This window comes from Phoenix dactylifera, chromosome 3 (genome assembly GCF_009389715.1).
Source record: "Phoenix dactylifera cultivar Barhee BC4 chromosome 3, palm_55x_up_171113_PBpolish2nd_filt_p, whole genome shotgun sequence".
Taxonomy (NCBI): domain Eukaryota; kingdom Viridiplantae; phylum Streptophyta; class Magnoliopsida; order Arecales; family Arecaceae; genus Phoenix; species Phoenix dactylifera.
In genome coordinates, this window is record NC_052394.1 from 15,984,937 (window position 1) to 16,272,173 (window position 287,237).

General features: G+C 38.3%; 21 protein-coding genes, 1 long non-coding RNA gene and 1 pseudogene across 32 annotated transcripts; 15 read left to right on the forward strand and 8 right to left on the reverse strand.

The window, feature by feature from the left end:
- Positions 1-4,762: 4,762 nt before the first annotated feature.
- LOC103710383 (pentatricopeptide repeat-containing protein At1g80270, mitochondrial-like) lies at positions 4,763-12,996 on the forward strand. The gene is made up of 3 exons (XM_039124746.1): positions 4,763-4,991; positions 6,067-6,667; positions 11,442-12,996. Exons 1-3 carry the CDS (start codon positions 4,957-4,959, stop codon positions 12,687-12,689), a joined length of 1,884 nt encoding a protein of 627 aa, XP_038980674.1. The 5' UTR covers positions 4,763-4,956; the 3' UTR covers positions 12,690-12,996.
- A 7,840-nt stretch (positions 12,997-20,836) lies between these two features.
- Positions 20,837-35,307, reverse strand: LOC103706229. Its single transcript, XM_008790277.4, has 9 exons — positions 34,770-35,307; positions 34,567-34,658; positions 34,346-34,417; positions 31,300-31,406; positions 31,121-31,176; positions 28,603-28,753; positions 25,499-25,582; positions 22,627-22,932; positions 20,837-22,304 (listed from the first exon to the last, which is right to left on the reverse strand). The coding sequence occupies exons 1-9, from the start codon at positions 34,905-34,907 to the stop codon at positions 21,442-21,444; spliced, it is 1,869 nt and encodes a 622-aa protein (XP_008788499.1). The 5' UTR covers positions 34,908-35,307; the 3' UTR covers positions 20,837-21,441.
- Positions 35,308-37,039: 1,732 nt separating this feature from the next.
- LOC103706228 (acyl carrier protein 1, mitochondrial-like) lies at positions 37,040-37,899 on the forward strand. The gene is made up of 2 exons (XM_008790276.4): positions 37,040-37,399; positions 37,485-37,899. Exons 1-2 carry the CDS (start codon positions 37,187-37,189, stop codon positions 37,659-37,661), a joined length of 390 nt encoding a protein of 129 aa, XP_008788498.1. The 5' UTR covers positions 37,040-37,186; the 3' UTR covers positions 37,662-37,899.
- Positions 37,900-44,692: 6,793 nt separating this feature from the next.
- Positions 44,693-66,628, forward strand: LOC103706227 (phosphatidylinositol 3,4,5-trisphosphate 3-phosphatase and protein-tyrosine-phosphatase PTEN2A-like). The gene is made up of 13 exons (XM_008790275.3): positions 44,693-44,874; positions 47,391-47,878; positions 52,071-52,172; positions 52,261-52,317; positions 56,121-56,186; positions 59,119-59,295; positions 59,414-59,500; positions 59,587-59,651; positions 59,777-59,853; positions 60,784-60,830; positions 63,338-63,468; positions 65,012-65,081; positions 65,863-66,628. Exons 2-13 carry the CDS (start codon positions 47,465-47,467, stop codon positions 66,403-66,405), a joined length of 1,836 nt encoding a protein of 611 aa, XP_008788497.2. The 5' UTR covers positions 44,693-44,874; positions 47,391-47,464; the 3' UTR covers positions 66,406-66,628.
- Positions 66,629-69,477: 2,849 nt separating this feature from the next.
- On the reverse strand, positions 69,478-80,463 carry LOC103706226 (peptidyl-prolyl cis-trans isomerase CYP22). The gene is made up of 7 exons (XM_039124748.1): positions 80,145-80,463; positions 79,957-79,980; positions 76,805-76,892; positions 75,407-75,499; positions 70,707-70,739; positions 70,377-70,433; positions 69,478-69,861 (listed from the first exon to the last, which is right to left on the reverse strand). The coding sequence occupies exons 1-7, from the start codon at positions 80,354-80,356 to the stop codon at positions 69,751-69,753; spliced, it is 618 nt and encodes a 205-aa protein (XP_038980676.1). The 5' UTR covers positions 80,357-80,463; the 3' UTR covers positions 69,478-69,750.
- Positions 80,464-83,397: 2,934 nt separating this feature from the next.
- LOC120110260 (putative disease resistance protein RGA4) lies at positions 83,398-84,212 on the forward strand. Its single transcript, XM_039124749.1, has one exon. The coding sequence runs from the start codon at positions 83,406-83,408 to the stop codon at positions 84,210-84,212; it is 807 nt and encodes a 268-aa protein (XP_038980677.1). The 5' UTR covers positions 83,398-83,405.
- Positions 84,213-84,356: 144 nt separating this feature from the next.
- LOC103706311 (disease resistance protein RGA2-like) lies at positions 84,357-86,773 on the forward strand. The gene has a single exon (XM_039124747.1). The coding sequence runs from the start codon at positions 84,375-84,377 to the stop codon at positions 86,751-86,753; it is 2,379 nt and encodes a 792-aa protein (XP_038980675.1). The 5' UTR covers positions 84,357-84,374; the 3' UTR covers positions 86,754-86,773.
- A 1,374-nt stretch (positions 86,774-88,147) lies between these two features.
- LOC103706225 (protein DETOXIFICATION 16-like) lies at positions 88,148-90,562 on the reverse strand. The gene is made up of 2 exons (XM_026804332.2): positions 89,887-90,562; positions 88,148-88,689 (listed from the first exon to the last, which is right to left on the reverse strand). The coding sequence occupies exons 1-2, from the start codon at positions 90,420-90,422 to the stop codon at positions 88,563-88,565; spliced, it is 663 nt and encodes a 220-aa protein (XP_026660133.2). The 5' UTR covers positions 90,423-90,562; the 3' UTR covers positions 88,148-88,562.
- A 4,043-nt stretch (positions 90,563-94,605) lies between these two features.
- LOC120110261 lies at positions 94,606-96,473 on the forward strand. The gene is made up of 2 exons (XR_005511100.1): positions 94,606-95,216; positions 95,777-96,473. It is a non-coding gene; the product is annotated as an uncharacterized LOC120110261 (long non-coding RNA).
- On the reverse strand, positions 96,106-103,950 carry LOC103706310 (putative disease resistance protein RGA1). Of its 6 annotated transcripts, XM_039124750.1 has the most exons (8): positions 99,284-103,950; positions 99,110-99,187; positions 98,701-98,787; positions 98,109-98,192; positions 97,858-97,996; positions 97,542-97,780; positions 96,475-96,802; positions 96,106-96,378 (listed from the first exon to the last, which is right to left on the reverse strand). In XM_039124750.1, the coding sequence occupies exon 1, from the start codon at positions 102,781-102,783 to the stop codon at positions 99,385-99,387; it is 3,399 nt and encodes a 1,132-aa protein (XP_038980678.1). In that variant the 5' UTR covers positions 102,784-103,950; the 3' UTR covers positions 96,106-96,378; positions 96,475-96,802; positions 97,542-97,780; positions 97,858-97,996; positions 98,109-98,192; positions 98,701-98,787; positions 99,110-99,187; positions 99,284-99,384. The 6 variants fall into 6 exon arrangements, with proteins under 6 accessions (XP_038980678.1, XP_038980679.1, XP_026660144.2 ...); XM_039124751.1 differs by lacking the exon at positions 98,109-98,192 and having other exon boundaries at positions 97,858-97,914; XM_026804343.2 differs by lacking the exon at positions 98,109-98,192 and having other exon boundaries at positions 97,858-97,955.
- Positions 103,951-104,879: 929 nt separating this feature from the next.
- Positions 104,880-108,882, reverse strand: LOC103706224. Its single transcript, XM_008790272.4, has 3 exons — positions 108,459-108,882; positions 105,320-105,394; positions 104,880-105,176 (listed from the first exon to the last, which is right to left on the reverse strand). Exons 1-2 carry the CDS (start codon positions 108,579-108,581, stop codon positions 105,344-105,346), a joined length of 174 nt encoding a protein of 57 aa, XP_008788494.1. The 5' UTR covers positions 108,582-108,882; the 3' UTR covers positions 104,880-105,176; positions 105,320-105,343.
- Positions 108,883-118,462: 9,580 nt separating this feature from the next.
- On the forward strand, positions 118,463-135,717 carry LOC103706223 (ERI1 exoribonuclease 2-like). Of its 2 annotated transcripts, none has more exons than XM_008790269.4 (5): positions 118,463-118,517; positions 118,728-118,790; positions 123,143-123,753; positions 126,162-126,337; positions 134,826-135,717. In XM_008790269.4, exons 2-5 carry the CDS (start codon positions 118,769-118,771, stop codon positions 135,310-135,312), a joined length of 1,296 nt encoding a protein of 431 aa, XP_008788491.2. In that variant the 5' UTR covers positions 118,463-118,517; positions 118,728-118,768; the 3' UTR covers positions 135,313-135,717. The 2 variants fall into 2 exon arrangements, with proteins under 2 accessions (XP_008788491.2, XP_008788490.2); XM_008790268.4 differs by having other exon boundaries at positions 118,511-118,589; positions 134,826-135,691.
- A 2,629-nt stretch (positions 135,718-138,346) lies between these two features.
- Positions 138,347-147,931, forward strand: LOC103706222 (dihydropyrimidinase). The gene is made up of 13 exons (XM_008790267.4): positions 138,347-138,566; positions 138,667-138,816; positions 140,866-140,917; positions 141,021-141,290; positions 141,435-141,646; positions 142,177-142,297; positions 145,330-145,417; positions 145,503-145,581; positions 145,973-146,060; positions 146,159-146,199; positions 146,307-146,359; positions 146,575-146,731; positions 147,461-147,931. Exons 1-13 carry the CDS (start codon positions 138,411-138,413, stop codon positions 147,650-147,652), a joined length of 1,659 nt encoding a protein of 552 aa, XP_008788489.2. The 5' UTR covers positions 138,347-138,410; the 3' UTR covers positions 147,653-147,931.
- An 834-nt stretch (positions 147,932-148,765) lies between these two features.
- Positions 148,766-149,555, forward strand: LOC103706221 (splicing factor 3B subunit 6-like protein). Its single transcript, XM_008790266.4, has one exon. The coding sequence runs from the start codon at positions 148,919-148,921 to the stop codon at positions 149,291-149,293; it is 375 nt and encodes a 124-aa protein (XP_008788488.1). The 5' UTR covers positions 148,766-148,918; the 3' UTR covers positions 149,294-149,555.
- A 16,804-nt stretch (positions 149,556-166,359) lies between these two features.
- On the forward strand, positions 166,360-170,157 carry LOC120110262 (flavonoid 3',5'-hydroxylase 1-like). The gene is made up of 2 exons (XM_039124753.1): positions 166,360-167,261; positions 169,531-170,157. Exons 1-2 carry the CDS (start codon positions 166,377-166,379, stop codon positions 170,155-170,157), a joined length of 1,512 nt encoding a protein of 503 aa, XP_038980681.1. The 5' UTR covers positions 166,360-166,376.
- Positions 170,158-171,456: 1,299 nt separating this feature from the next.
- Positions 171,457-172,404, forward strand: LOC103699424 (annotated as a pseudogene).
- A 4,044-nt stretch (positions 172,405-176,448) lies between these two features.
- On the forward strand, positions 176,449-180,303 carry LOC103706219 (flavonoid 3',5'-hydroxylase 1-like). The gene is made up of 2 exons (XM_008790263.3): positions 176,449-177,369; positions 179,496-180,303. The coding sequence occupies exons 1-2, from the start codon at positions 176,485-176,487 to the stop codon at positions 180,120-180,122; spliced, it is 1,512 nt and encodes a 503-aa protein (XP_008788485.2). The 5' UTR covers positions 176,449-176,484; the 3' UTR covers positions 180,123-180,303.
- Positions 180,304-186,589: 6,286 nt separating this feature from the next.
- LOC103706220 (transcription factor TGA2.3-like) lies at positions 186,590-199,750 on the reverse strand. The gene is made up of 11 exons (XM_008790265.4): positions 199,180-199,750; positions 197,258-197,361; positions 196,722-196,795; positions 196,419-196,616; positions 191,693-191,767; positions 191,543-191,602; positions 190,020-190,097; positions 189,844-189,895; positions 188,954-189,225; positions 187,259-187,507; positions 186,590-187,131 (listed from the first exon to the last, which is right to left on the reverse strand). The coding sequence occupies exons 1-11, from the start codon at positions 199,275-199,277 to the stop codon at positions 186,985-186,987; spliced, it is 1,407 nt and encodes a 468-aa protein (XP_008788487.2). The 5' UTR covers positions 199,278-199,750; the 3' UTR covers positions 186,590-186,984.
- Positions 199,751-206,112: 6,362 nt separating this feature from the next.
- LOC103706309 (calcium-dependent protein kinase 2-like) lies at positions 206,113-210,445 on the reverse strand. The gene is made up of 8 exons (XM_008790371.3): positions 209,797-210,445; positions 208,262-208,405; positions 208,013-208,165; positions 207,477-207,592; positions 207,130-207,297; positions 206,857-206,984; positions 206,595-206,694; positions 206,113-206,389 (listed from the first exon to the last, which is right to left on the reverse strand). The coding sequence occupies exons 1-8, from the start codon at positions 210,440-210,442 to the stop codon at positions 206,297-206,299; spliced, it is 1,548 nt and encodes a 515-aa protein (XP_008788593.1). The 5' UTR covers positions 210,443-210,445; the 3' UTR covers positions 206,113-206,296.
- A 23,918-nt stretch (positions 210,446-234,363) lies between these two features.
- LOC103706218 (sigma factor binding protein 2, chloroplastic-like) lies at positions 234,364-235,426 on the forward strand. The gene has a single exon (XM_008790261.4). It carries the CDS (start codon positions 234,846-234,848, stop codon positions 235,302-235,304), a length of 459 nt encoding a protein of 152 aa, XP_008788483.2. The 5' UTR covers positions 234,364-234,845; the 3' UTR covers positions 235,305-235,426.
- A 20,126-nt stretch (positions 235,427-255,552) lies between these two features.
- On the forward strand, positions 255,553-262,636 carry LOC103706217 (myb family transcription factor PHL7-like). Of its 4 annotated transcripts, none has more exons than XM_008790258.4 (7): positions 255,553-256,141; positions 257,139-257,360; positions 260,586-260,662; positions 260,745-260,787; positions 260,939-260,996; positions 261,474-261,543; positions 261,905-262,636. In XM_008790258.4, exons 2-7 carry the CDS (start codon positions 257,312-257,314, stop codon positions 262,286-262,288), a joined length of 681 nt encoding a protein of 226 aa, XP_008788480.1. In that variant the 5' UTR covers positions 255,553-256,141; positions 257,139-257,311; the 3' UTR covers positions 262,289-262,636. The 4 variants fall into 4 exon arrangements, with proteins under 4 accessions (XP_008788480.1, XP_008788479.1, XP_026660136.1 ...); XM_008790257.4 differs by having other exon boundaries at positions 255,589-256,141; positions 257,139-257,356; XM_026804335.2 differs by lacking the exon at positions 255,553-256,141 and adding an exon at positions 260,417-260,437 and having other exon boundaries at positions 257,139-257,356.
- A 4,047-nt stretch (positions 262,637-266,683) lies between these two features.
- Positions 266,684-273,824, forward strand: LOC120110264 (leucine-rich repeat protein 1-like). Its single transcript, XM_039124756.1, has 6 exons — positions 266,684-267,133; positions 267,869-267,940; positions 269,631-269,774; positions 270,097-270,168; positions 270,289-270,360; positions 273,479-273,824. Exons 1-6 carry the CDS (start codon positions 266,910-266,912, stop codon positions 273,546-273,548), a joined length of 654 nt encoding a protein of 217 aa, XP_038980684.1. The 5' UTR covers positions 266,684-266,909; the 3' UTR covers positions 273,549-273,824.
- Positions 273,825-275,287: 1,463 nt separating this feature from the next.
- On the reverse strand, positions 275,288-285,244 carry LOC120110263 (probable U3 small nucleolar RNA-associated protein 11). 2 transcript variants are annotated; one of them, XM_039124754.1, is made up of 10 exons: positions 285,091-285,244; positions 280,547-280,652; positions 280,373-280,463; positions 280,141-280,232; positions 279,959-280,052; positions 279,792-279,871; positions 277,192-277,275; positions 276,464-276,563; positions 276,061-276,149; positions 275,288-275,968 (listed from the first exon to the last, which is right to left on the reverse strand). In XM_039124754.1, exons 2-10 carry the CDS (start codon positions 280,600-280,602, stop codon positions 275,965-275,967), a joined length of 690 nt encoding a protein of 229 aa, XP_038980682.1. In that variant the 5' UTR covers positions 280,603-280,652; positions 285,091-285,244; the 3' UTR covers positions 275,288-275,964. The 2 variants fall into 2 exon arrangements, with proteins under 2 accessions (XP_038980682.1, XP_038980683.1); XM_039124755.1 differs by lacking the exon at positions 275,288-275,968 and having other exon boundaries at positions 276,057-276,149.
- Positions 285,245-287,237: the final 1,993 nt, after the last annotated feature.

Sequence of the window (287,237 nt, forward strand, 5' to 3'; positions counted from 1 at the left end):
CGTTTAGTTAAGATGTGTGCTTATAATTGGTGTTAGGCTCATTTTGTCACCACATGGACAAATAAGCCCATAATTACTGATAACTGTTGTGTTGATTATATTATATATGTATAAGACAGACCTTCGATCTCTCTATTAGAGTCACCATTTAAACTTCGATCTTTCCCTGGTTGCATGAGCTTAAATTCTATATCCATTGAACTAGAAATTTCTGCAGGTTGAGATCAAATTATGAATCATAGTTCTACAAGTTTTCGCACTCTTCTTGGACATGCTTTGATCCATAGAGCCAACTTCATGTAAATATGATCAGGATCTCTCATTAATGAGCAACACGAGGACTCAACAAAAGATCATTTCCAAGTTCGGATGTTCTCTAGTGCACGTTCAAAGCTACACCCACAAAAAACATTAGTGGCAGATGTGGAAGAAGTTAAGTGATAACAGTAATCTGAAGTCTAGATAGATTTTCCCAACAAAAAAAAAAAAAATCTCTAGATGGGCATCCTTCCCTTGGGCATATAGTTACAGTTTCTCTGCTTGCTGCTTTATAGTATCTTTTGTAGTTCCAAGGCATGTCCGTGACTTAGATGGTATGGGAAGGGGGTTTAGTGGAGAGAATAGTTTAATTATCCTCCGCAAACATGCACTTTTGGTGCAACATCTTTTTCTATTGCCACTTCTGCTATTGGCCTGCATGGTGGGACTCAAAGCTGCTCTTTCTACACATAAATAAAGTCTCAAACCTAAAACAGACATTCTTAGCTTTTCTCATGAGAGGTGACACTTGGGATTTGGGAGATTTGGTGCAAGTCCTGCACAGTTTACTTGGTCCATAGCGACAATTTTTTTCTCATATGTCTTGGAGACGATAACCACACCAGACTATGGTGTGGTGAAAGATAAGTAAGCTCTCTCTCTCAAAAGGAGAGCTATGGTCTACGTCTCTTTCCGTCTCTTTTGCTTTCTCTGTTATCTTCCAAGCATCAGTTATCTTGGTCAAAGTATGCAACAAAGGATACATACACAGGAAGTCAGTCATGAGGCAGGCTTGGGTTTTAGCATGCTTCCCAGATACCAAAAGACGCAAGTCATATTGTCACATAAATTCAGATGAACAGAAAAGCCTTTCCCTGTATTTATATTATAGCACAGACACAACCCCGGGTTAATTTCTTGTAAAGAAGAGAAGAAAAGGCGTTGCCCACTGCGAACTGTTCACAGAATTTGAATATTGTGGAAGATTCTATTCCACATATGACAACGTGGTTATACATGGTATGCATACATGGCATGACCCATCTCCATCCACATGTGACCCACTGATAGGAAGCCAGGTGTAGATAACTCTTTGACTGCCAGAGAAATATGAATAAACACTGTTTGAGAGAGATCACTCTCGCGCTATCTTGTCTCATTTAGGCCCACACACTCTCTCCACTCTGCACAAATCTAGATGCGTACATGTGACAATGGATAAAACAAAGCATGTCCATGCATGCATGTGAGGATAGGGTTGGATTTATTCAAGGACAGGTAGAATGGTCCAAAAGGGCTCGACCCCTATGAGGCCTCTTGAAGCAAATCATTAAGGTGAAGGATCTAGCCTTCCCTGCACCAACTTGGATTTTTGTATGACATAGTACAATGGGCTTCGTTCCTAAATATTCTCATGATAGAAAATTAGACCACATTTCAGCTTGCTTCAGAGGACTCAAAACAGGTTATATAGGCTTGCAGTTGTACACTGATTTGGTGCCTTCCCTCTCTTTATTTCACCACAGGAGGGAGTGGGGTCCTCGTAATTTAATAGCATCTTCAAACTTATCACTGACCTTATTCCAGAGGAGAGCATAGAGGATGCCAACACCACATAGCAAGGGCATGTTAGCCCTGGCAGAAAGGCCATTTCTTTTCCCTCGTAAGAGCTTTTTATATATTGGAAAAGGAGAAAAGATACTCCAAAGATGGGAGCTTGCTAGACAAAGGAAGCTTTACAGAGAACATCTCCTTCTTTTCCTCCAGGAGTAGACAGCAGGGTGGGTCAGAGCATTAACGGGGAACTGATTAAAGTCTGTAAACATAAAGGTGATGTAAAGAAGAATTTACCATGGATTTCTATCTCTCCCTCCCTCCCTCTCTCTCTCTCTCTCTCTCTCTCACACACACACACACACACACATAAGCATGTGGAAGTGGATGTAGATGGTAGGACTTGGAGCACGGAAACCCAAGGAACGGACCAAGTGGTGCATGGGTCTGCAGGTATCAGGTTCAGTGAAGTGGGCTGTGGGCAAATGAGGCCAAATGGGTGCATGAACGAGGGGAACGGGTTGTATCGTCTGCACGAAAGAAGGATCTCCCTTGCTTCGCGCGAATCAACCGTTGGATCGTCCGCTGGTCGCTTTGAAAGCTGTGCGGCCGGATGAATGATGTCGTTTGGAGCGCGTTGAGAGATGTGCGACGGGTTATCCAACGGTGGAGTCGCGGGGAGGAAGGGGAATCCTTCTTTCTCGCGATGGATACAACCCTCTCCGGCCCATGCAGCGATGGCCCTCGAGTGAGTTCGCGTGCATGAGTGCTCTAGAAAGCTACCATCTCTTGGAACTCGCCACCATGACTCTCTGATGCCACGTGCGATTCCACATGGAGTCACATGACGTGTCTCCCTCTCTCTCAAGCTCTCGTTTCCTAGGGATCCAAACGGATGGGGAACCAATATTTGTGTTTTGTTTTTTTGTCCAACAACTGCTCACACTGTTTTTGAAGAGAAGAAGAAACAAATACATGATTCTTCCAAAAAACTCCTTCCAAATGCTGAGCAATAAATGAAGCGACCTAGCCAGCAGTCTTGTTCGTCTTCTGATAGATGTAAGCAGTCCGGAGGAGCAAGAATCTCTCACCAGCCTATATATGTCACGAAGCAACGGTCATCCGTTTCTATTTCTGTGCTGGTTTCGAATTCACTCGATCATCATGGTAGAATCTTCTTCAAAGTAGATGCTATCTACACCCAAAGCATGCCTCACATAAGTGATGCCCACTCTATTTGCATCGATGGTGGAAACACTTTGGAAGATCAAAGAAAACGATAGGTATAAACATTTCTCAAAGAAAGCGGGGACAAACTAGGAAAAGTTACACAGGAACTAATTATGCCCGGCAAGAGCTGCAACTTGCACTTGGATCAATCGAGCCCGGATAGACCAAACTAGTACATTATGCTGTCCCATAAGAGCAGCAAATATATATTTCTAACTTGTTTTGTAGCGAACCCCTTTCTTCCCCTCCCCTGCCACTTGTTTTTTTTTATTATCATTATGTGAATGGTAATTTGGCAATCACTTTACAAAATACAAAGCTCTAAAACTGAAGCAATGGTAGCATTGTACAGAAATATGACAAAAAATTATAGTAGGGAGTTCATGACACTTCTAACGCTCCCTTTTCAAGTGATATGGTCTGAGTTCTGAATTTGCACGGTCCCACCCATGTGTTGGATATAGAATTCCTCGCTAGTATCTCTTAGGCTGGTGCTGCATGTTAATTGATGTATTTTTGGTTCCAAATAGCATCTCTTAATCACCAATTATGACTTGGCCTTGAGCACGAGTGCAAATTTGCATTACAATCTAATCCTCTCATCAAATCATTAATTATCTTGTATAGCCTTTGGGATATGATGAAACTGTGACTCGTAAAAGGTTATGTTTGACCAACTAAACTTGGGCATCCTTGTTGGTCTCACTTCCTCATTTTCTAGTCATGTTTTTGCAATAAAAAGAAAAAAAAAAAAGAATTGTCACCATTAGAATCTTGGATTGATTAGAACAATGAAGAGATTGTTTTTATTTGCACCATGAAGTTAATTTACTACAATGATGTTGTCCAATCATCTATAAACAATATCTGGCATTGGTTACCAACTGTCACTAGATCATTAGTAGGGATCATTATTTTCACAATAACCCTTCTCTATAGTTAAACCCAAGGTAGAAAAATCTAATAAACCCCACCTCCGCCCATCAGTTTGAAGGTCTGCAGAGAGAAATCCGATCATCTGCCGCTATGCCTGCCATCGGCAATGGCTCTCCGCCGCCGCCGCCACTTTCTTTGTCATTGTTTGGAGGCTTGTCTTCCTCGCCAGTCTCAAACTCTCCCACATTGCCCACCAGCCTTCCCTTCCCTTCCCAAGGCCATTCTCTTCGGCCCACTGCCCCTATCCTCTGTTGGCGAGGTCTCTAATAAAACTTGCCTCTACCATTAAGCCAACATTTACCCTTGTAGAGTTTAAATCATATTCTCGACCTACAATATGAGACCAGAGCTTTCTTCATAACTCTTGAAACTTCGGCATCATTTTATGCTTGCTACAATAAATAACTTCATAAGATTAATTATAATCTTTTAAAATTTTGAAGTTACGATAAAAATTTGAAGGGATTAAACTTAGTGGCGGAAATACTTAACTCGTTTATCTTAATTCAATTCATAGGATGGATTGGGTTATCGATTTAATAAAACGGTCATATTTGGATTTAAATTTTTTTATCTATTTAACAAATAAGTTAGATTCAGATCGATAGATTTTTGATATAATATGTATCCAACCTAACCGTATTTAGTCCAATACGCCCAATTGCTACCCCTAATTAAAATATAATTTTATTAAAATAGATAAATATATCGACATCTCGGAGGTGCGTGGATTGACAAATTTTTGCCCCGGGGATCGGGTTCGGAGTTAAGCCAAGCCCAAATTGGTCTTTGGGCCATGGCTTATGCTTCGCCACTAGCAAACGCCTTTTTTGCAACGCTATTATGATTTCGCAATAATGTCGCTCCCCGGCGTCTCTCCTCCCGCTCTCTCACGACGAAAGGGTTTTATGGTTTTAAGCGGTTTTAGGGTTCCGATTCGCCTACAATTTCGAGTTGGGATTTCTAATAAGAGCTACGATGTTGGCGCTTCGAAGAGCTTCAAACCCTTTGAGGTGATCCTCTTCCCTTCCCATTTCTCCGTTCCCCTAACCTCTCTTCTGGACGTGATTCAAAAGTAGCCTTTTTGAATCTTTGACTGCGATGTTGTCGAACTAATTACTGGATTTTGGGATCGTCCTACCACTTATTTTATCGTTTTTTTAACCCTCTAGTGAGAGCAGCTTTGATGCGTGCGTTTGGGTTCTGCCTATATTTTGTGTTGGAGTTGTTTTCGTTCTTCATTACATGCTGAAGTCGTGATTCGTGATTTAATTGGGTGGGTTTTACATTTATCTGAAGTTTAGCACGACGTGTTGGTCATGTTTTTGTAATTATACTTGTTCTTTTTGTTGCGAAAGAACTTGCTTGTTTTAGTTTTATGTGATTAGAGAGAGGTAAGAACAGCATATCACATTCTTGAGTTTTGCAGTTGATTAGCTTGCTTGGTAATTTCTGTTCCTTGTTTTGTATCGGATTGTTAAATTAAAAAGGGAAAAATCAATTTTGATATTATAAATGAAGGGATATCGTGGAGTCGATTGAATTTTCTTGGAACTTTTCTTTGTGATTTTTTCCCCCTGAATTGTTTCTTCTTAGATAATTTATAAACATGATCAGTAAGTTAGTTCTCCAGAATGTTAATTTGCTTGATGCCTATTGCACATATTGGTGACCATACAAGAGTGATAACTTCTTGGAGAGGCTGCACACTGATGGATTCCATGGATGAGGGAGCAATAATGACTACGTATTAGTGTTTGTCTACCAAAATTCTATTTTTTCATCTCATGCTAACAACTCAAGAGCAGGGGCTAGTAGATTTCTGTCAAACCCATCTTTGGGAACACGAATCACCTCTTGCCCATTCTCTTGTGGTCTATCTTGAAATGATTGTCTCTTCAATTGCTGTTCCTAACTCCTCTCTTTACTCTTATCCAATTTGTGGATACCGATGGTTCCACGAATGATTTTTTAGAAAATGGTTCTGTTTCGACATGGTACATCAATGCTATGTGGGTTCAGCTCATTAAAGCTGATGTCATACACCTTTTCTTTTCTTTTTAGTGAAACTCTCCTTAATATTTTCAGGTACCATATTCCCTACAGTGCAGTTGCTCGAGCTTCTTGTGCTAAGTCAGACATGCTGTGGAGTAACTTGAAGCATGAACACTGGGGTTATGAGATAAATGGCAATACTGTTGAATTCTCTGTTTTACCAAAGACTTTTTCCCATGGAACATCTTTCTCTACAGTGCCATCTCTGGGGATCAGAAACTTCTCTTTGCAGGCTGGAGCCAAGGCCAGTGACAATGAAGTGGATGATGGCTTTTCTGATCTAGATTCGCCTCCAGAAACTAATACAACTGGTACTCTGGTGGACAAGGAGGATGATGATCGGTTTATCTCTGAACAAGAAATCTCCAGAGACGAGCCAGAACTATATTCAGCAGAAGTTGCTGATAGTTCCCTTGGCTTGTCAGATAGCAAAACACAATCAAATGGTGAAAAGGATCCCAGAAGAAAGAGCCTGACATCGCCACTTTTCAAGGTTGTAATGGAAGCTCCACGACATTCTATTACCGCTGCTCTTAATAAATGGGTAGAAGAAGGTAATTCTTTGGGACGGGATGAGATTTCCATGACTCTGTGGCATCTTCGAAAAAGAAGGTTTTATCAGAAGGCCTTGCAGGTGCTTGCTTCTTTCTTAACTAAGATTCTGATATGTACGATTTTAGATGTATTAAGTACATGATTACTCCATGGCGTGAGAATTATCTATGGTTGTGCTTGCTGGTTATTCTGATTTAACTGTACATGTTATTGCATATTTCTTCAAGTGTATTTTGCTGCTATGTTTGGTATCAAAAAATATAAATTATCATATGATGCTTGTTTTCTCTTACAATTTTCTTTTGATGTATTTGTGATTTTTTTTATTTTCATCTATACATAATTATAAGTGATAAAAAAAATAACTTGCAGAAATAGGAAACCTGTATGCTGCTATTTTTTCTGGATCTCAGATGTGGGAACTTAAGAAATTTTTAAGGGAGGAAATTAGCGCTCTCGCATCTCTTATTCCTGTTCCCTTGTTTGAACCTATGAGAGCAAATTTCATATGCTAATCCTTATAGACCTGGCTCCTGCCACTAACTATATGGTTGGATCTCTCTACTGCAACTATTCATGGAGATCAAACACCTTCCCTTATCAACATAACTATTATTTTTCCTCCTTTGAAATGTCTGCCCACCTTTGTCACCATTAGACCACCACGATTTGCTGGTGGCAGCACCTGTCTCTTTCTACTTTTTCCAGCTAGCATAATTCTTTTCCTCTTTCTCAAAAGCTTAATATATTTCTTTAACAACTGGATAAATTACTTTACTCTGCACTTTTGCCGTTAAATAAAATACATGATCTGCGTGAGTGGGTGTACTGAACAATCATCCATGGGTTAAATCAGAAGTGGTATCTTCCTAGGTCCTTCCTAATTTTTAGAGACGCACTTCCTATTTTAAATTTTTAGATTCAATTAAATATGACCTTTTGATAAACTTGTCTTGTTCTTTATCTTAGCAATAACTTACTTTATTCTATGCAATTTTCTTAGAGATGCACTTCGTATTTTAAATTTTTAGATTCGATCCAATATGACCTGTTCATAAACTTATCTTGTCCTTTATCTTAGCAATAATTTACTAAATGAAATTAGCAGAAGAAAACCCAAGCCAAACATAGCATTTGCAGCTGACTGACTGACTATCTTGGAAGTCTAGTGAAGTACTTTAATTTAAGGTGGTTTGATTTGGCTTGTGCAATAAGTTTCATAGCAACCGAGTAATATTCTTGGATTGCTTGGAAGGTTAAGAATTAGCATAAAGAAAAAGATTATCAAATAAGATTTGAATGAGAATGGCATACTCCAAAAGGATCGTATTCAATATCTCATTCACATCTCTAGAGTGAAATGTGCAGATATTTTCAATAATACAAGTTTTATCATTGATGGTTAGTCTTGTGGCATTTTGGAACAAATGCAAGGTGAAGGAAAGGGGAAGACTTGTTTGACCTTATGAGGACTGTTACTGCTAGAGGAAGAAGTGCAGCTTTTCTGTTAGTCCAACTTCACCACCTGATATAAATCATTTCCTTGTCTTGAAATTAATCATAAGATTTCTAATTACTACGAGGTCTTCAAAGCTTGTTCGAACTATAACAGTTTTCGCATAGGAGAGAAGGAGCTAAAGCTTTTGCAAAACATTTGGTTTGAAGTACCATTAAGCTTGCTGTCCTGTGAATCAGTGGAACAGAACAAAGAGTAAAGTGGGGAAAAAATCTTGGCATTTGATGAACTTCAGGGTAGCAATTGGTTGCCTTGAGTTGAACTTTTTTCTCACTACCTAGGTCGTGCTCAGCTATCCAACAAAGCCAATCTATGTCCTTGAACAAGTCATACTTTGCTTTTTACTTTTTACCCTCTCCTTTCTTCAATCAAATAAGGTTGTACCATAACTTAAGCCCTAGTATGTAATATGGAATGAGAAATCATGAATTAATAGTCATTGGCTTAATCAACACACATAAATAATAGCCCATACTTGCATGTATTTCTTGCTATATCTTCATATCTATAAGATAGGTTTGGTTATCTGCAATGGTAGAAGAATTCTAATCTCTGCGAGCAACGATCTAATTGTATACCCCACAGTCTCTTATTATAGATTGATGACATTTGCTTTAATAGAGATGTCAAATATAATAGCCAACATGATTTATTGATGTTTTTGGCTGAAGAGGAGATATGATAAAAATACAACTTGTAGTTAAACATTAGTTACAAATCTAAAGTAAAAGACAAAAATAAAGTGAAGTAATGATGGAAATGTAGGGTGAGGATTTAATGAATAATGAATAAAAGCTATATCTATAAAGGGATTAACGAAGATGAGACAGGGTCTTTTTTTCCTGGTCTCTGCAATGTTATTGATCAGCTATGATCAGATATGGGACCAGATCTACGGGACCAGATCTACTTCAGATTAATGCAGGAAGCAAGTAATAGAGGTGCAAAGGAAATTAGAGGAAAGAAATAAATACTAGTAGTAGATGAAGAAGGGCATAGAAACAGGAATGAACTCCTTTTCAAATTTAAATTCATATATGCTTCCACTACATAGGATCAGCCACCAACTTTGTAAGATTAGGAGGGAATGGAGAGATCAATTTTTTAAAATAATGAATTTTAAATATTTTAAATAGTAAATTTATGATAACTGTCATTCTAAACATGATAAATCTAATATTATGCAAACTAAACCATCTCTACTTGATCAGCGGCATGTCCATGATTTCTCTCGGCACCAGTCTCTAACAAATTATAATATTAACCTAAGTGGGCTGCTTGGTGTAAATAGCAAATAGAAGGCTTGTATTTATTTTTGCTGGTCCCATTTAGGGCCCATAGTTGGCAAAACCCAAGTCCTTTGTCTTGCCTGGCAGATGGTTACATCACCTGCGCTTCCTAGATTTGCTTGACTTCAATAATAGCGTCTACCATTCTCTATTTTATGGCCTAGTATTTTTTATTTTCAGAAAAGTTTTTGATGTCACAAGACCTAACAATAATTTGGAATGATATAACTGCACTTGGCATATTGCAGGGGTTTTACCTTTTTTTCCAGGTTTATTTCAATTCTCGTCACCAAATGTAGGAAAGGAAGTGCTATTGTTTTATATTTCTTTAATAAGAACTCTGTTTCTTTCCTGGACTTGTAAGTCATCATTGATTTGATTTCTATTGTGAGCAGTGCAGATACTTACTCTATATCTGTGTGAGGGTCTTTGTATTCCATAATGATTTTTGTTACTGTTTTAGTATGCTATTATCATTTTTCTTTCAAGTGTAGCTTTCATCTTGTAACTTTGACATGTATATATACTATTTTGATTTTCTTAAAATTGCTTTTATGTTATTTTGTGCCATCTTTTTATCATCTATAAATGCATTTATTCATAAGCATACATCAAAGTTAAGTCTAGCCTCCAATTAGCCTGGTCTATGGATCATGCACGATTTACATTCTATCTGCCCATTGATCTCAATTTGGAATTTTTATTTAGGAGGCTTGATGTCAGATTTGGAGCAGGTTATAGTTACATTCATGACATGAAATTGACCAAAGGAAATTGATTGGATAAAAGTGGTAGCTTATGTTATTCCTTATTCTGATACATTAGGGAGTGTTGCCCTGTCTGTTTTATCTGGATTGAGGATGGTGCATAGCACAGAGCAAATAAACCAATTCAACAATTTGCTTTTTTCAAACCATGGGTGGATAATTCATGGTCATGGCATTGAGCCTTTCTAATACCACATATTCCCTTGACTACTGTTTCCTCTACCACCTTGAACTCTGGTCAACATGTAATTTACACTGCCTTCATTAAATGGCGTTCTGCTACCATTTCTCATTTCCCTTCCTCTCTTCTGAGGGTTGATCATAGTTTATGTTTGCTTTTGCTATTTATTAGATTTAACCAAAGTCCCCTTCTGGAACTCAAAAGTTCTCGGTCAAGATTTATGTTTGTATCAATATTTGTCACCGTCCAATACAACATTTAAATGTTGGCCCCTAATATATTGGTCAATATAAACTGTGAATCCCAAGATATTGGTTGATATAGTATGAACTTATTGGCCAATATTTTTCAATGTCTCTTTCCTTCCTTTTGCCACATTTCGCTCAAAGGGTTGAAGGGAGATAGTGCATCAAGCTATTCGCAAGGGCTCTAGCAATGGGCAGCTAGGCAAACGAAGATTATATAGCAAATGAATATTCATTAGAATAGATTTTAATTTATAAATTTCAAAATTAATTCTTTAATATAATTTCTAATCTTGTTTTTTACTATATTGGCTGATATTTCAAAATTCTCAGTCCTAAAAAATATCAGCCGAGATCTTGGAAAGTCCCAGTTCCTTCCTAATTCTTTTTACCTTCTATGTCGGCTGAGATAAACTGAGATCTAGATTCAGTCTCGGCCACCCAGTGAGATAACTGTGACCCTGTATTTCAAAAACATTGCTGGAACTACTTGTGATTTGCTGGATGTTTCCCCTCTCTGTATTTTATTCCCAGAAAGGCTGATCAAGTGGTGATATGGGGTGAGGTCCAAAACAATTTTTTGTAATTTCTTTTTGCGTTCTTCTGGAAGTTCAGGCATTGTCAGGTATATTGGGAGTATATGTCATTGAACCACCAACCTACCAATCTCTTATTATCATCAATCCTATCTTTATTGATCCTGAAATTCAACATTGAAAACCATCATGTATAATGTCTTTCTACAGCTTATATAGTTTGATGTTATTGATATGCAGTGCAATATTTGTTGTTTATCTATCAGTTGCATGTAATTACTCTTAGCTTAAAACAGATCCTTTTCACATTATTTTGCAGTTTATGGAGTGGCTGGAAGCAAATAAGCGTCTCAATTTTGTAGAACGAGATTATGGTTCACATCTAGATCTGGTTGCTAAAGTACATGGTCTTCAGAAAGCTGAAAAGTACATCAACATGATTCCAGAATCCTTCAGAGGTGAGATTATCTACAGAACTTTTCTAGCCAATAGTGTATCTACTGGCAATGTCAAGAAATCAGAGGAAGTGTTCAACAAAATAAAAGACCATGGTTTGCCAATTACAACCTTCTCTTGCAACCAACTGCTCTTGCTATATAAAAGAGTTGACCGACAGAAGATAGCTGATGTTCTTATGATGATGGAAAAAGAAAATATCAAACCATCTCACTTTACGTATAGGCTTTTGATAGACACGAAAGGCCGTACAAATGACATAACCGGAATGGAACAAATTGTGGAGAGGATGAAGGCCGGTGGAATGGAGCCTGATTTAGCAACCCAAGCTATGATTGCTAATCACTACATCTTTGGAGGGTTGAATGACAAAGCAGAAGCAACACTGAAGGAGATGGAGGGTGATGACATTAAGGGGAACCGCAATGCTTGCAAGGCTCTTCTTCCTCTATATGCTGCTCTGGGCAAAGCAGAAGATGTGGGGAGGATCTGGAAAGTTTGCGAGGCTGATCCCCGTCTTGATGAGTGCCTAGCTGCCATTGAAGCTTGGGGGAAGGTAGGGCTTGTAGAAGATGCAGAGAAAGTCTTTGAGAACATGTTGAAGACATGGAAGAAGCTTTCTTCAAAATGTTACAATGCTTTGCTAAAGGTTTATGCAAACCATAAACTTCTGTCCAAGGGGAAGGATTTGGCCAAGAGGATGCCAGATAATGGGTGCAGGATTGGTCCTTTGACATGGGATGCACTTGTGAAGCTTTACGTAGAGGCTGGCGAGGTGGCGAAAGCTGACTCAATATTACAGAAGGCAGCTCAACTGAATCAGATTAGGCCTCTCTATAGCTCATACATGGCTATCTTGAACAAGTACGCAAAGAGGGGTGACATCCATAATGCTGAAAAGATATTTCACAAGCTGAAACAGACTGGGTACACCACAAGGATGACCCAGTATAGGTTGTTGCTTGAGGCCTACATAAATGCCAAATCTCCGGCTTATGGGTTCAGGGAGAGGATGAAAGCTGATAATATGCTCCCCAACAAGCAGGTGGCAGCACAACTGGCAGCTGTTGATGCTTTTAAAAAGACAAATATTTCAGAACTGCTTGATTGATAAATGATGTCGTGTTTGTTCAGTTATAATGATGTGTTATTTTCTCCGGGAAAAAAGATTGTGCATTTTAAAGAGGTCCCCTATGGTTATAAGTTTATAATGTTTGTGTTTTGCTTCACTAGGTTCAGCTTGATTGTGTCAAATTGTGTCTAACACATGTAACACAGCGTACTCATGGCATGGAATTTCAAGGAATTTAAATAGAACTTTGTAATTCTGGTGCTAAAGATGACCTAAATTGCCTTGTATGATGAAACACTTGTACAATGATCTTCTTTAGTACAATAAGAAGCACTTTTGTCAAATATCCTTGATACAGTCATCCTTTTTACTGGTTTTAGTACAAGATTACATTTGATGTTCCAATGAACTTTAAGATTGTGTTTAGTGCATTTAGCAATGTACCTATTTGGATGTTTTCTCTATGCATAAATTGTTCCTATTGCTAAAATCTCAGATGGTGCCTGGCAGTTCCATGCTGTCCCTTCTGTCTTTTTCTACCAATTCTGTGATATGCCAAAATTAAATAATTATTTTCTAGAAATTAATCAAGAGTTGGGCAGTAGATGGACTATGTTGGGTTCAAACATTAGGCCTGACTTGGACAATTGGTTGGGTTTGTATTTTGTATTTTTTAAATCCGGCACATATAATCTTTGGGTCTATTTGGGTCAACAAAATGTAGACTCAAACCAATGCAGACTCAATCTGGCATGACTCAAAATCCCAATTTTATTTAAAACTCTTACTCCACCCAAAGTGCCTATTTAATTGATTGAATGCACCTTATTTAAACTTTTCTCTCTTTGTTCATCACAATAACCTTATCTCAATGATATATTTAAATATCCATTGATTATTTCAATATCCATTGATTATTTCAATATCCATTGATTATTGTGGTGGATATTTATGTATACTATTCTCAAGTACATTAAATTTATTTTTTAAAATTATTGTTTGTACATTTTTACTTTAAATTGATGGCTTTCTTGGATCAAGTTTATTATTTATTTTTTTTTGAATAGAGATTCAAAATTTATGGTCATCCATCGCAACTAAAGGGCTCCATCGTTTATGGTAGCACCTTTTGCTATCAATGCACTTGATGGAAGCACGAAGCAAGTTATACTTTTACAGACACTCTATGGTTATGAGTACCCAAAAGGTTCATAGATAATAAAATCTTGGACTCTTACATTTTCATCAATATTAACCAACATCCAAGGGATCCTCGCATACTCCACTGTTTGAGTCTTGGCGAGGATCCAAATCCAATCATATCTAGTCACAATACTATGTCGACCTGTGATCAACTTCAAATGAGCCCGTGCTATAATATCTCCTATCGGCTAAGTCGATTCTGATACTATTTGTAATATTCCGGATGTCACCAACAAAAAGTTAAATAAAATGTATTATTTGGATTCTTTGGCCTAGTAAAAGTACCCATGATCTTTAGAGTATATAATCGTTATGGGACTAAATACACACCCACCCAGGTCCTCACAATAAGTCTTATGAATCGAAGTTACTCAAAAATATGAATCGGTTTTTTATTATATGATGATTATATTTGCAATTCTGCGAACACGTCTAGGATGCATAAGTGCATAGAAATACCCATACACGATCACTCATCCGATGGTGCTGGGCATTAGGATGGTTAACACACTGGGTCTGGGGTTCATTGTCATGGGAATGAACAAAAGATAGGTGGTGTGCATGGGAGAAATCCCATGCATAATTACGCATCATATGATGTTCCAACGTGCAAACATGATAAAATTTGGTAGATAATCATGATAATTGATGATCATTTTGATCAATCATATGCTGCGATATTTTCATGATATGGCTAGTGATGACGGATATTCATCAAAGTTTATATCAGCTACATATATACAAGCTTTTAATTAGTAGGTGAGGGCATAAAAGAATTGATCATATATGACTAGAGAATTTCTTTTTCTTGAGATAAACAATATGGCTAAAGATAATGGCTATACATTAGTTATAGATTCGCACAATGTCAGGGCCAAAATATCTGTTTGAATCAAAACTTCCACACTTGTCACTGGCATAAAGATGCAGTGGTGCAGAGTCATAGGACCAACGTATGTATTAATCATGGGAATAAAGAGAAAAATGAATATATGAGCAGGAGGAGAATTTAGTGAGGGATTTGTTGAGAATGACAAGGAGATAGGAAAGTTCGATCGCTAGGGATTGATGGAGGGGACATGGAGCTGTAGAAGTTTTTGTTTGAAGAGGCTGTGAAGGATGAGAAGGGGGATTCTCTAAATGGGGAGTCATGGAGTCTGAATTGGACTGAAATTGCTCAGATTAGTAAACGGCCCTCAGACTTACAGGTTCTTGAATCATGCAAGAGTTCTTTAGTTTGCTATTCAACCTATCTGGGAGAGTTTGACTCATTAAGGACATGTTTGTTTGAGAAGAGTTGGGCGCTGGAATGAAAATAAGAATGAGTGAATCCCACTCAAGTAGGAGGGAGTCCCATTCCCATTCCAAGAAAGAATGAGAATGCTCTATTTCTTCGAAACTCAATTTGGGCTCTCTTTCTAATATTCAAATTTCATTCTATCAAATTTACTTTAAAAATTAATTTTTTAAAAAAGCCCATTTGTTTAATTGATTTTCCAAAATTTGCTTAAAGTATTCCGATTCTGATTCAAGCCGCAAGCCAAATATGTTGAGGAATATGGCCATACTGATTTCCATTTCGATTCTGATTCCGGTCATCAACCAAACACGCTCTAAAAGTTAAAAGTGTTCTTCCTTGTTTTAATAAGGTTTTGACAACAGAAAATCATGCCAAGAGGAATTGGCCGCAGCCTCAATCTTGTGTTCTTTGCGAACTAGAGCCTGAGACCATAGATCATCTGTTCGCCGCTTGCAACTTTATCTCAGCTATTTGGAACTGGTTCCTTGCTCTTGTCCAGGTTAGGAATCTCCCTTCTTCTGTGAGTAAGACAGTACTTGGAGATCTAGTTAGGTAAAACCAAGCTTCAATGCAGGTATATGGATGTTGTGCTTTGCGTATGTTTATGGTGCCTGCGGTTGGAGAGATGCTTGAGCCATTCAAACAGGCAGCGCTCAATGGTGGAGTATTAAGTTTCTCTCTGATGCAAAAAGTTTGGAAGTATTAAGGTTGTATTAGCTCTTTTACAGTAACTATAAATTTGTTGTTATGCTTGCTAGTTTTTGGTTAGCCCTATGCTAACCTTCGCTTTTTTATAATAAATTCAGATCAGAGAGAGACCCATGGTCTTTGTTATCCACTAGAAATTGCCTTCATCTTCATTGTACTATCATACATGATCTCAACCAGGCATCCTAAGCTGATTTAAGAATTTGGTGTTTCCATTTAAGATTCATAAATACGGAATATGAATGAACAAAGATAAAGAAAGAAGTACGAGGAAAACATGAGAGAGTAAAACATGAAAGCCTTCTGCGGATCGATTGCTTGCACAAAAAAAAGAAAAAAAAAGTATCCAAAAATGGAGCAATCAGACCGGGAATGTTGCGAATTCTGCTAAAAAGGCCAATGTACTAGATCACATAATTCCCTCAACAGGACCTTGTTACAATCTGACACTCATGGCAAACCTATGGGGACAAGAGTTCCTGAAATTGGATTCCATAGATAATGGAAGTGCTCCTGAAATATATGACATTCTAGCCACTGTTGCTAGAAATTGGATATCAGGCAAACCTTGTTACAATATGACATTCTAGCCACTGTTGCTGCAGACCAAGAGCTCCTGAAATTGGATCCCATATATAGATAATGGAAGTGCAACTGACTGCAGCATCAGCTGTTGCAGATCAACAAAAATCATTATGAAGCCTTGCTTTTCTTGTTCATCATGTTCTAGCAACCGCAATGAAAACCCTAGAACATTGAAAGATGCATCAGAGTTCTTTAGCACAAGTCTCCAATTTAAGGGCTTCCCTCACCTTAGTTGGGTGAAAGCCAGCTCCTGCGGCAACAGTGATCGAAGACAAAAACATATATAATAACCTTACAAAGATAAAAAACATTCATGCATAGGCAGGGAAGAAAGCAAGCTTGAAGATTATGTCAATGGCAATGTTAGATGCTTCATTCAAGTACATGCATGGAAGATCTCTAATTGTATGACAATTACTATAAAGAACAAAGGAACTCTTTGTAGTTGCTATAACAACAACATAGCGAAGACCTCTAGGCAGAAAGATTTTCAGCTAAAAAAAGTCCAACTAAGGTGAAGTTTGGAGAGCCTACCCAAGTGCAAACCATCTAATGGGATGCAAAGTATAGCCCTAACTAAAGCACAAGTAAGAGCTAGGGTCAACAAACCATTGAAAATTTTGATCCAAATCACTTATGGAAAAAGTGTGTTGTAATTAACTAAGGCTGGGAGAAAAAGATTGAAACCCTATTCGTCATCCATAAGAGTGGAGAACATGTTTCTTGTCAAAAGAGAGGGAACCGCATGTTGTATGAGTTTGTCTTTTGTCAAGACTGTCATTCCAACCCACAAACCTGGTGCCAAACCCAAACTAGATGATGAATGGGTTGGATATGGAATCTAAGTCAAACTTATTGAAACTCTTGGATTAGATCTGAATTTGAGTTTTCTTTACCAACATGATCCAAACCCACATAAATAATCAGATTTATTACATACAGACATCCGGACATAAATGCGTATGTACATATGCAACATTAGATCCTTCGAATGAAAAAATAAATAGTGATGACATTTTAACATATTTTAGTATTTATATTTCTACTTAAGTATATTCTTTTAATTTTTGGTACATCATTAAGTGCTTGTTGTTTATGATTTAATTTTTTTTATAGCATTTATTGAATGTTTCACCGATAAACCTCTCTAAGTATAGAATATTTAGGATCTGAATCTGAAACATATTTTTATTACCCGAATCTAGACCTAACCTGATTCTTCAATAGACTGGTCTATGGAACAAAAATTAGACTCAAAACCTCAATAGTTATAGGTCTGAATTTAGTAAAACCTGAACTCAACCTGATCCAATAACACCCCCATTTGTTATAAGAATGGCTAAAATTTTAGATATTCTTTAAGAGGAAAAATCTTGGCAAAGATTTTTTTTTTAAAAAAAATAATCAGACGTTGTTCAAACGACGAAGAATATACAGGCTCCCGCCCATTTTGGTACCATTCACAGGGGCTTAAGGTGTTTTTTGGGGGCCAAAGTGCCCATTTTGCCTAGCAATCTAGAGAAAAACCAAATTTAGCAATTATCTTGGCTGTGCTTGAAAGAGTTTATGTAACCTAGCAATGGAGGACTGGTAATCACTAAATTTTATAAGCATAGAACAAGCTAAAAACTAAAATTAAAAGTTTCATATGATAAAAACAAGCATTGATCTTAATATTCGATATCATCGACAAAGACCTTACCTGAGTCCATATTGCCGATTGCCTTCCATTCCATATGACCTTTTGCTGCCACATACATGAATTCATAAGTACACATCCGTGAACATGGCTTTTAATTTTTGGCTCATGCTTAAGCTCCTCGTCTTCCTTTGAATTATACTCATTTCTCCATTTTAGGTACTCAATGAAATACATCATATAATCATTGTTCCATATCCAATTAATCAGTCTTTTCATGCTAGCATGTCTTTTTTTCTCTCCTGCAAATCAACACATTCAGCAGATTCGTGTTAAGTTCTACACCTCCATCTTCTTTTATTTTATGCTATTTGATGAAAGCACACTGAAAAAAATCATCTAATTGCAGGAAAAATAGAATTCTAAGAGTGTGGCAGATGAAGGAAATTTTGCCTTAAACAAAAATGCCTGAACTTGAATGCAATTATAGTCCAGTGATTGCACCACTTTTTGAGTAGAAATGATCTATGTTCAAAATGTACAAAATGCCGAACACCACTATTATTAACCACCAGTGGTACGATGTCCAAATATCAGTATTTGAATCACCGGTGGTGCGGTTTTGAAACCAATTTCTCATAGATTACAAGTCGACAGATCCAACGAATAATCTCCATTGGCAAGGCCAAATTATAGCCATGTTGAGAATGCATACATATAAAATAAATTTTTCACAATTTACCCGTCATATTGTTTAGATTTCATAATATAGCACATAACATAATTTGACCCATTTAACTAAGTATAAAACATATATCATAATCAAATTTAATAAACTAATTATTATTTTACTAAAAATTCAGAAAACATACTTTGAAGCATTAGATTACTTACGTCTTCTTGCTTCAAAAATTTCACTTCAGCTAGATGGGTCAGGTACACCTATTTTAATATTATTAAAATATTATTTATTTCATCATCGTTCTAAAAGTCAAGTAAAGTCAAAATTAAACACTGCTAGAGAACAGCCTCATGCCCCTAAATTAGGTCGATCAGATGACAGTGCCCGACTGCCCAGATCGGTCCAAACAAAAAGAATTCAACCGGTCATGTGAAGATCAAAAGTGGCTAAATTTCAGAAGATCTAGTTGGGGCTGAAGTAATGGATCGGTTTACCGTTCGAATATCAGGACGGTTCAGGATCTCCAAACTGGGTTAACTAGGATCCGAGCAACAACAAAAACAAAGCTTACACTAGAATCTCTAAGTTTGTTTAGAGAAAAAGAGGGAGAGGAGAGAGAATCTCATCTTGGGTTTGGGTTTGGTCTGATTCTAGTGTTGGTCCCAATTTATGTGGTCCGAGTTGACCAACAAGGAGAGGTCTAAGCCTACTCGATTATTGACTCGATTAGAGGAGAGTTAGGGATTTATTTTTCTTCATCATCTTTTTTTTCTCTCGACCAAAATGGGAAGGAACACAACCCAAAATGGAGATGAACATGGGTTCTTCATCTTGTTAAACTAAAAAAACAAAGAGAAGGGGGAAGAGAAGGAAGAGAGAAGAGGGAAGAAGCCGGAGAAGGGTGGCGGCCGCTAGACCTAAGTAGTCGATGGCTAGCCATCGCCGGCTGCGGCGGCCGGCGAGAAGAGAGAAATCGAGAACACTCTCGGTTGGCCTAAAATAGGGAAATTAGGTCAACAAGAGGTGGAATAGAGAAGAAAGAGGGAAGGAAAATTTACCGGTAGATGGCGAACGTGAAGGATCTCAGTAGAGGGTAGCCGATCCGGTGGGCTGGCAGCGACGGTGCTTGAAATAGAAAAAAAGGAGAAAAATGGGGATATTGATGGTCTAGAGGGAAATAGAGGGAATTTTAGGGGTGGCAGAGTTCGGATTCGGCAACATGATGGCCGTCGGAGGTGAGGAAGAAGGAAGAGTTGCTTATCGGTGGATCTAGAGGAGATGAAGGAGTAAATTTATAGAGCTTTTGGGAGAGGATGAGTTCACCGATCATTGCACTGCTCATGGTTTTTGCAGCGGATAAGCATGACCAAACAGTCAGCGGCCGTTCGAACAGCCCACGGAATCCACAGCAGGCACGATTGTTGTGGATGATCCACACAACTGAAAAAAGAAAGCAAAAGCAGAGAATCGCGATCACAATCCTTTATTTTGTTCCTCAAATCCCAATTTAGGCATTAGGCTGAAGTCGGTTAGGCCTGATCTCACACCTACCATCTTCTGAACACCAAATCAAGAGGTTGGAAGCACTACTCTACCAATTTTCTTCTTTATAGGCATTATCTTTTCCAAAGCCAAAGAGCGACCATCGTTATCGTTTTGAACACCAAAGGCGCGTACCATTTCAAAACCACAGGCGTCCGTCGTTTCAACACCAGGGGCACCCAGGTCTCGCACAATCGACGCTCACTATTTGAAGACCGGATGTACCCCCAGTTTCAAGACTAGGGACCCACAAGAGTTGCACGCATATATATAATTTTGATAAGCTTTTATTATTAGATACGCATCAATATTATCTGTGGAAAAAAAAAGATACGACTTAAAAAATTATATATATATATATTATTAGATAGCAAAGTTAACATTTAGTATATTTAGTCTTAAAATTTGTTATTGCTAAACATACATTAGAAAGATCCAAACATCTATATCGTTGCACTTGCAAGATTCTCCAACTAGAAAAAAACAGGTCATAAACACCATGCCAACAAAGAACATAGGAGGTGATGTTCATAAACACCAGCGCCACCTCTTTGCTTTGGTCATTGCACGCATAAAACAAGATCACCTACAAATGGCATGTCATTGCACTTGCAAGATAATCTGAGTACAAAAAGGCCATAAGCACCAGCCAAATTGGAACATAAACAAGGGGATGCTTCATGAAGCACTAGCACCAGCTCTTCCCATTCTTGTGATTGTTCATATAAAACATCTCATCAAAGCACTACATGAGTAATTAAAAACTCCAACAAGATAGCATTCAATTTCTGAGACACCATCATCCTGCTTTCGTGAAACTTCAATTTTACATCTACTTTGCTTCACCTTTTCTTCACGCTCCACAGCTTCTTCAAAAAAGAATTAAAAAATAATAATTCTACCATGCTTAAGAACTAGTCGCGGAAAACCAGCAGTGTCTGCTCGTAAGTATTCTCTTTTGTAGTTACAGGAACAATTGTTGAGTGCCTAAACCTCCTTTTCCATCACTGTTACCATTGTGAATCCAATTTAAGAAAGAGGCGGTTTGCCAAGCTAGCAAAATGACAATACTATAATTCGTTGCTCCTTGTTCCATGGAATTTTGGTCAACCAAGGTCCTCCATAAATGTCACTACACAAAGATCCTGATGTTAGACTCTATAGCAAGCAATTCTTGTTCACTCACCTTCTTCCAAATGCCATCAATCAACAATCGACCTTCCATGGGGAATTTTATCTCTGGAAAATCCAACTCTTGTTCTTTCAGAGTTGGTTTTAACTTTTTGATGGCACTTCCATTCTCCCATGGCTCGGTATGACTATCCAAGTCACTCTTATTGGTCGCTTGGTCGCTCACTGCTTTATCATTGTTTATTTCAATCTTCATACTTTCTAATCCTTCATCAACCTTGTCCAGGACAGGAAGAACTGCAGTAGAACTAAAAGAACACGGTAACATTCCAATGGGACATGGGATCCAAGACTTAGCCAGAGTCCACATGTTACTCGTATCTGTGTTGCCATCCACTGGACCTGTACTTCTATTGCTATGGTTCTGAAATTGAAGCTTGAGAAGCTCCAACTTCGCTGCTGCAATCTTTAATGAATCCTCTTCTTGTGAACACATAGTTTCAGTACTGGCAAGGACAGGGTCTTCTATAGAATCCCAGTCTTTTGATCCAAGCAGAGGAAGCTTCTTCAGTCTTTCTTTTAGGGAATTATTTCCAATCATCTCAGCAAGCAGCATTACTGAATCGGTGAGATGTTTGTCTCCAGTAACTGATAAAGTTAGACATTTTCGGAGAAGTTTTGTAAGTGAAACTTTAGGAACAGAATTTCTGTCTGTAGAAAGGACCATGTTTTTGTTGATGAGTCCAATTCGGCCTGCATCTTTTAATGCCCTAAGCTTTGTGAGAAGCCAAGGAACCAGGGAGCACAGATGTTTCAGTTGACAGATCTCAGCCTGGTACTCTGGTGAAAGGAAATAGCATTGACCTGCAAAAATGAGTGAAGAATCAAGGCCATTGCTCATAACTTAAAATAATAGCTTAAAATAAAAATGATACAATCCAGGCTCATGGAACCTGAACCATGGAAAACAGGTATCATAGAGACTCCTGCTTGCAAATAGAGAAGTCAAAATGGCATAATACACCTTCGCAGCTAGGCAATCTGGAAGAGAACTGAATCAACTGATTATAAAAATTTGAAAAAATATCTAACACAGCCTACGAAAATCCATAAGGAATAAGGACGTTGACTCCAAAAAAAAACATGTACCAAAGCAATCTCAAGAGTGAATCATCCAAATAATTACCATTCTCATATTTCACGGATTCCTTGGCCTCAATTGTCTCAAGAACCATCTTCAGTATACTAAGTAACAACCTAGGTTTCTTGTCTGACAGTGTTGTAATGATTGTCTTTAAAACATGTACTGAGCTTGTAAGTGGCCATGGATCACCAACATCAGAGTCATCCGATATTTCCATGTCAGTGCCATCAGAGAAATCAGGTGCCTGTAAGTGGAATAGCTCCAATAACACAGACGCTACTTCTGTTGGATAAGCCGAGTACAATCGGGTAATGATTCTTGCAGTCTTGGAAATCTTCTTCTCAGAACCTGCAGATGAGAAAGAATATCCACAGTTGTGATTCCAGTTTGCATTTCAGACGTACACAAAAGATGATAGGAGACTTTCAATGTGCTTTTGGAGGAAACTTTCAATGTAACTTATCCCACTCTTCAGGGATAACATACATCAACTTAGAGAAGTGATTACTTATCTCTGAAGAACAGAGATCAGTTGCAAACTCTGACAACCTCGATCTCTTCTGCCCCCAGCTCCAGCCATATTTTCAAAACATGATAGATCTTACCGGTCTGATAAGATCTTCTAGCATCCAAACAGGCCCTAAATAATATAGCTAAGCATCCATGCACCTTTTGGCACAACCGATCGTGCAAGAGTAGAAAATATGGCTATAGAGTTCAGTATCTTAATATAAAATCCTTTAGGTTTTGTTTTCCTATATCTAACTCAAATTCATGAAATACTGAAATGATTCTGTCCAATAAATAAACTCACATTTATAGATATGTAGCCTACAGTGTTTCTTCTATGACCACTGTTCTTTTTTCCAGCTCTGATTTTAAAGCAATTTTTCATGGAGTCACTAAAGCAGCAAGGCAAAAATTCAAATTGAGTCATGTTGTTGTAGACATAGCAAGGACAGCTACCATGATCACAAAGATAATATATAAAGATCCATATAAACAGATAACAAATTAAACTAAAAAGAGAAAACCATGAGTTGGTCATAAATTAAACTTAAAAAAAAGCATGACCGGTTAATTGATTCATAACGTCGCGTGTGATGGCTGAGCATTGCAAAACCTTCGTGACAATCAAGCTTACCTCAGACCCATGCCTCAATTTATTTTGTTATTTGATGCATAATGGGTACTTGGTCAAAATGAAGATTTTAGAACCTTCACCATTCAAAAGCCAAATATCAACTACTACAACTTTGCTGGAATCCTACAAACCCACCTACAAGATTTCCCAATGACATAAAATGAAGATAGCACAGCAGTTCACACATTTCTATCAGAATTATTTATTTATAAGAATTCTTTTAGCTATATCAATCTTATTACAAGTTAGGCATAGAGGTTGATGATTGGTAGTTTTCAATTATTTCATTTATTCTGTTATGTTTTAAAATTTGTCTTTAGGAATTTTTAGAAATTTTTGAGTGAAATAGGTTATTTCGGGCTGAAGCCAGAAAACCACAGCCCACAGGTTTGTCTATCAAGGGATGTTTTTCAGATGTATATTTTTGTCTCCCTTTTTCTTCTCCATTATTTATTTCATGTACTTCTATTCCATTTTTGAGCAATTAATTCTATTAAATGTTCAAGCCATTTTAGTAGAAAGAATGTCTCACCTGGTTTTGTATACAAAGGGTGGGAGAAAAATTCACGCAGCATAGCAGAAAATTATTGACAACATGTTAACATTGTGGTTTCAATGTTTATTTTATTCTTGCAATATTTCTTATGGACATGATTTGTTCTCCAACATATTTCTTATGGGCTGACAACTTGGCCATGAGTCAAGAACTCAAAAAAAATTTACGAATTCAAGCCAATTTTTATAAAGTAAGATCACAAAAATATTACTATATGAATGCAGATCTGGCCCTTGGATTGAGCTGCATGTCACATTCCAAATTTAACTTCATGCAGGGTCCGAGCAAAAGTTGACATACTACCATCTTATCTCAAAGAAACCTCTTCCTTGACACCTGCTTGTACCACAATTGCAACATTCAGTTAAAATTCACATTATGATTATCTTCCACAAACTACATGTCTTCAACCATTCTTGTAACCTACATCTAACTTGCTCTTTTTGGGAGATCTCTCCCTATCAAAAGTCAAAATGTTAAAAAAGTTTCTTTCAGTAACTGATAAAAAAATTGATGTTATCATTTCATCACCAATTTAGGATTCTAAGTAATATTTAATACTACTTGCTACCTACCCACAACCTAGGTAATATTTATTGTCTACCTGTTACCTACACAACCATGGTATGACTAGGAAAAGTATTACCTTGTTCTAAATCTGGATAATTCTTTTGAAGACAGTCATTTAAGTACATATGCCCCTAATCCAACATACACACCCGCCCCCCTGCCAGCATTCTATCTAACTATATCGCAACCTTGATATGATTAGAACAAGTATATCTCGTTCCACATCTGCACAGTTCTTCTGGAAACAGCCAAGTATATATGCCAACAATCCAACTGCCATATCAAACAATGCCCCTCCACCCCTGTTCTCAAAAACATGCACAGCTGCCTAAACATATGTGCGCATGGGGGGAGAGAGAGAGAGAGAGAGAGAGAGAGAGAGAGAGAGAGAGAGACTGCCTTTAGCCATTGACAAAGCAAAATTCCAGAAATTCCCATATTTTAAACCAGCATGTTTGCATTCAAACCTAACCACACTCACAAATCACAACATAAATGCAGGTATAGGTAAAAACGGCGCATGAAACAAACATGCATTTATGTTCCACTAAGAGGAATTTGGCTAATTATTCGCTGAGCAATCCCCGTGCTTTTCAGTAGCAAATCAAAGCTAATTGTCAATAAAGTAAAGTTTGGGCACGTACCTTTTGATTGAGAAGACAGCAACATTCCAGTTATCTGTAAAGAGAGTTTATTGCATCTCGTTAGCAGGCTACGCCGCTTGACACCTACACAGGACAAAGAAGCCAATCATAAGCAACAGATCTGCAGATGTTGGGCCTATGGGTAACCAAAGATCTGAATAGCCAAAAAGTAATTATTACATGCATGATACAGAACAAATTAAACTTCAAAAAGGGGAAGAAAAATAACCCAGTCAATCAAAGTAGTATATAGCATACTTTTTTACAACTATCTAGCAGGTTCCTAAGTGTATGAGTAGTGTCAGTGATTGCTTTCAGGGCTTCAATCAAAGAAATTTTAATTATTTCCCTGATAATTGCTAATTCTGAATTAATCAGAGTTTATTGGATTGAATTTACATTCCCACGTAGAAGAATGGTTGTATTATGAAACTATTTTTGCTCTCAGTCATTCAATTAAAAAGAAACAAACTCAGATGCAAATCTCGACCATCATAATGGAAACTCTGGAGGGCAGGACTCCATGCCCGTTTGACTAACCTTTTCTTATATATTTACAAAATACACTTTATGAGAGCGACTCCAGCAATCCTCTATCTTTTTCCTTTTCAGATCCATCAAATTTTTCGTATTTCTTTTTTTTGGAAGTCACTCTTGCATTTTTTTTTGGAAGTCACTCTTGCATTTTTTTTTTTTCTCTTCTTTTCCTCTAAACTCTACTTTGTTTTCCCCTCTAAACAAAAATATGCTTTGATATGCTGGTACCAGGGGTGACCAGCCTGTACCAAGTGGAATTGACCGATTCCACCCAATTTCATGTTGAAGGGACCTATACCATGTAGTTTAAGGTGGTATCATAGATAGGCATAAGAGAAGGAGCTACCGGCCATGTGTTGACATGGGGGTTGCATCGTAGCAATACCAAGCATACCCTACCATATTGATAAGGTACTGATATTGTACCTGCTACTAATACAGCAAACCTTGTTTGCAGTAAGGGAATCTGCACCGCATGTGCTAAATGCTTGTATGAAAAAAATTCAGCTCTGAAATTTTTATTTCTGAAGAGAGTCCCTGATACAGGTCCCTGCAAAATGCTCAGAGACTACATTCATTTCAAACTTTCGATATTCAAACTTCTAACAAACTAGCCAGGCAATCAGTCAACATAGCTAGGCAGTTAATACCAATCACAAGCATAGCAGTTTTACTCATTAAAATGGACTGAATGAATTCATGGCTCTCCACCACTACCTGTTAAAGACATCATAACTGCCAAAATGTGGCATGGCGAAAATGAACTCTGATACCTCAGCTTATAATAATACTTATCATTCCTATACATTCAAAAAAGTTGCATGTTTCTAAACCAGCACTATGGAATGTTTCATCATGAGATGCAACATATATAGGTTTTTCTGATAACATATTTGCGTATGAAGCTCAAAATGTTCATTGACAAAACAGATTCTCAAGATATTTCTCTCTTTACAAAATCAAAAGAAGGGGAAAATTGTTAGAATTACTTCAAGACCAGATTGACATTGAACAATCAACCAGGAGGTCATCCATACAAATAAGATTTTTTCAGCATATTTACAATGGATTAAATTTTAAGAAAATAATACCTTTATTCATGTATATGAAATGATTTCTCATAAAATAGCATGAATCCCTGAATCAACTTGTAGATGATGAAACAATAGGGAGCATCCAAGCAATAAAAATGAGTTTGTTAGCAAACAATTCAAACAAAATAGCTGCATATTGATTCCAATATGATGACAAGCAGAATAAATATGATGTTCATTAATAAAAACTCTTTAAAGCATGAAAGTTTGAATTGTATGGTAGTCCCAAAAAGAGGTTTATACACCTGATACATCATGATATGATTTATGAATTGTTTTTCACCATTTGTTTATTTTAAGAACAACGATTTCTTTACTAAAGCAAACCAGCATAAATCATCTTAAATATAATTTCTGTCTTCGCACATCTTCCTTTATATTTTTCAAGCCCCTCAACACGAATATTCTCTCTTGTTACCAAGTTACCCTTGGTCGAAGCTGATCATAAGCGAAAGAATTATAATCAGTTGGTCGCCTTATTTTTGCTAATCTGTGAAGAACTGGTCTTTAACTCCACACTCCATAGTTTAGTACATGATTGCAACATCATCCTCATGTCCACTAATAAGCAATTAAGCAACTTCTCAGTACATATTATCTTTATATCCTAAAACCCCAAGCCATTAGATAACATGAATTAATTAGGATCCATGCAGGAAAGATCAATAACCGAGGCAACCTAGAGAATTGATGGGAAAGATCTAAAGAAAGAAAGGATATGTGAATGATTTTGTCACTTTGAAGAAAGCACGTGATGCAAAATAAAATTATAGGCAATGAGTATTTGAAAAAGTTTATAAAAAGTGAATTAGAACAGTTGAGGATATGTACTTTGAGGCAACAAGAATTATCAAAAGTAGTGTGTCAAGACAACAGAACATTAATCATGGTGAGCCCACAATAGGGGTTAACGATAAGCCCCTCTTTACAATGGAAAAAGATAAACTTATAATGGGCAATCAAAAAAATGCATTGTGGTGTATGTTATTTGTAATAGTGTTTACTGATGAGATGATTATGCAGTTAAACAGCACCTTGGAAGTATGAAAGAAAGACTAGGAGAATAAGCCTATAAGGACCAAGATAAAGCCAAAAGAAATCAAAGCAACATGATGCAAATTAGAAGTAGGAATTCAAATCAAGCCCCACTGAGTTAAGCTGGCCAAAACAAACCATAGTTAATTGACTTTCATCATCTTGGGTCTGCTATAAAACAAAGAAAGATATAATAGAAACATACTCAAGGCATGTCCTTATGTTGCAACGAATATGTGCACTAATGCCAACAAGCATACATTAGACACTGTGGCTAGATGACAAAAAGAAATAACATGCAAAAACAATACTTACATGTACAATGAGCCTCAAGGACAAAATATTTGTTCTCTAAATCACGATATATGCTACAAGAATAATTCATAATGTTATATATTAATCATCATAATATCAATAAAATATGGAAAATTTACTCACATTTTCCTTTGACTTCTGAACTCGATTTTTGAGCACTCTTGGTTTTCAAATAATAAGTCATCTCATGCAATCTGGATCTTATTTCTTTTCGAACATCAGGAATCATCTTCTTTTGAGGTTCCCAATAATTAGATTTCAACCAATCTAGTGCCTAACAACAACAAAGAGGATACAACACAAATAAATTATCCCAACAATAATCATAGAAAATTAGAAATGTAAAGTCAGATGTCCTCAAGCTTTCATATCTTCTGCAAGAGAGACCAAGAAGGATACAAATACACAAATCAGTGTTCACCATCACTAGTTCAATGATTATAACTTTACAGGCAAAGGCCAACCAACATTAACAAGTAATACATGTAATGGTTAAGAAAGAGCCTTACAAGGTCATGTGATGGAAGCATATCAACAACACAATGTACAACCAAACCATTAGGTCAAATAAGGCCCAGAAACTTTTTCCAATGCATCTTGCTTTTAACAGACAATAGTACAATATTGTTGCCCCAAAAAACTTGATTATCCCACTCTTAATGTCAGCTAGACATTATGTGAAGCTAGCACAGGGCATGTGCAGGTCATGTGGCTTATTCAAAAGGAGTGTAACACAAAAGGATGCATCCACTCTTACCTTTTATTCAATGTACTCTTGTATGTTTTTGGATAGTGAGGAGCATCAGGAGGTGTATTTGTTCAATGGGGGCAAGTAAGAACAGCATATTTCTTCAAAAATAAAACATGTTTATAATATGATTTACAGATTGGCACCTCAAGGCACCTCTGTTCGTCTACGATTCTCTTAACAGGCTTTTTTACTGCCTTTACCAATTCTAACAGTTTACTTTCCAAGATGGCTTCAAACTGCCAAATGTCAGTGATATAATTGAACAACTGTATGAGTGAATAAACTCATTGCTTTGGAAGTATAATTGAGATCGAGGAAAATATAACAAAGATCAACGAGGCATCTATAAAGAGAACTTGAAGTTGAATCAGAAAATTAATGGAAGCTGTTTGTGAGGATTCGAAATAGTGCATGTTGACAGAAAAGCTGACCACCCTGGTTACGCATGAAAGTGAAGGATTTGTAAAGTCACATATGAAGGTTTAATCAAAGCAATGTTACATAGCAGAACCAGGAACCACGCACAGGTAGTTCAGATTCAGTCTCTTTTAATTCAAGTTCATTCATGCTCTAGAAAAGTAAGAAGAAAGTTGATTCTTAAAAAAAACAAAGATCAATGGAATATGACATTATTCAAACAAAACCTCAGAAAAAAGAAGGAAAAGTTGTCTAAATAAAAGGACATGACCAACCAGAAGACTTAATGCCCATCCAATCATACTGCAACGTATCAAGTTCGGCTTTTATAAATCTTTTGTCATTTGTTTCCATCAAGGGTAGCATCTTCCTTTATTTTGTATTTTCCTAAAAATCCTTAATTGCCTCAGTTGTTTGAAGCATGAGCAAGCACAAAAGTAGATTTTTTTAGTAGGTGTAGGCAAGTAGCAATCGCAGAAAAAGAAATTGAAGACATATTGGAAGCATCTATTAAAAATCATATGAAATAATCAAATAGCGTGAAAATATTTATATAACTTTTATGTTTTGATGATATGTATGAAATATGGCCTCAAAAAGAAAATGATAAAAGAACAAATTACATTAATTCAGGTAAATCATACTAGGTTTCAAGCACAATATGGTTCTCATAGACAGATACTTGATGAAAGAGTGCAAGCAGAGGTGTCCAAGGTTCCACAGCAAGCGCGGCACCCTGGGTAGAAGATCCTGACTACCAGTTTCCTCATAGTTTCAATCTTGATTTTCTTAAACTTCCCCCTCTTGCCTAACCTTCAAACGCAAAAATGAGCCTCTCTAATTAATAAAGTCCTCCTTAAGCCCTTCTTGTAAAATCATATTATATTGTCTTGTTCTAACAATCTTGGTTAAGTTGAATGGCATATATCAATTGAAGAATTAAAAGATGTTTGAAATGCTCAACTTCAACCATCCACCTGATTAAGAAATTATTCAATTATCGTTCCATTCATCAGTTTGCATACTAATCCCTTTCTCATGATACTTCAAAAGCATGATTGTAATCACAGCAGTTGACCATCCTAGCATCAAGATTTGTCACAGAATACTCTAGCATTTTTTCACTTTAGAGAGTGAATTAGTATTCCCAGTACATGGTATTATGTTACGTCATCGCTTATCTTGTCAGATGCTCCCACAAACCAATCAGAAACATAGAACATAGTCTCAAGTTGACAAGTGCATATATTGATAAAACCAAAAAAGTTGAATCAGAAAAAAATGGAAGCAAAAGAATGAACTTGAATATGTCTTCAAGCAGATTTTTGAAAGGCGCACTGCTCAGAAGAAAAGAAGCTCAGAAGCCCATATTCATAATTTACTAACAACTACAAGCATATTACCAGGTTGGGGGAAAATTTTGTTGCTCTTGTAGGTTTTATACAATCCATGGGTTATAAGAACATGATATACCTTAATACCAGCCAAACGAACCAGCCGAATTGACGGAAGATTGCGGTGAGAACTTTCTACATCATGTGAAAATAAGCAGAGTATTAAAACTTGTTTCCATAAAAGCAGTGCAAAGACAGTGGAGAAAATCAAAATACATAGCAAAGCAAAAAAGATGAAAAAAAATTAAGTCATCTTACCATGACGAATGTCCACCAACATTCTAGGAATACCAACTGCTTCAGCTAACTCAGATATTGAGCGCCCTGTTTTCTTATGTGCAGGCTCGACATAACCATTCACAAGCCTGGGGGGGGAAATTGAAGTAAGAACCAAGAAAAATACTCTCTCTCTCTCTCTCTCTCTCTCTCTCTCTCTCTCTCTCCCCAGGTGAAATAAGTGCCCAAAAAAACCATCAACTTATCATCAGCAGCTATCGAAAAATTTAAAGACAATTCAAGATAAAAGCATCTCTTGAAGTCTCTCTTGTACAAAAGTGAGAGGTGACTTGTGACCTTTTAAGAACCAAAATGAAGTAAACAGATAATGCTGGTGCAAACAGTTTGGCAACAGTTAGTTTTCTTGCAAATTTTAGTAATTTTTTTTATTTTCAACAACAATTTCCATGACAAGACTTAAGCAATGCACGTATTCTTCCATAACTTTCTTCATCATGACCAGAAGAAGCAAACTTGAAGCAAAGTTAATCCAAGCTTACCCCATCTAAGCGAACACAGTCTTCTTTGTTTAATATCCGAAGGCCATTGCTGACCTAAAGTGTATAAGCTATGCACCAGAAATTCTGTTGAACCATCTTTGATAATGGTTCTTGGATTTTTTTTGAGTTGCTTCGGATTTTCAATTCTACAATTCCATCAATCATGCCGGCCATATATTGCTCAGTTTGGTCTTGACTCTTATGAAGGGTCTCTTATAGAAAGTAAATAAGCAAGTATTTTGGAGGATCAGAAGAACCCAATAATTTTAAGATTTGCATAGGATTAAACAGTTTCCATTAAGTGGGGATGTGGAGGAGAGGCCAACAAGATCCAATTGGGTTGGGTTTGTGCAATACTTGAAGGAGCCATGGAATCCTTGAGGGGGGTCCATAGAATATAACTTAATAATGACATGTCTAGCTTATTGAGAAAAAACTACATATGCACCCACTTCACATTGATCTCTCTCTATCTCTCTCTATACTTGGAAACTCATATCTGGGTGGCCACCTTCTTCTTCATAACAATGCCAAGGGACATAAAGTCATCATGGTATACAACCTCCAAAAGGAATTAAGCATGCTATAAAATCTTGCTAACAAATGCACAAGGTGTGATTCAAGGAGGGGGCTGTATCGAGCTGAACTAATCAAGAACCGGAATGGGTCAAGTGGCTGGATCGGTTCGGCCCTTTAAATTCTCCCGATCTCCCCGCTAGGCCCCTTCCAAGTCCCATTTCAAGTCCTCTCTCCCTCCCACTCTCATCGATCGCTCACTCTCTTTCCATGGATTCCATAACGACTTCTACGATCACACAAGGTTAGGTAACTCCACCAATCCCTAGCTCCTTTCCCCTATCATGCTTTCGATTCCATAGAAATTCATTAAACAAGGATGCTCCCAATCCACGCTCCCCAAGCCTTCTCTGTCGTCCACAACCTCCTCGGCCGCTAGATCCGTGCTCCCCAGACCTTCTCTGTCATCCACAGCCCCCTTCGCCGCCAAATCCGTGCTCCCCTGGCCTTCTCCATCTTCCGCAGCCTCTTCCACCGCCAGATCCATGCTCCCCAGGCCTCCAACACCGGATCTGCGCTCCCCAGGCCTCCTCTATCATCCACAACCTCCTCTGCCATTAGATCCACACTCCCCGAACCACGATCTCGACCGTTGAGCATCGTATGAGGTCAGTACAAGCCTCGCCCTCCCTCCCTCCCCCTCTCTCTCCTCTTCTTCCTCTCCTCGTCCCTATTTTGATATGTCCCGAAATGACATGGTACGAAGCCGCACCATATCGAACAGTTGCCGGCCGGTATGATCTCCAGTACAGATTCGGTGGACCTAGGTGCAATTTGTGCCTTGATTGACCAAATGGCATCACAAAAAACTAAAAACTACTTCAAGAACTAAGCCATCTTATTATTGTTTCTAACTCTTTATATTCAATAGTCATCAGATACAAGCCAAGTTCAGAGAAGTATCGTATTTGTCCTTGTTGACCAAACGAATCACCCACAGGATTGATATATTTTTTTTAATCATGGTTCCCTTTTTCAATGCTGGTTATTTGAAATGTGATGTAATTCATATTTTTGAAAAGAATTAGAGCCTGATCTGCCTCATTCACTCCTCATCCATCATGGGTCAACAAATGCTAGAAGGCCAAGTATCCTACATTAGTATCATGATCCACCTCTCTTCTAACTTTGTCAAATCATGTCATGATATTGTAACAAAATTCTGAGTATTAATTCAACATATCTTGTTAAATACCTCTTTGGCATGTTTCAGTGGAGCAAAACAAGTTTTTCCCCCTGCTTAGTCCCTATGTTTTGTTGTAGAATCTTCATCATAGGCTCAGCAGTTGATGTGCATCACAAGAACCATAGACAGTAATGCCTTTCCAAGGTGCCAACTACTCCTGATATCAGTATAGGACCTTGCTTCACCATTGTAAATTCCACATTTGGGAATTAGTTAAAAATCATCAACAGGAATAGCTCATAGGTTTGTAATGTTTTTCAGTCTCCAATCTTGAACCTGACTTGCTCAACTGTCCTAATGGTTGGTGGGCCTCCAAGTATTTCGATGACAAGTTACCTAGGCGGTCCACCTTCATGCCTACGCTCTTGACTTCCTAATTGATACTCATGTGGACCACGTGTCGGCCATCCCCTTTGTACAAGAGCTTCTTTGTAGGTGCTCAAACACTCTTACACCTCTTCATATTATCGAATAGCAAGACAAGATCCATACTCAAGTTCCTCTAATTCCTTGGCCTTGACTATGCTCAGGCCTCCTTTGCCACAAAGTTAGTCAAACTTTAAATTAACAAAAACAAGTGGAAAAAAGGAAACAAACAGGCAACACACGTTCCTAAGTTAATCATGAGCTGATCAAAGTCATCCAAAATATAATAATTCAATTTTACCCATAAATGTGCAACAAAGATGCTGACTGAACAAGTGAAACTAGTTCAAAATTTCTACCATAATTCACAGAACTGTGTGACTAACATAAACAATCTCACCTTGTGATTGCCATGCTATAAAGCATAGCTAGCATCTCCTCCGAACTCAGAGCATCAACCATAGGCTCCTTGCTACAAAACCAAACAAAAATATGACCTCGGAACCAATCCGTGAATACAACTGATAAGACCATCAAGCTTACTCGTAAAAATAGATGCATTAATTTGACCACGCTTAAATTCCCTAAAAAAGAAAAAAAGGAAATTGATCAAGGCGGCACCTAAAAAAAGGATCTTTCTGCTGAATCTCAACGAATGCAGCCGTAATTTCGATTGGCACCGGGAGACAACCTCTGCTCCGCCACGCTGATATCTGAATCAATCCAAGATTAAAAAGTAAAGGAGACCATTAGAGTTCTGAGCTACCTAGGGTTTAGGGTTTAGGGTTTAAGAGAAGTTAAGGGTTAGAAATCGGAACTAGTACCCTTCGGAGAGCGGCGGCAACGGAGTCGGATGAAGAGGAGAAGATGGATTCCCTGACGAAGTTCCACTGGTCCCAGCTGGACCAGGGAACGAGCTTGTAGCCGGAGGAGAGCTCTCCCGCGGACCCCATCGTCTCCATCCTCTGACGAAGTTCCACTGGCCGTGGTGAGGATCTAGAACGAGGAATACCGAGTTCGGACGGCGGCGTGGAGAAAGTGGCGGTGGAGAAGCGGACTGCGGCGGAGAGGACTCGGGGAGAGGTTTTCCCGTTCGCCAAGAAGAGCGGACGCGAGAGATCCCACTAATTCCGAGGAGACCGCTCGTGTCCCGCTCTTGAGGGAAAAATTGGCGGCATCTTAGCTAATAACTGCGAGATCCCAAGCCCGCGATTAGCTCATACGACAATTCCGCATGTGCAATGGGTTCAGTGAGAGTTGGGATTGATGGCGATAGAAAATATTGAACAACTATTAGGTTGGAACTGATCTAGGTCATTTTATCTCAAATTGGACTAAATCATTGTCAAAACGATTTGGATTAAAATTTTTGGAACCCTAACCAATATATTATTTTTCTTATGGCAGCATGAATGGCAAGTGTTATTTTTTAAGTGCTTTCTCATATCCCTTAATTTATGGGATATAGGGAGACTCTTGTTCATAACAATTCTTACACAGTCAGGATGGAGGCTCGAATCAAGCTTTGCTCAAAGATCAACACAATCTACTGAAGCCTAAGCTTTGCTAGATCGGTCTTTGAACTTACTTCCAAGCTCAAGCTCTACCCTACCTCGAGTTTGAACTTCTAGTCGGATCCTGAACTTCTAATATATTTTTTTAAATTTAAAAAATAAAAAATTTATAAATGTTTTTAAAAAACTAGATATTAATAACTAAATATTACTCAACAATATACAACATGTTCATTGTCCTTTTAAGTTCATGTACTAATAGCATTTGCCAATTAAGTATATAAACACATTAAACATAAACAAACACAAGAAAAAAATATAAAAATTCGAGCCAAGTCGAGCATTCATTAAACAAGACTTTATAATTTTGTAATTTACAATTATCCCTAAAGTCAAATTGTAAAATTGTTTGTTATGAAAATAGGAAACCTAGTGTCAAAAACTCTAATTTTAGACACCAAGCTCTACTTCTAGCCGACATGTAGGGCAACAACCTTATGCTACAAATTAACCAATCAACATAGCAATATACTAGCGTCAAAGAGACTACTGCAATCAATGCAGATGAAGGGACCATGTTGCTATTGAGGCAAGAGAGCCTGAATAAATAAGAGAGGATAGTAAAAGTGGTGTTGTGAGGATTAAAGCAAAATATAAGAATAACATGATATATTGGCTAATATAACAGAATAATAGCCTCACAATTAAAGGTTTAAATTCAATTTTCATATGTAGATAAGAGTGGCATTAAGCCCTCCAAACAGTTATCTCATTGCTCAATAGCTATTATGATATTATATGTAATTATAACTTAGATCTTGTATATGTAGACTCATAATAAGGGCAATATCTTGTGTTGAAGAGAACTAGAACACTACTCGAGTAATTTTTTACTTATTCAATTACACATCTATAGATGCATATGTCAAACAATGCAAGGGTATATATACATAGTGTCCGACAATATTCCTAAAAAAATAATAAAACATTAAAAAATATATATTTTAAAAAAGATAAATGTCATATCTCAAGATACTTTAAAAAATTAAAAACATCCTTCCTTTAATTTATCTCAAACATGAAAGTGCCCTATTGGAATGCTGTATTTCATGGCTGAGAAAAGATAGGCTATGGGCAAAGTTCTCTACTAGAGTAGGAATCTAAATATGTCGAGATGACAAAAAGATCAAGATATCATGATTTTGGATGGAACAAGACCATGGTTTTTGAATGATGAAGTAAATCAAAGCAAATGTGAAGGATTATTGGATGATGAATTAAATCTTTGTCCAAAAGATGTTAAATAAATTGGGTATCCCATCAATATAGAAACCATAAATAGCAAAACTCGGCATCATATCCCAAGTGAGGGATTGTTAATAGCTAATTTCAGCAATCCTTTTTTTTTTTACTTTATTCTTGATGATTTCTGATAGATCTAAAGGCCATAATTGTCGGTTGATAAAATTTTGTTTGTACCTTTATATATAATATAGGTTTTGTGTTAAACTATAAAAAAATAAAATTATGCTGCATCCTAGAAAAATACATAACCAAATCAAATGAAAGTAGTTGTTCAACATGCCAGGCCAAAATAGATGGGCGTCAGAAGTCCACTTGAAGTTCTTCTTGGCCCAAATCAACGCATACACCCTCACAGGGCCGGACTTCCCTAAAAACAGAGAGAGGGCGAGCCGGCAAGCAGCGAAGCGGACGAAGAGAGGGAGATGGCGGCCGCGTTGAGACCGGCGATCCTTCGCCACATCCGAATCCCCGTCCGAACTGTATCTCGATCGAGGCCTCTCGCATGCCTCAATCCACTCTCGACCTCGATGATCCGATCCATGTCCTCCCATGGCGATGACCATCTCACCAAGGAGGAGGTCATCGAGCGGGTCCTCGACGTGGTCAAGAACTTCCCCAAGGTCGATCCTTCCAAGGTCAGAAACCATAACCCTAGATTCTATTCTTTCACCCCCGATTCCTTCCTAAAGCTCGCTCCTTTTTTATTGTAATCGCCTGCAGGTGAACCCGGATGTCCATTTCCAGAAGGATCTGGGCCTGGATAGCTTGGATAATGTGGAGATCGTGATGGCTTTGGAGGAGGAGTTCAAGCTGGAGATCCCGGACAAGGAGGCGGACAAGATCGATTCGTGCAGCCTGGCCATCGAGTACATCTCTAATCATCCCATGGCCGTTTAGTTTGGAGCATTGCCAGGGCGAGGTTGCTGTTTCTTGTACTTTTCCCCCGTTTGTTTGGAACTTCAAAGGCAGCTGCTCTCCATGATTTAGGATGGTCTCCTGAAGAATTGGACCTTAGAGTGTATGGAAATAAGCTTTTCTATGCCTAAAGAACTAATTCAATGGACAGTTTGGAGCTGGAAGTTGTTTGCTTGCATCAAATTTGGCATCTTAAGAATGTCATTGCAATTTCATCCAATTTTTCTCGTCCATTTTCTTTTGCTTATTTTTCTGGTATATATATGAAATCTTATGCTCTTTTGTGCATGTAACATGGGTTTGTATATCCGTTCTTTACATGCATCCCGTTTTGTGGTTCCATATTGAAAGGGTGTGAATAAATGGGGTTTTAGGGTTCATGCTATACAGAAAATTGCATCGACTTCAAAAATTTCTTTTCAAGATTCAAGATATAAAGCCTATAACCACTGTCATGGGACATTTGCAAATTAGTGACAAATGCTTGGTACGATATCACTCTTTATGATTGCTGCCATTACAATCAAGTCATCAAATCATCTCCTTGCACGTAACCCTTACCAAACCAACCACTTTAGTTTGAAACTTTCTTTGCATTTTCGAGACTTGTTTGTTCTCAATTTATTTTTTCGAACAGAAAAATTTTTAACTTGATCCTTTGCTCTCCCATTCATTTTATTCGTTTAAGGGATATCATATGATGCTTGGTGAACTTAATGTTGCAGAATTTGGATGTCCCTTTTGGTTTAGTTATTAGTGATGTTCCTCCAATTGTTGCCAAAAAGTTCCTCTTTGGGTTCTCCCACCCTGCTTTCTTCTGTTTTGGTTTGTTTTGGGGGCAGTCTGCTAGTTTCTGGTTCTGCCTACAATTCTATATAATGGGATTCAATGCTCTACAAATTTTGTTCACGGATATGTTGCTTGTTCTTGCTCATTTTTTATCTATATTTTGGAGTGGGGTATGTGTATGGGGGGGCACCAGATCCTATTTATTATGCTTTAGATCACTTTGACAGACTTTGAGGCTTTGCCAATTGATATTATGACCTTCCCTGTACTAGGCAACATACTTTTGTTATGCAAGTTACATTTTGTAGTTTTTCATCTTGAGCACATTTTACATGCTTGACACTTGTCTTTTCCTGTCATCTGTACGCCGATCAACTTTTGTTTTTCCACTTGTACAGTCGATATGTATTCTCTTGATCATCATCTTCTATAATTTCGCTTGTTGTATTTGTTTTCTGTCATGCATTTCTGAATCTTCTTAACCTCACAGTTCACCATTAATATTCTTTTCGAGTGTCATTGAAGCATCATGCTTCCTGATTTATTTAACCTCTTAGGCATTTTCAGGCTTTTTCTCTCATTCTATAACTCCATTTCATGGCGTCACTTGCAGATATCATTGGCTCTATAGTTGTTATTTTTGGGTTGGCTTTACCACCCAAGCCCAACAAATACTTCAAGCATTAGGGGTGCACCTTGGGTTGGGCTCAACCCAAATCTAACAACTCAGAGTATGGTTATGTTGAGGTTTATTTGGCTTGGGCTCAAATCTGATCTGACCCTGAGTTGGGTTGGGTTTGGATTGAGCTTAAACCCAACCAAAACCTGACCTTAACGTTAGCTGAATCAAACTTCACTTTGCTTGATCTGACCCAACTGGATAGATAAATAAATTAATAAATAATTTGTATTTTCATTTGATATAAATTATTTATGCCTTTCATGTAACTATATCTTTTGCTTTCCTAAGTTATAGAATTTTGGAAGTGTACCATCATAATTAATAGATGATTGTGACCCCAGCCTAACACAATATTAATCCACTAGGAATACTTCGAACATTTCCAAAATCTTTAAATCCCTGTTTAGAGTAACCTGACCATCCCAACGTGATGCTGACTTGACACTAACCTAGTGCAATTTGAATTTAGCTTAAGATGGGGTTGGCTGGGTGGGCCAGAGAAATCCAAACTCGACTTGGGTTGGGTTGTTTGTGGGTTATATAGAGGTTGGTCTGGGTTAGGGTTAGTTTGCGATTGAACCCGACTTGCCTGAGTTGCAACCCTAGTAAGCAAGAAACTTTGATGAAGCTATAGGTGAATAAGCATGTGATGTAGCAGAATATAATCAATAGCATTAACATTTCATCAAAATGACTGACAGACAGAGGCTTTGAAGTATATTCTCAATTGTTTAGCATGGAGTTTCATGATATAGAACTGTATGTTGAAATTCTGAGAAGAAAATGAGGTTGCAAGATGCATGATTAGATTGCATCGGATGTTCGTAGAGTGAAATTATGAATTTGGAAAGGATGTTGGCATAATTGAAAAAATCTCTGGTACGATAACATAATTCCTGTTGTTTTCAGGGGTTGATGGAAGACAAAAGATTTGGGTGCCTCAAATTGATTTTATCAGTCAATCTATGTCACGAGGATTATTGATCAGCAGAGAGAGTCCATCACATTTGATGAAGTTACTGAACTTGAATAAATAGTGTAGCGCTATTAGTTGGAATAAATTAGATAAATTGCCAAGTGAAAATAAAGAAGATAGAAGATTACTATGGTGAACAGTATTAGTTAAAATTTGATGCTTTGGGTTTTGCTCAATATATGGGTAAGCATAATGATCCCCAGAGGCCTGATGATTGGGTTTCATGCTCATGGACATAGCCTTTATTTCTAATGGAAGAAGTGATGTGGAAAGATGCACTAAACTTCAATGCAAATGTAAATCCAGAGTCATTATTGGAATCAATATCTAGCTGATAATTCTATTATTTTGGCACTGATTGATCAAGGAAAGAAATGATCAATGTTCCATCATGCAAAGATAGTCGATGTCATTATCGGAAATTTCAGATATTGGTTGTCAGTCTGTAGGCATAGTTTCTTGAACTTATTGCTGCTTGTGCTGTCATTGTGGCTGCATTGCTTGTTCTATACTGGTTTTCTTTCCTTAGTTTGCCTTTTGTTGAAAAAGCAAGGAAAAATGTGGCACCAAATCATCACAGATGATGCTTTTGGCTTATCTCTTCCTCTCATATTGTCCCTTTTTCTGGATTTCATAGACCATAATTCATCTCTTGTCTGCAACAAAATTTTTACCTTAGATCATTATTGGCTGAAATTACTTGAGAACTACATCCATTTTGGGTATAAAAAGAACTCCAATAATCATTATTGTGGAGATTATTACGACACGTTTTCTTGTCAGCTTCACACGATCATGATGGAGAATTACTTATTCAATCTCCACTCACTCCTTTTTTTTGTGATTGAAAATAAGACAGAAGTGAAGACGTGTTTCCACTTAATGCTTGGCCTTTAGTGATTATTATTTTAGTGGATCCTTTTTGGCAGTGATTCATGGCTTTTTTGTTGATTAACACTGGAGTCTTTGCTCTACCATTCTCAGGGATGTTGCATAATCAACTCATTGGCACAACATGGAGACTATTCGCAGCGAATGAATGATATAACCCACTTTTTGCCAAGAGTAGGTGCCATTGCATTTCTTTGGTTTAAGGGTTCTCAAAATGTACAATAGGTTGGCTGTTTTCTATGACTCATTTTCTGCTAAATTTTGCCTTTCTTGTTTGGTCCTTCAAGATCTAGTTCACCTTTAAGACACTTATTACTTTGTTTTATTTTATAAATAATAATTTCTTTAACAATAGTAAAAGGAATAGCAAGTTTCATTTTTCTAGTCTATAGCTCCATTCCTTCATTGGAGGAAGAAATTAAATATTATTGGTGCAGCTGGTAGTTGTGATCACTGTGGAGTTCGTGATGGGCCTGATTGAAGGGGTGATCTACTGTCCACATTGCTGAGACCTTGAATTACATATCATCACTTCCAAATTGTAACCACATGACATCATACGAATCCATTAAATAGATGATTGGTCTCCTTCATCATTATCCTAACTTGATGATCATGTATATTTGGAAACCATAAGGACAAAAATTAAATGATGGTCGAATAACAATCAGGTTGTATGTTTTGTTATGAAGTTTGAGGAAAAAGTTATTTACAGATTAAGATATGGAGCTATTCATATGATGGATATGTTATTGATACATCTAAACATTGTCATTTTAAGTTCAAACAGGGACAAGGGTTTGCTGAATAAGTGGAATAATCTTTATTTTTGCCAGAATGTCATCTGAGCGTCAGGTCATGGTTCAAGTCCCCACTTTATTATGTCTGTGTCAGCATCAAACTGTGTAAAATGAGTGCTGATGTTTGATACTTCTCACAATTTGTGAAAATCATAAACTTGGATAAATGAATCTTGGCTATTGATCATTGTACATCAAGCATTTGAATTACAATAGAAATCACTTTCATGCTCTTATACCTTCTCGAGTCAATATATCTCAAGTTTTACTTCGCCCACAACATACTCTTGAATTGTGACAAGCCCCAGTGATAGTGCATGCATCAAGGATGTTTTTTGCTCAACTAACCTTATTGGTGACGCGATGGACCAGAACATATTGTATGGCACTGATAGTGTTATCAATATGAACACTATGTATTGTGCACTGACCTGTTCTGGTCAGCATTGACATGTATCTTAAGTGTCAAACCAATAGCCTATAAATGTAGTGTTTGGGTCAATTCAACAATGTTTCTCGAACCTAGCCTACCAAAATTTGTAGGATTAGTCATTCATCTGTGAGAACACTTTCTACCTTCTTTTGCCCTACAAGTTGCATTTGTTCAATTTGAAGTAAAGAAGGTAGAATTCAAGGGGCTGAAAATCCTAAAAGAATGGCAAGTCAAACTTCCGGAATCCTTTTCTTTAAGAAATAATTGGCGGATTTGTTTTCTTGATTATAAAGCACATAATATTTTTAATGAATATATGAGAAGAAAGAGTTTAAAAAACGTCCATGAATTTTAAACTTCAGAAACTAAAGCCTTCTAAAAAGTGCAGAAATACAATCCTGTTTAAATGCAACTATTGCTTACAATATCATTATGGAACTGCTAATTGCCTCAAGATACATATAGAACAAGGGAATTGGAAAGTTAAGAGGCATTTAAAACTTTATTTGAAGTTCCTTGGTGTTTGTTTGTTGATTTTGAGAGACTAGCAAAAAAAAGTAGGACATTTGAATTGGCTCGAGTCATATCTGCATCTTTGCAACTGATTGCACATCTGATTACAGACATACATCAGAGTTCTCAGGGTGTTTGCAGAACTCATGTTTCATTCTCTGCACAACAATTTGCCACCACTGATTTGTAATACATTTGGGCCGATCGTGTATGAGCGAAAGCTCGCCCAGCAACTGTATACTGCAGAGCATCTTTAAGCTATCTGTTTGTTTCCTAAACAACAACTGTGGACTGCAAATGGTCCAGGAAGGATCAAAATGGTTGATCATGATACACGCAAGGAAACGATGTTAGACAGGGGGAAGCAGAGATGATTGTGTTACAAAACTGGACCATGCAAGATTGGAAATTTGGAATCACTTTGAGCAGAGTACATATGACCTGGATTCCATTCACAAAATATTGGAAAATCTATATGCAATCTTTTCACTCTACAGACGGGGCCAAATCATTTGGCTGCTTGCTTAGTATTCTCAACTTCAATGATGCAAGCATCCAGATCTGGCAGGTTGCCTGTTTTCTGGCTCACTATTGGCGAGCAGAGAGTAGCTCACTATTTGTGCATGCAGCCAATGAGGAGATGAATGGAAAAAAATATTGCTAGTCCCCAAACAATGAACACTCTGCTGATCCATATGTTAAGAGTAAGCTCTATAAATTTGCAGGACATTTGCCCTGTCTTGACGAAATATAATGGAACTTTTCATCCATCAATGACAAGATGCTTTAATCTAACTTGGACTATGTTACAGATCGGTCGTGCATCATTATAGGAACCATATTATTAACCTCCAAAAGTAAGCTAAAGATTTATTAACTTTAAACATCGAGAGTGTTGATATGGTGCATGATTTGGTCCATGAGGCAGCCAGAGCTATACAAAGGTAGGTGGCATTCCATAATAAGGGACAGAAGTCATGAAAAATTGTATTCTTTCTCCTTTCATTTTGAAGATGCCAAGGCATGGGATTGGGGACAAACGGTTGGATCTTGAAGGAGAAGGGTTTTAACATCTGAAATTGGGGGTAATTGATCAAGACCTCACTAACTTGAAAGAGAAGTTTATTGTGATGTGATGAGCTTGCTTCCTCTCTAGTTCACAGTTTATCGATCAAGATCTCACTAACGATATTGTTCGATTATAATGGGGTTCAGTCAAATTTGTACTATTATTATGATGGTTGTAATAATCATTGTTTAGATCAGGAAGTAGCATCTTGAATTGTTATTGCTAAAATAATAATTGTTATAATGGCTAAAGTGTTTATATATAGATTGTAATGGAATGCGATAGGGTTTTTTTGGTTGAAAACATAGTTTACGCTTTTAAAGAGACAATGCCACCAGCATCAGCCAAGGTTACATACACCAAATTTACATACTGTTTATTAGATAAAAACATTATCTTTTGTGATTGCTAAAAATTTAAACATAAATGTATATATCTTATAGAAAACAAAGTATAAGTGAATATAAAGATTTTAATAACTTTTTATGGTCTTTATTTGGCTCTTTTTTTTGATCTCTATTGTTATATAAAACATAACAAGGGGCCGAAACGGTTATAGTAACTTTAGGGCAGTAAATTGGGTAGTGTCGTATGTAGCTAATTATTCTGAGAAGACTCGATGATTAGAAGAGAAAAAAATTATTCTGTGCATTTTAAAATTTATTTTTTTGATTTTTTTAGGTATATTATATCCTACGTGTATAACAGATCAGTAAAATAGAAAAAAAAAAACGGTTATAACATCTCGATGCCGTTATTTTAAATCTGTTGTACGTGTCGATCACGAATAGCTGCGTGGCTGATGATATACGGACGGTCGGGATTACGAAAATGGGGTTGCAGAATCCGGCCGAGACTCTGATGCGACTTCCGTGTACGCGGGCTTGGGGATCAAGGCTAGATTGGGCGCGGGGATGGTCTTCTGGGTCGACTTCTCGGAAATCTCTTCTGCCCGGACTCTTCGCCATCGCCCTGCCTCTTGCTCTGCCTCTCCCCCTCTTCTTCCACGGCGTGGACGGCGGAAGACGGCCGGCGGCACCAGGTGTATTCCCTCTCTCTCCCTGTCCCTCCCTCTCTCTCCGCTATCTCTGTTGTCGCCACCGGCTGGCGGAGCCCAGGGCGGCCGGTCCGTTTCTCTTTAGCGCCTCCCTCGATCTAGGATTTGGGTTTTATTGTTTGATCCCTATTGGGGATTCTCCAGAAACGTCGAGATCCGGTTCAGATCACAGGACGGCAAGTTCCTCGATCAGTGGATTATAGGGTCTTGGTTTCGATCGATTTCCATTTTTCCATGGTGTTGATAGGGGAATTTACTTTGTTTTTGGTTTTCTTAGGTCGGGAGGGTTTTCTCTGCAAATTGCCTCGTTAGTTTCAGAAATTTGACGATATTTTGTCTTTCTTTTGTTGATCACGTAAAGTTTTTTTTTTGATTCCAAGTATTTGAGTTCCGGAAAGATTTGATTCTGTCGAATTGGAACTTGGAATGGTTTAATCTGCAATCACATATGCATGTTAGTATGATTACCCGTTCGTCCATAAGTTCTTGGATTTTTAGATATAAGGGGCTCCAGTTGGCATTATCTTATTGGGTTTTTAAGGTGTCTTTATTGCGTTCAGGGCAAATAGAGAGGAACATTTGAGGACTTGAAAGAGAGAGGGAAAAAAAGAGGGAGATTTGTGAATTGTTGTATGAGTTGTTATATGCAAACTGTGGTAGCTGAGAAAATTGCTGTATTGGCTGCAATAATGTGAAGGAAAAGAAACGAAACGTGTAAGAGAGAACGGAAAATGGGATAATATATTGGCTTTTATTTGTCTTTCTTTGGTTATAAAAGGAAATAAGGAAGAGTCGTAGAATTTCATGATTTTAGCCATGCAGTTCTTCTATACTGTATGTACGAGGGAGAATGGGGTTTGAGTGGAAGGCCATTTTGACTGCTGTAGTGGATAGAAATGTCCGTGTTGTGTGGGTAAATTTTCATGGGTGATTTGATCAAAAAGGAGATGGTGTATTTCTTGAGGTGAGGTCACCAAGAAGGATGTGATGGAAGCCATGGAAGAGGATGCAGTAAAAGGGAAAGTGGACGAACTGTGTAGTTGAACGAGGAATTGGTGATACTACATTCTTTTTTTTTTCTTTTATTTGTCTATGTTGTCATTTAATAGTCTTTGTCATCTGTCAACTTTGTCACTTGATATATTTTCTTGATGGTCTACTTCATATAAGCGCGTCATTCTTGTTTGAATATCGTTCCTTGAAGTTAGACCATTGGCTCAAAGGTTCACTTGGTTGTTTATAATTAATTCTTCCATCAAAGGCCACACAGTTCCATCAATGTTATTGCTGCCTGTAGTCATAATCATTGCCTATCATGATCCATGCAATTTCTTCTGATGTCTTACTAGACTTGATAACAAACCTGCTCTCTCTATCTTCAACCTTTACCGCTTTTGTTCATCAGCTGCTTGGCACTCATTCATTAAGGGTACTTGTATTAAAACTCATCTTATGATATTACCAGTGGTGCACGTTGGTAGGATACTGTCATACTTGTCTGCGTTGCAACTCGAATCTAACACATTTGGGACCCAGAGTATGGACACTGATAGGACTCATAACATATGCATTTCCAGATGAACACGATTGTATTTCCAGACTCATAAAATAGTTACAAGTTTACAAATTTCAGGAAAACCTGATATTCATATCAGGAAGAAACTAGTTTTACATTTTATGCTTCTAAAAAAATGTGGAACTTATCCATTATTTTCCTTTTACGATCCCATTCTGCTCTTATTGAGGAAAATCCATGTAACTTGACTCCTTTAGTGAAGGAACTTCCTCACATAAGTCACATGCTTATTTCCACAAACTAATGCATCGGTATTGGGCCTATTGGCAGATCTAAGGGCTTCTACATGAATTTTGTTTGTCCAGGAAATTCCAGCTTCCAAGCTACAAATCCTATTATATAAATATTTTGTAGAAGATTGAAAGACCAGCCTAAGTATTTGGTGCTTGGACATAGTCAAGGTCATGTTATTAGTGTTTTTATTGTAAGGAAAAGATGGACTGAGGGTAACATTGGAGTGCCATTGCCATTGCCAATATAAATACAAAAATATTAAACATTCCTTACCTTGGTGCAGTTTAATTTAGTGTTAAAAAGCTTAAATTTTCATTTTGTGTAAAATTTTAATCTGCAATAAAATGAGCTGAACCTTGGGAACTATATTTCCTCAATAAATGATGCCTGTACGTTACAGACAAAGAATGCCAGTGTATTTGCTTGCTAGGCAGCATATGGAGTATGGGCTTGCATTAGACCTATATGAAGCTAAAGAGAGATGTCATTATTGCAGATAATAAGGCTTAAACTGATAAATGGAGGGCATTTCCATGTCTTATGTAATATAAATGTGACACTAGAACAATTGATATTTGATACTGTTGATTTTGTTTCCAATTTTATTTTGCTTAAGCCTCATCACATGCACCAGTTTTTCTGCACATCTATTATCTAATCTGGTTTTCATATCAACACAATTATCTTGCAGATGTGCAGCATGTCTCTTTTTGCTTGACAAATTACTGTTAGTGATCCTGGAGCACTTTGGATCTGCATATTACCATGGAATCACAACAACTTCAGTCATCTTCACCATCTGCTATGGCTCCTGACAATCAAAACTCTGCTTCAAATGGGCAAGATGCTTCTGCAAGACAGCCACCATCACTATTTTCTGCTTCTGGCATATCCTCATGGGCTAGAAGTCTCAAAATTCCACAGCCATCTGTCCAAGAAGATTCACAGCCTGGAAATGCAGGAAAGTCCCCATTTGCACGTTTCACTAGTGGCTTTGGTTTACATTTATCTCCAAAATCTCCTCAGCAAGATGAGAGTGCTGAGGGCACCACAACCACCACCCAACCTGGTGTCCTGGGGTCACTGACAAAAGGTTTGGTGGACTCATCCAGAACTGCAGTAAAAGCTGTACAAGTCAAGGCTCGCCACATAGTATCTCAGAACAAAAGAAGATACCAGGTGATTTTACTGCAATTATAAATTTCAGTTAGTTGTTTGTGACACTAGCTTAGAGTTTGAAAGCAGCTACTTTTTTGCTTTCAGTTTCTTGTCAATATAAGCTATACACCTGACATTAAGGACTCAAGTTCCGGCAGGATATCGTAGGACACCGGGATGGGGTACCATCCCAAGTGTCGGGACTAGGCTTTCCCACCCAAGGGTCGCCGAACCATACCGAATTACCTAGTTCGCCCCGTACTGAACCGACCCGGTCCTACACTGGGTCAGTTCAGATATGTGGTTCGGTTCCTAACCCGAATTTGTCGAAACTGGTCCAAACTAGGCCGGAATCGTTCAGAATCGGTGCGAACCGGTTAGGTTCAGGCCAACTCAGCCTCTCTTTTTTTTTTCAAAGCCGAAAAAAATTTTGGCGTGTCAGTTCGGAACCAGCATGCCTTACTGTACCGGGTGTCGGTACGGTACCGAACCATCACCAATCGGTACAGGTCCCGGTACTGGTTCGGCGATCTTTAGTCCTGTCATTATCCCAGTATCCCAATTGGCATGTTTTGGGACATCTCTTATCCTAAGTGTTGGGACGAGGCAGGACAACGACACATCCTGTTTTATAGGAAATCGGGACAACCCCATTTCATGAGATTAATGTAGGGTTTTATGGCGATGTAGGGACGCAGCGGAAGCGCGGAATTTCAAAAATTTCTTAATAAAATTCCGTTACATCAAACCCTAATGAGCCAAGGTCACCTTAATGGTAACAATCAAATAAATAAATATAAATATAGAAATAAAGAAATATCTGCAATACTATATCCAATATGCAGAATTTTCACTAAGTGCCCAAGTGTTCACCCTCCAACGTTGATCCACACAGGAACTAGGTTTAAGACTCCAGCTCCAAAGAACTTGATCCTTGATGCTGAATTCTTCCAAAGAATTCTAATGGCTTGCTTTTCTTACATTCTAATTTTCTTCCTCTTTCTAAATCTCCTTCTAAGCTTCTTGTCCTAAAAAAGATCTCCTTGTCTTGGCTTAGGACAAACTAGAAAAGAGATGTTAGAAAAAAAGAATACTTGTAAGAAAGAAGGGATAAGAGAGAGAGTTGGTTTTGGAATTCGAATTGAATGAATAATTCCGGGAGCGCACTCCTATTTATAGATGGTGTGGGGATGCATCACCAAAGGATGCATCCCATCCACACGCCTCATCAAGAGGAGGCGTGTGCTAAGAGGAGCGCCTCACATCATGAGGAGGCATATCAAATATGAGGCCTTATCAGATCATGAGTCAAGGGGCGTATGAAGAGTGAAGGGTTGTGATAAGATGAAACACCTATCAGATAAAAATTTAGTTGTGTTTCATCCTTATCCAACCAAGAGGCGCCTCTTCATGATACGCTAATTCACTTCATGCGCTGAAATTGCTTCTCACGCCTTCATCCTCACGCCATTCATTGTTATGTCATCATCCAACGGTTGATGATGATCTAAGGGTTCAAATCCAAGGCGCCTCACTTAATCCCATTATGTCTTCATCCAACGGCTGATGAAGATTCAATGGTCCAAATCCATGGCGCCTCACCTCCATCCCATTATGTCTTCATCCAACGGTTGATGAAGATCCAATGGTTATGAGTGAAGGCCCTATCTAATCCAATCTAATTGGGTTCAAACCAACTCACCATTATGTCTTCATCCAACGGTTGATGAAGATCCAATGGTCAAAAGTGAATGAGTTATCAAACCTAATCCAATTAGGTTCAAACCAAGCCAATCAGGTGCCAACTCTTGGCCAACCCAAACTAGGATATGATCTAATCAAATTAGATTAATCCAAATCAAGAATCAGATTTGAATCCAATTCAAATCAGGAGCTAGGGTTTGCAACACGTGCTAGCATGTTCATCTTGCAAACATGATCTAATCTAATTAGATCCTTAATCGGTTTTCTTGTGTGTGACCCATTGGGTTCCATACCTAGCCAGCAGTAGGTGCGGGTGCAAGTTGACCTAACTTGATTAGAATTCTTCTAATCGATTTAGGTTCAAACTGTGCGAATCCGAACTTAACAATTAGAACTCTTTCTAATTGGTGAACGAATTAAACTCTTTAATTCGATCGAACCTACAAGACAAGATTGACGTCTAGCAACGTATCATGTCTATCCGGAAGATATGGAATTTGGTGGAAATAAAAAATATACCCTTCAGTGACAAAATACCGTGCAATTCAATCATTCAATCATGCTACATTCCGAATATGTATATGAGTGTGAATCTATGTCAAACTCAATTACATATTCATGTCTCTCTCAATCTTCTAATGATAATTCAAATAATGAAACATTAGAAACTCTTTCTAATTTTCATTCGATTTTGATCAAAGATTTTCTGAATTATCATATGATTAGAGTAAGTAGGATGTAGTCTTCTCTTACTAGAAGTGATTGATTCCTTGTTGACCTACTCATAACCTTCGTACACAATCCACCATATTGAGAAGACCCCGTGCACAACTTATTGTCACGAATGAGAGTAAATCAAAACATGGATTCATGTGCACAAAATACCTTGGTGATCTCAGGTCAAAGGATCAGTTGCACAACTCCCACTAGGAGAATCATCTTTTGACATATAAGTAAGACTCCATAAGATATTCTCCTGGTAGGTCAATTCAGTGAACTCATTTTTCTAATGAGCACCCACATCTTTGTATTAGTGTCTCCACACAAGTGATTGTGAGATCAATCATCCTATGCATCAAGCATACATAAGATGTGCAGGTCTTCTGGTAGCATTGATCCCCGACTCAATGTACCAACAATTGGAAATATCTTAGATTAGGATTTTAGGGTTTTAGGTCTCATTGGCATGATCTCATCATATCTCTAAAACTATTGCCCTAATCTATGGGGTTCATCACAAATATATGATGCAGCAAATGATGAAACATAATGCCTTTTATTTTTAATCAAAATGTCATGTACATGATCTAGAAAAACAAAATAAACCCTATCGCAATACAGATTGCGGTTGGCTTTTAGGGCACTATTCTTTCAATTAAAACCTTGCCTGACACTTTTACTGCTTTATTTGTTTTCCTTTCTCAAACATTTATATGATTTCAGGAAACTTGGTTATTTGCTGATTATTAAATAGATTATTGTTACTATAGTTTAAATATTGAAATAGACAGTTGTAGAGTGTGTGAGCAAAAATATGTGCATATATGCATACTTGCATAAATACATGCTTGCTTCCAGACATATGTTTGTGTGTCAAAATGATATAATGAATGTAGTTTATTTCATCATAAAGCGTTTTCAAGCTTTCTAGGTTTTTGACCTCTTTTAACATGTTGTCTTAGCTAGTTTATCATCATGAAGTGTTTTCTAGTTTCCCGAGTTACACAACCTTTTTTGAGAAAGTATCTTTCATCTTTGTGTATATTACTTTATCTAGCATGAAAAAGTTTTGATTTCAAATGTAGGGGGGACCATAGTTCTATGGGAGGGTTTAGGTATACTCACCAGTTATACCAAGTTTTTTCCTCAGCATTTTTGGCATTAATGGTTTTCATTTACAGAAGTAATCATATAAGATATCATGTAATACCTGGTTAGGTATGGAAGTGTCATTATGTTTCTCGAGTTTGAAGGGTAACTTCTGTGGAGCAACTGCATCGACATGCGTGCTAACATTTGTGCATGTTTTCAATCGTCATCCTATCTTATATTGTTTTGAAAATTCTGCTTGTATATTGCTAGCACAGTTCATCATTTTATCATATATGATCCTATTGGCTACTGTATTTCAGCCTCCTGGCACTCATCAATTATGTAATTCTTGTCCATCTTTTTCTACATCTCTAACTTTTCTTTTCCAATCATCTTTTCCTCCCAGCACTTGTTTTTCTTTTTTTAGTTTGAGTTTGTGATTGCTTGAAAAACACATGAATTGGTCCTATAAAGGCATGATGAATTTGACATGACGAATGTTATTTTTCTGGTCTAACTGTGTATTAGTTAATTATTCACAAAAAATGATTTGCATATTAAAATTGCTTATACAATCTGGCTTTTACAGCTGCTATTATTTCTAGAGACATATTACTATCATAATTAAAAATTAATAAATATTTTGGCTTTTCTCACCTTCTGATTACCAGATTTCTGTTTCATCTGCTGATGTCAGGAAGGTGGATTTGATTTAGATATGACATATATTACTGAGAACATTATTGCTATGGGTTTCCCTGCAGGGGATATGAGCTCGGGGTTTTTTGGATATGTTGAGGTAATTTAAAAAAATAGTTTATTACAAATGCAACGGAAATGCCTTTTTAATGGAATATAATATATGCATAACATATGCAATAATGCAGGGATTCTACCGCAATCATATGGAAGAAGTAATCAAATTTTTTGAAACACATCATACGGTATTGCCTTTACTTTTTTACTTTTAAATTTATTTCAAATTAATTAATGAAAACTTTTATGCTGTTATCATGTAATATATTGATTAACTGAAAGAATTTTATTGACATGATCAAAGTAGTAGTATTTAAGGAGAATGAAGTTCTCAATTCTTGAGCGATAGGGTCAGTGATCCTCTCTTGTCACGTGGAGTTATCTTTCCTCCTAGTGAATATTTAATTGAAACTAGACCAAGGCTGACCTTGCTGAGCTTTGGCCTAGTAATTGAACAAGTCAGGCTCTGGCATTGCGCATGTGCTGACACCACGGGCAGCACTTTCATGTTGGAATTGAAGTAATGTTGCATTACTTGCTCTTTAAGTATATCAAAATAGTTTGTTGTACCTCCTCCACACATCGTAAGAACTTTCAAAAAGAGGGAAACAGACTGCTTATCAAATTACCTTGTGTTATCAGATAGTAGTTATTTATCAAATATGCTCAAACTGCAAAGCATGGGGACAAGTTATTGTTTAATATTGTTATGAAACTGCATGTTGGTCTATATCAACTTTCATATGTGGCAGGTGTTGAACAGCTGCACCATCCTCTCTTGGTTGGAGATAGTCTACCTCATGTTTCATCTTAATTGCTACAAACTTTTGACTAGGGATGGCAATGGGTCATGTCTATTAAGGACAAAAACACCCAAAACCTTGACCCATACCTGATCCTGATTTGAGATAGGGTCATGATCTCTTAACCCACTGCCACGTACAAGTCATTTTGGGTTACCATTTGACCCTAACATAACCTATTTTACGGGACTCAATCCCTAAACCCGACCTAAGATATCAATTCCATCTTTACAATTCTTACAAACTAATCTCCAAAATGATTTAAATAACTAGTATTGAAAAATCCCAACCGCTCGAAAGTTCTTTTTGAGCCAAATAGAACCTTACGCTCATGACTTGGGTCAGGGTAAAACTCTCACCTATGCCCAACCAAATTAAAGCTTGGGTCAGAAAATTTGACCCATACTCGACCCTAACTAAAAACCCTTCACCCAAACCCAACCCACATAGGAATTTGGTTGGGTTTTTGGGTTGGGTCAATTCCTGCATCTTGTACTTTTGATATTTTGTAGGTTGAAAGCATGGATTGAAGTATCGACATGTGCTGCTTTGTATTGGCCATACCATATCATATTGGTAAGGTACTTGTACATTATTGTATTGTACCGATACATCATTCACCATCTTAATCTTGTTATATCGGCACCTAGTCTCTAATTTGATTACCGAGTCAATCGGTTGAAACAAATTTATGTTACAAGTTTATTTAAATAAAAAACTAAAAGTAAAGATAGATTTAATGTATGGAAATATGCACAAATGATTTTTTCTGTAAATACTACTCTTCAAATCACATGGATTGACAATTCTTTTTTTGTAGCATAAATATAAAATAATAATTAATCATCTAAATTTTTAAAAAATTGCAAGAAAAAAATATATATAATGTTAAAGAACATGTAGAACTTTTGATAAATTTTAATTATTTTAAATTGTAAAGTTTTGAAAATATCCAAAAAGAATAAAATTATATATATATATATATATATATATATATATATATATATATATATTCACGTCATACTGAAGGGAAAAGTATTGATTTTTCTTTTATGGAAAGAATTGACAATTGAAACATGACAATTTACTTGAAATAAATCCCTATTTATTGACATTCATGTATAAGTATAATTAATCATCATACTGTCTTTCAGTGGCTGAGAGATTTGTAACCATATAAGAGGTTTAGGGGTGGGAACCTTCACTTAAGCATTATTTTGTTACAATCTCTTAAGTGGGTTCTAAAAGCATGATTTTCCAACCACCAGCATTGCTGGTTAGAAACCCGGCCGGTTCAACCCCATTTTCACCAAGTTAGATGTAAGTCTGCTCCGATTAGAAAACTGAACCAAACCATTTTTCTAGTCTGGCCGGCCAGTTCAGTCCGGGTTTAATAACTATGATTGGCATTAATAGATGTGCATGTGTTAGTATGGTAAACAATGCTCTAAACCTTGGTTGAGGGTGTGCACATTGTCATAGGATTTGATCTTTTTTGTTATCCAACATTTTGTATTCATCTTACTTTTGACCCTTTGGCAGCTCTTTAGGGGATAACACTTTTCTTAAAATATGTTATACTAGCTTTTAATTGCTTTTGTTACTTCTTGACTATTCTTAGCATCTTAAAATTGTGCTCTGATCCACTAGTTAAAGACAAGTATAGTGTAGTGGGTTATCCAATGTAAACCAACATTTTGTGGCTAAACAATTTGACATGGAATTATAAGTGATGCCAAGATGTTGAAGGATTATGCCCTGTTGTCAAATTCTCTCTCTCTCTCTCTCTTTTATATATAAAGTTATAAACTAATAGTATATTACTGCAGAATTTGATCCAGAATTGAATTGGCATTACCATGCAATAACTTTGATTCTGATAAAATGGACAAAGAGTTCATTATGATATTAAAGTTATTCATTGACATTGTATATCATGATATACCACTTGAATAATACAAGTGCCATATAAGCATCCACCATATTTTTGCTTGAATAAGGGGCAGCACTGTTTTTAAGATTTGACTGGACATGTTTACAATCTATAATTCTGTACATCTTCTGTTAAAAGAATATTTAGATTTATATTCTATTGCAAGAACCAATACTAGATATGATTATAAAGCAATGTTTTAGCACAATCATCTGAAATTTGGTCTGTTAGATATTTTCATAGATTATATTGATATACATCTAAATAATGTAAATCTTAGGCATATTTGTTGCATCCTTGCCTTCTTGGTTAGGTGGAAAACACTATTTTTGAGGTTTGATTGAATTTTACTTTTGACTCATAAAAATGACTTGTCAAAGATTTATGATATTCTATATGATATTTGATTCTTGTCAAAGTCTATCCTTATTGCCCATGAAATTTGATTCAGACAACCAAATGTATGGCTTGGGGAGATATGATGACATGTAGGGGAAAAAAGTTAACCAATGGTGATCAGTTTTTCAAATATTGTTTAATATAAAAAATTAGAAAATATTATTTGTTAAGGTGTTTTAGTATGCATATTTCTCATCCAGGCACCAAAACTAGCTTAGAGATGCAAGAAACATGACTTCAAAGAATATTTTAGCAATCACATCCTTTTCCACAGCCAGTATGATGGATTTGACATCATTTGGGTTTATATGAGGCATAGGTTAGGTTTTTGTCTTTTTTTAATATTAAGTATGCAAATGATTAGGAAGGTTCCTTGAATACTCATAGATGGTCTCAAACTCCAGAAAGAATGGAGTTTAAGATTTGGTTGAGAAATAGAAATAGTCAGGAAAGCCAAGATTCTTAGGTATGAGTCCTATTTTGGTTAGATTGTGCTGAAAGTGTCCTCATTGGAGAAGAAGTTAAATTTGGTAAATATTAGATGCATCATAAAAAATTTTCTTAAACAAGTTAATTTGTGTCATCTTATTCTAATGCAACATCCTAATTGCTGTCAGCTCTGGGAATTCCTACTCAGAAAATTCTTTGGTTCCTTTTCTTGTGTTGAATTGTCTAGAGTTAATGTCACAATTAATGCATCGTCTTATGGGTATGAAATCCCATTGTCAAATAACCATTTCTTGAATGAAAAGTTAGGATTTAATATTCTAATTCAGATGAATAAAGCTGTGACTTCTTGCTAATTAAAATATGAAATACTTTCTGCACAAGTTTCTAACTTAATTTATTTTCATAGGGAAAATACAAAGTATACAATCTCTGCTCGGAGAGGCTGTATGATGCATCTCTATTTGAGGGAAAGGTATGCTTAAATGTTGCAAAAATCTCTATTCATTTTATAGTATTGCAATCGACTTTTAATGTGTAAATGAATTTTGCCAAGTCATTTTTAAAGATTTACCAGGGTATTGTATTCTTATGCCATGATGGGCTAGTGCTAGGCATGCACTTGGGTTGTTAAACAAGCATGCTGCCCTTTGCAGATCATGTTCAGGTTGATATGTTGCGCAAGTTCAGCTCATTCCATAAGTAAATGAGCCAAACACAAGCCAGGATTGATCTTTAAATTTAAATTAGTTGAAGACATGCTAGGCCTACTTTATGTCCAATCATTAACATGGTTGTGTCCTGTGCAAGGGTTAAAGTGTCACGTGTTAGTGTCGTGCTGTCCTATTGGTAGGCATGCACTTTGTCTATTAGGTTCCTCCTGAGTAGCTGATGTTCGGCATAAAATTTAGCTGGCTTGGTAAGTAATTGAGCTAAACATGAACCATAATTTTGAGCTTAAAATGTAAATGACATGAAGAAGAGCTAGGTTCAACTCAGTCTTGTGGGCCTAGATCATGTCTAGCTCGACATCGCTCAAAAAAGTAATTATTTAATAAATAGTGAATAATATATGACACCTAAGTTAATTATAATGCGCAGTTGAATTTTTTGTTATATTTATATCTTAAACATTAACAGTCATATGCAGAAGAATGTATCTTAACCTTTATATTTAATCTAAAGGCTTTGTTTTTTTTTAAATCTTTGCTAATAATCATTTGAGCCATTAGATTGAGAGCTAAGGGGTTAAAACAAGAAGTGACAGAAATTGAACAGCTGTCCTAAGCTCTATCTGCGTACTCCCACAATGCTGCAATCCCCTCTCTCATCTTTCCAGATCCAAATGTCTTTTGATCACTAAATCCAACATGCCTCGAGAATGTCTGTTGACACACAATCTCTGCACTTCAGCCCTTCATCTACTCTCTCCTCCTTCCTTCTCGACTAATCTTAAATGCCAAACCCTTAATTCCCAAATTCTCCATTGTTATAATCCCCTAAATGCCATGGAGATAGGTTTCTCAAACCCTTTCTACTTCTACTGATTACAATGGTGTTGATGTTGGTGACACTTAGGAGTTAGGACAATGAGCAAGATCATGGTCTCATTATTTGTCCTTATTCAACCTTCTTTTTTTATTGCCATCTGCCCTTTCTCAGTCTTTCAGTTGCAAACAAGCCTAATTTAGTTAGCTTGATATTGAATGAGCTGAGCTTTAGCTGGCTTCCTGGCATGTGACAAGCCCCAGTGAGCCATGCAGGACCTTGAGGCCTTAGCTCATATTTTGCTTCTTTAAACTTGTACATGCACCTAGCATTTGCAGGAGCGTTAATGCATGTGCATTGGCGAAGAATATAGCACATAATCTTGTCATGAGCCAGTAAGGCATTGGCAAAGCACTTGCCATCTTGTACTGACCAGTGTACTTTTCCTTTTTTTTTTCCCTTGTGGCAAATAACCAGAAATTCTTATCCTAAATCATTGTGCCTTCCCTCTCTCTCTCATCATTAATATCCACTCCTTGCTTTGTTGGCATGCCCCCCCCCCCCCCCCCCCCCACTTCTGTGCCTTATCCTTCCTCCATGCACTCCTGTCAATATGCTGGTTGGCCGCTTTTGATCACAACCATTTCCCTCTCCTCTTCTGGCCATTGCCATGTGCACCCCGCGCCCCCCCCCCCCCCCCCCCCCCAATCCTCAGATCATTTCTGCCATATTCCTGTTTTCTTAGTCTGCTCCCTCCACCTACTTCACCATCATGTCCTTCTCCTACAGAGCACCCTACACTACTGCTTCTGCCGTGTCCTTGTACCATGCCCCCTTTTTTTTGTCCTTGTGCTCTTCCCCACCTCCTTTGGCTGCCATGCACCCTCCTGTATCTTTCTTTACTGCCACAACCCCCACCTCTGCCTTATGCAACCCTGTTCTTTCCCTTAGCCGGCCTTCTTCTATCTTCCGCCATCAGTGCGATGTATGGATTAGCTAGGAAAAAATTGAAATTGTTTTTACCTGTATCCAAACAGAACGTTGGGATGAAAAGAAAGCAAAAAACAGCAGCATAAAATTTTTTGTATGAAAACTGTACCTAGTCATTAACTTAAGGCTGGTATTGTACATGCCTTTTATTTCTTAAGTTTCTATTCTAAATGTAGAGAGAACCTTTTTGTTAAAAATATGTCTAGCCTGTATTCCATGTTCCCAAGCCATCTCTTCCACTGATTCCACTCTTTCTTTTCACCTAGCGGTCTCTTTCATTGTTCTCTATTCTTTTGCACTCTGTCCTTCATTGGTATTAGGCCCTGTTTCGCTGCTAAGAGAGTGAAAGAAAAGAAAGTTTGCCAGGGATGCATTTTCTTCTCCATTTTTTTGTACTAAAAAGGAAATTCAGGAAGAGAAAATTAGAGAGAAAATATACAGCCAAAATATTCTCTAACAAGCCTAAAAATTTTCTTCTCCAAAAGATAGTGATTTTGAGAGAAAATGATAGGGTGGCAAGTGGCTCAATCTGACCTGATTATCTTTACCACTTTCTTAACAACTTATTCTCCGATCTTCTTACTTCAACCAAAAATGAGAAAATAGTCGGCATTATTTTCTTTGTTTTTCTCTTCTTTTCTTCTGCTGATATATCTGCCTTTTCTTTCATTTTCTCTGAAACCAAACAGAGCCTTAGCATTCTTGGCGTCATATCTTATACTTATTTCTCTCTTCATCATTCAACATTTTTATTCACACTTTTTAAGAGCTGATTGCACCAATATAAAGGTGCTCATCGACCTTCACTAATATGTCTTAAAAACTTATTTTAGATACAGATAGCTGGGCTAGCTTTTGTGGGTTACTGCTTATTGCCTTATTTGTGTGGAGTATGTTGAATTGTTTTATTTTACTCCTATGCAACTCAGGTGGCCTGTTTCCCATTTGATGACCATAATTGCCCTCCGCTTCAACTTATAATATCGTTTTGTCAAAGTGCCTACTCGTGGTTGAAGGAGGACATTGAAAATGTGGTGGTAGTTCATTGCAAAGCTGGCATGGCGCGGACAGGTTTAATGATTTCTAGTCTTCTTTTATACTTGAAGGTGAGATCAACTGTTACTTCATTAATATCAGAAATGATGGTATCAGAGTGTTGTGTTACCTATTTGATCCAGTGCTCGATATTTTCTGTATGTCTGAAATTAATCTTATCTGGTGCAGTTCTTTCCTACTGCTGAGGAATCAATTGAATACTATAATCAGAAAAGATGTATGGATGGGAAGGGGCTTGTTCTCCCAAGTCAGATTGTTAGTCTACTACTTGCTTTTGTATATACATCATTTATAGTGTCCTATCTTCGACACTCCTGACTCTTCCTTTTTGATGATTATAGAGGTATGTCAAATATTTTGAACGCATCTTAACATACTTCAATGGTGAAAATCAGCCAGGCCGGAGGTAACTCAATCCTTATCTGGTCCTCTTTTGATTCTCATGATTCCTTCATTATATTGTGCTGGTCAATACTCTCATGGTGCTCGAAAATCATTTTATCAACATGACTTGTTCCCTCTTCTTTCCAGGTGCATGCTTAGGGGTTTTCGTCTTCACAGATGCCCGTATTGGATTAGGCCTTCTATTACAATCTCCAATCATAATGGTACTGACTGCTTTCATTATCCCACCTTTTATAACACAAGTTTTATGTTCATATTAGAGCATTTCAGACTAAGAAAATTTGTATCGTTTCATTTTGATGAAATCAAGCTTGGAATATGCTGCTATTTTTTCAGTTTGCTACCTTTGTTTGGGTATTCTTGGTTATTATAATTAAAAGAGAAAACTAGAGAATCTGGACAAACTTTGCATGTTTGGAGGTTAAGATATACACATGCTGGTATTTGGAATTTTGCCCCCCCAACCAAGGAAGAAGCCGTAGGATGAAAAATTGGGAACTTTTATCAGTTCATCATTGGCCTCCTTTTCTTTCCCCATCTTTTTGTTATTCTCTCTTCTTTTTTTTCAATATGTTGGTTTGACCTGACCGACCCAATGAACAATTGAACATTGGGTCTGGTTGGGTTGGTCGGCTGGATCTAGCTGCGCAATTGCCCAATGTAATCGGGCTGCCCAAGTGGCACCCAATAGCCCAGGCAGGTGCCCCAAAAACCGGGCAAATGCCTAGATGGCGGGCTGTCCAGGCAGGCCTCACCTAGGCGAGCTAAGCTGGATTAGGTGCCCCAGGTGCCTAGGTGGGTGCTTGTAACAAGTATGGTTCTGTCACAATGTGTAAGTTGGAACTTGCCATATTCTTTTTCCTTCTCAGATTCTCATTTATTTGATGATTTTTTTGAGATTAAACTGTTGGTAGCTTATATATGTAACTGGTCCTTTATGGTCTTGGTATTCTAGTCACAGCCAACTGGTGCATGGTATTTTAATTCCTATAGCGAGGCTCTCTGTATTGTAATGGTCCTTTCTTGTACTCTAAGGCGTTCAGCTTTAAAGCATATATCAACTATTTGTTATTTATATTTTTGTCTCTTAGAATTTGGTATGGATTATAACTCATACTTCTTTCATGGTTTAGGTGTTGTTTTCTCAACAAAGAAGCACCCAAGGACTAAGGACCTAATGGTAAATTTTGAACCATCAATAATTTCTTTTCTTTCTTTCTTTTTTAAATCACTATTCTAAACACTTATGTGTAGTTCTTTGTCATTCATTTTTTTGTCCTTTTATTTTTGCTTTGAGTTTTACTTGCTTGAAGGAATGTTGATCCAAAATGGCCCCGACTTCTCCTGAGACTTGTAGTCTTAGCATACTCTGGGACATAGGCCCAAAACTAACGCAGTTCCCTAAATTTTCAAAGCAACTTGGCGATTTCAATCATTGATCCAAGTAAAACAAATTCTAACCATCTATCTAACAACATTTCTCTAATCCTGTGTGAAGGGCTAATAACTTTGTTGATACAAATCTTTTTGGTAATAAAACATTTATAGAAAATTCGTTTGGTAGATCCATTCCTAAAGAAATATCTATAATGTAGTAGGCAAATATTGATGGCTTAGAGAGTTTAGATAAGACTGATGACTTAGAAGTAGGACATCCTCTTTTGTGATTTGAGAATTGATCCTTCTTGCTGGAGAGATGAATATTCATACTACTGGACTGGCCAAGTGGTCACTGATTCAAACAAATATGGGGAGGATGATTCAATTGTTCCCAGGAACTAATGTAATTATGCCTTGGTGCCAAAATACATGATGGAACACATATGCTGATGATTCACTACATTCATGTACATATGCATACTTGCATGTAACACATATATTACTATATAGTGAAAAATGGAATTGTAACTCTAAATTTCTTTAAACAATCCATGTTCAGGTAGCTAGAGAACTATGTTTAAATGTTAGTATCAATTTCACTTAAAAGAATTAGGTGTCCATAACTGAAAGCTTCAATCTTTTGTCATTGTTTTATAACAGAGTAAAGACTTCTTAAACTTAAAAAATGCCTTCTTTTATAGAATACACATGTTCAAGAGAATTAAATCTTGATGTTAGTCTTGATGTAACCTTGAATTATTATAAAAACATATTGATATGAGGAAAAACCCTAATGTTGATCTTTGAATTTTTGGGAAAATAAAATGTAATAAAATTTCCTTTTTTTTCTTTTATGCTTAAGTAAAACATTCATGTAGCTATGTATTTATGTATGCGTGTATGTTGTATGCTACTGAAAATATGAGAGCTTGAACAAAGGGATGTCGAAGCCCCTGATTTACTGTTATTCTTTTTATTTTTACAAAACCAAATCACTAAAAAAAATTTAGACAATATTAATTTTTATTTAGTACAAACTATTAGAGTTCGTCTGACCATAGGTCAAGCCTACAAGATGTATGCACTATGCTTATGTTGGTTAAGTACTAAAAAGAACTTGGAAAATGTTACTTCTTAGAGTTTTGATATGTGGGATGCATATGTTTCATACATGAGTTTTAATTTGCTTTTAGCATCCATTTTCTTAGTTCTAACATTGATCTAGACTGTCTTGCTCTCACCTCCTCTTTTAACGTAAAAACAGTCCTTAAAAGAAGCTAAACTTGCTGGCGAAATCTTAGGTTTCACCCACTAATAGTTTGCCTCAGCTGAAAAAAATGTACTTCACTCTGGTTGAATGATTAGACCAAGTAATCGCACACAGCCTCTAGATAATGGGATTATGTTCGAGATCTTCTAGTTAAAAGTCAAAACTTTGGTTGAAACTTCACTATGCGGTTGAGCTCTTAAAAGTAATACATGAGCCTGCTTGTGTTTGGAATTTCTTTTCTCAACCGTTTTGATCTTTGTGCTAATCTTATCGTGCTTTGGTAAGAATGAGAAAGCTGTGCTTAAACAGTTGATCATGCCCATTCCATATCATTCCTTACACGAACTAGATTATTTTTTTAATATATTAAAATTGTAAGCTCCAGATTTAGATCATTACCTTGTATAAAATATTTAAAATATAGATCTCTAACTGTACCTGATCGGATCGAGGAATGTTGTACTGCCTTATTCGGGGCATATTGAGCCGTATTGGGGGCGGAGCAGCATGATTCTGCCCCTCGGTTTGAGAAACCGGCGAGGGAGGGAGAGAGGGAGAAGGAAAGAGAGGAAAAAAGAGAGAGGGAGAGAGGAAGGAGGGAGAGAGGAAGGAGGGAGAGGAGGGGGAGAGTGGGAGAGAGGGAAAGGGGCTTTTGAAAGCCCCTTCTCTCTCCCTCCCTCCCTTGCTCTCTCTCTTTCTTTCCTTCTCAGTCTCCCCCTCCCTTTGCCTCCCTCCACCTCTCTCTCTCCTCCCTCTCCCTCTCTCTCCCTCCTTCCCTCATCCTCCTTCCCTCTCTCTCTTCCTCTCTTTCTTTCTTCCTCTGCCCCACCCTCGCTAGCTTTGCTATATCGGTATGGGCCCAGAACGGAACGACATGGCTGCATACCATAACCTTGGATCATATAACTTTTCATATCATATGTAGTTTGTCTTCTAGAAAACATCTACCAGGGTGCTAACTGATAAGCATCTAGCGGACCTAGAAAAGATAAGATTCCATGTTTTTGACCTCTTATTGATTGTTATTTTTCATTTAGCCTGAAGATTTCTGGTTCAGTGCACCAAAGAAGGGGATCATGGTGTTTGCTTTACCAGGGGAGCCTGGTCTGACAGAATTGGCTGGTGATTTTAAAATTCATTTTCACGATCGTCAAGGAGATTTCTACTGGTAAGGGCTTTATTCCAATTTTCTCATCAACTAGATATTTTTCATGTTGAATGAGTTTGCCTTCATAGCTAGCTGCTAATAATTTGCTTTTTTGTCATTTTAATTTTTCTGTATTCTATTTTTAATAGTTGATCCATCTAAGATGGAAGATTTTTGACCAAGCATCTCAAGTATTACCATGACTACAAATACAGGAGGATTTTGTATTATCAATGAGGGCAACTAAGTAAGTTTATTTGTCTAAAAAATAAAAGAGAATTAGACTCCTAGGCTTTAATCTCAATGGGATGACATGCAGACTTCGAGATGGAAATGACCACATGGGGACAAAGAAGATACCAAGCAAAGAGATCAATCAATACTATGCAGCAATCCATAGCCTTGACATTGCATAATATGTAGCTTTGCATATGAACTGTTTTACTTCATTAGCATAAGTAACACAGTGCGTTGAGGAACAGTCACAGTCAATTCAATTGGAGGCTTGGTGACTCTTTAAATAATTGTAGCACGTCTGAGGCATGATAATACAACAGTTCTGGTTTTCTCCAAGTAGTATTGTTCCTCTATACAGGGGAAGGAGGAAGTTTTTGTCTTATTTGGACATACTTGGTTGAATTTCTCGACAACAGCAAGGATGGAAAGCACACTCCTTTAATTTAATCTCGAATTGAGGACTTGAATTGTGAATGATACCTTGGTGATGACTGAGGCAGCATAAGCAAAGGGCCTTCAAAACATTTTATTTTATTTTATATTTTATATTTTTTGTTTTTAGACATGTTGGACCTCGTAGATTGTATCTGACGGCTGTGAATTCCATTTTATGGCAATATCATTGCGTTAACGGTTAACAAGATTAGCAAAATGTGCAACTCAACTTGGCAACCCAAGCCCAAACGCATCCTGCTTTCAAAATTTCCAACCCCAATAGAACTTGTGGTGGGGAAGCTCAGGTTGGCTTTGATGTTATGTGAACAAGGTTTAAGTTGTTTTTTTTTTTTGGAGTCCAAATCATATAAATACTAATAGTTTTGTGGTTAGAATGGAAACATTTTAAGACTGGACTGGTTTAGGAGCCTTATTATAAAATTTTAGGTTAGATCTAGGTTGTCCAAGCCTTAAACCCAATCCGAGCCTGATCCAAGTAAGATAACATAATAGCTTAACAAACTTGGAGTTGGATCAAGTAAAGTCCTAGTTAAGCTAGCCTAAACTCTACCATTACTCAAGCAAGGGTGGATCTGGGTGGGGTTTTAAATTTTGGGAAGTATTTCTTTTAATTTAGTCTCCAATTGGGCAGGACTTGAATTCCGGGGCAGCATAAGCAGAGGGCCTTCAAAACATTATATTTTATTTTGTTATTTTTTATTTTTTTGGTTTTAGATATTTTGGACCTCATAGATTGTATCCAATGGTTTTGAATTCCATTTTATGGCCCTTATCATAAAATTTGATAGTGTGCCTTATGTCTTTCCTTTCCACTCCTTATGTATTAGGAGGCTAACTGTGACTGATGAGCATATCCTGTTCCTTTTTTCAGTTGGTTAAATACAACAATGATGGAAAACAGGAAGATTTTGAGCCCTTCTGATCTTGATGGCTTTGACAAGGTAAAGCATCACTTGTAGATTAAGTACAAGATTGAATTTATGATTATGAAGCATTGATGGATATCAAGCATTCTAAATCTACATTTAGAAAAAAAAAATCCTCTTTTTTCTGCTTTCCTCTTGTTGTTTGCAAACTAAACCAGCTTTTCATTATACATATATTTATACATATACATGGATGCATATGTGCAGGCATACGTACGTACGCACATACATACATATATATGTATGTATGTAGATATGTACATATATTTTTTGACCACTTGATTCATAGTCCAGGGGCTTTTAAATCACAATTTTTTGTGTGTAAGCAATTTAAAGGTAGTAGATCACAATCCAACTATTCGGTTTATCGATGTGGGACCTCCATCGCATGTTTGTAGATTTGTATGTATGTGTGTGTATATGTGTGTATGTGTATGTGTACATATGTATGTGTGTATGTATATATGTGTGTATTTATTTTTGTGTGTATGCATGCATGGGTATATGTATGTGTGTATGTGTATTCATGTCTATATATGTCTATATGTGTACTTATGCATTTATATGTGTATGTATGTATGTATGTGTATGTCTGTATTTGTGTGTGTACATATGTATGTTTGTACACACACTCACATGGCCATGCGAAAAACTGGCATTAATATGTTACAGAAAACTATGTTACAGCTAGAGTTTCTTTAGTTGGCATTTTTTACTCTGATATTTCCTTGTTTCTGACTGCATTTTTTACGGTTTATTCCTGAATATTCACATATAGTCAAACTTCATCATGCAGAGAAAATTGCCATCTCCAGGATTCCAGGTTGAGGTTGTCCTTGTAGACTATGATGAATCCAATTCTTCGGGGCCCACCAGTTTAAATGCCAAGAAGGAATCTGATGGAAGCTCTACTGCTAGCACTGCCACAAATGAAAATAGCACTGTGCATCCTAAACCGAGCGGGGATTCAGGAAGCCAAGATAAGGATGACGTCTTTTCTGATAGTGAATCAGAAGAGACCAGCTTTTCTAAGAGCAAGCGTGACAAGGTGGCCGGCAATTTGGGAGGGTCTCCCAGTACTGCTAAAGGACCTGAATTGAAAGCTCCGCAAGGGGCGGCAACCATAGCACAAGGTGTTGAGCAACTTTCCCTGAAAGGTGAAGGTGGGGCTACAAAAACTCCTGATACCAATGAAGTGAGAAATGATGGGAACGGTAAGAATGCAACAGTATCACACCCCCCTGAGTTGGAATCAAATAGTGTGAGTGAATTCAAGGCAATTGCTGCAGATGCTTCTGTCTTTTCATTTGGCGATGAAGAAGACTATGAAAGTGAATAACCCTGATCTGAGATTCATCACACTTTGTAAATGGATGCCTGGGAAGGATTCATGTTAAAAGTTCCATAAAGTAATGTGTAATGCATCTGCTCTGATAAGAGGAGGTCACAAATTTATTAATTCTTGCATTTCATTGTGATTTGTAGCTTTGTACATTTTATCATGATGGTCTTCATGGTTTAGATGAATATATGATTGGATTCAGACCGCGTGTCAATATCAAGTCTTGGTCTTTTTTCCTGAGCTTCAAGTGTTTTTTTTTTTTTTTTTCCGGCAAGGGTGGTGTGGACTCACTTGATTGTAGTTAAGCGCTACGTGGTGCCACCCTGGTTTTCGGCCTGAAGATGTCCCTTCCACGTAAATTGTAAATCCAAAAATGATGACTTCTAATTGATGCATCTTTTGATGAATATACTGCATACAGTATTGGAACGTTTAAGTAATATGTTTTCAACTGTTTTAGAAGTTCAATTATTAACAGTGTCTATAAAACGCATATTTCTTCTGAGTTAAAACTATTTAAAAATTTTTTTTGGTTGCTGAAGAAGTGAGGGAGAAGGCATTTTGGAAGGAATCTTCTCCCAATTAAACAAAAGAACTTAGAAAGAGAATAAAAAAATGAAGTTCAAATTTCCTTCTCAGCAAGTGAATTATATATTGTGATTTGGAGAGAAGATGATAGTGATTTTTCCTAATGTTAAACTAGATTTTATTTCATTTTTTTTCTTGGTATCCAAATGATGCCCTAAGGTCTTGATGCATATAATCTATTTGCAAAAAGAAACCCAAGCAAATTCTTGTTATATGATTATCTGCTTGTATGTCAAATATGTTTTGGTTGTGTTTGGAGGTTGTCGCTCTGTTCTTGTAAGAAATTGCTGCCATACCTCCTAATTAGGAAATTCTGATGGTTTACTGTCTAAGTTCCCTTTCAATTCCCAGATCTTGTTGGCAGCCGAGGTGACGGTATCCATAAGTTCGTGGATGGTTCACACTGGAGGTTGTGTATGACCACGGATCAGGGTGCCTAATTGTCTTGGGATTTCCTAAAACAATTACTTGGTAAGGCTTGGGCTATTTCTGACTCTCAATATCGTTTCTAGTTTAATAAAGAATTTTTTGATTTATTGACTAACAAGCTACCATATTAACTTTGAAATTGATAAATATGACCCACTAGTTGATGGATATATATTCCACACCATTTGGTGCTATTGAGGCACTCTATAGTTTATAATCTGTCTGTGCCGTTATAAATTTGCTACGCCTTTTCCTCCATGAGTGGTCTATGGATAATTATATGTCACAATATATTTTATCTGTTTCCATAAGCACTAGTTGGTGCATTGATATTCAATTACAACTTTTCTGCTGCCAGTTGATAAAAGATCAATTGCCTTTACCATAACTTTTTTTTTCTTTTGATGCTCTGTAATTTAGAATGATGCAATATCACATTGATGATCATGCAACTCCAACAATACTAAATTGCCCACTGCTTGTACGTTTTTTTAAAAAAATAGATAATACTATGCAATATTTTTTATAGTCATTTTGTCATACTAAAAGTACTTTCTCAGTTTATTTACCAAATATATGTTAAAGTGTCACAACACTTTATAAATGTAGTTACCAAACAGCAAACAACTTTTTATCAAAACTCTACTTCAGAAAGCTCTACTGCCAGCAGCTTCCCTAAAATCACCTACAGGGTGCTGCTATCGGTAATAGTAATGCATGGTTTATTCTATTTCCTACTAAATTCTTTGTTATATACCTTTATATAACTCGCCATTGGTTTGCCGTTTTGCATCAGCAATGAGCAGGAATTTTGCATTAATGTTGTGGGTGCAATTTCAAAGATTTGAAAGAGGATTAAATCTCATATAGAGTGCCACTATTGGTAATAGTTCGTACCATATTCTTTGTTGGCTCGTTATAACTCGCCATTGGTTTCGGAATGAAACTGACGCTTTGACAGAGCGCTCGCATTTAGTTTTGCATGCATATTGGATAGTGTGATTTTACAAATTTGAGAGGGTCCTTGGTGTTGCACCGAGTGCGACTGGATCTTAGGTATACGGGTGGTATGGGACAACGGTCGATGGCGTTGGAGGAGGAGCTCGGCTCTTTTTGACATTTTTGGCGTCATCGGACGTATTTGGTGCCTCATGGCTCGGTCTGCATGAATTCGATGATTCGTAACGCGGCTTCTTGTTCACAAAAAGCTCATAATGGAGCTTACGTAATAGGAAGGCATATTGCAGCCACATATTGGGATCAAATCAATACATCGTCTTCTGCCAGCACTGGCCACCTTACCTTCCTCTTGGCGATTGCCACCTGGCACCTGCAATCTGGATTCTGTTTCACTCTTGTAAACCATTCCAAATTGCTCCTCAAGCTAGCTACTTGCATCTTCACCAAAAATTATGCTCAACTTATCAGTCTCAATCATCATCTAGAGTTGCCAAACTTGAGCAAAATGCTAGACTGGTAGTCTTCGACATGGCACAGGGGAGTGATGAAGTTTATCTTTTTATCAATGTTTGTTCTTTATTTTGCTCCTGATAAAGGACGAGGAGGAGGAGGAAGGAGGAGAAGAGGAGGAGGAGGAAGCAGAAGAAAGAGGAGAGGAGGAAGATGATGGAGGAGAAGAAGATGATGACAAAGGAGCAGCAGAGGAGGAGGAGGAGGAGGAGGAGAAAAATGAAGAAGAAGAAGAAAGAAGGAAAGGAAGAAGAAGATGAGGATAAAGGAGAAGGAAAAGAAGACAATGGAGGAGGAGAAGAAAAAGAAGCAGAAGAAGAGGATGAAGAGGAAGAGGAAGAAGATGAGGAAGCAGGAGAAAAGAAGAAGATGAGGAATTAGAGGAAGGAAAAAGGAGGAGAACGAGGAGCAGGAGCAGGAATATTACTTCTTATCTTTGTGAATGGCAAGCAGAAAGTTTGGCCTGTCACATGAGACTAGAAGAAGGTAAATCAAACCGAGGTTGTTGTCAAATAGTCATTTCGTGCAGTATGTATTATGATTACCCTGCCATTAATAGTTATGCGATTGAAAAACACAAACTAAAAGAAAAATATATTGCCAGCATTGAACACCCCAAGAATCTGATTATATTTCCATTTAAAAGGTACAAGTTGCAGGAGCAAAGGCTCTTCATCAATGCACTATTGCATTCTGTTGATTCATGGCTTGGTGCCTTTGCAGACATAAATTTTGCTAGTTTCAGATGGAAATAAACATACTTCCCTTCTAGACTAAAAAACTCTTCATATCAATAAGCCTATAGAAATCCTCCTAGAAGATCCAGACAATGGAAGCTATATGCTCGATGTCTCATTACATCTCACCAGATTCAGCTATGACGCATGCGAGCTTTGGCCGATTGTTTGGTCCAGTAGCAACATTTTCAATCTTCCTGACAACCAGAAGGCCTTCTCCCAGCACCCTCTGCAGTTAAGATAAAAGGGAAAGAGAGAAGGAAAAGAACAGAAGTGAAAAAGTAATTTAAACGTGCTTAAACATAGAAATGCATAATTGAAATTTTGCAACAAAGACAACAACTTAGAACTTTATATAGGGCAAGTCAAGCCCGTCAGAGGGGAACATCATGAAGCTGATAAGTAATGACCACCGCATGAACCACTAGAGACAGGCTTCCCATGAGGAGAGCCTTCTTCCAAAATCAAACCAAAATTTTGATAGCCTTGGCAGGGCTCATAGATGAGTGCACGCGCGCACACGTGGACACACACACATATATATACATCCATACATATAGATATGTATGCATGTATGTATGCATGTACACACACACACACGTGTGTGTGCGTGCGTGTGTGTATGTATGTATGTGAATATATGTATATGCACACATATATATATATATTTGTGTGTGTATTAATGGGCCATTGTTGAATCACTATATTCTACTTAATGAAATAGATGGGACTAGAAGAACTTACCCCAAAAACCACATGTTTATTATCTAGCCAGTCACATTTTGCACATGTTATAAAGAACTGCAGGCAAACAGAAATGGGATTAGACCAAGTGAGAAGCAGACATAAATTCCATTAATGTCCTTTGCTCAAACTGCAATCATGGATATAATTTCTGAACTAACTTTTTTGAAAAAGGGCATAAACCATCTGTCTACATAAAGACAAAGTTCACTCTCCGTAGAAATACAGGTTGTGTTCTACATCATCTACCTTTTTCCCCCTCTATCCTATACATTCAAGGATGTCATACAATGATTCTATTCAATTCTTTCGCCAGACTCTGAGAATTACCTGACAGCCATTAGTATTTGGTCCACTGTTTGCCTGCAAATGACAGAAACAAAAGATTACATAGGAGAAAACATGACCGCTACAATATTGCAAGATGTAGCTGTTTATTTATGTTGGAACAAGTTACAAAGAGATGTGTAGGAGTGATATTGAGCTTAAGCAAAATGACAATATCGACATTCTTGTGCAACATCAAATATGAATATGCTGAACAATAAAATGCATGCCTGAACAGCCAATGCTATCTGGAAGGGCCACGGAGGTGCACTCTAGGATACAAATCATTGTCACAAGTACACATACTACATACTTGGAAAAAAGAAAAAGCACTACTGAAAGATCAAGTCTTCTAGATTTTCTATAAATGGTCAACCATCTAAAAGTCCTTTTGCTCCCACATAGGAAGCATGGCAACCAGCCTGAGATGTCAGTATTCGAATGGCAAATTCCATAAAGCATGAAGAAGTATATCTTGGTTGCCTCCAATCCCATCCAAACTGGATAGTTAAAGTCAACTAAGTCGACAAAATAAATAGAAGCATGCATATTTTATTGGTCCAAATTGCCATGAAGGATGAATAGTTGCCACAAAAACTATTGGATGATGTCCTGATGACAGCAAAATGGCATTGCAATGAAGCTAAAACTAAGAAGAAAAAAGCAAAGTCCTTGGCTGTGTGGAAAAAGGGAAAATATTACTGGTATAGTTCTAACAGAGAATAAGATGGCTACTTATCAGAAGAAAAGAAACTAATTACGTGCCCATTCTTTTTGTGTTCAAATTTTCCGCCTCAGCATTCTTTGCTCTTCAATTCATCCCCTTATTGGTTATGTTATTATTTAGCATCGTGTTCTTTTTACCATAACAAAATATTCACCAACTCTCTCTCTCTCTCTCTCTCTCTCTCCCTCCCTCCCTCCCTCCCTCCCTCTATAAATCATTCTTGTTAAACAAGAAATATAGGGATTCAAGATCGGATATTCTTGGAGACATTGCACTCAAAATGTCTACTTGCTATTATCAGCGAAGAGTTTAGATAAACCATGCAATTAAAAAAATCCTATATTGATACTTGGAACAAGATGCATAATGGGACATCCAAATGGCTGATCCACACCATTCATGATCTACATGGAGGGGAGGTAATAGGCTAGGGCCAAATTATTTCCACTAGGGTCAGGCTAGCTTCAGGTTGGGCCAAGGCTGTCTCTGAAGAAAAATGGCCTCTGGCCCTAACTGAGCCTGATCATGTAGCATAAACTAAATTCAAGTTGGGCTCGAGCCGAGCTCGAGCCGAGCTCGAAACCTATTTTCCCTCAGATCAAGGTTTGAAAACTCAGTTTTGGCTTTGGAATTGGCCAGGTCAGTGGAGTTTTGGTTTCAGCAAATTTGACAGTTTTGGCCCAAGTTTTGAAGTTCGGTCAAACAAATCAAGAAAAATTCCATCAATTTAAAAAAGGGAAGAAACAGAAGAAGTGAAGAAAAGTTGTTAGTTAAAAATTTAAGAATGTTTTGTGTTCTATAGTTGCTTTTGTTATGGAGTTTCAAAAATTTTGGCCTCAAATTAATATCGAACGTAAGTGAAATATACAGGTATTTTTTACTACAAACAAATATGTATCCTTTACTTATTATACTTTTGTTGTTTGAAAATCCAGTATATCTGGCAACTTTGAAGCTTTTTAGTGTAAAGTGAATTCATTTTTTCGTCATTTTCTAGTAGAATTGACAAATATGTTTAATTTTCACATTTTGAGGTTAAGTGGCTATTCAATAAAATGGATGTAGTTATATAATATTATGTGTGTTTTATACAGAAAAGATATTTTATCTTTGAAGTGTCTTGTATTTAGTTGTTTGCATTAGTTATCATAGTGTGTTATAATAGGAGCCTCTGTGAAGACCTTAGCCTTTTAATGTTTATATACCAAAAATCACTATCCATCTCCTCTTTTAACTCAAGGAAAAGAAAGAAGAATGATTGAAATTAATATTGAATGACTAAAGTAAATAAAGTAATGACCCTAGTTTTATAAACATCAGAATAACATTCAAAATAAGTATATATAATTAGTTTTGATCAATTTAAACAGAACTGGCCGAAACCTCCAAAATTGACCAAAACCAGAAATTAGGGATTAGATCCGATCACAACTGAAGCCAACCAGTTTCAGCCAAAAATTCAAATCTTGCCTTAAATTGATAAGTTTATGCATCATCATACAATAAAAATTAAAGAATTTGGACCATCCATTCAAGATGGATGGTCCAGATTCAGAAAACAAAGCTAATCCAAAACCTTAATCGATTACCCCTCACTTTCTCCCATTCATCTGAATTGCATTATTGAATCTCCCAAGCCAGCTCCTATATTGTCAAACTCAAATGATTGATGGATGGTCCAGATTCAAAAAACAAAGCTAACCCGAAACCTTAATCGATTACCCCTCACTTTCTCCCACTCCTCTGAATTACATTATTGAGTCTCCCAAGCCAGCTCCTATATTGTCAAACTCCTATGATTGTTGGGCACTAACCATGTCGGATCTCCATCCTCTCATGCTTCAAGACCATTGCGGAACTCCTTGACTCCTCCCCCAATGATGTCATGCCATCACCACCCTTCCTCTTAGGTTTGGAGATCCCAACACTAGATTTCCCTCTAACACTCCTAAATGATAGTCCATTGCTCCTCCCTAGACCCCCACCCCACCCCCCCCTCTCCCCCCCTCTCTTTCTTTCAAGACTCCGTACCTTCTTGTTACTAGACCCCCTCCTCCATCTCAGCTACCCATTTTTTCCAAGCCTGCCTGCTTCATGTTTGCTTCACACTTGTAAAGTTACTTTGAACCTCACTTGAGTTCGGGTTGGTTTGGGCCCTTTTAGGCTAGGGTCAATCCAAGGCTTGTAGACTAATAAATTTGGGCTGATTCTACGTAAATAATCAGGCCAAAGCCAAGCCCATTAGTAGCCCACTCCATCCCTCACCTTTGTTGCTACTAGACTCCCTCCACCACAGCTGCCAATCCTTTCCAAGTACACCCGCTCCATGTTTGCTTCACACTTGTAAGGTTACTTTGGGCCTCTGATGAGCTAGGCTGGTGGGGCTCTCTAAGTTTGGTGCCATTCATTTTTGTCCATTTGATCTACATGTTACTTACTTCTTATACATACATATACGTACATTACATGCACATACATATATGCATGTCAAAAAAAAATATATATATAATATGTTTAGGTATTACTGAATATCTTGCATGCAGAGTGCTTGTCAATAATTTGGATTGAAAAGATCAAGAATTCGTCCAATCTTTAGGACTAGCTAGCTTAACTTCATATATATGTACACAAACATCTAATTCCTAAAACTACAAATAGCAGAGATTTTATGCTACTTTGCTGCTCTAAATCATGAGTGATCTGATCATCCACATGCAAAAGTAGTTCACAGAAATCTGCAAGTTTATGTGAAAAAATCTCCAAACTCCCTTGGATGGTCCTCCTTTTCCAAAAGAATGTTCTCTTTGTTGGGCATGAGGCTGGGGGAACAAGAACGAACTTCAATTTTCTTAACCATCTTATGAATAGCTCCTCAATCGCTACATTGCACTACTTGTACAACCACAACATGACCTCCTTTGCTAGATTGCCACTATAATTTTTTTCCACTACCCAGTTGTTGCCTTTAGGGAAAGTTGGTCACTCACAACTCCATTTTCTCCTTTCAAGTCATATCCTAATGACAAGAAAATTGACCTCATTTTCTGTTCCAATTGGTTTGCCTTTTTGTAACCTTCCCCACTTGAAAAACAAAAAAAAGCCTACAGAAAAATGAGTTACCTGATTCTTGCCTCATCAATCTGTTTGGGTTCTTTAAGATCAAGAGATATCACTAGACTCATCAAGAGGAAAAAAACATGAAAAACCTAATTGAGGAACATTCTCAGAGACAATGCACATATAAAGCTTGGTAAAAGTAAAATACAAGGTGCTTAATAGATTAGGCGTTGTGTTGTTTGTGGTTTTTGTTTCCTTGTTTATGTATCTACTAGATACCGGCATTCTACTCTGGGCCAAGTGTGCCTGTCCTTCTGAGCTTTTAACTTCTAGTTTGGACATGATGCAAGGTTCGTTAGTCTCCATCTTTGTATGACAGAACCTTTATTTTATCAAAAAATTACCAGTGTTGGCTCTTATTGATCTTGAAAGCAGGAAGGTCTATATACATGAAATGGGTTTCTCCGCAATTACAAGCTTACAGCACTGAATAAATTGTGTGCCAAGTTGTTCGTGTTTGTCTACCTGAATGTATAATTATTCCCATATCTATGTTGGAAGTCACTTCATCTATAGACTGATTTGGATTGTAATCCAACTCAGCCTGTCAGCATTATCAGTGAGTGTAGAATTTCTTTCCTTAATCCAACACAAAAGGATTAACTTAGTTACCAGCATAATGACTAAGTTAAGAGTCTTAACACTAAATAATTTTTGGCTAGAATTACATTTTGTAACCAAAAACAATAAGAAAAGAAAAGAAAAGAAAAGTACTAAAGGCATGAAATGATGTATGAGGAGCTGATTAAAACTAAAAGCAGGCAGCTAGACCTTATAAGACATAAAGCTTGAAATGGACATTGTTCAACACATATTGAAATAATGAAATGGTGACCAGGTAGAAAAGGCAGTGACATACCATAGACAGTAGGCCTGGACCTGTATGCTTTGCAATGAAATTTTCATCCTCAAACTTGCTTCCATAGATGCTTACACATCCACTGCCATCACCCTGCATAACAATTAACTCGCTGGTAAGAGAACATACGCACTCCAGTTCTAAATAACTGACGATATGTAGTGGTAACTGCTTTGCATTACAAAATTCTATCATCCAAAATTAGGGCTGTCACTCCAACCCACAAAACCAGTACCTGCCTGGCCCCAACTTGGACCCAACCCAAACCCAACAATGAATGGGTTGGGTATGAGTCCAAAGTCAGAGCCTTTGAAACTTTTGGGTTGGGTCTAGATTTGAGGTTTTTAGACCCACTCTGACCCAAACCCACATAAATTAGTCAGTTTAGCATATACGTACATACATACATACATATATAAACAAGTATACATATGCGCATATGCATGTATATATGTATACGTACATACATACACATAAACACACATATATAATATAGGTTTTATTTATATATCCTTCAATTTCTCAACTCTTAATATATGAAGTATTGTTCTAAAAATTAGAGGGGTGGAAAGAATAAAAAAATAATGACATGTTAGAACATGTTTGCTTGGGTGTTGATGCTTTACTTTATGTAAAGTGTATCTTTTCAATTTTCAGTCAATTATTATAGTAACCATCAAGTGCTTGTTGTTCATGATTGAATTTTCTAAGCATGTAGTGATTGTTACGTTGATAAACTTCTCAAAGCCATGGATTATTCTATCTTGATTAACATTCAATATATAATGTTGGATACTTCATGGGTAGCCAGACCTGATCTCCACAAGACATGAACCAGATGTACATTTTTCTTACCTGAACCCAGATCTAACCTGATCTTTCAATGGATCCAGTAGGGAATAACAGTTAGACTAGAAACCCCAATAGATGTGAGTCTAGGTTTAGTAAAATCCGGACCCAACCTGATCAGATAACACCCTTATCTATAATATGTCAATTGGTAAAGGAATATTTTGTACTAAATGAAAATAATGATAGTCAAATATTTATTAATGCAATTAAACCATTTCAGAGTTATAGAACACCTTTCCAAGATGCAATGCAGAATACTAACACCAGGTTTTGCATAGTTGGTCAAAGAATTGAAAGGAAGAAAAAGGAATCTAATTCATCTTAAACTACAAAAGCGAAAGTCATAATGGATATAAATATTAAAAACCATATCAGTTTTTCAATTTTTCCCGACAAATGATTAGCTACAAAAGGATTTTTTTTAGCGAGCATGTCACAGCTGATTACTTCTTTCTTTTTTTACATTTTAAAGATTGGCATTCTACAAGAGATTACCATTAAGCTATGAGCCCAAAATAATGCTCAAAAAGTCCAAGAGAAACGGACCTTCACAAAATCACCTGCTTGCATCATAAAATCCTTGATTACTCTGTGGAATTGGCATCCCTTGTAACCAACTGGTAGTCCTGCCTTTCTGCAAATGATCATCAAGATTGAAAGCATATCAGTGCATTTATCAAATAATTATAATGAATATGATGATGATGGTGGTAGTGGTGGTTGGGGTGATGATGATGTCTTAGTGGAAAAGAATAAAATTAGTGTTTCAGTGGCACAATCTGAAGAACGTATGGGTTTATGGAACTTTGCACATCACTCTAAAGAGAGACATTTTGTGACTGATAACAATAACAAGCAAATTGAATCCCTTTCTTTAATATGGACAAGTACTAATGCCATGACTTTTACAGGCCTAGCCAAGAAAAGCAGGTCTCACCAACTGCGTAACACCTTATAGTTTCCCACCAACTCTGATTCGGCGGTCACAAAACCTAACAGGGCAAGTTACAAAGACATCTAGTTGGGGCACAGGAAATCTTGTGTGTTTTCTCATTAGAGAACTCATGGTTTCAATAAAGTTTTGGTGGTAAACACATAAAGAGGTAACCACAACCTTCATTGAACCGGTTTATTTGTCATTGTTAGATTAGACAGTGTTGAATCTCCATGACAAATATTTATGAGGACTAAGCAGAACTATTGGACTGCAAATGATGTTTACATTTTCAACAACGGATTCCAGTTTTCCATCTCAATACTAGAACTTATGGCAGATCCCCAAGCCTATATTCCCCTTAACATCTTCTTCCTCATCTTTTGTTTTTCTTCTACAGCCTTCTTTACTTCCAATTTTCTTACAGATCCGAAACTAAGAACAAACAAACAGAAATGCCAAGAAAACTCCAAATTCTAACTATAGTTTGGACCAAATTTGTTCAAAACCCACCTTTTCCATTTAAAATCTAGCCAGATAAAAAAACATCCTTTTTTACTGCACTAAAATTTAGAAAACCTTATCAACCATGTTCTTTTCCTCTTTACTTGTCAAAAATCTGTTCACACACAACTCTTAAGACGCTGAAGAAAAAACTAATATCTCTCAAAACCATAACCTTCCTACAAAGCCTCACCTTTTCTAATCTTAAAACCTTGATGGTTGATCAGTTGGATATTCTTCATAACAGGATGAAAATAATACTTGAATTCCAAATACCCAACTCATGAAAAATGACTGATTTGATGAAGCTTTTCTTCATATGCCCCTTCATCTGACCCTGTTTCTTCATTCATTGAAATTACATAGCTAATTAATAAAATAATCTTTCCTAAAAGAGATGACTGAAAGAACACACCTAGAGAGCAAAACCATTGTATTCTTAAACATCATCCAAAACTGTGAAAAAGGTATTTGCAAGGATGGAAGGATGAACAATGAAGATTCTTGTATTCCCTTCTAAAATGAATCTTTCATAATGAGTATACAAGTTGTTCACCACCAACTGCAATTAAAGCAATGTGATCAAGAATTCAGCTTCCATTCTTATGACATTATTTTTGTGTCACAAACTTATGGAGATTTTCGTCATGGGATATGATTCTACCCTTATTTGTAACATATTGGTAGATTTTCTAAAGATGAATACTATATGCTTAGATGGAAGTGATTTTGACCGAGTATCTATTGTATGATGTGATTTCAACCAAGTACCAATGTATGATTGAGATATTGCAGTGATAAAAAAGACATTCTAGACAAAAGAAGGGCTTTAGGTGTAACACACAAAAACCACCTGGTTGTTTCTTAGATTTAAGAATTACATTTTATGTATATCTTTCTTTTTTCCTTGTCATTTCTTCAATCTAGAGTTTTAGTTATCTTTTGGCACTAGAACAGGCTAAAAAACTAATTTAGTGACATGGAAGCAAAATATTACAGCCACTACGTCCATGTTTTCTAGATATTCCCCTTTTTAAGGTTTTTGTACGTATTGGCACATTTGGACCCTTGGGCATAACAGGACATGACACAACTAGACAACACATCTAGAAGTGTGCTATTTACATCGGCAAAAAGTTCTAACACTTGATACTTTTTTGGGAGCATCATGTAGGTAACGACTCTTATTTTCAAGTGCTAGACGCTTTAAGCAAAATATCATCATATTTTCAATGTAAAGCTACTTTGGATATTTATAAATTTATGTATCTTGACACATCTTAAATAACCTAGGAACCTAACATACAAAGTCACGGATAATATATTATTTAGTTTGTTAGGTGGCACACTTTCTCTCTCCTATTCCCTTCAGTTTCTTTATTAGATAAGCGTCAAAACAAAGGCTAATGTACATATAAGTGTCATATCCCTGTGCCTGGATTTTTTTAAAGCTACCATTTTTGACACTTAAGGAGACCTGCCCACTTGGCTCCCATGCTAAGTGTCTAGGAAAAACTGCACTGAATTGTATCAATGAAGGTCTTTTCTTTTCTTTTCTTTTTTTTGTGCGATGGTAATGTTCACACTGTAATAAAGAATATATGGATGCTTAAGATTTCAAGGAACTATAGGATTAAGAGATTATGAAGACTCATTTTGAGGTTCTAAGCAACTAATGACAAATTGAAAAATTTTAGCTTCTAGAATGATGGTTTTGCATTATCACTCCCACCTTACCCCTTGTATCCATTTTCTTTGGTTTCTCCTCTTCTTTCTAGTATTACTTTTACTTTCAAAATCAGAATTAAAACTATCCTCCATAAACCCAAAATCGGTATAGAATGGATTTGTCCTAATCTTCTCCTCGTCCTTCTCATTGAGATTTACTCATCTGAGCATGAAAACCCTTCCTTTTCAATCTTAACCTGTCAATACCATTATCTCAAAACCCTAGAACTATACACAACCCTTCCTCTATGTCTTCCCCATGTTTCCTAGCCCAAAATTTTCAACAAGGTTTCAGTACAGCATAAACGCTAATTTAATATTAACCCTAGAATCCATCCTCCTAATCTCAAAACCCTAGCCTTAGGTTTACCTCGTTGAACCCATGATTCAGAAGAAACATAATCGGAATACATTGCTCATCATAACCAACAAATCCAGAATACGAATCAGTACCAAAAGCATTCCCACCAAAACATGGCATGAATTCAGAAAATCAAATAACCCACAGTCCAACGGACAGAGACCAGGCTACCTGTATTCGCCGGTGCAAAACTGCCTGCCAGAAAAGAAAGACAAATCATCCATCAGTCCATGATCAAACATGAATCTTGGCTAGGGTCTCTATCTCTTCGCTCTAAGTTCAGTTCATCAGGGTCAGGATTCCTCTTTTCTCTGAGGGAGAGAGAAGGAGAGAGAGAAAAAAGAGAGTAGGGACCGGACCTGAAGTTCTCGGCGGTCTTGGGGGCGATGTCGGCGAAGAGCTCCATCTTGATGCGGCCGGCCGGGATGGTGCCGATGGTGACGTCGAAGAAGACGATGGGGTTCTTGGGGTTGGGGGGCCGCTGGTGCCACTCCACCGCCACCGGCGGAGGAGGAGCCGGCGGAGCAATCACGATGTTGTTATTATTGTTCGCTCCGGTCCCAGAAGCCATTGTTCTGAGAGAGAGAGAGAGAGAGAGAGAGTGCTGAGAGAATAGAGGCAGACTCCCGCTGCCGCCGTAACGCAGGATGCTTCCAGACTCTATACAGGGGAGTTTAGTTTGGAGGGGCCATTACTGGGGGAAATATAAGATATTTTGATATGTTGGTTTGGATTTTTTTTTTTTCATGTGTACCTCCTAAATATCAAATTTTACCTAAATTTTTTAAAAAAATTAATATATATATATATATAGCTTCATAAAATACTTATTTATTTTATTTTATTTTTTATTTTTATTTTTGTACATGTACCCACGCATTCTAACGTCGTTAAAAAATTAATAATTTTAAATTAAAATGACTAAAATATTCTTAATGAGTAGATGAGCAAAAAGAAAAGATGATTGTGATGGAGGGCAAAAAAGTAATTTTAAAATTTTATTTTATTTTTAATTAAAATAAATATGATTTTTATTAACGGTGTTAGAAGAACTATTATATTAGGGACATTTATGTAAAAATAGTGTTTTATGAGGGTACAGAAATAAATATAAATTATAAGAAAGTGTTCATGTAAATTTGAATTTTTAGAAGGATATTCATACAAAAAAAAATCTTGGTTTTTAACCTTCCGTGCTGGAAGTATTATATAATAGGTTGGATTAATTCTCATTCTTATTAAAATAACATATGAGCGCAGTCAAGCATATTCGTTAGATATTTTAATTTCTTTTTAAATTTGTTCATGAAATGTTTGTGAACTAGGCCTTGTGTTGCTGGTTATACCAGCTTAATTAGCTACCAAATGGATTTTCAATATATGTTAACAAAAAAAAATATTATAATCTTAATTAAAATTTTAATTATTTGTTAATTGTAGTTATCTATTTAATTATTGTAATTATTTATGAGAGTGTTAACTAATGCAGTTGGTAAAGTATATAAAAAAAATATCGTCATTCATCAAATACTCGCGACAACACTTGAGTCATCCATCAAAATGATGGAGTTGATATTTGCTAAATTGGTTTCCATAAAAAAAAAGATATTTACAAAATTGATATTGAGAACAATAACTTCAATTAGATGTGTCAACCAAGAGTTTGACACCACATCTCTTAAATTAGATGTAGCAATTGGCCTTGATAGTTAATCCCATTTTTCTAAATTTGAGCACATTACTGCATGCACTCCAGCTCCCTTGCTTGAATTTTTGTAGTTCCCGAGTCAATTTTGGACTTTTTTTTTGACATACCAGCAAGGCTTCCCTTGAGAGCATAACAGATAAAAAGTTTCATAAGCTTTTTCTCATGGCCAAGCAATTTTCCAAGCTCCTATAATAAGAGAAGCAGCTCAGTTGCAGTAGTTGCTTTACTGCACCAATGATAACTTCGAGACCTGGAAATCACTACCAAAATGGGAGGGATGTTCATGTCTATTTTAGATATTGTGATACATTGATATTCTCCACGGCAGGTATAAATCCTTCATGAAGTGAGCTTGAGAAACCTACTGACTCAGGGGCTTGCTTCTTTAGATGAAACCTGTTTCTTTAGATGAAACAGATAACAAAAAAACAATTGCTTCACTTAGATATCAAGGTTAAGATGAGTAGCGCCCTTAGCAAGTACTGTCTATATTATTCAGTCGATTGCTAAGTATATAGAAGCAAAGAAAGGAACAGATAATACATTTCTTCAAGAACAAAAAAACTAATAACATAGCTATTAATGCTCCGAGTTTAACACTCGATCGGCGAGGAGCAACATAAACAGGTCTTAGAAATCTAGCAAATTTCACATGGCACCACAGTAACAAGCTTTAGATTTCTAAGTTATTAAGAAGTTATCAAGATGCGATCAGTTGACATTCATATCTTTCAGTTAGCTGTTTTGGGTGAGGTCCTGGGTTGTTATATACTTGTATTCCCTTTCTCCAGCCGTAGGATATTTTAGACATATGAGCAAATTTATCTAGGAGCATTCATACATTTTTGGCATTGGAAGCATTCTCTTTGGTTAGTATCATTGGAAGCACTCTCTTCAGTTAGTATCTATAATCTACCACTTAGACTCACTGCAGCAATTACACAGAATTTTCTGCCAGATAGAACACATACTGTTCAAGTCAAAGTGGAGACGTGGCCTAAACTAATAGTTGATTATAAATAGCAGAATAGAAAATATGTTAGGTGGCTTATTGGACATTATGCAGCAGTATTCAAATTCCAAAACCACCATCCTCCTGAAAGGTTATTTTACTATAAACCTATCCATCTGGAGATGACTAAACTCATGGTATCTCTGTCAACAAATAATAGAAGGAGAACTCAATCCAAAGATGCAGAACTGCAGCTGGTGGCCTGGTTAGTGGAGTTGAAAAATGAAAGCCAAAATTTCTGTCGATGTTCTCATCTCACCTATTGCAACAATCTCAAACTAATTTCCATTGAGAACTTGTGCATTATCTGGAGATTTTTCCATCTCACCTGTTACCACCAACTTCAACTTAATTTCTGTCGAGAAATTGCCTATTATCTTCATCTGAAGTACTACGTACCTTGGAAAATATTATCATTGTTATTCTCGTGCCGCATTCACCAAATAGTTGGTCAATAATAGATATTCAAAGTTACCAACAACCACAGCCACCATTCTCAAGCCCTCGTTCATACAGCAAGTCAACATTTCTTTGATGAAATAGCTGCCAATAGGGCCAATATAATTTTTAAAGGAACATATTGGTGACATTCTTCCCTAGAGAAAGAAGAAACTATTGGCATGGTAGCTTGTCTTTTTTCACTTGATCTAATATTGAAAATTAATTAATCTAAAGAGGCCCCATCTTGCATGAAACAAGTGGGTGTCATTTTTCCAAGGTTGACTAAGCTAGCTTATCGCCACCGCCTGCAGGCCCAGTAGCACCTCAAATTTGATATGAGAGAAGACCTGAGCATCAAGTTGGAGACTCCAATTCAATAGCTCAAGCTTCTCCACCTCCCTTCTGGTTTGTACTAGGCCTTTCTCTCCTTTCCTTCAGCAGTACAAAGAGGGACACATTATGGCAGGAGGAGCAGTTCTATCAGCCTTCATGCAGGTTCTTTTTGAAAGGCTGTCCACAATTGCCTTGCATGAGCTCAGATCAGTACGAGGTATTCAAGACGAGCTAGAAAATCTTTCGAGTACACTATCAACAATACAAGTGCTGCTAGAAGATGCCGAGGAGAAGCAATTGAAGGATAAATGCGTGAGAGATTGGCTTGCAAAGCTCAAGGATGTTGCCTATGATTTGGATGACCTGCTGGATGGTTGTGCAGCAGAGACTTTGAGATCAAATTTAGAGGGCAACCAATCACAGAGCCGCTGGAAGAGGCAGGTATGTGACTTCTTGTCTTGCACCTTATGGCATAAAGGTTTGTTTCATTGCATGATAGCACATAGGATAAGAGGGGTGCAGGAGAAGCTAGCTAAGATTGCTAAGGAGCGAGATGTTCTCGGTCTGCAAGCATTAGGTGGGATGAGCAAACTTGAGATCACAGAGCGACCAGAAACCAGTTCACTGGTAGATGGCTTGAATGTGTTTGGTAGAGAAGAAGATAAAGATAACATTGTGAATATCTTGCTATATATTAATGAATCTAGTCCTCAACCTGTTTCAGTACTCCCCATTGTTGGTATGGGGGGCCTTGGGAAGACTACTGTAGCCCAGCTAGTCTACAATGATGAGAGGGTTCAAAAACACTTTCAACTAAGAATGTGGGTCTGTGTTTCTGAGAATTTTGATGAGAGGAAGTTAACCATAGAAACCCTTGACTCTGCTACAAATTGGCACTCTTCTATGACCACAAACATGAACATGCTCCAATAAAATCTCTTTGAGCATTTAAAGGAGAAACGATTTTTGCTTGTTTTAGATGATGTGTGGAATGAGGATCACAACCAATGACATAGATTCAGAGCTTCTTTAACTTCTGGGGAAAAAGGAAGCAAAGTAGTGGTAACAACTCAGAATGAAAATGTTGGGAGAATCATGGGTGGGTTCACTTCCTATCGGTTGCAGCGATTATCGGACAACAACTGTTGGTCTTTGTTCAGAAATTGTGCATTTGTTGATGGAAACTCTAGTGGATATCCAAGACTGGAGGAGATTGGTAAGGAAATTGTAAAAAAGCTCAAGGGGTTACCACTTGCAGCAAAGGCAGTTGGGAGCCTCCTGTACTCGAAGGTAGATGAAGAAGAATGGAAGGATATTTTGAGGAGTGAGATATGGGAGTTGACACCAGATAAGAACAGCATCTTACCAGCTTTAAGACTGAGTTATAAGCACTTGCCCCCACATTTGAAGCAGTGTTTTGCATTTTGTGCTGTATTTCACAAAGATTATGTGTTTGAAAGAGACAACTTGGTCCAAATTTGGATGGCACTTGGGTTTGTTCAGCCTCAAGGGAGTAAAAGATTGGAAGATATAGGAAATACCTACTTTGATGACTTGCTAAGTAGATCCTTCTTTCAGCCTTACAAGGGCAACTATGTAATGCATGATGCAATCCATGATCTAGCACAATATATAACCATTGATGATTGTCATAGATTAGAGGATGATAAGAGACTCAACAACCGCAATAAGATCCGTCATTTATCATTTTCTTGTGACAATTCAATGCTCACTTCCTTTGAGGCATTTTATAGTTTTAAGAGATTAAGAACACTTCTGTTGTTGCGGGGATACAAATCGAGCATAACTTCTGTACCTGATGATCTCTTTATGAAACTGAGATATCTACGAGTGCTGGACCTATACCGCAGAGGTATCAAAGAGGTGCCACATTCCATTGGCAATCTAAAACAACTTCGCTACCTGGGTCTCTCTAGTACTGAAATCAAAACACTGCCTTCATCAGTCAGTAAGCTATACAATCTGCAGATGCTGAAGTTGAAAAATTGCAGTTCACTACGAGAACTTCCACAAGGTATTACCAACCTCCTAAACCTGCATCACTTAGAGGCGAATACCAGACTAATTGCCAACTTAGCTGGAATTGGAAGACTCACCTGCCTCCAAGAATTAGAGGAATTTGCTGTTCAGAAGGACAGAGGATACAAGATTGCAGAGCTGAAAGACATGATGCAGCTTCGAGGACGTCTCTGCATTACAGGTCTTGAGAAGGTGGCCAGTGGGGAAGAGGCAAATGAGGCTGAGTTGAACACAAAGGAGCACCTTAGTTTGCTAGAGTTTGCATGGGAAGACAGCAGGAATATCGGTCTGCATGAACAATGTCTCGACGAAAGAGTGCTCGAAGGCCTCAGACCACATCGCGGACTCAAAGAGATGAAGATCATAGGCTATGCAGGTGCTGACTTTCCGAGTTGGCTGGCAAGTCCACTCTCCAGCCTGAAGACCATCCAACTATCCAATTGCATAAGATGCCTAGGCCTCCCACCTCTGGGACAGCTGCCCTTCCTCAAGAAGCTGGAGATAAGAGGAGCTGATGAAGTGATACAAATTAGCCGGGAATTCTCAGGCAATGGGGCGACGAAGGGATTTCCATCATTGAATGAACTAGTCCTCGACGACATGCCCAAGTTGGAAGAATGGCTATTTGCAGATGGTGACCAATTGTTCCCTCGCCTCACCGAGCTTGATGTCATTGACTGTCCTAAGCTGAAAGCACTGCCCCGCCTTCCTTCGACCCTGACAAGGCTCCGAATATCCGAAGCAGGGCTCGGCGTTCTTCCAAAATTGTGGGATTCGAAGCAGCCATCCTCACTCTCATCCTTGCACATTGACAACTACCCCAATCTAACATCCCTGCAGCAAGGCCTACTGAGCCACCCACTGAGTGCTCTCAAGGATTTGAAGATCAATAATTGTGAAGGTCTCCTGTCACTGCCATTGGAGTGTTTCCGGCACTTCACGTCGCTTGAGAGTCTTCACATTTGCAAGTGCCCCATGCTGGTGCCATCGACAGCACTAAAGGACGGACTGCTGCCCGGCTCCCTGGAAGATGTCCGGGTCGGCTTCTGCTATCAGCTAATCAACCCACTTCTTGATGAACTCAGGAACCTTGCCTTCCTCACTCATCTTGAGATTGCCAATTGCCCCGACCTCTACTATTTTCCACTGGAGGGACTACCTGACACGCTTAAATTCTTGTCGATTCTGGACTGTGCCAATCTCCAACACCTGCCTCCTCAACTTTGGAAGCTCTCTTCCCTAGTTACGTTGATCATCAGCAACTGCCCCCGGATCCCGCACCTGCCTTCGGAGGGCCTGCCCAGGGGTCTGCATGAATTGTACATCAAAGCATGCCCGTCGCTGAAGGAGACATGTGAACTGGGCAGAGAGGATTGGGCCAAGGTAGCTCATATTGCCAAGGTAGAGATAGATGAAGACATCATGTCCGAGTGAAGGGAGGAAGGAGATTCTTCTGTAACCATCACACCAGCAGCACTGCTATCAACATCTATTAGCATGAATGTCTCTCTCTCTCTGAGTCCTACATCTCAGCTTTCCTTTCTCCATTTCTATATCTTAAGGATAGTAAAAATTCTGAAACATTCTAGGATTCTGCTCCTACTGAGATGCTAAAATGATTGCTAGTGTTTATGGTTCAGACATGCAAAGCATGAAAATGATCACATTGGTTTTGATCTTAAAGATATCCTTCTCTTCTATAAGTAACTATATCGACCTCTAAATTCGAATTACTTACCCAATTTTGAAGATGCGAGCTCGATGTGCAGGTCATGACATGTTCATGCAAATGGAAGATGTCTATCAGATCATACCCCATTCATACTCCTGATTTCAGGAAAAAGCAGATATCTCTTGCCAAGAGGCAGTCCTAACAGCCGAAGCGCGGTAAAAGGTCTTCAAGTCACAAGAAATGATGTAATACAGGACTTTGCTGAGTGCGAAGAAACCCTTGAGCAATCCCATTAGCAACTCAGAAGTATCTCCATATGTTTACTTATGCTGCTTGTACCCAACACAATTTTTTGGCAAATCAGTCCAATTAGTTCGGTGAAATAGATAGAATCATATAATTAATTACATGAATGAGATGCCTTAGTTACAAAGTACAATAACTACAAATGCACTAACCAAAGTTTTTGTTCATTTCCATGGGTGGAGTATCTTAAATGTTGGCCAGCTTTGTATGATCAAGGGAATAAGCTCATCTTCATTCCTGAACCGTACCAGCCCATGTTTGATACTTCCAGAAAGTGTCTCTTGTGGCCACCTCTCAACCTCATTACTGAAGTCAAATTAGAGTAGTTTTTTAATCCACCAAAGTTATTGTTTCGCCTTTCCTATTCCCTGCTTTGGAACAGCACAACCTCGCATGTAAAAGTGGATGGCCATGGCCTTGTCTTTTGAGTCTAAAATTCATGCATGGATACAAAACAAAAGAAAGCACCAATAAACAGCACACGACACTAAACTTATATCCAAGCATGCCAACATGCCTGCCATAGACTTCCTTCAAGAAGGATACCGATATTACTGCAACTATATTGGAATGGGGGCCTCTCTGTGCTGACAAGCATGGTTAGAAAGTCTTGCCGTAAACAGATTAAAGGGTCCGCCGTACCGATACCGTTCGACGTACCGGTGGCGGCCCAGACCGGTACGAACCTGTTCCGTACCGGTCCGAATCAGTTCCGTACCGGTTCTTCAACAATAAACTATCGGTACCGGATTCTACGCTGATCAGGTACCAGTCTCAGGCCGGACCGGTACATACCGGCCTATACCAGCCGGTACGGACCGGTACGGCAGACCATGTTGAAACTATACTGACAGCTAATGGATTCAGACATGTAGACATATTTAACTTTAATTGGGTAGACTGTAAATTGTCATCTGAGCTTTCATACAACTTTTAGAAATCTAGATACATGGTCAAGGCACTATGTTTACCATGTCTGCATGATATATAAATGTTATGCACTATCTACCAATTTGTATCCATTTTCTGTCAAATCAATATGAGCAAGGAAGCTTAACAATGTTGTATATTTGCTTAAACAAGTCTTTCTCATAAACATGTAACGTTTTCTTATCTAAAATAAAAAGAAAAGTCTATAGGTCTTTCCTCTTCCTAGAATTGTTCTAGGGTAAGATGTTAAATAGTCAATCTACGTATACAAACCATATCTGGAGACATGAGGGGTTGTGGCATGTGGCTACTGCTCCGCCAGCTTGACAACCTCATTACAAACTATAGGAAAAATGGAAATTTTTAATTGCTAACCTGATTGAAAGTACTGAAGTCTCTAGCTTTGGATTGGGAAGTAGGCCAGCCAAGAGAACCACCATCTCGAATGACCAATACTCCAAGCTGTATTAGTACAGAGAAGTAATCAATTTTTAGATGTCGGGTAGTTTGTTACAGCATAATTAGGAACAAGATGTTTCCATAAACTTAATCAAGTTAAACTGAAAATAGTTTAACAAGCAAGGTTAAATTTCAAAACAACCCCATTAAGCAATGTGGACTCTAGGCAGCCAAGTCAACAACATCAAAGAAATCAATATGGTAGAGAAAAAATTTTAAATCTGTCAACAAAAGAGGCAGAGCAATACTAGGTGCCTTTGTCAATTACCAGATAATTCAAAACATGGCCCTATGTTGCACATTTCATTGTTAAAATATTAATTGTACAGTGAACTGAGGCTTACCCCAATAGCCACACAACTTTGCTTACAAACCCATGGTTCCAGGTTTGAGTCTTTGGCAGTGAATCCCCAAGAATTTGGACTTGGTTAATTATAATAAAGATGGATCGCCCTTCTTTGCTTTCAAAAAAGGGTAAAAAAAGGGCATTGATAGTTCAGTCCATATTATCATATGCATGTTCTAGTATCATACTTACATATAGAAGGGTAATAAATTATATAATGTATCATATGAAACTCACATTTCATTCATAATTTACTAAACTCAAGCCCATGCAATAGTTTCAAAGGGACAAAAATGATGGAGCCTGCAGGTGTAAAGCACAAGGTGCACAGGGAAGAAGCAGTAACAGAGAATAGAGACAGATGTAGTCACATTCAGTATCAAAAGTATAGGATAATAAGGCATATTTTATTATACTATACGCATTTTAGATGCTCAACCATAAAGTCAAGATAGTTGCATAACATTTGTTTAGGAATCAAACATTACGAATTCTATAATTATACAAAGTTATAATTTAACTATAATTTAACATGCCTGAACATTGAAGTCTACAGGTCACAGTAAGGAAAGCCAAATATCCATGTTATTTCCAGGTTATGAAGTTATCTGTTTGAGATCTCTGCAAGCTAAGCATGCTTCACTGGAATGGGAAAAGGGAAACATGAGACTTCTGCATGTCTATTATTTATGTGCCTCTGAACATGCTTTTATTCATTTCCATTATTCAAAATTCCCCTACATGTGACTCAATCTAGTTCACTGCACCAGTTCCTATGAGACCTACAGTTTCAAGAATCAGTGTCACAGTTTGCAATAGAACCTTACACAGGAGCTACTATAAAGGGGACTTACCAAGTCATAAATGCCGAAGGAACAGCAAGTCTTAGGAAGTTGAGGACATCATGTAATGCCTCCACTGATAGACCTGTCCAAGTCTCCTTGCAAGCTTGAGAAAACTTGACATAAGTTGCTAACAGAAACACATTGATCCAATATGATATGGTGGTCGCCATGGCAGCACCCTTGGTGCCAAGGTCAGACTTGTACACTAGAATCCAGCACACAATAATGTGGAGCAATACAGTTATTCCGGATGTTAACATTGGAAACACGATGTTTTGGGTTTGCAGAAACCTGACATGACATTGAAGCAAACCATAGGCAAAAAGGCTAGGAATCAACCAACAAGCATATAGTTTTGCTTCCATTGAAATCTCTGGATTTTGACCAACAGCCATGAGAATTTGGCTGGTGTAGGCCAGGATAAAAGCCAGAGGAATACTTGCAAGGAGAAGAACAAGCATAGCCCTTTGCATATGTATACCAAGCATATGATATTGTTTTGCACCATATCCCTGCCCACATAGCGTATCCAATGCACTTGCCATTCCCAACTAGTTATGAGTGAAAAAGAGGAAGAAAACTTTATTAACTGTACCGGTTTAAAAGATATTGCTGATAAGGAAAGAATTACATATGATATTGAATTGCGAACAATCACCCAAAAGAATTTTTAAACTTTAATGAGCAAAAGGAAACAAGCTTCACAAGAATGGATAAAACAAGTTGAAAAAGAAAGGTTAGCAATTAAGTTTTGAGCCTGGCAACTAGTTTACCAGATATTGTATTATTACTTGCAGTTTCCGGTTACTGCATAATCTCGCAACTTGTTTGAGTTTGATCGAGCCAAAGACCCTTGTATGAATGTCAAGGTAGAGATAGATGAAGACATCATGTCCGAGTGAAGGGAGGAAGGAGATTCTTCTGTAACCATCACACTAGCAGCACTGCTACCAGCATCTATTGGTATGAATGTCTCTCCCTCTCTGAGTCCTACATCTGAGCTTTCCTTTCTCCATTTCTATATCTCAAGGATAGTATAAATTCTGAAACATTCTAGGATTCTGCTCTTACTGTGATGCTAAAATGATGCTAGTGTTTATGGTTCAGACATGCAAAGCATGAAAATGATCCCATTGGTTTTGATCTTAAAGATATCCTTCTCTTCTATAAGTAACTATATCGACCTCTAAATTCAAATTACTTACCCGATTCTGAAGATGCAAGCTCGATGTGCAGGTCATAATATGTTCATGCAAATGGACGATGTCTATCAGATCATACCCCATTCATACTCCTGATTCCAGGAAAAAGCAGATATCTCTTGCCAAGAGGCAGTCCTAACTGCCAAAGCGTGGTAAAAGGTCTTCAAGTCACAAGGGATGATGTAATTCTAGATTTTGGTCAGTGCGAAGAAACCCTTGAGCAATCCCATTAGCAACTCAGAAGCATCTCCATATGTTTACTTATGCTGCTTGTACCCAACACACTTTTTTGGCAAATCAGTCCAATTAGTTCAGTGAAATAGATAGAATCAAATAATTAATTACATGAATGAGATGTCTTAGTTACAAAGTACAATAACTACAAATGCCACTAACCAAAGTTTTTGTTCATTTCCATGGGTGGAGTATCTTAAATGTTGGCCAGCTTTGTATGATCAAGGGAATAAGCCCTTCATTCCTGAACCGTACCAGCCCATGTTTTATACTTCCAGAAAGTGTCTCTTGGGGCCACCTCTCAACCTCATTACTGAAGTCAAATTAGAGTAGTTTTTTAATCCACCAAAGTTATTGTTTCGCCTTTCCCATTCCCTGCTTTGGAAGAGCACAACCTCGCACGTAAAAGTGGATGGCCATGGCCTTGTCTTTTGAGTCTAAACGTTATAAAAGTAACCAAAAATCCTCAGATAAGCATAAAAAGAGCTAGCATTTGGCAATATTTATACAATTATATGATTCTTCTTAGAAGTCTGATCTTAGAGTTAGGATTTCCAGACGAAGAGCATTGGACGCAAGGCAATTGAGGAGAGCGAGGATACCCGTTGGTTGCCTGCTCCTAAGTAAATCGAAGCTGTGCCCAAGGGAGCGGGCTCCCCAGTTCGGGAAGAGCAGCATCGCCATGGATTGGAGAAGAAGAAGCGGAAGGAGGAACAAAGAAAGCGAGAGGAGGGGGAAGACGAGCGAGAAGAAGGCTAATAGACACAGTATAGTTATGTTGATTTCCAATCAATTAAATGAGAGAATTAATGCATCTTTACAGCATCAAAACTCAATTACACCACAATGCACCAAATCTACCATGAATCACCAGTACCTACGCTAACACAAGAGAAGTGTCTATTGTCCAACTCCAGTCGCTCGATGAGGAACTCGTGAGCCCACAGTCGGCATGGGAAAGCGGCACAAAGGGCAGAGGTGGCTCTTCTCCAACCAGTTGCTGAGGCACGAGCGATGGAACTCATGAGAGCATGGCATCGCTGTGACCTCCACCCCAGCCTCCAAATCCTCCAGGCAAATGACGCATGCCGATGCCGACTCACCTCCTTGAAAGCTTCTCGTCTCCAGCGCGTTGACCGAAGACTTCGACGCTGGAACGCCGCCGAACTCCCCTCGGCCGCCTGCACTCTCCTCCGAAGGAATCATCAAGTTCTCGTTCGCCGGCTCATCAGCGTCTCCAAAGCCGCCGTCGGAAGAAAGAATCAAAGTTTCGTCCACCAACTCGGCGCCACGGTTGAAGATCGACCGTGGAAACCGATCGACCGTGCGGATGCTAATGCCGACGTCCATCAAGAACCCACTATGGCCTTCAAGAACTGTGGCTCTGGCGGCACGCAAGGCGAACGAAGATATCTGGTGACTCCAGAACTCGACGTCGTGGTGACAGGAATGGCTGACGAAGGAGAGCATGCACCCTACTTGGGCCAGCCGGAGCTGGTCGGAGAAGAGGTGAGAGAGGGGGAAGAGGAACCCAAAGACATCCACTCGGCCCTGAACTGGGAGGATTTGGCTCCTCTGGCGGAAGCGGGACCTCGAGACTTGGATCCGTACTTCCACCATGCGCTCTCTTATGGCTTGGCCTCCAGCTCGGGAGAAGAAGGCCCTCAGGTTCAACGCTGTGTTGCCGTAGACAAGGTTCGACCACTCCATGGCCATGGGTGTGCGTGAGAGAGACACAGATAGAGTATGACAGTGGGGGAAAGCGAAAGTGAAATCAATGTTCTGAGGATTGAGGAAGAACAGTGTTCTCTATTTATAGCTTGTTGGGCGTCGTCCTAAAACAATTAGGATTCGGATTCAATTTTCTGACGGTTTCTCCGGGTAACGGTAGGATTGACAACTAGGTTCTGGATAACTTCTATTTCCTATCCGAGTTCTAATAGGTTTGGGATTTAGTTTCTCCGGTAACGGTAAGATGGACAGCTAGCTAGATTCTGGACAACTTCTTGATCTAGATACCCGTTGGTTGCCTGCTCCTAAGTAAAGCGAAGCTGTGGCCAAGGGAGAGGGCTCCCCGGTTCGGAAAGAGCAGCATCGCCATGGATTGGAGAAGAAGAAGCGGAAGGAGGAACAGAGAAAGCGAGACGAGGGGGAAGACGAGCGAGGAGAAGAGGAGCCCCGTCGATGGATTAAGGTGAGTACCGAGAGACCGTTGGTTTTTAAATTAAAAAAACCGAGGGCCGGTCGAATGAACAGGGCAGCTTGAGAGTTGAGAATGGCGTGAGTCAAACTCGGTTTGACGCTAAATAAACCAACTTCAACCTTTAAAACAGCGCAAAATTGATTCCAAGTTAGAGTTGGGATGATCTGAGGCTCAGGGACAAAATTTGATGGTGGCTAGGCTGAAAATAGATGAGATGGAACCAAAGTATCAATATATTGATACCTGTGTCTATTTGTAATTTGCAAACATAAATACAGATATTAATCATGTGCAATAATTTACATTCATATTTTTTTAGGCTGATGTACATAAAAATTAGATATTAATAATATGGATAAAAACGACAACACAAAAGGATGATTAAACTTGTATGCCACCAAATCAATCATATCACCATATGGAAAGTAATTTAAATTAAAAGTATTTTAATGCTATTACTTGTATTTCTATTTTAGTCCATGATAGTTTTATATAAATAAATGAATTTGTAGATGGAATTGAATATTCAAATACAAATTGTATAATTATCTATCTGTATATATATCGACATGTATACATAACTAAATTTGAATCTATAAATAGATCAATTCAAATAGAGAAGTGAATTTGGATATATATTATTTGGTCCATTTTTGCTTATGTTTCAAGTCAAACAAAAAAATTGATTCAGGTTTGGCTGGTAAGCCTTAAATATATTTATATTATTGTATTAAATATTTATAGATAATGGACTATTAGATCAAAGCTTCGATAAATGTGCTTAAAACTCTTTAAATCAATTATTTTTTTTGGTAACTAATCAATTAAATCTTAAGATAGGTTCAAACAAAGCATTAAACAAACCTTGAATTCAAGTTTGAACCACCTTTGAAATCAAGCTTGAACTAAGCTTGAAATCAAGCTTTAATTCAAGCCGGATAAAGCTTAATTTAACCTTGAATTGATTTAAACTTGATTTAACTTACCAAGATAATTATTTAAATAACAGCTCCTCGAATTCTATTGTTTTTTGATTTTGTTAGCCGCATCACGTCCGTAGGGTGTGAGCCGCCGTTGTACATAAAAAAATAAAAAATAAGCTCGAATCAAGGTTAACCAAAGAGCTCATCCTAGTAATTAGTTTCAATCGAGATTGATTAGGTCCCCAGCTTGATGGAGCTGGGCTCAATCGCACTCTTATACATAGTGACATTCGAATGGTTCCATGGGCACTATATATCTTTACAAAAAAACAAAAAAAACAAAAAAAGAAAAAAAAAGTTTAAGCTAAAATATAATTAGAAAATATATGAGCGAGTTGATACTAACTATTAGCTGCAGGTCGTTTCACTGAACTCTAATGGCCACCTGGAAGCTTGTTTGGAGTTTGGGAGCTCCGACACCCCTCCTTCCAGTCCTCCTCAACTCTCCTCCGCTCCCGCTCTCGCCGGCGGCCGGCCATGGAAGCTCTCCTCCTTGCGTCCTTTAGGTGGACGAGCGGTAGAGGTCCGTCCTCCACGACCGCCTCTTCTTCTCTCTCTCGGAATCCACTGCTCTCTTTTGTTTTCTTCTTCTGATCTTACTAATAACTTGAAAGCTCAAGTACAGAATCAACTGATTATGGCCAGATGCCAAGTTCGGCTATGCCAACTTATGCTACCATCCAAGGCAAAGGAACATAGATTGGAAAGGACGAACAGGTATGCAATTAAAAGAAAATTTATTTTTATTCTTGTTGGAATTTTGTACCTAGGATTTAGGTGATGACACATGAATTAATTGGAATCATGTCGTGCTAAAGAGCTAGTTCTCTGTTCTCTGCAACAATTTATCTATTTTCTTAACCTCTTTTACTGTTATTCTTTTTTCTTTCTTCATTATTATTTCGCCAATATTCTTCTACTAGATTAATTTCAGTTTGCAGAAATAAATTTTAGTAAACTTGAGGCAATTTATCTATTTGAAGAACTTCATGAATCAATGTCAACTGTTGAACAAAAGATCCTTAGACCATCACTCCCCAAGAAGCAGTCATGCCAGGCAAGCTAGCCAGTTAATATGGCAACCAAAAATTATATATTCCAAGACCTTACGGAAGTTTGTAAGAAGTAAATCAACTCAGTTTTTTCATTAGAAAGTGGCATGGGGTAGATTGGTAACAAGCGAATAGTCAGCGAACTTAAATAGGAACTCAGATCATCTGTAGTACATTGGAATATAGACATCAAGTATAAATCACACATTTTTTTTTCAATATCAGACATGCGGTGAAGATATGGAAACACTGGTAGATGAAGGATGGTCTCTTAGGTTCCCAGTTCAAGTAGGAAAATAGTGGAGAGGTTGATAGAAAGAAGAACAACCATCTGCTGGACTATACTCGGCTACAAAATATGGGCAACTTAGCTACACAGAAACAGACATGACCTTGAAGATTTGATGGATCTTAAAGTGAACAGTTACTATAATAAAAGGCCAAATTAGTAAGGAGGCTGTCCATGGAAGAGGATTATGTCAAAACTCAATATAACGTACCCCCCCCGGAATGAGGCCTTCTTTGCCTTCCACCTAAGCTGTGCAGGATGCTTATGACAAAGGAAATTAAGAGCAGGCTGATTTCAGCTATATTACAACCACAGAGGCAATGTCCTGCAGGCAGCAGTGCCAGAAAAAATAGGTCCACAGAAGTTTTAGGGGCATAAAATCAAGCTATGTGAAGGGCTGAAATGTGTTGAGTCTGGCTCAGTCAGCGAAAGTGTAAGAGGAAACAGATTTGTTATTTACTATTCAAAACATCAAGAATGGTGTATTTTGCAATCTCTTTTGGGTGTAGGAAGCTGCACGAGATAGATTTTATGAACCCTGTACATATGAGAGATTTTGTGTCAGCAGACTGCTCTTGGCCATTACATAATTTATGTAAAACAAGTTACAACAAAGAACCAGTGATTTCAAAACCTGTCAGAAGCAGTGGTTTGTACACATTTGTGTCATGAAAAATATGAAGAATTTCAGTGACAAGCTCTGGGAAGTAAGCATTCATGCAGTTCCTAGCAGCATTAGCAATGAATACTGGCATTATAGGATCATCTTTTTCTCCTTCCTCCCCTCTCTGACACAAAAATCTCATCATCAGTTTGGATATTAAGGATGTGAGCTATCTTGGGCCAGTCATGTCCTCCATTTTCTTGACAACGCTCTTTCAACAGTGGGCATCCTTTGATGTACAATTCTTGCAACACAGAAGGCAGGTCATGCATCGGTAAGCCACATCCTCGAGCAGCACCTAAAGTTTCAAGGTTCAGTATGCACAGACACCCCAAAAAATCATGGTGTCCAGTTTGATAAAATAATTTTTGAAAAGATATATGAAACCTCCATAGATTAAATGAGGCTTTTCTTTTACTTAAAGGGGAAAAAAGCAGATACAACCTCTATTATAAAGAATATGAAAAACAATTTAAAACAGTGTTGGTAATTGAAAAAGGACTGACAAAAACAAGAATAATGTGGCATCCGTCTGAGCTGATTATGTTGCATGATTTAAAATAAAAGATAGATATGGTGAATAAATTCAACTTAATAATCATATGGCTTTGTCGGCAAGTCAAGCTCGAGATTGTATCCAAGTCAAAACCCTAACAAGCCAAATCAAAGGAACAAGACTATGACTGAGTAATATGTCAATTCCTTAGCAGATCAATTTTGTGGTAGATATGCAATTAAGTCAAACAAAGAATAATACAATTTTGTGAACCCACTTATGGATCATATAAAATCTTTGACAGAGTCTAGTCCAAGTTAAACCCCATCACGCCACATCAGACTGTCCTATTAGGTAATCATGGATGGTTGGTCTGTTGGGCACTGCAAATTGTTAGAACCGTTATGGGTCCAAAAGGTTCACTTGGCCAAGTTATAGATCGAGTCAGAAAAATTTTAAAGCATGGTTTAGAGGCTTATTCTTATATCAGTAAATTGAGAAACCTTAACCGGAGAAACTGGATATAATATGTTGTTCAAACCTGATAGTGTACATTGTATTCCATCCATAAAGTCAGAGGTTGCAAGAATTGGCATCATTATTGATACATATTTTGCTACTTCTTCTTCATTGCTATATAAGTAGCCCCAGACATGGCGTACTAGAATGGTGATCAAGGCTACCATCAAACCCTCTGTGATAGCCATGATAAGTGCAGCATACACTGATAAGCATGCAGCTTGTGGGTTTCCAGCACCCAATTCATTTGAAACTCTTATACTGCAAAAAAGGTACATAAATATCAATTAATAGCCAAGTTGCATTGACAAATTACAAAAACAGTTAGCTCAACTAACCTCACTGCACTGCTGAGACCAGTTGGAATCATATAAACAATACACATAGTGTTGAGGCTGGCAAAATAGCATGTACAAATATACTGCATAAACTTCAACTGGAAAATGAAGCAGATATCACTTGCTACAAGATTTACACCTAAATGCAAGACAAAAGACCTAGTCATAGCATGTACAAATATACTACATAAAATTCATGCATGGATACAAAACAAAAGAAAACACCAATAAATAGCACACTAAAATTATACCCAAGCATGCCAACATGCCTGCCATAGACTTCCTTCAAGACAGGGTACCGATATTACTGCAACTATATTGGAATGGGGGCCTCTCTGCGCTGACAAGCATGGTTAGAAAGTCTTGCCGTAAACAGATTAAACTATACTGACAGCTAATGGATTCAGACATCTAGACATATTTAACTTTAATTGGTTAGACTATAAATTGTCATCTGAGCTTATACAACTTTTAGAAATCTAGATACATGGTCAAGGCACTATGTTTACCATGTCTGCATGATATATAAATGTTATGCAATATCTACCAATTTGTATCCATTTTCTGTCAAATCAATATGAGCAAGGAAGCTTAACAATGTTGTATATTTGCTTAAACAAGTCTTTCTCATAAACATGTAACGTTTTCTTATCTAAAATAAAAAGAAAAGTCTATAGGTCTTTCCTCTTCCCAGAATTGTTCTAGGGTAAGATGTTAAATAGTCAATCTACGTATACAAACCATATCTGGATATATGAGGGGTTGTGGCATGTGGCTACTGCTCCGCCAGCTCGACAACCTCATTACAAACTATTGGAAAAATGGAAATTTTTAATTGCTAACCTGATTGAAAGTACTGAAGTCTCTAGCTTTGGACTGGGAAGTAGGCCAGCCAAGAGAACTATCATCTCGAATGACCAATACTCCAAGCTGTATTAATACAGAGAAGTAATCAATTTTTAGATGTCGGGTAGTTTGTTACAGCATAATTAGGAACAAGATGTTTCCATAAACTTAATCAAGTTAAACTGAAAATAGTTTAACAAGCAAGGTTAAATTTCAAAGGAAATTAAGAGCAGGCTGATTTCAGCTATATTACAACCACAGAGGCACTGTCCTGCAGGCAGCAGCGCCAGAAAAAATAGGTCCACAGAAGTTTGAGGGGCATAAAATCAAGCTATGTGAAGGGCTGAAATGTGTTGAGTCTGGCTCTGTCAGCAAAAGTGTAAGAGGAAACAGATTTGTTATTTACCATTCAAAACATCAAGAATGGTGTATTTTGCAATCTCTTTTGGGTGTAGGAAGCTGCCCGAGATAGATTTTATGAACCCTGTACATATGAGAGATTTTGTGTCAGCAAACTGCTCTTGGCCATTACATAATTTATGTAAAACAAGTTACAACAAAGAACCAGTGATTTCAAGACCTGTCAGAAGCAGTGGTTTGTACACATTTGTGTCATGAAAAATATGAAGAATTTCAGTGACAAGCTCTGGGAAGTAAGCATTCATCCAGTTCCTAGCAGCATTAGTAATGAATACTGGCATTATAGGATAATCTTTTTCTCCTTCCTCCCCTCTCTGACACAACAATGTCATCATCAATTTGGATCTTAAGGATGTGAGCTATCTTGGGCCAGTCATGTCCCCCATTTTCTTGACAACGCTCTTTCAATAGTGGGCATCCTTTGATGTACAATTCTTGCAACACAGAAGGCAGGTCATGCATCGGTAAGCACGGGATCTGAGGGCAATTGCTAATAACTAGAACTGTGAGGGAGATGAGTTCCTGCAGCTGAGAAGGCAAGGACTGCAGATTTTCACAATCCGAGATTCCCAAGAATTTGAGTGTGACAGGCAGCCCCTCATCTGGAAAATGGTAGAGATCGGTGCAGTCGGCAATTTTTAAATGTGCAAGGGAAGGGAGGCTCTTGAGCTCACTGAGCAGCGGGTTAATCAGTTTGGAGGACGAGCTGATTTGGAGGTCTTCCAGCAGCATGGGCAGCAATAGCCTCCCTTCCTCTCCCTGTGGTGCAAGATGGGGGCAGTTGTAAATGTGGAGTTTTTTAAGTGCGACAAGGGGCCGGAAGCCATGCACTGGAAGTGATTCAAGCTTCTCACAATTGGTGATTGTCAATTCCTGAAGATCCCTCAGTTGTTGAGCAAACAGACCTTGCCGCAGGGATCCCAAGTTTGGACACTCGTGAATATGCAAAGTTGACAGTGATGGTAAGGGCCGGGAGTTTGATGGTCGCACTTCTGGAAGATTTTTTATCCCTGTTTCAGAAATTCGGAGCCTTGTCAAGCTTGGTGGGAGGCATGGCAATTTCCCCAGCTTAGGACAGTCAACAACTTCAAGAGCAGTGAGGCATGGGAATGACTCATCATCATCTGGGTAACTCCATTCCTTCAGCTTAAGCATGTCTTCAAGTACCAGTTCACTCAATGATGGAAACCCTGAAAACTCTTGGCCAATTTGAACCACCCCATATACTTCTCCTACATCTAGATACCTGAGAGAGGGCAGCTGCCCCAGAGGTGGAAGGACTGTGCATCCTCTGCAGTTGGATAGGTGGATGGTCTGTAGATAAGAAAGTGATGGGCTACCTAGCCAACTTGGAAATGTGACACCTGCATAGCCCTTGATTGTGAGCTCCTTCACTTCCAGATGTGGCTGGAGGCCTTCAAGCACCTCATTGTCCAAATGCTCATCTAGCGAACTGACATGCCTGTCATCCGACCATACAAGATCTAGCACTGTAAGGTATTCCTTCGCATTCAACTTTGCCTTGCTTGCCTCTTCTCCACTGACCACATTCTCTAGATTCCGAATGCAAAGATGTCCTCGTAGCTCGTTCATGTCCTTCAACTCTTTTATCCTGTGTCCTTTATCCTTGCGAACCACAAATTCCTCTAATTCCTGAAGGCAAGTTAGCTTTCCAATTCCGGCTATCTGAGAAGTCAGCCTTGTACTTACTTCAAGATGTCGCAGATTTATTAGGTTTGTCAGCCCTTTTGGCAATTCAGTTAGAAAATTGCAGTATTTTAGTTTTAGCGTCTGCAAATTGTGCAGCCTACTGATTGACAAGGGCAGTGTTTTGATTCCAGTACCGGAGAGTCCTAGATACCGAAGCTGTATCAGATTTCCAATAGGATTTGGCAACTCATTTATATCTCTGCGATGTAGATCTAGTACACGCAGGAATCGAAGTTTTAGGCAGAGGTCTTCTGGAATGGGACTGATCTTAGATTTATATCCCTGCAACAGTAGCAGTGTACGTAATTTCTCAAATTTATAGAATGGCTCAAACAAGGTTGACATTGAATTGGCACATGAAAATGATAAATGTCGTGTCTTTTCAGAAATTTGGTCCCTTACACCATCCTCTAATCTGTGGCATTCTCCAATGGAGATAAACTGTGCTAGATCATGAATTGCATCATGCATCACATAGTTGCCTTTATGACGCTGAAAGAAAGATCTGCTTACTAATTCATCAAAGTAGCTGCTCCCTGTGTCCTCCAAACGTTTTCTTCCTTGAGGCTGAATAAATCCCAGTGCCATCCAAATCTGAACCAACTTATCTTTCTCAAAGACATAATCTTTATGAAACACAGAACAGAATGCAAAGCACTGCTTCAGGTGTGGGGGTAAGTGCTTGTAGCTCAACCTTAGGGCTGGTAAGATATTGTTCTTGTCTGGTAGTTCCCAGATTTCACTTTTCAGAATATTTTTCCAGACTTCCTCATCCAGTTTAGAGTACAAGAGGCTCCCAAGTGTCTTGGCTGCAAGAGGTAATCCCTTCAACTTTTTAACAATTTCCTTCCCCATCTCCTCCAGATTTGGATGTAAACTGGAATCACCATCAACAAATGCATAATTTTTGAACAACTTCCAGCAGTCATCATCTGACAAGTGCTTCAAATGATAAGGATGTAATCCACCCATCGTCCTTCCAACTTTCTCATTCCTTGTTGTTACTATAATCTTGCTTCCTCTTTCCCCAGCAATCAAAGCATTACGATATCTGTCCCATTTGTCAGGGTCCTCATTCCAGATATCATCCAAAACAAGCAAGAATCGTTTCCCTTCTAATTTACCACAGAGATCTTCCTGAAGTAGGTTCATGTTTGTGGTGGCAAAGGAATAGCCACTAGCAGAAGCATACCCGCTGGAAGCTGATTCGAGGGTTTCTTTTGTCAACTTTGTCTCATTAAAATTCTCAGATACACACACCCACATTCTTAACGGGAAGCATTCTTTTATTCTAGGATCATTATATACAAGCTGGGCAAGAGTTGTCTTCCCTAGGCCCCCCATGCCAACTATTGGGAGAACAGAAAGACGACTGGTATTACTAGTTAACAGCAAAGTTCTTACAATAGACTCCTTTTCCTTTTCTCTTCCAAACACATTTGAGTCATCTACTAGTGAACTGGTCTGTGGTCTCTCCGTGATTTCTAGCTGGCTTGTCCCACATAACATTTCAAGTCCAAGAATATGCCGTTCCCTTGCAAGGGTATCTAACCTTTTTTGAAATGACTCCATTGTATGTGCTAGCTTGTGTTTTGATGAAACTTTGTGCCAATAAAGACAGTTCAAGTAGGGACTTACCTGCTTCTTCCAGTGGCTCTGAGCTCTGCCCTTTACTTTCAATTGCAGGGATTCTGCTGCATAGAAGTCCAGCAATTCATCCATGTCATAAGCAACTTCTTTAAGCCTTGCCAGCCAGATTCCCACTGATTTGTTCCTAAATTGCTTCTCCTCTGCATCTTCAAGCAAAGCTTGTATTGTTGATAATGTGGTTGCCAGGTTCTGCAACTCTTTGTCGACGCCCCGCAGCAATCTGAACTCATTCAAGGCAGCAGTAGCAAGTTTCTCAAAAAGAACCTGCATGAAGGAAGATAGCACTGCCTGGCCTGCCATGGTCACCGGTAGTATCTGGGATCTCAAGGGAGAGGCACAGAATGGGAACTTGGAGACCAGAATAGAAATGGTGAAGCTGAGATAAGGAGTTTATTTTCTTGACTTTCTTGGCATGTTCAGACAGGCTTTCCTTCCTGTTTTCAACTTCGGCGGGCGTTGCATTAGAGATATGACACCTATTTGTTTGTGGAAGATTGGCTTCCTCAAAATAAAGAAATGGCCCTAGACTCGGTTGTTGGGCCCCAGTCGCAGCTGTTTTATCAAATGGTTGCTGACCTTGTGGTCTGCATTGAGGCCATTCATTGGCCTTCGGCTGCAGGGTAAGAACTAAGAATTGACTTTGAGAAACAGTACCAAAGTGGTGGAGTCACCACCTGATACATTATTTATGAATGGTTTTTTTTTTTTTCAGACACCAGAACACCTAGGAAATAAAAAATCATCACAACTTGAAGTGGTGCTGAAAATTTTGATTCCTTCTACTAGGACTTTGGAGACATACTGGTGCAGGTTTATTTGCAATGCCATCAGAGGATGGTCACTTTGTATCATCCTAAGATCTTTTTTTCCAACATCTGTGGTTTGTGGCAATTTAATGACAGCCAAAAAACTGAAAAGTTCTTAGATGAACCAGGTGTGTGTGCATCTGATATCAGAACCGTAGCAACATGGCTCCTTTGATGTGGTGGGCTTAAAGAGACATCAGGGCATTACATCAACCATAGAAGCGGTGCTCTCGTAACACAAAATTTTCATGCAAGAGTTACAAAGATGATGTGTGATACCCTTGTTGCATCAATCATAGCTGGGCTAGAAACTAACATGGTATAGGTGGTTGGTGAGAGGACCAACAGGAAGAGCTTCATATCAGCTGCATAATTATTTTGTGCAGAATCTGTCCAAGCCTTTCTCTCCTCTTCCAACCTCTCACATACTTATTTTCTCCTTATTCTACTTGGATTAAAGTTGAGAATGTCACATCAGGAGTGAATTATTTTAGGTAGTTTGAAAATAACCTCCCAACGAAAGAGAGGTGCAACCATTAAATTATAGCCCTACCTCCTGCACCAAGTCAAAGCTCGTGGAATTGGAGCTCTGTTAATCAGCCAACAAAATAAGGGTCAACATGACTTATAATCAAATCACCGTCCTCAGTGGCAAAGGATGGTACCATATGAGCACCCGAATGGTTGGCTACAAAAGAAGCCACCTAGTCCATCACACTATTTGCTTCCCAATGGATGTTTCATCTTCTGGATATCTGCAAGAGGGGATGAGAACCAGCAGACTGAGTAATACGACTCATGATCCAGCTAGCAACCATCTTGGAATCTCCCTCAAGTGTAACTTTCCCTGCCCTCAAAGCACAAGTGGCGTAGACGAGTCCTTCCCTTGCTTGCACTCCACTATTCTTTCAGAGATACAAATCTAGCTTCAATTGCTATCCATGCGATATGTTTGTGAAGTAAACATCCCCTGAATCATTGGGCAATATCTATGACCTTTAAAAATTGAAAATAAAATGCATGATAATAAGCACCAAATATGGAGCAATTGACCTGCTTAACTTCACCAAGCTAAAAACAGATCCTAACCAGGTTACCATAATAGCTTAAATCCGAGAATTGACTTTCCTATAGGAATTAAAGAGTAAAACTGTCTACAAGAAGGATGGACAGTAGACTCGAGCATCAGCGGGCTGAGAGCTTCAAGAACTTCGCATTTTGAAAAAAAATAGTTGATCAGCAGGCATGAAGCAAGTAAATCTATAAATTATAACATGTGGCAACCTAATGAAGTTAAAGTTGAAAAATGAAGGTTATAGCGATGCTGCCAATATAAAAAATCATGCATACATGCATGTTTAGATACATACATATCTGTCACTGATTCCTATTTTAAAAGAGGTGGGAGAATGTGATGCAATATATCAATATCCATACGAACAATTGAACCAAAAAGCAAGCAAAAAATGAAGCACTTCTATGGGTAACACACAACTTATAAGGATCTTCAGCAAAAATAAATAATTTTTGTGGTTGAAGCCTGAAAATAAAAGGTACTAGGTCTTCTGAAGGGATGAGAACCATCCTACGTATATGCAAAGAAATGAAGACACTTTAAGCAACATATTTTGTCTAAAAAGAGTACATTTGTTTATCTAAAATATACATATTCTGGCAACTTGAAAGCCATCTTTGACAAAGAACAGATTGTCATTTACTTAATGATTTGCTAAGGGAATTAAAAGTACAACACAGAGTTCTTGTAACATTTCCTGACAGCAATTACTGGAATTCTCCCAATTACTGTAATTCCCTTGGCATCAATGATACTGTAGTGTTCCGTCAACTGAACCACTATGATGGCTTTCAACAAATCAGCATCAATACCTGAATAATGGACAAAAAAGAAGGAAGGCTAAGTGCTTATTGGGAAAGAATATTTTGTTAAGTCATCAATTATAAATATTATGAAATCACTATTTTCACAAAAATAAGAGAACATAGGACAAGCAAGTGTTCATGTAAAATACCTGATAAGACAGCTCCTAAGTGGTTTAAGAACCTTTGACCAAAGCAGCTTCACGCTCCTTTCTACGCTGTTCTCTCTGAGGCATTGGCAGTATAAGTAAGGGGTACAGAAAATTGTAGAAAGAGCTTTTTCACATTCAAATAACCTTATTACAAAGAAAGGAGAGAACCTTAAACAAGGAAGAGAAAATAACTGCATTATCCAACTCTCAACTAAAAAAAAGAAAATTTCTTAAGAAACCCAATTAGAAAAAGAATTTGGCAAATTAAATTCCTTTATCAAGCCTCATGGTTAACTGAGAGCATTCTTTTAGGCTGTATTATTTTGGAAAAAAAGCTTGGAAAAGGGAAAAGATGTTCTAAGAGACTTAGTAGTAGAGTCTAGACTTGTCTCAAGCCTTAAGGTGAGTTTCTCAACTTAAGTCATGGGTGAGTTCATATAAAATATTTAGACTCATGGATCACAAGAGAAGCTCATGTGAGGCATATACAGGAACCTTGTACGATACTAGTTATGACAAGTATATATGATGGGATTTGCCAATTTCCATGATCAATTGAAAGTAAGGATGAATCATTTGTACTTCTTTCATATGCCATCCAAATGGACTCAAAATGCCATACTTAGGCATCATTGGGTATGTTGAAATACAACTCAAATGCCAAACTTAGGTATCATAGGATATGTTACTCAAATAAAGTTTTACAAATATATGAGGACAGGGTGACTAACTGAAGTAGGCCATTATTTAATATATTTGCTTCGATAGCAGAAGAATTTGAAAATCATTGAAACACTGACAGGTTAAGTTTGAAACAACATAGATGGTGGTCCAGCAGAGGACAGGTGGTGAGGATGAAAAGTTTTGGTTGGCAGTGGGCTGAATGAAGAGCAATGATGCAGGACGGTCTAAAATAAATAAACCCTCCAGTCCTGGAAGAAAAGAAATAAAGGAAAAAAAAATTAAAACAATCATATCTGGTGTTTTTACATGAAAATTAGGTTAAGTTTTACTAAACATAATCCTTTTCCTGATTTCTTACTGAAGCCAGCACCTTTTCATCACAAAAGGTAATCTATGACCTCCTAAAACTCCCAATTTTGAATTCCCATAAAACCCCATGTAAAAATACAAATAAACTAATTAACGACTCTAAATCACAGTTCTAATGATCCTAAAAGAATGCAATTCAACCTAAAACCAGAGTGAGACCATTGAACTATAGACCTGATAAACTAGAACTTCTAACATCACGCAACAAATAGGTCCAACTAAAAACCTAAAGAAACCAGAAACTAAGACACTAACTATGTAAGCTTTGTTTTTTAAAATCATACTGGAAAAAATCTTCTCTTTTATATGTAAGACTGCAATAGTCCTTGTCATGGTTGACTTCTCCTTCTTCTATTCTTCTTTTTTTGGCATATGCATGGAAACAAGCCATAGAGGGCAAAATATGAGTGGTGACAATAGGAGTGTCAAGCTACCTTTCTCCCATATTTCCTTGTTAAGATTCCTTACTAAAGAAGAAACTCTTTGAATTGTTGCCAAAAAGTCGTCCCGGATTTGAAAGTTTACCATTGGAAACCCTCATTTGTGTCTCTACACCCTCCATCAAGTAACCAGTTGATGACAGAGCTCCAGTACATAGTCAATCATTAATCTGATGTCCCAAAAATATTAATCCTTTCAATAGCTGGATCCAAAAGTGAATATTCTTTTCTTATGAGAAAAAATAAGATAGACGTTGCAGAGCACTAGAAAACCTTTAGATCAAGGAAAGGAGGAGGACTTAAATTTCTGGTACTACCAAAAAAGAGAGTTTTTCTAGACAATTCTCTGTGCAGGTAAAAGGTGAGTGAAGGGGGTTCATGAGACACACCCCCCCCCCCCCCCCCCCCCCCACAAAAAAAAAAAGAAGAAGAAATAGCACCTACTTCTAACTGATTTGATGAATTGTTCTATATATAAGCAAACTCTTTAAGAAGACTGACTCTCTCTCCCCTCTGGTTTTGTTATGCCATGACATCATGTAAATCATATTACAGTTGATTAGGAAGAAATTCTACTCCAGCAACTTGCAAGTAGCCCATTTACTCCTAATGAAAGAAATCACAAAATCTAGGATAAGGTTACATAAAAAATGAAAAGAACACCAAACTCAACAAAAATCATCTCCAATTCTTTATGAGAGATCTCACGCTATGCAGTCTTCTTTATTCCTTTTTCCAAGCTTGCGGTATCAATCTTTCATTCACAAGTACATCTCCAGTTGCTAACATTCTCCCCTAACATGTTGAACTTCCTGCATTCAGTGGTTTGCTTAATTCAATAATTCTTTCAATCCTCATCATTTACCTAAAATTAACATTTGATGAAATTTTGACATATTTAACCATCATCTTTGGTTTAGTGGGGGCATTAATTGATGACATAAGTAGGCCCATCTTTAAAAAACCAGAATAGTGATTTCGCAGTTCTTGATAATCAGACTACCAATGCCATCTTGAAATGGAGTCATGATAAATCGACTCCATGGCTGCAGCCTGCTAGGCCTCCTATACAATTTTTAAGAATGTAGCAAAGGAAACTTCGCTGGCACATTTCTATCATGGCTGCTTAAGTGAAATTATCTCCTATTTCGTCCACAAAATCCTCCGAACGAGACTTATGAACACTACATCGCAACAAATTCTGAATGCATTCGGCCGTGCGAATTCCCCTTCAAGACAACTTACAGCCACATAGCGTAAAATTAATAATCATCACATGGAAAAACGAAGCTCAACCAAGATTTACGTATGTCAGCGATCATATTTCCATCAAAAAATTAAAGAAAAAATCAAGAAAATTGCAAAATTAGAAATTGAAAGCCAAGGGCCCGTTGGTTCGGTACTTCTTTCGTTTTCTGTTTTGTTTTCCAACATCCAAGAACAAAAATGTACTAGACTGGACAATCGTATGATGAAACCTTTTTAATTCTTCAAACTGTTTGGTGAAAATCTTCAAAGGCTTTGGAAGCAAAGATTTATAAAAAAACACGTCACAAAGAATGAATTCACTTTGTAGTTAAAAAAAAAAACCCATCCAAATAGAAGGACTTGGAGATGATGAATTTGATTTCAAGAAGGTGGCATACCCTCCGTTCCCAGTAGGGATGGAAGCAGATGAAGTCATAAACGGGACCGATGGTGTTGAAAAGGGCCAGGTTCACTCCCGTGAACACCAGCAGCGCTGTCATGGGCCGCGATCGGTGCGGCATATCTTCGCTTCCTCCTCCTCTCTATCAACAACTCAAGCCGCGGGATGGACGGCGAGAAGCCCTAGCTCTAGGGTTTCCTCTTCGTCGGGAAGAAGGAGGGCGGAGGCGGAAATGGCCACGGCGGAGCGGCGAAGGCGGCGGCGGCAAGGGTGGGGGCGACGCTACAAGGGAGGGGCTGCGGGGAAGGGAGAGAACAGGAGGGGGAAGGGGAGAGGGTTTTGGCGGTGAGAGCGAAGGGCTGCGGAGAACAGGAGGGAAGGGGAGAGGTTTTTTTTTTCTTTTCTTTTCTTTTTTCGTGGAGTCTCCCACGGCATGGAGGTGGGGTATTTTTGCCTTTAAATTTTAACCCACTTTGGGGTACTCTTGAATTTCCGACCTTAAAAATGGATATTTCATAACCGGATGGACGGTGATTTGAAAAATGAAAGTGATTTAGAAATCACCGCCACGTAGGATCACCGTGGTGCAACCGAATGCGGTGATCTCATCATCTCCATCCACATCATCCTTGATTCTGGGACAATCATTCCATACCAAACGCCTTCAAATTGGATTTGAAATTTTATTAAATTAGATATAGATTTAGGTGGATTGTTACATCCAAATACAATATGTGCCTTGTTTCCGTAAAAATTAGCCTTTTCTCTCTTTTTTTCGATATACAATTACATACGTGCACATGAACTTGCCTACTACTCATACAGGTTGGGGGTGTATCTTTTGCTCGAAAGAAGGATTCATCTTTCTTCATGCAAATTCATCGTTGGATCGCATAATAGTCGCTTCAAGCTATGTGCAAACATATGAATAAAAGAGTTTAGAGTGCTTGGAGATTTGTATAGTGCATAATCCAATAGTTAACGTCATGAAAGGAGATCAATCATTCTTTGGTGCGAAAGATACAACTCAGAACACTGCTCATGCAACCTACAGGACCTTAGTTTTCCGTACTTGAATTTAGACAAACTTTTTCTAAAAGTAAGCGCACTACATTATTTTTAAAAACCATCGCATATGAATCAGAAAGTTTATCTCATAACATGTAATGTTCTAGTTTCATTGCCTTTATGTGAAGACTTTAGAAAGGGAATAGAAGAATATTTTACATATGCCGGTGCCCCCCAACCTATGTATGCTTGTTCTGGATGACACCTGCAACCATATACCCATTGAGAAAACTGCTCCATTAGTGATTAAAGCTCATATATCATTAAGCAATCTTGGGTAAACTTGGAGCATTTAAGCCATATGAATAAAAAGAATGTACCTGCAGCTATCATCTCATAGTCTTGCATGAATCGTAAATCCTATTGTTACCGTCAAAATTCGGCTCAACTGTTAAGCACCGGGCTAATGAGGTCGGCAAATGCTAGTGAGGTCAATAGAAAGGCTGACTGGATCGGCAAGGTCGGCCCGAACTCTTTATTGGCCTCCAAGTCTGCGAAGATGAGCGGGATGACAGTGGTTGTGCTCGGATGAGGACTCCGATGCCTGTTATCCAACTTGAAATAAGAAAGAGAAAGTCCACTTGCCGGAGTTTGTTTTATGGAGAATCCTTCAATGCCTAATTCAGGTAGGGATCTTGGGAAAACAATAAAGATTTAAGAATGTAAGGGTGTAAGCATCAAAAGAACATACTTGGAGGTCCACCAGGTGCAGTTCATAAAAGCAAGGATCAAAATTCAAGTAAAGAAGATGCTCGCCCTAATTTCTCAATAACAACCCATGCATCATGTCCGAGCATTTGGCCATGCATTGCGCCCGCATGTTGCGCTTGCATGTTATGCACATAGGACCTAACTATGCCCGATTATGGGCCGAGCTATGACGGCCACCCGCCGAACTCACTAGAGGCATGCAGCGAACTCCCAGTGATCGGCCTGCCACGATGGTTATAGTCAGCTCCGAGGCATATCACCTACTAACGAATAATTTTTAAGAGTATTATCAATGATCAAATTTTTGTTACTTCTGAACCTTTAGATTCCCTACGAAAAACTTGAAATTTAGAATTAGAGGAATTCTGTTGAAATATCTAGGTTGAATATCATGTCTAGTCTCATATGTGCCCTTGTGTTTCATTTTCTACGTCCACTTCAAGTACACAGAAACAATTGGACTCTGCCTAATCCTACTTGGAGAACTATCTACCTTTACAAGCTAAAAATATGAGAACAGAGTTTGGTGATGATGGTGGTGATTACAGGTAAGAGCAGAGGAAAACTCACTAGAGATGGAGATATTTGCAGACAATATCAGCAATGTTTTGTGAATCGGCAATGAAGTACGTTCCCATCCCAACCTTTACGAGAGTCCCTTCCCCTGATTATTTTTCTCTGGTGCATTAGGTACGCACCGCAGCATCAAGTCCATCATCTGTCCAGGTTAACCTGCAAGAGTTTGATGGACAGAGCCAGTTTTCTTCACAAATAATCCCTGGACATTTATATTCCATAGTCAGAATTATATTAGTTTCATGGTGCAAGGAAGAGGAAAGAACTAATCTAAAGTTTAGCAAGATATCACATACTTGCATATATCAGCAGCTATTTTGTCCAAAAGGATATCAGCAAATGACAGCAGAGAACCAAACAAGGCTCATGAAGTTTGATGGTTTGATAGTAGATGAGGTAAAAATCTAGCAGGGCCATGAGGTTCTCAAAAAGATTTGGTTAGCTGAATTTATGGACCTATTAAACTGACAAACTCAGTTGCAGAGCTCAAAGAACATGCAACTTGTTTCTTAAAGTGATCACAATTTACTGAAACAGTAACTGTGTGCTTCAGATTGATTATGCTTCTATCACTGACCCTTCTACATATATTATGTATTAGTAAGAATTACTTTGGATTATAGCATACCTGAATAATTTATAAATGTACAAAATCTAATGATACAATTAACAAGTTGGGTTTTGCCATCCAATCATTTATTATATCTGCATTTATTTTACTACGATAGTTTATTCCTATGCCACATTTTCTTGTTGTTAATTAATTGTAATCCACAAATTGCTTGATGAAATAAATCAAGTATTCAAACTATCAAACTAATTAATTATAAAAAGGGAGAGTTAGGGTGTAAGATATCTGCAAGTTTATGTTAAGATGGAATAGGGAAAGTGGTGATGATACCATTTTGTAATTTCTCTCAAATAACATGGCAATCTAACTTGATGTTTTTGGTTCTCTAATGAAACAGCATGTTGGCTGCAATGTATAAGGTTGCTTGGTTATCACTGTAGAGTTGTGTGTGAGCAATACCAAGATCCAACAACAAGTATCATAACCATGCAAGTTTCATGCGATGTTAGCCATGGGATGGTACATCTACTCCGGTAGAAGAGCAAGAGATTGTGGTTTATTTCGCCATGGGATGGGACTGTTGCCAAGTAAAGTAGCATAACTAGTTGTTGAACACCTACTCATAGGACAGCAAGCCTAATTTGAATCTTTATAGGTGGAAAGTTGTAAACTGAAATTTAGAGGCAGTAAGACCACTTGAGATAGTAAACCTTTCAAGTATACAAGATCAGATGAGCAGCATTATAATGTGCAGTATGAAGTTGGTGCATAATTGACTTAAGATATGGACCGCAGAGGCGATGAAGGTATGAGTGATTGTGAGATAGATCTGCCATCGAATAAGTCAAGATATAGGCCAGGATTAGATAACTATCCAGTATCATCGGCTAGACATTGATGCCGTTTGATCAAAAATGTTGCTAGTTTGGCGCCAAAAAACCCAATCTCAGAAAGAATGGCAAGAGTGTATTTCCTTTGAGTAAGTAAAATGCTATCTTGAGCCTAGGCAACCTCAATGCCTAGGAAGAACTTCAATTGGCCAAGATCCTTGATGTAGAACTAAGACTATAAGAAAGCCTTTGGAGAATTAATGGTAGAGGCATTATTCCTATAGCAATGATATCATCTATATAAATAAGGACTATTGTGAACATTGCACCCTTATTATAGGTAAAAAGTAATCAACATATTATTCACAAAATCTTGCCGAGCAAAAATCTTGAGCAAAATTTTCTAATAAATTAAGAGAAGCTTGCTTAAGACCATGTAACGACTTTTGTAGCTTATAGGCATGAGTCTTCCTCTTACGGGCAAGGGTAGAAGGTAATTTCATATAGACCTTTTCATGGAGATCATCATGGAGAAAGGCGATGTTCACTTTGAGTTGGTGGAGTTGCCATTTAATGCAGAAACAATAACAAGAAGATAGTAAACTATAGCTAATTTGGCAATAAGTACAAATGTGTCATGATAGGCAAAGCCTTTAAGTTGTGTAAACCTCTTGACCATGAGATGAGCCTTGTAATTATCAATGGTATCATCAACCTGCTACTTTATTTGTACATCCATTTGCATCCGATAAATACTTTCCATATATAAGAGGTACAATTGTCTATGTGTTATTTAGTTCAAAATTATGTAGCTCACCGGCCCGAGCATCCCTCCAACATTTGTGCTTGACAACCTAGTTGTAAGTACTGTATTCAACATGACAAGCAATAATAGTGAGAAAAGCACAATGAGATAAGAAATATTTGGAATTGGAAAAATAGTGAGAGATGGGATATGGCTTTCCAGCTGTTGGAGCACCTAATTGTTGTGGTAGTGCATGGACCGGTTGATTCAATAGAATAGATTGTATGAATGGTTCTAATGGTAGTGTATCAATATTTGTTATCAAGGAAGTATCAATTAGAGGAGATGCGGATGTAGTAGAATGCCATTCTTGAATATTATCAAGAGGTATAACATGTGTTTCATGAAACAATAAGTGTAATATATGGGTCGTGGTGTCATTATTAGCAATCAAAAATGGCATGACAACATAATTTTCATAGGCCTTGTTAGGCATGGTAGCAAAGGAAAAAATCATTCTAAAATTACATCATGGCTTGTAATAGTGTCGTATGTTTCCAAATTGTAGATTCAACATCATCACTGTCCTTGAGGGTGACCAATGAAAATATATCGATGAGAACATGGTTCAAACTTGGTGAAAGAAGTATTAGTGTTCTTAGTTTAGCAAAAATAAGCATCCAAAGACATATGATCATAAAAAGGTGGAGAAGATAGGAGTAACTTGTGGGGAGTTTTGCCAGATAAGATAAGGTGCAAGCATCTTGTTTATATGACAGGTTCCAATGAGAACAACTTGAAGGGTAAGTGACCTTGGAATCGTAAATCATAAGCACCTCGAGGAGAAATCCGTGCTTATATTTAGCTCTCTCATTCTATTAAGGTATATGGATGCAGGTATATAGGTACAAGATGCCATACTCTTGAAACAATGCTTGGTATTATTTTACAAGAACTTCACTTCATTGTTAGTTCGAATGATTTTTGCCTGACATTAGAACCTATTGTGAACCATTTTCAAAAGAAAATATTTGAGATAAGAAAAGGTTTCAAATTTATATTTTATCAAAAATATCCAAGTGTAACGAGAATAATCATCAATTATGCTAAGAAAATAATGAGCGTTTAGGTGGAGAGAGTATGATACCCTCCCCAAATATCAAACCAAAAGGAGTATCACATTTATTTGAACTAAGTGGATAAGGAGTTTTGGAATTTTTGGCTAACACATATTGTTCACAAAGTAATCATAAACTTGAAATATTGTAAAAAATAGACAAAATACTTGAAGTTTGACCAAGTGAGGGATGATTGAGTTTTTAATGTCATTATTATGTGAGATGATCTATGGTTACAGGTAAAGTAGAGAGTGTGATATAATTTTTGTAATGCTTATTGGAGAGTTTGTAAAGCCCATCTTTGACTTCACTAATTCTATTAGTTGCTTCATGGTCAGGTTTGAAAAATGCAGACTATAGAGAAAATATAGCAGAACAATAGAGCACATAAGTTGGCTAACTAAAGAAGATTGTGATTAAAAGATAGAACATAGGGAACATCACTCTAGTTGAGTTTGTCTATCAAGTTACAAATGCCAACAAACATGATGTGAGCTGTAGAGACATTCAATATGCTAATAGGTTGGAGTAATAAAACATTTGTTGATGACTCAATTAAAGATAGAGAGGTTACAAAATGATTAGATGCCCTAAAGCAATGATCTAAGGATGAATGGGTGTTATATTAGTATTAGAAAGCATCCATGCAAAGTTTATCGAAGGAGTGGAAGCAACATTTAAAATTGACATCAATTGATGGTATAGGATGGCTACTAGATTTTTATATATGTTCTAAATTAGAAGCATGATTAGAACCATGCTCATTGTTTGATGCTCTAACCGATGTAACAGATTTCTTTTGTTGCAAGTGATCATTGTTTTTGGCTTTAGGGTGACCTTGGTGGATAACCCATGATTGTCCAAAATTTGGCTTTGGTATGGCCGACACCACAATACTCGTTGCAAACTTGTTTGGGATGCCATCTGGCTAGCTTTATTAGTAGCCAAGGATGCAACATCAACACTTGATCTTGGGCAATTCAAATACTCTTCCATTGTTCCTCCTGAAGAACTAGAGAATACACTTTACTAACATTTAGCAGAGGCTCTATGGTTAAGATTTGGGTACAAACATGGCTAAAAGTTTCATTCAATCCTATTAAAAATCGATACACTTCCACATTACTTTTGCTCTGTAGTTCTTTGAAAGAATTACATATGCATGGTGGTACCTTGGAGTAGGAGGCTAGCTTGTACCATATTTTCTCCATAGAAGTATAGTAGGTAGCAGCAAAAGACTGTCCTTGTTATATGGTGACAAGCTTTCTTTTCGATTGATAAATTTTTCCTTAAGAAAAATGATCTTTAGGATTTGCTCGCAACTCGAGTAGTCATTATCAATAAGTTCTCTATGGAGAATATTGAGTAACCAAAATAAAACCATATAGTTGTGTTGTTCCCATGTCTTAACAATAGAGGTGCAGTTGGTTTATGTAGACTCATCCACAAAATATAATTTAGTTTTGGCTCCAAGAGCAACAATAACTACATGCCTCTAAGTACCGTAGCGGTCACCAACAAGAACTTGTGGAGTCAATATAGACATGTTCATGGTGATAAGATACAAGAAGGAATGAGATGAATTGTAAAGAAGAGAAAAATTGGTTGGAAAGAATGGCAATCTTCTCTACCATATTCCTTGAATATATATAATCTTAATAATAGAAATCCCATAATTTTTGGGACATCTATGAATACAAATCCCTGAACTTAGGGTTAGCTATAAAACATCTAGAGTAATGGAAGTTAACAATAAAAGATTTTATGATTGTAAAGAGCATAATACGGAAATGGATCTCGATGATAGCCAATGATCATATAGTATAAATATGGAAATGAATTCCAATGATCCTTTAGATAGTTGAGTGTACAAAAATATAGACATGGATCCTAATGATTATGGAGAGACTAGAGCACATGTGCTTCACTAAAATGCTTGATAAAAATATGGAAAAGAATTCCATAACTGTAGAGAACATAAGTATTAAAATGGACCCCAATAAATACTAAGGGGGATGAGAGAGCACATGTTTGACTTGGTTGCCTAATATGTTAGCTTAGAAAATACAAAATCCAGATCTGACCTAATTTCCAAATTGGGTCCAATTTTTGACCCTGCCTGACCCCACATATCTCCAAATACAGATGAGGTCAAGTGTAATACGGAGGGCAAGTTGACCCTACCCATTTGCACCCATAAAAGTTGTTGTTCTCATGCTAATATTCCTACCATTTTAAACTAACTGTGCAATGCATAATAAAGATAGAGATGTCTTTGCCATGCTAGCAAAAGTATTCCTTTATGATGCAATATATAATAAAAACATAGATCCTATTTTTGGTGTTATCAAAAAGATTTCTCCACCATGTGAAATTAACTGTAAAATATAACAAAAGATATAGTTGTTGTTCTCATGTTGTTAGAAAGACTCCTCCGCTTTGAAACTAATTGTATAAAGTACAATTAGATTTTTCTACCATTTGGAACTAATGGTAATAGAAAATAAAGATAGAGGTGTCATTTTCATGCTACCAAAACGATTTTTCTTGTGATTTAAAACGAAGTATAATAATGATAAAGTGTTGTTCTCATGTTAGAATGGCCCTTGCCATTTGAAACTAATAACTTAACTTACTAGTGGAGGTAATTGACCCCCAATCTAGATATTATTCACTTAACATAACCAATTACATCTTTGGGCAAATGAAAGGAGGAAAAGTTGAATGCCCGATGAGATTCATATAGAGAAAGAGGACAAGTTGGAGGACTCTCAACACAAATAAAATAAGGATGGGTGTTTGCTCAGAAGCTTTCTTCCTCCTCATGGATTTGTAAAATGAAGATAGAAATGCAGCTCTCATGCTCATATTCCTGTCATTTGAAATTAATTTTGTAACATTGATAAAGATAGAGATGTCATCATCGTATTACCAGGAACATTTCTCTAGCATCTGAGTCTAATATGCAATATATAATAAAAATAAGGATGCCATTCTTGTGTCATCAAAAAAAATTCATCTGCCATTTGAAACGAACTTGTAACGTACAATAAAAGATACAGGTATTATTCTTATGCTGTCAGAAAGATTCTTCTGCTATATTCGAAATTAATTGTGTAACGTAAAATAAAGGTAGTGGCGTTATTCTTATATTGCCAGAAGGATTTTTCTTGTCATTTGAAGCTAATTATTAATGTTACAACAAAGATATAAGTGTTGTCTCATAGTATCTAAAGATCTTTTTGCCATTTGTAACTAAATTTGCAGTACACAATAAAAGGTTATATGTGTTTTTCTAGAAGAATTAATAGGTCAAAATCTAATTATTAATCTAAAAAATAGCTAGAGACGGAGGGGCTTTTTTTTTAAATATTTTTTTGGTACAACGACGGCTCACACTCGATGAATATGAATATGGTCAACAAGATAGAAAATAAAAAATTACATAAGGGCACAGGCACTGACTCATGGCTCGTCCAAATGAAATCTTCAAAATGGTGAGTTGTATAAGAGGCACCTCAATGTGCACCGTTTGCCTCTCTATAAATTTTTCGGACAGATATTTTAGTCGGATCCCACAATAATAAATGATTAAAAAATATAGGTATTGTTGCTACAAGAAAGTTTTCTATCATTACAAACTAATCATATAAAAGTATAATAAAGTTTGAGGTGATATTCTCGTGTTGTTAAAAAATTTTACCATCATTTGAAATTAGTTGTGTAGCTCCGAATAAAGAAACATTCATAATTTATATTATCAAAAACTTTTCTTGTCATCGGACTAACTATTAATATTATAATAAAATTAGAGGTGCTAATTCTTGCTGTTCAAAGGATTTTTCTATCAATATAAAATTAATTATAACTTATATTCGTTAACCCAACTCGATCCGGTCCAACTAGGACATGTCCCACATAACCTAATCTACTTGACCCCAAACTCCTACTATGGGTAAGTTTGGGTTCTGACCAAGTTTCCTCAACCCAACAAACCATGGGGTAGAAATAGAAATTAATTTGTTACAAGCTAGACTTTCGCCAAAAGTTGAGAAAATTTGATAATAACTCTCAATTAATCACGGAATAACGGGTGCAAAACGGTTAAGATTTTTTTTTTTTTTTTTTGCTAAAAAAAACGGTTAAGATTTAGTAAAGCTTCCCTCTGCCCACCGGACGACGCCCACCCCGCCCTCGAGAGGAACGATCGCGGTGGTGGTCCCCACTTCCCCACCCTCTGCCAGCCTCCTGGCGGCAAACACCCGTTACACCCTTACAAAAACTGCCACGTAGTAATGTCAAGGCGCAGCCAGTGGGACCCACTCGCCAAACATGTGCTTATGAATGAAACCCTGTTTGCTGTTCTCTCGGAACAGCGAGTGCGGCCTCCCCTTTTGCCCTTGGCGACCGGGACTCGGGACTCGTCTTATACCCGAAGGTAGAGACCAGTTGTATTCTTCCCCCGACTCTCTCTCCTCCCTCCCCCCTCCTTTTCCGTCTTCAAGCTCATGTAAGAATGGAGAGGAGAAAGGAAAATCGCTTCTGCTTTCTTTGTTTTTCTTTGATTTTTGTCGATTTTTTTTGGGTTTAGATTTCGTCTTGTGGTTGTTGTTGTTGATTTCTTTTTCTTGGATCGTGGTGGATGTAGGTGGGGCGCGCAATGCGATCTGATTTTTCTGCCCCAAGACCATGATTAATCGGGAGGACAAAGGTATGGTTTTCCTCCCCCTCCAGGCACTGGATCTTTTTGAATATTCTTGTTTTTTTTTTTTTTTTTGGAAATGTTGTTTCTGGGTGTGATCTTGGGATGCCTATAAGACTGATCTCGAGATATTGGAATTTTATGTTTTTGGTTTATCTTTCCGATGGAATTTGTTTTGTTTTTTTTTTTTTTGGGGATCTTGGGTGTGGATGTTGTTGTGATCTCAAGGGGGTTTCCGCACGCGATCACTTCTTTTTCTGATCAAGAACTGGCTTCTTACGAAATTGGGATGAATAAGAAAGAAAAGGTTTTGATCTTTATGTCGTTTGCCTTTTCGTTTTCATGTGGGTTGTGGTTTCGTTTTAGTGAACACGTGAGGGATGGTTTGGGTTTTTCTTTCAAGGCGTCCCTTTATGAATCTCATCGAATTCTCTTCAGTTATAACAGTATGCTGACTATTTTCCTGGAACAAAGGCTTGAAAAATCAGGCACGGCATCCAGATTAGGTTCTAGGGATGTGGGTCTACTGCTATAGGAGATGTTAGCCGGCTTATGAAATGGAATTTTGTTATTTAAACGTTTAAGGAAGAGTTTTGTGCTCTGTGAAAGTATGGGAACAGAGGAAAGGAAGCTCTTTAGAACTCTTAGACCTAAATGTGATTCTTATATGCTTTATTTTTGATTGCTTGTTACCTCTTTGTCTAGACTATTTCCACATATGGTTCCTTTCTACCTTTCTAAAAATGGTCATGAGTTAGTTTTTTGTTCTCCTTATCTGACCTTATTGCTAGTTACATGATAAAAGAAAAAGACTATCTGAGCAACAGGAACACATAAAATTGTGTTCTTTGTGCATAACAAGAAACGATGGTGTTTTATTTTCTTCTAAAATTAGGCTTAATGGTGAGTTTAGATGGGACCTTTTACCTGAAAAGTTTGAGGTGTCGGGTTTGCTTCAGAAATCAAAGGGTTGATGGATAAAACAACACATTACCATAATAGAGGTTTTTGGGATGCCAAATATTTTTTAGATTTCTTTATTATTTTTTCTTAATTTTTGAAAAGAGTGTTAGCCCTTCTAAAATTAAAATGTGAAACATGGTACACCATACCATACCGAACCGAGCGTATCGGTTCCATATCAATATACGGTATGGAGGATGTACCGATATTCGGTATGCCGAACCGGCCCCTATGCCGGGCGTAGTGACACAGTGACAAGATGGCATTATTACGGATCCCGATACTGAGATGGTGTACTTTGGTGTGAAATATAGGTTTGCAACTTGTAGAACTTGTTAGATGATTCGAACATCTTGTTTGCTGATGCTCATTTTTACTAAAGACAGGGCCGCACCTTTCATACATTAATGTCAACCCATAAATGTCTCACTTGCTATGATAGCATGCTATCCATCTCTCCAACTCTTCCTTGTTATTATGAACCCACTATAGATATCCATTGGTCTAGATGGATCGACATTCTGATCGGCTTTCTGGATGGAGTTGATAGCAGAATGGTAGTAGGTGTTGTCTATGGCATTTACAAGGATGTAAGAGTAGTGGAACCAAGAAGCAATAGCTTTCCAAATTTGTTTCTTTTAATCCTTGACGAGCATGGAATCAATCCTCTACTGCTTTGAGTCTTTATTGAGAAAGGTATGTAACTTTAAGTCATGAACGACGGTCCCTATTGGTATAACTCTGAGCTTTTTTTTCTTTCCAGTAAAAGTCTCAAATGTAGTGCAATTCGATCACTATTGTTGCCAACAACCTCTCGTATTGATTAGCTCTTTTTGTGTCTTGGATCTATCATAGTAGATTTGGAACAAGAGCCCCCTCTCGTACTAGGAGGACCTAAACTTTGCCTTGTGCCTAGTGGCCTCCTCCCATGTCATTGATCATTCAAATTATGTCCTATATGGCAGCCTGAATTTGGGTCTCCTCCATGTTATCTAGATCCGATGCCTCGTAGTCCTCTGGATCTTAGACTGATATGATGGTGGCTAAACTATCCGATGATCAATCTTTGCCTATTTCTCTGTTCATTTTTCATGCCTTTCCTAAAGTCATGAAAGTGTTTCTTCATGAACTGTCTGACCTCTTATAAATGTTTCTTGGGTGTAGTCACATTGAGATAACTACCAACCAAATAATGCTTCAATCTCATCATCCTACCTCCTTCCACTCTCTATTGATCACCTGCACTTCTAGTGGTGTTGGTTCGAGATCATTACACCGTGCTCCCAACCAGTCAGCATCTTTATCCTTCTTTCTTCTTGAATCAATTTCTATACCTTTTTTAAAAAATAAAAATATATATTATAAACTATTAGTGATTTTCTAATTTAATTTCATTTAATATTTGTGATAATTTATAAAATAGTAAAACTATGCATATTGTTCTAGAAAATATGTCCCAATTATCAATACACATTACCATATTTTTTATTATTTAGTCGAATTTATAATTATTAAGTTATTGAGCACTTAAAGATTTGATAATTTACATTGTAATGTCACAATTACTTTAGAAAATGCTTCTAAATTATCTATATAATATTATTTTTCAATATATTTATTTTTGATTACTTTAATTAGTATTTGTTTGAAAATTAATATTTAATTATAAATATTTTTGAAAATAATTTTAATCTATATTAATGTGGAATCCTTTTTACTATATATATATATATATTATTTTTTTCGAGTCCATGGTAATGCCTTAATCACCACATATTTTTTAGATTTAGGTTTAAACCTTGTACTTTTAAGTGGTGAATGACCAGGCGCACCACCAAAAAATAAAGGAAAGGCTTGGATCTTACCATGCCAAATCCAAATTCTACTTGTTTAAAGTTGTACCTCATAGGGTAACTATATAGCCCGAGCATAGTTTCTCTATACTTACTGTTCCACAAACACATAATGACCATATCTCTTCGTATTTCTTTGATGACCTTATTTGGGACATTCAATGGCAACATGGGTGCGGTAGTCCAAGGCATTGAATTCATGATATCTAGATATGGTAACAAGTTGAGTACATGTCTATGTAGATGGATATGCATGAATTTTATAGTCAAGATTTCTGGAATCACATCCATATTAGACCATCTTTAGACCTTATTTTCCATAATCAGGAGGAGACACGAATACGAGATTTTTTCCGGATGCAGGGAGTTGGATATTTTAGAAACACTTGAAGTAAGGAAGCACTTAGGAAGTGGGATTGAGTTCAAGAAATTCTAGGCAAGATTTTGAAGTGAGTTTATTATCTTAGGTAGATGATTTTGGCTACCAAGCTTGACACAGCGGAGATAGATTCTAGATATGCACATGCATGTTTATGTCTGCAAGTATGGTATGTGCAGCTAGAAAAAAATAGAAATTTCATCGTTGGGCCCATGGATGGTGGAATTGTGTCAAACTAGCAGGTTTGGGGCATGTTGAACCTGACTAGTTGGGGATTGTCACGTTTCAATCCATCTATTTGAAATGGAGGGAGAAGGAGAAGAAGAGAGAGAGGGAGGGAGGGGGAGGGAGAGGAAGAGAGAGGAAGGGAGGAACAGAAGGAGAGGGAGAGAGGCCGAGAGAGAACCGGAGAGAGGGCTTGAAAGCCCTCCTCTCGTCGGCAGGGGGTCGCCTCTATTTTGTTTGCAAATAGGGGACAAGCCCTATTTTTTTTTCAAGATTTTGAACTGAAGTCAGCAAACCATTTGGTGAAGTCAACATGAAATTGGAAAACAGTTTGCTGACTTCAGTTTGAAATTTTGGAAAAAAAAATTGGGCTCGTCCTTTGTTTTGAAACAAAATAGGGGTGACTTCCTCTCGGCCTCTCTCTCTCCCCCCCTCCCCTTCTCCCACCCTCTCCCTCTCCCTCTCTCTCCCTCTTTGCCTCTTCGTCTCGTCACCCTCTCTGGCTCTCCCTATGACGAATCGGTCACTGGCCAGTACTCCCTCCAATACTGGTTTGGCGAACCTTGGTTAGGCCCGCTCAAAATGCTTCAAAAACTTGAGCCATCTGTGTATGAGTTAAAACAATACTTTATTACCTGTATTGTCAAGCAATACTATGAAATATGTGTAGTTTATGATCCATGTTGAGGACTTGAACCTCCTAATCTTCTTTCCTTGAAAAGATTCGTTCAAATGTTCATTTGGATTTGACATATTTGCTGCTTTTCTATTTATCTTTTGTTAATCACTCTTAAGAATTATGGTTATACTCTAGTCCAATTTGTAAATATACCACTCATATAACCTCTTGGTTAAAGTTAAACATTTTCAATCGAAAGCCTCCATTTGTTTTGACTAACAATCTTCATTTCTTTTTGATTGTATTATTTATTTGATTGCAGAAACAATGCAAGGAAACCTCGAGGCATCCTCAGGATGCCTCAGGGCCAAGGCATTTTACTATAATTCGCATGAAAGTGGTAGTGCCTTCGAAGGGTTTCCTGAGCACAAGAATGAAATGAACATCAATCCTGGTGGTACCTTTGAATCAGGAAATCCATCAAACAGGGAGTCTTCTGCACCTCCAAGTCAGGGCTACAATAGACCCTTCTACCAACAAGAATCTTACACATGGCCAAGCTTTCATCCTGATGTTCAGAAGCTTTGGCACAGCCCAGTGAATATAGTAGAAGCCCAGTTCTACCCAGTGAACAGGGAATATTATTTTCCTGTTGAAAATAGGTTTCACCATCTGCCATTCAAGATGTTTGCTCATGGTTATCCGCATGGATTTCAGTTTCAAGAATTTCAATATTTTGTGGTTATCGATTTTGAAGCAACTTGTGACAAAGAAAAGAATCCACATCCACAAGAGATCATTGAATTCCCATCTGTTCTGGTTAATAGTGTGACTGGGCAATTGGAAGCTTCCTTCCAGACATATGTGCGTCCTTCATATCATCAACATCTAAGTGATTTTTGCAAGGAGCTCACTGGAATTCAACAAATCCAGGTAGTCATGAACTCTTTTTTGTCAAGTTTTTTTTTTTTTTGATTTATTTATGAAGTTTAATATTATTTTTTGAGACATAATACAGCTTTGCCTACATTCCTGTTTACTGTTTAGTTATTGATGTGAATATATCTTGTTGAACTGCAGTGGCTTTTCAATTGCCTGTCCTTTGTCCTCTTATTTTCTTATCTAGCAATAAATTTCTTGTGTTTTTATGCTTATGTTACTTTCATTATTTGGGGCAGACTTTTCTGCTTATGAATTTGCACCATTTCCATACAGGTCTGATGTTATGTCGGTAGCAACTCGTGAAGAAAGAAATCTGCTTAGTACATCCATGAGAACCTATTGACTTAGTGGATTCATGGCTGGACGATTTTGAGAGGAAAAGGTTTGAAAGATGATAATTTGATTGAAACAATGTAAAAGCTTGACCTTTAGATAGTATTGGTTAGTGAGGAGAACCTGTGGAAAAGGTTTTAAAGATGATGATTGGACTAAAAGTAAAAGCTTGACCTTTAGAGAGTGTTGGTTACTGATGAGAACCCATGAATGAGACTTGATATGATGAAGAAAATCCCTGTGATAATTTGATTGAAACAAACTAAAGGCTTGACCTTTACAGAGTATTGGTTAGTGATAAGAACTGTTGGAAAAGGTTTGAAAGATGATGATTGACTAAAACAAAGTAAAAGCTTGACCATTAGATAGTGTCGGTTGGTGATGAGAACCCATGAATGAGACTTCTGATGTGATTAAGAAAATCCTGCAACCAAGTGATTACAAGCTGTTGGTTTCCTATGATAATCAGGAAATCAGCCTCAACAAATGGTTAGGTGCAGCAATGACCACCTTGGTTTAATTTCTTTGGTGGAGATTGGCCAAGGATGTCCGAATGTTTTCCCATTTCTGATTTTTTACAGGGTTCTTGGAAGGGTGATCCTACCTTGATTCCTTGGCAGTTGTGGAGCGAGTTTTTGATGAATTTACCATCTTGTTGCAATGTAACTTTCAAACACCTATAACTATGACATCTTTCGTACAAGATTGGGTCATCTACAGTCTACAGTCAATTCTGCATGCATCATAAAGAAAGTAATTGACAACATCAGTGTATAGGCTTTTAATGAACATACCTATGTGGATGGTATATTGGATATCTCCGTTGTAATAATTGAAATAAAAGGAGTAGCTATGCTTGCAAAAAAAAGGTCATGGAGCAAGGGTAAAAGCTGCTTGATTATGAAGGAGATTCATAGTAGCAAGTGTTTATGCCGCTTTGTTGGCTTCTAGGTGTTCATTGATTTGAGAACACTCGGAGGAAAGTTCTATAGGCATCCAAGGAGAAGGGATAAACATAGGCACAAACAACTTCTTTTTATTTTTTTCTCTGAATTCTTCTTTGTCAATATTCCTATTCATAATCAGGCTTCATAACTAAGTTTTTTTAGATTTCCTTTGTGAGCTACTTTTATGAAGTCTTTTTTGTCTTGTAGGTCCTTTATTCCTCAGTTCATCTTCAGAACTCTCATCATCTAATCATGTTTCTTGTGCACAAGATCCCTATCTAGTTTGGTAAGGGAGAAGGAGAGGGAGAGAGAGGGAGGGGGAGAGAGGAAAAGAGAGAGAAAGAGAGAGGGAGGGAGAGGGAAATGGAGGGAAAGAGGGGGAGGGGAGGGGGAGTGCCGACTTTACTTTCGAAGGGGCAAAATTAAAAAGAGCCCCCTGGCCTATGTTTCGTTCAAAACAGGGGAATAGGAGGGTTTTCGGCCCTCCCTCTGCCTCTCTCTCACCCCCTCACCGTCCCTCTCCCTTCCTCCCTCTCCCTCCCTCCCTCTCTCTCTCTCTCTTGCTTCCTCTCACTCCTCCCCCTCGCCCTTGCCACATTTCTCAAACTGAGGGGCAGAACCGTGGGTTTGCCCCCGGTAGGGTGAGTATGCCCCGAGTTGGGTGGTTCGGGACAGTACTGCCTTTCCTAGTTACATTACTTTGTCAAGATGGAAGTTTTTAAGGTGTGTTATTACTCAGAATTTAGGTGAGATCTCAATATGTAAGTAGCATGTAATATGTGTTTTATAATCTTGTTCAGCTTTCTGTTTTAAATGTTTTATCCTGTATATCTCATCGAGAAATATGAATTATCTCTGAAACCCTTATCTATACATGCACTGCATTTGCTGTTAATGTTATTTAGAGCTACTTATACATCTCAGTTATTGTGATATCCATGGTTGAGTGGGTAGTGTACTGATTTCAGAGCTTTAGGGTTCTGGCTTGTGTTTTGTTTTGCAAGAGATATTAAACTGCAGCCACGATACAACAATAAGTTTTTCTAATTCATTATGACAACATTTTTTGATGTTCTATTCAGAAAAATGTGTTGAACTTTTACATTATGTATATGTCAGGTGGACAGAGGTGTTCCTCTAGGTGAAGCTTTACTCATGCATGATAAGTGGTTGGAAGACAAAGGGATTAAGCAGAAAAACTTTGCTGTCGTGACATGGTCTAACTGGGACTGTCGTGTTATGCTGGAGTCAGAGTGCAGATTCAAAAGGATCAGGAAGCCTCCCTACTTTAATAGGTAATTGATCTTACAAGGCTTTCATTTTTGGGAGATAAATAATCTTGCCATTTCATCTATACAAGAATCACATCATTGTCAAATCTATCAAGTTTTTTTTCTTCTTCTTCTTCTTCCTCCTTTTCTTTCTTTGGGTATGGCCTCTCCTTTTCATAGAAGCATTTATATGCTTCAGTGTCCATTTTTCTTTTTCATTCTTTATGATTTTTTCTTCTTCATTCTTTATGATTTTTTCTTCGTCTGTTAATTTTACACAATGGGAAGGTGTTTTGTTTCTTTCATTTGTTATTATTTGGTCATGTTTTATTAATTGTGTACGTCAGAGCAATGGACTCTAGGTAGCTGTTCTTGGGATGACATACATGAATTTTATTCTCTACAACATTGTTACATGCAGGGGGCTATGATCTATGGTAACCCTGTAGATGTTGTTATTCCTTATTCCAGTGGATTCGTTTAAAAATGCCACTTTCCAACAACTATAAGTGGGATTTACAAGCTCTTTGTTATATTATAGCTTTAGTTATAATGATAGAATAGTTCATTGCCTTACTGTTAAACAAGGTTGCCTTGTCATCCTTTACCTTATTCGTCCAAAACACAATTATTACTTGCTCCCAAAATCCATTGACTTGGTTGTTTCTAGCCTTAGCTTGATCATGGAATAGGGCATCAGTTGAAAATTTGAAATTTTTCCTAGCATTATAAACTTATAGTTGCAATTTCAAATAGTAAAAGTAGGTTCAACTAGTTGATTTTGTTTGGATTTCCTTGGTTTTGGCAAAGAATGTCTTAAAACACCTTTCCTAGTCATTTGATATCAAAGCAAGTCCTCAAACTTTTTGCAACTGCATTTTTTTACCCACATCTTTCTTGTAAGTCCCTTAAGCTATCTTTGCCATTTGAAGCCCTAATAATATCTACTCAACTCAACCCAAACTCATCCCAACTAATCTATGTCTCTTCTTAATCTGTGCACTTTCTTTTAGTCTTTGTTAACTCCATCAAATCCCTCTTATATCATCTTTAGTCATTTCCATGGTTCATTATACTAACTATACTGTCTGAGCGTACCATACCATATGCGTAGAGAACCAATACTCAGTACTAAGGTTCACCGAACCAGTACCAAAGGTCATACCGACCGGCGACCAATTCGGTATGATATGTGTCCATACCATGCCGTTCTATGGCATACCAAAAATAGGGAGAGGGAGGGAAAGAGGGAGAAAAGGAGAGGGGAAGAAAGGGGGGAGGGGAGAGGGAGAGAGGGAGGGAGTAAGGAAGAGGGTCGAGGGCTAAACCCTAACCCTAAACTTTTAACAATGAGAGAAAGAGGGAGGGAAGGAGGGGGCGGGGGTGTTAAGGGCTAAACCCTAACTCTAACCCTAGCAAAGAGGGAGAGGGAGGGAGGGAGGGAGGGCTGAGGGCTAAACTCTAACCTTAACTCTAGCGGAGAGAGAGAAGAGGGTGAGGGGGGGTGGGTGCTCTTGAACCATCATGAATAGGGAACCATCATGAACAAAGAGGGGTTAAAACCAAGTTGGGGTAGGTTTATTATCAAATTAGAGGGTAGGGAGTTGTTTTATAACCGAACCAAGAGTGAGGAGGGGTTTTATATCCAAACTGTCCCAATCTATTGAACTGTTTCAACTTGGCATTGATTTGGTTCAGTACGGGTTGAACCATCTGATTTGAGTCAATTCAGCAATCACCAGAGACACACTGAGTGTCGGCCTATTATGTGGTCATTTCTAGATGCTTCATTAGATGTTCTTGTGCGTCTTTCTAGCCATGTTACTGAGACACTATTTTTAAGTTATCTGTGAGTGTCAACTCTTTTGGACACTTGGACATGACAAATATAAAGGAACATTCTACTTCAAATTTTGGAGCTTCTGATGACCAAAATGCCCACCAACAAATTTTCTGATTACATCTTATATTGTATCATATTATAATATATTATTATATTATAATAAAATAATAATATATTATGCTGTATCATATTATATTATTATATTATGATAATATATTATATTATATTATTTTAGTACTACATAATTATAATATAACAATTATATTTTATTATAAGCATAATGTAACATAATATTACAATCATAATTTTACATTATTATTATATTAATAATAGTTATAGTATGATAATATAGATGTTATTATTATAATAATAATATAATATACGGTAATAATATAAAAGATAATATATTAGATTATATTACATTACATTATATTATATTATATGATTATATTATAACAATATTATATATAATAATATATAATAATGATATAATATAATCTATTGTTATACTAGATTCTAATCCGCTATATTATATTATATTGTTGTATTATATTAGATTATTATTATATTATGTTATATTATATATTATGTTATAATTATAATAATATTATATGACATTGTAGTAATATTGTACAAATAATAATAATACTAATAATTGTAACAATGCTAATAACAGTAATAATAATAATTATAGTATTAATTTTAATAATATTTATAATTCTAAAAATAGTAATAATACTAATACTAATAATAGTATAATAATAGTAATAATACAAAATAGTAATAATACTATCAATAGTAGTACAAAAATAGCAAGAATACTAAAAATAATAATGATACTAAAAATAGCAATAGTACTATTTATAGCAATAGTACTAATAATAGCAATACTACTGAAATAGCAATATTATGAAAAATAGCAATACTACAAAAAACAATACTACTAAAAATAGCAATGATTGTAATAGTACTAAAAATAGTACTATTAATAATAATAATTCCAATGATTGTACTACTAAAAATAGTACTACTAAAAATAGCAATGATTGTAATAGTACTAAAAATAGTAGTAGTACTAAAAATAGTAGTAGTACAAAAAATAGTAGTAATATTAATAATAGTAGTAATACTAATAATGATAATAGTACTATTAATAATAATAATTCCAATAATACTAATAGTAGTAATAATGTTTATATATGTGTGTGTCCATATATATATATATGTGTGTGTGTGTGTATGTGTGAATATATATATATATATATATATATATATATATATATATATCTGCATATATATATAGATGTACAGATATATATCTGTACATATTTATATATCTATATCTATATATAAATATACATATATATATATATATATGTGTGTGTGTGTGTGTGTGTGTGCATATATATATACACACACACACACATATATATATATATCTGTACAGATATATTTGTACAAATATACATACATACATACATATATACACACACACACACACACATATATACGAATATATACATATATACACATGTATATATATATTTATGTATACATAAAAGTGTATATATATATATATATATGACATATATAAGTGTGTGTATATATATACATATATGGATATATAACAAACGCATATGTATACACACACACACACACACATATATATACGTATATATATATGTGCACATATATATATATATTAATATATATGTACAAATATATATCAACGTATATGTACAGATATATATCTACACATACATACATACATATATATGCCGACACATATATGCATATATATGTGTGTGTGTGTGTGTCCATATATATATATATATCAATATATTTGTACAGATATATATCTACATACATGTATAGATATATATCTATGTATAATACATATATACATATATATATCTGTATATATATATATGTAGAAATGTATATCTCTCTCTCTCTCTATATATATATGTACAGTTTTATATATATATATATATATATATATATATATATATATATATATATATATTTATATACATGTATATCCATATATGTATATATGGACATATATATATTATTAAAATCATAATTTTATATGATTATTATTATAATAGTAATATTATGATAATATAAGATATTATTATTATAATAATATTATAATATATGATTAATAATATAAATGATGGCATATTAGAATATATTACATTATATTATATTCTTTTATATGATTATATTATAATATTATTAAGTATATATAATAATATATAATAATATTATAATATAATCTATTATTAGATTAGATTCTAATCTGTTATATTATATTATATTGCTGTATTATATTACGATATTATTATATTTTATTATATTATATATTATGTTATAAAAAATAATATTATATTACATTGTAGTAATATTGTACTATGAATAATACATTACTATATCATATCATATCATATTATGTTATATCATTATGCTGCAGTATTCAATATTATATTACACTATTATAATAATATTATACAAAATAATAATAATCGAATATATAATAATATATAATATTATATTGTATAATACTTCACTATGCAATACTATGCAATATTTTTTATTGTCATTTTATCATACCAAAAGCACTTTCTCATTTTGGTTACCAAACATATGATAAAATTTTACAAGACTTTAGAAATATAGTTATCAAACAGCAAATAGTTTTTGATAAAAATTTTACTTTCCGAAAGCTCTACTTCTAAAAGCTCTACTATCAATATCAATCCCAAATAGGGCCTAAATCATTTAGGAATTTGTGCCTTCATTCAGTCCTTGTCCCTACTTTCTTTTGTTCCCTAGACACTCCCATTTTTAAGCTAGCTGGAATAGTCAACACTTTTGGACACTTAGACATGACATGACATGATTGGACTCTCTGCTTTGAAGTGTCTTGCTGACATGTAGGGGACCCTTAGTTTCAAGTTCTTGACATTTAAGTGAATTGCCCTTATGTTTTAAGTGATGTTATCGAGGTCTTGTGTGGTTAGTGATCAATTTAAGCATCTCATGAATTCTTAAGTAACTAGAAATAAACCTAGTCATTAAATTTGACAACTTGCAAAGCTATTCCATTAATTTATTTGTTGGATAGCATTAAAACTCTCCTTCCCCTTGTAAGTTTTTTTTTCTTTTTTGAATGAGGATTAAAACATGCAAACACCACATACATACGCACATACATGCATCCATGGATACATACATATACATGCTTAGGTGACACTGTTTCTCATACATGTAGGCGTATATACATATACACATTTTGCCCCCGTGCCTAAGCTTTTTAAGGTTGCCAAGTGTCATAGACTCTGCCCAAAAGCTTAAGTTGTTAGGAGGAGGACCAGCTCGGGCTGATAAACCCATAGGGCTCCCCTTTTATTAGTCCATATGGTATTACGACAATCTCCCCACCCAACCTTGTGACACCTTCGTCACGGTTGGCTCCTATTCAAGAGAGTCTGGCCCACCCATGGCCTGGGTCCTCCTTGACCCTGTATCTCCTAGTGAGGAGCCCGTATGACAAATAAAGATTGTGAAGCATAATGAGCCTGACTCTGATACCATATATCACTGACTCGCATCCCAAAACCTTAAGCTATTAAGAGGACCGGCCTGGCTAATAAACCTATGTGTCACCCTTGTTAGTAGTCAATGCGGGACTAGGATACATGACACTTGGCATCTGTTCCTAGTGTTTAGGTAGAGCACTATGCCTCCCTCCTCACTTTCCAAAAATGAAATTGTTCTGGATGAGCTACTTATTGAGGATTTAGCATCACAATTTTGTTTCCTATTAAAAAGGCATCATTGCAGGGAAGCCTTTTAGAGGTGATTGAGAAAGTTGATCCACTCCCAATGTTTTGCTGCTTTTATTGATTTTGAGGTGCCCCAGTCTTTTCTACTCTTGATCTTGCCAGTCTTTGTCAAACAACTCTGGCATATGCAACCAGCCTTTTAACATGTTACCAAGAATATCAATAGTGGTGCTTCCTCTGTCATGTTGGTTGTCTTCAATGCCTGACTGTCCTTATGCATATTTGATCTCGAGACTGCCAACCAGATAACCACCTAATAGCTTGTTCATTTATTTCCCACCCCCCAAGTCACAGTCATTCCAGCCCACTCTTCAATTAGAGTGGCTGTTTTATGTTTCTTATTTCCTGCATATCATTCACGTACTGGTTTTTGCCATTTAAAAATTTGGTATCAGTTTTACTATCTAATCTCGTTTCTTATTGTTCTGTGCTCATGTAGACCAAAGGACTGGTAGAAGTGCATTTATTTGAGTTTTTTACATTTGAGGGTAAAAAGAAGGGGGATAAAGAAGGGATTGATGATATCATTAGTATCAGTTAGCGGCTTAGAGCATCATGTCTTTTCGTCTAGTGGTTCCTCAGCCACATTTCTTTCTTTTTAATATTTTATTTTGCATTATATGTGACGTTATTATTTTATCTGTTCTCCGGGCAAAGGCTCGGACTTATTTTATTTTAGTTTTCTTGGTGATGTATATGGGCCATTTTTCATGTCTCCCTTATTATCAAATGAAGCAAAATCTTCTACATTTTTATATGATGCTTGCTGACATGTGCAGCTTGCCCTTTGCGGTAAATGGGTGGATTTTGTTTTATGTTCTTTACTGATTATTCATTCTTGGTAAGTTATGTTATTTGTGCTTCAAACACTTTATGTGCTGCATATATAGCTGTTTCACGATAATGGTCCATATCCAGTTTAGGAAACCTGGGAAGGCCTTCCCGGAAATTGATTTTGATATTTCTCCTTGGTCAAAAAAGGTTATGACAATATTCTTTCATGCCAAAAGGTCATGTTCCCAAACAAGTATTATGGAATTATTGAAAGAAAACAATGTGTCTTAAGATGTTATCTTCTATTATTACAGGACTTGGGTCTTTCTTAACTGATTTTTTAGCTGTGCCCTGGTCTTTGTTCATTCTAAAGAATGACCAGTGACTCTTCCTCATGCTTATGGTCACCATTAGATGTTACGTGTGCTTGATATAATTTTCTTCCTTTTAGCAGCACTAGGATTACCTTTAGAATATGCTATCTACATTTTTGTGGGCATGTCAATATGGATTGTCTTACTACTTTATAACTCTGATATGTATGTTTATTCCCAAGCCCTGTGCTATGTGAATTCTTAGGGCTTGTTTGGTTTGCGGGAAAAGAAAGAGGAAAAGTGTGGTCAAGGGGAAAGTAATGAGATGTCTTTTGTTTGGTTAGAGTTTTCAAAGGAGAGAGACGGGAAAGTTGCATTCCCATGGGAATATGATTCCCACATTTCATGGGAAAATCTTTCCTATGAGAAATATGCGAAAGTTACTTTCCCATGAGGCGGGAATCACTCCATTTTTATTTTTTTCCAAAAAGGCCCTCCAACATTAAAGAAGCATTAAAGAGGCATTAAAAACCTAATTTTTATTAAGGGTATAATAGAAATTGTACATAACTTTCCCAGGAAAGGGGATGGTTAACCAAACATAAGTACTTTGGAAATTTGTTACTTTCTCATAGTTAACCAATATGCCAAAAGTACTTTTCTAGGCATCTTCTTCCTAGGAATCTGCTTCCCAGAAATCATATTCCTAGGAGGGAAAATGCTTCTCGTGAACCAAACGAGCCCTTAATTCTTTATTGTGATTACACTCGTTTTACACTTGAGACTTCTTATGACATTTTGGTGCTTTCTTTGATTTTACCTCCTTAAATTATCATCTGTGATTGATATTTAACCTCATGTCAGGATCTCTCAAGCTCTTAATCCTGATGCCTTTCCTAGTTGCTTTGCCTGTCCTGATACTCCTTAGGATTGCCATGCCTACCCAATCTCGTCTGTTGACAATCTTGCTGCTGTGTTTTTAATATGACTTATTCTGTATATTTGTAATTAAAAACAACTTGTTTTTCACAAAGAGTAGTCTAGAATTGGGGATTGGCAAGATCCCTTAACCCTTGAGATCTTTCCTTCATGCCTCTCAAAGAAGTTAAATCCCACCTGCACCGGAAGATATCCTATGGTTAGTGCTATATCTGGTCTGAATAGCTTGCAGAGTAGCATAGCATGTGCTCTTAAGATCTAGTAGGCATTATCAAGCTCGCTGATTATAACCAACTTGAGTATGAGGTATGGTGCTAGAGCTATGGATTCACATCATGTATTTATATTTTTTGAGCATGTAAATGTACTCTTCTGTTCATTTATTACATGAGTGGATCCACTGTATTGTTGCAACATTACCCACCACATCTATTAGTTAGAAAGTGTGGAGCTTCTATGTAGTATTCTCTCTTGTACGAATATTGTTGCTTCTCAGTGTCTTAAACTGCGGAACAGAAGTTGTGTTTCTACGATCTTAGCCATCAGAACCTGATAAACTTGGATATTAAAACCTTTAATAACAAAATATTTTACCTTGGGGAGCAATCATGCTATAACTAAGTATACTGCCACTTCTGAGTGACTTAAGCCTACCAGCCAGCTGTCAAAATAATTGTAGGCAGAGATTATTTTCATCTGGATTTATTCTGTCATCTGTATAATGCCTTAATTTTCAGACTATATTGCATTTGATATCAAAATGATTTCATTATTTATGAACTTGTGAGTAGGTGGATTAACTTGAAGGTTCCATTCCAAGAGGTGTTTGGTGGTGTGCGCTGCAATCTAAAGGAGGCAGTTCAGCTGGCTGGCCTGGCATGGGAGGGCCGTGCTCACTGTGGCCTTGATGATGCCCGCAATACGGCACGCCTCCTCGCCCTTCTCATGCGCCGGGGCTTCAAGTTCTCCATAACTAACTCACTAGTGTGGCAGCCTGGGGATCACCCGCTGACCTTGCAGTTACCACCTGAACACCCATCGGACCCTGCCCAGCAATCTCAGAAACTGAAAGATCTGGTGGTCCCTGCCTATCAGCTCCATCCTCTTATGGACCCTACCACTGGGGAGAGGTGCAGCTACTGTTTCTGTGGCGTGAAGTGCAGCAGGTCTGTGGTTCGCAAGCCAGGGCCGATGCAGGGCAGGTGCTTCTTTGGGTGTGGGAGATGGACGACTACAAGACGTGCCGTCTGTAATTACTTCATGTGGGCTTCACCTTGAGGGAGGAGAGGACTTCTAGTCCTGGAATATATTCTCAGAAAAATCATTTCTGTACAGAAGGGGCGAAGTTTGATCTTATAAATAGTTGGTGAGGCAACAAGCGGGCTGTCGCTTCCGTATATATATATATATGCACTGTTACAGTTTGTCCTTGCTCCTGTTACTGGAACCCTTAGGTAGTTGCCTAACCTCTCAAACTGACTTCTTATTGACAGAAGAGAAGGGGGATGGAATATGCTGCTTAAGGTACTTCACATGCTTAAGACATGTTTGTTTATCTAAATAAGCTATTAGAGTTGGACCTTGTTCTTTTTTTTTCTTAATGGAAATCTGCTGGACTTATTGCTGGGGGCGATGATATATTTCTGCTATTGAGTTATGATATGTGAATAGGATAATTGAAGTGTATGTAACAAGAGTTCCCTATCAACTAATTCTAATGCTTAAGATGTGTATTTCTAAGTAAACGGGACCCGCTAATGTGAATGAAGTTATGGATCTAATTTCTTGTACTTGGTGTTGATATCTTATGCTCAAAGCTTTTGTATATTGATATTGATTGTCCATCAGGCATTCAAAGACAAGTGGTAAACTTATATGCAGGGGATGAATTTGTGCTTTGAATATGTTGTTTAAACACTCAATCTTCCTTCTCTTTATCCTAAATTCCAAGCAAATTTTACGTAAAATGGTTTTTAAAAAAAGTCACTTCAGAAATATAGGTTAGAAGTCTTGGTTGAAAATTTTAAGATGGTATTTGCGACGCTGTGCATGGTAAGCTGGGGAGGCATTTTATTATTGACTGCCTACCAAGTCGACCGCATTCCTTTCGCTCCTGCATCCTATGTGATGCTGATTTTATGGATGATCATGTGCACAGCATGTGGTAAGCCATCTAATCCAATGCTTACAAAATGAATGGCACGTATACTGCTCATCTATTTGCTATTCTAATACAAGTTAAAGTTGATGGTAGTATTGAAAATATTTTGTAGATTTTTAAGGAACAACTATTATGTTAGGATTAGAGAGGTCTGGTGCACAAGGTTTTCCAACCATACTGCCTATATCATTGTCCCTCAAAATTCATTGAAGTTTCTTGAAAACTCAATAGTATCTGCCATCCAATGGGTATGTCAGATTTGTTTCACAATGGATAGTCCATCTAGCTCGTATCTTTTAAAAGCTCGCTCAAATCCTAAACCAAATCTTTGTTTTCAGGCTATAGGAAGAAAAAGAAGAAAAAAAAACCCTTCTAACAGGATTTGAACTGGGAGGTGTTTGATTGATAAAGGCGGCCAATTCTTTTTTCAATCTCGAACCAATCCTAAGAGTGATCGCTTCCCGTTTTAGAGAAATAGGCCATAGGCTAATCTCTCTCTCTCTCTCTCTCTCTCTCTCTCGATCCGACTTGAAGGGGAAAGACCATTGCTACTTTCTTTTTCTTTTCAGAAGTTCCACGAACAAATGTAGAAACCAAATGCTCTACACTTTAAGCGCCGCATGTTTGGAATCATGCCAACCCCGATGGTGGAGGCTAGGATGAAACTCCGAGAGATCTGCCTTGATATATATTTTTTAAAAGATTCACTTGAACCTTTAATTACATAGTAAATATGCATGGAATATTTCTAGTTCGGATGGCTAGGTACAAGCTTTTTGCCGCGGGATCCATGGTTAACTAAAAGAAAAGATGCTGAATATAATAGAAAACTGCTTTCAGTTGTCTAAGAAGGGAGTTCTATTAGGTGGCAGATATCAATAAGCAGCAGAGTAGGACAACAAGAACCAAAGTAAAGGCATGAATAGGCAACGGGAACAAAAAGAAACTAAAACCTAAGGCTCTTATCTAGCTGCGGAATTCAGAGCTGGGTAGAAAAAAACTGAGGGGATTCAACTTTTCCTTTCCTTTCTTTTCTTTTCTTGGTGAAGCATGAGGGGATTTATTTGGCTTCTACATCCAACATTTTCTTCTTCTTCCTCCCTTCTATTTTCTCTCAGCAAATGGCTTTTGGATATGGGGTGGATGATGGGAAAACAGGCATGATAGCATTTTGGGGCGCGGGGAGGATCCGGGAATGAAAGAAAGATGAGGTGCAAGCAAAGGAAAGAAGAGAATCAGAAACGGCACCTTCTTCACATAAGGCAGCACTATAGAATCCCTTATTATAGAAGGATGTATCATTTAAGTGCGAGTCTTTTTGAATTTCAAATGCATGGACTCTCGCCGAAACCAAAGTGGGAAAGAGATATGTGTACATTGACTCAATAAAATAGAAAAATAACTATAAATTATAAATAATAACTATAAACTCCAAATCAACCTTGAGCATTAGCAATCCATAAAGATTACTGTTTTGACTTTGTCATAGAAAACATGATACACAAGATAAATGCTATTAAAAATTATAAATATTGTATTTATAAAAATTTAAGTCTACAATATTTAGCTAATTCAGCTCTATTTGTTTTTAGGAGTAATATATTGGTAATATGTTTTAGCTGGGATCTAATTTAGCTAACTCAGTTTGGAAAATAACCAAAAAGTATGTCTAAATAGTGAAATATATTCGAAGGAGAATAAACTAGCATGCATTCAGAGAGACTAACAGAGCTGCGGATAGGATGGTCTCTTATATAGCCAGTCACTCTGAGCCAGTCACTCTGAAGGTACTCTGTAGACCGAAAAGTGGAAGCTGCTTAGAGCGCTCTGAGATTTGTTGTTTTCTGACTTTATTAGGTATACCCATATTTAAACAGTATAAAATCATCAGTTTCAGTAAAATAAATAAATAAACTTTTTCTCTATTTCACATTACAATCTATTGGAGGGTCAACATATTTAACGGTCATTTGTCATGGAAGATTCCGGCCAGCTTAGTCATCACAGGAGGAGTCTAACTTGAAGTACCAAACTACCCCTGACGTAAGAAGATAACGACGAGGGACTTAGCGATGGTCTTCTCGTAATAAAATTCCAAAGAGGGAGTGTTATTTTAGAGCTCAAAGAGTTTTCAAAACAACGACCCGCTTCATCACCCAAAACATCGAAGAGGAAAAAAAAAATCTCTCTCCGTGGTCTCCTCTTCTTGCTATCCATGGCGGGAGAACTTGGAGTCGACCTCCCATGGCAGACGTCGAGAGAGACGAAATCCATCTTATCGATCAGCCGATCGTTCGTCCTCGATCTCTTCCTTCTTCTCCTCCTCCTCTCCATCCCTCGCTCGATCTCCGAACTGAATCAGATGCAAGGCGTGAGCACTTCCGAGAACCCTAACCGGTTCTAAGATTCCAATCTTTTGTTTTATGATCTAATTCTAGCGATCCTGATGAATTTTGGTGGGTTTTGCGTAGTACTGTGCCGTCGCAAGCGATTCGGAGTGTGGTTGGTCCCTTACGAAGATTTTGATCAAAGGAGGAACCGTGGTGAACGCTCATCACAAGGAGGTCGCCGATGTGTACATCGAGGACGGGATCATTGTTTCTGTGAGACCTAATATCAAGGTCAGTTTTAGATGATAAAATCCTTCGTTCTTTGATATGCCTCTTGTTTAATTGGATGGCACTACTCGTGTAATCTATGTGAAATTCGCAATATTGGAAGGTCAAATTTAATCTTTTTAGATTTATTTTTTAAATTAAGTTTTCCACGAATAGTTGCTTGTCCTGAGTACTAGATGCCAGCATGATCCTGGCTTGCTCTCTCTCTCTCACACAAAGTTATCTCCTTAGTATCCTTCATAATAAGTTAAAAATAAATCTCGGTCTCCATTGTTGATGCTGTGCTTGCAGTGTTTTTGGTAACCTCGTTGTATGAATTAAATAAGGGCCTGTTTAGTATTGTTGTTGTTTTTGTATTTTTGATTTCCTGCAAATAAGTAAAATACCGCATGGAGATTGATGTTGGACAGGAAATTTGCACCAAACCTCTGCCATGTCTTGCTTTCTGTTTTCACTTTTTCTGAAAGCAATAAATCTTTGCTGCCAAACGAATGATTTAAGAACAAAAGGGTTTCATCATAATATCTGTTCATTCTAGTTCAATTTTCTTCTTGAACTTTTGAAAACAAAAACAGAAAAGAAAAGCAACACCATGCGGGACCTAAAATTATGGATATTTAGTGCATGAACTTATACCTGTTTCCTGCTTCTGGTAATTGAAAACAAGGGAAAAAAGAGGAACAAAATGGAAGCTTGGAGGCTGATTTCTCTGGGGAGGATGGCTAGTGGATCAATATTCTTCTCCCTTCTTTCCATCTAGGGTTCTCGAACAAATGAGTTATTTGTGAGCAGCTCGAGTTTGGCTTGCTCAATTAGTAAATAAGCTGAGCTAGAACTTGTCCCAGCTTGCTTGAGCTTAGCTTGATTAAGCTTTAAATAGAAATAAATAATTATTGATATACATTATATAGATTAAAAAATATTTTTTTTATAATTATTAACAATTAATATAATTTATATACAAAAGAATGTATTTAACTATAAGATTAAGATATTATGCTAGTGGCTCTCTTTAATGAGCTGTTTACGAGCAACTTGAATTTTGCTCAGAGTTAAATGAGTTGCCTCAAGCTAGCTCAATTACAAAATGGACCAAGTTTGTAGGAAGCATAGCTTGCGCAAGCTTGATTTGTTTACACACCTTCTTCCTATGGCTGTGACTCAAGTAGGATGGGTTGGGTTGAGGGCAAACCCTAACCTAACCCAACCTTTAATATCTCCCAGCCAATCCAACCTAATCTCAAGTTGGGATTTTTTTAGTCCAATCCAACTCAAACATCTTAAGCTAAATTCGAGTAGGGTTTGGTTAGTCAGATTAGCTCAGGCTAGGTCATGTTAATATAAAAGGATTGGGTTGAATAAGAAAGTTAAATTGGGAAAATGTTTGGGATAATTTTATTAGATTAATAGTTGTTTGATTGTGGCTTCAATCATTCATCAATTTTAATAGCACATTTGGGCATAATTTAATAAGGCCAAGTATATAGCTAAATAAAACATGTAAATGATCAATATAAAACATAAATATAAATTTAAAATATATATGATTTGTTAATTTATATATTGGGTTGAATCGGGTAGTGTTGGGTCCAGATTGAGTTCAGGTTGGGTTGAAAGTCAACTATAACCCAACCCAACCAAGAGTTAGGATGGGATTTTTGAGCTCATTCCCAACCCAAGTTTATAAAATTTCAACCCATCCCCACCCAATGAGCAGGTTGTGTCGGGGCAGCTTGGGATTGAGCCCAATCCATGTTGCACTCTCCCCAGTCTACTTGCATGTATTTTAAACCATATACTCCTAAATCTTAACCATTTTTGAATACCGCCAATTCTAACTCCATGTTTTCTCATTCTATTAAACTTACAGCTTAGCAACCTCGAGTGTGCTACTAATCTTACTGTGACAGACAATCATTTTTAATTCTAATTTGGTTGTACTGAAAAGCAGCTATTTTACATGAGAAACTCATAATTCCTTTAGAGGCGCTTCTTTCTTCTTACCCCATGGGTTGTTGTTACAATAAATATGCATCTGAATCTTTACCACAGGTTGGGGATGATGTGAAAATACTTGATGCAACTGGGAAGTATGTCATGCCAGGTCTGTTAAAATTTTATTATACAGAGAAACCATATTTTTTATGTCATTGCTTTTGAATTTCTATCTATAAGAAGATGATAACTACAGGGTCTTCTGTGAACAGGCGGGATTGATCCTCACACTCACCTAGAGATGGAGTTTATGGGAACTGTGACAATAGATGATTTTTTCACTGGTCAAGCTGCTGCATTAGCAGGGGGAACAACCATGCACATTGATTTTGTTATACCAGTTAAGGGAAGTTTATCTGCAGGTCTTGAATCCTATAAAAACAAGGCAAAAAAGGCAGTAATGGACTACGGTTTTCATATGGCCATCACAAAATGGGATGAAGAAGTTGCAAAAGAAATGGAGCTAATGGTTAAAGAGAATGGTCTGTAATTTACGCTACCCCATGGAAGATTATTCTGATTAATTCATAAGTTTTATTTTGAATGCTCATCCAAAAGCAGCTTAATCTGGCTGTAGTATTTTTATCATAATGGCCTTTCTTAAAATCTTCTAACACTAATATCAGGGATCAACTCTTTTAAATTCTTTATGGCATACAAAGGATCATTGATGGTCAACGATGAGCTTTTAATTCAAGGCTTGAAAAAATGCAAGTCTCTTGGTGCATTGGCCATGGTTCATGCAGAAAATGGAGATGGTGTTGCTGAAGGACAAAAAAGAATGATAGATCTTGGCATAAGAGGTCCGGAGGGACATGCTCTTTCAAGGCCTCCAGTGGTGATTCTCAAACTTGTCTTTTTTTACTGTACCATGTTAGTAGTAACTTTTGATTTTATTTTCAAGTTATCTAGTAAGTCTTAGGGTGTTTTTCCATTTGACTATTGCTATTTGTATGTAGCTTTTATCCTTCTCTTGATTTTACTGTTGCTTCGGTTGTCTTCAAGAATTTCTGTTGCTTCAATATATACATTGCCACATACATATGTTGATATAGCTGTTAGCAAGTATGATACTTATGTGTAATCTTTAATGCTGTATTCTGTTCTTCTGCATTTGAACATCATAATGTTTGTCCCTTCTGCAACCTAGTGTAGTGATCACCATAGAACTTTATAAGCATGCATATACAAATATAATAGTATACTGACTACAGGTAATTATAAAAGATGTGTTTGCTAGCCTATCAGTTCCAATGTCATTCCTGTTGCTACCACATGGGATAAGTATACAACCATTCAGTTAATGAACGATTCTCTCTGGTTCATTAGTGCTGCAGTAATTTGTGATTTAAGTTGATTCTTATGCAGTTGGAAGGAGAAGCAACTGCAAGAGCTATTCATTTGGCAAGTTTTGTCAATACACCCTTATATGTGGTTCATGTGATGAGCATCGATGCCATGGAGGAGATTGCGAAGGCTAGAAAAGCAGGTGACATGTTTTGAATTTTTTCTTTTTATAATATTCTTAATGCATTTAGTATATCTTTTGACATACAATGTGGTTCTATACCTTTAAGTTGCAATATGGTTCAGCATTAGTTGGAAAATGTCACAAATTGTTGCAGTAGACAGGTATCTCTGTGAGAGTAATATTCGCTAACTAATAAAGTTACGTAGTTGAAGTAGAGATGTCTGATACTATTGATGCTACATTTTATTGTGTCTAACAATAAAATCAATAAAATTTCAAGATATGCTATGATCAAAACACATTATCTAGACCTTGTGTGTTTTCATGCTGGGAGGAGAAGGGGAGGGGAGAGAGGGGCATATATTGGCATGTATGCACATTTTGATGCTTCCTGCCCAACCTATATTTTGTGAGATTGTAAATATTTAAGACAACTTCAAACAGTATGTGATATCACATCTTTATGGGCTGGCTTTATAAGACTCAATCATGACATTAATCCTCAATGAGTTAGTGCTGAGCTGAAGTCCTGACCAAGGCAAGTTTGGGCAAGAGTAGGACTTGCAATGAAACCGGGAAGCCATGAGAGACCTACCCTGAAAGTTATAAAACTTCATAGTTATAAAACTTAAGATTGTGCAATGGGAAATTGAGTGTCCCTATGGACTTGGTAGGGCACATGCTATAGGCAAAAACCAAAATGTAGTACATATCACAAATGATTTGAAATGGCTAATTGTAATTATCTCACTGAAGGAATACTTTGTTGGATTGGACATCGATTATATATCCTTTTTATATTTACAGAAATGCATATGTATAGTTTTCAACATTTTGCGAAAAACAAAAGTAGCTATTGATTAATTAGTGAAAGAATGGACTCCAGCCCTTTTTATACTAGGATAAGTTTTAGCCAACCTACAATATTTGTGGAGTGTGATAATTGGCAAGGAATACAGAGCTCCAGTTGGAAATATTTGCCCAAGCTAATATGGAAGTCCAATCTCTTTAAATACTTGTACCAAAGGCATTTGACTCCTAAAGAGGCTAGTGAGAGAGAGAGAGAGAGGAGGGAGTCATGTGAGTTGGTGAGTGGAGGTGTGAATTCTATTTATTTGTGACAATCCTTAACATGTATCATAAGTGAAGTTCAAGAATTGTAAAGCTCCTCTATCAGTATCTTCTTCAGCGCTCCTCCAGTTTCTTCATCTGCAAAATCAAGACTGAGAAGGAGGTAAAAAATTTATCTTTAGCATTAAGATTATTGCTGCCTTGATTGGTTCTAGTGATACTTGAACTTATTATTGTTTCACATAGTTTAAAGGTGCTTTTACAACAGATCTCATGTAGTGGCACATGAAAGAAAGATCCCATTTGATTCTCTTTTGCTGTCATTGGTCCAACCATGTCATTTAAGTGGTGCCAGAAACTCAGTTCTACCTTAGTCACAGTATAAATCCAATTAGGGCTGCTAAAAAAAGTTTTTTCATTAAGTGTTCTATAATGTAATTAAAGGTTCAAAAAGGGGCTGTTTCTTGTAACTTTGAGCAGCTTTTAGGCTGGTTATTGGCTTCCCATTTTATGTAAAATTGCTTTGAATTATTTAATCTGCCTTAGATCATGCTATTTGCAGGTTTCAATACATTGGGTCTGCTATAGCTCAGCCTGCATTTAATATGCTTCATGTGCTTCCTAGTTTAAAGCAGTGTCTAGTATGACCAGAAAGGGAAACAACCATGTAGAACTAGTGTCACAAAACAAAAGTTGGTTAGGAAGACTAACATATCTGATGCTTATCAATGAGGCAGCAACACCAGCGCACATCTTGGATGTGGATTGCAGAGAACAGGGGAGACTGTTGTTCTGCAGTAATCATGTAGAAGGACATGAGAAAGAAAAATTTTAAGAAAGTGTTGATGATTAAGACGGAATAGGGAAAAAGAAATGTTTACTAACTGTAGCATTGCGGAAATTGAAAATGCATAAGTATTTTGGCACCAGGCAAATTGTTGCACATTGGTATTTATAGACAGTTGAAGTAATGCCAACATCGTATCACTTAGTGCCTTTTATTCAAAGCTATCAAAAGGGCCGTATAATTTGCTATTCTTCATGTGATGGACTAAATTTGGTTTACATGGCTGTGGTTATTTGGTTAAAGAGACATACATAATTGGTCAAAGAGACATAGATGACGCATATGAAGTAACTACACATTCTTGCACAATACCAGGTTCTCAAGCCTACAATGGTAGCTTTGTTCCAGAATATGATAATGAGGCCACTTATAAAGATTTTTCTGTTGCAAGTATTCGAAGGACAGCAATAAGATGCAGATGAAAGATTGTATTTAGCAACTGTTCATCTCATAGTTGGGAAATCAGAAAATGCATTATTGGAAAGTAACTGGATGGATAGAGTAAGATAAAACAGAGCTTGGGGTTTGACGTTCCACAAGTCTCCAAAATTTATGACTTCCTGACCCTTATGTTGACCCCACAACGACCCTTATGTTGACCCCACAACGATGCATCACGCATTGTTGGTTATGAACAAGTTAATTCATTGTAGTTCAGTTGACCCAGATTTGGCTTTACGGGATATATCATACCAGAAATAAAAGTGGCAGGTGAATTTTTTTTTTTTTTTTTTTTTTTCACTTTGTGTCAATATTCTTCCATAATCTCATATATGGTTCTTCAACCTTAAGAACATGCTGTGGAAGCGAAACTCCAAAATCCTTTTTGCTGACATTTGTTTCTACAAAACATGTATTCTTTTTCTTTAGTAGTTCTTGCCAATAATTGTTCATTACAATGTCCTATAATAGCTTTACTCCTTAAATGAATTGAGTTTGTCATGTACGTTGCTATAGATCCCTCATTATAATTTATTTGTAAGCTGCAGTATATACACTTCTGTTGTTCCAATAATTGCTCGAGTTTGTTCTTTGGTAGCAAACAGTTTATTATGCATTAATGATTAAACTGATAATTTTTTAAATGATGTGAATTAAGTCTTTAACGCTTCTATTGAATTTTATTTTGCAGGGCAAAGGGTTACCGGCGAACCTGTAGTTTCTGGTCTAGTACTTGATGATTCTTGGCTTTGGGATCCTGATTTTACTACTGCTGCAAAGCAAGAATTTATACCTTTTTCTTCCTTGTTTTGTCCTTAAGATTTATAGCAATGCTGTTTATAATCATCATATTTCATCTTTTAGATATGTAATGAGTCCCCCGATAAGGAAAGCAGGACATGATAAAGCCCTTCAATCTGCACTTTCAAGAGGAATTCTGCAGGTAGTGTGTTACCGGTTTTGTGGTACTCACGTGCCTAGGACACTAGGCGCATTCGGGTTGTGCATTATATTTATTTAAACACTTGAGTAGTATGATTTTTGGCTTTTTTTCCCCTTTGGAGTTTGTGCGAGTGGTAGGATATAGACATATTGGCAATCATATAGATTTCAGTACATAACTTGTAATTTTCATATTTTCTCTAAATGATTTGATCTTCTGCTGAAAACTTCAAATTTGGACAAAAGATACTGCCAGTTTCCTCTAACGCAAATATCCATTATCTTTTGTTGCCTTTTCTTTCAATTACTTCATGCTGATCCTGTTGTTTGTGTTGTATCCATTGAATTAAATGATTGAAGGACTCCTGAAAGATCATTCTGGTGTTTTGCAGCTTGTAGGAACTGACCATTGCACCTTCAACTCTACACAGAAAGCTTTTGGTTTTGATGACTTCCGGAAAATTCCTAATGGTGTCAATGGTATGCCTAAGAATTAGGTAACTGGAAAAGCAAATTCCATGCCTATTTTAGTAAAGATATCTAATACTGTTATTCCATCACTATGAACCGAATCTCAGGTATAGAGGAAAGGATGCATTTAATTTGGGATACAATGGTGGTAAGCTGCAAACTAGTGACAGCTGATTTCATAATGATATATTTGTCATTACATATTTTGTGCCAGCAGTTGATGTGTTTTTTTATTGACTTTTGGTGTTGCTCTAGGTGTCTGGCCAAATATCTGTTACAGATTATGTACGGATAACAAGCACCGAATGGTATGTCATAAGCATGAACATGTTCGTGGCATTGTAAATTTTGCTATTCTCTTAGTCATGTTTGAATATTCGAAAGTTCGGGATTCACACCAAATCCAGCTAAAATATACTTTCCAGATCCTTGATAGAGTTATATCCATATCCTTCATATAATATGTTTGTACTTGCATAGATCGACATGATAGCTCTAACTGTTTAATGTTATACTATTGCAGTGCTAGAATTTTCAATATATACCCAAGAAAAGGAGCAATACTGGAAGGATCTGATGCTGATATAATTATACTAAACCCTAATGCAAGCTTCAAAGTAGCTGCTGCTTCTCATCATTCTAGATCTGATACAAATGTGTATGATGGGAGGACAGGAAAGGTAGTGTTGTTTGTAGTTGAGCATTGATACTTGTCTGGGTAAATTCAGTAGATACAGTATCCAACGTAACTTTTTAAGAACTTCATGTTAGTTCCTTCATTTCTGTAGTTTCTTTAGCATTCTGCAAGCTTGAACAGATATATGCTAAGAGGAAAATATTGATGTCACTACTTCAGTTTCTCCTTTGTTTTTCCTAGCACGGAGAGAGAGAGAGAAATATTGATCTCAGTATTTTCAGTTTCTCTTTTGTTTTTCTTAGCAGAGAGAGAGATTGAGAGATTGAGAGAGAAAGAGAGAGAGAGATTAATGTTGAATTGCCAGTACAGTAAGTTTTCTAATGCTTTTTTAGCATAGTTGAGCATGTGTATGAAAGATATGAGGATCCACATATTTAAAATTTTTTCCTAGTATCCCTGTAATTTAGATCATGGGTTTTGTTATGGTTTCATGTAATTCCAACTTTGATAATCAGCATAAATGCTCAAACTTGACCTATGGCTAGAATCCCCACGGGCTTTGTTGCAAAAGCTCAGCTGAGGCCTTGGAGGCATTTGTGAAAGTAAATTTTATAGTATAACTGGAGTTGCTGAAGTTCCAGCTCCTTTCAGCTCTTCTTACTCCGAAAACTTCAATTACTAGCAACTAAGCAAACCTAAATTTACCCTGCACTTGCTAAAACCTTTCTAACAATCATTACTATGCTGACTTGTCATGCCATTGTTGGTGCAGGGTAAAGTAGAAGTGACAATTTCAGGAGGACGAATAGTCTGGGAAGATGGCACACTGAACATTGTGCCTGGTTCTGGCAGGTACGTCAGGATGGAACCTTATGGTTATCTCTTTGATGGGGTTGAGAAGGCAGATGCTGCATATCTGGCTTCCCTTCGTGCTCCTGTTTTGCGGGCGCAAGCTGCAGCCTGAGCTTATATTGCCTAATTATCTTCTAGTTAAATATCAATAAAAGAAGATGATTACAAACAAGGTGCATGTATAAATGGAAGCTGTCGTTAGGAGATTGTGTGCATTAGATGTGCTATGTTTAATGCCGAGATAATCAAGCAAATCATAATGTTTCTATGAAATGTCTGTATATATGTAAGCACTCGACATTACATTTGTGTATGCGAACAAATTTATAGATGAGATATGTGCTCTGAATGTAACAGTGAAATATAGCATGTTGGACAAGTTCTTGTGAAATTTTTTGGCTATGTTTGTGTCTATGCATCTGCCTACTTATAAAGCTCTAAATTAAGCCAGAAGCCTTCAAAATGCATACAAGTGAGAACAGGAAGGATACAAATTGTATGGGGGCTTCAATAACCTTAGGTGAAGGAATATCTTCATTATATTGAGCTACTAGACTAACCTGTAACAATCAAGTGAACAAGGTCCATTTAGATCAATTTTCTTGTACTTCATGATTCAGCACTTTAGTCCACCTCCAAAGGTGGCTTCTTTTCTGACCGCACATGTGGTTTTCGTGCCGGAGCCCAGAAGGGTAACCAAGCCGAGCCCACGGGTGGGGAGGGTATGAGTAAAACCGGCCAGGATGCCCAACACACGGTCATTTCTGCCCGTATCGAACATTTTCCTGGTGGGGTGGGGGCCCAGTGGTGGCTGCTACGCGGGGGTGGGCTTGTCCCTTCCTCCCCCTTTCCATTTTTAAAGCAAAAAAAAAAAAGGTGGCTTTTTTTTCTACCCTCAAAAAAAATGAAAAAAGGGAAAGGAAGGCAAAAAAAAAAAGGGCTCCTTCCAGCTTATTATCCCTCCTTAATTTTAATAACGAAAATATGAAGTCTTTTGATTATTTTATTAGATTTTTATTTTACTGCCCGTTAACAAAACTGGTTAGGAGAATTATTACCATGACCCTTTAAAAGGGGGGCACAAGTAGTACCATAGCAGTAACAGGCCGAGCCCATATAAGACGGCCCACGAGATCCATCACCACAAATTTCTGTTCCCTGTATAAGACTCACACAGGCCCAACTTGACCGCCTCGCTCTCTCTTATCTCGACCATCGACCATCGACCATCGACCATCCGCTGAATCCTGGTCCCCCGAGACCACCAAATCTCTTACGAAAAGCTTGGAAATTCGAGTAGAAAGCCCAACCCTCTCTCTCTCCTCGTCGGAAGCCTAGCCCTAACCCTAGCTCCGGAGATCGCCGGAAGAGGAGATAGATGGCGACGATCAGCCTGCGGAAGGGGAACACGCGGCTGCCGCCGGAGGTGAACCGGGTGCTGTACGTGCGAAACCTGCCGTTCAACATCTCTAGCGAGGAGATGTACGACATCTTCGGTAAGTACGGCGCCATCCGCCAGATCCGGATCGGGACGAACAAGGACACCCGGGGCACCGCCTTTGTCGTCTACGAGGACATCTACGACGCCAAGACCGCCGTCGACCACCTCTCCGGTTTCAACGTCGCCAACCGCTACCTCATCGTCCTCTACTACCAGCAGGCCAAGATGTCCAAGAAGGTCGACCAGAAGAAGAAGGAGGACGAGCTCGCCCGCATGCAGGAGAAATACGGCTTGTCTTCCAAAGATAAGTAAACATCACACTCGAACCCAGAACAGGTTGCATATCGGGGTTTCTTGAGATGTGTCTTGCTCTAAAGAGGAGACTTTTATATCACTAGAACGAACTTGTATGATTGGAATGCTTTTATTAAAAAAAAAATCGAATCGTTAGTGGATTTGACGACTTTTCTGTTGGTATTTGTTTCATCCTATGCCATGGACCGACTTTTGGATGGTTTGTATGTATGAATTTATATTCAGATATGTTTTTCTTCATGTAGGTTTTTTAAAATTATAATAAGGTTGCATATACAGCTTTTAGGGTTTTGAAATTTTGGTTGAGTTTCTGATTCTCTGTTGAATATGTGAAATTGGAGGATTTGTATCCTCTTTGTTCTTGATTGTATCAATTTATACAGATTGCTTTTAGGAGTTCATTGAAGTCTTAGGAATTGCATGTTTTAAGGGATACACAGTGAAAAGTTCAAATGTGTGGATATCGTGACTTTCATAGCTTTGTATTTGGTTGATTAATAATTCATATTATGAGATGGATTATCTCTTGGTTTATATGAATATGGATCGGATCTTTTTGTGCATCTTGTTGGTTTGCTTTGCTTGGGTCTTTTGAATTCTTTCTTGAAGGTGGTTTCCATAGTTCCATAATTCTTATATCCTAGGCAAATTAAATTACTCAAGGCAGCTCTAAAAATTAACATAATTCAATCTTGTGTAGGGCATGCTGTTAGAGAAAAATCAAACAAAAAATGAAATTAGATTCTTCTTATGTTCCTAAGTGTTATAATTTTTTTCCAAAGACCTGCTTCCTCATATCAGCTACACTAACCTCTTGTCAGCTCTGTCATGTCCTTGTCATCTCCTTCTGCAGCCACTTGTCCTGTCTCGTTCCTCCTTTGCTGTTTCATAGCTTTATATCACATGCTTCCACCCTTTGGACCACCCAAACTAGCAAAGGTGTGGAAGGCATGCATGGGATCTGATAATTCATGGGTTTCTTTCATTTGGGATAGTTGGGCCTTTTCTTTCATGCGTCTCTTCCTATTCATGGGCCTCTTACTTTCATTCATGGTGGTCATCTTATGTCAAGTAATGTCCAGCACTATCTAGTTTCTTGTCGTGATAAGAGGCACCTTAACAAGATCTCTATCCGTTCCAAGGATCAAACTCAAGATCATCACCACTATCAAACCACCAACATGGGCTCGATTGCTCCACCCTTCTTGGCGTAACTCCTCTACCTTCAGATTCATACGAAGACGTCAGAGCCCTTACCAGCATCACCTTCCAGTTTTGGAGGTTAGAACATATCACTGCCTCCTTCAAGGCAAGGCTCCTTTAGTCAAGCATAGGAGAGGTGCTTCAGTTGCTCACCCTTTGCCCAAGCCCAAGCGCATGCAAAGGCACATCTCCATGAACTAGCATAGTTGTCCCAGCCATTAATCCAGCCTATCCGACAATGTCGTAAGAGGCTGAAAAGAAAACATAATGCAGATTTTTGTTCCAGAAAAGAAGAGTGATTCGACACAATCGGGTTTCAGTGGCTTGAGGTTACCTGATCTCTTTCACATTAAGTCTCATCCTCTTCTTCCTCTTTTTGCCCTATTTCTTCTTGCTGGGCGAGACATTGGGAAAGAAAGTCCCTTTGTCTTCTTCACGCTGGGATGAAATAAGGGACTTTGTGTCTTCTTTTCCATGGATGAAACACACACACACACACAGAGACTGACTGTGTTTGCATATTTTGTGTGTTTGTTTTATATATAACTTTTTTGTGTGTGTATTAGATGGGCTTTATGAGGGACTATAATGAAAAGTACATTAGAACTGGCAAAAAGAATAATCAGCTTGATGATAGTCTTATTGATTTTTAAGGAGAGATAATTTCTTGATAAATCCCTAAATGTAAGGTGCTATACAAAAATATCCTGATTTTGAATGTTAGTTGAGAGCAAAATATGATTCAGTTATCCTTCAACAATCCTCCTCCACAAAAAATGATTGGACTCTATAGACTTTGGTTACTTTTCACATAGTAGGCTTTTTGACTAGCTCTGTAATTTTATATATCATGGGCATTCTGGATCTTGGATGCAAATTACTTTTCCCATGATGTGGGAAAGAGAGAGTGGGGACCTGTTTCCTTTCCCCCCATTTTTTTCCTTTCCTTTTTTTGTGTGTGTGTGTGTGTGTTGGTGTTGGGGAGGGAGGCTTAGGTAATGATGCTCAGATCGTCAGGTTTTCCTCGGCGTCATGAATTTGGCAATGTAGAAAGCTAACCGTGCCACATATTTATATTTGTTCAAGTTTGGAGCGAGGATTGGTTTTGATCCTTCAATGAATTGTAGGGCTTCACTTTCTTATTAACTTTGGTTGTAAAATTATGCCATATGATATTGCAGCATGTCTGGTGAACCTTCTAGCTATTTCTTGGACTTGGTGCTTCAGGAATCTGTCCATCTCCTTCAATGATCCTTCAATGAATTGTAGGGCTTCACTTTCTTATTAACTTTGGTTGTAAAATTATGCCATATGATATTGCAGCATGTATGGTGAACCTTCTAGCTTGAATTTTCTTGGACTTAGTGCTTCAGGAATCTGTCCATCTCCTGTCCAACATCTACTTTAAAACTCATATAGTTGTTGAAGCTTGCAAATTCCAGGTTGAGCTCTTTTGGTCCTGGCAGTTTATTACGTTGTCCATGGATTGTTCCCTTCTTACATATACGCAAGGCTGAATTGAATTAAAACCCGATGGATTAGAGACCTTAAGATTGGATTTTTAATAGTATGTATGGTAATATTCATTCAAATTCTTACTTATGTTTACTGGATCCTATAGGCATATGCTTTTAGTTGAGTTGATGTAGGACTCTCCACTTTAGTTTTATTGATTTGGCATAGTAAATCTTCCGTTTCTTGTTGAGACAAAACAAGTTTTTGGGCCATGTTCCTGTGACAATCGGCCCAATTAGGCCCATTCTAGATTAAAGTCAGCAATGCCCACCGATGTCAATCGAAAACTGCAAAAAAAAAAAAAAAAAAAAAAAAAAAGATTGAAATAAAGGAGGATGTTCTGTTCCTCCTCTGCCCAATCCCTGGGCGGTTGGGATAAGGCTATCTCAATCATGGCCACTAAGGATTCGTTGGACCGGTGCGAACGGCCGGTTGTCGTGGCGAACGGTCGCTCAATTCGAGCTTATCACCTCTTCCAAAGATCATATAAATTTTTGAGTCCCCTCTACTCGATTTACCTCAAAAAGCTCTCCTCCCCTTTTCTCTTTTTTATCTTGTGGCTACTGCACCACCTCAGCTGAGTGCTGTCGCCGAACTCTTGTCTTCCCTCTCTAGAAGTTCTTTGCTGTCCTATTTCTCCTGTTCTGAGCCTTTCCATTAAAAAACTCGTTGGAAACCACCTTCTTCGGTTGAGCTCCATCATTGTCACCGCCCTTAGTAACCCCCTCACCTCCTTCATATGATTACAAGATGAGTGAGCCCAAATTTGAGCCTCCATTTTTTTGCTTTTGAGCCAAATTGAGACCTTCTCGGTCTTGCCACCTCTACCGGTCGCCGCCATAGTTGTCGCCACCGCTGGTGGCTTCCCGGCGCCGTGTTGCTGGATCTCCGGCATCACCCTAACCTTTTTCCTCTTTCCTCTCCTCTTCCCTCTCTTTCTTTCCATTTTCTTCCTCTTATTATTTCTTCTTTTTCTTCTTATTTTATCCTTATTTATTTATTTAAAAAATTAATATACTTTTTTGGTTGTTATTTTCTTTTTGGCCTGTAGATTAGATGTAAGGACGATCAGTGCCATTAACAACCAAGACCATACTAGATCTCTGATTTAACCCCGACTAAGATTCTCTTTTCTCCCTCTCTCTCTCTAGGTAGGCTCAAGGATCTTAGTGTAAGCCTTGATTTTTTTTTCTCAAATCCACGTTGATCTAGTGTGGAGGCCTTTAACCACTCCGATATTTGCACAGTAGACCCACCCATTGTCTCAGCCCTTGCCAGATCTTTTTGAAATTCAGCCACTATTGATCTTCTTTGAGTCACCTAAATCATATTTAAACATGACCAATTAAGTTCATCTTACTCGGACCGACCCAAGCAATCGGGCATTCCCATTTGACCAATCTGATTTAGGGGCATGATGCCATATCTCTGATAGTAATTTATTTTTTGACTACTTTGGCTTCTAAGATGATAAAATTAATTATATTTTAATAGAAATAAAACATGTGAATTTGGCTTGTCTAATTGAAGTGAAATTTTGAAGCGAGAAAAAATAAGTAATCTAATGCTTTAAAGTGTGTTTTTTGAATTTTGGATAAAATAATAATCAAATTTAATTATAATATCTATTTTGTACATGGTTAAATAGGTTAGACATGTTACTGTTACAGTAGTAATTATTTTAAAATATGTTATGTATTATGCTATAAAATTTAAAAATTATAATTAAATAAATTATGAAATTTATTTTATATGTATGTATTCGTACCATGATTATGATCTGTCCTCACCAATAGGGATTATTTGTTAGCCCTGTCGACTTGTAATCTGATAAACTGGTTTTGACAAAAAACCACCAGTGACTAGAATGGTGGTATTTGGACATCGAGCTACTGATATTTAAGAATAGTAGTATTTGGTACTTTGTGCATTCTGATCTATGCCACTGAATTACGTAATTATAGTCTGATGTTAGATTTTTAGTATAAATTTATGAAAATAATAATAAAAGAGAGCTCAGGCCGGGTAGGATGAGAGCGTGGCCCGTTAGGACCTGTGACTCCATACTTATTCCATTATCCCATTTATCCTTATAAAATTTTGACAACCATCAGAGATATTAATATGAGAATGATGCGGTGACCTTCAAATATTTATGTACGATTTGATTTATTAAAAAAAAACAATTTGTTCCTCAAAACTTTCTTCAAGGAGTCGGGACGTTCGCCTACTCCCAAGACCTCCTATAGAATATATAATATGCCATTGGCTTCCATCCATTCTCCACACCTATTTAAACGGAAAGGGAGAAAATTCAACTTCTCTTCAAAATTCAGAAAAAATAGAAAAACATTTGTAAAAGAATTATTCACAATATTAAAAAATTAAGATTAAAAATTATCTAGATATCTTAGAGCTCTTTAATCTGTTAAATATGTCTATATACGTTAGAGTTATTTAAGTATACTAGAAATATATGTAGATCTATTAGCGGAATGCCCTATTTCTGTTAAGTTAACGAAACGTTATTTATATCTGTTATCTAAATCTATTATATCTAATTATATTGATTGCTAAATTTGTTAATGGAAAATCCTATCGATCCAATTAGAGTCCACCAATTTTTTTTAAAATATATACATATATTCGAAATAAAATTTTCAAAATGATGAGCCCGATGAGAAGCACACTCACCTAACAGACTATGGATGTCACTCATGCATTTTTTTTTGTTATTATCGTAGAAGCTTTGACAAAATAGATTTGTTTTAATAATAGTCGAAAGCTGCAAAATAAGAATTTACTATGTAAGCTTAAAAAATCATGATCTTTTTCTATTCTAAACCACGTGCAACTTCATACGAAGATATATGAATGTTAGTACATTGAAGTATATATAATTTAATTATCATGCGAATATTATTTATTACAAAAATAATTACTTTTTCTTGGGCAGGAAAGATTGGAGAAAACTCCAAGAAAATCAAAGAAAAATCCTTAGGGAGGCCATGCGACCGTATGCTACTATTCTGTAAGAAGTTGAATCAAATTGCTAAGAAAATTTATGTGAAAACAGCTAAGTCCAGTTAGTTTGCAGGTACAGATGTTGGGATTATGTTATTTGCCATGGACTCTAGCTGCGACATTTTAAATCGATTACAAAGAATCTGCTATTTAATCCACCTTCTCCACGAATGGATTTTGTTAAAGTTCAATGTAACTTGAGTTCTTCAAAAAGGAGAGTAAAAAGGTTATTAAATTCCTTAACAGCCGACTCTTCCTATAAAGCCCTTACCTAAACCATCCCATGATTAATTGATGAGACCAAAAAAAAAAGAAACGAATTCCTAACTTAACAACCAGCTCTTTTTAAAATCCTGAGTATATATATACTGTTAAGAAACTTCATAGCAGATCTATTAAGAATCTTAATGCTGGAACTAAGATAGTCAATAATTATTAAATATATGCTGCTTATAATTTATTTTTTATTTTATTCTTTAAAAAAAATTATTTTATTATTATATAAAATTGTATTTAATTTTTTATTATCTTTCCGTCGTGCATCCTTGTTGCATACTCTGAAGAGACGTGCCTTCCACTAAATGCCATCAGGATGCCGTAAGAACAACTTCAATAAGAAGGTCAAGGAAGGCAAAATATCGCGTGGAAAGGTTCGAAGTTTTTTTTTAAAAAAAAAAAAAAAAATGAAGTTAACAAGTTGAAAGCTACTTTTTCACCAAAGAATTTGGTATGATTTGAACACTCCAATGTCGCGAGATTGGAGGCAGTTTTATTTAATACTAAGTTGTTTAGGATGTCTACAAGTATTTTCTCATGTGGAACATAGATTATGTGTAACCCAAGTTACAAGAATTCATCCAAAATGGCTTATGGCACCAAAAAAAATAAAGATAAAAAATTTTTTAAAAAAATTATAGAATCTTGTTGTCCGTAGGGAATCTTGCAAAAATAATATATTTTTCCAGCTATAAGTTTGTGAAAAGTATATGCATAGGAAGAAAACTTTACTTACCTTGTTCAGATGCAGATGAGACCGCACTCTATTTGCAGCAACAAACTGCTCTTTTCATGCCATTACTTCCGTGATTCTTGCCGATCATATGCAACCATGCGAGCATGTAGGTATTGTTTGTAGAGATTGTTGGCAATTAGCATGGTAAGGTCAAATCTTCATTAGTTGAACATATTTTCTCCAACTAGACCAGATGCACGTATTTTTTGTATTGAATGATATATTTGTGGAGTGTTTGGCAGACATTTATATGCTAAGTATGTGCCGATGACTAGGTTTAAAGGTCAAAAATGTTCGAAAAACTTTAACATGCACTCTATCTGCAAGGAAGATAATATTTGAAAAGAAACTAGAGGTAAAAATAGATTAAATAATGTTCGTTCAGATTCATTTTCATATCCGAATATAGATTAAAATTTGAGCATCAAATTAATTGTTGGGAATTATGTCCTAAATCCAATCAATTGTTGATTGTAAATGTATTTGAATCAATTATAAATAACATGGTATTTATTCATCACGAGAACATCTTTACAAACTCCGATGTGATGAAGTCCTTAGGACTGCTTTGTGTAATGAAATATGATTTTGTCACACGGGTCCTTAAAAGTTCATGATCGTATGATATACTATTAATAGGACGATAGTATTATCGGGCGTAGGTCATTGTGTATCATATTTGTTGGTTGTCTTCCAAACCAAAGAGTATAGAGATACTAGTATAGTATACAGGTGAATGGTAGTGTACATTCACTGAACGTGACCAATTAACGGACTCTCTCTTGTCAAGAGTTGTTCCGAGTGGATATGGGTATATGTATCCTTTAGACCTAAGATTGCAACCGGTGGCTTGCAAGCAACTCACTGTACTTTGGTGCCGGACTACCTGGATTTCTAATCCAGCGACGGAAGGTTTCTGGGTCCAGTCAAGTGACTTATTGAATTGAAACATATTTCTGGATTGATCGTTTCAGGGTAGACAGACTCTGAACCCACCCTGGGCATTTTCTGGTCAAGAGGATGAATTATGCGGTAACCATGGTCCATAGGTTCTAGAATGTTGCTTTGCATCTATTCGGCCTATCCGGTCATCGGGTCCCATTGCTAGATGGTTACTTCGATTAGTGCAGGAAGTGTTCTTGTACTACCGGCTTAGGCTCGAACCTGTAAGGTCACACACTTAGAAGTTTCTGGATTGATCAAATAGCTGATTGACGATTGAGAATCATCTAGAGGTAAAATAGTCAATGTGATTGATTGATTGCCCTAAGCAATTGTTGCTTGGAAAAGTTAATTGGTGATTGGATCACTGATTAGACTCAATTTGCCCCCAACCAAATTAGATTTGGCTTGAGTCAAATTGGACTTGAACTTCTTGCCCATGTGGGACCCACGTCCTGCCTATGTGGGACCCACATACTGTATGTGGGACCCACATACTGTATGTGGGACCCACGTCCTCCTTAAGGTGGGACCCGCATACTGTATGTGGGACCCACGTCCTGCTTAAGGTGGGACCCACATACTGTATGTGGGACCCACATCCCGATCGCCTCCAGGCCACGTCATCCTTTTGCATGAGTGACACGTGGCGGAGCAGGACACCTCTTTTGCTTGCATGCGTGACATGTGGCGGGCCTGGACACCTCACACTCCTCCTGATGTCATCCATGACCTCATCTGCCTCCTGAGGTCATGCATGACATCGCCCTCCAGGCCACCTCACCCCTTTGCATGCGTGACACGTGGCGGAGCAGGACACATCTTTTTCTTGCATGTGTGACATGTGTCCTGGCAGGACACCTCACAGGACACCTCATAGGGACACCTCACCTTCTTCTTGGCCTATAAATAGGCCACCCCTCTTCCTTCTTCTCTACACAAAAAAAGAGCACCAGAGAAAGAGAGTGAGAGGAGAGAGTAGCTCTGAAGGTGAAAGCCCAAGAAGGAGTTCTTGAGCTGTGAAGGTCCATCTTCTTCCTTCTCCTTTTCAGCCAACCTTCTGCCTCCCTGCGAGCTAGCACTCCTCGGGAGCTGATCATTCCGGAGCTTCGCGTGGACGAGTCATCGAGGCCGGACGCTTATGCGGCTGCGAAGCATCCTTGAAGGAACCCCCTTCTAAAGGTAAGAGACCTGATCTCTTTTACAGTTGAGATATGATCTAAATCTTCAAATCACAAGAAGTTGTGATTTATGCATATTTATTCGAATCACACAATCCTCGGGATCTGAGGGCTTTGTGATATTTGGTGTCAAAGCAAATGATTAGTGAAGACTATCCGATTCCCGGAAACTCTCACGCGTGATCGTGTGACGAAGCGTGGCTCTCCATCCGGGGGCTCATATGATGAGTGCTTTGATAGGCACGTGCGGGTGTCACCCTATATATTGGGACTGAGCCCGTGCCACATGTGATGTACAGTTGAAGATTGTCTTCGACTGGTACCAGAGTTAAAATATCTAAAATATCAAGCATGTTATGGGTTAAAATGTTTAACCCGTTCTTTCCGCATAAAAATTTTCTGAAATTCATGCTTAGTCCTCTGCACGCATACTATCAGTGGTATTAGAGCTCGTCCAGGTTCTTTGTGATATCAAATATCTATGCAAAATGTGATCTTTTACATATGATGTAAACTGATTATATTATTTTATGATGTTATTCATATGATGAATAGACATGTTTGTATGCATGTGGAAACCATTTAACTTGAACATTAAACGGGGTTTTAATGATTCAAAGTTGTAATGCATGCAAAACCAAGATAAGACATGAATAATGCAATACACTTAATTGTGAATTAAGTATTGATGTAGATCTTAGATTTTAAATGTGATTTAAACATTTAAGACATTGCATAAATCATGGAGATAATGGGTTATCTAATCAAATCTGGTTGGGTTAGACCCAATGGTCAAAATCAAAATATGGAACAATAACTGGTCAAATCTAATTTAAAATGTTTACTTTGGATTCGATCAAGGTAACTCTTGATCTTTGCAATAGTTGTAGTTGATCAAGTCCATGTCTCTTGATAAGACCAAATGGATGTTGATTTGGGCTCCGCGGTTGAGCACTGAGTTTTGATATTGATCGAATTGAAATTGATGAACCAGTTGGTGTCTAAGGCAACTGTTATCAGTAGGTTTTTAATTGGGAGCTACTTGCTGGGTTTCGGTCCAGTCAAGTTAATGGCATACCCTTCCGCTGATCTCACTTACCTGGCCATCTTGGTGAATCTCTTTTGATCAGATCTCTGATTGACTCTAATTGACCCATGCCTGTAAGGAAATCGGTCGGACCGATTTAGGTGCACTGACTCAAACCTGTTCTTATTAACCTCTGATTTGAAGAAGTCAGTGGGAGGATCAAGGTTAGTCAGCTTTTCGTGTTTCATACAAATCCTCTAAATTATCAGGTTCTTAAAAATGGTGCGGTTAATGGAAGATGACCATGTCATAGCCTCCCATTGCGTTGAAATGATAATGAGTCTAATATGTTTATGATCATTGGAGGCGATACACGCCTGGTGCTCATCGGCTATTGGGATTGTCACTCAATTAATGTTGAATCGGTTGCATCCATTGAATAGGTGGTCAGGTGAGCCGAGACACACTCGGGCTTGGTCATCTATTAATGTGATAAACTTATTGCAGCAAGTTGATGGTTGGACCTGACCAGGTTTTTCAGTGGAGGTGACACACACCTGCTGAAGTGGCCTGTGGCAAAAGGATAATACTGGGAGTTGTTTGGTGAAGCAATTGGTTATGAACCTACCCTTAGAAACAGATGGGTTAGCCGAGACACACTCGGGCCCATCTGTAGTCTATGTGGATTCCGGTACCCACTAAAGAATTAGGAGTAATTCTTCAGATTAAAGTAGAGGCTATTGATTTGTACAAAATGGTGGGAGGATCTTTGGACTAAAATCCAAATTTCTTGATTATATTGATTCATTTACTGATTAGGCTTTGTTGTCATTCTTTGCAGAAATGGCCACTCAATTGTCACTTAGGTCATTGTTAGATAATGATAAGTTGACCGGTCCCAACTTTTCAATCTGGCTTAGAAAGCTTAAGATCGTCCTAGAACACGAGAGGACCATGTATATAATTACTGATCCGGCACCTGAATTGCCTCCTGCTAATGCACGGGTAGCAATCCGTGACGCTTACCAGAAATGGACGAGTGATCGGATCACTGTCCGGTGCATTATGCTAGCGGCAATGAGCGACGAATTCTCGCGGAGATTCGAGAGTGCTCAGCCGAACGAGATCATTCAAGTGTTGAATGAATCGTTTGGCGTCCCTGATGACGATAAAAGGTATAGTACCAGTTGCTGTATCTTTAACGCCAAACTCAGGGAAGGGGCCTCTGTTACGGACCATGTACTGTACATGATCGAGTTGATAGAGCGCCTGAGCAAACTCGGCTTTTCCCTGCATGAACAATTGGGAAAGGATGCGATTTTGAATTCCCTGCCTGATTCCTACCGACCATTCCTCACTCATTATAGAATGACAAAGCCTGTACTCAACTTCCATGGTCTTTTGGGGTTGTTGCAGAACTTTGAGAAGGATAACCAGCTCAGGAAAGGGCCGGTTAATGTGGTTGGTGGTGGGGCAGGACGCCGTCCCTTTGGAAAAGGAAAAAACAAAAATAAAATTAAAAATAAAAATAAAAGGCCTATGTCAAACGTTTGAAAGCAGATAAGCCGGAATCCAAATCTGATAATTATTTCTTTGTTGGATATCTAAAAGAAACCTTAGGGTATTACTTCTATAATACTGATACGCAAAAGTTGTTTGTCAGTAATAGGGCTGTTTTCCTTGAGAAGGAGTTCCTTGGTGAAGGAGCGAACAGCTCTGATGTTGCACTTAAGGAAGTTCAACGTATACAAGAACCAGTACAGACTAAAGAATCGGATTTGATTAGATCAGATCCAGAACCCATTATAGAGACATCCGTGAGGCGATCCGGTAGAGTACCGCATCAGCCGGACAGATACTATGGTTTTCTGATCCAGGATGGCGAACCGGTTGGTCTCGATGAGAACACAGAGGATCCCGTCACATACATGGATGCTATGCAAAGGTCTGATTCTGAGAAATGGTTTAATGCCATGAAATCCGAATTGGAGTCCATTGAGGTCAATGATGTATGGACATTGGTTGACCCACCTGAAGGAATCAAACCCATTGGGTGTAAATGGATTTTCAAGAGGAAGAGAGGCGCAGACGGAAATGTGGAAACCTACAAAGCCCGTCTGGTTGCCAAGGGATTTCGCCAACGTTATGGCATAGACTATGACGAGACATTTTCTCCTGTGGCAATGCTGAAATCCATTCGGATCATGCTTGCAATAGCTGCACATCTGGACTTAGAGATTTGGCAGATGGATGTTAAAACCGCTTTTCTGAATGGAGATTTAGAGGAGCAGGTGTATATGATACAGCCTGAAGGTTTTATTTCTGCAGATAAATCTAAGGTATGCAAGCTTCAAAAGTCCTTATACGGACTGAAGCAGGCTTCTCGAAATTGGAACATACGCTTTGATACGGTGATCAAGACGTATGGCTTCGTTAGGAACGGAGAGAAACCTTGCATATATAAGTGGGTAAATAGTTCAGTAGTGATGTTTCTTTTACTGTATGTGGATGATATTCTTTTAATAGGGAATGACATTCGTGCACTACAGGGAATAAAGATCTGGCTGTCATCACAGTTCTCCATGAAAGATCTAGGAGATGCATCCTACATCCTAGGGATGAAGATCTATAGGGATAGGTCTAAAAGGTTGCTTGGGTTATCCCAGTCCACGTACATAAATACTGTGCTGAAACGATTCAGCATGGAAAATTCCAAGAAAGGCTATCTTCCGATAGGTCATGGAATCACTCTTTCTAAAGGAGATTGCCCGACAACTCCCCAAGAAAGAGAGCGTATGAGTAGAATTCCATATGCCTCTACTGTGGGATCTATTATGTATGCTATGACATGTACTAGACCAGATGTGGCGTATTCACTAGGAGTAGTGAGTAGGTACCAATCTGACCCAGGAGAGAGCCACTGGAAAGTTGTAAAGACTATCCTCAAGTATTTGAGAAATACTAAGGATAAGTGGCTTGTTTATGGAGATACTGAGTTGAGACTTGTCGGTTATACCGATTCAAGTTTTCAATCAGACCGAGATGATAGCAAGTCTGTGTCTAGTTATGTGTTTACCCTATTAGGTGGGGCCGTGTGCTGGAAAAGTTCCAAGCAGCATACTATGGCAGACTCTGTATGCGAGGCTGAATATATTGCTGCATCTGATGCCGCCAAAGAAGCTGTCTAGTTACGAAAGTTCATTGCTGAGCTCGGAGTTGCACCCTCCGCTGATGGACCAGTCCCACTATACTGTGATAGTACCGGGGCCATCGCTCAAGCTAAAGAACCAAAGGCACACCAACGCACCAAGCACATTCTGCGCCGGTATCACCTTGTTCGTGAGATAGTAGAACGAGGTGACGTTGATCTTCAAAAGATTGACGGGAAGGATAACTTAGCCGATCCCTTCACTAAGGCCCTCAGTATAAAGGAGTTTGACCATCATTACTTGAAGATGGGTATACGATACTGTACTGATTGGCTTTAGGTCAAGTGAGAGTTGTTGGGAATTATGTCCTAAATCCAATCAATTGTTGATTGTAAATATATTTGAATCAATTATAAATAACATGGTATTTATTCATCACCAGAACATCTTCACAAACTCCGATGTGATGAAGTCCTTAGGACTGCTTTGTGTAATGAAATATGATTTTGTCACACAGGTCCTTAAAAGTTCATGATCGTATGATATACTATTAATAGAACGATAGTATTATCGGGCGTAGGTCATTGTGTATCATATTTGTTGGTTGTCTTCCAAACCAAAGAGTATAGAGATACTAGTATGGTATACAGGTGAATGGTAGTGTACATTCACTGAACGTGACCAATTAACGGACTCTCTCTTGTCAAGAGTTGTTCCGAGTGGATATGGATATATGTATCCTTTAGACCTAAGATTGCAACCGGTGGCTTGCAAGCAACTCACTGTACTTTGGTGCCGGACTACCTGGATTTCTAATCCAGCGACAGAAGGTTTCTGGGTCCAGTCAAGTACTTGTGGTAGTCAGTTGCAAATCAAGATGGGATTGACCTCCCTTAGGAATAAGGGTGAATGCCTTGTGTTTTCAATTAAGTAGTACCCTGGCCAGGAAAAGTCAAATCTCTATCACTTGACTTATTGAATTGAAACATATTTCCGGATGGATCGTTTCAGGGTAGACAGACTCTGAACCCACCCTGGGCATTTTCTGGTCAAGAGGATGAATTATGCGGTAACCATGGTCCATAGGTTCTAGAATGTTGCTTTGCATCTATTCGGCCTATCCGGTCGTCGGGTCCCATTGCTAGATGGTTACTTCGATTAGTGCAGGAAGTGTTCTTGTACTACCGGCTTAGGCTCGAACCTGTGAGGTCACACGCTTAGAAGTTTCTGGATTGATCAAATAGCTGATTGACGATTGAGAATCATCTAGAGGTAAAATAGTCAATGTGATTGATTGATTGCCCTAAGCAATTGTTGCTTGGAAAAGTTAATTGGTGATTGGATCACTGATTAGACTCAATTTGCCCCCAACCAAATTAGATTTGGCTTGAGTCAAATTGGACTTGAACTTCTTGCCCATGTGGGACCCACGTCCTGCCTATGTGGGACCCACATACTGTATGTGGGACCCACGTCCTGCCTATGTGGGACCCACATACTGTATGTGGGACCCACATCCCGATCGCCTCCAGGCCACATCATCCTTTTGCATGAGTGACACGTGGCGGAGCAGGACACCTCTTTTGCTTGCATGCGTGACATGTGGCGGGCCTGGACACCTCACATTCCTCCTGATGTCATCCATGACCTCATCTGCCTCATGAGGTCATGCATGACATCGCCCTCCAGGCCACCTCACCCCTTTGCATGCGTGACACGTGGCGGAGCAGGACACATCTTTTTCTTGCATGTGTGACATGTGTCCTGGCAGGACACCTCACAGGACACCTCATAGGGACACCTCACCTTCTTCTTGGCCTATAAATAGGCCACCCCTCTTCCTTCTTCTCTACACAAAAAAAGAGCACCAGAGAAAGAGAGTGAGAGGAGAGAGTAGCTCTGAAGGTGAAAGCCCAAGAAGGAGTTCTTGAGCTGTGAAGGTCCATCTTCTTCCTTCTCCTTTTTAGCCAACCTTCTGCCTCCCTGCGAACTAGCACTCCCCGGGAGCTGATCATTCCGGAGCTTCGCGTGGACGAGTCATCGAGGCCGGACGCTTGTGCGGCTGCGAAGCATCCTTGAAGGAACCCCCTTCTAAAGGTAAGAGACCTGATCTCTTTTACGGTTGAGATATGATCTAAATCTTCAAATCACAAGAAGTTGTGATTTATGCATATTTATTCGAATCACACAATCCTCGGGATCTGAGGGCTTTGGATATTTGGTGTCAAAGCAAAGGATTAGTGGAGACTATCCGATTCCCGGAAACTCTCACGCGTGATCGTGTGACGAAGCGTGGCTCTCCACCCGAGGGCTCATATGATGAGTGCTTTGATAGGCACGTGCGGGTGTCACCCTATGTATTGGGACTGAGCCCGTGCCACATGTGATGTGCAGTTGAAGATTGTCTTCGACTGGTACCAGAGTTAAAATATCTAAAATATCAAGCATGTTATGGGTTAAAATGTTTAACCCGTTCTTTCCGCATAAAAATTTTCTGAAATTCATGCTTAGCCCTCTGCACACATACTATCATTAATATCTATATCCATAAAAAAAATTGATATGCATACGAATAGACAACTATCAGATCTATGTCCAAATATCTGATTCTACTTGTAACTATGTTTAATTTTATATAGCAGAAAATATGCAAGCATATTTATCTGCTAGTAACTTGATTTATCATCCACTTAATAATAACTTTAATTATATGGTCATAGAATTTTATTATCTGACTTATATTTGTATTTAAATTTTCTTATACTAATATCCAAATCCTAGACCTTTATTGGTTTATCCCGTTCTCTAGCATGAGGGTCATTCAACCGTAGAAAAATACTCAATTAAATGTCTATATAAGTATAACCAATCTCTTTACTATAGTTTATTTATTTAGTTTTAAAAATTATTGCTTCTTTTTAGCTTTCTTTCTCTGAATTGTTCATGTATTATTAAAAATATATTCTAAAGTCCTTTACCGTGGCAAAGTTGAAGTCAATCGATCTTCTCATAAGACCAAAACTCATTGATCGATTTGCTCCATCTAGAAAGCCAACGATTTAATCAGCCATAGTTTAGTTTATTAGAAAATGACTTCCATATATATCAAGCTTTATAGTTTTATCAAATAATCGCCCAAAGGAGAAGGGTAATTTTTCTTTTTCTTCTGAATTTTTTTCCTTCTAAGGGTAATTTTTCTTTTTCTTCTGAATTTTTTTCCTTCTTTTCAAGGTTGGTTCATGCAGTACCTTTTTTCCAAATAAAAATATATTACTGGGAGCCCAAAATACCCCTCCAAACCTAATCTTATTGTTCATCAATCAACACCGTTTACTTTAGCGATACAAAGCAACCCCCCAAAAAAAAGGGAAAATTATCAGGAGTATTTTAGTCTCCTTATGCCATTTCCAATGTCAATGGACGCTTATTAAAAACACGGTCAACGGGGACTGTTCGTCGTAGCCGGGTCTAACTTTGGACAGCTAAGCAACTTCCCCACACAAAAAAAAAAAAAGCAACCCCACATGAAACGACTCCACAACAACCAAGGGGAGTCCGCTTAGTCTACGTAGGGATGGCGTGATCATGTCATGCAAAACTGCGTGCACTCCCAAACAATATAATTCCTCCCCCTTCCTATTGATAAATAAATCTCAACCCGTCAAAAGAACTCCAGGTTTGATCACGATGCAACGCATGATAAACTTTAGGATACATGACTCCAGTTCCAATGTTTGAATGAGTTGTAACTCTCTCGGCCCGTGGTATCGTCCCTCCCAGAGGTATATAGGTTGGTCTCTTGTCCTTATAGATGATCGCATATATGGATGGGCCCATCAAACCAAATCCAGGTCAACGACGACCGTAGCACCTAGTTATTTGTGGGGTCTCCCTCCCTGGCCGCAACCTTTAGTTAAAACTAGTAGTTGCCAAGCTCCTATCTTCACTCATTCAAGCTTCTCTCTATTTATACTTGGCTATCCTTGCCTCTCTTAGGTAGGAAGAGAAGGATACAAACCCTACCACCATGGCAATTGACCCCTTTCTCCTTACCTGCGGCATCCTCTGCCTCTGCCTCCACCTCCTACTCCGCCGCAGGCTCCAATCCACCCGCCGCCTTCCACCGGGCCCGACCGGCTTCCCCGTGCTCGGCGCACTTCCCTTCATCGGCCCTGCACCGCACTCGGCCCTCGCCGGCCTCGCCAAGCGCTATGGCCCCATCATGTACCTCAAAATGGGCACCTCCGGCATCGTCGTGGCTTCCACCCCCGACGCCGCCCGCACATTCCTCAAGACCCTCGACGTCCAGTTCGCCAACCGCCCCTCCGTCATCAGCGTCAAGGACATCACCTACAACAAACAGACACTGGTCTTCGCCGACCACGGCTCTCGCTGGAAGCTCCTCCGAAAGCTCTGCAGCCTCCACATGCTCGGCGGCAAGGCCTTTTCCAGCTGGTCCCCCGTCCGGCGAGCTGAAGTCGGCCATCTTCTCCGCTCCATGCACGATTCTAGCCAGAAGTCGCAACCCATCGTGCTCTCCGAGTTGCTGATCTGCGCCATGGCCAACGTTATAGGGCAGGTGATGCTAAGCCGGCGAGTGTTCGACTCGCAGGGCCGGGATTCGAATGAGTTCAGGGACATGGTGGTGGATCTGCTGACCGGGGGAGGGCTGTTCAACATCGGAGATTTCGTGCCGGCGGTGGCGTGGATGGACCTCCAAGGGATACAAAAGAAGATGAGGCGACTGCATGAAAGGTTCGACACGATGGTCTCCAAGCTGTTGGAAGAGCATGCAGCGTCGGCGAAGGAGAGGGAGGGGAGGCCGGACGTTGTGGATCTGATCATGGCGAATAGAGAGGATGCGGCCGTCGGGGAGACGATCTCCGATGTCAACGTCAAGGGACTTATATTTGTAAGCTCTCTTTCAACCCTTAGCTCTTCTTAGGCTGCAGCACACGCGTACTGCACAATGCTTTTGGAGCAGCAAAGTTTTCGTCGGATTACTAATGACGTAATAATATCTTTGTGGTCTGCTCGTAGAAAAGAAGTAGGTCACTCGATATGGCTTTTTTTTTTTTTTTTTAAAAATCTTGGTTAGGATGTCAACAGGTTTTCTTTGACTGCAGGGCATTCATCTCTTTTCTAATTCCTTGTTATAGCTTTTAAGTATTAAATATTAAGACCAGTGGATAAAATGATGGCCAGTTAATTTCACAAGCAACGTTTAGCATGCAGTTCATGGTCGACTCTCATAATTTTATGTCTAATCCTTGCATGTTTAGCATTTTATGTTATTTGGTGTTTTAACATGCTTATGCCTGTTTTCCACATACTTAAACATGCTATCGTATTCAATTATACCTGTTCTGCGTGGATTAAATATTAAATAGGTACTGAAATCAAAGAGTGGGAATTAGATATTCAATCAAAGGGATTTGAAAATTGGCTCCTTCACTGTTAGATATTTTTTCTTCTACATTTTTTTGGCATCCATCTAGTTAATTTTGTTTTTACACCCGTCCATTATCGTACCAGCTCAGCTATCGGCTTAGCCCTACCTATTCATCTCTTTTTTTTCACATGAGTATTTTGGAATCTCTCTTATTCATCGATTTTGAAACCGAATCAATAAATATTTTTCTATGGATCTACCTATTTGTAAAAAGATCTAGATCTCTATCAAAATCTAAAATTATAATTTGCTTTGCAAATCAAAACGTGAAACCATCATGAATAAAATATCCCATCTATTCGGTAGGTGAAACTTAATTATTTTTCAAATTAAGATTTCCCTATCCTTTATTTTTATGAAAAAATTTGGAGTACAAGTTGGTCGTTGTCACCCACCAGGATATTTTGTGATATTAGCCCTTAAGAAAATAAAGCTTTTTCTTGGACGGCGGCTTGGGACCTAATAAAAAGGTCCCTGGAACCACGACGTGAAACCACCACGAATAAAATATCCCGTCAATTCGGTAGATGGATGGCCGCTTGACCTAAGAGCTCGTTTGGTTTGCGGGAAAAGAAGGAGGAAAAATATGGTCATCAAAAAAATAATGAGATGCCTCTTATTTGATTGGAGTTTTCAAATAAGAGAGATAAGGAAGTTATATTCCCATGGAAATATGATTCCCACATTTCATGGAAAAGTTTTTCCCATGAGAAACATGTGAAAGTTACTTTTCCATGAGGCGGGAATAACTCCATTTTTACTTTTCCCCAAAAAGACCTTTCAGCATTAAAGAAGAATTAAAGAGGCATTAAAAACTTAATTTTTATTAAGGGCATAATAGGAATTATACATAACTTTTCCAGAAAAGTGGATGACCAACCAAACATAAGCACTTTGGAAATTTGTCACTTTCTCATGGTCAACCAAACATGCCAAAAGTACTTTCTTAGGTATCCTCTTTCTAGAAATTTATTTTCCAAGAATCATATTCGCAGGAGGAAAAATGCTTCGAACCAAACGAGCCCTAAAACGCAGGCGGCACGTCCTTAATCTCTGGATTAGGTCAGATTAGGTACGTAATTAGGAGGCAGTTTGTGTCCTTTCTTGGACGTGTTCTGTAGCTGAATGATGATGCAAGTGCGTCCAAACTCATAGGTCTTTCCTACTCACTAACTGCGATCGACTTGCTTTCTGATATTCGAAGTGCAGATGACAAAATTGTAAATAAAGTCACTGGAAGTTTGGCTTCCAGTTGATCTAGATTCTAGTCCAACTTGCATCCTAATAAAGAGTGGTTCATCTTATGCATCTATGGATCCCTCCTAAACTTCAAAATAATAATAATAATAATAATTAAGAATTAATATTATTCTATGACATATAAGAGACTATGAATCCAGTGGATGGCGAATATCGAAAGTCCATGATGATCATTTAGTTGGCAAATATCGAAAAAAATTGGGTAATAGCAGGTAGAGTAATAACAGCAAAATAGCTGCACTATTGACAGAACCATGATTCATAGGTCATGGTTGCATATATATTTTGGACTAACATATCCTTATATTTATAAGAATATCAATGGGGACTCGGAGTTCAGTATCTTGACCCAATTTACTCCTTATATAATTTCCGGTGACTAAGCTATATATTATTTACATTATGGTCATCATTTTGTGAGAGTTGATTGGATTTTATATATCAACTAGTTTTTTCATTTCTCTTGCAGGATATGTTCACTGCTGGCACTGACACATCCTCCATCATAATTGAGTGGGCGCTTACTGAAATGCTGAAGAATCCAAGCATCCTCAAGCGTGCGCAGTCCGAGATCGACGAAGTCGTCGGTAGAGATCGGAGGCTCGAAGAATCCGACGTACCAAAACTCCCATACCTACGAGCAATTTGCAAGGAAGCATTTCGAAAGCACCCTTCAACACCACTTAGCCTCCCCCACTTCTCGTTCGAAGCTTGCGAGGTTGATGGTTACTACATCCCAGAGAACACTAGGCTCCTCGTCAACATATGGGCTATCGGGAGGGACCCAAATGTGTGGGAGAATCCACTGGAGTTCGATCCTGAGAGGTTTCTAAGTGGCAAGGGTGCAAAGATCGAGCCACTAGGCAATGACTTCGAGCTGATACCGTTCGGTGCAGGGAGAAGGATTTGTGCTGGCAAGCAAGCAGGGTTGGTCATGGTGCATTACATTCTTGGGACTTTGGTGCACTTATTTGATTGGAAGCTCCCTGAAGGGGAGGAGTTCAACATGGATGAGGCCCCTGGCCTTACACTTCCAAAGGCTGTGCCTCTGAGGGCAATGGTTAGTCCGCGCCTAGCACCGGCCCTCTACATTTGACGTGGTTAAATTCTATGGGTTTACGGCCAATGGATGTTATCTGTTTATTTCTTCTTTTTTTTTCTTGTTTTTCTTTTTTTTTGCCTTCTTGGTGATATTAGTAACCCTCTACATTTGACGTGGTTAAATTCTATGGGTTTACGGCCAATGGATGTTATCTGTTTATTTCTTTTTTTTTTCTTGTTTTTCTTTTTTTTTTTTGCCTTCTTGGTGATATTAGTAACCCTCTACATTTGACGTGGTTAAATTCTATGGGTTTATGGCCAATGGATGTTATCTGTTTATTTCTTTTTTTTTCTTGTTTTTCTTTTTTTTTGCCTTCTTGGTAATATTAGTAACATATGCAATGTAAGAGATGGGAGCCAGCCAGCTAACAGCTGCCGGCTAGAATGCAGTGTGAAAGAGACTTGTGGTTGTTGATGCAAATCCGAACTACTTAAAAGAGCCAACAATTGGAAAAAAGAGAGTGTTGTAGTCCGAAGAATCACATTTTTATATAGCATTGACCTCGTTGTAATCTTTAATGTATATAGACGGATCGACCTCTACCTGTCAAGGTCTGCATCACGAAATAATTTAGCTTAAGGTCACAATTACTGGTAAGAAGGTCGCATGCATCCATACTTTATTAAAATAAGGATTGGTTTGGTTCTTGGCAAGAGACAAGAGAAAAATATGGTTAATAGAGAAATGGAGAAAGATATTATGCTAATTTGATTAGAGCTTTCCAAGAAAAGAGATAAAAAAAGTAGCATTCTTGTAGAAATAAGATTTTTATATTTCATGGAAAAGCAAAATCTATATGGGATATGAAAAGTCCAACTTCCATATTCAACTTAGAATTAGGATAATTTTCTTTTCTAAACATACCTTTAATTTTTTAAATAGCATGGAATAAGTTTTTTTCTTTATTAAAAGCATAATAGTTATTTTATACAACTTTCCTAGGTGAGTTCACTACAGGAAAAGGTAGATTTTCCGACGCTTTTGTCCCGACGCTAGGGAAAAGCGTCGGGATAGTTTTGATCAGCGCCAAATTTTACCGACGCTTTTAAAAAGAGTCGGTACATCTTTAGAATCGACGACGCTTTTTAAGCGTCGCTGTAAGCTGGACCTATGACGACACTTATAAGCGTCGTCGTAGGCCAAATCCTTTCCAACCCTCTCGATTGATGCCCAGCTGCCTTAAAAAGTCTCGTCTTGTCTCCTCTCCTCTCATTCAAAAGGGTCCCTGAGCTCCGATCGCCTCTCCATCTCGCTTCCCGAGCTCCGATCGGCGTCCCCGAGCTCCGAAGCCCAATGCTTCGGAAGACAGAAGACAGAAGCAGCACCCCCTTCCCGAAGCCCAATGTGCAGTCCCAGATCCATTCTGTGATCCAATCCACCATAGCCTCCGCCAAATCCTCCACATACGCCGCCGCAACTGCCAACGGCGCTGTCCCTTCCTGGAAGCCCCACGTGTCCTCCGGGTTCGGGACCAAGGGGAGGGAGGCGGAGGACCCGGCCACCAAGGCCGAGATGAAGGCCATGGCGGCCATGGCGCTGTGGCAGTTGGCCAAGAACAACCCTTCCATCTGCAAGAGCATCACCGAGTCCCGCGCCCTCCTCTGCTTCGCCGTCCTCCTCGAGAAGGGCTCCGGCGACGTGCGCTACTACTCTGCCATGTCCATCATAGAGATCGCCCGCATCGCCGAGCACAACCCCGACCTCCGCCACTCCGCCTTCAAGCCCACCTCGCCTGCCGCCAAGGCGGTCGTCGACCGGCTCCTCCGGATCGCCGACAAGGGCGTCTTCGACGATCTTCTGATTCCCAGCATCACCGCTCTCGGCTGCCTGTCGAAGACCTTCCGGGCGACGGAGACGCAGATCATCGGGCCTCTGAGGCGGCTGCTGGACGAGAGGGAAGCCATCGTGTCGAGGGAGGCGGTGATTGCCCTGACCAAGTTCGTGTGCAAGGAGAATTTCCTTCGCGTCGAGCATTCCAAGGCCATCATCAAAGCCGGAGGGGCCAGGCACCTCGTCCAGCTTGTGTATTTTGGGGAGCAGCTCCAGACCGAGGCGTTGATTCTCTAGTGTTACATCTCCCTCAACATGCCGGAGAGTGAGGATCTCGCACAGGCAGGGGTCCCTGCGGTCCTCGCCTGGGCTTCGAAGCAGGGGCACTTGGTGCAGGACTCCAGGGTGGACTCCTCCTTGCTGGAGGCTAGAGGTCGGATGGAGCTCTATCAGTCAAAAGAATCTCGATGATCGACGACATTGAGATCATCCTCCTCCTTCCAGGTTCATCTTTGCTTTATGGTTCCTTTAGATCTTTGCTTTATGGTTCCTTTATGGTTCATCTTTACCCTGGTTTCTTTAGATCTTTGATAGATTCAATTTGTATTGGCTCCTCTTTCATGGAATCTTTGTAAAATTTCTCCTTCCATGCCATGAACCATCAGCTCTCCTTCCAGGCCGGCGAGCGCCATGCCCTGGTTCTCCTCTTTCTTTTTTAATTTTTTTTTAAAAAAAATAGGTGGCTAAGCGTCGGCTTTGAGTCTTTTAGCGGCGCTTTTAAGCGTCGCTAAAAAGCGTCGTTCAAAACTGACATTTAGCGACGCTTTTATTAGCATCGGAAAAGCCCTATTTTTGCCGACGCTTTCTCTTAGCGTCGGCAAAAACCGGACCCATGCCCACATGCCCGACGTCTGACCCACGCTTTGGGGTGCGTGGGCTGGAAATTCGCCGACGCTTAAAAGCGTCGGTAGAGACCAAAAAAACCGCCGGAAGATATCCTTTCTTTTGTAGTGGTTAGAATGTATCACTTTTCTATATTAAACCAAACATGCAAAAACTATTTTCTCATGCATTATATATGCAAGCATCAGCTTTTCAGAAAAAAAAATTCGGTGAAAAAAATTCTTCCATAAATCAAATAAGTCCTAAGTTACTCCTCATGTTTAGTATATGAGAATATTTCATTATGACCAATGTACAGGGGGCAAATTTGCTTGCTTCATTACTGCATTAACAATAGGCAACAAAAGTACAGAAATCAAAATCCCGCCAGATACAATCATGGTTTGTTCAGCCACCAAAGACTAAATTTATCTTGTTTTACCAAATCCATGTCAAGACCCAAGCCCATAAATAAAACAAAAAAAAAAGATAAATTAAAAAAAAAGAGCGAAAATGTAGTTTTCACGAGAACTATAAATTAGGCTATATGGCATTTTCAGTTTTGGTCTTTGTTTGCATGGGAACGTGATTGTTGCCACGTGTTGGCTATCCGAAAGGTTCACGAAAGAATAGAAAACACCACGTCAAAAACAAGAGCCCAGGCTTCTCAACCACCTTCAAGGCGCCTCAGTAGCTTCGCGCTTAAGGAAAAAAAAAAGTGAAAAAAAAAACACTAGATCCGCCATCATCGCAGTGATCGTTGGGAGGAGGATCAGCTTTCGACACCAAGAAAAAGACCTATGGACAATCATACAATGAGCCTAATGATCACTATGAATTGTGACCTGTAAAGCTTGGAAGCGGTCAAGACAGAAAAGTTGGCGGTGCTGGTAATCAGTTGTCAGGTTAAAAGCAATGATCTTTGATATTTTTTTCAGTAGTAATTCTAGATACTCTCGCATGTAATGTAGGCTTAGCGGTTCTAGAACCATCAATAATTGGTGAATCGGCAAATCCATTTGCAACTCCTTTGGAAATATTATCCGAATGGTACATCAATCGATAAAATATGAGAAAATTGTCTTCATTCGTTTGATTGGTTATGTAAATCATTTATCTTAAAAAATAATTATAAAATATAAATTTTATCAGTTGATGAAAAATTTATTTTGAAAAGTAGTATCTGAAAATTACTTAAGACAATCTTATATAGAAAATTTTGCCAAATTACCCACAATATTATAAAATAAATAATTCAAATAATGATTTTTTTATTCGTTCACATATTGCCAAAAAGTAGAGGAGTATATTTCCACCAAGCAATGACAATTTCAAATTAACTCCATTTGGTAATATAGCATGGCATTACCTTTCCATCTCTCTCTCTCTCTACCATTTATCTTATTACCATCTCTCTTAGTATCATTTATCTTACCATCTCTGGTCCTCTTTTAGTACCAAATATGATAAGGTAATATGAGACTTATTTTTACCATACCAAATTAATCCAGACCGATGAACCCTCAGAAGTTTTCCCACAATAAAATATGAATCCATTCAGAGCCTTAACGTACGCTAAAATGGCTCCCAAATCCCATCATCTGCTTGGCCCATGAGGCTTAGGTTGTTAAAGGCTGGCCCTTGCTATTACCTAGGTTCGCCCATTATTGCTAGTTGTGACCTCAGTGTATATGTACCACTTTTGAGCAGCAGCGGTTCTTAAATCCCTGCACAAGGAAAAACATGCTCTTTAACTGGGTGGTAAGTGCGGGAATTTTGCAAAAATAATATATTCTTCCAGCTATATGTTTGTGAAAAGTATACGCATAGGAAGAAAAATTTACTTACCTTGTTCGGATGCAGATGAGACCGCACTCTATTTGCAGCAACAAACTGCTCTTTTCATGCCATTACTTCCGGGATTCTTGCCGATCATATGCAACCATGCGAGCATGTAGGTATTGTTTGTAGAGATTGTTGGCAATTAGCATGGTAAGGTCAAATCTTCATTAGTTGAACATATTTTCTCCAACTAGACAAGATGCACGTATTTTTAGTATTGAATGATATATTTATCGAGCATTCGGCAGACATTTATATGCTAGAGTATGTGCCGATGATTAGGTTTAAGGGCCAAAAATGTTCGAAAAACTTTAAACATGCACTCTATCCGCAAGAAAGATAATATTCGAAAAGAAACTATAGGTGAAAATAGACCAAATAATGTTCGTTCGGATCCATTTTCATATCCAAATATAGATTAAAATTTGAGCATCCGATTAATATCTATATCCATCAAAAAAAGTGATGTGCATACGGATAGGCAACTATCAGATCTATATCCAAATATCTAATTCTATTTGTAACTATGTTTAATTTTATATAGCAGAAAATATGTAGCCATATTTACATGCTAGTAACTTGATTTATCGTCCACTTAATAATATTTTTAATTATATGGTCATAGAATTTTATTATCCGACTTATATTTGTGTTGAGATTCATACTTTCGGTATCCAATTTGTATCCATATCTATTTAAAATAAATATCAATATAAATTTTTGCATTCGACTAATATCCATATCCATATCTGATATGTATCCTGACACAATAAATTTTCTTATACTAATATCCAAATCCTAGACCTTTATTGGTTTATCCCGTTCTCTAACGTGACGGTCATTCAACCGTAGAAAAATCTCAATTAAATTTCTATATAAGTATAACCAATCTCTTTACTGCTATTTATTTATTTTTTTTACAAATTATTGCTTCTTTTTAGCTTTCTTTCTCTTGTTCATGTCTTATTAAAAATATATTCTAAAGTCCTTTGCCGTGGCAAAGTTGAAGCCTATCTTCTCATAAGACCAAAACTCATTGATCGATTTGCTCCATCTAGACAGCCAACGATTTAATCAGCCATAGTTTAGTTTATTAGAAAATGACTTCCATATATATCAAGCTTTATAGTTTTATAAAATAATCGCCCAAAGGAGAAGGGTAATTTTTCTTTTTCTACTTAATTTTTTTCCTTCTTTTCAATGTTGGTTCATGCAGTACCTTTTTTTCAAATAAAAATATATTACTCCGAGCCCAAAATACCCCTCCAAACCTAATCCTATTGTTCATCAATCAACACCGTTTACTTTAGCGATACAAAGCAACCCCACATGAAACGACTCCACAACAACCAAGAGGAGTCCGCTTAGTCTACGTAGGGATGGCGTGATCATGTCGATAGCTTCCATGCAAAACTGCATGCACTCCCAAACAATATATTTCCTCCCCCTTCCTATTGATAAATAAATCTCAACCCTTCAAAGAACTTCAGGTTTGATCACGATGCAACGCATGATGAACTTTAGGATACATGACTCCAGTTCCAATCTTTGAATTGAGTTAAAACTCTCTCGGCCCGTGGTATCGTCCCTCCCAAAGGTATATAGGTTGGCCTCTTCGCATATATGGATGGGCCCATCATACCAAATCCAGGTCAACGACGACCGTAGCACCTAATTATTTGTGGGGTCTCCCTCCCTGGCCCCAACCTTTAGTTAAAACTAGTAGTTGCCAACCTCCTATCTTCACTCATTCAAGCTTCTCTCTATTTATACTTCGGTATCCTTGCCTCTCTTAGGTAGGGAGAGAAGGATACAAACCCTGCCACCATGGCAATTGACCCCTTTCTCCTTGCCTGCGGCATCCTCTGCCTCTGCCTCCACCTCCTCCTCCGCCGCAGGCTCCGATCCACCCGCCGCCTTCCACCGGGCCCGACCGGCTTCCCCGTGCTCGGCGCACTCCCCTTCATCGGCCCTGCACCGCACTCGGCCCTCGCCGGCCTCGCCAAGCGCTATGGCCCCATCATGTACCTCAAAATGGGCACCTCCGGCATCGTCGTGGCTTCCACCCCCGACGCCGCCCGCACATTCCTCAAGACCCTCGACGTCCAGTTCGCCAACCGCCCCTCCGTCATCAGCGTCAAGGACATCACCTACAACAAACAGACACTCGTCTTCGCCGACCACGGCTCTCGCTGGAAGCTCCTCCGAAAGCTCTGCAGCCTCCACATGCTCGGCGGCAAGGCCTTTTCCAGCTGGTCCCCCGTCCGGCGAGCTGAAGTCGGCCATCTTCTACGCACCATGCACGATTCCAGCCAGAAGTCGCAACCCATCGTGCTCTCCGAGTTGCTGATCTGCGCCATGGCCAACGTTATAGGGCAGGTGATGCTAAGCCAGCGAGTGTTCGACTCGCAGGGCCGGGATTCGAATGAGTTCAGGGACATGGTGGTGGATCTGCTGACCGGGGGAGGGCTGTTCAACATCGGAGATTTCGTGCCGGCGGTGGCGTGGATGGACCTCCAAGGGATACAAAAGAAGATGAGGCGACTGCATGAAAGGTTCGACACGATGGTCACCAAGCTGTTGGAAGAGCATGCAGCGTCGGCGAAGGAGAGGGAGGGGAGGCCGGACGTTGTGGATCTGATCATGGCGAATAGAGATGATGCGGCCGTCGGGGAGACGATCTCCGATGTCAACGTCAAGGGACTTATATTTGTAAGCTCTCTTTCAACCCTTAAGGCTCGTTTGGTTTGCCAAAAAAGAAGAAGGGAAAATGCGGTCAACGAAAAAGTAATGAGATGCTTCTAATTATTTGATTGAAAAGTTGTATTCCTATGGGAATATAATTCTCATGTTTCAAGAAACATGAAAAAGTTACTTTTCCGTGAGCCGAGAATCACTCAATTTTTATTTTTTTCCAAAAAAAACTTTCAGCATTAAAAAGACATTAAAGACCTAATTTTTATTAAGGATATAATAGGAATTGCACATAACTTTCCTAGAAAAGTAGATGATCAACCAAACATAAGTACTTTAGAAATTCTAGAAATCTACTTCCCAAGAATCATATTTCTATAAAAAAAAATGCTTATCGCAGACCAAACGAGCCCTTAGCTCTTCTTAGGCTGCAGCACCACATACTGCACAATGATTTTGGAGCAGCAAAGATTATGTCGGATTACTGGTGACATAATAATATCTTTATGGTCTGCTCGTAAAAAAGAAGTAGGTCATTGGATATGTTTTTTTTTTTATTTTATCTTGGACAACATGTCAACAGGGAGTATTGGTTTTCTTTGATTGCAGGGCATTCATCTCTTTTCTAATTCCTTGTTATAGCTTTTAAGTATTAAATATTAAGACCAGTGGATAAAATGATGGCCAGTTAATTTCACAAGCAACGTTTAGCATGCAGTTCATGGTCGACTCTCATAATTTTATGTCTAATCCTTGCATGTTTAGCATTTTATGTTATTTGGTGTTTTAACATGCTTATGCCTGTTTTCCACAGACTTAAACATGCTATCGTATTCAATTATATCTGTTCTGCGTGGATTAAATATTAAGTAGATACTGAAGTCAAAGAGTGGGAATTAGATATTCAATCAAAGGGATTTGAAAATTGGTTCCTTCACTGTTAGATATTTTTTCTTCTACATTTTTTTGGCATCTATCTAGTTAATTTTGTTTTTATACTCGTCCATTATCGTAACCAGCTTAGCCATATCGGCTTAACCCTACCTATTCATCTTTTTTTTTTTTCTATGGGTGTTTTAGGATCTCTCTTATTCATCAATTTTGAAACCGAAGCAATAAATTTTTTTTTATGAGTCTATCGATTTATAGGAAGATCTAAATCTCTACGAGAATTTGAAATTATAATTAGCTGTGACGTGAAACCATCATGAATAAAATATCCCATCAATTCGGTAGGTGAAACTTAATTATTTTTCAAATTAAGATTTCTCTATCCTTTATTTTTATGAAAAAATTTGGAGTACAAGTTGGTCGCTGTCACCCAGCAGGATATTTTATGATATGAGCCCTTAAAAAAATAAAGCTTTTTCTTGGATGGCGGCTTGGGACCTAATAAGAAGGCCCCTGGAACCACGACGTGAAACCACCACGAATAAAATATCCCGTCAATTCGGTAGGTGGATGGCCGCTTGACCTAAAACGCAGGCGGCACGTCCTTAATCTATGGATTAGGTCAGATTAGGTACGTAATTAGAGGCAAGTTTGTGTCCTCTATTGGACGTGTTCTGTAGCTGAATGATGATACAAGTGCGTCCAAACTCATAGGTCTTTCCTACTCACTAACTTCGATCGACTTGTTCTCTGATATTCGAAGTGCAGATGACAAAATTATAAATAAAGTCACTGGAAGTTTGGCTTCCAGTGATCTAGATTCTAGTCCAACTTTCATCCTAATAAAGTGGTTCATCTAGCTTTTGCATCTATCGATCCCTCCTAAACTTCATAATAATAATAATAATAATATAGACCTAACCCGATTTGAGTCCATGATGATCATTTAGTTGGCAAATATGGAAAGTTTACGACTGAAAAAAACTGATTGATAGGTAGAGTAATAACAGCAAAATAACTGCACTATTGACAGAACCATGATTCATAGGTCATGGTTGCATATATATTTTGAACTAACATATCCTTATATTTATAAGAATATCAATGGGGACTCAGAGTTCAGTATCTTTGACCCAATTTACTCCTTATATAATTTCTGGTGACTAAGCTATATATTATTTACATTATGGTCATTATTTTGTGAGAGTTGATTGGATTTTATGTATCAACTAGTTTTTTCATTTCTCTTGCAGGATATGTTCACTGCTGGCACTGACACATCCTCCATCATAATTGAGTGGGCGCTTACTGAAATGCTGAAGAATCCAAGCATCCTCAAGCGTGCGCAGTCCGAGATCGACGAAGTCGTCGGTAGAGATCGGAGGCTCGAAGAATCCGACGTACCAAAACTCCCATACCTACGAGCAATTTGCAAGGAAGCATTTCGAAAGCACCCTTCAACACCACTTGGCCTCCCCCACTTCTCGTTCGAAGCTTGCGAGGTTGATGGTTACTACATCCCAGAGAACACTAGGCTCCTCGTCAACATATGGGCTATTGGGAGGGACCCAAATGTGTGGGAGAATCCACTGGAGTTCGATCCTGAGAGGTTTCTAAGTGGCAAGGGTGCAAAGATCGAGCCACTAGGCAATGACTTCGAGCTGATACCGTTCGGTGCAGGGAGAAGGATTTGTGCTGGCAAGCAGGCAGGGTTGGTCATGGTGCATTACATTCTTGGGACTTTGGTGCACTTATTTGATTGGAAGCTCCCTGAAGGGGAGGAGTTCAACATGGATGAGGCCCCTGGTCTTGCACTTCCAAAGGCTGTGCCTCTGAGGGCAATGGTTAGTCCGCGCCTAGCACCAGCCCTCTACATTTGACCTGGTTAAATTCTATGGGTTTATGGCCAATGGATGTTATCTGTTTTTATTTTTCTTTTTTTTCTTTTTTTTTACCTTCTTGGTGATATTAGTAACATATGCAATGTAAAAGATGGGAGCCAGCCAGCTAACAGCTGCTGGCTGGAATGCAATGTGAGAGACTTGTGGTTGTTGATGCAAATCCGAGACTACTTAAAAGAGCCAACAATTGGAAGTAGAGAGACCTCGTTGTAATCTTTAATGTATGTAGACGGAGCTCTACCTGTCAAGGTCTGCATCACGAAATAATTTAGCTTAAGGTCTCTATTAGGGAATCTGGTAAGAAGGTCGCATGCATCCATACTTTATTAGAATAAGGATTCGTTTGGTTCTTGGAAAGAGACGAGAGAAAAGTATTGTTAATAGAGAAATGGAGAAAGATATTATGCTAATTTGATTAGAGTTTTTAAAGAAAAGAGATAAAAAAAAGTAGTATTCTTGTAGAATCTATATGGGATATGAAAAAGTCCAACTTCCATATTCAACTTAGAATTAGGATAATTTTCTTTTCTAAACATACCTTTAATTTTTTAAATAGCATGAAATAAGTTTTTTTCTTTATTAAAAGCATAATAGTTATTTTATACAACTTTTATGAGAGAGTTAAAATTTATCACTTTTCTATAGTAAACCAAACATGCAAAAACTATTTTCTCATGCATTATATATGCAAGCATATGCTTTTTAGAAAAAAAATATTTCGGTGAAAAAATTCTTCCATGAATCAAATAAGTCCTAAGCTACTCCTCATGTTTAGTATATGAGAATATTTCATTATGGCAAATTTGCTTGCTTCATTACTGCATTAACAATAGACAACAAAAGTACAGAAATCAAAATCTCGCCAGATACAATCATGGTTTGTTCAGCCACCAAAGACTAAATTTATCTTGTTTTACCAAATCCATGTTAAGACCCAAGCCCATAAATAAAACAAAAAAAAAGATAAATTACAAAAAAAAGAGCGAAAATGTAGTTTTCACGAGAACTGTAAATTAGGCTATATGGCATTTTCAGTTCTGGTCTTTGTTTGCACGGGAACGTGATTGTTGCTACGTGTTGGCTATCCGAAAGGTTCACGAAAGAATAGAAAACACCACGTCAAAAACAAGAGCCCAGGCTTCTCAACCACCTTCAAGGCGCCTCAGTAGCTTCGCGCTTAAGGAAAAAAAAAAGTGAAAAAAAAAAACACTAGATCCACCATCATCACGGTGACCGTTGGGAGGAGGATCAGCTTTCGGCACCAAGGAAAAGACCTATGGACAATCATACAATGAGCCTGATGAACACTATAAATTGTGGACTGTAAAGCTTGGAAACGGTTAGACAGAAAAGCTGGCGGTACTGGTAGTCAGCTGCCAGTAGGGCTGTCAACGGGCCGAGCTGTTTGGGCTCGGCTCGTTAGTCAAACGAGTCCGAGTCCGAGCCCGAGCGCAAAATGAGGCTCGTTTAAATTCGAGCCCGAGCAGCTCACGAGCCCAAATTAGGGTTCAGTCCAATTACCAATTTAATTGGGTCCCAATTAAATTTGGATTCAACCCAATTAAATTTTATTTGGCTTAATCAATTTAAATTCCAATATGATTGAACCCAGTTGGATTTAGATCAGACCCAACTCGGACTAACCCAAATTCATTTAATTTCTTTAAATCGAATTAGATTGGTTCGGATTCGGACTCAACCCGTTAACCCGAACCAACCCGTTAACCAAACAAACCCGTTAATCTATTTAAATCCCCTTTCTTCTCGGTTTCTCTAGAACATTCCCAACCGGCCAACCCCACCTCCACCGCTCCACGGCTCCACCCCCACCCACAACTCCGTTCTCCTCACCCCCAAGCCCGAAGCCGATGCCCCCCTCCCCGCCTTCTCCTCCTCCGACGAGGACAACAACGACGAGGACGACGACGTTGTACGCCCAAATCTCGATCCCAACTCTCTGAGGACGACGACAACACCCTCCCCTCCACCTCTGCACCCGCCTCTGGTACCCTTCGTCCCTTCCTACACCTCCTCATCTCCCTTCTCCGTCCCCGATGCCGCTGCCCCCGGTGGGGGAGGCAACAAGCGAGCCGGCTGAACCCTCCTACATTGAGGGGATAGGGCTGTCAACGGGCCAAGCTCCTCATTGAAAAGGGGAAGGCTCGTCAACGCCCTTCCTACACCTCCTCATCTCTCTTCTCCTCCCCTACGGCCGAGCTCGCGGCGTCCACGGCCGTGCCCGTGCCGGCGGTGCTCGCGGCCGCCCTCTTCTTCTCTTCTTCTTCTTTTCTTTCTTCCTTTCTTTCTTTCTTTCCTTTGTTCCTCTCCTCCGACGAACCGTTGATGGGGATGGGGATGGGGCGGGCTCCGGCTGGGATTGGGATGGGGCGGGCTCGGTCTCGGGCTCGGGAAAACGAGCCTTACGAGCTCAAGCCCGAGCCCGGCTGTGCCAAGCGAGCCCGAGCCCAAGCCCGACCCGAATTTTTATGGAACAAGCCGAGCCGAGCCCACAGAGGCTCGGGCTTGGCTCGGCTCGTTAACAACCCTAGCTGTCAGGTTAAAAGCAATGATCTTTTATATATTTTTTCAATAGTAATTCTAGGTACTCTCGCATGTAATGATGTAGGCTTAGCTGTAATAACCCCAAAATTTTTTTTTTATTTTTTTTATATAAAAAAGGGATAGAATAGTCCTTTAAAATTGATATAAGGGGTAAAATTGGAAGGAATCAAAAGTTAATGGCATAATAGTAGATGCGTTGAAGTGTTAGGGGCAAAATAGGAAGGAATCAAAAGATAATGGCATAATTGCAGATATATCGAAGTGGCAAGGGCAAAATGGAAATTTAATAATATTAAACAAAGGGTGAATAGTGTTTTGATGTGATTTATTTAGAGGGTTGTGCTGTCGGTGGAATGAAACCGAGAGAGAGGGAGTCTCAGGCGTGAAACAGAGAGGAAAGAAAGAAAGAAAAAGAGAAGAAGAAGAAGAAGAAAGAAGAAGAGGAATGGGATTCGAGAGGGAAAGGGATCCCGGTTGCACTTCCAGCTGAAGGGAAAAGTGTAGATCTCCTTTCTCTCTACGCAAGGACCTCGATTTCCAAAAAGAAAAAGGTAAATATCCGTCCCTATCTAGTCTTTTGATGACATTAGGCTATATAAAGGGTGGATATAGTCTAGAGGGGTCGGATAAGGGTTGTAGAGGCGGTTAAAAGAGGAAGAATCGGATTTCGACAAATTTTTCCGGCATTACGAAAAAACTGTGTCGAAGTCCCAACTTCGGTGAATTATTTAGGAGGTCAAACGGCCTCCGATGATGATGCATGTTACCTCTTTAGAATCTCCTATGAGTGTAGAATGTTAGGTAAAAATTTCATCAAATTTGGAGTCTGAAAAGTGGATCAAACCCGGGATGAAGTAACCGGCTGTCAGTCCGGGTTACTGTTCATCCGGGTGGAAAATAAGGGATTTCATGCCATAATAGGGTATTAAGCCCAGATTAAGCTAAGGGACCTTGTACTCATGCAAGGGAATCTCTAGTATACATAAATGATGAGTTAATTAATAGAAAAAGAAAAAAAGAAAGAAAAGAAAAGATTTAGGGAACGGGGGAGTTGAATCAATTAAAATTTCCTATATTATAATTGGCACGTAGATTATAGCCCTTGATACAAAACTAAATGTATTGTAAATGCATGTCACAGTTGGGCAAGAAGCTAGGGAACAAGAGGAAGAAGTCCCCTGCTGCCTACTGTAAAATTCTAGAGGCGTATCGAGGCCGTGCCGGATTGGCAGGTGAGTGGGAGTCATGTACTTTGCACCATGAGCATCCTTAATTCATTTTCATGAATGTCGCCAAGTGTGAATTGATTCCACTTGAGCATATTGATTGATATTGTAGTAGATTCCTCTATAATCTTGATTCTCCATGCTTGATTATTCTGTACATGCATTTGAGGGAACATTGAGAGGAATTACGACGGGTTGATGAGTAATCAAATTGATTCTGAATTGTGAAATGATTTCTTTTGTAAATTGATTTCATTTCCTCTATTTTAAAGACTTGTGAGTCGTAGCTTGATTATACTCTTTTATGAGTAATTAAATTGGTTCCAAATTGTGAAATGACTTCTTTTGTAAATTGATTTCATTTTCTCCATTTCAAAGATTTGTAGAGCCTTTTTAGTGGTATATTGAGTTGTATTGCACTTCCTTGACCCTCACTCCTAACCCTGATGTTAGTTTATGATTGGGTCATGATCGAGTGAGTGGTAGTCTTGATTATGCTCCTTTTAGTAGAGTATTGGGAGGGTGCATTATGGCATTATGCATGGCTTGGCAGTATCTGCAGGACACCTATAGTCGATGGGGTTGAACATCGGCCTTTGTGCACATAGTAGCCTTCTGGGTGGGCGGAGCCCAGTCCCTTCCTAGGGGGGGACACGGCCCTAGGCGTAGGATCGGCCGGTCCTACGACTTATATTCTGCTTGCCGCCGGGCATAGTAAGACCCCGCGAGGTGCAGTATGGCTTTCCGCGGATGTAGAATTCCCGCGAGGTGCCGTTTAGTATGTAGATGTGAGATGGATTTCTGTTCTGGATACTGGCCGGCATTTACATGATTAGTGTGGTGTCTTATCCTGCATATGCATGTGACAGTAGGGAGTTGTTGCTGGTTCGCCTGGGGCGTAAAACCCACCTTCCGACAGCTGTCTAGCATTTACATTATCGATATGGTGTATTATCCTGCATATATGCATGTGACAGTAAGGAGTTGTTGCTGGTTCGCCTGGGGCGTAAAACCCACCTCCCGACAGCTGTCTAGTGATGATTTCAGCATATTGACACCTGATTTGTATGTTCCAGCATTATGATCTGTTGAGCATATTTATGAGTAGCATATATGTTTACTTGATTATTCCATATATGCTTCAGATGAGTTGATATTGATTGTGGTGATATTGATGATTTACTCCATATTCTCTATATTGAGATCATGTTCATCTTGTTATTGCTCTTGAGATTTCACCTCGAGCCATGATTATATCTTGTCTCATGTGCATAGTACTCTCTACTCCACTCACTGAGTATTTATATACTCACTCCCCAGTTTGGTGTTTTTGATTGCAGGGCAGGTATTGTATAGAGAGGAGCAGGGTTAGAGATTGTCTGCTTGCTGTGCCGCTCCATAGTATAGTATAGTATAATCTAGATAGAGGTTTATACCTTTTGGTGTATTATAAACCTTCTGTTGTATATAGTGTATAGTTATAGTCATAGATCCTGTTGTGGATATGGGTTTGACCATGGATGGATTGGAGAGCAGGTATATATATATGTGCAGATCAGTTGTATGCCTGTGATGATACATGTGTTGTCCAGGTTATATTGTGACAGATTATGTGATTGCTGCTCTGACAGGTAGTGTGTTGTATGTATTGAGATAATCCTGACAGGTCACTATAGGAAAGGTGATCATTTTGTGCATGCATCATGCCAAAATTTTTCAGAATTTAATAATGATTGATAGGTAATAGGGTTCTACGTGGTGGTTGGTGGCCTTATGCTTACCCGCACCCTAGGACCGTCGCGACGGCCCGCCGGGAACGGGGCGGGGGTCGTGACATTAGCGGTTCTAGAATCATCAATAATTGGTGAACCGACGGATCCATTTGCAACTCTTTTGGAAATATTATCCGAATGGTACATCACTCCATAAAATATGAGAAAATTATCTTCATTTGATTTGATTGGTTATGTAAATCATTTATCTTAAAAAATAATTATAAAATATAAATTTTATCATATTCAGTTGATGAAAAAATTATTTTGAAAAGTAGTATCTGAAAATTACTTAAGACATAATCTTACATAGAAAATTTTGCCAAATTACCCACAATATTATAAAATAAATAATTCAAATAATGATTTTTTTATTCAGTTCACGTATTGCTAAAAGGTAGAGGAGAATATTTCCACCAAGCAATGACAATTTCAAATTAAGTCCATTTGGTAATATAGCATAGCATTACCTTTCCACCTCTCTCTGTACCATTTATCTTATTACCATCTCTCTTAGTATCATTTATCTTACCATCTCTGGTCCTCTTTTAGTACCAAATATGATAAGGTAATATGAGATTTATTTTTACCATACCAAATTAACCCAGACCAATGAACCCTCAGAAGTTTTCTCACAATAAAATATGAATCCATTCACAGCCCTAACGTACGCTAAAATGGCTCCCAAATCCCATCATCTGCTTGGCCCATGAGGCTTAGGTTGTTAAAGGTTGGCCCTTGCTATTACCTAGGTTCGCCCATTATTGCTAGTTGTGACCTCAGTGTGTACCACTTTTGAGCAGCAACGGTTCTTAAATCCCTGCACAAGGAAAAACATGCACTTTAACTGGGTGGTAAGTGCGGGAACAATTCGATAGAGTTGCCAAAAAGCCAATATAGAGAGGTCCATTCTGCTTCCACGAGTTTTTCTCTGATACAGCAGGTAACACCAATTTTATTGACAGGTTAGATCAGGCTGAGTCAATTTTGCAAGCGAATACACCCTTCACGTCTCTGCACAATCCATAAATGTATACATCTCTGCAACACCAAAGCACCTAAATTAATTATCGTATAATAAACATTCACATGTGTTTCCTACATGAGGAGATGGTACAGCAGGGCTCCGCAGGTCAAATATAAATTGACGATCCAGAGGCACCACAGGATTGGTCCTCAAGAGATCTCCGTAACGAGCTCATTCGCCTGAGAGACTGAACATATATTCCAGGCTTGATGATCCATGAACTGCACAAATGATCAGCTGAATCAGTTTAGCCCTCACTCTCTTGGCCGAGCAAGCCAAAGAGAGCTTAACGCACGGAGCCGTGAGAAGTAGTCATGTATGGCAAGGAGTGCACGGGCCGACTGGCGTGTTGTTAATATGCGAAGCATTTGTTGCAGGGTCTGTTGACGCAAATTATCGGCCTGGAAGATGGATAAAGAAGAGGTTAGATTTAAAAAATAATAATAATTTCCTCAAATTCCATCAGCAACGTACTGAAGACCATTCCTCGTTCATATAAAACAAGAGCTAAGCTTGGGGAAAAACTACCTGGTGGAGGAAATTTTCAAGAGTGCCAAGCTTTCCCATGGCCATTGCCATCTGACCCATATAGTTTGCGACATTACCAGATGATCCTGTGGGCCCCAGCGATCCAGAAGCCAGAGTTTCTGCCAAGGATTGCTGCAGTGCTTCCATGCCCTGTGACAGTGCATCCTCGGCCTGCTGGGAGGACTGTTGTAGGTTACATATCCCCACCAACTGCTGCTCTGTAAGAGGCTCCAGTTGACTTGCAAGTAGCTAGAATGTTGCAGTGAAGTTAACACACAAATTAACCATAAGAAAAAAATAGAAAAGCAAACCAGGACTTACATGCCATGGACAAGGCTGACTACAAAACCGCTTAACAAAGAATTTAGAATAATTAGACCAAAGAAAAAAAATCAAACTAGTTCAATGATCTAGGGAAGAAATCTTGATGCTAGAATCATTCTAATATTTGAAGATCATAAAGACATATCACAAAGTTTGCTAATTTTTTCCTACAAATTGGGGCGTCCTACGGTATAAAAGACACATGATGGGCAACAGTTGAATGAAATAGGCTTCAAGAAACTACCAGGAAGTGAAGGAGTCAGAAAATTAATGCAAGAATCTCCGATAATCTGTTGAGGCTATAAAATTTAACTCATGGTTTTGTAGGTAACTAAAACTTTGCCACATCAAGCTGTTTTGGAAAGGCATACATCCTGTGAACTAAATATCAAAGAAGATATCAGTCATTTCTGTATAACAGAGATTGTGTATTCAGAGAAAAGAGAGAGGATGGGGGGTACTCTTGAGACTAATGTGCAAAAATCGAATTTTATTCATGGAAAACTCAAAGCTACATATCTCTAATTTTTTGCACTTCCCAATTCCACCACCCTCCCAATCTCCCACTCCCAAGCCCTTCCCCTCCCACCTTTGGTGGATCTGTGAAAGCATGTACTTATTCCCACATCGCTTATGTGCTAGAGAGATCTGGTACTTGTACAGGGCCAAGAAATCCAAATAATAACTTCTCACTAGTCTTTTTTTTGGATGACGTGGTAGGTCATGGGTCATTACAAATGGTATCAGAGTTGATCCATCCCATGGCCCAATTTAACTAGGTGACACTACAATTAAAGCCTTTTAGACTAACCATAGGTCAATCATAGTGTTTGTGATTAAATTTGATAGGGTTTGGACCTTAGCCTGCTAAGAATGCTATGGCGTAACTAGCAAAGTACTGATCTCACCCTCGAACACCATGCTTCCTTGGCTCCATAAAGCTTGCTACAAGCTGCCTTATTGGTCGAATGCATCCCTCGCCTCTCTTCAGCCTCCCCCTACACCTCCATCGCCTCACCCTCTCCTGCAACACCTTATATAGCAAGATCCCCACCTAGGTGGCAGATTCTACTGGAGGGAGTGCATTATAGTGAAAACTTGAGAAAAGGTGGACAACAAATATAGGAACCACAGAATTTTGCATGAATTAAATGGTGAACCTCCAAATAATTTTTACAACAGGAACTGAGCTATCCTCCATCTGCACACAACTTCTCATTTTTAGGCACTCACATCGATGTTTATTCTCTAGTTTTCTCCTTTTCTATGATTCTATGATCAGCCTATGACAAGAATTAACAGGCCCTTAAATCGATGGTATTTTTTACAGAATTACCAATTAATGAGCATGCAGAATGAGAAGATTTGCACCTTGAGAAGTTCAGATGACCGGAAACCCCCAAGCCACAGAAAACACCTTTCAGCAGGCGTCTTCCACATCCCTGATAACATGTGAAAAACATCTGCTTTGGCTGCCACACTTTTGAGCCTAAAAATTTCATCATAATGTGCCATGATGCTATCAACAATAGCACGGAGGTCATTGTCACTTGCATGTGAGTTCACTGCAGCCCTCAGCTCATTGATCTGTCGATGTTGTTCTTCCAGCCATCGTGCATATTCCATGTCAAATGCCAAAGCCCCTGTAAGTTGAATAACATAAAATTTTTCTCTGACACTGATAAAAGAGGCAAGCATTTGGATGAATCCAAAAATCACAAATGTACTCATTGTTTAGCACATATGGTTACCTAGAATTTTAAAGAAATTTTAGTTGCTTTATTTTGGGAAATACAGTTACATATACCTGAGCAATCCCCAAATTAAAGGGAAAAAAGAATCTGAAACCCTCCCAATTACAATAACAAATCCTGCCTTGCTAATGTACTGAAGTTCCAATGTCTTCATGAACAAATACAATTATACAATTTAGGAATTCTCATTAAGAAACTTTATGAATGAAGTTCATTATAAAAATTAGTCCATTGCAACATAGTGAGCAAAATAGCTTAACAGGTTCGTCTGCAGGTGCCTATTCTAAAGCTATTGTTCTGTAATAATCCAATGTAAATCTTCTAATGAGAATATCAAGTAAGCATTCATCTATTATTTGGATTGATGATTCATAAGAATTTGCTGGAGCATCATGCATCCATGGCATTTCTTTAAATGTAAAATGCTCATCTGAGTACTCTAGCACAGCTTTTTGAATATAGCTCCTTAAAAGAAATTAAATCACAGGGTAGATGCTCTCAGAATACCATTTCCACCCATTGAATGGGTCTGATCTCCTGAGCCTGAAATGAAGATGCCCTGAAAACAAAAAAAGGGGTCCACATCATGAGAAACAACCAATATATTTTCTGAATGTAATCTGCTGAATAAAAAGTGTCGTAGAAATAGAGAAGGGATAGCGAGATTAGCATTATGATCATACCTGTTGGCGCGCTCGCTGAAGCTCCTGCTCAAGTTGTGTAAGCTTTAACCTGCTACTCTCTAGTTGTTGCACATATGCCTAGCAGAAGAAATAGCAGTATTAATACAATACTGCAATATCTAAGAAGAAAATATATAGATCCAATTACAAAAGTAAGGTGAAAGATGTGACTGTAAATTGCTCTTCCAACAGTAAAAGTAAAACATCTAGAATCCTAGAGAACAATTATGGGAGAAAGTAAAAAAGAAAAGCCTTGCAGGCCCACATCATTATGAGGAGTCCAACAATAACTGCATGTTTTTCTTTTTACCCCTTCTTCCCTTGCCCTTTCCCAGCATGCCCTTTACCCCCCCCCCCCCCCCCCCCAACCCAAACCTTTTCTTTCTTAAAAAGTACTTGTGAATATATAAGGAAATGCAAATAGATTAGCCATTGAAACTGGAACTACCAATTTCAAGATCAAGGATAGAATTTCGCCCATGGGCCTCTACAATTCGAGAATAGAATGACTTGTTAAGTGGACCATATTTTGAACACCAGGATCAAACTAAAATTCACAAATTGTTCACTTGTTAAGCTTGAGGAACTTCGAAAAGGACTCACCTAAGGGCGAGAGGGTTAATGATAACAAAAGCAACTTCAGTTGTAAAGCTGTGAAAAAGACAATACAACTGTAGTTCTCAGAGAAAGAAAGAGATCTAATCTACATTTTCGGAAATATATGCCAAGTTATCATTTTTTCTTGGAATACTAGATCTTGTTTTCATAGAGCATATTATCCATATTTAGACGACATGGCAGAATTCCACCAAAAATTATTGTTCAACATGATGACACTTTTAGCACCTTTTAAAGATGATGACACTTTTAGTACCTTTTACAGATGATGACATTTTAGTACCTTTTACAGATGACACTTTTAGCACATTTCAAAGACAATTTCTCATATGATCAATTTGCAAATAGAGAGCTTTACCAAGAGGCAATTAGAGCAACGAGAAGCTATCTAACATAGAGGGGGAAAACTCTTACTGTCTTACAGTGCCGGTTCCATCAGTTGACCATAGATTACTATGGTTCAATTAAGTAATAGAGGTGAAAGGAGACATCTGAGCAAACATGGCACAAGCATAACTTTAGATGACAGTTTAAGTCAGCCTATTGTTCTGACCATTCCAAAAATGTGCATTATGCAAGGGCAGGACAACTACAAAAGTCAGCGTGATGTTAGTTTTCCAGATTTGGTTGAAGTTTTATATTGCTTTTTTTCCTACACAAGCACGGTCAAAATTAAAAACGGAGTGCTAATAAACGAACCAAAAGCGTCACTAGAAAGGTTGGGATGATGATGTACTTTGCAAAGACCATAGTGTTGGCTGATATGATACCCAAGGACAAACACCTTCTATTATGAAAACTGAGCATTCTTTTTTGGCAAGGAAATTGAGCATTTGATATGATGCATTGTTCCAATGCAACATGAAAACAATTAAGGCACAAGAGAAGAAATAAAAATGAATTACCTTTTTCCTTAATCGGCTTTTTCTAGCAGCTTCACGATTTTGAGCCAGCCGACGAAGTGTCTGGAGGATAAAAAATACATAATATTCGGATTTAATACATAATAAGACAAATATCACTGTATCTATAAGAAATTATAGCCACTCCACTACCTTCTGGTCCAGTTTATCCTTTGATCTGTCACTAGAGTCAGAAGCCGCAGCAAGAGCAGCTTGTCCTTTTTCAAGCTGAAAAATAGAGAAAATTCATGCAAGCAATCAATAAACTCCTCCAGGATGCCGCATCCTAGTTTAAACTAACTACCGCAGAATGACTACATGAAAAGTAACAAATCTCCAACTAAATGAAACTAAAATTTCAACATTAAAAGGAATAAAGAAAACACATGCAAATTACTAACTATCAGCTGTCTTGCTTATCTTGAATAAAACTATCATTCACTAAGCAGAAAAAGAAATTATCCTAAAAAAGGAGCAAGAATTCTAGAGAAACAAACGAATTAAAAGTACAAGAGGCCTACAAAAACCATATGAAGAGCAAACAAAGCAGTCTATATTTTAGCCAAAGAAAAAGTTCAAACAAAAATAGTTTGTCAAAAAAGAAGTTGTATGACCTTATGAAACAAGAGTATACCCAAAGAACAGACATCCCGATAAAGAAACCACACGAGACAACAGTTGTATGGCCTCAGATGGAAAGCACAGAATATCTCACATTAGGGAAGAACAAGTGACAGTCTCGAGCCAATGTACCAATAAACATTGGCACAAAAGAAGCAACCCAACAGAGAGCAACTGATGATAGAAAATTGAGAATAAGCATAACAATATTGCAACGGATCAGGTGTAAACCATCTTAATCAGCCCTAACTTATCTGAGCCGTAATAGTAGCACTGCATCCCAATTTACCTTGCACCTGTCTAGTCGAATGTAATTCACCTTATGTTATAATGATGATCTACCAATTCAGGAACTGTGAAAGACACCCTCAGAATGTCCAAAGAAAGGGTGTAAACCTGGTTTTGGGTGTCATACAAGGAGGTTGGAATCCTGATTCTGGGTTAAAATGTCAAAATTTGCCCCAGTAGTTTACAAATAACTGGGCTTTACAGCCATTTTGGGTACCTTTTGGAGGCACACAGTATTTTCCATTCTAAATATTCTTTACAGAAAACATCATATTAGTTGTTGTATTACAAAACATGTCATGCTACACTTCAAGTGAAAACCTTCTCGACCAAGGTTCTAACATAGCATGCTTTTACATGCAAATAACAGGGCATTAAATTTCAAATGTAATATATAAGCCCAAATCCTCTTTAATTTAATACTGCACCTTCCCAAAAGACACATTTAAAAATACCATATACTATAAATGGTGGTGACAAGGTAAGTTATCATTTAGAGACACTAAAGAAAGTATATAATACTACATGCACACACAAGAGAAGGAGCCAAAAAAAAACAGGGGGCTGATGGTCCTTTCCTTATTTCTCATGCTTTGTCCCTTTTTCCTTTTTGTTTTGGGAAGAGGGCGATAGGGGTTGACTTCCAAAAGTTCAGTTAAGCTTGTCATTTACTTTTCATAGCCACCACAACTCCCAACAAGGTCAAAACAATACCATACATGATATTTCTCCAGAAGAAACAATCAAATCTATCACATAGGCTGGCAAACCATGACTATAGGATGAAAGCAAATAAGCTAAGTCATGCATATGAAACACCAAAAAGTCATAAAAAGATTATCTTCAAACATCTCTAACCATGTTTGAACAGAAGGTTATGGATTTACAGTGAGTAAGCTCCCCAAAGATAATACTCAGTGATTTTCTTTCAAAACAATGGCAGAGACCACCACACATTTAAATAGAGAGGAAATGAGTATATGAGAGAGAGAGAGAGAGGAACTGAAAAAAGAGCAAGGAAGAGATAAAGAAGCGGGGGGAAAAAAGCAAGCAAGCCCAAACAGCCCCAATATCAAAGCCCAATGACAAGGACACCCAACCCACATGATGTACACAAAATGAAGCCACCTCCAACTCAAAGCATCCCGCCCAACTTGAAAGTGGGCTACACAACTCAGGTAGCTTCTCCCTCTCAAAAAAACTCAGGTAGCTTCTCATCAACATCAAGGCCTAGCCCTGGCCAGACACACCAGATCAAGGATTCAATATGTGTCACAACTATATCAATGGGTGCAGATGGTATAGATCTTCCTTTGCACACTAATTATTAATCCAGTTCCATCCACTGTTCACAAGGACAGTTGGCCTGAGTGCACTCAAATCCCTCCTATCTCCTTTATGGACTCACTTATGTTTACTCCCACAACAGCCCACTACCTGTGCCATCTTCTGCTAGCCGATCAATTGTTATCACCAATCCCTTAAGTAGAAAAACTTCATTCAAATTTCAAATTCACCATAACTAACTCCTCCCACCTACGCCCACTTATCCAAACAAGACCCTCTCCACATGCCATCTGTCATCGCCTAGATCTCCCTTCACACCCCGGTGTTCCCACCCCAACTACTTTTCACTTTAGAACAAGAGTAACCATCAAAGAAGAAATTTTTGCTTGCTTAGCTCTCCTCCATAAGCCTTGCCAACACCAAGACACCACTCTTCATTGGCGTTAGAATCCCTGCTAACTATCATTTGATCTTTCTCTCTTACCATCCTGCAATGCCTTCCCAGTAACCAACAGCCATGTCAAATCTACTTCCCCCAAGTGAACAAACCACGACATTGCAGACCCCTTAATGGATCATGATGATTGTCCAACCTCCGGCAACCTATACCCACCTAATCTTGGATAGTAATCCCTTCACTCTTTGAGCATCTAAACCATATATTGCTTCCTCCTTCCCCTTGTCAGAGATTTTTAGAACAGCCCCGAGGTTCTCGCCACCCTCCACCACCATTTTTCCACCAGGGCATAGGATGGCGAGTTGATCGTGTCCGCCCCAACAAACCAACAAAATCAGCAAACCTTCTACCAGCGACCCCATCTCCAACCTCCAAGTCAGGCTTAGTGTCATGTGATTATGCCATGATGAGTGTAGCAACCAGAAGAGGAAAACCTTTGCCCCGTGTTCATAGGCCTCTCCACCATACGTCTCAATTTTGGCCGCCATCTGGACTTCCTTGATCCCAGGCACGCTAGGGCAAGGTACATCAACCTCCTTGTCATTACACATCCATGCCACATGATCCTACCACAGTCAACCCGCTACCTCCAGATGACCACCTTCTAATCCAACTTCATCACTACCTCTCACAAGCACCCTTGATGGTATAGTGACCCCTCTTTCCGAACATGGGAACAAGACCCTCTTTGCTGCCAACATGCAAGGATACCAAAAAGGTCCACCGCAAGAAAAAGGGGAGAGTGAGGGAGAGAGAGGAAGGAATAGGGAGAAGGGAATAAAGGGAGAAGGGAAGAGGGTTCCCCGGTTGTGCATGCCCAAAGAGCCCGACTAGAAAATACATAGTATCTCTCTAGAAAAGGCTAGAGAGAGACTCCAAACCAATTCCCTTATCATTCATAGTGATTGGATCCTCCTTTTTTTTGGTTGACTTGGAAGATTATAATAGGTTTCATGTTGAAGAGTTATTGAGACAGTTCCCACACAAAGAAACCTTTGGCAACCACCACATCAAAAATTACCTTTAATTACCATGCTTCAACCGACTTTGGATGCATCTTTAAAAAGCATGTAAAGCGTCCAAACAAGACTGCAGGATAAAAAGAGACCCCATAAATGAGCCCATGAGGCAAAAGCACTCACTAAATTCCTTTTTAGAAAGGTTCCAAAACAAACTCTGTAACTTCCCATTTCTCTAAATATATGGATGAATCTTATTGCTATCTGGGAACCTAAATAAGTGTAATTTTACTCTCATCAGTGATTAATTTTCCATTAATTCTAAAGTTCAGAGTTTTATCAACAAAATTCAATGTCTACAAGTCAGCACCAAAAGCAAGAGTGGACCATCATGTATGCAATTCTGTCATGCTAACAAACTAAAATTTTAGTCCATAAAGGTTTAATAGAAACAGTAGCAGCACTAAAAAAAACCCAAAAAATAATTAATGCTTAAAGTAGTAGGTATAAATAGAAAGATCTTTAAAAAAAATACAGACTCATATATAAGTTAGGAGTTATAATGCAATTGTGCAACGTCATGCTAGTATAAAAAATATGGCAATATGAATGATCATAGTATACTAAGAAAATGCAACACAGTTTCCATATCAGAATAATTGATCAAATGCAACTAATTACCTATCAGAGGTTAAAATGCTATTCCACAGACTCCCTAAGAGCATATGAGGAAAGGTTTAAAAAGATCAAGGTGAGGGGGAAAGAAAAAAGGATAAGCAAAAGAAAGCTAGCCATTGAGCAACCACAAGCACCTTTTGAACTAAATAATGCAAAAGACAGACATGCTACACATGTGGGGAAGGTGTCATCGAGACTACAAAGAGGATCATGCCTCGTATTGTTGTATATATGCTGCATTAATATTTTTTATGAGCAATACTTAATCATCCTTGTTAGAAAGCACATTCTGGCTAAAGAGTAAACACTTGCTTCTAATGAGTTCCTTCAATAAGCATTCTAGCACGCCAAAGGGGATCAGTATTGGGGTGTAATTATTAGTTCAATTAACTGAATGCAACAAAATTTTAATACCAGAGCAATTGATCAAATAATCAGATGAATATTGTGGTAGCTGATCCAAAAACTTAAGCTGCAGCAAAACAAAAAGATGAACAAAGTACATAACATTGTATAACCATCCAAAAAAATGGAGAAAGAGCTCAACTGTCAAAGAACACTAACAGATGGTGATAGAATGCAATATTACCCTCTGATTCTTGTCATCAGTATCCACATCCGTTGACGTGTCAGTCTTAGGACTAGCATCTGCCATTGTAGATTCTCCCCAGTTCTCAACGTGACCACTGGATGATGACACCAGATTAGGCTGCTGCCCCTTTTGTTGTGGAACTGCAAGGGACCCTATTCTAGCAGCCGCTGGAGTAATATCAGTAGAAGCAAGAGGCTGTTATTGCATAAAAGATCAATCAGCATACTACATTGAGAGAAACCAGCAGGTGCATCACTAAAATGCAGCAATATTAATCATGAAGAATACACCTACTTGTACCTTACTAAAAGCACCAAATTGAAGAGGATCAGAAGGAACAGATTGGCCACTTGATTTTGGGTTAAATAAAGGATCTGCATAAAAAAGCAGATAAATAAACTACATATAAGTTCAATTAGCTTCAATAATGTGCAGAAAATTGGATAGTGGCAGTTGATATTGACTTTAATACAGGACTGCCTCCCTCTTTTGTAGTTACTGAATTAATTAAGAGGCAAGCAAAGTTCTTCTAACAATTAAATGGGATTTCCTTGAACTAAAAAATGACTTAGTAAGATCGCATTTTGGATATATAACAACCAGAAGACACCGAAAAGTTGTGCTACATTTGAAGCTGAAATATGCAGAGATAATAGGCCTAGCTGAAAATATATAAATGGCCCATAAATATAATGAATATTTTAATAAACCAGCAGATTGCAGTTGGATATTGCTGTAGCATAACAAGGTCAGCACAAGAATAAGATACGAACTGTTAAATGGAAAATATTACTTTTCATTGTCATGGTATCAAAAAAAAAGTAATAATCTCATACTTCTGCTTAGATCAACCGCATCCTCTATGCGAAAGCCGATAGACCGCTCAATTGCTGCAAGGCCAGAAACTCGAGAAGGGTGCATGTTGTTTCCGTCTGTCTCACTAAGAAAGGCAACCAGAAGAACAACAAACAAGACAGAATCATCAGTTAAACAGAACCAGGTAATGAAAAATACAATACATCAAGATTACCATCAAGTAGAAGATCTTAACCTAATAAAAGATCTAGCCAACAAACCTAATCCTAGAAACAGACCTCTCTTCTGTAAATTCTTCTTCAACAAGACTACTCAAATTACCTTATTATATATATTTGTGCAAGGAAAGGAACTTAATCCTAGAAAGACGCTTTAGTCTCCTGCAGTATGTTATCTGGCATTACCATTAGAATCAGATTTCACAGTGAACAATCTTAAGTGAAATGCCCAAAGGGGCACCGAACTTAAGGCAATAGGTGGGGACTTTTTTCAAACGAAAAAACAAGGATCAGGTATTATTGATTATTAGATATGTTCACGATACCTTTCCACCTTAACAAATAGAAGACAAATAAGGCAAACAATAGCATCCAAAATTACCTTTACAACCAACATGCTTTCTGCAATTTTTAGTCTCTATTACAATCTCCAGAAGGATTACATAAATCCACTGCTTTTTTATATGGTGAAAGGACAAAATTCTCCATTATTGGTAAGTTTCTTACCATTTAAAACCATTAGCTACCAATAAAAACTTATTGGAAGCCATTCAACTGAGTCCTCTTCTCTCCCATGCACCTCAAAATAACTTTGGATGTTTTTTTTTTCTTGTTTTCAGCCTTGATGACTAAGTATGAAGGTCCCTATTATACTATATTAAGTGTCGGATTATATTATTAAATCTATATTTCCTGCTTGTAATGTTTGTTACTATGATTCTCTTTCACTTCCCATTTGCTCATCGAATATTTTGAGCCTTGTGGCATCAAACCCTCATTCTTTCGGTCCACTTCCCTAAGGAATTTTAGAAGATCTTCAATTGTATCAGATCATCAGGAGTTAAATAAATGAATACTGCAATTGTTTCTTCTCTTCCTCTTACCACAAGCATGTGCACACACATATGCATATGTATATGTATATATGTATATGCACGCACACATATGTCAAATTTTCCATTCACGACCATATCAAACATAATTAAAGTGCTATCCTTTTATAGCCATTTTTCTCATATTCTAAAATTCTGAGTAAACTAACACACAAATCTCATAGACTGTATTTTGTTGTACACCAATGACTACTATTGTATTTTAAAATTCTCATAGTTTGACGTATGCAAAATATATAAGTTTTACAGGATTTCACCTTATTTTCCAGATTCAACATAACAGGCAAATAGAACGTGCTTTGTTACGACAATAGCAATACTAAGACTAAGTAAAACATTGAGCTGAAACAATATATTGTTTTTATATCAAAAAAACAAAGGCACATGCACAATATGTCAGATTTTCTAACAAAAGCATTTTTTCTGAAATTGTTTGAATACTAAAATACCACCTGCACCAGACCGAAGCATTCCAACAGTAACCTCTCTAAATCAAATATTCTCAAACACAGTCAAACAATCCTAACACTGTCGCTGGTTATTTTAGCTTCATCATTTAACTGATTTCATCAAGGAATATCAAAAAGCTTCCTCTTCCTATTCTTCAAATAAAACGAGAAACAAAGTACAGGAATTCCCTAGTTGTCACATGGTACCCTACTATTAGAACTGAAGCAATTCAACTTTTTTTCTGCAGAAATATCAGCAAAATCACTATTATAAAGCAAGAGTCCCAGAACAGAACAACATGAAGGATAATAACAACTGAAATAATAAGCAGAGAACAAACGACCAAGCAGCTAAAGAGCTCGAGCAAGTCAATTCACTTACATCTGATGAGCCCCAGGCAGCGATGAAACGAAGCTCGGCATCCCGCCCGCTGCCTCCTTAACATCTTCCACACCAGCCCCACCTATTCTACTCCCCATCCACCACCATCATCCTCTCACCTCCACCACCACGCACAAATAGACTGACAACGCCTCAAAACCACTAAAATCCAAACCCAGATCCCAAACCAACCACACAAAAACCCAAAACAGAACCTGAATCTAATCCAATCCAATCCGACCTAAAATTTTTCTACAACGAACAACGAACCCAAGCACTCAACCACCCAAACCCCCAACCAACTCTTCGATCCTTACGGTCCAAGCAAAACCCTAACAACCCCACCCGAGAACACAGCCGGAGGAGAATCAAGAGTAAAGAAGACCTCGGAGCCCTGAACTCGGCGCTGATCGATCCCCAGAAAACCCAACTAGGCCCCTATAAAACCCCCCCCTGGAAGCTCGCTCTCTCGGCGCTCCGATCGATCGGCGAGACAGCGGACGTCGATGGGTTCCGGACACCGCCAGCCACGCTCCACTCCCACGCCCTCCCCCTCTTTGACTCCTCTCTCTCTCCCTTCCTTCCTCCCTCCCTCTCTCGGATAAAATTTTTTCTATTTTTTATTCTGGGGGAAAATTTTTCAACTCCCCACCAGCCTCAATAAAAAAATTGGGAATAATATTTTAACCTGGGGTTGTGGGTGACGTCCAAACCACACCAAATTTCCAGGACGTCGTTTTCCCCCCTCCTGATATTTTTTTTTTAAAAAAAAAATTTCCCCCTATTTTCTGTAATCATTTTTAATCAATTTATTGAGATTTATTATTTTTATTTTTTATTTATTCTTTGCTGTAGACTGTTGCGTTTCGGATGGCGCTGTCAGAGACCGCCTGAGAGACTGAGCGGATTCGACGGAGGAGAGAGAAATAAAGCGCGCGGAGTGAAAAGAGAGTCTTTTTCATTTGCCACCGGCTCGTGCGATAATTACAGTTCCGCCACTAAGTTGGCCCAGCCATCGCAGTTCTCCTGCGTTCCGGTCAGATGTGGATTAAAGCGGACCGATTGGATCTTTTAACGAGATGCGGACCGTTGGAAGTGGAATGCTGACCGTGAACGATGCATGATTGGTGTGGGCCCGGGCTTGTATGAGGTGTTGTGCCTGGATCGTGGGGTCCATGATTGATGGAAGATGGGTAAATGGACGGTTGGGATGGATGGGATTAGAAATCTGCCATGGGAGCAGGCAGAGAGGTCGTTTTCGTTGGGGGGCCGGCCATTTGCTTTTTTTTTTTTTTTTTGGTATCCGGTTGAATTGGTGCATTATTTTGACCCCGGAAGAGTCATGCAGCAGCTCAGAGCAATCTTTGTGCCCGCTTTAGAACATATGGGCTGCTAAGGAGGGTTTGAAAATGGTGTCTAATTGGATGCCTGAGCATGCTATTGGTGTGAGAAAAATGTAAGTGTTCAAAGAAGTGCAGGAGAGTAGGTGAATACAGATGCTGACTAGGTGGTCTCCTACGCGGCGCATCATTCTGAAAAGTTCTTTTGAGTGAACCGGGCAGATGTTCCTTACTCGCTTAATCAGTTTTTTTTTTCTGACTTTATTGATCGCACTCATATATGTACGGTGTGAGAAACCGGTGTTAAAAAAAAAAAAAAAAAATCATACCTTCATACGATAACTTCCATTGATAAGTTGGGTTTATAAACCATAGTCTAAACTCTGCATGCTCTATAAAATATACCACCTTGGTTAATGCAAGCAAATGAAGCTCGAGTTCAACTCTCATGCTGCTATATATGCAAGTATGGAACTCAACTACGTGGTCATGGAGAGGGCAGGAAATGCACAAAGTAGACTATAATGGACGTGATAGATGACTACAAAGAATGAAAGTACGTGTTGATATATATAGGACTCAATAAATAAGAAGGTATGGTTCTCATTCAATGGTAGTATTATGCGAAAGTTGTTAAAATGAAGTTGCACTGGTCAGTATCTAACAAGTACTAGGCCCAAGAAAGAAAAGTTAGCAGGGATCGGTCAGTTATATCACAGTGGAGAGCAGGCAATCATATGCACACTAGCATGGAGAGGGAGTAGTGGTGGACCTTCCATTGTCGAGTTGCTATAGTTATTATAAGACTGACATTTACGTACCGAGTCCGACCGCTCTTGAACATGGGGTGGTCAATGGAAGCGACGAACGAAGTTTGGAGCTTCAAGACCCTTTTTATATATATAGAATCTCTCCGGTGTCCGCAGTGAAGAGATAAGTATTGGATTAGTTTTAGTTGTTATAACAAAGCAAAACTTTATAAGACCTGGTCTTTGTTGCCACATTAATCGATTGTCTATATTAAGCTCTCGCTTTTGATGTTACGATGAAACTCAATGATTTAAAGATGAAGCTCAAGAAATAATTATTAATTTGTATTTCTTTTTTTTACCTTATCCACTTACTTTTTTTAGTCTATTCTCTTTTTCTTGTCTTCTTTGGCAGTTTCCATATATTTATATTTTAAAAAATAGATGGAAAATCGTTTTTAGCCATTGAAGAGATGAAGATAGCCGTTGGAAGTGATTATGGTTGTTCTGGTTTTGCAGAAAAACTAGTCATTATTATTGTCAAGCACAAGACGGATATATAACATACTTGTAAAGAAATAAAATAATTTGTAACCGTCATGGTTATTATTTGCATCCCTTCTCACAATCAATATTGGAAATGCTAAATCAAGAGGGGTACAATAGTGAAGAGCCACATCAGCTGAAGGAGACCTTTTAAATCATTCTAAAAGAGCTTCAATCTTAAAACAGTCTTATATTGGCTTGTTGTCCGACATAGATTGCTTGGATATTACAAAAAGGTTCATGACTTAAAATGTATATATAAGAAAAAAGCCAACATTTTACTTGCTTTTTTTTTTTTTTTTTAAGGTACATTGAAGCCTCACATACAATGGATATGGGTACAGCCCACAAAGTCAAAAAGAAGGAAAAAACAGATAGGAGATGGAACCAAGACGTAATTATCCCAAATAAAATCTTCAAAGTGATGAGTTGTAAAGGATGCCACCCAGTCCGCCACACTATTTGTCTCTATGAAGACATGAGTAGCCCGATGGAAGGTGCACTTTTCTAAAAGATTGCGGATGTTGTGTATCAGCCGCATCCCATCAGCAGCACAACCATGCTTTTTGAAAAAAAATAGATAATTTATATTAAAGTTTAGCAAACGACTTTGAAAACATCACCGAGGTGGTAGCACGGTGGGAACAGGGCTTTGATTTTACCGGAGTGGCCCAGGTTCGAAACGCGCGGATGTTGATTATGACGTACTCACATGGAGATAGGGCTGCCATGTTGGTGGGACTCTGCTATGGGTGGGGAGGATATGAGTAAAAAATATTCTGCCCGCATGGAACACTCTCCGGCGGGGAGAGGGCCCAGTGGGGGTTGCTACGCGGGCACCCTCTTCCTTTTGCCTAAGAAAAAAAAAACTTTGAAAATTTGTACAATTTTTAATGATTATTTAATGTAAAATTCTAGAGTCAGCATTTTATAAATAATTTAATTAACCATTAAAATTTGTGTCACTTCTATCGTACAATTATTTAGCATGATAGTTTTTTACCTGCCAGTATGGATGGGATCGAGTACAATGATTAAACAGATTTCTCATTAAAGATAAATAAATTTACAAACAAAAAACTAGCTACAATTTTGTGCTAAAAAATTGTTAGCTGTATCCTAAAATCCATCTCTCTCTCCATCCGCTCCACCTCTCACCCTATGGAAAAAAAAAGAAGACAAATTTGCATTTATCTCCTTGGAGATGATTCCAACCATGTCATTTTTTGCAATAGCAAACTAGTAGATAGTAATTCTTACTGTGTTTTCATGGGAATATTGGATCAAGTGGAGCTGTAACTAACGAACTTTACCTACCCAATATCGATCAGATCCAATGTACATTATTCACTTCATTGTTTCCATTGGCAACTTACTTTACACGCACTCAAAAAATAGACTTTAAAACTGTACTTCTCCACTGCGCCGAGGCTTGTCCAAGATGCCAGCCCGTTCTCCGTGGCTGATTCCGTAATTTTAATAAAAGTGCGGGGCCCAAAGTTAAGACGTAGCAGCAGAGCGTGCCCGTGGCACGTGCAGAGGATCCTCGTCTTTATCAGGCGTTCACACCTGCGGTTGTCCCCATTTTTCTCTTTTCGTCCGCCTCTCCAAAATAGAAAAATTATTTTTCCATTGTAGATTAATATTTTAAAATTTAAAATTATTATTTAATCCGGGTTTGGTAACTCTATGACTGGCTTTTTTATCTGAGCCGCCTGCAAGGAAGATTACGGGAGATAACCAAGAAATCATTAATTAATCGATAATTAGTGATAAAATAGGGAAAAAGACGATTATGCCCTTGGTCTCCTGAAGTCAACCCAGAAGGGGGCAATCTTAAATAAAATATTGCGATTGTGTCCCGTGAACCGGAGTTGGCCCGACCGGCGCCCGAACCGGAACCGGTTCAGGTCTTGACCTTTTGCCTTATTGGGTTGCTGCCGCAGGGCAGGGAGTTGTAGATTGTAGACTTGTAGTTGATCATCTTGCCATTAAACTTCATTTATTATTATTGCTATTCTTATCATTAGTGGTATTATTTGGTGGATGGGCTTTACAGTTTTTATTTGTTTATATTAGAGTTCTTGTTATTTTCTTAGTGAAGAGAATTTTTTATTATTATTTCTTGATGAATGTAAAGAGGAAAATCTTAACGTTATCATTAAGATGAGAGTCTGGATTCTGGTGTTTTTTTTTAATGGAGCTTTTCATGTTCAAACAAAGTTGGTATGGCAAAAAAAGTGTTAGCCGTGGATTTTTTTGTAAAATTGCTTAGAATTTTCAGGCAATAAATACTAGTCTGGATGAGATTTTTTTTTCCACTACTTCTTTTTACAAGCATCAATATTTTCTGTTCTAATTATCAGACACTTGGTTTGTAACCATTTAGCTCCTTTTTTTCGTATATGTTCATCTCCTTCCTTAACAATATAACTCATCTCTATCCTTCATCTCTATTGTAAATATGATTAATCTTCCATAAAAGTTAGGTAGCTCCTTTTTCCCTTCTTTTATATTAAAAAAAAAAATTTAAGATGAGAGTGAAAAAAGATAGCTGTACATTAATCATGTTATCAAAGTATTTATTTATTTTCCCTCCCCATGATAGTGATGGATTTATTTTTCTAATTACTGTTGAAGTGAGGACAGGATGGAGAGAGAGACAAAGTAAAGGTAAGAGCTTCAGAAACCATTCAAGATTTGATTGGCTGATTTTTGTTTAACAGGTTAAAAATATGGAAGTTAGGGTCTGATGCTTCTTAGATATTCAATTAGGAGAAAGAGTATTGAACTTTTCTTCTTCTTCTTCATATTGGAACTCATGTAATAATATTTATTTTTAGTTATCGTTTTTGACTTTATTTCGGAGTTTGATTTTTTTTTGGAAATAAAAGTATAAAAAGTACAAAGCAATTAATGCCATATCAATTTTAAAATTATTTTTCGAATCTATAAAATTATTTGAGCCCGCAGGATGTAGCCCATGAGGGTATAAATAAGTTCTGAAACCATGGATGGGTTGAGCCGAACCGGATCCGAACCGAACTCAAATTGGGTTAGGTTTGGGCTATACATGGATTCACCTCGATCCGAATGACCCGTTGGGTCAAAAATTATAGCGCTAGACCCGACCCAACCTGACCCAATTTTCTATTGAGGTGAGTCTGGGTTCAAAATTAGGACCGAAATAAAAAACCAGGTTAGGTTGGATCACTTATGTCCCGACTTGACCCATTTGCACCTCTAATGCTAGGTCTATATTTATAAATACAACCAGCAAGTCTTTTTCTTCTTCCTATAGAATTTGGGCCGGCTCATTCCAAAGCTATTTTTGGATACTTATGAATATAGTCTTAGCCCAGCCTGTAATCTTATGATCTTACTGGTTATATTGGCTCAATCCACAAATTCAATAAGATTTTCAGTCTAATCATCCAAACATATGTTTATTTTTTTATTATTTTCCAACTTATATTTTTAAAAAGTGGTGTTTACAATCACAGCTGCATTTTCTGATTTAAATGATGAGAAAGATGCAGAAAGTCCCTCCTACCACAAAATTGATAAGATATCGGAACAAGGGATAGTAGAAGACGAAGGCATGTTGGTGAGTTTGTTGTTAGTAGCATAATGAAGTTAATGTTTCGAGCCTAATGATTAAACAATTACACTTGTAAAGGCTTCCTACCACTATCAGAGAAACGCCGAGGTTAACAAACTCAAAAGTGAATTGGCTGAAGATGAAGTAGGTCCATTGGTGCAGAATTCTTCCTCTTAACCTTTAACTTGGTAGTGCTAAAAGAAGCACATACTCTCATAGGATCCAGGATGGATGTGTTTAGGGACCTCTCCTTTGCAACAAATGTCAGGCTTTATAGGACCAGGATATAAGCCCAATCTCTTGCTATCTATGTCCATCTGCTACAATCCCACACCCTTCCATGATGTCCCTAACCTTATGGCTGCATAGGTGTTGAAATCATCAAACTATATCTGGACAATTAACCCTGAATTGAAGTTTCTTTCAGAACTCTTATGTGCTATTATGGCCCTTGTATCCACATTGCTATCCTGAAATCCATATTCCAATTTAGTAGTATCTATCCTTGAGAGTCCTGGCTGTTCATACGCCCATTTATTAATGACAAAGGGATATCAGCTGAGTGTTTTCTTTTGCTCACCAGATATTGTCAACTAGAAAGAGTACTTGCCTAGTTCATTGCTGAGAAAAGTTTAAAACGAACCAACCTTCCCCCCCCCCTCCCCCACCAAGAAGAGGTTGCTGATTACAGTCCCAGTTTATGTCCATCCCACCAACAAAATAGTATTACATAAATTCATGAACATGTTTCATGAGCAGCAAGAATGAGCTCCTTGAAATTAATTTTATGAATAGTTGCTTCGCCTTCGAATGCACCCCCTGTGATCATCATGTCAATACACCATGTTAGCCGATGTTCCACTTCCTCTCCTCATGCCCCATTACATGAACACATCGCGCCGCTTCTTTGGGTTTGGATCTGGAATCCCTTTCTTCATCATTGCGACAAACTCGGTGTAATTGATCCTCCCATCCTGCAAGAAGAACATAGATGAGAACAAAAAGAGCATCAGCATAGCTGCACGTTTTGTTGATGCAGAAGGTTCATTGATACAAGTGAAGGCTAATTAGGTTTGTCCACAGGCCTTGCAGTGGTAAGCTAAAATTCTGCAATTAATTCATTCAATCTGTGCAGAGAAAGATCAAGTTTTTCTTTAGTGATCTATTTTTTATCCTTACATTGTCAGAGTCAGCTTCAGCAATGATGTCCTTGATTTCCTGACCATCATAAAACCCCTTCTCCTTGAGGGCTTGCTCGAGCTCTTCTTTGGTAATGAATCTGGAGTTAAAATATAGAAGAAGATTAGCCATTGCCTATCCAATCTGGTACACTAGTTTCATTGGTTTAATTTGCAAGAGGACTCATGGTCTAAATTTTGGAACTTTTTTTTTTTTGCGGAAAGTAATTCTCGTAAACTTATCCTAGCTTGGTTGCACATACCCGCTGCCATCCTTGTCGAAGTACTGGAATGCTGTATAGAGAAGCTCTTCTCTATCCATTCTGTTCATGTGCACTGTCGCTGTGATGAACTCTTCATAGTCTATTGTTCCATTGCCATCTGCATCAGCCTGTATCAAAAAGTGTTGGAAAAGAATTAAGAAAAGAGGAATCTAAGTACAAGCTGATGCTGATTTGGATTATTTTAAGTGAAAAAGTGTTGCTTTGTATTTGGTAACGGTTCTTAAAATTGTGGTGGGTTTCTGAAGAACTTACAGCTTCCATTAGCTGTTTAAGTTCGAACTCAGAGAGCTTCGTTCCTTGTTTGCAGAGTCCTTGTTTCAGTTCTTCTAGTGTTATAGTCCCACTATTATCAGTATCCATGTTCTTGAACATCTGCTTCAGCCCTTGAATCTCTTCTTCTGATAGACAGCCCGCTATGACCTGCACAATTTGGAAGTAAGAACATGAACTTAAGTACAAGCCACAAGGGGCCTATTTTTGCTACTAAATTAGCAACTAATTTGCTAAAGTTTGTACTATATATCGCGCAAATGATCGGGCTTTTAATTATTGGCCGCTTAATAGCCTCAGAGATTAGAGAAAGAGAAGCAAAAGTTTACCCTCAGTGCCGCTTTCTTAAATAGGTTCATTGCTCTGAACTGTTTCAGCCTATTGAGAACAGCATTATCGAGGGGCGTATCAGGTGCTTCTCCATCTTCTTTGATCCATGGGTGATCTGCCATAGCAAACAGATTCCATTAATTTATTTCATATCAGGATAAGATAAATCATACCCCTATGAGAAGACTGGCTCATTTGATGAAATTGGGGCTTCCTTCATAATGATGCAAAAATAATAAGTTTCATGGCTCCTACTTCCTAACTGACCTGCTACTCTTGGTGATAAAAATTAATGATCCAAACAATCTTTTAGTTTTTTTGCTTCTATCTTGTTTCACTTAAAATTTGATGTTATTAGGCCAGTGGTACATCAGTTGACTGGTTGGCACCTCCCTCCTTAGTGCTTGCACTGCGGAGTGCTCGAGTTTAAACTTGGAAGGTTTGCACTGTTCTTCTCGAACAGTTCAATGGCATTATTAGCAATGTTTGTTTTGTACCCCCCGCCCCAAGAAAAGGGAAAAATGTGTCTTCTTACTGAGGACTTGGAATGCTGTAAGCCTCTGCTTGGGGTCTGAATTGAGCATCTTTCTGACAAGATCCTTAGCACCAGATGAAATGTTTGGCCAAGGATCACATGTAAAATCAATGTGGCCTCGCAGGATGGCATTAAATATTCCATGCTCGGACTCTGTCGGATAAATTCAACAATCGTAATTAGTCCTCCATCTAAAGCAGTATGAGATCTTCAAGCAGCATGAATGAAGTAGAGAAGATAGCAGCCTACCAGCCCAAAAAGGTGGAACTCCACACAGGAAAATATAGAGCATAACCCCAATGCTCCATATATCTGCTTCTGGCCCATACTTTCGCTTTAGGACTTCAGGTGCAATGTAGTATGCACTTCCAACTATGTCTGTGAACACCTCTCCTGCTTAGGATTAGTAGTCCTGCTGTTAGCTTGGATGCAAGTAACAGGGCATTTAGAAAATAACACCGAAGTGAAATGTTAAAGAAATGCATGTGAATTAGAAGAAAACAAGTACGATATCAATCTTATATAGATTTAGAAACAGAATAAGACCCTTGTTTCAGAAACAGCATCATACTTTTTTCCCCTAGTATAATACTACTGTTAAGTAACATATGGATTGGTAACTAGTAAAAGCAAACTCCATATTCAGGTACATGGATGCAATGCACCAGAAGCCTGATACCAAAAAGAAACCAATGACATAAAACTAGCATTATATTGTCAACACATATTACAATTTGTTGGAGGATTTTTTTAATTGAAAATAGTTTTTCAGTATTTAATCCTTGGCCTTTTGGACTCTTGATCATTTCTGGTAAAAAGTTCATATGCTTTTAAATGTTGGAACCAGGCATTGATTCCAACGGGTGTCTTGGCTCTTTCAACAGCTATTAAATCTTGACTTTGATGATTCTTGGCTAAATAATTGCTTTCTTTATTCAGTGACAGCTGGGCAATGAATACTCGCTCGTTAACAACTCTTTATTATATATATATAGAGTTGTATTGTGAGAGAGTAGATCATGCAGGTTACTCTCCTCCTTTCTCTTGTATTTGACTAATTCTCTTTCAACTCTCCTACTCTTTTTTCATTTTTTTCATTTTTTGCATATTATCGGGTTGGGGATGCATATTCTATAAACCAATTGGATGGTGCAGAACCCAACTAGGCTTATTGGTATTTTGGGCATTGTACCCAGGGATAGCATATCCTACATTTATTGTATGAAAGTTACCGTTAAGACAGCGCTTTCATTGGCAAGCCTTTCCTCTCCAGATTCCTTCCCTTCTTCCATTTAATGCCTTCGTTCCTCTTCTACGTTCTTACTATTTCTTCCACCATTTCAAACACAATTTGCCAACAGTCATCTTCCTTGGGTAATGAGTGCACTAGAAATAACAGGTGTCTATTTCTATATATAGTATTTAAAGAAAAAAAAACGAAATATTTGGTGGTTATATATTAAAAAAAGTAGATCTAATGATTCTATAATGTGCAAAAGATGGATAATATTCAATAGGTATTGATATAATTATAGATATTTTCCTAATAATATATGTGTATATATATAGAGAGAGAGAGAGGGGTCAAACCAGCTAATATGGAAATTCGGGCTGATTCCTATTTAGAAGATTATAGGGTTTTTAAGGTTAAATTAGCTGGCCAAGATTTTGTGAAAATGCTGTGACATTCATGAAGATGATAACGGCGAGAAAGATGATAAGATCAGAAGAATTAAAAGAAACAAGGAAGAAATCATTCAATTTAATGGAAGAAGAGTTAAGACCTTCCTTGAAGAAGACGGAGAGGCCGAAATCCGTAGCCTTGAGGGGCGCATTCTCGTTCTTGCTCGACAGGAGGAAATTCTCGGGCTTGAGGTCCCGATGAATGACGCCCATGGAATGGCAGGTGTGAACGATCTGCACGATGGTCCTGAGGAGGGAAGCGGCCGCCCTCTCCGTGTAATGCCCCCTGGCGATAATCCTATCGAAGAGCTCCCCGCCGGCGCAGAGCTCCATGACGAGATGGACGGAGTGCTTGTCCTCGAAGGCGCCCTTGAGCTCGACGATGTTGGGCTGGCCGGAGAGATGGTACATGATCTGGACCTCCCGCCGGACGTCCTCGATGTCCTCCTTGCTGACGAGCTTCCTCTTGGCGATGGTCTTGCAGGCGAATTGCTCGCCGGTGAGCCTGTGGGTGCAGAGGTGGGTGACGCCGAACTGGCCCCGGCCGAGCTCCTTCCCCATGGTGTAGGTGGCCTTGACGTCCTCCATGGGGCGGCCGAGCACGGGGCCGACGGGGACCGGCTTGGAGGGGGGCGGGGAGGGCTTCGGCGGGGGGGGATTGCGGGCGGGGGGGTTCGGGGGGTCGGCCGCGGGGGCGCTGCCGGCGGCGGGCTGCGGGGATTTGTCGTTGGAGAAGCAGTTGCCCATGGCCGGATGGGGGGAGGGGGTGGAAGGGAAAGAAGGGTGGAGGCATGTGTTAAAAGAAGGGAAGGAAAAAAGGAAGGAAAGAAGAGGGCGGGGAGGAGTACAGGTAGGATGGGGGAAGGGAGGGGTTGATTTGGATGGTGAGAGAGATTTCAGGAGGGAAACTCTGAGCTGTAGTTTCGGTGAAGGGTCGGGAGAGATTGGCGGGAGCCAACGGTTTTTTATCTGTCACGCACCAGGTAGGTATTTTGCTGGCGCCAAAACAAAACAAAACAAAACATATCGACTCGCTCGCTGCCAGCCTTCAGGAATTTGGTGACTTGCTACCAGCCAGCAAGGCAGTGCCTTGATAGGATGGTCTGCTTCAAGTTGTTTAGCTCATCAGAGTATAAATAAATAAAATTTTTTTACTTATTTTATTATTCTAATATTTTTTTATTTTTTATTTTTGCATATGTACCCACATCATCTAATATCATTAAAAAAATTAACGATTTTAAATTAAAATTACTGAAATATTTTTAATGGGTAGATGTACAAAAAGAAACATTTATAAGATAATCGCGATGAGCGACAAAAAAAAAAGTAATTTCAAAATTTTATTTTATTTTTAATTAAAATAAATATGGTTTTTATTAACGATGCTAGAATAACCATTATGCTAAGGGTATTTGTGCAAAAATAGTGTTTTATGATGGTGTATAAATAAATATAAATTTTAAGAGAGTATTTATGCAAATTTGAATTTTTTAGAAGAATATTCATGTAAAAAATAAAATCTAAATAAATATACAGAATAATTAGTAGATGGATGGAAACAACCTATCTATGATATCCAAGTCCTAATTTGGTTCACGATGTTAAATAAATTTAAATCTCACATACCTTCTGACTAAGAAAAGGATCCAGGAGAACTTCAAGTTTTGGACTTATCGAAACAATCTATTTTAAAGAAAAAGACTTAGCATGGTTATTTTCAAGTAGCATAAAAGTTTATCATATATCTCTTTAGTTTCAAACATCCTCAATCTACTCCCAAGATTATCGGCAATATAAAAGCTTGACAAGGTCACCATACATTGAAGTTAGTAGATAGGCACCACAGCCTATGAAGGTTACGACTTTGGAATCAATTTAGAATTAATTACTCAAGAAGGAAGTAGCGAGGCTCTCATAAGGTGAATAGCCTATGAGCAGAATTTTCATTGGAAGGGTGGAAAAAAGTGACTAGGGACTTCTCTTATTGTATATCATCATAGCATTGCTCATCGTAGTGGGATAGAATATTTTTGCACAAGTAATTCCTCATAATTTTCTAAATTTGTTTGTTAGGCACTATATAGTTGTAGATATTCATAATGCATTAGTCATTGAAATTTGAGATTCTTGTCTCTCGTAATCTTAAACTATGACCATCCCTTGGATTGATGGGAAAAGGAAGATGAAATGAAAACCTTGAGTTAGCCTAAGTTAAAATCAAGAAGCCTAGATGAGTTTATTTATATCTAGATTTAAAAGCTTAGGATAGAGTGGACTGGGTCCAATCAAAGCTTGATTAGGCTTATAATGTGGCCTAGAGTTTGGTTAGGTGTGAGCCGAATGCATCGACTTGAATTTTAGGCTTAGATATCTATAGTACAAATCCAAAAGGAGAGTGAAAGAGAGAAAAGAAAATTAGATAAATTAAAGATTCTATAAATTAGGATTTCTCTATAGAGAGAAAGTGGGTTTAATAACTCCCTCTCCCTTTATTTTAATTTTTCCCCTCACTAATTTTATTGTTTTACTCAAGTGATCGGTAATTGTTCTCTTTCTTATCTAAATTTATCTCCATCCAAGATATGCCCCATAATTCCCATGATAAGCTACAAGAACATCTATGAAAAACAACTTCTGAAAAGATTGTAAGTCCTGATGACACATGGGAATGTAGCTCACATGATAGGGCATTTGAAGTCAAATTTCAAAGCATCAAAATGAATTAAATGCAAGCTTGATCTTGCAGACTTGGCTAACTAGCTTTAGACCTAAACTAACCCATCCAAATTCTTTAAAATAAATTTTGCATATTTACATTTTAAAATGGGGAAGCAAATAAAAAAAACATGGATATTCTTTTGAAAATAAATTTTTTAGGCAGATCATTACCATTCCTCTTTGATACTTTGATTGCCACGATTTTGCTATCTTGTACCTGCATATAGGTTGTACTTACTCTTAGTTAATTAATGATTTGTATTGTGTTGCAAGTGAGTCAATTGCTAGATCTTAGCTGAGTTGCCACCTTTTGGAATAAAGATTTATGGAGCAGGTTTTTAGTGCATAGTTTGTTATATTTTTTGAGAACTTAATATATGCTAATTATCTGCTTTTGAAACAATAATTTGAAGATTTTGACATTTAATCCCTATTTTCAAGTCTAAAATCAAAATAATTCATTTATTCATTCAATTTTATAATTACATTTTTTAGGTAATTCATTATTTGTCACGCCTCTGACCTGAGATTGCGAGTCGAGGGTCACGGCAACTGCCACACAGTCATAAGAAGCTCTTCCTATGAGCATGCAAGGCATCTCAACATGATATATGCAACGGAACAATTTAAACTAATAATATGCAATCTTTATTTCATTAACTAACTTAACTTACAATGTCTCACAATTCTAACATTAGTCTAAGGTAATACATCAATTCAAATAAACTCTAATATAAGACAATTTGTACCATAGTCTTTCTAGTCGCTCTCCATATTGAAAAACTCCATGTCGAGCTAATTCTTTAGATTTATAAAAATAGTAAGAAATCATATAATGAACTAGACAGACCAATAAGTAATGAATACCTTAACTAGACAATTCATATAATAAAATATAAATACAAATTACGACAAACTAGTATAAATATATAATCAATTCCATTTCAAACATAAATCCATTAAGAATCTATATCTTTCAGATATTCGTATACATAATTATAAATTTGATTCGAAACAAATCACATTCAACTCAACAGCCTTTAACAATGTCATACTTATACCTTGTGGTTAGACCGTTTGAATGAGACATATAACACTCAAAGGTCTTATTTTCTCATCTTCTCCTCTTAAGCTAATATAGGGATAGATGGTCAAGATATGCAGAGTTTAATGGAGGGATTGAATCAAGTGTCTTAACTTCATCCATTATATTATGGTGGGGCATAACCAAAGCAACTTGGTGACATATTGATGTTGATATTTTTCTTCCCCTCATAGACTTCTTCACTCCTTTGCAACAGGTAAATATCAATTAGTTTTATACTGTTAGTTGTTCTCATTATCATCATCATCATAAGCATTTTGATTAGGGCTTCCGCATGGACCTTAAAGAAGCATTTTAGAGCCTATCTTGCGTGCGTAACATGGGACATCAATTACTTATTGCACAAAAAATAATAAATTATTTCGTAGCCTTTGATTATTTTGGATTCAAAACTTTGACCTACTTCTATGTTGCATTAAGTTTGGATTGCACCAAACTTAGTCTGGTAAGATTTGCTCACAACCCTAGACATGAATTATAAATTTTGACAGTTATCTCGATGCAACATGGCTTTGAATTAAAATTTTTTGTGAACCCAAGGTTGACATTAGCATGAAATATTGCTTACCATCCGAGTCAAACATCCTAGCTATTGTCTACTTTAGACATTAGAATTTTGAGCAAATTTTAATTATTTTATCCTGGGCAAATTTTTTCATTGATTGATTAATAGGATGGCTCCTAGATATATGTTGAAAGATATATAATTCTCATCTTGTCTCATATAACTTAGCTAACATTGTTTTAAGGAATGAATCTAATGTGCAAATCATGATTTTAATGATTTTTTCACTTATAGATAATAGTAATTGCCCAAAATCAAAATGAGTTGTTTAAATAAATGAAAAAAAGGCAAATTTGTTGCACCATTTGAATTCTTTGCTATTCTCGATTATTTGGGAGAGGCTTCCATTCGCTTGGATTCGTCCATGGTTATCACTATTAGATTGGCTTGGTTGGTTAGATTGAAAATCTAGTGAATCAGAACCTTGATTGGCCTGGCTTCACTTAAAAATCAATGATGCATTCTAGAGATCGAGGTCATTTTTTCAATTGAACTAATGACCCAACAGTGATCTTGCCTTTACCGAGGTTAATTGCTTTTTCCAACTGGGGATGGATTGGATTACTTTGTCACTGGTGGCTTTTATTTTGTGGGTTGAATTATTTTCTCGTCTGGATTTAGATGATTAAACTGTAGGCTTCCATATATTTTTTTCTCTTATTTCTTGTTTATTTACTATTTTTGTCTCATGTCATTCATCAATGAAAAGTGAGTCGACAAACAATAGTTTTGCTAAAAATTGGCACCTCATGCATTATTTTGGATTTTTGATCATTGATATGCTCTATTTTTTCCCTTTAAAAATATTATAGGAATTTTCTATTTAAGAAAATAATACTATAAAAGTTTTTAGATCTGTAAATTTGCTAACATGCTTCCAATTTATTGAAGCAGATTGTTATCATCATCAAAAAAAAAAAGATTAAGAACATCTAATTGTTTAGGTGCTTATCGCCACTAATCACAAATACTATCTTCAGTTATTAATATGCTATGCTTTTAGCTCATTTGATCTGCTTTGGTTTCAATTTATTTAATGTAGTACATTATCACTGATTACATATTCTTCTTAAGTTTATATTCATTGTTTTATTAATTTGTTTGCTTTCAACTACAATTTTTCGGTTCTCTCTAAAGCAGCAAATGGGTTGGGTTGGACTAAGGAATGCTTGACCCTAATCCAGTCGATTTTCATATTTAGGTCAAGAAGTTGGACCCAGACCCAACGCATTAGCTGATACGGTTGGGTCCGTGAAAAGAAATCCAGACCCTGCAGATTATTTCAGTTAGGTAAGACTCAAGTATGAAGTGGACGCAACTTGAATATTGGGGTTTGAGTCAAGACTAGGTCAAGTTGGGTTGGTATTTTGAGTCAAACTTCTATCTATTTTTTTATAGCTAAGACACAATAATTGATAGTTAAATATAAATTACTAAAAATAAACAATAAAATATGTATGTTTTAATATAATTAAGTGAAAATAGATGAGAGAAGATATAGTTGTTGAGTGAAAAAAAAGAGTTAGTTTAAATAAGAGTTCATTCAATAAATTAAAAATAGATATTTGGAGTGATAGAGAAGAAGGCTCATATGATTCAAGTTTTTGGGTTGGCCGAATCGGGTCCTAGCAGGATTAGGACCATTTCTTGTTGACCCAAGTTAGACACCTAGATTATATACAGAGTGGGCCAGTTGGGTTGAGCTGAAAAATGCGGGACTCGAATTCAATCTAAAATTTAGATTGGGTCCAATTTTTAAACCAAACCCAACCAACGGGTTTCCAAATATAAATAAGGTCGGGCATGTCATGGTTCGATTTTACCTATTTGCAACCCTAGTTCGTTCTCACTTATTAGTTTTTTCATTTTCACTTACAATATCCATTTCTCTATGATTATTACATTTTTTTTTTCCTAAATATGTCTGCTTTTTGATCCTGATGGTTAACCAGTGATGGACCATGCCCCTTGGCCACCCTTTCCACGAGCGAGCGAGAGAGATACAGAAAGAGCAAGCATCAATGCTTCTTCCCCTTCTAGTTGGTAGCCAGCATGAGTTTCTTTAAGCATTGCTCGCAGAAAAGCCCAAGTGATTTTGGACTAGGTTCATACTTGGATTTCTAGATGAAAATGAAACGCGGCCATCAAATATATAATTAGAGGTAGGCCACATGCACCCTCAATACCATTGGCCTAAGATGTATACCCCGCAAAAATCCTACGACCACAAATCTAGTGCATCATCCAATGAAAAAACTAAACATTTAGATAGTTGCTTTTGTTTGCCATATCAAAATCTTATGTTGAATCTTGAAAATATCGTGTCTACCATGGTCTTTCTTTCTTTAAGTACATCACAACTATGTGAAGCTTTCAAGTTACTGGAAGCTTGAAAATAATACAGAGGTAACAAAAGGATGAGAAATACAATTCATCCAAAAAAAAAACAAGAAGGAGAAGAAGAAAAAAAAAAACAAAAACAAAAAGGATGAATCTTTTTCAACTCTAAAACCATTTTACCATATTTAATTCATGTAATCATCGATCTCCATTGTTCTCATCATCAACAACTTCCGGAGGTGAGAGGTTCAGATCAGGAACTTGGGGTGGCCTCCTCCATGGTCGATCAAGCTCTCGCACCACTCGCCCGATGCCTTCACCCCAGCAGCAAGAACAGTGTACTGGCTCCCGGGGAAAGAAACACTTCCCTTCTACGTCGATCCATGCAATGGACCGTCCGCAACCCGTCTCCTTGATGAGCAACATGCGGTGGAAGTCGACGACGACGGTTTCGCCATTGATGTCTAAACCCATCATCGAGGATTTTGAGACGAACGCTCTCCTGAATATTTCCGCCATCTCCGGTGGGAGATCATTCCATTGACTGCTTTCATTGACAGCTTTTGTGAAGTAGAGGATCCTCGCAGGATCCCCACTCTTGTCGAAGCTGTCTCTATTCTCCAATAGTCCCTGGATGGTTATTGCCGCATGTTGGCTTGTGGGAACGTTGTCCTCTCTTTTTGGTGGCTCCATGGAATTCTGAAAGAAGATGTAGATTGCTGTATATCTAGTAGCAATAGTTTTTGTCGAACTGAATGTTTTTGGACCCTATGTTTATATGCTTATATAGAGTTTGTCATTGAATTATAGAATTTTTCGAGTATGCATGGATGAACCACTCTTTTTTTTGCTTAAGCTTTACCTTTCATAGAAGCATATCTAAGGAAGATGCTAAATGTGTTTGAAATAGTATATTTTCAGAGATATGCTAATTAAGGATATCATCGGAAAGATTTCTAAATTGGACTATATTTTTTTGGGGCAGCACATCCAAGAAGATACACTCCATTATGAACGAGTGGATCGCCAACAAATACCAGCGTATCTTCTCTGTCAATCATCTATTAACGGTGCAACTTTGGCAATGTTAACCCTAGGTGAATATGAACTAATCCGTAGTGTGGGCTAAGTTTGCAGAGGTTTTCTACCAATATCCATACCCACCTCAAATTTGTTGCAAGTTGGATAAAATCTGCCCCATTAGGATCAGATCAGATGCTCGAGACGGTGTAACTTGCCATCCCTAAGATCGGTCATTCTTTTGCATGAAAGATACAACCCGAACTCTCCTTGAAGTTCCCTGCTTGTATAATTTATTCTTGCACTGTTATCTTAAAACAAAAAAACAAAAATAGAATGGATTCTGTACTTAAGTTAGGCCAATTTCAGTTCGGTTTATTTTCTTGGGAAGGATACAATTTGGTTTAGGCTCAAATTGAAGGGTTGGTCGAGCAAATCCGAGTCCTACTATTTTCACATCATAGACTCCGAACTGACCCATATCTTCTTGTTGTCCTACTTCAATCTAATATAGCTGAAATCAAGCTTATAAACCTGACTCAATCTTACTCCAGCCTAACCCAATATATAAGTTGGGTTGAATTTGGGTTTTGGAAATTAAATTTATTATCGGCTTAATGTGGGTCAAACCAGCCTGGGGAAGTACCTTGGTTGGAAATTGCAAGACCTACTGGGCCATGGCTATAATTTATGCAAGTGTGAAGTTTGGCAGTAAATAACCATCAAGCGTGTTACCAAAAAAAAAAAAAAAACACAAACAAGAGGATGCAGTAGCAAAGGGCAATCTAGGGTGACAAAAAAAAACAAAAAATCTGATTGGACTAATAGTATGGATTTTGCCATCTCAGATAATGTATACTTATCTTTTTCTGAAAAAATTATTGATTCAAGGCATAGAGAGGTAGTGCCTCCTTGATTATAATTTTGATTATAATTTAAGAAAATAACATGCCCCTCCCACTGGAAATTACTCGCTCTCATGCTGGCTGAAGATAGGCCTTTTGAACAATGCAATCCTTGGTGAGATAGCACCTTCCCACATTGATATCTAATTCATCACACATCCTTAGCCTCTACCTCCTGTTTCTTCACAAGATCGATGGAAATTAACCTTAATCACTAAATGATGGAGTTATTTTAGGCTTCTAGACATCAAATAACAGAACATGATTGTAGGAATCAATCTTCATGTACATTTGGATGTAAATGGGTTGTTGCAGTTGGGTTCATAATCTTAATGAAACAGGTAGATCCTCCCCTAGCTCTTTTTGTTACACACTAATTGGTATAGCTTTTATTTTTTTCTATTTTAAGAAAAGAAAAATCGAAAATTTTATTTATATTTTTAAAATTTTAAAAATATAAGCATGTTTGATATACTTAATCATTCTAAAAAATATAAAGATGGTGGTGATACAATTATTTTTATTTTTCTAAAAATAATAAAAATGATAAAAAAATTATGGCAAAAATATAATTCTATTTTTAAGTATCACCAAAATTAGTCTTAATGTAATCTTATTTTTTTAATAAAATATTAAGCATTTGTTGCTTTATCTAGGTGCTCTTCTAAAGTGCTCTACAATTATCTAGGTCTACATTTTTGAGACAGCATTTAAAATAAAATTCAAAACATCCAATTTCTAAATGCAGAAAGTATGGCCACTGAGATAACCTTTAATTTAGTGGCGTTTTATGACCATATAAACCACTATTTCCATTCATCTACATGATTGGATTAGATGTACGTGCAACTCAATGTGGTAAAAATGTTTAGATTTATGTACACAAAACTTGGTAATAGATGGGTAGCCATGAGCTCAAGATTTGTCCAAAACATTTTTTTAAGAAAAACAGTGGAAATTTGTTTAGATGATAAAATTTGCCTAAATAAATTCTACCTCGATATTGTATTGTCTATGTTTCAAGCGAAAAATGCCTCACCTAAAAAAAATTGACAAGTAAATTATGGAAATCAAGAAAATTTCATAGTTCAACTTATTGCATAAATGGTAACAATAAAAAGGTAAGTTCTAAGTTTGTATCGAACGACATATATCCCTTCCTTTCTTTTTTATTTTTTTTTACTATTTTTCCCCTTTTTTAAGTAGCACTATTTACGTCATCATAAATCTTAGATAACATGACTTCTAGGATCCTAAATTATGCGTCAATCATGTCATTGCCGTGCTATTATCCATTGATAATATTTACGCTTAATTGTACAAAATTATAATGAGATTTTCAAGTGAAATAATAATCCATCATAAAGTGTCTTGGACGTTGAAATCCATTTTTAAAAATCATATAATTATTCATTTTGGACATCCTTTAATGTTAGTATGTTTATTAAGAAAAACATGCATATAAATGCAAAATGAGATATACTAAAACATTATAAGAAATTAACAATTGATGTTCATGCAATCGTAATTCGACACGCGAAAAGCAAAGTAGGGCTCAATTATGCTTAAGTTGAGCTTGCAAAAGCACTTATTAGATGAAGTCTGCTTCAAGCCAATGCCTGACCTGATTGGCTCAAGCCTAAGCTTTCACCTCCGGGTTGCATTCTTGCATGGGCCAAATCTGGCCCACCCGGCTCGGCCCACTGATACTCCTAGCATCCAAGCAACTAAAAAATACTACGATCGCGCTTGCAGTATGCCAACAAACAGGAAACTAGAGTTGGAGTTTGTGGGGGATTGCCACATCATGGTCTTAAAGAAAAGATGAAAATCCAATGTTGCAATAGAAGAACTTAAGCTAATCCGATACAGTGGTCGACCAATTTAAGCTCTTTCGATCGGATTATTGCTACTAAGAGATCCCTAAAGAAACATCGAAAATCTTTTCGGGGAAAAGAAGAGCATAGCATCAGCAACACCCGTCTAAATAAGCATAGGACCTTCCCATAAAATGTTCTCGAAAAATTTGCAAACTACCCCTTCACATAATTATGATTTTGATGTTGGTATTCCAAAGATGACTCTTGGCTTAGGAGACTAACTTTGTTCATCATTCAAGCTTTCTAGCTTTGAAAAACTGGTCCTGGTCTCTTCCAGCCTTCCAGCACACAGTTTAGACTGAAGAATTTCCCATTGACTTCTCTTTTCTTTTCTTTCTTTCCTTTTTTTTTTTTTGTTGCAATAAAAAACACTCGTAATCACTCGGGCTTGGCCTTTCCAAGCTAAAAAAAAATCATTAGCCTTTCAACATCTGGTTGCAGGCGCAACTTGCATGTACTGGAAAAAAAAGACAACTAACTTGGCGTGTTCATCTTCCACATCATCCATTTGACAAGCTCCCACCTTTTCTTTTCATCTTCTTTAATTGATAAATGAGCTCCACCACCTAAAAGGTTCCATGTACGCTATTTCCAACGTTAGTCCTCAACTTTTCCAGGCTAAAAGAGACTGTTCTTCTCGTTGTGCAGGAACGTCAATATACGTGGTTTGAAGCATGACCTTTTCAAAAATCTCTGCTGCTATTAAACTATATTCGGCCAAAGCAGAGCTTCTCCGAGATGGGAAAAAGAGTTTTGCCTTCATAATTGCGGCGGAGAGGAATTTGGTTCGTCAGCTTTATTTCATTACACGTGCTTGTTTGTATTTTTCCCTGGTCAAGCTCAATCTAGCTTAGCTAAGGTTGAAGTGTAACTGGTAGGGGTATGTAGGGCTACAAGTACATTGGATGGAGCCATTTCTAATCCAAAATTAATTAAAAAATCATGTGATTTTAATTTAATATGGAGCTATTTGAATCAAGCTTGGATTAAAAATAACGACCAGTTTTGGATTGCCAAATGACTTGATTCTGATCTGAATTGATTGGTAATCAGCATCCTTAGTTTAAAAATCTTTTTTTTTTCTTTTTTTTTTTGGAAAAAACTTAACATATGTGGTCATGCTTTTGTATTGTTCATTTAATTGATATATAGTTATTAATCAAATCTCATGTCGAATAGATTGTCGATAGTATTCGTTTGATTATTTGGCAATATTTTACTAAAATAAACTTATGTTACGGTTAGATAAATATATTATATGGGGATTATTCTTGATCTGATTTGACTAGAAAAATTCTGACTCGGTAAAATAAATCATAGATTCAATCAAATCCAACCAGAGAAAAGATGAATGAGACTTATTGTATGTTTTAGTTGCTTGCAGCTCTAGAGTTGCATTAAACCCTCGTCCATTCCTCGAGCTTTTGTTCATTTCGCCTAATTAAGATTGTAGCTAGATTAAATTCAAGGTCTATCCGGCAAACATTTTAAAAATATATGAATAGAAATTGCTGTGTCGCCTCAAAATTTTTGCTCTCTGTTATTAATTAGGTCTATAATCTTTTTATCAGCCTAGCTACTACGTACTTTTTTTTATTTCAGGTCCATCAAATAGTGGTTCCTCATGTTTGTTCTTCCCTCTATCATATTTGTTCTTTGTGATGGCTTTTCATTTTTTTTCCCCTGATTTGGTAGCTGTTATGTCATTTTGCCACCATCAATTAATGAGCTAGTATAGTTTTGGCGAAACCCTTCATCCTCACCATGGGTCTTCCTTAATTTAGAGAAGAAATGAAACCAAAAAAAGAAGAAAAAGTTCATGTTAATGTCATCTTAAAATTCTTAATTTCTTTCATAAGGCTAAAAGAAATCTAGGATAACCTTCCAAAGAGTCAAAAACAATGTTGAAGAGTTATCTACTTTTTTGAGGGAAAGGAGTTCTTTGTTATCATCACCATTGTTTACTTTTTAGAAGGAAATGCTAATCACAACCTTCTTAGGTTAGAGTTTTCATAGCCTATGCAAATCAGCTATAACCAAGTGATTGCTGAAATCATCCTTCTAAGTTTAGATTTTAGATAGGGTAAACATCTAGGCTTGGGCCAATCGACGTCTGCTGGAGTTGTGTGGTTGCCCAAAAAATCATGAACTTTTTATGCCCCCCCATATTGTGAGACACATTGAATTTATGGTAAAAGTTCTGAATTTTTTGATCATGTCAAGGCCAATATTGTGCAGACCTGCAGATTGAAAGCCAAACCAACCTTTATTTGCAAACTTATAGTCAAAGTGATAGATAATAAGCTAATTTGGAGCAAGTTATTTTAGTCTTCAAAATGTTACATAATCTAAGATTAGAAAATACTAGATGCATGAAATTGTCTGAGCTAACTCAAATGATTAATTTAACAACCGATTGCGAGATACAATGAACAACTTATGTGAATTGAACGTTGACCCAAACTTTATAGCCCGCACGTTTAGACTTTGGAAGAAGTGGACTGCTCCCATTCCTCCCTACACACTTGGTAGAACAAGATTGACTTTTTACAAGGTTAGACCTGCCAAGTGGTAATCTTGGTTAATCCTTTTCTCGCTTCCTAGGATTTTCAAACAACCAAAACTCCATAAGTTTTGAGTTTTCAAGATAAAATTATATTTTTATTGTTTATGAAGGAAAACTTAAAAGCCTGGTTCTCCTTTTGCCTACCATCTTAAAGTTAGTCCTTTTCGCAGTTGATATTTTATATTAATTAGCTCTTGAACACAATTAGACCTATTATTATACAATCATACTTGATTTAGACATGCTTGTACACACGAGAAATTATGAAATACAAAGAGAGACTATTAAAATAAGAGCTAAATATAAATCTATCTTTTTTTTTTTGTCAAAGATTAAATATAAAATAACAATCCATCCATCCACGAGGAGGACCATAGTTTCTGCTTCATCTAGAGTCATCGACACAATATATCCTTATAAAAAAGTAGTATCTAGAGAGAAAACAACCATGCGTGCTTTAGCATGTGCCGACCAAAACCTTTTTCAAATTTTAAGCAACAAGACTTCAATAAGTTAAGCTTACTTCGTTGTCACGGTTGGAAGCTTTTAATTGCATCTATACTTTGGGAGAGAGGCCCACAGTTTCACACCACTATGTAGTTTCCTAAGTTTTTTTATATTTGGATAATCTTTATAGCTAGTCATCTTCCAATTGAACACCTAAACCACGCCGAAATTTAGGTTTGCGCCGATCACCGGATATGTTCCAACTGCCATAAAAAAAAAAAAAAATTATTCATCTATTGACCATTGGAAAACGCTTTGAGCAATGTTTTTATCCAACTGATGATAGCATCAAATATTGAAGTGGAATTTAGCAAGTGCTTAAATGGGCTTTAAATTTTTTTTTTTTTTTTTTTGCTGAAAAAAAGGGTAAGAGGGAGGAAGGGACCAGCCCACCCCCACGTAGCAGCCCTCACTGGGCCCGCGCCCTGCCAGAAGAATGTTCGATGCGGGTAAACTCCGTTTTACTCATACCCTCTCCACTCGAAGGTGAGTACGTCACACCTGGCACTACCCAAGTACAGGTGGAAGGAAAGCATAACCACCAACAAGCCGCCCGAACGTAGGGCATCCGATCCTCGAATTTAAACGACGCCCGTGCATTTCGAATCTGGATAACTTGGACAGATTTATAGCTCCCTTACCACCAGACTACTACTTTAGTGGCGAAAAAATAAAATAATTTTTTTTGACTATGAACATATAACTAATGTGAATCGAATCCGGAGCAAGATTGCCGTCCTGATTTGTGGTGGCAGTTTTCCTCTCGCATTCATTGTTACATTGCTGCATGATATGACTTGGGTAGCAGCATTAATTGTGAGAATCCCTTTCGCAGTCCTTGGTTAACTTGCTAGGGACTTAATTGGTTCTTTGTGCTAATGCGTTATTTGAATAGGGCATCATTAATTGGTTATTTGTGCTAATGCATTATTTGAATAGGGCATCATTAATTGGTTCTTTGTGCTAATGTGTTATTTGAATAGGGCATCAAATGGGTAACAATCACCACTAACCTAACCTCATTAATTGACAAATGTTCTATGCTGCTCTTATTCATTGGTTGGAGGATGCTTTAAGGAAGTGGGACGGGAGAATGGAAGAAAAATTTTCAAGCTAGTTAGATGAAAGCTAATAACAAAGAAGACTAATTATGTAGGTTTTATGTTATGTGACACAAACAATTCTCCAGCCATATGACAAAAAAAAAATTAGTATAATTTGCAAAATTTGTTGTCGAACATAAAAAATTATTTAATTATAAAATTATTAAATCAGCCAATGTAGACTCTGAACTTTTTCTGGGCACACAATGCGATCGTCCTTAAGCATCTTCTAGAATCTTGAAATATTGTGGGTTGGATCTCATCTCATGGGCATGCCGTTCGAAATTCAAGTAGACTAAACTTTGAACAACCTTTTTTTCATTATTTGTTTGAAGGGACCAATTTCTTGTGGTCAAAATAGATTTGAGATCTTGTGAGTATGGTTAACCTGGATTGGGCCGTATCCCTAGTCAACTTAGGTATTTTGTTTTTACTTTCCCCTTAGATATCTTTGGGACAAAAAAACAAAAAAGAGGTATTCATAAGATTCAGTGGAACAGCTTTCCAGTTTGAATATTTAAACCCATTTGACTAGACTCCATGGCCCCCACCTTTTCTTTTTTCATGCGAACACATTGGACAAGCTGGTTTGCACCATACTGACATCCTTTGCATCATAAGTTTCAAAGCTTCATCACCATGGCACTGCATTACAACATGGATTCCAAATTGCAGAGGATAGCAATATCTAGAATATCCTAAAGAGGCAGATTCAAATAACCATTGAAGATTATCCTTTCAAATTTATTTATTATGGGAATTACTATTTCCTTGATTAATGAGTCCCTATGTTTACAACATATTCCTACTTTTAATTTGAGAAACATCCTGCAATGAATCTTTATTAGTACTAACAGAGAAGTAAATGTTCGATCGAATGGACACAAAAAAAAAAAATCACTTTTGAGATTTTGAAAACAGAAAGATAACATGCCCTTTTGTCACATTAACAATTGCATGCACAAAACTAGGATCAATATTAAGTGCATGGCTATATGGTCATAAGTAGCGTACGCTGACTCATTTGATATTTTAGTGCTGCACTTCTCTCAAAAAAGATATACATTAATACATGGCAGTGTAATCAAGATTTATCCATAAAGGTATAGTTTTGCCTATTCTTCAATTACAGTCAAGAAATACATCTTGGTTGAAAAAAAAAAAAAAACAAGTTATCATGTAGCTCTCCTTTTGATTTAATGTTTTATCGAAAACTTTAACGCTAACCATTCCATTTCCCTCCTGAGTCCTTTTTGGTGGACTAGGATTAGCTTAATACATGAAAGTATGGAGCAATTTCAAGATATTTACATTGCATTAAAATATTTCTTGGTAGTTTAAATATTTTATTTTGTACCACTAGATAGACAAGTACCAAAGTCCTTTTTTTTTTTTTGTTAAGGAATTTCACCTAAGGTATTTCAGCACTTGACTCGGTCCGATCCAAAAACGCCTTCAAACAAATATTAAGGACATGATTAGACTGCATGATTAAAGTGGAAATGACAATGCAATTAGTGTTGCATAATGTAAGAGGAATTGTAATTAGTCTGAAAACTCTTTTGATTGATTGGTACTTTTTAACATACACGTGATATGTTGTCCGGTGAGCAAGGAACATGGTCTCTTTCTCTCTAATCTAATCTGGCATATTAGTTGAAAGAACAAACTGGCTTATTAATCATATGTAATTCAAAATTTTGTTATTTTTAGAATAATCACACATTAGATATTTAACTAAACGTAAATCCACTTAAATATAAATTCTTATCTTAGACTCTCAAATTACTTGGTTAATTTTTTTGAGTAGATAAAATTTAGTTTTTATCTTTATTTCTCTCTCCTTTTTAAAAATTTTACAGGCACATCTCTGTTTTGATGGTGATTTTAAGGGAAACATTTCCTAATGAATGGATAAATCATGTGAAGGGATGCATCCAACAAAAGAATGCTCGAGTACCTATTCACGCTCATCCTTTCATATCTATAGATAGAGAAGAAGATTGTACTTCCATCCATTCAATGAACACCACTCAAGTAAGTATAGAGAAGAAAATTGAGAGACAGCAAATTGACCACTAAGTGGGTGAACTCAAATGCACCAGCATTTGAGAAGGAGATTGCGTCCATATAAAAGAGGATTGGGAGATTTTTTTTATTATAATTTACCGATTTTCAACGCATCTAGATTTGACTAGTTTGGGTTCCACCTTAATTTTTCTTTCGAATGAATTCTATTATAAAAGTAGCGTGCCTCGAACCAGGGAGCATCAAAACTTAATTATTAATTAAATTATCAAGATAAAATAATAGTAAATTAAGAGATTTACATCGAAAATTTTCCAACCCGAGAAGTAGTGGATTATGAAATCTATGGAGTGATGCAAATTAGTATGTGAATACAAAAAGTTGAAATTGAAATTCTAATGCCGCACAAGAAAAAATCTCACAAGAAGCAGAATTTTTAATGTTTAAAGAGCAGCTTGACGTAATGACAAGGTTGTTTATATCTGACTTTTCTAAACGCAGAACATCTTGCCTATGCCATATGGCGTTGACAATACACACGAGGGGCCGTGGAGCAGCATCCGATGATCTCCATGAGTATGAATCACAGGGAAGGAAAGGTGCTTGAAAAAAAGACAAGCTTACGTCCTTTTTCCTTGGATAACTTAACTATTCTCTCTGTTCATTCCCCTTGGGCAAGCCATCGAGGAAGCTTCTTGTGAGCCGAGCCATGGCTTCTGTGGCACTTTCAAAGCATGCGATGCCCTTCTCCCTGATCCTGCCACAGTGAGCAGTCCAAAGATAGCCATGTATATCATCCGACAGAGATGGTATATGGGGGTGGACGACGCTGAGCCGCCTGTCATCCATTGCTGCGTCTGTATCACCACCATTAAAAGATGCATCCGATTGTAGTTCGTCCGCTACCGCTATTGGCTGTTAAAAGAGAGAGTGGTCCACGTTTCTTCCAAGGGAAATGTAACATATAGAACTGTTTCTATACGATGCTCTACAGGCTTCTTTGTCAAACCAAATACATTTATAGACGAATGCATCTATGAGGGCACATTCTAGGTCTATTTCACTGGGATAAAGTCATCATCAGCTGTGCATGAATCTCCTAGCTTTCTACTAGACGATTGGAATTCTAATTACACTATCATTAATTCCCTATCAAATTCAGTATTCTGACTTTTATAAATAGTATTATAGATAATTAGCTGTATTTTGTTTTTGATAAATTAGCTATGGTGCCTTTGTTTGCTATTTCTGATCTCATGCTAATGGTGGTAATCATCGTTTTAATGCAGGAATGGAATTTGCTATTTAGTGAAAGTAGTAGATTATTCGAAGAAGGCTTGAACTTTCGACCTCTTAGGGCTCGTTTGGTTCGTGAAAAAAAAAAGGGGAGAAAGTGTGGTCAACGGAACAATAATGAGATGCCTCTTGTTTGGTTGGAGTCTTCAAAGGAGAGAGATGGAAAAGTTGTATTCCCATGGAAATATAATTCTCACATTTCATGGAAAAGTTTTTTTCATGAGAAACATGGAAAAGTTACTTTCTCATGAGGCGGGAATCACTCTATCTTTATTTTTTTTCCAAAAAGGCCATTCAATATTAAAGAAGCATTAAAGATCTAATTTTTGTTAAGGGTATAATAGGAATTACACAACTTTTTCAGAAAAGTAGATAATCAATCAAACATAATCACTCTGAAAATCTGTCACTTTTCCATGTTTAATCAAATATGCCAAAAGTACATTTCCAGGCATTCTCTTTCTAGAAATCTTCTTCCTAAGAATCATATTCATAGAAGGAAAAATGCTTCTCGCGAACCAAACGAGCCCTTACAAAAAAAAAAAAAAATCCTTATAGAGGGGAGTTGTGCCAACCAGCTGAGCTAATAGCTATTGATGATCGAATCATATGCACATAGCAAACTAGCACCAATTAAATGCTAATTAGAATTTTATTTTGTTTTGGCCTAGATAGAAAAGAAAAATAACAACATTTGGAAAATTAATTATAAAAACTGGCTTAGCTATATACAACACTGACTAGGCCGCTAATTGGCTAGTGTGATAACTTTTTTATTGTCAAAGAAGAGAGGTAAAAAAGAATAAAAAACTAGCACATGACATCACATAACCAGAATAATATTGAGATATTTTTAAGATAATGACAAGCAAACTAAAAAATCTAACGTTGAATGATGGTTGGTTCATATGTGCTCGTCTAGCGTACATATATGTCATCATCATCATCCTCATCTACATCTCTCCTGTATTATCGAATATGGTATACATGTATGGCATAACTTAAATGAATATAGTGCTAGCTCAATTGGCGCCAAATCTCGCTTCGGAGATCTCAAAGGGTTGGACACCCCTCACTATTTTTGGGATTTCTCCAAAGGGTTCACCCAAAAATGGTACAATTATTCAATCTATTGCTAATGCACTTTCTTGCCAACATACGATTAAATTTAGAAATTTTTAATGGTAGGAGAAGAAGGCCAACATGTGATTAAGTACAGGGATTTTTAATAGTACCAGTTGCAGGAGCAGCAATACAATAGTAATATATTATTTTGGTTAAACAATTGATCTAGCATTCATGGTCATTGACAACATTACCAAAGCTGAGCTCATCCTGATCTCATGAGGATTGTCTTCTGAGTTACCCGTGTAGAAGAATAACACCAAAGGAATGGAACGCAACGATTGTTGTCTCCATGACAAACGCCTTGGATGGAGAGGGATCCAAGAGGGTCCTTTTGACAACTTGTGAAAAGGATAAGAAGACAGTTACTACAAATCTTTCTCCAATCCCCTTTGTTTTCTCTTTGGATGCATTTGTAAGCATCTACATCAGATTTATTTAGTTTCTCTGAAGAGAATATTATATCTACTCCTCTCAAGTTCAAAATCAATAATTAGTTATTCAAATTGAAGATTCTTATCATTGGTCATAATCTATATCAATAAACATATATGAAAATAAAAAAACATGTATTTTGGTAATTGCTAATCTATGCATCAAATAAACAAAAAAAGAGAGAGTTTCTATTGTACGAATATACTAAAAATTTGAGATAAAGCATTTAAACTAAAAATCCACCTTATTGATCGTGTCTATACATGTTAAAATATGTATAGATTGAAAATTAATAGATTTTAATTCTTCTACACCATAGGTCACCTACATGATGTTAATGGTTCTTTGTTGGTCCAGTCTAGGAGGCCAGTTGTTGTCTAGCTCTAACAAGTAGATATCCAATGTAAATATAATGGGTTTTATCATAGAATCTGATGGGGAGAAAAGTGGATCACCCAACGCATATAGTTAAAACACCCGAATCCGACGATAAGCATAGTCTTGGGGGGCATAGTCTCGGCAAACGTGATCTCGGTAAGTATGGTCTCGGTGGGCATAGTCTTAGCAAATGTACATGATCTCGGTAAGCATGGTCTCGGCGGGCATGGTCTCGGCGAGCATGATCTCGGTCTCGGCTAAGCAAAGCTTGATTGACCTCGAGGCCAAGAAACACCTAGTCAGAAGCTGAGACCGACCCTAACTCTACCAAAATTCAAGCCGATCTCTAAATCGGAGCGTCTGCATAAAGAAGGGGTCACTAAATCCTCCATATTTGAGATCAAATCCCGCAGTCTCCGCCCTAACAGCTGTCAAATCTAAATTTTTGCAATCTTAACCGATTGTCAGCTAGCCTGAATTTTCGTGCCATCTAAGGTAATCTATTTAACCCAAGATTTGCGTAATCACATCCGATTGCGAATAACCGCCACACCCTCCTATAAAGAAGGGGGAACTCCGGGAAGAGAGAGGACTTTTTCCCCCTCTAAAAAAAGATTTCTCCATTAAAATATCTACGGATCCTCTCCGACTTAAGCATCGGAGGCCTTCGCCGGATCTCCTAGCCTGGGCTTCTTGCAGGTCTGCCGGAGACAGCCGTCCACCACCTCCTGCGGCAGAAGCTCCTCCTCCTAGTTCGCGATCACCTCCGGATTCGATTTCCAATAACAACATAATCTAATGCTCTATTTGGATCCTAAATAACCCATGTTTCAAGAGGTTATTCAATTATCTAGCCAAACGCCGCCACATTTTGGGTGGTTAAAGATAGCTTGTCAATGACACATTACCTGTTCACCAAAAAAAATAAAAGAAGATGGCAAAACTCCTTTTCATTTTTTCTTCTTTCATCTTATATACGTATGTATTGATGTAAATATGCATGTATATATGTATATTATATATATTATATATGTCTCCAAGTTATATGATTTTTGGTGTCTAAGTAGTTTAAAACTAATAGATTAATCCAATAGCTCAGATTATCAATGTGAGACTCCTATCATCTAATTTAGACTTAACCGAATCTAACTAAAGATCCACTGGAGTGTAGCCTAGCCCCCTCCCTCTCTCTCTCTCTCTCTCTCTCTGTGTATATATATAATATATTGTGTGGCACCATGATCACTATTGAATGCAGTTCTATTATTTAATTCTTGGCTGCAGCCTTTTCTAAGTAAGGATTATCTTAAAATTCTATGAGACTCGTGCGAGCATATATTTAGTCCGGTATGAATTCTGCATCGAGAAGCACAGTTAAATAACTTCTATCAGCACTTTCTGGATGAGATCCTAAGTCATTACAAATTCACATAAAAATTAAGATTTTAAACATATGATTTTACAAAATTATTCATTATCAATTTTACTTAAAAATGACATAGACACTAATATTTTATTATAATTGTTAAAGCTAGTAATTGACCTATAAGTTAGCAATTAGTTTTCTATTTTGCAGGAGATCATGGTTAATTCAAAGCTTAGGCAATATTACTTCGAGAGTTTGGCTTGTGTAATTCTCGTACCTCCTCCGGTAAACCTTGCTTTTGAAATGACTTGTGCATTTTGCATTTTGCACGAGAGGTCTCGTGCTCAAATCTAAGCGGTCGGAATTCTTAATATAAAAATTATTTATTATGCCCGATCTTGTTTAGTTTGAATCTTGGATCTCCCGAGTGGATAGGGGCTAGTGAGTTTTTTTCTTTTCCCTTTTTTCATGGGGACACTTCATGCCCCCCCTCCTAATCTTACTTCCAAATGGACCTAATTAACTATATTAGCTAATTAATACTCTATTTCACATGCATGATATGAACTTGTCAACTAACGAAAGCCTCAACTATTCACTCTAGCAATACTGCACGGCCAATTTCGTACCAATTCCAGGAAGATGTACCTTAAAGCATTTGCCATGAAATGAGTTGAAGTTGAAGAGAGGTGAATTCAGGGGTTCTTAAAGATGGCTGCCCCCCCTCAAAGAGAGAGAGGCCAGGCTACAAATTAATGGTAAGCAATGGCGATGGGACCACGGCACCAGTTAGGTGGAGCTTCGCCTCCCCCACTTCCCGGCCGGGCAGGCTCCTTGTGCTTGGATCAGAGTTCTGATAAAGACTTCACAATGTCTGCTGTTTTAGTGCGTGGGTGAGGACCACTCTCTTGTCTCAATGACGTGCCGACCAACCTAAAATGATCTTCGACTCTTTACCTGAGCCACCAACCACACCCCAAGGACAAAATCCCCCTCTTGTTGTCCAAGCTAAAGGTAGTTTATGTTTGTAGGTCACTCTTGTGGGTTGTTTTCATGTTGTGTTGAGATCTCAAAGAGATCGAGTTAGCTTCCAAAACCCGGGTCAATTAGGAAACTTTTGCTTCTGGGTTAACAATTCTGGTTGCCGACAATGCTGATAGATTTCCTGTGGAAAGAAGATAGGGTTTGGTAACATAATCTAGGGTTTAGTGGGAGGTTGTGATATCCAAGTAGAGGATCATACATGATTGACACCAAGGACGCATGCTGATGACCTCATGGAGTACATGCAGTCTTTAGGGACTACATTGATGTGCTGGCTATCACGACATCATATGCATGTGCGGCGTACATAATAAATAGTGGAAAGGAACATGCTTTGCGTACCTCCTAGCATATTGTGTCGGGGGTGCATCTTTCGCCGTTGGATCACCAACTATACATATCTCAAAGCACTCCGAACTCTGTTGATTATCCGTAGGCGACTAATGGATGATCCACCGATAGTGCACTTGATTAGGAAGGGAATAATATTGTGTAGAATCATACAAGATATAGAAATCCGCATAAAATAAGCTGATAAAGCGAATCAATGAGCTCTATTCCATAGAAGGAAACCTAGTAAACTAAATTCTCTCTATGGAAGGAAAGCTAGGAAAGCGAATTAATCAAAACTTTCTGATTTGTGGCAATTGATTAAACCTGCCAAAGAATGGTAACCAATCTCCAAAATTCCTAAAGTGAATTATTTGGTTTGGGTTCGAATTGTTTGCTGCTCTCCGCTTTCTAAAGTATTATTTCACTTGGCATAGATTTGAGTTAAAAAAACTTTCTATCTATTTGTCTATCTATCGATCTATCTATTTACACATATGCGTGCGAACACATGTATTCATGCCATTCCAAACAAAAGTTTCATAAAAATATTATTACTTTATAATGATCCCTATGAAAATTGTTATTGACCATGATGGTAGTTATGAGGGATACTATTGCAAAAATAAGTGAGTAAAGATGACACCGCCATTGCAAAAATAAGCCACAATAATTCACTTTTTCGATCCCATGTACTGATCTTGTGTATGCCATTTAATTTAATCCAGACATCTTCTGTGCCTTGCTCTAATTCCTTGATAAATTTTATTTTATTTATTTTAACTTTTCTGATGGAGAGGTGACAATAGGTTACGCAATTGAGAGCAAATAAAACAATGCTGACCTTTCAAACCGTGAGCAAGATAAAATTAAAACTGAAATTTTTAGTATGCCCATTCTATTTAGATGACCGCCAAGAAAAAAAACATTTACATGATCTATATTCGACGGAAAGTCATGTTTTCTTCTTACTAAATTTGAAATCATTAAATGGTCTTGAAAGCCCGTCAACACACGTATAATTAATCTTTAGAAAAAAATCACTATTTATTTCTTATTTATTATTCAGATTATGCGGTGCTAACCTACACAAAACATTAAAATGGATTGAAAGATGATATGTTGTTCTTGTAACTTTTAGATTTTTCTGTTTGCAAGAAAAGAATTTGCCACCAAACTTGAACTTATCATTGATATAAAAAAGGTTAAGATCGATTCAATAAGAACAGCTTCTATATTAACCGTATCTAGATTTGCCATCCAATATTTGTCAAACTAAAGCTAAATTAATTACATATAATTAGTAAGAAAAAAGAAATATTGCATCTACCACCGATTTCATGCAAGTTTTAAAAAGATATATGACTAAAAGAAGAGATTTTAGACTTTATTAGTATAAGACTATCCCCACGAAGGCACAACCCAACTGGATATGACATGCTTATGACATACTTTGTCAACATTTTCACCAGAGTTATACAATTTTCATTTCCACAAAACTAGAGAGCAACTACTATTAAAAAAAAAAATCATTACTAAACTATTAAAAGAAAGAACAATGAAGCCCTGGAGAACAAATTTCCACCGTCATTCCTCCCATGGCAGCAAGCAAAACTTATTTCTAACTTCCATGGCGGCAAGCAATGCCTTATTTCCACAACACACACACACACACACACACACAAAAAGAAAAGAAGAGAACAAAAACAAAGACTCGAGAGCCGGATAACGGCGTGGAGCAACCGGCGAGCCGAGCCGACAACATTTATTGTTATGACGTCAGCGGGGCCTGTACCAGTGACGACACCGCTTCGGATCCCATCTTTTGGCGCGAGCCACGTGGCTTAAATTATTGAAGCATTTCTGTCCTCAGGGATAGAAAGCGTGGCTGTTGACGTATATTTATTTGTTTTATTTTATAAATCCTTCCAATTTTATGGAACCTCTCTCTCCTTCCCCTCTCCCTCGTCCCTCCCCACCAAAAGTCCATTTCCCTTGATCACATGCCTCCGTTTTTCCACCCTTTTTCCCCTTTCCACGAAACCACCCTATCCTCCACCTCGGAATCTCTCTAGCCCTATAAAAAAAAGGGTAAAAAAACCACTCCCATCCTCTCTGTGGTTTTCCCCTTGTATAGCTATAAAGCTGAACACCTTCACCTCATTCACTTCGATCCCTCCCTCCCCCTTGTTCTTAGTTGGTCCCTTTGGCTCTCTCTCTTGGTCTGGTTTTCCCCTTGTATAGCTATAAAGCTGAAAAGCTTCACCTCGTTCGCTTGCCTCCCTGCCCCTTGTTCTTAGTTGGTCCCTTTGGCTCGCTCTCTTGGTGTGGTTTTCCCCTTGCATAGCTATAAAGCTGAACAGCTTCACCTCGTTGGCTGGCCTCTCCCTCCCCCTTGTTCTTAGTTGGTCCCTTTGGCTCGCACTCTTCTTGGAGATGGAGCGGTTAAGCGTCCACCAAAAGAACACCAAGCCTGCAGCCAAGGCCAAGAAGAAGCCCATCAAGGTGGTGTACATCTCCAACCCCATGAAGGTCAAGGCGAGCGCCGCCGAGTTCCGCGACCTCGTCCAGGAGCTCACCGGCAGGGACTCCAACGTCGCCTACCTCTCCAGGCTCCCCGACGCCGAGGATACCGGCGATCCCCCTCCGGCCCCTGAGTCAAGCTCCGGGGCCGCCGCTGGGCCCAGCCCTGCCGCAAATCGAAGCTCGAATCCATGCGATAACGCGCTGAGGAGCGCCGCAAACTCGGATCTGTTTGAGATGTTCGACGAGACCTTCAATCCACAGATGATGGAGAATCTTCAGGGCTTCTCGCCGTCGCCTCTATACTACGGCCACGGGCACCAGAGTCAAGGCTTCCGCGACTACGATGCATCGTGTGGCGAGCAAGGTTAATTAGTTTCTTAAGATTCGAGTGGCATGAGATTGATGATCTCATCTCTTGTTATATAACTATGTTTGTGATGGTGTTTATAAATACATCGATCGTAATTTATTATTTGATGCACCACAAATAAGTAATCGATCGTAATTCTGTTTGTGATTGAGTGTTACCAGGTGATCTCCATGTTATTCGAGTTGGGGGATTGGGATGCTGAGGGGGATGACCACAGATTTGATGATAGTTAGTAGGAATCAGAGAGAATAAAGTGATAGTTACTTGTTGTGGACCTGTATGCTTTTATCTCTCTCTCTCTCTCGCCGCCGCGCCCCCCCTCCCCCTCTCCAGAGGTTCCGTCCATCCTTCATCTTGATCATTGTCAAGATGAGTATATCCTTACCAAACCCTCCACCAACACATATGATTGTGGAAAGTAGAGGCATCCTCCGTGGAACCCAATTTCATCCTGAAGATGATCGAATTAAGTAGTGTTCTCTCTCTCTCTCTCTTTCTCGCACACTCACAAACGTACACAAAAAGGCAACAAATGCATGGTTGAAGTGAGACTGGTGAGGCTGCGGTCATCTGAGTTGATCTGGTCTAAGCATGAAGATTTGGTCGAGATATATAGACGGATCAACATAGATACTGATAAAACCTCCAGTTGTGTGGTGAATAAAAAATCAGAAACCTCTGCTAGCTTCTTCTGAAAACTTAGATCTCAAAGACATGCAAGGATCTAGATCCTCCTTATTGGCTGTCTGGTATGATTTTTTTTTTAGTGGTACGTATTTCTGTGCACCCTCTGGGTACTACTTTGGATGATATTTCTAGTTATACCATTTCTCATACCATGTCTTGGATACGATTATGTGGAATGCAGTTGAAAGCTAATTATATAGACTGTTGTGTAGTAATCCTTAGTAATGTCTTAGTTTCTCAAAAAAGTTTTTGTAATGCATGCATTATTGGCATTTATTGTGCTGACCGGCTAGTTTTCAGTTCTGAAGTTCTCTTACAAAGGTTCGGTTCTTAAAGCGTTTCTAAAGTTTTTGTATGCACTTAAAACACAGTGAATCCACTGATATTGGTCTGTAGTTGAATGTTTTTCAAAGAGTGGCCTTTAGTTATTTCTTGGGTATCCATATACTCTTTTTTGCGAGAATACTAACGTATACGTATCCTTAAATAAAAACTAAGCTGTATATACGTTCATTAGGTGCTTAAATTACAGTTCTATTTGAGCAGGCAAACAAGTTACATGGATTTATTGACTAGAATGGTGAGTCCTTATGAGAGCATGTAGAAGTTGGAAGTCACTACTTAGTATAGCTTTCCTTTTTAGGAAACTCACTTGTTATATTGTTGAACTAGAATTAATTGAAGAAGGCTGGTAGGTTTACTTCTTTGATGAAATGATCAGATAATATCTTTGTCTTATCGCCTGCATTATTCAGTACATCATGACACCTCCTTTTTACGGAGCTGAACACAGGCTCGAGCCCCAAAGCGTTCCTGGTTTTGTCTGCCTAAACTAGATCGCGAGTAGCGCTAACAACAACAAAAGGAGCCACTAAACAAAACTGGCTTGCATTACGATTCGATCTCTTCATGATGACAAGGGATTTGATGTGTTTTTAATTACTGCAAAGCAGATCTTCATGTTAAATAGATCATATTTTGCACTTTGATGCTCTTTCTAATTTCTCTCAAAAGAGATAAGATACTACTTCTAATGCTTTAGGATCTAGTAGAAGGCATGCCTTGGAGATAGACCAATATCCGCTAAAGAAATCACAGTTTATTTGTTTTTGCTGAGCTTGCACTAATTAAGAATATTCCTGATAAGTTGATGAGAGTTAATTATTTTTGCATTTCTTGATAAAATCATGCGTGAGTTTAATTTTCTTTTGCTCGTAGATGTACAAGATTCTCTCTTTTTTTCCCTTTGGCTTTAATTTTGTGGAAACCATCCAAGAGAAATTGCGTGTTCCATAGGTTGCTATAAAGGAACTTCGACATGTAATATCCAAACCTAGTCCAAAGATGGAGTTATCAGTATTCAGGAGAAGCAATTGGGATCGGTTGTTTTGTTCCTTCTGATAGTTCAGCAGGTCCATTAGGAGAGGGAGACAGGTAAAGGGAGTTTGCATGGCTGATATGATATCTCCTCTCCTTTGTTTGTCTATACTTTATTAGTGAAATTGCATGGCTTTTTCCGTTGTTTTGGGTCTACATACCAAGATCAACGGGTTCTTACGTGCATAAACGCAGAAGATATATGTATTCCTTGATAGTTAATTATGATTTCAATTTTCTTTTCACTTTCTGAAAAAAAAAATTGCTGTGTGTGTGTGTGAGAGAGAGAGAGAGGGGGTGCGTGAAAGAGAGATGCGTTTTGTCGCAATCATCAGAAAAAAAAAGTTTAAACAACCTTTAATCATACGTGGGCATATATGTGCGTTACAAAATTATCTCTTTGCAGTTCCTGATAACTGTGTTGCAATAGGGACTCCAAAGGAGGCGCTCATGAAGCTTTTGATGGCGGCAAGTCTGGGAACAAGATGCCTGTAGAATTTAAAGGATCTTTGAGAATTGAGCTATTTGGGCACAGGACATATACATGCTAGCTAAAATAGTCAGTTCCAGGTCAACTGTTCTTCTGGCATCATGGTACTGGAGATCGCCCCTTTCAGTATGAATTCTGATGAGACTGGGTAGCCACTCATACAGTTCCTATTTTAACACAGATACTGCCTTTAGAAGATTTTGTTTCCATGCAATGAAATGCCTTTACTAGCTGATAAAATGGAGTCCAAACATGGCCTGCCAAATTGTGGCTTGTCGCACTCTAGGAGCTAGCCCAAGTGGTTGCAACTGGACTTCATATTAGTGCATTTAATTGCCTTGGCCAAATCTGAAACCACCCCACGTAGATGTCCTACAACCAATAGATACAGGGAAAAAACTAGGGCTTATGTGTTGGTAATCCACTCCACGTCGTGTACCACCTACTTCCATCATACGCATTGTGATGAACAGCTTCTTGGCTATTAGAAATGAACAGAAAGTCCATACAAAGCTATATATTGGTGAAGTTCAAAACAAGGGTGTCAGAAATCATGGTTGGGCGTCCATGAGGACATGTCCAAGTCCAGTTTGAGCCATGGTTCGTATGGGAGTTGTCCTTTTTTTTTTTTGATGTAAAAGGTGGCTGACCATCCCGAAAGGATTACAAATTCCCTGAGTCATGGTGACCACATTGGGGAAAAAAGTTGGTAACGGGTCTAATTCAGTCTTGGCATATGGGTCGATAACTCGATGTTATCCCTGAAGGTTCACGTGAAGTTGTCACATGGTGATAGCTATTTGGCGTAGTTATCACAACTTTCACAAGCTCCCCAAAATTTTCCCAACCACTGTATGATAAAGAGATGGAGATTAGAAATGGGAGAATTGGAGGGAGAAATACTTCTCTCCTTCTTCCTATCTCCCTCTGCCATTCTTGAATTCAAAAGACTCTTGGATCATGAGAAAAAGGTTTTATTTCAATTGTACATAGATTTCCGACCTTGAATTCATTCCACAACAAAAGTTATGTTCAAGAATACAATGAGGAATCCAAAACATGTACTCCTAGCCAAAGAAAGGTCTTGGAAATATTGATCGTGTGCTTTTTCTCAAGGTATGTTACTGTTCATCCTTCCGGTTGGATATTTTTGATTCCTTTCAAAGGAAAAAAAAAAAGGAGTAATGCAAAAATTTGGCGTAATATTTAAACGGTTAAATCTACTTACACTCTAGTATTATATTTTTCAGTAAAATATTTACACACTGGAAATTTGAGATTAGGACGTAAAATGAGAAAGAAATATGAGTTTAAGGTAACAAATAAAGCATTTGGTTATTTCATACGTTTCCATCCCGCTCTCATCATATCCTTAGCAGCTCTCAATCTGAATGCACTGAATGGCACATTCCCTCAGTTTTCATTCTTTTCATTCATTTCTTGCTGTAAATTTTATGCTGCCTTCAGTAGCGGTTTGTTTATCACCTTCTTCTCAATTTTAGCTGATCTGTCTCATCGGCACTACATAAAATTACCCAAGTGCTCTTATTTTCATTTCTCATAAGACATCACTAGTCCTACTCAAATAAGCGCATCTTATGATTGAGACTGCATGTTAATGGGTAAGCCTGTAGATGACTTTCAAGTTTGTCAGGCAGCTTTCCTCCTGTATTAAAAAATGAAGGGAAACAGCCTGAGGTAGATTTCATGCTCGCTGTTTCCCTTTTTCTAGTCTCTTGCTTCATCTGGTCATGGGATATTTGGGATCCCTGGATTTCCTTCTTTTTCTGAGAGATATGGCTTTCCTTCCTTGTATTTCTTTTTGAGAAAATTTCCTTTCTTGTATTTCTCTAATCTAAATGAACTCTAATAGATCCTCCTTTACTTATCTCAACAAAAATGGCAGAAAGTAAACAAAGAAAAGATTCGTCCTTCATGACCAATCTATTCAAGCAGTGAAACTTTATGCTGAACTTTCATAAAACTTTATGCTGAACTTTCCATTTATTTCATTTGTGTTGAGAGAACTCATCATCTTGTTAATCTCGAACGATTTCAATTCCACGCAAAGTCCTGATATAACATCCTCTTATTTTCTATATAAGCTTGGCTTCCTTAGCCCTACGTCAAATTAAAATAAGGTAAAAATAAAACCATTCCCTTGTGCACAGGTTGGATTCAACCTGTTGGGAAGGGACCAAGGAAATCCTTTGTCATGAATTGAAAAAAGCAATCCGTCGGATCGAGTTGGGTCTGAAAGTTGACTAACTTTTGTGCCTAAATCTGGGCATGTGGTACACTAACCTACCCCAAAGCTTGAAGTTTTCACTAATATTTTGTAGTTGTTTACCGAATAAGCCAAAATATTAGGTTGACAAACATGTAAAGCACTCGCAAACTGTGCGAAGAGAATCTTAGAGGATATATAAATGGTCTTACACTCTTCTTTAAGACACAGTTATGAGTTTTCCACTTCTTGGCCTCTTCTTAAAAGGGACAACCTCCAAATGTAAAGTTTCTTAGTTTTGATCTCATCCTAAACCTCAGCTGCTTTGGCTTCATCCTGAGGCTGTTTTGATTAAATAATGGAAAAGCTCTCTGTCCGTAGCAACTTGGTATATAGTAGATTGCTTGTCATAAAGTTGATGCAAAATTGATCAACTTGACCTAAGTTTCTGCTATCAAATCATCCGATTTAAATACTGATATGAAACACTGATTAAGTTGAGATTATACCACCCATCAATCGGCGTCCACGATAATAGACCAATGATTTAGCTAGGATGTAGCCAATGATGTACACCACAAACATGACCATGAATCGAAGGCTTCAAGTATTGACCAATCAATTTCGAAACCGGATAATTAAAAAAAAAATCTCCATTCTTAGTTGGTTGAAATTTTCTAGTGGGTAGGTTAGATTAATCTTTCAGTTTATAGTTTTCAAATAAATCATTTAGGCCCCGTTGGATATTGTTGCTTGCAGTAGAGCTTTTAAAGCTCATGGAAGCAGAGTTTCTATAAAATGTTGTGTGATGTTTAGTAACTATATTTCTAAAATGATCTGAAATTATACCATATGTTGGTTAACCAACTAAGAAAATATTTTTGGTACGATAAAATAATAATAAAATCCATGACATAGTATTGTACAGTAGAGTATAATGCATTGTAATATTATATATTATTATATATTAAAATATTATCGTATAGCATAACATTATTATAATGTAATATAATATGAGATAATATTGTAAGATAATATAGCAATACATTATTACAAAGTATATTATTAGTATACTGTAACATAATGTAATTTCGTATAGTAATAAAATGTAATATAATATGATAATATATGATATATATAGTATAATAATGTATTATTACATCTTAAAAATGACCCAATTTAACTTGAACCTGAACTTCAATTTCTCAGCTCCTGAACTTATAACCCATTAACAATGTGACCCTTCGTCACTGAGGTATTAAATAGGTAATAGAAAGAGGCACATCCTCGCATATGCCCTTTCAGTTTACTTACATGGCACTTCCAGAAGCAAGCCTATGTTATGTTGACGACATATGGCCTTCATTCGCCCCCAAAATCGATTCATTTGCTGCCAAAATGGCGTCTCTTGGCCTTATTGGAGGTTCTATTCCACAAAGACGAAAACAAAGCCAAAGAAGAAGAAAGAAAGAGTATGGGTGAAGATTTTGGCAATGAGTGGCGGCTCATTTACTTCCGCAACCAGCGCTCTCCCAGTATTGATGAATGCCACTGCAGGTTGCCAATGATTGAGCCCACCTCATGGGTTCCCCAGAATCCTAGGAGGAAATTTTATGGGTGCAGTTTGTATGATTCAGCCGATCCTCTAAGTGTGGGCAATGCATTTAGGTGGAAGAATCATGAAAAATGCACAAGATCGAAGCAGCTCGTCCCTAGTTTGCTACGAGCAAATGACTCATTGGAGGCTCAAGTGAGGAGGCTAAGGAGACTCGAATTTAAACAAAGGAGTCAAGCTGCTGACGCCGAGAGTGTGGGCGAAGAGGTGCAAAGATTAACTACTTTGCTGGCCGAGAAGGAAAAGGCTCAAAATAGGAAAGATGGTGAAATTTTAAGAATGAGGCTATCCAGAGATTGAAGGGCAAAAGAAAGATGTATGTGCTTGGTTGTGGCAGTAACACTTGGGTTGCTTTTGATATCTATCATGTGGTGTAAGGGACCTGCCCCAAACACCTATCTCATCTCGCTTAAATTGTTGGGAAGTGTCATGTTTTTATAATCTGTTAGGAGTCGTGTAGTTTTGGCAGGCTTTTGTAGGATTGGGTGGATTGTTAGAGCAGATGCTACCTTTTGTATCTAAATTATGGAATAAATGGAGTTTCCTGCCTTTTGTGCTTATTTATGCATTCATGCTAGTGCTTAGTTAATTTTCTGTATTAGCTCAATCCTGATATGATTTAATCTGTTTGGTTAAATCCAATACATGCAATAAAGTGAACAAAATTGATATAAAACATGTAATGAAACTAAGCAAAAGATGCCATTAAGTTGTAACAAAATGTACATTGTTCAAACAAAGTACCATCTCTTACAAAAACACCAAACGCAAGACAATTCTCTTGCTACAGTGTCTGTTTGATCTTCTTTCCAACTGGTCTGAGTCTCTGTTGTGCTTGCTGCCTAGCAGCCTCCAATCCACCCACTGTCACCCAATTCCTTCCTCTCATTGGAAGTTTGCAGGTGTCACCCTTCTCACTGGTGCTCGAGCACTTGAGCTGCCATGAATTGGTGCTGAGGCGCCAGTTACCTTGAACTAGTACTGATCTGATTGGCTTTGCTAGGTACATGTGTGGCTTGGTTGGGTGGATGGTTGACTGTCCTACGGCTGCAATACAGTGAAATGAACATAAAAATATGTACGCCATTGCTTAAGCTTATAGAATAAGATAGATTTATTTATATATTTTATATTTTCTTACATTCTTCCTCACATGTAGGCCGGACTTTTTTTTTAATGGGCGAGCCCAACATGTGAAATTTTTTAATAATGAGGTTAAAGAGTGCGGAGACAGAATTCAAACTCAGGACCTCTGTTCTGATACCATGTTAAAATCACCACTTTTCCTAAAAGCTTAAGCTTATAGGATGAGATAGATTTATTTATAAATTTTATATTTTCTTAGTTATAATACATGACTGCTACATAGGGTTGGCTGCGAGCTTGAGTACTTGGACCAAAAGCACTCGATGCTGTTGTATTTGATGCTCCGGTGCTTCTCTCATCTGGGCACTGGAAGCTGTTTGAGCACTGTATGCCTAAGCAGTTGATGCTCTTGGTGCCTGACCACTTGGGGCTCTGCTGTTCGGTCTCACCTAGCCACAACTGGTGTAGTATGTCAGTTATCCAACCTCATGCATTACATGTAACAGTTGGGATTTAGGGAACTTGACAGTAATTTGGAAGCTCTAAGGGTATTTGGTGCCTGAGCACTTCACTCTAGTGCTCTTCCCTCTAGTGGCCCTTCTTCTTCTTCTTTTTTTTTTTTTTTGGGTGTAAACGGCAATTTCATATAACTCTAACGTGAATACACCTTGCCATATCAGAAGAAAGCAAAAAATACAATAGGGGCGGGAGCTCTACCGTGGAAGTCCAACAGATCTCCCCTGAATGCCGTGCAACGTAAGAGGCGACCTAGTCTGCTACACTGTTCGCCTCCCGGAAAACATGTACTGCCTCAAAATCGTCCATCTCCAAAGCCATCCTGCGGGTCTCACGAATGAGAGGATGTCCATCACCATATCTGTCCGCACCCCGAATCCAATCGATCACTATAGAGGAATCCCCCTCGAGGTGCACCCGCCTAGCACCAAGCACCTGCCTCGCGTAGGATACGCCCTCCCAAGCTGCCCGTAGCTCAGCTCCCACTACTGTGAGCCCAGGCGTACATCGGCCACCCGCCACAACCAGGCGTCCAAGATGATCTCTGATGACGAATCCAACCCCGCCGGACCTCCCCTCTAATGCTACACTACCATCAAAACTCACCTTGAGATAACCAGGGGGTGGGGGCACCCAAGAAGCAAATACAAACCTGGGCGCTAAAACAGCACAATGAGTACCCCAGATGTCCCTGGCCGTCCCAAGAGAACACAAGTCGAGACCGGAAGAAACCTCCCCAGCCTGAAGCACAGCTCTGTCCACCACCATCCTCGTCGGGAACCTCCTGCCCTCAAACAAACGTGCATTCCGATCCAACCAAATGTGGTAGGCCAGATATGCTCTAAGTATCCCCGCCTGCGCAAACCTAGGGCTCCGCATGGAAGCTCTCAGCAAATGTAACAAATTCTGTGCCGACTCCACTGAACAAGGAAGAGGAATAGGTGACCTCCTCCATATCTCCCTAGCCCTGGGACACTGCAACAGGACATGCTCGATGGTCTCCACGGCGTCTGTGCACATCTCGCAAAACTGAGGGATCCGCACTCCCCGTCTGACTAGCACTCTTCTGGTAGGTAGGCATCCCCAGGCCACCTTCCAAATGAAAAGTGCCACCCGCGGATGGATACGCATCCTCCAAATCCATCCTCCCTCAATCTGCCTGACTGGCTCCCCACTGAAGAGAGCCATAAGATCCCTAGCCCGCACCTGCGACCATCCCGATGGCACCCAGATCAGCCTGTCAGACTCCCCTCTGGTGGGCACCGGAATAGCCAGGATCATCTCTGCCAGCTGCTCCCCGAACACCTCTCGGACCAGCCCCACCCTCCACCTGCCCTCATCTGGGATCATCAGATCGCTAACCCTACATCCAGCTAAGCGTCCCGAGTCCACCATGGTGGGCAAGCGGCTGATTAGCCCTCAACAACGAGGACCACATGCAATCGGGCTCCATAACAAATCTAGCAACATGTCGCACCGCTAAAGCCTCCCGCCTCACCAATAAGGACTGTACCCCTAAACCTCCCCATCTGGTCGGCTGACACACCATCTCCCATGCCAACAAATGAATGCCATCTCTACCACCCTGCATCCTCCAGATAAAACTTCTGAGAAGCTGCTCAATGGTCCTCAGAACCGCCACCGGGATGAAGGAGGTTGAAAGTAGATAGGTAGGGATCGAGGAAAGGACTGACCGAACCAACGTGATCCTCCCCATCATAGATAGTGAGTGCCTCTGCCAACCCTCCACCCTCTGCCTGATGCTGGCCTCCAGGAAAGTACAATCCCTGCCGCGGAGTCGCCGACCGGAAAGCGGGACCCCCAAGTACCTCATCATGCCATCCTGCTCAGCCACCCCCAAAATCTCCATGATAGAGTTCTTCTCCTCTCGTCTGGTCAACGGGCTAAAGCAAACTGCAGATTTCGATAAGTTAACCTGTTGACCTGACATAGCACAGTAGTCCCGTAGAACCCTACCCAAAACTCGGGCGTCCTGCCGTGTCGACCGGGCCAATAGCAAAAGATCATCCGCAAACAGCAGGTGAGAGATCGAGGGGGCATCCACTGCTGGCCTGTAAGCATCCAGCTCCTGAGAAAATACAGCCTGATGCAAGAATCTGGATAAAGCATCCGCACAGACAATAAACAATAGAGGAGAAAGCGGGCATCCCTGCCGCAAACCTCCTGACGACACAAAGAAGCGGGAGGGTGTGCCATTCACCAAGATGGCAAAAGAAGGAGCCCTGACACAACCCATAATCCACTGAATCCATGTCTCCGGAAAGCCAAACACCTGCAGAGACTAATGGACAAAGTCCCACCGCATCCTATCATAGGCCCTCTCCATATCAAGCTTGACCCCCATCAAGCTCCTCCTCATCGGGGCCCTCCCCAGATCGAACATGAACTCCTGAGCTATCAGTACATTGTCGGAGATGCTCCGACCACCTATGAAAGCACCCTGCTCCGAACTAATCAGCCTCGGAAGTAAGTCCCTCATCCTGACAGCAAGAATCTTCGCCGTTGCCTTATACACAGTGGTGCATAGGCTGATCGGTCGAAAATGACCCGGCTCAGTGGCATCCTGCCGCTTCGGTATCAGGGTAATGAAGGTCCTCTGCCAGTCCGATGACATCACGGCTGTGGTAAAGAACTGCTGTATGGCCGCCGTCACATCCTGTCCCACTACCATTCAGTATCTCCGGAAGAACAACGGTGGAAAACCATCTGGCCCTGGTGCCTTCTCTCCCTCAAGGGACCACACTGCCGCCCTAATCTCCTCCTCTGATACCGGTCTAATCAGTACATCTGTCTCCTCCTCCGACACCCTCATAGTAGGCATCGGCATCTCCACTCGACGCCCCCCATCTAACGGCTCCGTCCACCTCACTCTAAAAAAGCTCTCCATAATCCTCCGGATCATGTCAGGGTCCTCCGACAGCTGCCCATCCTCACTCCTGATGACTTTGATCATGTTCTGATGCCTTCTGATCACTATCGCCTGATGAAAAAATCTAGTGTTCCGATCTCCCTCCAAGATCCACTGGACCCTGGACTTCTGTCTCCATAATGTATCCTGCTGCCTAAGAAGGGAGTCATGTAAGGCCAAGTGCGATCTAAGCTCCCCCATCTCCTCCTCCAATAACCCTCCCCTTTGTACCTCTTGAGACTGTAATCTGTCAATGGCCGCCTCCTCCTCCTCTGTTCTCCTGAAAATGTTCCCCACCTCCTCACGGTTCCACCTTCGCAACCGCCTCCTGGTCAACTCCAGCCTCCGGGACACCCGATACATAGCATCACCCCTTGGTAGAGAAGCTAGCACTGCCACGAACAGCACCCCTACAAGCCCTTCTATTGTGTCCCATTATTAAAACATTACAAAGTTGATGATTCCCACCAAGAATTTGATCGCCGGGTCAGGCTAATTCAATACGGATCAGTACTAATAAGTATGTGAACATCACTCCAGCAATGGCACTGCCGCCAACCTTGGATGCCTTGCAAGGATTCCTTGTATTGGGTTCATCCTTATCCTTCTTCCTGTTTTTCTTTGGCCTGTCAGGCTGCTTCCTAATAAAGGGAGGCTTTATAGGTGGTTTGTCAACCTCAGGCCACAGCTACCCATTAATTGTCTCAATTATAGGATCATAAGCCTTCATGTAGGTTTCAACTCTGCAGCAATCCTGAACATAGTCTTCGACCCAATATTTTTAGCAGAAAATTCATGCAATGGCATGTATGCAGAGGATCCCTAACAAATCCCATGCTTTACATGAGCATGTTCTCCTAACTAGGTGTGGGATACGGGGCTGAAGTCGGCAACCCCAGCCGACTTCAGCCCCGATCCTAATATGGGAGGAACCGGACAGAGGATCGTGATGGCGATCCTCTCCGGTTCCTCCAGGAGCAATTGGGGCAAGGCGCCGCGGGCATCCCGCGGCACCCCCCCACCCCTTTCCGGTGAAACCGCGGCCAATCACGGCCGCGGATCACGCTCGGCCACCGCGATTCACGCGGCGGAGAGCCATTACCAAAGGGCTATAAAGCCCTTTCTTTTCCTCCTCCCAGACCTTCAAGCCCTCCTCCGACTCTTCCTCTCCTCTCCTTCCCTCCTCCTGTCTGGTGACCAGCGTGCTCTCCCAGCTGACCGCCATCCGAAGCCCCTTCACAAGTTTACCAGTATTTCTGGATCTTCTTCCTCTCCGGAAGCAGCACCGCTGCTTGACCACTGGATCGAGCCTCCCCCGGCCAAGATTTGCCATCTCCGTTGACCGCCGGTGAGCCTCCCTCCTCCTTATCTTTGTTCTCATGCGAAATAACATGATTTTTTCCTCCTCCGTTCAGCCCCTCAAACCGAGATCATCTCGGTTGCTCTTCGACCCCCGCCACCGCAGCGGCCGGCTGATCGTCGACCAGGCGACAGCCCCTGGCCACCCAGGCCGACCACCCTGCCGCCCCCTTCTCTCCCGATTGTTCCTTCTTCCCCTGTCCATGGGGGATTTGGGGAAGGAGGAGGCCCATCAGGGGCCAAATTGGGCCCGTTGGGCCCTATCCATTTCAGGCCCAACTTGGGCCCAGTTCACGTCCGAACCAGAAATTCGAAACCCAGTTCATGCCCGAACCTGAAATTCGAAATCCAGTTTAGATCCGAACCCGAAACCCAGTTCAGGCCCGAAACTCGAAATTCGAAATCCGAAATCCGAAACTCAAAACCTAAACCCGTTTGGCCAATAAAGGAAAATTTTGCAGAAAAGCCCTTGGCAGTAGGTTATTTCATAAAAAGGTCTTTTATAATTTGTATGTGGTCCCTATAAGGATGATTTATTATATAAAGGTCCTCAACTATATTTGTTTGGTCCCTTTACTCAAGTTTTATTACGGAACAATACTATGTAATTAGATATTGGTCCCTGCAATGGATTCTATTGCATAAATGAACCAATAAGAGGCCAACCTTAGGGGCCCTATTGGGCTGTGTCTGATGTGGGCCATATCGGGCCATGTTCATTATGGACCAACTCTGGGCCCTGTTGGGCCGTGCCCAGTAGTATTACTTCTGGATTTTGCTTAACTCTGAAATTAACAAGAAATTAATTAAATTTAAATAGGTGAACCTGATCCGCCTATCTGAAGTAGGGATTAAGCGAGAAGAGATAAGTAACTTAATACTTCAAAGTGCATTTTTGAAATTATTTGGTAAAATAATTATTAGTGAATTAAATTTCGAAATATGTTTTGTATTCAGTAAAATGGGTCAGGCATGTTAAATTTTATTTGAAAATCATGTTATATGCTCTGAAATCCGTAAAATATGACTGGACAATTTATGAAATCTATTTATATATATATGCATTCTCAGCATGGCTATGATCTATTCTGTTCTGTTCTGGCCCTGCCAATGGAGATTATACGTTGGATCTGTCGACTTGTAATCTGTGAGAAACTGATTTCGACACCGTGCCACCGGTGATTAGAATAGTGGATTTGGACACCGGTTACCATCGGTGGATAAATATAGTGGATTTGGCACTTTTGTGCAACACCGGCTGCCATCGGTAGATAAAAATAGTGGATTTGGCACCTTGTGCAATCCATGCTACTAGGTTACATGGCCGTAGCCTATTATGTTGAGATTATGGTATCAGAATTTTTGAAAAAATGATAATAAGTTTTGAAAGTAGTAAAACGATGTTATTTATGATTTATTCCAGACATTATCCTGTATTTTGATCTGATATGCTCAGACTCCACTTTGAGGTATTTTGTTCCTTACTGGGCTAGTGGAGCTCATTATTTTATTTTCTCTGTTTTTCAGATCCAGAGGCTTGATCGCACGGGATTGGAGAGTGCGTTAGATTTTTCGATGATTTCTTCAGTTATCGGCATTTTAGTTAGATTAGCTTGAACATTTGAATTATGTTGGCATATGCTATTTTGAAATTTTGTAATTTGACCAACTTAAATAATTATGTCATCTTTAAATATTGATAAGAGCACAAAAGTGCGACCTATATATCACTAAAATTAGTGTTATTGCTAACCGATAATAATAAAATCACTAAATTAATATTATATTTGGGTTTGACACCGATTATCATAAATTAGAGATAAAATGCACATTGAGTACAAATTTGACTTCAGAAGGATTCCTTCCCAAATCCGACCCGGTTGAAGATCGAGTCGGGTCTGAATCGAGTCGGGTCTGAGTCGGGTTCGGGTCTGAGTCGGGTTCGGGTCCGAATCGGGTCCAATTTCTTTGTGCTTTTGGAAAAGAATTTTGGGCAAATCTAATTTGACCATATCATAACTATGAGGTGCTGGGTGACCCATGACTTGAAAGACTTGCAATTGACCTCCAGTCAGAACAGATGACCCGTGACGAATTAAGTCCGTCCGTCTACAAGCCAAAATTCATATCACACTATGTTTTTATCTATATGACTAATTGGACGGAACTTGGTGTCTCGCAGCTCCCCTCTCACGAGGGCAAAGAAAGTCCCAGACCTTCTTCCAAAATCCAATTCCATTGCAGAAACTGGCACATGACCAATATTCAGTCAAGCGAGATCCAGCGCCCGGATCCACGCTCCTCCCGGCTTCTTCCGCTCGACCCAACGCGATCACAGCTCCATCCCAGCGTCTCTTCCGCATCTCCTTCCTTACGCGATCAGAACCCCAGCATCTCACTGCATCCAAGCCTCCAAATTAGCCCCCAATTGCAGCCATTTCCTTCTGTCCGCACGTCAACCTCCCGGAATCCCAGCGGCCAGCTCCATTGATCCGGCCATCTGCAATCAACCCGGCGCCCCAGCAATCACGCATCCCCCTTCCAGATTCGAGAGTCCCCAGCAGCAATACCGATCCAAAGATCCCGCGATGCAGCCCCTCCTCCGCGATCTGCCCTCCAGCATCATGCCAAAGATCCCGCGTCCACCTCTTTCACTGTTTCAAAAATCATCTAGCGCGGCATCCTCCTTCCTGCGATCCCGCACACGAGCATGCGTACCCCCCCTCTAATCAGGGGGGTGGGCGACCTATTTAAGGGAGGCAAGGCCATCGGCTGTAGGGGGGACGGACGCCCAGAAAAAAAACAGAGCACACTCTGTTTTGAAGAAGAGAAGAATAAAAAAATTAGGGGGAGAGAAGAAAGAGGAGTAGTTTTGTTTTGTTTTTCTTTCTTTGTTTTTATGTCTTATTTTGTTGAAGGGAGGAAGCATTAAGTTCCAATTCTCATTTTATTTTTGTAATTATCCTTTTATGCAATCCATTATTGTCATTTTCTTTCATGCAATCCCTGTTCTAGATTCGAGTTAAGTTCTATTTTCTTTTTATGAAATCTTTTAATTTTTCTTTTTATGCAATACATTAAATCTTCCTTTATGCAATTTGTGTTCACTTCAAGCTTCTTGTTTTCATCCATTTTAATTTATGCCAAAACTCTTATTTGATTAATTAAATAAATGCTTTTCGAATTTAAATACTTGTCTTTTAGTTAATTTCAATTAAAAAAATATTCTCCGGTAGACTAGAGAATCCATCAACATCCTCAAAATAATGTTTTTCTTCTAGCATTCAAAAATCGGTTTTTAACCCGAGTGAACATTTTAATTTTTATGCAACTCCAACCGCCTCCCTGTGGATCGACCTCTTACGACTGCTATTCTTCGAGTAGAAAAGGTAAGAGTAAAATTTAATTAAACTTTTGTTCGTCGATTCTAACAACGATCTGTCTAGCATATTTTTAGGTAGACAGAAAAGGACGAACAAATATCTGTATTTGCTCCGATATGTTCCGATGCCTTGCACGCCTGTGCGGCCCACCATACGGGCATGCGGCGTCTGCCGCGCTCCGGGCTCGGGGCATGACACTAGGTCCACTGCAAACTGCTCCTCGATAGACAAACTAACTTGAAACCTATAATTCCCGGTTAGGGACGGCGTAACTTAGTGGACTCTAACTTCAATTTCTCTTAACCTTTTCCGAATTTTGAGGCATATATCCCTCTCATACCCTGTCATCCACCTCCTCTTTATTTGCAATCTCTTCGTCAACATTATCCTAATAGTCCCCATAAGACTTAGATTAGAATTTGTCTCTAGCTGCCAATATGCATCCATTGAGTGTCTCACTAATATTATTCTGATTTCTGTCAGATTTGGTAAGTGTCTGAAAGTGTGACTTGCTCCATTGCTTAGCAAGCTTCTTTGAAAGCCAGTTGTATACCTTCTTGCTTAATTCTTTCATCTCTTCCATATGCTCCTCCTCTATATGCTTCTCAAAATCAGGTATTGTTGTAGCCCTTTTTGCTGCCTATAGGCTATCATTCAAATAATTTCGATTCTGAGCTTCCTCGAAGTTATCATATAGGTGCCTACAACAAAATCTCATCTCCACTCCAGGTACACTACAGGAAAAAAGACCTATCCCGGCGCTTTTTTGGATCTTTAGCGACGCTTTTTAGCATCGGCTAAAGTACCGCCGACGCAACGACAAGCGTCGCCAAAGCATTGGAGGTACCAGAGTGGCAAAATTTTTTGCCGACGCAGGAGGAAAGCGTCGGCAAAAATCTGAATTTACCGACGCTTGTTTAGCGTCGGAGATAAACCTCTAACGCTGGAACAAGATCCTTTAAGACCATGACACAGTTCATAATCAAAGTTAAATGATCAGAAGATAATAAAAGCAACGAGAATACATCAAACACACAAAGAGAGTTAGAAGAATATACTTTTTACTTGTCACTCATTACAGTCCATTCACCTTGATTTTGAATGTCAATATCTTCTAATAAGGCCTGAAGGAACCAAGTCCATGATTCTTTGTTCTCCAGTTCCACTACAGCATAGGAAATTGGATACGTTTGATCAATTTGCATCCATACCAACAACAGATAATAGTTGTCCTTTATAAGGTGCCTTCAAAGAAAATCAATCCAATCCAATATTCTCCTACTTCCAACTAAAAATCAAGTCTTCAAGTCTCTCAGACAAATATAAAACTTCTTGAAGATCAAATCCCCATAAAGAGCCTCTATACTAGTTGGCACCTTGCACCAAACTTTAATGCAAGGTCTATTAGAATTAATGCCCTAATCATGACGAACTTAGGTCATTTAGCCACTTAATTGGTTCTGTAATTGTAAAAGACATGGTTCATCTATGATGATTAGCTTTTATTAATTAGGTTAAATTACTTTTATATCAAGCTATACTTTGAATCAGACGGTATAGGGCATACCATACCGTACTAGGTATCCGGTATGGATGGCATACCGATACTTGGTATGGCAAAAAAAATTTCGTACCATACCGTATCGACATTGTACTAGTGTGATATCGATATCAGGTCCGGTACTGAGATGATGAATTTGGACTATACTAACTATCTTGTGATAAGCCTCTCGCCAGGCGTCAACGAGCCCGGAGGCCAAACCCCCATTACTTGGTCGCCATCGATCGTGTCTTCAACACGTGGAACTCAGCCCCGAGTTCGCAAGAGAAAATGAAGGCTGCCACGACGAAGCTAGGAGAAGAAGGAAGACGGGGCTTCGCTGATGGCCATGATGCGAAGACGGAGGGAGTAGAAGGATGTCTGGAGCTGGGAGTGAAAAGCAAACCACATTGGGGCCATGCACACGGTTTCGACGCTGAGACGTGGGTAACGGGGAGCAATTCGCCAATGTGATAGCCCATCTTTCGTCAGTCAGTTATCAAGGGGTCACGTAGGGATAGTAAAAGGAGGGGAGCGAGGGAGGGTTCGGTAGGTTTTTTTTCTTCTATTTATTATGAGTGTAATGGGTTGCTCTTACCCGAAGTAGAGCCTTATTAATAGAAGCATTTCCTTATCCCATTCGATCTCTCTCTCTCTCTCTCTCTTGGTATCAGAGCTAGAAGATGTCGAACTAAGAATGGATCAAAAGAGTTTGCGGCACTTCTTGGAGCAACGTGTGAGTATGTCGGAACAGCAGAAGTGGGTGGCCAAGCTACTGGGATATGAATATGAAATCATATAAAAACCCAGGAAGGAAAAACGGCAGCGGACACCCTATCTCGCCTCCCTGATGCCGCAGAGCTCAATGCCATCAGTCGTCCAATTTTTGACATTTGGGAGGAGATACGAGCTGCCCATAACGAAGACCTCTACTTGCGACAGAAGATTCAGCAACTGGCAACAAAGCCCGAACGCTTGAAGAACTACCAGCTCAAGGGAGGAATCTTATATTACAAAGACAAGATCGTGATTCCGTCTGGATCTCCACCAAGAAACAAGCTAATGGTGAATACCATAATACCAAGATCGGCGGACACTCAGGTTTACTGAAGATGTAAAAACGAATCTCTCAAGCCTTCCACTGGGGATCGATAAAAAAGGATATAAGAAAGTTTGTGGTCAAGTGTGTGGTACATCAGCAACAATAATATGAAGCCCATGCTCCAGTGGGGTTGCTGTAACCATTGCCGATGTCTACTCAGGTGTGGGAGGACATCTCCCTAGACTTCATCTAGGGCCTACCCTGGTCTAGAGGAAAGAATGTGATACTGGTTGTCGTAGATCGACTAACCAAGTACGTACATTTTTTATCTCTTTCTCATCCATATACGGCAAAGGGAGTAGTAGAACTGTTCGTAAACCAGGTGGCCCGACTACATGGGATGCCACGATCGATCGTCAGTGATCAGGACCCTATGTTTGTGAGCACTTTCTGGCGAGAGTTTTTCAAGCTCCAAGGAACCTCTCTCAAAATGAGTACGGCATACCATCGCAATCTGATAGCCAAACCGAAGTAGTGAATAGATGCGTGGAGCAGTACCTCAGGTGTTTGTGTAGCTAGTTTCCGAAGACACGAGAGCCAAACCTAGCTTGGGCGGAATACCGGTATAACACCACTTTCCACTCAACTGCTGGGATGACACCCTTCCAAGAGTTGTATGGGTGGGCGCCACCCTCCATCACCTGGTATTTGGAAGGGATCTCAGTTGTTGATGAAGTGGACAGAAACCTAGTCGATCGTGACCAGTTGATGAGGGAGCTGAAGAACAATCTAAAAAAGGCACAATGTTGCATGAAACCGGATGCAGATGAGAAGAGAAGGGAAGTCTCTTTTACGGAAGGAGAGTAGGTGTTTATGAAACTCTCCCCTGACCGGCAGCAGACCATCTTCCATCGAGCTCACCAAAAACTCACCTAAAAGTACTTCGGACCCTATCGCATCATCGAGCGAATTGGTCCGGTAGCTTATCGGCTAGCATTACCAGAGACCGCTAGGGTTCACCCAGTATTTCATGTATCACTCCTCAAGAGGAAGCTTGGAGAGGGGCAAGTTTCGTGTGCAGATCCTCCGCCCATATTTGAGGATGGAAGTTTAGAGATGGAACTAGAGATTATCCGAGACTACCGCTGGGTCAAGAAGGGAGGAAAGCTCCTTGAAGAAATTCTTGTGCAATGGCGTTCTCTGCCGAAGGAGGACGCCACTTGGGAAGACTACGCTCAGCTGAAGAGACAATATTCGAAAGCAAACCTTAAGGATAAGGTTTTGGCGGAAGGGAGGGGTGATGATAAGCCTCTCGCCAGGCCTTAACGAGCCCGGAGGCCAAACCCCCGTTACTTGGTCACCATCGACCGTGTCTTTGACATGTGAAACTCAGCCCCGAGTTCGCAGGTGGAAATGAAGGCTGCCACGATGAAGCTGGGAGAGGAAGGAAGACGGGGCTTCGTTGATGGCCATGATGCGAAGACGGAGGGAGCGGAAGGATGTTCAGAGCTGGGAACGGAAAGCAAACCATGTTGGGGCCATGCACACGGTTTCGACGCTGAGACGTGGGTAGCGGGGAGTAGTTCACTGATGTGATAGCCCATCTTTCGTCAATCAATTATCAAGGGGTCACGTAGGGATAATAAAAGAAGGGAAGTGAGGGAGGGTTTAACAGTTTTTTTTTCTGTTTATTCTGAGTATAATGGGTTACTCTCATCCGAAGTAGAGCTTTATTAATAGAAGCATTCCCTTATCCCATTCGATGTCTCTCTCTCTCTCTCTTCGTGGCTGGGACCTATCATCTTGATTTCCAACAAATGGATATCGCCCAATTGTATCACACTTATTATACCATGTCTTTTTAAAGTATCATGTGCCGAAGCTGGCGTAGCTCAGGCGGTTAGAGCATGTGGCTGTTAACCCGAAGGTTCAAACCCTTCCTCTTGCTCCCAGATTTTTAAGGAGGGCCTCTTTTCAGTGGCGCCCTCCACTGTTTATCTCAACCTACTCCCCCAATACGACAAAATGATATCCAAAAACAGCCACCGTCCTGTTTTGTCTCATTGCAGGATTCCTCTCTTTTAAAATTCCCCGCCGTGCCTCCGACCGCCGGAATCACTCGGTTTCAGTACCGCCGTCTTTGGCACGCCACCTCGGGGACGGTTCTTTTATCCCAAAACCAGGACAATGCTCCGGCCGCGGGACGGAAACCCAATCTCTGCCTATCTCCGCCTCGATTTCTTCGTCTGAATTCCACCTCTACCAAACCCTTGCCTCAGCCTTTCCCCTTTGGGGACCCACCTAATCCTCCCTTTTCCGGGCTCCAATTTTACCCAACTTTGTCCATCTTTCGCCTGCGGCTTTCTTTGTCCGGCTTCTCCCTCTGCCGCGCCTTGGATCTGCGTCGTAATGCTGTGAATTGGCTGTTGCGATCGGAAAGTTTGGGTTCTGAAGGGGATTCGTGGTGCGGAATGGGGGTTGGAGGCGATTTTGATTTCGGGAGCTGGAGGTGAGGGTAGAGGTCGATGGGTTGTGGAGGTGCTGGATCAGGGGTCGGGAGAGTTAGCGAATTGCCTCTATAAGAGGTGGGTTTTTATCAAAATCGTCTTCTTTTTTTCCTCCTTTTTTATGGATTTGTCCCTTGACGTGCTTCTTTAGTCGTTTGGATCGCGATGATTTTGATGATTTTATCTCACTTTTGTGTTTTAAGGAAAATTGCATGCATTTGTTTGTAGCTTTCCTGCTAGAGTAATTCGAGGTAGCATAAGAAGCGTTTTTTTTTTACCGAGTTTTTACGAATATAGATGCATATACTTTCTCATGGTTCCGGGGTTCTTGTCGGTCTTATGAGTCTCAGCCGTTTTCTGGTTTTCTTGTTTTGTCTTGTTATTATTTTTGGGCTTTGTGGCAACCTCGAAATGCGGTTATGGGATTCCACGCTAATTTGTCTCTCTTTTTTATTTCCTTATTTTATCTTATTCTTCCTTTTGTGTGTTGTATGTTAATACACAGAAGGCGAGAAGCCTTCTTGTGTAGTTTACTGCTTGTGAAACTGGAACTAAGTTGCATCTGATGAAAGTGGTGAGTTAATGCATAGTTTTGCTTGTACGCCACTTTGTTTGAATTAAGTTATCGTACTCTGGGTTGCTTATATTGAAGTTAGTGTTATGTAATTGGAGTTGTGATGCTTTCTTAATTTTTCTCCACAAACAAATTGATATGATCTTTCAGTTCTTGGTAATGTGATTATTTAAGTGGATGTATTTGGAAGTAGAGTGGTTGTAATTTTAGTTGATTGGGTTTGCCAAATGCTGTAATTGAAGATAGTGATTTTCTATTATTGCCATAGGGCTGTCAGAGATGAAACAAATGTTCAACCCATAACGGTCTTCCTGCTTTTAATTGTTACGTAGTAAATGAGAAGAGGGGGAAAACTACTTGTTTTTTATTATCTGCACTACATTGTTCTGAAAAATAGGAGGATAATCGACTGGCTTCAGGCATTGGTTTGACATCAGATTCTCTTATGCTTTTTTCTTCCTGGATTATCTTCTAAATGTACTATGATGTTCTAAATTGCAGTCTTCTCACCATGTACCATGCAAAGAAATTTTCAACTATTTCCATGCTTCCGCATAAGGCCCAAGGCACTGAGCAACTTGCTAATGCTGGAGTTATGGGTGGATCGAATGTAAGCAATCCAATTAATTCTGGGGGCAGTGGGAAACAACGATTAAGATGGACTTCAGATCTTCATGACCGTTTTGTTGATGCAATCACACAACTCGGTGGACCAGATAGTGGGTATTTTCAATTCAGTGAACATGATTTATATATTAAAATGGTACAACCAAAAAATGATAGCTTTATAGTGTATGTTCTGAAAGATTATCATAATTTAGTATACTGCTATGACATACATTTACTGTAACATTGTTGCAAATTTGTGATCATGTATACACTGTGAAAGTTTTCTAATATTTCATAGCTGTAAGCTTATCATCGTGGAAGAGAGAAAATGTGTAATTGAATAGCCTGGAGTAAGCTAGTGTTGATGATAATTGTGGGCATTTGAATTGGTAAGATTTTATATATTGATGGTAGAACCTAGAAAGCAATATAAGCTTTCTTCCTTTATTAAATGCATATGATGCAAGCAATCATCGCTCTATTTAAAGCAGCTGGGTAGCCTTGCTCCTCTTTATTTTCCCAAATTAATTCCATTCTGGTATTGTGGTGAGGAAACCTTGGTTGTCCAAATCTAGTACATAGGTTAGAAGCCTCAAAAGCCCAAAACATATGACTTTTTGTACATTGGCATTTTAGGCCTTGTAGATCACATTCAATGTTTAGGTTTAGGTTTTTTCAACCACTATCATCAAACTTTGTACTTGGTGTAAGCCCTTGCTTTACACCCTATGTGTCCTATAACCACCCTTTTTTTCATGATAGCATCTAATGAAGTGTTTGTCATGTGAAAACTCCAAAGGCTCCCAGAGCAACAAGGCCCCTGATGATCAGCTGGTTAACATGATGCGTGGTTAGAAATTATCCTACTTTGTGGAAAATGCAGGCAGCACAGGTAATTGATGTAGAACCAAAAGGGGTGCTGGTTTTCTTAGCTGTTTACATCTTTACATCGTAATCTGTTTTGGTGAACAGATAGATGTAAATATGATTTATATAGATGTGTGCCAGATTGCATGATGTTTCAATAAGCAGAGCTTGACAAGCAGATGCTGTTTCTCTCATTATAATTGGTCAGTTCCTGCATAAGCGTAGCGTTAAGTCTTAAAATTTGTGAATTATTAAGAGTAGTGGTAAAACTTTTGATTAAGTAATTTAAATCAGACCACTTTTCTTTTCTTTTCTTTTCTTTTTAATGAGAGATCAATGGTTCTGTTAGTTATCTGATTGCTGTCAGCAAATCTTTCTGTAATTCTTGTAATTCTTCATTTTTCTTCCCCTTTTAGATTTCCTTTTAATATCTAAGAGGCCATCACTTATTGCACTTTGTCCTCCATCTTGAGCCATAGCAACAATTCACTGTCTCCTTTTGCCAAGGCATGGTCAATATTGACTATTGAATATGCATTATAAGATGCCTATCTTGTGTCTGAGAATGTAGATCAATGCGGTCTTATGATTTGTCAGCTTGAAGATGGGCCAAAAGATTGGTCGGCAATCACGTGATGCTTCTTTTTAATATTTCCCTAGAATGGGGTATTTTTTGCTTTCACTGATCTTTGAGATTTGCAGAGTCCATTGCAATTAATTGATGTCATTTAAGAAAGTGGCTGTGGTTACCTTTTGCTTCTATTTTCTTCAAGTTGGTGTTACAAGGCTTTGCTATTTTGCCGGATAATATGATCACTTTTACCTACATTTTAATTGTCAGTTTTCACCTCGTATGGATTTGGCTTTTCTTAACTTATTTATCAACTATATTTGGCTGTATGTTTTGTATTAATTTCTTGAAGAACAGCTAAACTGTTTGCTGACACTCTTGATATTATTAAACTAAGTAATGTTGCATGGACATGGATGTGAAACTACTGGTCTGACATTATTGGCTCAGTTTTGTCAAGCTAAGTTCTTTTGATTTTGTGAACACGACCACATCATAAACAGTTGGTGAATAAAAAGTAGACAAAAAAGAAAACAGTTGTATTAAACTGTCATTAGCTAACATCAGCTTTTTGTTTGTTACAAGAAACAAGTCCATGGTAGGTTCTAAGCTAATTTTTATTTAGTCTCCATCTCCCTTCCTAAGAGTGAAAGAGAACCCAAATCAAGGTATAACAATGTTTCAAAGTCCAATGCTTTTTAATTGTTTAGGTGTTTTGTACAAAAACTTCTATTGAAATGTTGGTTGTCTTTATCAGAAGTAAGTTTTACTTTCCAAATTCTTATAATATTTTTTCGAATTTAGAGGAGGAAAAAGGTTCATGAATAGCTTCTCCAAGAATTAAATCTGTCAGTCTATCTATGTCAGCTGTTCAGGGCATGCATTTATTTAGCTCTTTTTGCATGTAAATTGAGGGCAGCTTAAGGTTTTGATATTGAGTGGATAAGTATCATATTAGAAAAATACTGATTTGGATGATTTTTGTGTAATGATTTCATTGTTGCATGATGAACATATGGTTGGAACCTTCTGCTGCAAATATTGTGCTTGGTTTACTCGCTAAATCCTTCCGTTAGGATTTAAACAGTTTTTAGTTTGATTATGTGTTGAAGATCCAATTATGAATCTCCTGTATATGCTTTGTGGCAAGAAAGGTGCCTATGGTTTAGAAATCCGCTACTCAGTATTACTCTATTGTAAAATGACTTCAGCTTTTCATCAGGTTACATTTGTTGCATTTGGTGCATCATTTTTGTGCTTTTCTTATTTACATTTACAAACTATAGCATTTTTGGTGAAGTCATGACTTTGAATGCTAGTGCTTATATAAGTCATTGCTGGTAGTAAATCATTGAAATCTGGTGTAAATTAATTTAGTTGGTAAACCAAATTGCCTAAACCCATTGTTAGCATGTCTTATCTTTTGCACCGATAAACATTTTTATTTTCTTTTGATATATGAAATTATAGTCATATTAAGATTTATATTATTGATGTCTTTGGATGTGAATGCTGAACAAAAGTTACCTGTGCTTCTTCTAATTTCACCATCTCTGGTGGAAGAATTGCACTCTATCTTATCGCCCTTTTTCTGCTGAATAGAAATTACCTGAGCTCCTTCTAATTTCACTATCTCTGGTATAAGAATTTCATTCTATCTCACCACCTTTTTTCTTCATCCAATATGTTTTCCATCTTTGACTGATTTTAAGCTTTATATTATTTTTTATAGCTGCTGATTAATGTCAAAGAGGTACTTTATTCCATCTCTGTTATTCCCTGTTAAAGACTGTGGATTGTGTAGATCAAATGTTTCAGTTTTGTTTTTAATTCTAAGACCTTGCTGATTTTTCTGACTTTAAGACAGTTCTCTCATATTTTTATTCTGATTATGATTTTAGGAGCAACACCTAAAGGGGTTCTACGAGTAATGGGTGTACCTGGAATTACAATATATCATGTAAAAAGCCACTTGCAGGTATGGGCCATTGCTTTTAATTGAGAGAGGTTAATGCCTTTCAGATGAGCCGAACCTTGCTGATTCTTTTGTGTTCTTGTAGAAGTACCGCCTTGCAAAATATCTACCAGAATCTCCAGCTGATGGTAAGATTATTCTCTTATGGTTGATATATGCTTCTGCTGGCTGTTTCTGTAGTCAGTCCAGAGCTCTTACTAGAAAACTATTTGAGTTGGAAAACTTTTTCTTCAAGAACAAAAATATCAGGTCCGTGCTAAAAGGACATGTTGATTGTAGGTTCAAAAGATGAAAAGAAGGACTCTGGTGATTCCCTCTCTAGCATGGATTCCGCATCGTAAGTAACCTTTTTGATTAATGATGGATTGGCTTATTTTTTACTTGTTTAGGTAGGTTTTTTGTGGTTCTCATAATTTCTCGAAAATTATTGGGCTTTCCTGAAAAACTTATCAGATGATGCACCTGCTGACTAAAAAAATTGGGTAGCTACAAATCTTGATCAAAGGGAATCTGTCCTGCTTTATTGTTTTTGTTGACCTGTTATGATGAATGGTTCAGGAGAAACTGTGTTCTTATTGCTAATGCTTGAGCAGGTATAGTCCTCGGGAGATGTAACCAGTAAAGTACACAAGACTGCACCTGCGTCCTGATACTGGCAACTGAACTTGAAATTAGTCTTGTGGATTGTCTTTTTGTTAGTAGTCTACTTACTGCTTGACTCTTGTATAGTAGGAATGTAATATGTAATTATATATGACTCATTTGGTGGAGCATGTAATTTTGGTAACATCCTGTGGTCCTTTTCATCTTCCAGAGGAATACAGATCAATGAAGCTTTGAAGATACAAATGGAGGTTCAGAAGCGGCTCCACGAACAACTTGAGGTTTGTCTATTTGCCAGCTGGCCTTGTTGCTTATTTATCTTGAATGTTGTTTGGTTTTCTTTGACTCAAGATGCTACATTTAATTCGGTCTGATCAGGTTAGATTTGATTGTCATTGCCTGTGAATATTGCATGACAGATGAATATACATGCAAATCTAAGTAACCTTTATCCTCTATCTATTGTGCTCTTATTTTCATTCTTTGTTTCTCATCCCTGGATTGCTACTTCTATGAAATCTTTTAGCTCCCCATGGTCTTGTAGATCCTGTGAGATCTGATTGTGGCTTCGTACTTTGTCGCACTTCAGACATTCTCGCCATCATAATGTTTTGAATGTCTGTACATTTTCTATATTTTTAGGTCCAAAGACAGTTGCAGCTGAGAATTGAAGCTCAGGGGAAATACCTGCAGAAAATAATCGAGGAGCAGCAGAAGCTAGGTGGTGCCCTTAAAGTCACAGAGGAAAGTCAGAAATCCTCTGAATCTCCGTCGGCTTCACAGGACTGCCTTGGTGGCCCTTCTCCGCTCAAGAAACCAAGAATTGCTGATCAGTCACCGGATGCAACCCATGAAACACCTCTACCAGAGTCCAAGCCTGACTTCATCGGTCAGTGGAATCAAGAATTCTATGAAAGCAGTGTTACTCATTTTGCATTTGATTCACGGTCAGAATTCAAAGAGGATGGAAATAATTGTGGGCAGCCGGAGAAGCATTTTGTGGGGGCTAATGCTGACAGAAGTTGAAATGGAGGTCCAAAGCAAAGATGCCCTATCGGTCGCAGGACCTGCCCCCATTATATTGCTTCATCGACATTGGAATGTGTAATCTTTTGTGATCACTCCGAGCAGGTGGATGTGCCATTCATGCATGCTTTGTACAATTCATGCATTCTTAGTCATTTGTAATTATATCAACTATCTAGTACAAGTACCATTTCCCTGAAGATTTTTTTCTTTTCTCAATACTAATATGGTAGCCGTATTTGTAGTGGAAGCTAAAACTAGAAGGCAGTTTATGCACTCCACTGTGAAATGTGAAGTCTGTTGCTTCTTTCTGATGGAACTCGCAGAGACAACATGTTTTGTGTATCATATACATGCTATGTTCACTGTTTAGCGGGGCCAGTTTCTATGAGTTTACTGGAGCTGGTGCCGAATCTTGGCTGTGCACGTAGTCTGCATGTTGATCAGTGAAGCAGCAGTATGCCTTTTTTTTCATCTAGTTGGTCATCCATGTCTATTAGAATGTGATGAGGACTGGAGAAAAAAACATTAAGGCTTTGTTTGGTTTCTTTCCAATTTCTGGGCATTGAAATGAAAATTTGAAACGAGAAAATAAAGAGAAAGTTAAGGGTCAATTCATTTGGAAAAAAAAAAACTGGAAAGTGACTGGTAGGATAACTCAACCGTATTCCAAGTCCTCATTCCTAATCACATTCTCCTCCTTAACACAACCCAAGTACCTGATCACTTTCTGGTTTCTATATGTTTTATTTCTCTTTTCCTTCGTTTCCTCCCCATCCAAACACGGTTGAATGGCTTTTATAATGTTCTTTCAGAAAGTATCGTTTGCACTCCACCAATTTGATGGTGGACTAATAATTTTGGGCTTATATCTCCTTATCCATTAGAGGGCGAGGACATCTGTGCTCCAGATATCTGTTTTTTTTTTTTTAATTCTTGGCTAGGACTAGGACTGTTGTTGGATGCGCGTTCGAGATTTTTTGTTTTTTTTTTTTGTTTTTTGTTCTTGGCTAGGACTGCTGTTGGATGCCCTTTCTAACAGCATCACTTTAGCAACTCTGCCCATCTTTTGCCTTTTCGCCAGAAAAAGGTGGCAGTGAAGTGCAGAACAAGTTCCAAAGCAAGTCCACTCACTAGTGGAGTTGGTGGGATTCACTTGACTTTGAGGGCCGGACAGATCATATGGGGCGGATATTATAAAATATTATAGAGGATGGGATTTTTATTTTGTCATGTCTTCCCAGGTGTTCATTTTGAAATCCAAAAGTTAAACAGGAATAAAACTTCTCATGCTGATAAAGTTCATTAATCTAGTAACTTTTTTCTTAAAAAAAAAATTATATGTGCCAAAAAAAAAAGAGATTATCCATAAAGAGAGACTGTTTAAATCTTTTTTTTCTTCTTTGTCGTGCTTTTTTTTATTTATCCTCTACCTTATCAAGCCATCTATCTCATCCTTGAGATCTTTCTTTTTCTTTCTAAGTCTCTTTCTTCTTCTCAAAGTCTATTTTTCTTTTCTAAAATCTTATATCTAAGAGTTTATAGAATCTAAAAAATGATGTGTATATAATTTCTTATATTAGACAAAGCTATAAAACCGTAAACTGATATTGATAAACCATATTCTAGAAACTATGTATCGATTTATTTAGAGATATATATTAGCTTGCTAAATGACTAATTTGCTTGATGTTAATTATTTGGTAGTATACATTAGTAAAAAATATATTTTGGAAACTATGTATCGATTTATTTGAAGGTGTGTATTGGATTACTGCTCAGTGTGTATTAAATAAGCTTGTAGTGTGTATCAAAAAGTCGACGAGTATGTATCACCAGCCATATAGTGTGTACTAGTGAATATGATGTTCTGAAAATAATATATCAATTTGCTTGAAGGTGTGTATTGAGTTGCTAAATAACTAACTTGCTAAATATGCATCATCTGGTCATATACTATGTACTAGTGAATACCATATTTTAGAAATTATATATCGATTTATCTAGATGTGCGTATTGGCTTGCTCGACGACTAATTTGCTTCATGTGCATTACTTGCCATGTACTATGTACTGGTAAAAAACAGATATTGGAAATAAGGAAGAAAGAGAATACCACATACAATCTTTTTTTTTGAAGGAGTCTATAACTTTTGGGGTTTTTTCTTTAAGATAGACACCAAGAAAAACATGGCAAAATAAGAAGCCTGCTCAATATTCTTTTTTTTAGTGCCCACCTTATAGGATTTTTATTTCCATTCTTTAGTGGGTAAATATCACAGAAAAATTGATCTTTTTCATTGACTAACTTATCCATATTCTTATATTTCTCTAGACGAGTAAGTTATTTTTTTATGGGTAACATTTACCTATGAAATAGAGAGAAAGCCTTACCCACCTAGAGGGTGAGTAAGTTATTTTTTTATCAACCAAAAAAACAACTTTTTATTATATTCTAATATAATATATTATGTTATTATTATAATATCATACTCTATTACATTATTATAATATATTATAATATAATATACAATATAAAAATATAAAAAATTATATGATATTATATTAAATAATACAATGTAAATATAATATAATATATATATTATATAATATAGCAAATATTATCTATATAATAATATTTGTAAAAAAAGTATCATGAGAAATATAGATAGATATTAGTAATGTAAAAGAATATGGGTAATAGTTTTCGGAATCATTTTTCAATAAATAAAAAAATGGATAAATTATTTTTTTTGTCTAAATATTGTCTGGAGAATATTTATTTAAAAAAATAGAGAATCTCATGTGAGTTTTTTATCCTCCAAAGAATGAGTCTTGATTCTTGAATGAAAAGTTGGAGGTAATGCTGTAGGGGCCAGCGCACCTAGTTCATTGTTTTACAGCTCCACTTGCACAAAGAAGACTTACAGAAGAGAATCCTAACGTATGATGAATTATTCTACCTTTAGTTACATCAATTGACTCCAAATAAAGCTTGTAGGTAATGCTAAGGACCAACTTCCAAAGAAGCATAAAGGTAGACAAAGAAAGTAGAATACCAAAAACAACTAGCAGAGCTTGGCTTAAAGGACATTTGGAGGAAGAAAAGGCTGTGGTCCACGCATGGGGTTATGGCATTCGGATTCCATGTTGAGAAGCAGCAGGAGGCATGACATGGTCCATCGGAGGCATAAATTTTGTTATGAGATTTTGTCTGGTTACTCATAAATTTAATGTGATGGGTCTCTAGCATAGTGCCAAATGGCCATGGTCCAAAGTCATTTATGAAAGAAAAAACCAAATAACGTTACAAAAATAAATTCCATGCTTATCAAAGCATTTGTTCTGTTGTTAAAGGTTGTTTTATTTGTTTTGGTTAGAAATTAAACAGGTTGTTTTATGATGAAAGAAAAAATATTTTGAAGAAAAAAATCATAAAAACAATAAAAAATATATTTTGGGACACATTGAAAAGCTGATTTATGGATTTGAACCCAAATATAATACAACAAGAAAAGCCCAAACCAAAATTTATTTATGATATACCGTAATACAAACTTTTGTAGATCATTAAAGAGTGTTTAAAATAGGTAGGATTAAATTGGATTGAAATTTCACATGCATGCACCATAAGAGATAAAGGATGATGGGATGAGATGATTGTGATTGAGAGGAGCAAGAAATTCTTATTAATCTTAATTGATACTTGGCGAGGTTTCTGGATCCCAAAATATCGTTCATCTCTTTGAATCGGTAAATATCAAAATGAACCGTGATCTCAATTCACTTTGACCTAGATAGAAGGATGTAATTTTTGCACAAAACTAAGATATTACAAGATATTGGCCTACATATAGCTACATAAGATATTGATAATTTGGTCGATATACTAAAGCTGAGGCCAACAAATACCTGGTGAACATACTAGTACTTACTAGTTTATATTTCAATATGTTAGTTCAAATCAATTGAGGTTTTGAACATACCACATCAATTGGTGCCCTATATCAATTAAACCATTATTTTGAGTAAATTCTAATAAATTTATAAATAATTGTTTAGATTTTGAAGCTTAAAATTTTCTAGTCCTTGTTCCCAGTTCAATACTTATACCAAAATTAAAATTAAAAAATCATATTATTTCACTTGCAAACTGGCTAATTACATTGGTTTTGATTTTTCTTTTTCCATACATGACAAAGTTTGGAAGCTACAACCATCCATATGTAACACCATTCATGATCACATATGTATCATACATATCCATAAAATTATGATCATCATATCCAATACATAAATGATCAATCATATTGATCATGTAATAGATAAATGGCCATGATCACAAGGCTGGAGTCTACAAGGAATCTATGTACAGCACCACCATCCTAAATACATCCAAACCAACAGCTAACAGGCTCTCAGTTATTAATTTAAAGGAAAGAAAAAAAGTAGATAAACAACCTTTACTCTCTCTTTCTCTCTTCAGGTGCCGACAGAGCGCTTGTTCGAGCACCTTCCTCTTCAATTCATTTCTCACCAACTCTCTCCCTCTCTCTTCCTTGAGATCTTGGAAACCCTAACCCTAACTTCTCCGGGAGCTTCTCGACCCTCGCCGCGGAGCGATGGCCGTTGCACCGCGTGTCGCGGCCCGAGCCCTAGCCCTAGCCGTGACCGTCGTCCTCCTCGCCGCCCCGGCCGCTGGGAACTCCGAGGGCGACGCGCTCTTCGCCCTCCGACGGAGCCTCTCCGACCCCGACAACGTCCTTGAGTCCTGGGATCCCACACTCGTCAACCCCTGCACCTGGTTCCACATCACCTGCAACCAGGAGAACCGCGTCACCAGACTGTAGGCATCTCTCCTTGTTCTTCTCCCTCTTTTTCTCATCATTCCTCCAGTTGATGGTCTTTTTTCTCCACGATGCAATCCCCTTGCTGGAATTCGAGAAATGATTTTTTTCTTTTTGAGAAAAGGGAGTTCATTGAGGGAAGATTTTATATTTGATTACATGATTAATGGATTATATTTCCCTTCAAATCGTGGGTTATTGATAAACCTCCTTATTCTGTATGGAGTTAAGGAAAACAACATTTTTGAACTGAGTATATGCTCGAAGTTGCAGTCTTTCAAATGAAAATTGCTTAGATTAAGAATTCGTATTTGATTACATTATTAAAGATGCTGCTAATTGTTTTTTTTTTCCTCTATTGGATTGGGGAGAGAAGTTTTTGAGCTCATCACATGCTCAAAGTTGCAAGCTTTCAAATGAAAATATTTTAAGCATGAATTCTTGACGGGATTTGAATAAGACATGTCATCCTTATCTTGTTATTGTATTCTGGTTTGTTATGATGAGTTTTAAGCAATAGACTACGAATGATAGAGAAACGGATTTTAAAGAGTTCGCCTTTTTGATTTTGGCCAGCATATTGACTCAAATAACTGGGATGCTGATGAAGAGCCTTACTTTAATTTAGTCTAATGTGCTGCCTTATATTGTAATATCGCACCATGGTGTATGATAGACTGAGGGAAAGTTTGCAATTTATTTATCTTTTTATATGCAATTCTGTTTTTCTGCAGGGACTTAGGAAATTCGAATCTGTCAGGCCATTTGGTACCTGAACTTGGAAAGCTTGAACATTTGCAGTATCTGTAAGTCTCCTCTTTTTAAAAGCGTATACGGCTTTGCTTCATCACTGAGTCTGGATTTCTTGGATTCATGATATGCTGGCTCACTTGGATTTCCATTTGTCTGTTTAAAAAGTGTTTTTAACCTTAGATTGACTGCTGAAGGCTAAAAATTCCAAATTGAGACATAGTTACAAGTAAGCTATCACATTCTTTGGGAGATAATCCTGATAGGAAGAACTTTCCTTTTTTAATAATGTTAGAGGGAGGGCATCAACTATCATATGAAAGAAATGATGTGAAAAATACCCAGGTCAAATACTAACAGAAACACCTTTCAAAGGTATGAACCTAGAATCTTGTCCAAGTGGAGAAGGTGTGCCTGTTACTTTGAACATATAAGAACTAGATAAATAACTATATTACTTTAAGAAGAACCTGAAAATTATACTGTTACTGCTAGGACCTTGGAGGAGTATTCTAGATATCAAGTTTTGATAAGAATATCATTGGGTTTATATTATGCAAAGCTTGAATATGCGTAACATGATACTGCGGAGAAAATTATACCATTATGCTAGTAGATGAAGAATGTTATTTGAATAATAGCAGTAAAAGTTAATTTGGCATCATTTTTCCCTAATGTGGCATTTTATTTATTAAAAAATAATGATATAATGTCAAAATTGGGACACACACACATATGTACATATATATACACATACATATACATGTATATATACATGTATACATACACACACACACACATACATATATATACACACACAAACATACATATATATACACATACATATATATACATATATATACACACACATATATATACATATATATATATACATATATACATACATATACATATATATATACATATAGATGTACTTGCGTATACTCACACACACACAAACACACCTTGTGACCTGATGATACGTTGAGGCTTGTTTATAAACATAGGAGAAATGAGCATTGTATGGTGGGATTTGTGGAGTCATTGTCTACCATGATTTTTGTTACAAGCCTCTATCCTTTCCCAGACTTTGTAGGTGCCCCATATACACATTTATGCATAATAGTCCACGTGGAATTCAATGTGGATTCATTCATAATAGTTCACTTGGAATTGTATAAGAATTCAATGTGGATTCATTTCAGTGAAGCTACTATACCATCTAGAAGTTTGCAAGGCAGGGGGAGGGTGCTTAAGTTATATAAAGAGACAAATTTCGTGGCTTTTCTCTGGTATAAGTATGAGTAGGTGAAAAAGAAGGTATAAAAGACATGACAGTCAACATAATTTGTTGTATTGGGCCATAAGAATGCAAGTATTTTCCTTTGAATGAGAATAAACTTCTCATTTATTTATGTCATGGCCCATGATGTCTTTTGTTCTTGTAAAATGCTTTTTAAGTATAAATTTCTAATATGAATAAATATTAAGAACGAATATGCATGTTCACCTTTACTCAATCTGCACTTCAACTGGTTATTCTTTTTTATTCTTTATGTTCATCCTTCTAACGAAAACTATCTTCTTCAGTTTACTTCTGTAACAACTCATGACTATATTCATGTACTATGGTTCTAAATATGGAAGAGTTTTTCAGAGTCTTTTGCGGTTCCTTAGTTGTTTATGATATATCTATAGCTTATGTAATAATATTGGATTTGTGAATTCTTTATATTACTTATACAGGGAGCTTTACAAAAACAACATTCAAGGGACAATCCCAGCTGAACTTGGTAATCTAAAGAGCCTGATTAGCTTGGACTTGTATAACAACAACATTTCAGGGATTATACCTCCAACACTGGGCAAACTGAAGGCTTTGGTATTCTTGTGAGTTCATGTTATCTTTTTTCCTTCCCATATTATACTTTTTCCTCAGAATAATTTACATGGATTATTCTCAACTGAATACAACCTGTTATTGGTGTTTTCTATATGGGCATCAATCACATCACATCACGTCATTCGGGTATCAAACTTTCAAACTATCATAACCAGTTGGATTCTGTTATAGATTCTCTGACAAAGTTACTATTTTATATGTTGAGGGCAGAAAATAGTAGGGCAATATTAAGGCTGTTTTTTTCTCTTCTGAGTCCTTTTGGTCTTTGTATTCCTGTGTTATTGCTGATTTTATTGTTTGCTTATGCAGACGGCTCAATAACAACCAATTAACCGGACCAATCCCAAGGGAACTTGTTGGAATTTCTAATCTCAAAGTTATGTAAGTTTGGCAGTATCGGCTTTCACCTATCTTTGCATCAGTATGGACAAGATTTACTTATTATGAGTCAATTAAATGTAATTTTCTTGGTTTATGAAATGTACTTATTTGTGCTTTCAGAGATGTCTCAAAGAACAACCTTTGTGGGACCATTCCTACCTCTGGACCTTTTGAACACATCCCCTTGAACAAGTAATTCCCAATTTCCTTGACTTTATTTTGATTTCTGTCAAATTATTAGCATCCGCTATTCTGATCTTTAAAGTGTAGAATTCTTGGATATTAAATTTTCTGTGCTCATCCTTGCATCTTAATCTGCCTTGTCATAGTTATGTAGTAGAATTGATTGAGTTCGCTGCCAATAACTGGAGTTTGCAGCTACATAGAATTGCTCCTGGATAGATACGATATAATTGTAGAAGGTACATGAGATTCTTGTGTTTAAGAGGATGTAGCGTGCAAACAATCTGAACAGTTAATGATATCTGATGATATGATTAGATGTTTCATATTAACTAGAAAGAACTTGTTTGCATCTAGAGCTTCTGACATGCTTCCTAAGGCATAGAAATTCATCCTTCGATGCCCCATCAATTAATTAGGTTGCACTTCCATTTTTGCCAAACTTGTTCAGTATTATCAATTGTCTTGTTTTGCAGTTCTCGTGCATTGCTTATGAATATTTTCATTGTCAACAGTCTTTTCTTGGAAGGTTACTGGAGGTTTTGCAGGATTGCGAGCTTTTAAAAAGTGTCTTAAGTATAGAGACATCTAGAGGGTCGTGGGGCCATAGGCCCTTAGCATATTTGATAGGACTTTTAGTGTTGGAGTGCATTTCGGATGTGTTATGGATGAGATGCATGAGATGAATATGTGATTGGGAACTCCCTTCTGAATCCTTCTTGCTACGAATTCAGAATTCTTATGAAAGAATTATGTAAGAGGATGCATTTGATAGCATTTGCAAGTTTTGCCTAGAGACTGAATTATTCCATAGGACGTCAGAAAATTGGACCATGTGCTTGATAAATTTATTGAGGTGATGGAGTTCTCCATTCCTTTGAAGTAAGATAAAATTTATTGTAGAATTCACTAATTATGATCTCGTATTCTTGTTACAATCTGGGTGATGCTACATATCAGAAAACTAACATGCTATCCTCTTATAGTATGTTTTCCTTAGTAAGAAAGAAGCTGAAATGACCATTATATTATAACATCATACATGTGATATTTGCCCTCCCCCCCCCCCTCCGCAAAGTTTGGGGTGAAATATTAAGGGCTCTTCTTCCATTACCATGTTTTTTTGTGTTTATTTTGTTAGGAAGAAGCTGAAAGTATGTACATGTTCTTCTGGTTTTGTGACTTAAGCAATAAGCAGTATCCAGGTTGTGAGTAACCTTTTGTGGAAATGTGGGTAAATAGAATAAAGTTATGGATTGAGAAGGTTTATTTAACAGGGGCTCTGGTTTTCTTTGAGTGATTGTATACTGTCATGGAAGTTGTATTATTAATTTTTATACTGTAGCATGGGAAAAAAGTGCGTTTCTTAAGTTCAGCATTAATTTGATCTTATTATGGCTTAAAACCTTTGAACTTTTATGGTTGTATCCATGGTGATAGCTTGATCATATGTAAGAAAGATCCTGGGAGAACTTGACAGTGGGGTGTCCAAATGGGTAGTAGGCCAGTATGGTGGTTGGAAGACCAGAGAAAGCTCAGAAGAAATTTGTGAAAACGAGTATAAAGATGCTAAAGTCGAGTAGCATTTTTAGCAATAGATTTCAAAGAACCATCTGTAAAGACAACCCAAATTGATGGTATAGGCTTATTGGTTATCATCTTGATTTCTTGTGCTTATAAGTTGTCAGAGATGGTCACATAGGCTCAAAGTACAAAGGATTGTAAACGCTATACAAAACCTGCTAAGAGAGTTTTGAAAAGAGGCCACTTTGCTGAGCAATTACATGTTTTATTTTGTGAAAGTTATGAAGTTTGGTGAAGCTAGGAAGGATTGGAAAAAACTTGAAATTCTAGAAGAAATATAAAGAGCAGGCTTTAAAGAGGTAACATTTTACTGGGCAATTACATGAATTTTTCTATGGCAAAAAGGTTGTGGAATATGATGATCTGGGATTTCCTAGGTGGCAAAAGAAAGTGGTATTAGATCAATACTGACTCATAATGGCATTAGTCGTCATCTCATCCATAGGGAAGTTATGCTAGAGCTTAATATAATTTCAATTGAAAAATTATAGGATTTCTTTGGATAATATGTTTCTAAGGTAGTCAAATCAGGATGCTGATAATATAGTGGTTTCATGGAAGGAAGGAATTTTAAAAGAATTACTACTTCATGGGTGAAGATTTATGCCTGGCTCCTCCGAAAGTCCTATTTTGGAACCTGAACTGAAAAAGATTCTATACATGATCTGCTTTAGAGATCATGGTATTACTCTTCTTTTTTGTTTTTGCTCTTCTTTTCTCTTTGTGATAATTTCATTGGTTCTTTTTTCGTGCTTCATTATCATATTTATCTTTTTCGTCATTAGCCATATTGCAGGGACTACTAATTAACTTAGTCTGCATGTTCCTGAAACTCTAAGCTATTTGTTACCTCTTTGTTTGTGTGAATTAGACATTAATTTGTTCTGTCTAGCATCATCAAGCTGTACTCTCAAAGTCCTCTACATTTTTATATTGTTGTTTTCTCATTCTTAGAGGACAGGCCTCGGAGCAATGGTAAGATTGCTCCATTATGACCTGAGCGTCATGGGTTTGAAATACGGAAACAGTCTCTCCACATATGAGCTTAACGTTGCACATATCTGACCCTCTCCATATCCTGTGGTGGCAGGAGCCTTGCATCCTGAGATGTTTTTTTTTTTATTTTTCTTTGTTTTTTCTCTCTTGGAAATGCTCTATAAATCTCCTATTCATCTTCTGATTTCACTGTATAAACACATTTACAATGAGCATGTTTTGAATGTTTACCATCACAAAAATTGTCTGCAACTCTTGACAAGTAGGAAGTACTGTTCTGAGTATTCACCTTTAAGCAGGTGCAAGTTTTGTTCTGTAATAGAATCTGAGCTCGACTGCAAAAATTAAGATTGCATAAACCTGCTGATAGTCTTGATTTTTGTTGTCTACAAAATGCAATAAATAGTTTTATGCACTTCAGTAATAGTAATAGTAATAGTAATAGTAGTTTCACTCCTGCTAAAAAGTAGTTTTGGTAATGTGCTGATTAGTGTCTGTCTGCTGTCTTATCTTTATTTCTCTCATGATTTTGCCTTTTGTTCTGCAGCTTCGAGAATAATCCTCGGTTGGAAGGTCCCGAGTTGCAAGGGCTTGCAGCCTATGATACAAACTGCTAGATGATGACTGGTGACACAATGGCTTGGTATACCGGAGGTTGCCATAATGAGCTATCATATGGGTAGGGGGTACTTATATCTTGGTTTTGGTGTTGAATCTAGGCCTTTCTGTAAATCTACTTTGTAGCTGTCTGCTTTATAGTTGTAGTGCAGGAAACACTGCTGCTTGATGCTGTATGTAGATTGGTGGGTGAATGTTTTCCTTGTACCACTACTAGTAGTGGATTAGAATAAAATGAAGACAAAGCTAATCCTAGAAATTTATTGAGCACAGTTTCTGGATGTCGGCTATGGATACATATGCAGTAGTTCAGGTGTTAGCTGACCTGCTTCCCAACTCTTGCCTCCCGTCAGGTTGTATTTTCTAACCTGTGAAATGTTACTAAAAGGCTCTTTTAAGCAGCACTAAGAAGAAGCTAAAAGAGTCAACCGTTAGGAGATGATTGGTGTTAGGAAATGGAATTTTCGGGATAATCCTGGACCTGGGATTTTGTAGCTCATCTTGTGGCTGTTGCTTTGTGCTCTACCTGCTGCTATTTGATGCTTTCTACGTCAATCATTGCTCATCTAGATTTGGTTGTCTCCATTTAATTAAACTTTGTGTTGTCAGGCTAAAGCTAGATCATCATTTGAGTACCAAAAGATAAGCTAGGCCGGTGAAGGGGTGAGCTATTTTTCATTCCTTTCGGCCACAAGTCATGTTGTACCTTACCTTTTGCCTCACGGAGTTCCATCATGGTCAGCACTTGCTGTTAAATTTCAATTAGCCTCGCGAGAATCATAATTAATGGCTTCAAAGTACATGGAGTATTTCCATTAGGTCCCTGACTATTTTCCCAGATGCAAAGCTGCTTTACTTGATATAATTGAAAACCACTCTATTAGTTTACACTGGGTTTACGGAAATGATGGCGCCGAGGATGTAACCACTCTAGCGCGCACACCCACAGAGAGAGAGAGAAAGAGAGTTGACAAATCTACTAATATAATATTATTTCACATACCCCGGTTTGTGACTGAAGGATAATTCTGATAACTGGAATGAGTAGATTGGTAATGCAGGGTACAAATTAATGATGCATGTACGCTATGGCTACCTCGCATGGTATGCAAATAGGAAGGAATTAGAGTGCCGCAGCGAAAATCTTTGCACTGATGGAATCAGATCACAGGGCAGCTTGGCACTTCGGCTACCGCTATTTCCTAGACTATAAGCTGAATTTATGACATGTTCCACTTCCCTCGCCAAAAACGGCTAGTCCACATGCGGAAGAGCTCACCATGCCAAGGTTAAATTAAACCAACCTCAGACTGGTCAATTTTCTACCGGCCTCTTAAAAACTATTTGATGCCCAAGTAGTGTCCTATCTTAAGAAAAGTTCTATTTCTTTCACGCACACAAAAAAAAAGAAACAAAAACACCTTCCTCTTCATGCAGATAATTTTGCACCTCAAAACATTTTCAAGAATCAAACTTCTATGCACCAAAAACAGTGGTAGATAGGCCTAAGAGAGGCTTCAAATATTCAGATTACCATAGCATCATGTCCAAAGAAAATCCTAATACCTGTGTTATGTGAAATCATCTTCATCAAATTCAATGACAAAAAAATGTTGTCTTTATCCTCCTGCAAGATCAAATAAATTTGATCCAAATGGAAATTCCCAATTCGTTCAAAATATAAGTTATACATCAGCATTGCAGTTCAACGAGGCAGTAGCAAGCCAGTTTAACCACATTAGCAACCACAAGAATCAGCATTATCATAGGAAAAAGGCCGAGAAACATCTAAATACAAGTTTGTTAGCAGTCACGCATGATGGACATAATAGCAGCTTTGAGCAACAACTGATTTGTGCAGCCTTCTAACATTACATTACATAGTTTATAAGAATCCTATCCTGATCATCCTGGTCCGTCACAATATAGTTCAACAAGGTCGACAGGTTGGATCCCTAAGTCCCCGGTTTGGACATTTTTCTGTAACGGTGTCTTGGCCAAGTATAGAGCTGAGCTGAAATAAATTACATTACATATATGGAGTTGACTGAAATTTCATGTGATTCAGTAAACAGAATATACATTCCATCATTGCTAGATCGATCCGTATGGTTCGATGAATAATGAGTCAATAATGGGAAACTTCTATGAAGCTGCCCAAAAACTGACAGAAACTAGCTTTTCTAATGATTTGAGAGGAGACTTTTCTATGCTAACAAAATGGTTTAATGCTCAGAGTTCTTAATCAGGTAGAAGATGCAGGGAATATCTCCCATATGTCAATACACCAATAATGAGAACTCTAATTGAACGCACAATATAAAATAACAAAGCAGAATGACCTTTCAGATTTCTCTTGCTGGCTCCACCTATTCAGTTCAATCTGGCTTTCTCACCCAGAAGGTGGCCAAAAGATCACCTAAACAGTTTTTCAGAAAAGAATATGAGTACTATTGATCCAAGAACCAGGGCCATAGATCATTCTACTTAATAAGAAAAACAGCTCTTTACCTTTTGCGCTCCGCACGCCATTTATATACGGGCTTAGTTGTTGGGGAAACTATCTCATCTTCAAGGAGCTTACGCTTCCGACCAGGTTTCTGCTTCATAAATAGAAATTATGCAGCTCGTTAGAAAAGTGCCAGAGAAAAAAAAAAGGGGAGAGAAAAAGGAATAAGAATAGTAGTCATGCAAATGCACAAAACCATCAATACTACTACAGAATTTATGGAGTGTCACTCTTTATGCAATTGATGAGGCTGAATCTGTGCACAATATACCCAAGTACAGATGACCCAAATAAAAATACTGATGGGAATTGTGTCAAAATTTGTGTTAGCGTCTACTCATATCTAATCATGCATAACGATGCACCAAAGTTTTCAGCATAGTGTATAAACATTTTTTTTGAAACCTGCAATTCCTTTTGCAATGCCATGTCCGCATACAATTTTTCCAGCTCTTGAACCCTTTTTTTCCTTGCTTCTAACTCTTTGTAAGAAGAAGATGTTTTCCTGAAATGGAGCAAATGATTAGCGGAAAAAAAATGGGTCAAGCTTCAGCAGAGCCAAGACCATCATATAAAAGAATGAGAATGTAGAAAAAGAAAAGTAAATAAAAGGACCTGATAGTAGAGAGAGAGAGAGAGAGAGAGAGAGAGAGAGAGAGTCAAGCTATTCTAATTTTGTTATTGAGTTGCAAAAAACCAATTATTTCGCATGAACACACAATAATACAAAAAATGTCTGACTGCCGCACAAGAATACCACATCTTCAACTTACAAAATTAAAATATTTAATGAAAAATTTGCATATAAATGTTAAACAATATCTAATGTCTCTAAGTCAAAAGACGCAACTATAGATCTTTCAATATTCATGTGTTCTTCCAAACACTTTGGGATGCCATATCCACCCAATAACTTTTAAGTAATGAATTAGTACCACACTGTGTAAGTTAACAAACAACATTCTCCTGTATTTGAAGGAGAAACTCATTAGGCTAGCAAAATTTAGATATATACAGATGAGCTTAGAGCTGAACACATCTTAAAATTACTCAACGCTCAGATAACATCAATCAAGCCAACTATTTATTCTGTAAAAGATTATTACAACTTCTCCCAATTAAAAAATACTTACTTCTTTATACGATTCGGCACATTTTCAAAAGCAGGTGAATTACTCGTCTGTGATGATCTTGATTGTATTTCTTTAGCTTCTTCCCTAATACAACATGGAAAAATATCATCTTAGTAGACATGTAAGAATGAGATGAATAGAGAAGTTAAAAAGAATTCATCTAAGAATGAGATGAATAGAGATTTAAAAAGAATTCGACTAATAAAAAAAAAAAGTGTTTCAACCACCTACAGAAAAACTGGAAGTACGTGCAACCAATAATCATGTTTCATAAAGACATAGTGCCACATATGGTTTTCATAATATTCTTTCTTTCCTTCTATTTATTTTAGAAGGCAATTATCATAGCAAAATGAAAGGAGAAAAAAATGTCATGAGACACACAGAAATGACAAAAGCTCCTCTCACCTGGCATTAATCTAACATACATTTCTTCTATTGCTTGGCCGCGGTATTGAAATATTTGCTAATTTTGCAAAACCATATCTACAGCTAGAGAGGGCCAAAGAGCTCCTTTTTTAAGTTGAAACAAAATCAGGAGCTTCTATTAATAATACAATATCACCACTCCTCTTGCAAGACTAAAGAAGGGAAGATTTAACAGAACATCGTAGGACCAAGCAAAAGAGATTGGACCCCAAGAAAACAGATATTACCTAGAATATTGGCAATTGCAATATCACTAATCAATTAAGATATCAGGATTTGTAATGCACCAGCTGAATAAGGAATAGCTTATTGTTTATAGGACAATAGGTGTTTGTCATGAGAATAAAACAAGGACATACACATCTATCACATGGACAATTGTCTGTCAAATTGTCAGACTTGTTAAGCTCATTTAACATATTGTTAACTGATTCTAACCTTCCCCACGCAGGTCATTGAATTATTGGTGTTGGATAAAAATTTAGAGCCTGATCGGTGATATTATGATAAACACATCTGAATCCTAAGACAAATCAAACTCAAATGGAAAGTACTGCAACACAACTACACAAGCAACCAAGATTCCATACAAACCAAAATTGTAGACAAAACAATCTAATGTCTGTATAGTAGATGTATAAATGATACAGTAAATGCAGGCAGGCACCTTAGCTTCAGTAAGATAGTAACCAAATCTATTTTATTTTCCACTTCTCATTAATAAAAAATCAATTTTATTTGGAAATATCACTCAAATGAATTTGTGTTCTCAGTTTCTCCAAAAGATCCAGCTTAGATACTATATTGGAGATTCACTAAGCAATTGAAATTCAAAATACACTTAGAGCATAGTCCTACTGAAATTTATCAGCCCAAAATGTTGTTTCCTTTCTGTTCAAATACAGCTCTATTTTTTCCCAAAGATACAAACAGACAATTTGTCATTATGTGGTGTAGCAGCATTTTGGTGTTCTTGTCATCATTTTGTGCTTGAGCTGATCTCTTGCCTTGCCCATTTCAAATATAGCTCTATTTCAAACGGCAACAACCTGCTGGCATGCTATGACCCATAATAACTTTTATGACCATGGTATGCAAGTGGCTAGCATACTGCATAGTGTATACCACATGCAATCACAAATCTGGTTGGTATTCTAAAAATAGTAAAAGCAAATACAAATCATAAAAATAAAATAAAATAATTAAATAATTGGAAATGCGTACATATTCAAAAAAAGCTAAGAAAAAAAATCAAGCATACAGTTGCACACCTGTTTGAAGGCTCATTTTAGTTTAGCATGGCATGTTAATCTAAAGAAATTAATAATACCCACCTATTTCTGATGCTCACATTTCAAGTGACTAACACAACAATTAAGTCCAGCCATTAAAAATAAAAAAGGAGAGAATGAGAAAACTGTCTGATGGGACGTGATATGGATCCAAAGGATGAACTGGAGGACAATTCTAATAAAATTTCATTCTTGAAAAAAAAATCCATTTATTGATTTATTTCACCTATTCCATGACCGGAACAAAGGGAGTACACGTTATACCACGATTTTGAATCATAGAGAACATATTCTTCTGTATGAATCGATATTATTACATTCCAATTCCTTCCTGATACCTCCCAAGAAAAATTCTAGATTGGATCCAAAATTGATAGGTCAGCGTGAGCTTATCCATGCAATTATGCACTCTTCAAATAGGAATCAATTTTCTGGCCTGTCTTTCGTACTTTGGTGAGTCGTCTGAGTGCACTCACCAAGATAGAGCTCAAGCTACATAAGCATGCTGCTTGAGGCTCATAAGAACCTAATGGTTCCATTATGTGGTTGATTCAGTGAGGTCACTAATTGCATTTTCATATGCAGGCGCAAATGCATGCATGAGGACCACAATTAAAACAGAGGTACTCTCTAACCCAAATTGTAGGGGACGTTGTCACCAAAACATGAGAGGACTTGGTCGCCCTAAAGAAACATTGGACTGACATCAAAATGTTCCATGCCCCACAAAATATTTTATTTCCTAGTTCCAATCCCAATATCTAATAGAATACATTTACAACTACAATTTTGCATTCTTCTACTTTTACAGCCAAAATTTTTCTGTCCCCATGTCCAACCGTCATCTATAAATTGCAGTAGAAGATGAGAAGGCCATACCTATCTTCAGCATAGTAAACATGTCGGTTTGATGGCTGATTATCCAGTTCATGAAGTGCAGAACTCAGCCTTTCAATTTTCTACAGCAACTTAAAAGTCATGAGATATGAACAAGAACAATTGCAGCAAGCCACAAAAAGAACAGCCTAGACATGTTACTCACAAACCTTCTTTTCACTTTGAACTTTCTGAAGAATGTATCCTATGTCTTGAGTCTTCATCAGCATGAGTTCCTCCTGGGTGTACTTGTTTGCTTCACTCCTGAAAAGCATATCATTAATCTTGAGACAAAACAAACCAACAAAACCAACACAAGACTCAAATATTTAGAAAATAAAATTCCTCTAACTTTGGTCTGTGAATTCCATGAACAGTTCTTGTGTTGATCATCTTGAAATAGAACTCATCTGGATTCCTAAAAGCAACCTTCTCCTTCAACCTCTGTCAAACACCAACAAATTAGAATTAGACATAGCAATCTTTAATTCTTCCTTAACATAAACAAAGTGATACAATCTTCAGTTCTTCGTGAATTTAAATAAAGTGACGAAGCTATAAGAAAATAAAATAGATATTCCTACCCTCAAAGTCTCTTCCTTCTTGTGGAATGCCTGAGCTCTCAAAACATAATCTTTATGCTTCTCAAGAAACCCAAACTTCTTCCTCGCTTGACTGAGGATTAAACCAAAATAATTAAAGAATTGGAAAAGAGAGAGGGCACAAATAAGAAGGGGCACAGTAAGCAGTTCACTCACGGTTGAGCACGTTCCTTGTGAGCCCGTCGAGGGATAGCATTCCTCAGCGACGACATCTTCGAGACCGGATCAAGCAATCACCACTACAGCAATAAGTGAATCAATCCTGCAGCCAATTCCTATCAACATGAAACTTGTCCAAACAAATTCAATTCCAGGCACGCAAATATATATCTGTGTGTGTGCGCGCGCGTGTATTTTAAAAAAAGCACATCTTTGAGATGAAAAACCAGATATAAATCAATTATAATGCAGAAATTCTATTTTCCACCTACCAGCTTAATCCATAGATACCGAGAATAACTGAGATGAATGGAAAAAATAAAAAAAAAAGATTATGAGGGGGGGTACCAATAGAGAAGAGAGAAGAAAAAAGGCTGATTGGAAGCTCAAAACCAGCTGGTTGGTGCCTTGAACCCAGAGAGGATGGTCGAAGAGCAAATAGAAGAGTTCTAGGCCTCTTCTTCTGTTGAGACCCGGGGGGTGTTGAGAGTTCAGGTTTATGTCAGTCTCCAACGTGTGATTCGGTGTCACATTGGACCTGATTCGAGTTGGAAAAAAAAGTCGCCACAGGCATGGTTTAAATTAACGGCCGTTGTAATGGTTTTGGAGCAGGGTCCATTACATTACATACGTCATAACGGATACAGATATTTAAATAACAGCCGTTATTTGACTGCTGGTCAGTTATAACGGCATATTCGCTTGTATGCGCCACTTAAAAATTTATATATTTGTCCTCCTGCACCCACAAACTTAAATTTTAAAGGGATTTACTTTCACATTAAGGACCTGCTTAGATATTCTTGCAGAAATATGCTGCCCGTTGGCCCACTCACCTGTCTTCTAAGAGCATGCCAAAACTCCATCTAATTCCTAGCTTGTAGACCTATTGATCTGTAAAAATGATCCATGAAGATCTTTTTCTCTCAACAGGATTTGGACTAGGAGGTGTTGGTTGATGTGTGCCATACTCGAATAGGTTTGCCGTTCCATGAATTCAGCAGGAGAATCAGTATAAATTCTACTGAATCACGCAAACAGGCATTAAAAAAAAAAGAACAAGCGAGTCGTGTTACCATCCTATCAACCAGCGCATGGACTAGAGCAGGATGGAAGTGGTGCAATGAACTATTCAAAAAATATATATTTATTGTTAGCTATAAGCATAATTATTTCTATGCACATTAACTTATATATAAAAATTGTAATTATCTTTGGGTTTTCCCAGATAAATTTCTTTATTTAGCTTCCCTAGTGACTGACAGACAGGTGGAAGAGGGATTGAAAAACAAATCCATCTCTCAGATTCATCCTATTATAATAAGTTAATAACACTGTATTAATTAAAAATCTATTAAATACAAATTCGCAAGAAAGAAATAAATGAAAAAAGAACAGAAAGTAAAAGAAATAGAATATAACAGGATGGCCGGCGTCGTCCCCAAATCCCCCAATCCATCACTCCCTTCCACCCTGAATTCCACCCCACTTACCACCAGAAGAAGAAAACCCCTTCCCCTCGCCCCCTCATGCACTAGCCGACGATCCCACGACCGAGCAAGTCTCCTCCGCCGCCGCCTCCCCTGCCGAACTTCCAGCATCCGCCACCGCCAACCCCACCGTCGAGAACCAGCCCGCTCGGGTCCGGCTCAAGTACCGGAGCGGCACTGGGAAGAAGGCGGAGCAGCGGCGGGCTAGGAAGTCTGGCGGCAGCAAGACGAATGTGATGCGGCCACCGATGCCGCTCAAGGAGGCGGTGGCGGCGACGGCGCTGGAAGAGGAGTTCAGCTCCTACAGCGAGAACGGGAGGCTGGCCGGGCTAGGCCAACCACGGTGATGAAACCGAAGTCGGCCATTAGACATCACGGTGATGGAGCAATAAAAAAGAGCAATAGGCCCAAACAAGAACGAAGATGAAAGAGAGAGGGGAGAGAGAACATGATACCTCAATGGAACCACAGTCGGCCGACGATAGGAGGCTCGCCTTCGGCTTGGACCGCCGACCGGCGATGAGCGACGAGGTTCAGGGATCGAAGAGGCGGTGGAGGCGGAGAGACGAGAAGTCGAGAACCCTAGCCGCCTGATCGATGATTTCTTTTTCTGTTGGTTGAAGGGTTTGACTGTTGATTTTGATTAGGATCGGGGCTCTTCGAGAGAAGAAGAGCCCGGCCAAACCAGCGGTCAGGATTTCGACCCCTGCATCAGTTGGTCTGATCAGACCACTTACCTCAATTTTCCGGGCCAAACATCGGCCCAGATATCGGGCCGGATCCGGGCCTGTCCCGGGCTCGATTTGCAGACTCAAACAGGCCAACACAACTACCGGAGCCGGCCCGAAATATATTCGGGCCCTAATTTTGAACCTGAATCTGATCCCAATTTCTTGGGCATAGCCCATAGCCCGACTCGAAGTCGGACTGACCCGGGCCCACTTCCCGTCTTACTTAAAGTGAATTTGTACATAAACACTGATGTATCATATTTATATACAGATCCCTAAAAAATAAAATTAATCACCCATATATCTCTAAACTTTGCATATTGGACAATCTAACGAGCACAAAATTAGTCAAGGGTCTTATTGACTTGCTTCTCTTGAATTTGAACATATGCTGGTATGAGTATCTTTTCTCCTTTCCCTTCTAATGCCTTTTTTTTAAAGGGGGCAATACTCACCCATGGTGATCCTGTTGGGGTTACCAAACGCCCCCATAGAGTTAGGTGCCGATCAACCGAGCTATGAATATTGGCCATAAGCTGGCCAATATGATTGTTGCCTTCACAATATTATTGATCCTGGCCTAAGTAAATCCAATTTGATCCAATAAAAAGTAGTGCTCTGCAAACTTAGAGCTTATCTGAATGGAATTTGACAAACTACTAAGTAAATGGTTGGATATGAAGAGAATTGCATAGCGATGCTATGCAAGACATAATGTTCTTGATTTTTAACACTGTTGAACTTCACAAGCAGTGAGCAATTATTAGACAGGTCTAAAACTTTTTAGGGATTTGACATGTGCATTGCTAAAATTAATCCTATTTTGCTAGTAGCCTAAGCTGTTCTTTGTATCTGCATGTTAACATTGTAATTGTGTAAATTGCATGCAATTTTTTTTGACTTTCCTGAAATAATGGTAAGAGCACCACTCTTTTTAGTTTGATTTTGAAATCTCTTTTCAATTGATGAGCTCATGAGAGAAGTCCCCAATGGTAAATTGGTGTGAATCCACCCCTAGGGTTAGAGACATTTGCAAAGAGGTTAAAGGAAATATTCTGCAAATGTTCACTAAATAGACAATTAATATAAATGACAACACTTTCAATAACCCTATTGCCTCCTTGAAAAAAAGGCATTAGAAGGGAAAGGAGAAAAGATACTCATACCAGCATATGTTCAAATTCAAGAGAAGCAAGTCAATAAGACCCTTGACTAATTTTGTGCTCGTTAGATTGTCCAATATGCAAAGTTTAGGGATATATGGGTGATTAATTTTATTTTTTAGGGATCTGTATATAAATATGATACATCAGTGTTTATGTACAATTCACTTTAAGTAAGACGGGAAGTGGGCCCGGGTCAGTCCGACTTCGGGTCGGGCTATGGGCTATGCCCAAGAAATTGGGATCAGATTCAGGTTCAAAATTAGGGCCCGAATATATTTCTGGCCGGCTCCGGTAGTTGTGTTGGCCTGTTTGAGTCTGCAAATCGAGCCCGGACAGGCCCGGATCCGGCCCGATATCTGGGCCGATGTTTGGCCCGGAAAATTGAGGTAAGTGGTCTGATCAGACCAACTGATGCAGGGGTCGAAATCCTAACCGCTGGTTCGCCGGGCTCTTCTTCTCTCGAAGAGCCCCGATCCTAATCAAAATCAACAGTCAAACCCTTCAACCAACAGAAAAAGAAATCATCGATCAGCGGCTAGGGTTCTCGACTTCTCGTCTCTCCGCCTCCACCGCCTCTTCGATCCCTGAACCTCGTCGCTCATCGCCGGTCGGCGGTCCAAGCGAAGGCGAGCCTCCTATCGTCGGCCGACTGTGGTTCCATTGAGGTATCATGTTCTCTCTCCCCTCTCTCTTTCATCTTCGTTCTCGTTTGGGCCTATTGCTCTTTTTCTATTGCTCCATCACCGTGATGTCTAATGGCCGACTTCGGTTTCATCACCGTGGTTGGCCTAGCCCGGCCAGCCTCCCGTTCTCGCTGTAGGGGCTGAACTCCTCAGAGTTTCGACTGGGTCACGGGATGAACAGTGGATCTTTCTTCCTCAGAGTTTCTTCCTCAGAGTTTCGACTGGGTCCACCCACGGGAAGACTCGTAGCCACCTCCCTCTCCCCCCCCCACCTAAAAAACCGGCCCGATGGGGAAGCTCCAGAGTCCCACCTCCGAGTTCTGAGCTCTCTCGCTCCCCCCACCTCTCTCTCTCTCTTTCTCTCTCTCTCTTCCATCCGGGCTTGAAGCTATATGGGGCTTTACTTCCAAGCTTGGGCAAAATTCATCCGGAATCGAGCTCGAAGAGGAGGAGGAGGAGGAGAGATCTTACCGGCGACTGTGAGTCGGTGACCGGAGCCGCGGAGGTTGCCGTCCGGGGGAGAAGGACACCGAGAGGAGGCGGCGGCGACGACACCGGCGGAAACCGAGAGGAGGCGGCGGCGACGACACCGGTGGAAACCGAGAGGAGGCGGCGGCTACAGGGAAGCCGGCGGAAACCGGCTACAGGGGGCGGTGGTTCTCCGCGAGGGAAGGGGGGCGGCGGCACTCAGTGAGGGAAGGGGGGGGGGTCTCAACGAGGGAAGGGGGAGGGGGGGGGGTTTAGGAATTAGGGCTTTAGTTTTGTTTCTTAATGTTTTTTAATATATTATATTTTACTGTTTTATAGTCGGGCCGGGCTGAACCGGATCATTTTTTAAAAGTTTTCAGGCCCGGCCCGATTTTTTTTGATCGGGCCGTTTTTCCTGCCCAGGCCCGACCAATGGGCTCTCTTTCAATGCCCAAGCCCGAAAAATTTCGGGCCGGGCTGGGCGAGCCGGGCCAGGCCAGAAAGCCTGTGATCACCTCCGCAATAGGGTTATTGAAAGTGTTGTCATTTATATTAATTGTCTATTTAGTGAACATTTGCAGAATATTTCCTTTAACCTCTTTGCAAATGTCTCTAACCCTAGGGGGTGGATTCACACCAATTTACCATTGGGGACTTCTTTCATGAGCTCATCAATTGAGAAGAGATTTTAAAATCAAACTAAAAAAGTGGTGCTCTTACCATTATTTCAGAAAAGTCAAAAAAATTGCATGCAATTTACACAATTACAATGTTAACATGCAGATACAAAGAACAGCTTAGGCTACTAGCAAAATAGGATTAATTTTAGCAATGCACATGTCAAATCCCTAAAAAGTTTTAGACCTGTCTAATAATTGCTCACTGCTTGTGAAGTTCAACAGTGTTAAAAATCAAGAACATTATGTCTTGCATAGCATGGCTATGCAATTCTCTCATATCCAACCATTTACTTAGTAGTTTGTCAAATTCCATTCAGATAAGCTCTAAGTTTGCAGAGCACTACTTTTTATTGGATCAAATTGGATTTACTTAGGCCAGGTTCAATAATATTGTGAAGGCAACAATCATATTGGCCAGCTTATGGCCAATATTCATAGCTCGGTTGATCGGCACCTAACTCTATGGGGGCGTTGGTAACCCCAACAGGATCACCATGGTGAATTGGTGATCTAAGATCCTCAGTGATTCGAATACTGGGGTGATTTGATCCCCAGTAATCTAAGATCACTGTGTTTGGGTTGGCCATGGTCCAGTGATTAATAATCCCTGGGTATCATGAGTAACTTGTTTGGTATGGTACGGGGATCCAAGATCACCGACCACATAAACCACAATACCCCTGATATATCTTAGTAAGATTTTTTATGTGTTTTAATTCTCATAAATTAAAAACACATGTCAATATACTAATTCCTGTAATAGGTCCGTAATTTTGTCACATATTCTACTATTAGTAGCCCTTAATAAGTTTCTTTTGCTTATCCCCCTATAAAAAAATTCTTTTTAATTCTTTGACGACCATTCATGCTAATAAAATTTACTATAGAGACAATGACCAAGCGATCTAGCGAAATGCCACATATTTTCAGTGTGACCAATTATCCTTAATGTAGTATGCCGCAATTTTGGTACCGCAAAATTTCAAGATGAGCTGTTGCAGCACATAATTTCCATTTGATCATGAGAAAAGAGAGGGGAATGGTTGAATGTCCTGGATATAATTTAGATTGAAAAGCAAAATAGCAGCATATATACTGCTAATACTAAGAATGCAGAATCGGCAATGACAAAAGAGACAAATTACTTAAGGACAATCAGCAATATCCAAGCGATTTAGCGAAATGCTACATATTTCCATTGTCACCAATTATCCTGAATGCAATATGCCGCCAATTTGGTATTGCAAAATTTCAAGATGAGCTGTTGCAGCACATAATTTCCATTTGATAATGAGAAAAGAAAGGAGAATGGAGAAAATGTCCTGGATATAATTTAGATAGAAAAGGCCAAAACAGCAGCATATATTCTGATAACACTAAAAATTGTAACACCCAAATCAATAAAAATCCATAAACATCAAAACTCCACGAAATCCACAAACATCTAAAGTATAATTGTGAGGAGGTCTA

Excerpts from the sequence above, each read along its gene's own strand:
- LOC103706222 (XM_008790267.4), top strand. The coding sequence starts at position 138,411 with ATGGCGGGAGAACTTGGAGTCGACCTCCCATGGCAGACGTCGAGAGAG. Across the intron at positions 141,291-141,434 it reads GCTAATGGTTAAAGAGAATG|GGATCAACTCTTTTAAATTC; the intron begins GTCTGTAATTTA and ends CACTAATATCAG. Across the intron at positions 146,200-146,306 it reads TAATTTGGGATACAATGGTG|GTGTCTGGCCAAATATCTGT; the intron begins GTAAGCTGCAAA and ends GTGTTGCTCTAG.
- LOC120110262 (XM_039124753.1), top strand. The coding sequence starts at position 166,377 with ATGGCAATTGACCCCTTTCTCCTTACCTGCGGCATCCTCTGCCTCTGC. Across the intron at positions 167,262-169,530 it reads ACGTCAAGGGACTTATATTT|GATATGTTCACTGCTGGCAC; the intron begins GTAAGCTCTCTT and ends TTTCTCTTGCAG.
- LOC103706228 (XM_008790276.4), top strand. The coding sequence starts at position 37,187 with ATGGCGGCCGCGTTGAGACCGGCGATCCTTCGCCACATCCGAATCCCC. Across the intron at positions 37,400-37,484 it reads CCAAGGTCGATCCTTCCAAG|GTGAACCCGGATGTCCATTT; the intron begins GTCAGAAACCAT and ends AATCGCCTGCAG.
- LOC103706219 (XM_008790263.3), top strand. The coding sequence starts at position 176,485 with ATGGCAATTGACCCCTTTCTCCTTGCCTGCGGCATCCTCTGCCTCTGC. Across the intron at positions 177,370-179,495 it reads ACGTCAAGGGACTTATATTT|GATATGTTCACTGCTGGCAC; the intron begins GTAAGCTCTCTT and ends TTTCTCTTGCAG.
- LOC103706311 (XM_039124747.1), top strand. The coding sequence starts at position 84,375 with ATGGGTGGGTTCACTTCCTATCGGTTGCAGCGATTATCGGACAACAAC.
- LOC103710383 (XM_039124746.1), top strand. The coding sequence starts at position 4,957 with ATGTTGGCGCTTCGAAGAGCTTCAAACCCTTTGAG. Across the intron at positions 4,992-6,066 it reads AGAGCTTCAAACCCTTTGAG|GTACCATATTCCCTACAGTG; the intron begins GTGATCCTCTTC and ends TAATATTTTCAG. Across the intron at positions 6,668-11,441 it reads TTTATCAGAAGGCCTTGCAG|TTTATGGAGTGGCTGGAAGC; the intron begins GTGCTTGCTTCT and ends ATTATTTTGCAG.
- LOC103706225 (XM_026804332.2), bottom strand. The coding sequence starts at position 90,422 with ATGGCAAGTGCATTGGATACGCTATGTGGGCAGGGATATGGTGCAAAA. Across the intron at positions 88,690-89,886 it reads CCTTCGGCATTTATGACTTG|CTTGGAGTATTGGTCATTCG; the intron begins GTAAGTCCCCTT and ends GTACTAATACAG.
- LOC103706218 (XM_008790261.4), top strand. The coding sequence starts at position 234,846 with ATGGAGCGGTTAAGCGTCCACCAAAAGAACACCAAGCCTGCAGCCAAG.
- LOC120110263 (XM_039124754.1), bottom strand. The coding sequence starts at position 280,602 with ATGTCGTCGCTGAGGAATGCTATCCCTCGACGGGCTCACAAGGAACGT. Across the intron at positions 280,053-280,140 it reads CATGGAATTCACAGACCAAA|GAGTGAAGCAAACAAGTACA; the intron begins GTTAGAGGAATT and ends TATGCTTTTCAG. Across the intron at positions 279,872-279,958 it reads AAGTTCAAAGTGAAAAGAAG|AAAATTGAAAGGCTGAGTTC; the intron begins GTTTGTGAGTAA and ends AAGTTGCTGTAG.
- LOC103706227 (XM_008790275.3), top strand. The coding sequence starts at position 47,465 with ATGGAATCACAACAACTTCAGTCATCTTCACCATCTGCTATGGCTCCT. Across the intron at positions 59,501-59,586 it reads TTGTTCTCCCAAGTCAGATT|AGGTATGTCAAATATTTTGA; the intron begins GTTAGTCTACTA and ends TGATGATTATAG. Across the intron at positions 65,082-65,862 it reads ATCTTGATGGCTTTGACAAG|AGAAAATTGCCATCTCCAGG; the intron begins GTAAAGCATCAC and ends TTCATCATGCAG.
- LOC103706220 (XM_008790265.4), bottom strand. The coding sequence starts at position 199,277 with ATGGGGAGTAGAATAGGTGGGGCTGGTGTGGAAGATGTTAAGGAGGCA. Across the intron at positions 189,226-189,843 it reads CCATTCAATGGGTGGAAATG|GGGCTTTGGCATTTGACATG; the intron begins GTATTCTGAGAG and ends TTCAACTTACAG. Across the intron at positions 187,508-188,953 it reads GGTCATCTGAACTTCTCAAG|CTACTTGCAAGTCAACTGGA; the intron begins GTGCAAATCTTC and ends GCAACATTCTAG.
- LOC103706310 (XM_039124752.1), bottom strand. The coding sequence starts at position 102,783 with ATGGCAGGCCAGGCAGTGCTATCTTCCTTCATGCAGGTTCTTTTTGAG.
- LOC103706217 (XM_008790257.4), top strand. The coding sequence starts at position 257,149 with ATGTACCATGCAAAGAAATTTTCAACTATTTCCATGCTTCCGCATAAG. Across the intron at positions 257,357-260,585 it reads ACAACTCGGTGGACCAGATA|GAGCAACACCTAAAGGGGTT; the intron begins GTGGGTATTTTC and ends TTATGATTTTAG. Across the intron at positions 260,997-261,473 it reads TCTAGCATGGATTCCGCATC|AGGAATACAGATCAATGAAG; the intron begins GTAAGTAACCTT and ends TTCATCTTCCAG.
- LOC103706309 (XM_008790371.3), bottom strand. The coding sequence starts at position 210,442 with ATGGGCAACTGCTTCTCCAACGACAAATCCCCGCAGCCCGCCGCCGGC. Across the intron at positions 208,406-209,796 it reads CTCCGTCTTCTTCAAGGAAG|GAGAGGTGTTCACAGACATA; the intron begins GTCTTAACTCTT and ends AATCCTAAGCAG. Across the intron at positions 208,166-208,261 it reads AGTTCCACCTTTTTGGGCTG|AGTCCGAGCATGGAATATTT; the intron begins GTAGGCTGCTAT and ends TTTATCCGACAG.
- LOC103706221 (XM_008790266.4), top strand. The coding sequence starts at position 148,919 with ATGGCGACGATCAGCCTGCGGAAGGGGAACACGCGGCTGCCGCCGGAG.
- LOC103706229 (XM_008790277.4), bottom strand. The coding sequence starts at position 34,907 with ATGGAGACGATGGGGTCCGCGGGAGAGCTCTCCTCCGGCTACAAGCTC. Across the intron at positions 34,659-34,769 it reads TTGCCGCCGCTCTCCGAAGG|ATATCAGCGTGGCGGAGCAG; the intron begins GTACTAGTTCCG and ends GGATTGATTCAG. Across the intron at positions 28,754-31,120 it reads TTCGTTTGGCTGGTATTAAG|GCACTAGATTGGTTGAAATC; the intron begins GTATATCATGTT and ends TGTTGTTGTTAG.
- LOC103706226 (XM_039124748.1), bottom strand. The coding sequence starts at position 80,356 with ATGGCTTCTGGGACCGGAGCGAACAATAATAACAACATCGTGATTGCT. Across the intron at positions 70,740-75,406 it reads GTCCAGGCCTACTGTCTATG|GCAAACAGTGGACCAAATAC; the intron begins GTATGTCACTGC and ends TGTCATTTGCAG. Across the intron at positions 69,862-70,376 it reads ATAAACATGTGGTTTTTGGG|AGGGTGCTGGGAGAAGGCCT; the intron begins GTAAGTTCTTCT and ends TCTTAACTGCAG.
- LOC103706224 (XM_008790272.4), bottom strand. The coding sequence starts at position 108,581 with ATGCCGCACCGATCGCGGCCCATGACAGCGCTGCTGGTGTTCACGGGA. Across the intron at positions 105,395-108,458 it reads ATCCCTACTGGGAACGGAGG|AGAGAACAGCGTAGAAAGGA; the intron begins GTATGCCACCTT and ends CCAATGCCTCAG.
- LOC120110260 (XM_039124749.1), top strand. The coding sequence starts at position 83,406 with ATGGCAGGAGGAGCAGTTCTATCAGCCTTCATGCAGGTTCTTTTTGAA.
- LOC103706223 (XM_008790269.4), top strand. The coding sequence starts at position 118,769 with ATGATTAATCGGGAGGACAAAG. Across the intron at positions 118,791-123,142 it reads GATTAATCGGGAGGACAAAG|AAACAATGCAAGGAAACCTC; the intron begins GTATGGTTTTCC and ends ATTTGATTGCAG. Across the intron at positions 123,754-126,161 it reads CTGGAATTCAACAAATCCAG|GTGGACAGAGGTGTTCCTCT; the intron begins GTAGTCATGAAC and ends TGTATATGTCAG.
- LOC120110264 (XM_039124756.1), top strand. The coding sequence starts at position 266,910 with ATGGCCGTTGCACCGCGTGTCGCGGCCCGAGCCCTAGCCCTAGCCGTG. Across the intron at positions 267,941-269,630 it reads CTTGAACATTTGCAGTATCT|GGAGCTTTACAAAAACAACA; the intron begins GTAAGTCTCCTC and ends TTACTTATACAG. Across the intron at positions 269,775-270,096 it reads CTGAAGGCTTTGGTATTCTT|ACGGCTCAATAACAACCAAT; the intron begins GTGAGTTCATGT and ends TTGCTTATGCAG.